Source organism: Callionymus lyra, chromosome 4 (genome assembly GCF_982586985.1).
Source record: "Callionymus lyra chromosome 4, fCalLyr1.hap1.1, whole genome shotgun sequence".
Classification (NCBI taxonomy): Eukaryota; Metazoa; Chordata; class Actinopteri; order Syngnathiformes; family Callionymidae; genus Callionymus; species Callionymus lyra.
This window is the reverse complement of record NC_141821.1, coordinates 11,789,348-12,077,705: the sequence shown is the minus strand read 5'-3', so window position 1 is coordinate 12,077,705 and position 288,358 is coordinate 11,789,348. Positions and strand designations below refer to the sequence as shown.

At 38.5% G+C, this 288,358-nt stretch overlaps 7 protein-coding genes and 7 non-coding genes across 19 annotated transcripts; 7 read left to right on the top strand and 7 right to left on the bottom strand.

The window, feature by feature from the left end:
• Positions 1-42,850: 42,850 nt before the first annotated feature.
• Positions 42,851-78,855, bottom strand: jcada (junctional cadherin 5 associated a). Of its 4 annotated transcripts, none has more exons than XM_087788763.1 (5): positions 78,797-78,855; positions 58,221-58,747; positions 51,189-52,115; positions 46,958-50,697; positions 42,851-45,432 (listed from the first exon to the last, which is right to left on the bottom strand). In XM_087788763.1, the coding sequence occupies exons 2-5, from the start codon at positions 58,595-58,597 to the stop codon at positions 45,398-45,400; spliced, it is 5,079 nt and encodes a 1,692-aa protein (XP_087644889.1). In that variant the 5' UTR covers positions 58,598-58,747; positions 78,797-78,855; the 3' UTR covers positions 42,851-45,397. The 4 variants fall into 4 exon arrangements, with proteins under 4 accessions (XP_087644889.1, XP_087644888.1, XP_087644887.1 ...); XM_087788762.1 differs by lacking the exon at positions 78,797-78,855 and adding an exon at positions 77,123-77,202; XM_087788761.1 differs by lacking the exon at positions 78,797-78,855 and adding an exon at positions 76,846-76,954.
• Positions 78,856-133,333: 54,478 nt separating this feature from the next.
• On the top strand, positions 133,334-133,405 carry trnag-ucc (transfer RNA glycine (anticodon UCC)). The gene has a single exon. It is a non-coding gene; the product is annotated as a tRNA-Gly (tRNA).
• Positions 133,406-135,651: 2,246 nt separating this feature from the next.
• trnag-ucc (transfer RNA glycine (anticodon UCC)) lies at positions 135,652-135,723 on the bottom strand. Its single transcript has one exon. It is a non-coding gene; the product is annotated as a tRNA-Gly (tRNA).
• Positions 135,724-135,971: 248 nt separating this feature from the next.
• trnag-ucc (transfer RNA glycine (anticodon UCC)) lies at positions 135,972-136,043 on the top strand. The gene has a single exon. It is a non-coding gene; the product is annotated as a tRNA-Gly (tRNA).
• Positions 136,044-137,476: 1,433 nt separating this feature from the next.
• On the top strand, positions 137,477-137,548 carry trnag-ucc (transfer RNA glycine (anticodon UCC)). Its single transcript has one exon. It is a non-coding gene; the product is annotated as a tRNA-Gly (tRNA).
• Positions 137,549-140,231: 2,683 nt separating this feature from the next.
• Positions 140,232-140,303, top strand: trnag-ucc (transfer RNA glycine (anticodon UCC)). Its single transcript has one exon. It is a non-coding gene; the product is annotated as a tRNA-Gly (tRNA).
• A 2,678-nt stretch (positions 140,304-142,981) lies between these two features.
• Positions 142,982-143,053, top strand: trnag-ucc (transfer RNA glycine (anticodon UCC)). The gene has a single exon. It is a non-coding gene; the product is annotated as a tRNA-Gly (tRNA).
• Positions 143,054-145,719: 2,666 nt separating this feature from the next.
• On the top strand, positions 145,720-145,791 carry trnag-ucc (transfer RNA glycine (anticodon UCC)). Its single transcript has one exon. It is a non-coding gene; the product is annotated as a tRNA-Gly (tRNA).
• A 2,454-nt stretch (positions 145,792-148,245) lies between these two features.
• Positions 148,246-164,526, bottom strand: mtpap (mitochondrial poly(A) polymerase). 2 transcript variants are annotated; one of them, XM_087788783.1, is made up of 9 exons: positions 164,360-164,526; positions 163,932-164,098; positions 163,138-163,362; positions 162,822-163,055; positions 161,519-161,733; positions 160,155-160,381; positions 158,688-158,780; positions 158,508-158,581; positions 148,246-149,195 (listed from the first exon to the last, which is right to left on the bottom strand). In XM_087788783.1, the coding sequence occupies exons 1-9, from the start codon at positions 164,514-164,516 to the stop codon at positions 148,887-148,889; spliced, it is 1,701 nt and encodes a 566-aa protein (XP_087644909.1). In that variant the 5' UTR covers positions 164,517-164,526; the 3' UTR covers positions 148,246-148,886. The 2 variants fall into 2 exon arrangements, with proteins under 2 accessions (XP_087644909.1, XP_087644910.1); XM_087788784.1 differs by having other exon boundaries at positions 162,831-163,055.
• Positions 164,527-164,800: 274 nt separating this feature from the next.
• map3k8 (mitogen-activated protein kinase kinase kinase 8) lies at positions 164,801-172,994 on the top strand. The gene is made up of 8 exons (XM_087788760.1): positions 164,801-164,909; positions 165,672-165,992; positions 166,639-166,809; positions 168,010-168,271; positions 169,033-169,142; positions 170,991-171,143; positions 172,222-172,462; positions 172,543-172,994. Exons 2-8 carry the CDS (start codon positions 165,693-165,695, stop codon positions 172,665-172,667), a joined length of 1,362 nt encoding a protein of 453 aa, XP_087644886.1. The 5' UTR covers positions 164,801-164,909; positions 165,672-165,692; the 3' UTR covers positions 172,668-172,994.
• Positions 172,995-173,953: 959 nt separating this feature from the next.
• On the bottom strand, positions 173,954-177,556 carry LOC148081752 (uncharacterized). Its single transcript, XM_087788759.1, has 2 exons — positions 177,422-177,556; positions 173,954-175,108 (listed from the first exon to the last, which is right to left on the bottom strand). Exons 1-2 carry the CDS (start codon positions 177,474-177,476, stop codon positions 174,432-174,434), a joined length of 732 nt encoding a protein of 243 aa, XP_087644885.1. The 5' UTR covers positions 177,477-177,556; the 3' UTR covers positions 173,954-174,431.
• Positions 177,557-178,032: 476 nt separating this feature from the next.
• On the bottom strand, positions 178,033-181,289 carry LOC148081751 (uncharacterized). Its single transcript, XM_087788758.1, has 2 exons — positions 180,830-181,289; positions 178,033-179,722 (listed from the first exon to the last, which is right to left on the bottom strand). The coding sequence occupies exons 1-2, from the start codon at positions 181,119-181,121 to the stop codon at positions 178,887-178,889; spliced, it is 1,128 nt and encodes a 375-aa protein (XP_087644884.1). The 5' UTR covers positions 181,122-181,289; the 3' UTR covers positions 178,033-178,886.
• Positions 181,290-182,132: 843 nt separating this feature from the next.
• On the bottom strand, positions 182,133-197,080 carry stk17a (serine/threonine kinase 17a). Its single transcript, XM_087788757.1, has 7 exons — positions 196,767-197,080; positions 190,610-190,822; positions 184,908-185,055; positions 184,616-184,742; positions 184,488-184,536; positions 183,410-183,589; positions 182,133-183,226 (listed from the first exon to the last, which is right to left on the bottom strand). The coding sequence occupies exons 1-7, from the start codon at positions 196,940-196,942 to the stop codon at positions 182,902-182,904; spliced, it is 1,218 nt and encodes a 405-aa protein (XP_087644883.1). The 5' UTR covers positions 196,943-197,080; the 3' UTR covers positions 182,133-182,901.
• A 976-nt stretch (positions 197,081-198,056) lies between these two features.
• On the bottom strand, positions 198,057-238,873 carry LOC148081749 (E3 ubiquitin-protein ligase HECW1-like). 2 transcript variants are annotated; one of them, XM_087788766.1, is made up of 29 exons: positions 238,702-238,873; positions 230,505-230,820; positions 228,298-228,405; positions 226,736-226,830; positions 222,935-223,010; positions 222,612-222,781; positions 219,294-219,436; positions 219,110-219,210; positions 216,550-217,451; positions 214,549-215,116; positions 212,794-212,886; positions 211,716-211,869; positions 210,275-210,378; positions 210,101-210,207; positions 209,779-209,964; positions 209,504-209,638; positions 208,147-208,261; positions 207,971-208,067; positions 207,821-207,904; positions 206,978-207,084; positions 205,596-205,710; positions 205,357-205,470; positions 205,115-205,267; positions 204,946-205,044; positions 203,898-204,027; positions 203,658-203,804; positions 203,465-203,579; positions 202,475-202,673; positions 198,057-202,404 (listed from the first exon to the last, which is right to left on the bottom strand). In XM_087788766.1, exons 1-29 carry the CDS (start codon positions 238,729-238,731, stop codon positions 202,293-202,295), a joined length of 4,875 nt encoding a protein of 1,624 aa, XP_087644892.1. In that variant the 5' UTR covers positions 238,732-238,873; the 3' UTR covers positions 198,057-202,292. The 2 variants fall into 2 exon arrangements, with proteins under 2 accessions (XP_087644892.1, XP_087644893.1); XM_087788767.1 differs by lacking the exon at positions 212,794-212,886.
• Positions 238,874-288,358: the final 49,485 nt, after the last annotated feature.

Genomic DNA, 288,358 nt, shown 5'->3' with positions numbered 1-288,358 from the left:
TCATATAACATTTTATTTGAGGAATGAAATGAAAACTTGTATGACAATAGGAGTGAGTAATTAATAGGAAAGCGGACCTTTGTCTGTTCTCTTTTTGTTCCTAGCTAATGGTAAAGAGGAACCATTTATATATATAAGGCAAGTATTTTCTTCATGATATTATTAAATCTTGGTCACTACTCCTTGCAATACCTTGCCCAACACACTAGATCTAACAAAAAATTAAAAGTCCCTGTTAAGTTTTCTCATCATCAAGATTGTTTTTTTTTGTGCTTTTGATACATACGTTCTATGTAAAAAAAAAAAAGAATAAACAAAAGACCATAAAACGTTTTAAAATGTATTTTCTAAATTAAAAGCTTTTCTAGTCAATGTCTAGAAGGTGTGGCATCATCATCATCATCATCACCTGTGTTTAGCAATGAGTGGGTAAAGTAATAATTTAAACGGTTCGGCCTCACCCACCAGGGAGTGTCGAGGAAACCAGATGATTACAGTGTGAAGCTGAACGGCTGAATAATGTGACGAAACTGCTGAGACACGCGGAGGAAGTTTTTTTTTTATGCTTCCAAACAAAAAAAAAAAATACAACCTCACCCACGTTTCAGCCAAACATCTCATCAGCACACCACACTCTGCTGGCCCGAGCACTGCTGGCATGCCATGAACACCGCTCGTGTCTCTACACCGTTGTGTGCGTCGTGCATCTGTGTTTGTGTGCGTTTGTGAACGTGCTGGCGTGCGTACCAATCAGCCAGGAAAAAACAAAGGATTTTCCCTTGAGGAGGTAAAACAACAGGAGACTTATATTTCTCTCGACCATAGCATACAACGTATTACTTTCACTGGAGTGGAACGTTTCCCGCCGTGAAAAGTCCCATGTCTCAGAACTTGGACGCCGTCTCCACCACACACATCGCAGTGGGGGTTTGAGGCCCTCGCTGTGCTTTTCTTTTCCCCGCTGATATACAGGGCTGATGACTAAACAGCAGTTACAGTATTAACTACCTGTGGCTGCAGTTTCCATTATTTGGACGACATTTATTCCGTGTTAAAGTAACTTTATGGGTTGAGCTTGAAAGCTTGTTAGACAAGGACATGACTTAATCCAAGGGGTTGAAAACAAGGGTCAATTGATCAACATTTTAACAAATTTTTTTATTATGAAAACATCTGAAAGAGCTGAGCAGAGGGGGGATTTGAAGCCTGACTTTTCACAAACATGGCTTGTTTGGAAAAATATTAACAGTCATAATGGTTCCATTTCAGAATTATCTAAAACAAAGTTAACGGCCAAAAAAAAAGCATTTTCTGCCTACTCTAATCAAAATAACTCAAAAGTGAATTCACTCTTTGTGGTGCAGAAAGAGCTGTTCTTGACAGTATGCACTGTGTTTAGCAAGTTCCAGAATGAATGTCAAATTATGAATGAAGAGCAATAATATTGGTAATAAACTGAATGCAAAATAGAGGCTTAGTAGATTTCCCCGCTCTACGGGTGCTTTTTATAGTTTTAACTGTCACAAGGACTCATTTATTCCTCGTGCTATTAGATTGTAGGCAATTTGGTGGCAGGAGTGGAGCGAAAGCATAATGACATTCTATTCTATTTTAATCTTTGTATCCTTTGTGCTATGTTCTTTATCTTTGGACTTAGATTGTGTCATCTTTTTTTTACAGAAACTTTGTTCTTGTTCTTATTTTTATGAACAATCGTCTGTATTGCTGTGTCTAATTGGAAAAATAAGACCTCCTGAGGGATCAAAAAAGTTCTATCTATCCATCTATGGATGCATCTTATCTGTCGGCAGAATATTACAACCTGAAACACAATGGCACTCCCCGCTTCATAACCTTAGCTCTGAACCACAAAATTAAGAATTTTTTTAATTGACAGCGCAACCTACTGAATTGAAAGTTACACAACTGTTTCACAACACCTTATCAACCATTACCACAACATCTTTTAAACGTGGCAGAAATCCACTTTTAGGCTACAGATCGTCCAGGCGTGTTTAGTAATAACCAAAATATACAGTCAAAGTATCTTTAACTGGTTAAAATAGTGAATAAAGTTAAATTAATGCAGATGTCTGTGGTTAAATATGAGAATGATTGATTTACAAAAGTAATTTTGAATTTCTGAAGACTTTTAAAGCCATTATTTACATATAGTTTTTACCTTCAAAAAGAGAAGTTATCTGGAGAAAAACATAGGTTTGTGTTGCAGGGATGCTAAAAGATGTATTGTTTAATCTTGTGACGTGTCCAAGACTTATCCCGACAGGTGGAGTCATGAAGAGACTTTTTTGTTCTGCAATTCTGTTGCTCACTTCCCTTTTCTTTAGGCTGCGGTTAATCCAGATAGTCGGTAACAAACCTCTCCCGGAGAGACGGCACAAAGAGTGAAAAAGTCGTGCGGAACACAAGCGTGCGAGCGCAATTGTTAATAACAGTGAAGCTTCAGTCGGAGCATTAAGCAGCCGCCGCCGCCGCAGCAGCCAGACTGACTGGGGTTGAAGTTTCATTATCAGCTGCTATCAAGTGTCTTCCATTGAGCCTGATGAATCGCAGGATTACACAGGAAACAGAGCATTGTTGTCTAAAGGCGTCAGTGCCTCTGATCCATGTCTCAACTGCAGCCCACCCCTGCTCTCGACAACCCACTCTGGTCATAAAGCCAAGATCCCCCCCCCTCCACCCTTCCTCTTCCTCCTCCTCCTCCTCTCTGCTACTATGCTCAAGCCTCTTCACCTTCTCAGGCACCAGGAGTCTACCTCATGATGTCTTCCCTCTCTGAGAATTATTTCGGATGATCACAGGCGGCAGCGCCGCTCTGGCACACAGCTCTAACCTTTGTGCTCGCGGACAAGCTTAATTAAACCACTAAATCTGACTTTATCCATCACGGTGGCGTCTGACATTTGCTTTGCTGCGCTGGACCCACCAACATAGAGACAGTGCTTGGTGTAGACGACCATGAGGGGTCACGGGTTGATGTCGCAGCTGATGTTATCGAGAAGAAGTGCTTCGGCTGAAGCAGAACACAGGACTTCTTATGTTGATTTTACGCATTTTACCAAGAAATTGTGGGCATTATTTCCACTTGCTGGTTCCAAAACTTATCTAAGCATTTGAATACCAAAGCAAATTTCCTAATTTGTTGTAAAAAGATACTAAAAATGACCTCATCTGGAGTTTAAGCCGTGTCCTGGAAAAAAAGAAACACTGGAGAGAATAGCATTCTAGAGTTATTTAAACTCTCAAAGCTGAAATACTCAAGATTGAAAATATTTGTTTCTGGCTCCCTCCACTGTTAGAACAATGTAACTGCGTTGTCTTGAAATCGGCCCAGCCGCTTAAGTCCAGATGTGCATTTGGTTAATAAATCAAGGGAAGTCTCCAAAAGATAGAAAAGTTGTGCTCGGGTGGGTTGGCCAGGCAAGTGTAGATTTAGAGCACAGTTAAAATAAAGTTCTTCCACACAGTTCTGTAAAAGGTAAACTATCATACAATACACTATACACAAACACTAAATGTTAAATACCAGCGTTTTATTACTTGAGCTTTCAGTTTGTTATTTTTTTCCAGTTTGCTATAAAAATAAGATAATAAGGGTTTTTAACTCTAATTTTTACAATCTTATCTCTGTACAGGAAGTTGTTTTTTCAAGTAAATGACACGTGATATTAGTTTTATTTTTGTTTTTTTTGCAATCCGTGTATGTAGACCCAACATTTTGAACAGTTCTAGAGAAGGGTTAACGTCCCATATTAAAAAAAGTAAAGCCAATTGGTTAAAAGTGCAAGAACCTGCAGTTCATCAAGTGTCCACTATAGAAAAAACCCAAATACATATAAACCCCTCAAGAGAATTACAATTTCACGGCACTAAAAACAGTTTCAAGGCCTGGTTCAGAACACCAGGTTAGGGTTGTCGCTATCCAACTGAAGAAATCCATCTGAGGATCAGTCGATTGTTTTTCCTAAATATTCTACGTGCTCGTCCCCTCTAATGAATAAGCATCTATTGTGCACCACACACAGAGCTGTCTGACAAAAGAGTTACGTGGTGCGTTGATTTGATAAGTGGATAAGCCGAATGATAGGACACCTTTGTGAGGCAGCGCCCAGAGAAATCCCCATCTTCAATTATGAGTGAGGGACTGTGAAGCAAGATGGGAATGTGTTTGTTGCTGGAGTGTTAAATTCGGATAATAACCCTGCCTATTGTCTTGCATTCAATTATGAGAGTCGAGTGTGTGTTCGCCGGCACGGAGGATGAGTGTGGTCCCGCCCGAGGCTTCTCACGGATCTTGATGGCGTGTAATGGACCTGAACTCTGGATGTTCCTGCACTCTGATTACAAAAGACTTTGAGTCACTTGATTGGAATTTTGGTCGGTGACAATTGACCATTCAGTAAACCTCTCCCCAAAAAAAACAACAGTGTGTCCAATATCGCAAATAGTTGTGCAGTCAGAAAATGTCAAAATTATGAAATCGATAAATACTAAACAGCTTCATGTGCATCTATGGATTTCAATTAGCTAATGCCACAATAACGATAATGGTAAATAATGATGTGGTTCTGCTTGTGGTAGATTTTTTTTATTTATTTTAAATTATGCTTGTCACACATGTTTTCAGTTTATTAGTTGATTATTTAGGCATTGTTCATCATTTATTTCATTTGTTGATTATTTATTTTTATTTATCTTATTCAATGAACTTTCAACTGTCTTCTTCATGTTTTGCATAGTGGGTCTGAGAGGACCACAATTTCATCTATGCTGTATATCTTGCATACATGTATATTTGACAATAAATGAACTTGAACTTGATTATTGAATTGTCACAAATGATTCACTCCAGCTACAAATCAGTTAAATTAAACAGTGATAGAAAATGTTTGAATTAGTTTCTTTCCTTTTTTGGTGCATAATACAATTCTATCCAAGGTGCAAAATAAAGTTTCAAAAAGTGAAGTCAATGCAGAAGAAGCTGCAATTCATCAAGTGTCCAGTTGAGGCTGGCCGCCTCAAAGACTTTAAATCACGTTTCCAGCATAAAAAACAAACAAAAAAACAAAGGTTGCCATCAGCTGGCCTTAAAGCAAGTTACTAAATTAAAATCCAAGAAAGGTACTTTGTTGAAGATCAAGTACACTTTTCAAAAGTAATATTTAAAAATACAGCATCACCCTCTTGCCAGGAAAACCTTGAGGTATTCTTCTACCTTTTTCAACTTTAAGAAAACAATCTGAGACACTGCTAGCTAAAGGTAAACCAGGATATGTTACAAATGTATTCATTTCAACCTCTCATTAACAACACATCTTTATCATCACCTTCCTTTATTAAGGTGAACAACATCACTATTAATGTTGCTAGATTGGAGTAAGGTCATTTTGAATTATTTGTATTTCAACCAAACACGTTCTCCTCGGTTTGTGATATAAACTGTTAACGTGTTTTTCTTCCAAAAGAAATAAAACTTTCTAAATCATTTCAGTAGGAAGTAACACAATTTATTCAGAGGTAATTCAGGACCCAACAAACACAAGCAGATCTTTAACCATGATTTAACCTTTTTAAAAGAGCATTCAATTCACTTGTTAACTAAATTTCCATTCCTGCATTTTACTTGTAACAGCCAAACAGTCAGTTGTAGCAGTAAATGTACTAACGCGTCCTAAAGGCCTGAAATCATTATTCGACAACTGCAAACATTAAGGAAGAAATAAATCTACTGCCACTGTTTTTCCACATATACACCCGCGAACGATCATAAATGTCCCAACGCTCCGACTGTATTTTATCTGGAAACAATTTCCAAAGAGAATATTTTCCCACAGTTAAGGCAAGTGGATCATGAAACCAACCAAATACTTTCTGACCATTAGCCTGGTTCTGAACTCCTGAACTGTTACAGTGACAATTTCCAATGTCACTCTGTTGAAGTCGAAAAGTTTTGAGCAACGGGGGCGTCAACGGGTTCATTGGAGACTTTTGACAGTGGCACTGGTTGTGTTTGGTTGTCGATCTATTCCACCACTTTCTATAAGAACTTTGGATTTGAATCCTACATGGACGACCTAAACTGGTACGTGTAGCTAACTCAGCTAAAAGCGAATTGACGATAAAAGTCACATTTCCTGACACTTTTCGTCTTCACTTCATCTCAAGTGTTGGTCAGAGTCGAGGGTAACGATGATTGATGTGTGGCACGGCTTCCCGCTCTGCTTCTGTCAGCTTCCCTGAACTGTGGTACGCATGGCAAACATCATTCGAGGCGACCAAATGACCCCCAAGGTAATAGAGGAAAGTTGTGAACACACAGCTCTGTGGATGCCTCAAAGATTTATTTACTAGGTGAGGAGGAAACGAAGGGAAATCACTGAACCTCCGGCGGCGATGACGGAGGAGACAAGGGAAGGCACCAAGGAGAGATTTATATTCAATCCAAGGCAATAAAAGGCACCGTTGTGTCCATGTGAATCAAATCGTTCCTTATTCTTTTAAGGTTTTTTTTTTTCAACAAATGGGGGAGATAGATTGGGAGTTTGTTTATGTGTGTGGGTGTGAGGTGTGGCCGTGAGGAAGCAGGGGTCTCCTCGAGGTCATTGTCGAACGGAGGCTGTAGCCGAACTTCTGAGTCCAGCGGTGAGTCATCGGCAGCTCACTGGACTCTCTCCTAACAAACCCAACTAGCAAACTCACTGATGAATCACAAATGTCCAGGCACGACTCCAAGCTTTTTCCGGAACACACAAGCAATTTAACACACCACTGAGACACACAGCAGAGAGTTCCTCTGTGGACAGAAATGGGGATTTGTGGGAAGATTGAGGGCCTTGAATGGACTGGAAAGAGGGCCGGATGGACAGGCGGACGGGTAGAAGCCTTCAGAACACAACGCCAGGTTTTATCAATGCACTGACTCTTCTTGGTCCAGTCCACCACGCTCGCCACGGGAATCACAAAGACAGGCCTTGTTATGGTGGAAACACCGGTTTTATATGGATTACTCCTCTATTTTGGTCATTGTTTGTAGCGCGAGGGATTTAGACTGGCAAGCTGTAGGAAAATGTATAGAGTTTGTGTAAACATGAGGGGTTTGTACATTTGGACAGAGGAAGCATTGTAACTCAAGGTCAGCCAGGAAAAGAGCTATGAAACCCACTCATGTAATGAGACATATTAGATTAAAGTCAAATAAAAGAAGAATCTGATGGCCAGTAAGACTTTTAGGGAGTTCAGTCAACTCATTTTCCTTAGTTTACAGCTTTATTTTTTTGACTAAACAAAACTCGGTAACAAATGCTTCATGCCTTACACAGCAAATACAAACTTTGCCATTGTTTTCTTTCAATTTAAAACAGAGATTTTATGTTCCTTACAGCCAGTTCTGGTGCTGTGTAAACGTAACACATCGGTGTTTGTTTTCTGTTTGCACCTGCATCTGTCACGCACACATCCGAGTCAGTATGTGTGACTAAACTCAAAGCCGATTTAAAAATGGTACAGAATGTTACTCAGTGTCTCAACCAGTCTTAAGTACAATAAGAGAGCAACGTTAGGTTGGCGCTCATGAATTGATATCATCAGTGATGTTGTATCCTAGGATCATCGCAGGTTTTGGGTCTTTCAACATCAGATCCCCTCAGCCCAGGCGACCCGACCAGGGGTGATCAATCCTCCACTGACTTGACCATCATGTTCATGGCGAGGGCGAACAGGATGACTGTGATGGTGCAGCAGGTTATAATACCTTTCTCAAGCCGTTGCCAATCTGATGTACCTGATCCAGCGGTGACTCTTGGCCTGAATTTACTGTAGTAATCCAGAATAAGGTCTGAGACTTGACTTTAAAGATGTAAATACATAAAAAGGTTTAGAATTGGATGTTGTCGTATATCAGCAAAGAGCTGTGCTTGCAAATGTACTTTAGCACCTCGTCTTATCACTTGGGTCCTCAACCGACCTTCCATCTTATCTTAACGTCCTAGTATTTATCTTTCTCCTGATGAAACAGTAGCTGCAAGCATGACGTTCGTAAAAAACAGATGCAGATACCAACTCTCTTGTTGTATGAGTTTCTAGTGATCTTCAATTGTTTGTTTAGTAGCATGCTACACTATCAAATTATGTCAGATTACTTCACTTCTGATGCAACCCATGGTGATTGAGAACCCAACATTTGAGCATGCAGTACTGAGAAGTAGTAAGTAAGTAGTAAAGGAAAATAACCATAACATATGGTGTTGTTATTAAGTTACATCAAAGACCAATGTTGACAGATGATCCAAGTGTTTACTTCCTAAAGACGCTGACATAGATGGAAACTAAAGAGAATGAATACAGTAAGACATGGAGGTATTGAAAGGTCACATTGCGACACAGATGGTAAAGGTTAATATGGGGAGGAAGACATAATGAATTGTTTTCCTGAATTAGAGAGAATTTGGTTTAAAACCAAGACTGCAAACGAGGTGTCTGTAATTGTGTTTTTTCCACCACCTTGATGACAGCCAACTTAAGCTCATATGCTAGATATTATCGTCTCCCTTTGGCCTCATAAACACAGCATCCAGTGCGAACGCAAGCCCAGGAATGACAAGACAGGCAATTAACTCATTTCACAAATTGGTGGGAGCCGCTGTGATCTCGCAGCTACTGTGTCCAATTACTCCCGGGTTCTGCTGAGGCCGACAAACACCAACGTAATGGCCTTAAGGTATGCCCTGGCTCTCCATCTTCATTCTCCACACAGAGCAACATGCAGAGGCACGCAGACACACACCACATGCGTCCTCGCCACCACGACCCGGCAGTTTGGCACCAGTGGGCCCGGGGCGGGGGTCGGAGGTAGGGGGGTTTGCGAGGGAGGAAATGATGAGGAGGCAGTTGTAACAAGGAGCCTTCTGACTCACTTTGTCTTTTGATATTAAATCTTTGCTTCATTCTCTGCTTGAAAAAGTCCCAGTGGAATTGAAGCTGCCTTGTCCGCGAGCTGCTTCTTTTAGAGACAGCTCTTAAGTGACGGGGAAGTTTGTGGTGAACACCGGCCATTACCCATTTTAGACCAGTCTCAGAGACGTCAGTATGGCTTGGAAAACGACTTCTAAATGCAGGGAATTATAGGCCTGCGTGTCACTTACTTGACCCGGCCAGAGACTCGTTTCATTGTCTTCGCTTCGCTGGGTAGTTCCAGTGAGTGTGTTTGAGGTTAGGACATTGTATGTGTGTGTTTGTGTGTGTTGCTGGGTGCATTTTGATTCCATGTGTTTACAGGCTGTGGTGGAGCAAGCTTTTACAAATGTGTGCGCGTATATGCATGTGTGAATGTGATTGTGCATTTTTTTCAACTATTAAAATACTTCTGTTTCATGTTTGAGTTTCCATTGCCCGTTTCCCGGTCTCGTAAATAGACTTTACTCACAAAAAGGGCATCGTAAAAGTACATCCTATTTTCCTTCACAAACAACCAAAGAGGAATATTCGCCAAAAACAACAGTATTGGTTTTATTGATTTACATGCATCCGGCAGAAACAGGAACTATGACCGATGTCTGGCTCTAGAATGTGAGTGATAGTGTAACGGACAGAATGTGCCAAAGATCTGGAGCTTTGGCTCTCACTGTCAATTCCAGTCTCTTTATATGTCAGTCAACTTTCTTCTACTCCAGACTTTTAAGCTCAAGGAAAATACACTTGATGAACATTGTGTTTTGCCCTCTTTAAAAACAGAAAGATTCATTAAAATAAAAAGTGTTTTGTCCTCAAATCGTTTGTTTTTTATGCATTACTATGCCACGAGTGTAAACAGCATACAATTTGTTTTTACATTTATAATCCTGCAATCGCATTTATAGTCAACATGCATTTTCTCCCATTTCATAACATTTATTTGCCCATTTGGACGCTCTCCTACTACAGTAGGGTAGTGTATAGGTTTGGACCATTGGGACTTTTGCCTACAATGTTAAAAATTAGCAATATCCTGAGTCAACACTCCAGCACTTGGTTTGTTTTTTGATAAAACGTTTCCCTGGCAACTGGATGTATAGTCGAGGTTACACTTGATCCCAAAGGATCTTAATAAAAGAGCACTTCCCTGATAGGTGCTCCAAAACACAACAACGTTCCTCTGACAAACTTCTAAATAGATACATACATCACATAATTTTTAGACCTAGGACACCAACTACAGGACCTTCCTAAAAAGACGACACTGCTACGGAGCAGTAGTGATTCAACGATGAAGCAGAGAGTGAACCTATATGTAATGAGAGAATTTGATGGTCTTGTCTTGGTCCCTGGTTCTATTCATTTTGCCCGGTCTTGGGCTGTAATAGTCTTGAAGTATAACAGATCATGATCATGTCTCCTAGAATGAAACATGACTTGATTAGCCACTTTACAGCTTACTCTACAGATATCAACTGACAGAATTTTGTCAATATTAACAATATAATGCCAGTCTACTTTTAAAACTTTTCGTTTTTGGTTTTGATCTTGACTCAGTTGATCTTGGTCTCACCCTTGATCTCGTCCTTGTTCCACTTGTTCACTCTCTGGTTATGGTATTCGTGGCTTATAGAAGTAGTAGTAGTAGTAGATCAACTTTGAATTGAAAGAAAGTGTAGTGTATACTGTATATCCGATATTCATGACAACGTTATATAATTAGTAATGAGGTGTTGAAGGTTCACGAAGCAGTGTCATACTTTTAGAGCTCAGTAGGTGGCGCTCTCAGATTAAAAATATTGAGGTTTCATTAGAGCTTTTCAAATATATCAATAATACAAAAGAGAGCGCTGGTTCCTTGAGATTTGGAGAAGAAGGACACATCTCTATGAAGCTCCATCAACCCATCCCTAGTTATAATCCTCATCATCAGTGGTTGTTGAAGTTATTGGTAAACAAGTCTTAAACCCACGTGCCTGCTTATAAAGTAAAGTTTGAATAGAATAACAAAGGTTCACCAGCCGATGCCACTGGAAATACTTGCTAATTACAGGCAGGAAAATTTAAGAGGAAATGTAAAAAAAATGTGTGGATAGAGTTTTATGGGATGTTTTCATTTTGATGAGGCTCATAGGAAGTGAGAGAGCAGTGAAAATGGAACCCTGCTTTACAAGATCCAGTTGTTTATTCAGCAATTTGTGTCTAGTGAGATTGGCCCGGGCAGCCAACTACCGCATTATTATGGGATACATTTTGTGAGGGGATATTCAGAAAGTATATCCAGAAGTCATTACTGGTCATCAGAAGCTCTTATTAAGTTCTGCAGAGCCAGTCCAACAAAAGCAACATTTGCTTTTAGGTCACATGCCGTTTAATCCATAGCACAAAAACATTCAACCAATCATTCTCACATTTCTGCTTTTATGGAGGGAAAACATTCCAGACCATCCATTTCTCCTGTTATCTTCATTCAACATCATTGTTTTACATCACATGGAAGGCAAGGGTAGTACAAAACAACAGTCAATAAAAGTATTTAAGGGGAATCCCCCTGTATCTTTTTATAAAAGTCAGCAGCTGCAACGGAATTGAGCATTCTACTAACACACGTCACCATTTTGTTTTCCTTTAGCTTAAAAGTAACTAAATATAGGATTGTTTGGGTGGTACCAACAATCCGACCTAGCACAGGTTTTTTTTTTGGTTTTTTTACAAAAGTCTCGAAGTTTTATTAGATTTCCTTAATTAAAGGATGGAACCATGAACAATACAATTAATTAATATATAATTTCTACGATTGAACATATTAAACGCACAAAAAATACAGTAGGAATATTGGTCTCCGACTGTACAATCAGTGTTTATTTTTTTCATGCCGCGGAGATGATTAATTGATTCCGGCGAGTGTGTCGTCGGCCTGGCTACGACATCTATCCAAATCAAACCAATGGAAACGGTGACTCAGTCCACTCTGTGCTGACTCGGCGTTAAAGTAAGTGGCCGGGCGCCACAAACAACAAGACGCAGTGGCCTCGTTCATCTCAGACCTCTGAAAGACGTTTATTTAATTTCCCGTCTCACTTTGTCTTCGCCGTCGAAATAAATGTCGGTGTAATGGGCAGAGACTCTGATAGTAGGAGACTCGGGTTCTAAACGCTTTAATGAGACTGCAGAGAAAATGGGGTCGGAGGGTCTGCAGTGTAATTGGAGGGGGAAACAAAACAGTAATATTGAAACGTGTTGAATGTTGACTTTAGGTTTGTTATCGTTGCATGGATGGAGACCACAAGGATGGATGGTCCTCTCTCTCACCGAGTAGATTCATTGTTGTCATTTACACACCGACTGACCTTAAGCTTTACTTTTATCAAAGTCTAAGTTACACATGGTATCAAACATACACAGTTCCAGCATTAAAGCCTTGTCAACAGTCCAAGTCAAGATACTGCAGCAACAGTTTTCAACATATCGACGGCGAGAGACCATGAAAATGTGATCTTGAATCTAATCACCCTCAAGTAGTCTCACCAGAGAAGGCATTTGACATCAATTACATTTTTGGTTAAAACGGTTCGTTTTAAGTCGTCCTTTAGAAACTGCTTCAGTCTTGTGTCATTATTTAATATGTTTGAGCATTTTCAACTCCTACTTTGAGTTGGAGACCAAGCAGGAGTTTAAGGAGGACTTAATATAAACATTAAAAAAAACATTGAATCTTTCAGGGTTTAACAAGCGACCATGGTAGACATGGTGGGCTACGGCACGCCGCTTTAGAAATTAAACATGTTGGTTCCACTTTTGGTGGAAACGAAGCGAGATTAAGAACTCATGAAAACTCAAACTTGTTTGAAGCTCAAGTTGTGTATGTTGGATATGACTGATTTGTAAATGTTGTCAATACTATCTGGAGAAATCATAGAGGTTTGTTTTGAGCACCTTATATTTTCAGGGGTTTGCAATGGTCAATTGGCCATAAATTTATAATATAACAGAGCCGACCTTATTTATCTTTTTACAGTCCAGGTACAACGACAATCAATGAGTGCTTCCATGGTAACTTAACAAACATCACATTCCAACGGAAAATGTCTAATAGATTAGATATGAGAATAATGGACCTTAATATCTGGCTATTTTCTCTATAGATATACTGTAGAAAAACGTAAGAAATCAGAGATTTACCGATACATACTATGACAAAACTGTCTCACAGCACAACAGAACGACTCTTTGTTCTTCTGAAAATTTTCAACATAAGTGCAAAGCTTGAGGTCTACTGGCCACTTTAACTCTCCATATATTCAGTGCTGGCGACCTCACAACACTGTATCACGTTACTCTTCTTGTTATTTTAGACTTTTTTTCAGAACAAAATAGCACACATTTGCAATCCCCCTGTGGCAGTCGTTTAAGGGGGTTTGACTGTTGGATTACAAATGCGGAACAAACTACAGAGTTTCAGTTACGCTATCGTTTCCTTCTTTGGATGCGTTTGAAGAGACCTCAGTGTTTTATGTATATACACAAAAATGAATGAACATGGCCTTAAATGATCTCCATGTGTGACTGATTAACCTTAGTTAGAAGGCTAAAAATGAAAGAGTCATGTGGCAAATGTCCCACAGTTGGTTCCCACCCAGCAACGGGCCTCATGATGGGGGGAAACACCCAGACTGACACCTAACTAGTGTGGTTTGCTGGCAAACAGCGATAACTCAGAATTAGGTATTAGAACTGGGCCATTCCATGAAACCGGTCCGTTGTGGTTTAATTCATGAACATGTATTTAAATTGACCATAACTGTCATGAGTAACATCATGTTTTTGTGCCCGTTATTAGTCATGCGCTTGTAATGGGAGCAGTTTTACTTTGTTTTTGTGAGATGTTGAAGAGGGAAAATTGCATCACTCAAATCCTTGCAAGAGCCTAGGTCTTAAAAAGGTTCAAAATTTGATTAGATTCATTTGGTATTTATGCTAGTGTACTAGATCCATACCAAATTTTTTACTTGGTTTATCACTGCGTTATACTTATTGTATATATTTTTTTGCCAATCTGAAATCTACAATTACAAAATCTTCTGATATAAAGACAGATTACTATTATTATTGTTAAGTAAATTGTTGAATATTTGAAATAAAAGTATAAAATGGGTCTTAAATTGAGCATATAAAGTCTATTCTGTACAACTTAAGAAACATCTCAAGCTTAATTAAAGTATTTTCAAAAGCATATAGAAACAACAAGCCATATCATTTAATATGAACCTCAACTTCATACAGTACATATTTCCTAAAATTTGATTATTAAATGGACATGAGGTCAAATTGAACTGTTGGAAAACCTTGGAAATCTTTGTAGAAAGTTTTGTACATGAATCATTTGGACTTGAAGGAATTTAAGGCTTAAAAATGAGATCTAGTAAAACGAGTTTGCTTTTTTTTAGTCATACTTCTAATAATCTGGCGATACATCCAACAGCTTGATGAATAATGGAAATAATAGCTACAATTTGATTCTTTTCATTTTCTGATTCCTTTAAACAAACAGTCCCCTTGTCCAGCGAGGCCCCCCACTGTGTCCGTGAGTTCATAATGAGTCGAGTCATTGGAGACAAGTCACAATGACTAAAATACCAGCACATGCTTTAATCGCATCAGAATTCATGCAACTTTAACTAATCCTTCCGTGTGTCGAGCTGTGGCAGTGCCGGATATTTTTTTTCTCCTCCTTTCTTCTGCAGTTTATCAGATGTTTCGTGACAAGATTAGAAATACTTTAACTTTATTTTTCTCTTTCTCACAGACATCAAACTGTGGAATCTTGCTGATAACATTTTGGGTGTGATCAACTGAAGACATTCCCAACAGGGTTAATTCAAAGAAAAGATTCAGGGACAGAGGAAGTTGTGGTGGGGGAGGAGTTCACAGAAACTAATGGATAGTCGGCCTTATATAAATGTATGTCACGTCAATGATTGCTGACCTTTCCAGGGTGTCCACCCACCTCCCCATCCCCACTGGTCTCCTTGTGGCTTTTTGCATCAAGTCTAGGTCATTTCAAAAGTTGAGCAATTCATTATGAATGTGTCCATGTCATTCTAATTCAATCCTACCTACACTTTTTAGACATTTCCTTCAAGTACATAGATATCTATCCAATTTATTTGAATCAAAATGTACTTTAATAAAAAAGATGCCCTCTATAAATCATGTTCAAGTTCATGGCTGTCCCACATAATAACAAACAAACCCGGAAATCTTAAATGTTCTGGAAATTACAAATACTTTCTTGTGTAATCACAGAAAGAAGATACTCAAAATCATCTCAACCGAGCGAGTCCCCATCAAGTTTTAGGTATTTGTCCGTTTTGATGGACATGATCTGTAAAGCTTTTGTCTTACCGCTCAATTAATAGACATGGACAATGAAAAGAGGAATAAAAGTTAATGACAATTTTAATGGTAAACCAGCAAGCTTAATATTGTATAGTGTGGATAAAAGAAACCGAGTCGAGACAAAGACACTACAAAGTTAAGAGGTTGTTGAGACAAAGACTTGTTTCATCCAGGGATTGTATTTCTTTTAAATGCATCATAGCCGTTCCTATACTCTTGGACTCATCAAACTAGCCTTTGTTAATGTAATGGAATTAAAAAGTTTACTTTTTGTGATTCTAAATAAAATTAAAGAATCTTTTTTTTTCTCTTTTTAAGTAAATACAAGGCTCATTTGCTTGTTTTTTTATTAATATTATCAATTCCTTGGCGTAGACCGTCCAAGACCAGGAATAAGACACCAGTTTGAGATAGTATCATGGATCTTTTAGCTATGTTCTTTATTTATTTTCTTTTTGGAAAGTACCTTTTTCTTTTTTTTTTACAACCAAGAAGTTAAAATCAATAGATAAAGCAAGGCGAGTACAATTCTGAATAGAGGTACTCTGAGGACAGATCATAAACAGAGCTCATTGTTGTTTTCAAACCATGATTGAGTCTTTAGGTTGTTGTTGTTTGAGACGAAAGAAAGGATGATTGTTAAAATTGTTGGGAAGTGGAAATCTCAGCAGCCCACAAGGCGCTTGATGCAAACTAACAGTGAAATGAACAGTTGAAAGGTCAGCACTTGAGGTATCGTGTGGAAATAGTAACTTAAAATTACCAAAGCCACTGTTCGACTCTACTGCTGTGTTACACACACAAGAGTCCCAGTATTGGTTCTCTTTTACTTTGACTAATGAGAGGGCATTTCTCCTCTTAGAGAATATATGGAGCCTCTGGGAGCATCTTGATCTTGTTAACAGAAACTAGAACTTCAGACATCGTCGGATAGTGATTCAAAAAAAAAAAAGCTGAAAAAAAGTGACAAAATCTCAAAAATGCTCAACATTGATGTCTAGAAATCACAAGCGAGCCTCAGTTGAGTGAAAGAGGAAACTTAAATCTGCATAGTGCAGGGGGGGCTCTGGAGTGAAGGAGTGTGTGTAACTGAAGGTGGTGTTTTAAGGAAATGAGGCCATATTTGATTCTCTTGACTGGCAGTTTAAGGCCCCACTCTTCGGAAAGACCCACAGAAGCCACATCTCTCTTCCTCTCTCCGTTGTTATTTGAGGTTTTTCTTGGCAGCGCTCGGTACAGGATGCAGGCCATTTGCCGCAGGAAAGTATAACCGCATTGTCTGAGCTTGGACGCTGTAATTGCCCCACAACAAACAAAAGTGTAAACTGAGGCTGATTTTAATTTGAGCCCTGGACCTCTGTCTGCTGATTATGTCGGGGGGGCCTGCGGCGCAAATTTCATCAAGCCCCCGGCGCCAGGAGAAGCAATGTGAAGGAACTGCTACGGATTTATATTTGACCACATTTCTTGTGGTGTGTGTGGTCAAGCCGTGGCAGATCAGAAACGTAGGTTTCTCCTTCAGTCCTGTAGCAGTTAATATATATATCTCAAAAACAGCCACAGGCCATTATAAGTGACCTGAAAAGCCTCAGTTCAGCAGCTACACTTCTATACGTTCGCTCAACCAGTAGCTCTCGTCATACTTTTTTTTATGCACACTTGGCATGGATTAGTGTTCCGACACTCCCGCAGTTAACTTTAGTGACTTTGGTTCATTTATAAAAAGGTAATGCATGCTGCTGTTCCAAATGTTCCACGAATAAGTAACGAATAAAAACAGTGGGTGATTTTTTTTTGGTAAAGTTGGAAGAAGAAAAGTTGATGTGAATTAAAGAGGTTCATGGAAATGATGAACGGGTACAAGAGTGATCCAGGTTTAAGCTGGATCAGAACTCAACCCTCAAGATTTGCCATTAACAAACCCAAATTAACTTCTCCAGATGATCTGCAAATCAGACAAAATCGACCATAAGTGAGCAGACTTTAGGTCAGGAACGATGTCCTGTGCGTATCTGAGAAAGCCGGCTCTGGCTGTGGGCTTTGTAAGAAGAATGAGTGAGATGTTGGTCCGTTTGCCTTCTTAAAAGGTCCTGGGATAGATCTATGCTGACTGACACATCTGCTGCCACTTCCTGAGAGTTGCAGAAAGGATGAGAGTTGGTCCAGGAGAGCATCTCTTCAGTGATCAGTGACACTGATGATACCTTCGGGAAAAAGATTTTGTGAGCCCACCCATCTCCTGCAGAAGTCCTCAGACTAGAGTAGTGTCTGTCTGCTTCACGCCAGATATTCCTCTCTGGGTGTTCTGGATCAGCAAGTTCAGGTTCTCCTGACTACCCTTCACTGCTTGACCACAAAGACTGTACATCATCACCCGCTAAGAGCAGCTTTACTTCTTTCTCTCTCCTAAACCATCTGCTGGACCCTTCCCTGACTTTGATCCACTTTAGTGCAGACGTCTCAGACCACATCTTCAGACGTCAGCAGCTTGGAGTCCAGTATTCTGCAGCTCCTTTAGCATCTCTGCTAGCAGTGTGTTCTTCTACAGGGGAGGCTGTGTTGTGAAAGTCCGTCTGAGCCGAGGACCCTTTCATAGGTTCCTCTCATCTTCTCCATCCCAGAAAAGTTAAATTCTGATCCAACAGTAGTCGTGTCCACAGGTAAGACTGACAGGAACCTTCAGTAGCTCCAGACAGTGGCCTCCACACTGACGTACATTTCCCTTCCTTCACTGATAATAAAAGCTTGTAAACCTCTGCCAAGCAGCTCATCATAATCTGATTAAGCTTTTAATTACTCACATTGTTAATTGAAGTCAGCTCAATGGGACAGTAGGTGGCAGTAGTGGTCTGGGACTCTCTTGCACAACCCAGTACAAATCAAGACAGTCAGTCGAGAGAACAGTTTGGTCATTTCCTAGAAAATGTCATTGACATCCATTCTTATGTTTTAGTTGTGAACCTGTTTTGCTCCCGACAGACGCTGCTGAAAACAAGCAAAGTCATTATAAAACTATTGATTACAGGCTTTACCCAAGAACATACCTCACTTTTTACTTCGTCCAGTAAGAATTGAACAAAAATGTAAAATGTTATCTTGAAATATGGAGTCAATTTAACCAAAACAAAAAAAGATTTATTGAAGTTAGCACTTCCATGTGTTAATACGATAACACATTTATATTCAAGAATATTTAATTATCTGTATTAATTGTCCTACATTTTTTACTTGAAATCTGTTTTGCTATTTGACAGTTAAATAAATAATGACAAAATCTTCTTCGTGAAGGAGGAAAGTCAAAAGAAAAACATGAATTGACCTGACATAAGTGGAAGTTACAGCTTACAGATGTGTAATGAATATGAAATGACATAATCCCCAACAGCTAAATAGCAACTTATGTCACTTTTTTACTGAGATGTGTTGGGTTAGTGTCAAAGTTAAGTTTACTCTTAAAATGTTCAACTTCATACTTGTCTCAAAGAATCAAAGCCTGTTTATTTGATTCGTTCTGGATGTTACACACTTGACTGGAGCGGCGGTGTGTGCACTCCTGACCTCTGCAGGACAAGTGCCAGCCAGCGTGGTCTTCCCGCGAAGGGAGGGATCATGTTTGTAGATCACGTCACACAAACTGTCACGTTCGGATGAAGTGCAGAGAGAGAATTTTAAGTGGGGTGACGCGGTGAGTGAGTAAGTGGAGGGAAGAGAAGCTGAAAGTTCACAAAGCTCTCTTCACTCACAAGCTCGTCTGTGTCTCTCCCTTTTCTCCCTTTCTCTCAGGGGGTTATTATTGTTAATCATCTTATTACTGAAGCCCCAGTGAATCCCAGGTTCTGGCCCAGATGAAAGCTGGGCCGCCGAGCTCCGCAGACACCGAACCGTCAACTGATCAAAGCTGATGTTCTCTGATGATCCGACGCCATGTTTCTTTGATACTGTAGCACACAAAGGCGAGCGGCTCTTGGCCGGATGACAAAGTTTGATCACGCTTTACAACTGATATTCTTTCAAAGTCATGCAGCTTGATAATGCGTCTTTGTGTACGTGCTTGTATTGTGGCGCAGTCGTCAGACGCTGCGGTCATGAGAATCAAGGATGCTGATTAAGGCGCTTTGTGGTGGTCGCCATCATGAAATACAACTGGATTTGTATTGTAATATTCAGATTTCAACAAATACAATGTTTTATTTTCCATTATGGCAACACAATAAAATCAGTGGAAGCAACAATAGGTAACATTTTGACAATATCAGTTTTTTTTAACCATATAAACTGTTATAAAAATAAAATAATTTACTTTACTATTGTCAAGACTCATGTAGTTTAACCCTCAAGCTCTTTTTTAATTATGTTCGTCACTGCGTAACATTGTCCTGGTGACTCACATGGTCGGACACATGCCCCCCGAAGCTTTACAACAGCAGGTCAGCGACAGAGTTTTCATATGAAAGACCTTTTGAAGTCACCAGGAAGAGAAAACAAGAAACTGAGCTAACAAGTGTCTTTATCTTTTTTTGTTTAAAAAAAATAATTACTTAAAGTAATGTGGGAATGTTGAATTTGGGGAGCAACAACATTTTTGTTATGACATGGAAAAAAGTTTCAATCTTACCTATTGCCGCTTTAATATTTAATTTTAACATGATAAACATGAACTGTTGAGAAACAAACCGTTGATTTGAGTGGGCGGGGCTTGCTGCTCTTCTGGCAGCAGCGACAGGTCAAAAAGGAATGTGCCTCTTCCATGCAAAGAGAAACTGAAGATAAAGTATCGATCTCACCACGCAAGTATTAATCCTTTAATGATTTCATACCGATACTGATCTATTGGATTAATCAGAACCACCTCTATTCAAAGCACTCCACCATGAAGTCTCCTGAGAAAGGTGTGATTCAGGCAAGAAGTGGATCGATCAAAGTTTTGCAAAATAAAACACTAAAACATGGGCAAGGGAACCAAGTCTTCAGGTGAAACACAAACTCACTAACACTCAAATGAGTGTTAGATGTGTAACAGTGTCCAGGTTAAGAGGTTGACCATGGTACTGGCAAAATGCATTTATTTAATAGTTACAAAAAGTATGTGTTTTGACTGATGCCACAGTACAATAAGCTGGTGTTAAGTAGTCAGTGGCTTTGGGAACCCAAAAAATAGTTCCCTCTATTTGAATCTCAAAGGAAAGAGCTGTACATTTTAGAGTAAACAAAGAAAAACTGCCTTTCACGCTACTTTTTGAGAATGTATAAAATCCTTTAGATTTTTTTATTTGTGCTACTAGTTTGATTTTTGTACAAAAAAACTGCTGTATCAGAAGTTTTTAGCGGGTAAAGTAAATATTCTCCTTAAACTAAATCAGTCACGGACAACATGACGTTTCCGAGCTTTTATTGAGAAGAAATTGTGACGATGAATCGTAGAGTGAACATCCGCCTCTAAAGTTTTGTTTGTAAAATTGTTTGGTGCTGCCAGCATACATCAGCACTGTGAGATAACGAGGAAGCTCAGGTTCCCGGAGCACATACCTCTCTGTCTAGACTCCCGACAAACTTGATATCTGCTCTGACATCGTCGCCCGAGTTGTCCGTTTTCTTTTTTTTCATGTGCAGGCTGTTTAGTAGGAGGCCCACAACACCCCTGAGGTGCAGCAACAGGAGGTGTGAATGAGCCTCTGTTGCGACCCCTTGACCCTTTCCTGTCTCAGGACCTTCAGTCAGTTCTCGGTCAAAGGTCGTTTCTTCCTTGATAAAGTCCCAGTGCGCTGCCAGAGCAGGCAGAGGAGATTAGCTAGCCTTTGATAGATTAGCCTCGAGCAGGAAGCGGTAGAAATGGGCCACAGGTTGATTAACTTGTAATACTGGATCATGTTTTGTATTTGATTCGTTTTTTCCTGGAGGTTTGATTTGTGGGCCTGTTTCAATGACTGCCAATATCCAGCTATTACATAGAATTGAATTAACATGAGTGGTCATCGGCCTTGCCAAAAAAACATCATAGCTGCAGCAGTTAGACGAACGGCATCTGAGCTGTCAAAACGAACTTCGATCTTGTTCACCGTCTGCAGAGCTAATGTATGTAGGAAGTTTCCATCCTCTGCTCCTCTGCAACTGACTTGGAGAAATGTCGTTTATCACTTTAATATGTTGTTTATTTATTAGTGCCACCCTCAGACATGGGACATAAATAGAACATACTTTGTTTACATCGTCGTCTATGTAGAGGATTTATGAAGATAGTCTGCCAAATGAGAGGTAATTAAAGACTGAAGTTGTTTTATATTTTGCTATCAAACTCAGGTCCAGGGTAACAATCCGGTCCACTAAGACATTTTGTGTGACCTGTAAGAGCGTTTAACAACATTTCCAAAAGTTTAATCATCACTAAACTAGAACACACAAAATGTATGTTGACATTATGGCTTTTTTTTTTGCAAGATATGTTTCAAATTTAACACAAATTGACTTCATTAAACAAAGCGTATAAGAATAAATTGAATTAATTTAATGTGATCATGGTGACAAAATGGGTTGTTATTGGTCATTCAACAAACTATTTTTAGTTGGTTGGTAATATGGTTAAAGCTTGGTAATATGGTTAAAGCTTGGAAAACAAACTGAAGAATGCAACTGAACTACTTACCCAGACATTTCTTGGACACTAATATTTTTACAAAGTCATCAGAAATCACCTATTTTGGCAGTGGATTTCTTTATATACATATTTGCAAAGAACCAAACTGTTTCCAGAACCACAATTCTCCTAGATGTTCAAGTATTTCGGACATGGCAACTAATAGTGTATACATTATTGCCAGTGTGGCAAGGAATCCTAGTAATAACCGAAGTCAAGGCATGTATTTACTGCATCATCAGGTGAGGTGGGTTGTACATACTAATGGTATGCATGAGTTGATGAGGCCTCATGTCTTCATTTTGAAAGGACACTAAAGGAAACTCTACATTTGAAAGGATACCAGGTTTCATGTATTTAGTTGACTAGAGCCAAAATGCCTAAACTAGAGTAAATTATCAATTTGCTTATTGCAACTTTAGGTTTTTTGTCAGAAAACTTTAATCACCACAGCTTAATGCATTGATCATTCCTTTTCATTCATGTTCTTTACCGCTTAATGCCTTATTGGAGTTGAAGGAGGGCTGAAGCATATCACAATTTTTATGGGCTAGAAGCGAGGGACACCCTGGACAGGACGCCAGTGTGTCACAGGGCACACATAGACAACCATTCATACAGTAAACCCACGCAACACGAGGACGACATACAAACTTCGTCACAGGTTGGCTCCCTCCCGCCATGGAAGGGAACCGGCAACCTTCTGGGTGGTGAGTTGGTCGCGCAGTGATCGCTTGATTGATGTAATAATGATGTCAAAAACAGTTGAAGAATATGATGCCGTCCTGCTAAAAATACAGCCAACAGGATGAACTCCACCAGTTTGACACGATGACATCATTTCCTTTAGCTTGTTTACTCATTTCCAAAGCACATAGAAGTTCTTCACTGGGAAAAGGTTAATCTTGAAGCCGAGTTATGCATGGAAGTAAAATGAAAAGGGCAATACAACTGACACAGGAAACAAACAATTAACCTCAGCAAACTTCAGAGACATATTTGTGCTTTGGAACTTATGTATTGAACAAAAAACATGTCTTTCATTTATTCTTTTATTGAAGTTTAGATACTCACGATGGACTTTTAAACAATCAAGTGGATGTATTGCCCCCTATGGTGGCAGAGAGAAGTGCTCCTCTATCAGCTAACATGCCTTTTAAGCATCCCCCTCTTTCCTGTCTGGTCTCGCCCCTGCTATTCTCAGCCACCCTTTTAGTGGACACAGATCGGAAGTTTATCTGCGACTCTGTAACTGATTTTAAACCCTCAGCCTCATCAAAGCCCACTTATGTCCTCAGCAGAGGACCCCCAACCTAATGAGTTGACCTCTGTGGCCTTAGGGTGTGAGAGACCCTCTGTCTCCTTCAGCTCCGTCCATGAATCATTTACTGTAACATGTTGTTCTCAGATCCACATGCAGTGGAAATGAATATCGACGTGTTCTTAGTAAATACTTTCCTCATTTAGCACCAGTATGTGTTTGACAGTTGACACTGGGGGGGTCTCCGTCTACTGGAGCTGAAAGGGAAACAAAATGCTGTTTTTTTGATGTGGAAAAGAAAGTTAGCTCTAAACTACAGTTCAATGTTTTCAATTTATTGAGTAATTAAATTAAAAAAAAATGTTTTAAGAAAAGCTTTCCACCATCAATTGGGATTGGCCATCGTCATCAGCATAGCTAGCAGGTTTTTTTTTTTCGTCTTTACCTTTTAATTTACTTGTTGCAAATGCTTCACAAAAATAATATATTTGATAATATATTTGACTTGACTACAAAACCACACTCAGCCACACTCACTGAACCAGACAAAGCCAACAACCCTGTCTTCTCCAACAGACTGGACTAGATTTCATCAAGTACTCAAAGCCCCAGAACATTCGAACATAATTTACAGTATATTTTGTTTACTTACAGTATTTATAGTAAGTAAGTAATTTTTATTTATGTTATGCGCTTTTCCAGACCAGGGTCACAAAGCGCTTAATCAATCAAAACAATACTCAATAAAGTATATACTTTAAAGGGCAAGATAAAACTGATAACACAACAGGAGTTCCAGAAACTCAAGGAAAAGCCTTCAAAGTTAAGCCTAAAAACTGTTTCATTTTTAAGTTTTTGCAGCATATTTACTCTTAATATGGGATGTTCCAATTTGCATTTGAATTACGGTTTATTGAATTAGCACAAACACAAAAAAAATGATTTCATTAGCTAAGAATTATCAAATCACTTAAGGTTGATTATAAAATCAACAACTACAATCCGATACATATATGCGAGAGAAATGGTCTGATCCTTAACGTGTCCAAGACCAAGGAGATGATCGTTGACTTTCGCAGGAGTCCCTCCCATCAGCCGGTCACAGTAAATGGACAGGTCATTGATGTGGTCCAGTCGTACAAGTACCTGGGAGACCACCTGCATCACAGACTGGACTGGTCAGCTCAGGCAAATGCAATGTACAGGAAGGGTCAGAGCAGACGCTTCTTTCTGAGGAAGCTGAGGTTTTTTTGATGCAAGCGGCAAAATGTTGTGTTGGGGTGGCGGCATGACATCGAGAGACAGTAACCGGCTGGACATGCTGATCAGGAAATGTGTGTGTGTGTGATGGGGAAAGTGTGGACTCAGTGTGGGAGCAGAGCTGGAGAAAAGGATGAAGGCTCTTCTGCAAAGCATCCGGACTAGCCCCACTATGGCGCCTCAGAAGAGTAACCGCAGCAACAAGCTCCTCTCCATGCACTGCAGAATGGAACGTTTAAGACATCATTTGTTCCTTTTGTTATTTATGTCTTTTTTAATATTTTTTGTACGCAATTGTATTTACATGCATTTATGGATACGTTATTGCTGATGGACAGAATAATTTCGATAGTATCAATCTAAATCAAGTATCAATCTATATCAAAAATGCATCCAAATGAACTGAACAAACAGGGGAGTGGATTTTAAAATGTTTTTTTGAATAAAGATGGAGGTAAAATCATGAATCCTTTTAATACTGAGATCAATTAAATTGATGCAAAAAAGGGAGAAAATACAGTTCGTGTGTGTTGCCTCCTGATTGTCTCAGCCTTTTTGTTTCTATTCTTTTATCACCATGAGCAGCTGTAGACGTGACACTATCTCACTCTAGAGCACCGTGACGCCTGATCCTCCGGCTCTCAACTCGATGAAGTCACTAGAGGAAACACTTTCCTCACACAGACTATATAGAGTCACAGCTATATTTCCTCTGTTCGCAATCTTGACTGTGATAGTAAAGATTAAAGTGAAATTACAACGTGTGATAATATTCCTTGAAATAACAACCTCTGGATGTCTTCACCCTACATACCGCCTCTGTGCAGACATGTTTATGTGACAGTAGTGGGATTTATGTCCTCCAGAGACGGCGCTGCGATGACAAAATGTCACCAATAGGGGCCCGTGTGAAATGTTCTGGACAATGCCAGGTTGACTCTAATGGAAGCAAAGGAAAATGAGAAAGCTCCAGCAGGGAATAGTGTTCACCAGCAGACTGCATGTGGCAGCGATGAAATGCAAGAGGAGTTGTAGGAAACTCAGGTGCCGAAGTATGTGCAGGCACATTTCACACACTTCACTGAGGAGTTTTTTATGGTTTATGTTGCAAAAGTTGAGGCGCCCCAGCTGCCAAGAGCCCCCCGCTATGGTGACGAGGCCCGGAACATTATCCTCCATTTATAAAGAAAAGAGTAGGCATGTCCAACAAGTCCCACCTGCCGCCCAATTTATCACCGTGCTCGTTGTCAGCTGTGACAACGGACGAAGCGACGACAACTCCAACACACTTTTTTTGTTCTACTTTAACTAAAAGACCACAAAACCACTAACCTTTGACAACTAACTGATTGGATTCTTTTTGTATTTGGCGTTGTTAACAAACAATTGGCGGTGACGAAAATGTACTTTATGTTTATGTTACAAATATATAAAAAAACAAGTTCAACTCGATACAGTCACTTAGGAAAACCTTTGATTCTCAATACAATATTTGAAAAAAAAAAAAAAAAAATGTGTTTAACAGAAAAATTCAAAAATAACCTCTGTTACAATATGTTACGATTTAAAGAACAAAATGGTAAATATATATGATGCAAAAATAAACTGCAACTATACTTCTGAGTTCTTCTGAGCAAAAATAGTTTGGGTGGTATCAATACTTCAGAAAATGAGTATCGTATCCCGACACATTTTAGTACCAATCTTTGTTTTAGTTCTGATACTTTGACAACCCTACATCTGTCGTTAAGCATTATTTTAAAGTCAATTTGGTGGTGCCTCACTGACTTTCTTCCTGGTGTGGTGTGCAAACAAAAAAGACAAATAATGCTTTAAAGAAAATGGATATAATGCAAAAGAAACTAAAATAAAGATTAAAAGCAAATTTATTGCGAAAGTGATAGTAATAGTAATAGTCCAAGTAATTGGAAAATAACCACCGTGGTTAATCAGAGTTCATCTACAGCTTTCTGCACAGTAGGCACAAGGTTGGATCACTGGTAAATTCCCACTAAAGCAGTGTGAGGTGGGCCCATCAACACAACTGATCCTATTCCACTCTGGTTAATTTAACAGAATCCCAAAATGCCTCTCGCACATGTGAAAACACACAGTGTCCCTCCTGCTCACACACATTTTCTCACAGCGCATATTTAGACATGTAATCCTGTGGGAAGCGCACAGTGAATGGCCCGGCTCAAAGACCTCTGGCTGTGTGTACAATAAGGGAGACTTATTGAAACAAGGCTGGCACTGAGAGTCCAGCAGTTGGGGGGAATTATTTGGAGAGCAGCGGGACACCGGCTCAACTTTGATCAGCACTCGTGCTCTTTCCTCCCCTTTCTCATTCTCTCCGTCCATCACTGGCCAATGAACGCTGGCCTCCACCAGGGGTGACCCGAGGTATCGTGGCAACTGGAATAAGCCAAGAATAAGAGATGTGTCCACTTGAGTATGCATCACGTTAAAAATAGGGAAGAACATCTTTATTACACCGAGCCACACCAGGCCCACTATCGGTACACTTGATGCTTACACTTGCAAGGAATATCTAGATCAGACCCTTGCATCAGTAGAGATTTCATTTAAAGTGTTTTGTGCCGTTTGTAATTTCATCAGCACCAAAGCATCCTGTTTGACAAATTGTCAAATTATGTACATTATGCTGGCGTTATATAAACAAAATACGCTTCATACAGATGGAATGATTTGGTTACAAGAAACCACCAAAATGGTTAACTCAAGGATATGTTGAGAGTTTAAAGCGATACTTCAGCTAAAATTCTTATTTCTTCATTTCATTGTAATTTTGTACATTTTATACTTAGCCTTATTTTGACTGAGGGTTGGAATTACTTTCAGAGTTATCTAATAATGCCCCTCTTGTATTAAACCCCCGGAATTGGGAATTCTTCCCCAAAAGTGAAATAAGACTTCTTTTTTTTCCATATATTTTAAAATTGTTTGTAGCGGGAGCTCACAGAGTCTCAGGGTAATACCGGTGTCAGTGTGCATGAAAATATTTACACGGATTGCCTCAGATCTTCCACGAAAAACAAGCTTGAAATAAACTCTTTGAGGGGAACAATTCTCATGTCGAGGCCTAAATATAAGGGGATGTTACAGACAAGCACCATGGAGGTATTTGGATGTCGTTAAATCTTATTTGGACGAGAAAAGTGTCCTCTGGTGAAGACCCACATATGGACATATACGATATTTTGGACTATAACTTCAAAAGGACAGGGATTACCCTTAAAACTTTCCCACTTCTACCCCAGACAATTACATTTGAATCTTGAATCAGCTGATAAAGCGATAAGGATTTTTTTATAGTCACAAAATGGCAACACCCAACAACAACGTCAGCAGTTCCTCTGGTCAAACCTAATTGCCGACTTCAAAATGTAGGAATGGTGAAAGACTTAAGGGCTCAGGTGATTGACACAGGCAGCCGCTATCATTAACCATAATGTTCCTCAGAGAAAGAGTCCCCTCCAGCTTAGCGGTGAAGCTCTTCTTAACCTCTGTGGAAAGAAAAACCCATTGTACAAACTTGACCTTGTGAGTCTTTACCTCTGTAATCACACCCCGTCTTTTGGCTCGGGGGCAAACTTGGGGGTGAGCTTAGCCTGAGTGATACTTATGAGACCGCGGTTAGGAGAGACACTTTACATCTGGGACTTTTCCCACTAAGACAGAGCAAGGAACAGAGGCAGGGGTCAGCGGGTCACAGCAGTCTCCGAGCTCCTAGCCCTGGCACCTAAGATAAAAGTCAGACCAAATAATCCTGTAAAGTGCTCAGACGGGGCAGAAATTCCCCTTAGGGAGGTCGCACACACTTTGTTCCTCTAGCTACACAACAACACTTGAGTTCACATCTATAACGCAAATTAGTTACTTGAGCGCTGGTGTAAGTAAGCATCAGGGTTAGTAGGGGCTGGAAATGGGTTGGTTAGATCCAGAAACTACACTTTTAGTCACTCAAGCAAGATGGCTTACGACTAGTTGACTGATGAGTAACCGGTTCTGGCATGTCGCGTTTCTCTCACCCCTCCATCCAGCCTCCTCCTCTGATGTATCCGAGATCCATAGTAAGATAAACATTCTCAGACCTATAAAAAAGCAACTTAAGAGGATAATGGAGCTAAAAGCCCCAATGAAAAGGAACACCACGCTAATAAACGTCATGTTTTAACGAGAAGAACAAACAAAGAGCCAATGACAAGTCAGCTTTGTTTACTCACTAGTACTTAGAGGATGTGAGGGGAGCTTGGTAGAATACGGACTCTTTCGAAACATCCCATAAAATATCTTGAAAGTTTCAATTAACGGCTGACTATTTTCTTAACTGTTCCCATCCCTGCATTGTTTTGCCAGGAGTGCTGTTCGGACGAGCGCACCCTGTAATTTGGGAGAAGACTTTGTCATGAGTCACGTTGTTAAGTTTGTCCCGTGGTATCTTCTTTATGTGCGAATATTCTCAACACGAATGTCGTTTGAATCAAGTTTTCATTTCTTGATTCACCTCTTTAAGGAGATTTCATTTTGCCTCTGAAGCGTCACCGCTATTCTTAGATGATACTTTAATCCTGGATTCCCAATCCTAAATGTTGCAGTTTGTTTTTTTTAAATAGCTTCCCTAACATGAACAGGGCCTTCTCCTCAATATATCCTGGAGTGGATCAATTCCCACGAAGAGGTACAAGCTTGACATGGCCTTTGACCCTAGCAGCACGTCGATAGCCCAAACAACTCACCTCTGTTCCAGTGGCCCTGGTTTTAATTACAAGCTCAAAAAGTAGTTCAAGTTTGATGTGGATAGGAGGGTTTAGAAGTACAGAAGGAGCGATGAAGAGGGGGGAAGGTTTGAAATGTCGCTGTAGGAACGGAGCGACTATTTGATGTCTGCCAGGCAGACAGGCAGGCTCTGTCACTCCGACTCAGGCCTCCTTTTAGAGGGGCTCAACTTCAAAGAGACACTCATCTCACTTTTGCGGCCATTTGGGCCGAGACCACCGGGAAGGAAACTGAGCGAGGAAAGGGCACAAGATTGGAGACTGTCAGGGTGACACAACTAGACAAGAGATAATCAGGACCAGCCAACAGATGTGTCAGGGAGTCTGCAGGAAGGACCTGTATCAGATTCACGTTGGCAAGTTGATGCATACTTTAGGGGTATTACAGGTAAAAACCAGACACACTTAATTATAGTGACTTTCCATTTTAATTCTCTCCCGTGGAAACCCTTGGCATTCCGGTGTGCCACAACTTCCCTCCACATCCATCTCTAAAGACTGGCTTTGTGTACAGCACTGGAGAGTATTTTCCAAAAGGAAAGAGTAAATGTCAGAAAAACATATCAGTCTAAATGTACATGAGGTGCAGTAGAAGTCATGGCTCAGCATATTTCATTGAAACACATTTTAACAATAATTTCTGTAGTATAAATTCGTTTTTTGTTCGTATTTAGCAAGATATTTGTCTTGAAAAGTTGGCACTTGAATTAGTTTATGTTTTTCTGTAGTTCAAGAGCATGATGGACAGCTATCATATTTGGTACTTACACCAGCATTCTATTAGAATTCTAACATAATACATGTTTAAACCCCTTTGTGGCACATACAGCAGCATTTCCAAATTCAAATACTGTAGCTACAACTGAAAGCGAGGTGGAGTTTATCTCCATATCGAGTTTAAACCCCTTTATTAAAGCAAGTACTACATGTCACCTCTTCAATACATAAATGTATTTGTTGTGTCTGTTTCTAGTTTTATCTTCCTGGTGATGTCAAAAATACTTTATTTTTTATTTATCCAGGTTAGTCTCATCGAGATTAAAATCTCTTTTACAACAGAGACCTGGCCAGGATGGGAACAGAAGCATACACATAAAAACAATTACATTTAATGTTAAGTGCAGTAGTACATAATAAGAAAAAAGAAACAAGATTACTGACTAAAAACGTTCAAAATTCCTGACAACAGCCTTACATTTATTAAAAGTCGCTAGATTCTGAACATTGAGATGCATCTGCAGTTTATTCTATGATGACGGCGCAGAAAACTTAAAAGCCGTTTTTCCCAGCTCTGTACGAGCTAAAGGAAAAGTCATAAGCACCATATCCTTAGACCGAAACGCATTGGAGACACATTTTCGAGACATACACAATATAATAATGATTAATAATGAAAAAAAAAGTGCTGTGAAAGTGGCAATAACCTAATTTCTCGTAGCTCTTGCATCAACATACATCTCGATACTCTTATTTGGTTTAATAGAAATTTTTAAGAGGCGATTGTGGGTTGAACAAAAAAAAATTCTCAGACTTTTTGGTACACATAGGAGAGATATAGGAACATGCTTGACAAAGAATGCCAATCAACAAGGTTTTCAGATGTTTTAAATGAGGACATGAAAGGTGTGACTGGGGAGGTAGATCAAGATAGGTTAAGCTGGAGGAGTCAGACTTGCTCTGTCCAAAACAATTGCATCCAAAATCTCATACAGGAGAAGATAGAATGTCTTCCTTGTCCACATCTTCAATCTCACTACTGTAGATATCCAAGTTCTTCAATCCCTTCTCAAATATACATGTTGATAATACCAGAATAACCAGTGAGGATTATAGATTTCTTAACTGAGGACATTGTGAAATTGGTGGAGAAGGAGTTACTGTTATCTTCTTTTTTTGATGAACAAGTACATTCATATCGTTTGGTTCTTTCATTCAACTAAATTTACTGTACATATTTTGTCTGATGTCTACTAAGAATACTCAAGGCGATAATATCCCATTGAAAGTGCTGTGAGTTTATTTCAAACTACGTTTAGGCCCTGGAGACATGTAGAGTATGGTCAGCATTAGAGAAACCGTCCTTTGAGCACTGAACCAGACACGAACAATCCAAACAACCGCCGATGTCCCCTCTTCCGAGACGGAAACCCGACGCCCTCCACAGGCACAGTAACATCCCTCTTTGACAACAAACTGCCCACACAATGGGCACTTTCTTCAGATGAAAGGCCAGGCAGGCTAGGGTGGCGGGTTGGGGGTGAGAAAAGGACAAGGGGATGACAGTGGTGCTCCCAGTGTGTGTCACTTTTCGGAGTCGGGCAGGAGGGCACCCCTGAGGGACAGAGCAAAGGCCTGTGCATGGAAGACTTTGAATGCAGATTATGTTACACTGTACATGTCTCCCCTGGAGGGAGCAGCTCATTTATTCTGTGGATATTATGAATGTTGGGTTTATTTTCAGGGGTTTAGAAGAACACGGATGTTTTCGCTTCTCGCTCCGCACAGCAAGAGTCCGAGAGGTGAGGTTTTTATTTTGGCCGGAGCAAAGCTTGGGATTAATCACTGTGTAATGTAGAAGTATTTACACTGGCGCAGAAGGGCCTGTAGAATAAAACGCAGTGTAGCAAAACACCGGCGTCCCTTCAAGTAATGACCATAAGTTAAGCCCCGGATAAACTGGTATGTGTACACAGTTCAGGCTTGATGTACACAATCTGGAAATTATAGAAGGGTTAAAAGCTTTTTTTTTTCCACATACGAAAGCAGTCAGAGGTCAGCAATAATAACCCAGAGCAGACTCGAGGCCGATGAGGAAAGGAGATAAAGCCTCACATGGCAAAAGGGAGGCCCGGGCCAGCACAAAACCAACATTATTGGTCTGTTTGCGTCTTTCCCTCTCGCTATGCCAAACAATGATGGTATTCAGCCGCTTTTTTTTTTCAACGCAATATCAGTCCTATATGACCAGGGCAGATGTTGACAGACATTCCATGCAGAAAAGGGCATTTTTTCCACAGGCATCTCATGAAATCAAAAGCACTGGTTTATCAAGAAGATATGGCCACATTCCACAATGTCTCGTGTGTTGTTTTAAAGTACGGCCAGTGAGCCGGGCTGCTCTGCTGTTTAAGTTGCAGAGTGGGAGTATTATCCTTTTAGTGACTTTGCTACTACAAAAAAAAAAAAAGGAAAAAGTCAAACCAATGTATAATCGTTGATGGAAACATTGTGGTTTTTGACAACAACAAAAAGTCCTTACAGTCAGTGGGAAACTTTAAGGCGCATTTGCCTTGTGTGGGAAAGTTCACTTCTCAAAACACTCGCTCTGTTTTCGCTATAATCCTTGACATTTCACCACACTGCCAATTCGTTCTTTTGGATTATAATCCTATTTTCCACCTCAGCGTGACTTCCTCTTAGAACAGAATTATTAATTAAACTGGCCCAGAACCGAAGGAATTAACAAATATCAACTCCGTCCTGCTTGCAAAAGCATTTGGCTGCGGACACCATCATCATCCAAATGAATGACTAGAAGGCCTTTTAGTCAAAATGCAAAAAACTCCAGTATCTTAGTTTGTGTTGTTTTTAATTTTTCGTGTACTGGGTACCATCTTATCCAGTAGTCAACTAAATTAATCTCAATTGGCTTCAACTAAAGGAAGCAAGACAACCTCAACTGCAAAGTCTACGGTCATTTCCTGAATCTCTACAGTACTAGAGTTGAGTTTTAAAGGTTTGCTGATAAATCTAAAGACCGACACTTATCTAGAAAAGCATGGAGACAGTGCATACATCAACCATGGAGCACATTTTATATTCCTTTTCGAAATTAACATTTCAAATTAACAGAACAGCTTCCATGAGTCAAGAAAGTTTCCCAACTAGGAATTGATCTTGCATCAATTGCATGTTAGTAAATCATACATGACCCTTAAACTTCATTTTGGTTCCTCACTTCACTTATGCCCAAGTCTTCTCATATTTGTGTTTGAGTAAATAGCTTTCTTTGTTTGCATGCTGCTCTCCTAAAGTTCAAACCGTGGTGGAGGCAGAAGATGGATGCTTCAATACTAATAACGTTTCAATGATCAACAGAATATGTCAGTTTGGTAAATGTGTCTACATTCCTATTTCCCAAAGAGTGAATGTGTCTACCAAGCTAAAGTTGAGTATAAATTCTTTTGTGTGTGACCCTGACCTTATCCTCGGGGGCCAGCTTCAACTGACACCCATAGAAAGACCTTATTAAAAGGACGGGGAGACTTGAACACAGCACTTTTTGAGAGGAGCCGACTGAAGAATGTGTGAGAAGCTTCGTAGAGCTAAAAGGTGGAAAACAGTTTACTTTGACATTAAAGATGAATGAAACTATGAGAAGTTTAAGTTTGCCTTGGTATATTTAGGTGTAAATTGTATTTCTCCTAAGAAGACAAGACATGTATGTTAATAGCAATAACACACAGCTAACTGATATTTATAGTTCCCCCAACATGAAAATTTCACTCATTTTCTACTCTCTCATGTCGACCGATGGTTAGGATTAAAGATCAGTTAAACCTGATTCCTGCAGTGAAGCTATTAAGACTTCATATTGTAAATAATTTGTGGTTGAAAGGAAGACCGGCAGCTCTTTAATGTCTGCGTTTGTTTAGACTTACATCAACCATATCCCGGGACATCACGGGAAATGAGTGTTCCCAAAATATAACGTCCGACTCAGGGCTGGCCTTCAGGATGTGAGCGAGTCAGTTGACATATTTTAGTGCCTTCCTTTCCTCATTCTCCGTTTCCTCACAGGGGGAAGCTTGACTTGTTCCTGTGTTTCCCCAAGACCCCTGCCTCATGGATCTGTTTGTTGGCTCCTCTGTCTGTCTCCTGTTCCTCTGTGGGACGCAGGAACTGACCTTTATCACAGACCGAACGTATTATGGGAATAGACTGAGGTTGAATACAGCAGGCGGCATGTTCAGCCTTAAGCTAGGAGAGATCAAACGGTGATTCTGTTTCCCAAATTTTCCAAGCGTTTTTTTTTTTTTTTTAATCCTTCTAGACTGATTTTTATCATGACACAACAAAAAGCAGCAGTGTGTCTGCCTGACCTGACCTCCACATCCTGTGGAACTGTCAGGAGTGAATGTTAGTGGGTTGTGTGTGCAGACTTTATTCTCTGGGTCCACTCTTCTGGCCAGGATGTGTTCGACAGGCCTTTTAACTACAAAAACAAACCCCCTGAGATACTCAGAGTTGGTTAACCAATATAATGTGTTGGCCTTTTTCCCTTTTTTAACTCAAGTTTTCCCTTTTTAAGATTCTGCTCAAATTCAAGCTTATTATCCATCGATATATATGCTCTGTGGTTCATTTGATTATGTCCATTTCTCTTGTCAGTCAATAAGCAGAAGACAACAAATGGATTAATAAATGAATTGAATCTATGAATGTTGATGCTTGAAGAACCAGATCATGAAGGGGATTACCCTTTATCAGAATAAGATTTAATATTACAGAAATGACGACACATACAAGATATTACTTTTGGAGAATGCTGGAGAACAGTTAATATTGTAGCTTTTCTGGTTAAATAAATATCGAAACTCGACCATTTTCAAAGTAAAAAGGAAAATGTTTTGGTGCAGTTTGTTATCCAACACCACAAAAAGAAAATTGCTCAATTTTTTGCCATCAGATGCAACTACCATCACATAAAAAAAAATCATCTTTAATTACAGATTAATTACAGGAACAGTTCTGTTAGACCTTAGTAAGGACCAGTGTAAGAACATCAAACTAAAACACAGAAGAAGCCATACAAAAGTTAATTATACAATGTATGTAGGTAATAAAAACAATCGAATGTTCTAAAAATAATAGTTTGAAAATGTCATAACATGGTAAAAGGATTATTTGAATGTGTATGAAGGTAATTGCAATTTTAGATGAAAAAAGGCCAATTGATGAAAATAGTTTTTAAATAAATATGAACTATTCAATGGGTAAAATTGGGTCCAAAAGAAAATAAAGGTTTAGTCCTTAAAGGCAAAACTGAAATAGTAATGTCCCAATTAAAAAGTACTAATACAAATGGAAACAAGAATGAGAAAAACATTTCTAGATCATTTGTATAGTTCATGAGGGCCATGTTGTCCCCATGCTGCCCAGGTCTGCTCCAAACTGTAGTCCTCGATCGACTCACCCAACAATGCCTCTGCTTCATAAAATTGATAGACACTGTCGAGAACTAAACACAATCTCTTTGACTGATGCCATGAAGTGTCCAATAAAAAAGGAAAATATCCTAAAATTAGCAGCATTTAAATGATTGTGGTGGAGCCTGACACAATGAAAGGATGCTGAGCTGTGGTTTGTGTCTAGAAAAAAAAAGAACAAGCAATAAATCCTAAGCTGGGCTGACAGAGACCCCAGTTGTTTCGCATGTGTACCCGGGACAAAAAGCTCTGTGTGTGAATGTATCAAGACCAGTTTGACGCCAAGACAGTGTTCTCCGCCACAGCCTTATGACCTCCCTCATGCTTAAAGAAAAGGCCGAGCACAGCATTGCGGGGAGAGGTCACGACCCCGGACAATAGTTCCAACACTGAATGTGGCACACAGTTAGCCGAGTGTGTGAGAGAGCAAGGGAGGAGAATAACTGTGGTCTGAGTGGACGGCGTGCCAAACCTTACCCGGGGATACCAGGCCGCCAAAGATGCTGATGAGAGAAAAACTACTGTATTCATTTTTTTAAAGTTCAGCGGACGAGAGGTCAGCCAAAGTTCCTTCCACTTATATTCACATGAAAGGCAATACACTTCATCGTTCTCTGTCAAGAACACAGGGATTATGATATCTCAGCTTAGATACCAATTTGACTGAAAGTAGGCTGAATAAACGTCACATTGAAATCCAGCCTGACTCTCTTTTTAACAAACTATACCTTTTTTTTAATCCCTTGTGAACCACTTAAGTATTTGGTCTGCAGTCATGTTAAAAAAATTATTAAACATCAATCAAGTAGTAACCAACAGAAAATAAAACATGGAATTACTAAAAGCACTGTTCTTGATGTATTTATGCAAGAATGGAATCAAGAAACATTAAACATGTCTTGATATCATTAAACTTTTATGAGACATTTTTTCATCATATTTGTTCAAATAAATACACCTCTAGTTTTACCAGACACCAACAAGAAATTGAAGAAAACAAGCTTTTTTATAAGACTGTTTCATAAGAGCTCTTTTAAAAGCTATGAAGGTATGAAATTTCATGAAGCAGCATTCCAGACCTTTTTAAGATCAAAAGTAAAAGACAAAAGGGTAAAGTGGCATCAGAAAGGATCCAACTCCACTTGAAGTACAAAAAAATAAAATCAAATAATGTACGGACAGGGGGTGGGGAGGCTATCCCCGTTTATTTGGCCAAAGGCGGGGGACACCCTGGACAGGACACACAACGGTAAAGAACATTCACACAGACACTCATACCTACAGACAATTTCCCCAAGTTTATGATCAACCTTAGTAGGATTTGGACTGTGGGAGGAAACCGGAGTGCCCGGAGTAAACCCACGCAACACGGAGTGAACCTACAAAGTGTGGGAATACAGTGTGAGAAATATATATACGCATTGGTTATTAAATATGATAGTGTACGAATTTATTTACATTAGATCTTTCAGTGTAAGCTTTATACGGTGGAGAAGACAATTTTCTTCCTTTCAAAGGGCGCCACCCTGTGGCTGCATTTGGCATGAGCAGAGAAACCACATCCAACTGCTGTGTAAATAAAGTGTACTTAATATGAGATATGAAAGTTGTGATCCTCAGAGAGACTTCTCGAGTATTTCCTCCCTCACGGTTGCAGAGAGCTGCTGCAGGTCGTATTAATCTGCTACGGCACGGAGGTGGAAAACTGTCAGTGCTGTTTACACATCTCGGCCTCAGGAATAACATCAATCCCTAAGTAAACCTAATCTGTCGGTGATTGTAAACAGCGTGTCACGGTAATGGCCAGCGAGAACAAATGAGGACCTCATGGAGAGGCCTTGTGTACGAAGACGCTTGGAATGGAAAGGCGAGGAAGGAGCAGGTCGCAGCCTCCCGCTGTTTGGATATGAAAGAAGCGACATGAGGAAGCGTGAGGCCACCCCCGCCTGACACAAGCAGAGGCCTGAAACTGAAGCAGGCCTGACCTGGATCTGCATGCCAGATAAGACAGGCAACAGGAAGCAGACTAACCAGAGCCCCGCACACTCCCTGACGTGACAAGAGCCGCTATTCATTTTTGCAGGAAGGAGGAAAGATAAACAACATCAACAATATCAGATGCAACATAAGAAAGTGGAATGAGGGCGAGTGGGCGAGTGGAATCATCAAGGAAGACTCTTGTTTCCTCGTGTGGAATCGTTCCGGGGTTGAGTCACGAATCACGAACAATATGCTTCTTTAAAAAAAGAAAAGAGAGAGAAAATCCAATTTGCTTATTGGGTTATATTTGTCCAACATCCCAGACATAAGAGGAGAGTACTTTACAATAAGTCAATGAATAACTAAAAATATTTGTTGTTCAACCGAAAGCTTAGTCTGTTCAATCTTATTAGTGTGTATTTGATTCATTAATTAAATAAACGGATGACTTTAAATGAGAAATAATGATGATAATGATGATAAATACATAAATATAACATTGTATCAAAGATAATTTAATGTAACTTTAGTATTACATTTTTTTTTTAGTTTAGCCATGTTGGACTTGCCAGATCTCGAGAAATTGGTAAATAAAAAAAACATTTTAAAAGTACAAAATGCATAATTATCCATCCATCCATATATCTATCTATCTATCCATCTATCCATCCATCCATCCATCTATATATCCATCCATCCATCCATCTATATATCCATCCATCTATATATCCATCCATCCATCCATCCATCCATCCATCCATCCATTTATATATCCATCTATCATCTATATATCATCTATATATCCATCCATATATCCATTTATATATCCATCTATCATCTATATATCATCTATATATCCATCCATATATCCATCCATCTATCCATTTATATATCCATCCATCCATCTATATATCCATCCATCCATCTATATATCCATCCATCCATCCATCTATATATCCATCCATCCATCCATCTATATATCCATCCATCCATCCATCTATCTATATATCCATCCATCCATTTATATATATATCCATCTATCCATCTATATATCCATCTATATATCCATCCATCCATCTATATATCCATCCATCCATCTATGTATCCATCCATCCATCTATATATCCATCCATCCATCTATATATCCATCCATCCATTTATATATATATCCATCTATCCATCTATATATCCATCTATATATCCATCCATATATCCATCCATCTATCCATTTATATATCCATCCATTTATATATCCATCTATCTGTCCATCTATATATCCATCCATATATCCATCTATATATCCATCCATCCATCCATCTATATATCCATCCATCCATCCATGAGCAGATTTATTAACCCAACCATCAAAACGGCCATCTTTATTTTAGTTTTTCTCATATGACCATTGTTGTACCATTAACTCCATCATCTTTATCTTCATGTAATGATGTTTTAAATTATTTTCATATCTCAATACTTTTACATTGTTTCAATGGAATAAATATTTTTATATATCGTGTCACTTGAACATAAAAATATGTATAAGCTGTCAGGCTTTTCTTTACATAGAACGGTGCATCAGTAGTATCGGGTTAGTAAGAAGAGCTGCAACATCACTCAAAAGTCAAAAAAAAAAAATGGTTTGGCCGAAACAAACAATGGCGCTGTAGCCCGAGCCGAGGAGTCGACAGGACAAAAGGAGTGTGTTGGCGCCACGGCAGCCAAAACACTTGTTGTTGTCAGTGCACACATAAATCAGTCTATTGTCTTCGGCGTGACACAGAAGCTGTGGACAAAAGCAGGTAAACAGAGATGTCAGTGCAAGAAGAGTCTGTTGGCTCAGCGCGAGTCGCACCCACGACATTCCCAACCGTCTGTGTGTCTAGTCAGGGGGCAGATGAACGGCCGAGGCACCGTATGTCAGCACAGAGCAAACACTCGGAGCACGGCGACAATAAGCCAGTACATGTGGACGCAAACAACTACTTGTCACTTAAAGGCCAAAACTGCTCTTTTCGTTTGAACCAACTGACCAACAACAAGTCGACTGCATGAGAAAGTGTGGACGGGAAAGTCATGTGCTTTAAACTTCGGATTCTTTTTTTTACATGCATTGATGAAGCTTCATGAGGCATCGTGTTGGTTTTTTTTTAAAGCCCAGTAGGTGGAGCTTTTAGTTAAAGCAATTTTAGGGTGAAATTAGTTTCTCTTATGGCCATAAAATATAAGTGAAATTTCTCACCTGAGCAACACTATTATTATGACTGTCTGAAGTTTTTGAAAACTCCAGACTGTTTTTGTGAAGAGCAAACAAATACTTTTCTTCCTCAAACACATTACACAAGATCAGTCAACACTGTAAGGCTGTATTTGTGTGAAAGCAAATACGTAGACGGTGGGAAAAGGTCTAAATGAAAACAGCATAAATGTGTTTACTAACATGGACAAAACATGTGCAAGTGACACATACAAGCTTTGAGGTCAAACTATTTTCATTCGCTAACAGATTTGAACTCAAGCTAAAACATGTTGACAGTGTCAATAATTGTCTAAAACCTTAAATTAATTTGGCCTTAAATTGCATCCCAGCATTTTCTGGAAGAGTAAAGAATAGAGATCCTCGATACGATACTGCCGCCTTCTGGCCAGAATAAGAACAACAAAAACGAGCCTATTAACACGGTCAACGAGTTAATATCAACTGTCATGACTCACTACAGTATTTTATATATATAATTGTCTAGATTTGTGCAAGACCAATATACAACTAATAAACAATTTATTAAATACAAAGATCTCAATCACATTTATTCTCTTGGTATCTTAAATAAATAATTGTTTTTTTGTTTCTAGGTTACTCATGAAGTATTCACAAGTTTATGTTGTTGTCATGGAAAAACCAAATTCTAAAAGGATTATTTTTTCAATATTTAAATAGATAACACGTGTGTATCTATGCAGACTTACTCGTCTTCTCCAAAATATCCATTTCTTCTCTCATTTCTGTCTGATGAGAACTTCATCCTGCAAAGGCCCCCGGTCTGTCCTGTGGCTTCCTCCCAGTTGACCGTTCCCTGGAAAAACAAAGTAGAAATGCAAATATATAGTGTGTTCCGTTTGTGACTACACCTTTGTGTAGCCTGTCTGCAGTGGTCAACACTTGTTATTTGAAGTTTAACTGAGGAAGTTGGCCACTAATCCAAGGCCGTGTGAGGAATACAAGAGCTCCTGGACATAGTTTCTCAAGACCATCACTAGTGCACACAGTACTTTTCCCAACTTGTGTCATTTACATTTGCGGGCAATGAACCGGTGTCTTGGAAGCAGTATTTATTTACTTATGTATTTACACATTTGGTTTCAGTATGACTTATTTGTTATCACCTCTTTCATTTGCTGGAGGATATTTCGATGTGTTTGCGTCCTGCTGGGAATATTTAATGTTGTATTGGATGGACACCATCTTTAAGATATTTACAACCTTTCAGGGAAGAGAAAGTTTCCGCAAATTTTACTCAGAGTAAGTATTCTAATGTAAAAAAAACACACATTTTCAATGGAAACAAGAGGCCAAATACAGAGAATGCATTTTCAACTCATGTAAACAAGGCATAACTATACAAAACACAAACGCTAATCCATGTTTTTTTTTTAATAAAGGCGGTCAGTTACAAAATATTAACTGTTTACATCAGTTGCGTTCAATTACCTTTTCAAATTTGAAGTGACTTTAAATTCGACGACTCCTCTCAAACTAGTTAATAAGATTTATTTTTTTTGAGAATACCAGTAGCTATTTAGACTTATAATCATTTTTAACTTTGTCTTTCCTGAATGTACCGAACCAACTCAAAGAAAAGACACTCCAGCAACCACAGGTGTGCTTATTAAACGGAAGTGACGTATGGCTTCAGCCTCTAACTATTTTGACGGGAAAAGAAACATTTACAGCAATGTTTCAGGTATATATTTTGAAATTAATCCACGAGTTGAATTTATCTATTTAAACTCGTCATGTGTTTTTCAAACCCAATTTAAGCTGACAATTCAATCCAGTTACGCAGCTATTTTATTTTGAAGTAAAATCTCATACTCAACCAGCAGGTGGCAGTGTTTCACCATTCATTCCCCTGGCTGAACTGCTACACTTCACTCGAAAATAAAAATAGAAACAGCAACACAAAAATAATATATTTATCCGTCATATTTCCCATTAAATTATCTTCAAAAGTAGGGATGAATTCATTACCAGTCTCTGTAGGACTGGACGCCCACATGCTTGTATTTTGAAAGAGTAAGCACTTTGGTTCTCCTGTTCAAGATGCTGATGATTAAAACGGACAGATCATGAGTCAGCATTTTCTCCTCGGTTGACTTTTCGACTCGAGTTTTCTGCAGATTGTATTGAACTGTTTTGAATTAAATGGGCTGCTGAAGGTAAAGACGACTGTAATGTCAGAAAATACATCAGAATCAATACCTTTGAGATTAGTTAGTGGGGGATGATCCAGCCAACTTTAATTTGTATTAATTTATTAATGTTTAATGACTAATCTTACCTGCATCAGGATCCAAACCCTGTGTAGATTATAACGTAAAATATTTTTTGCCTTTTGGCTTAGCTCTCCCCCACTGTGACCGACAGTTACAGTGTTCTCCTGGATGATTATTCTAATTGATTTAATCATATCATTGATGAAGATACTGAGACTTTCACTTCAAATAACTAGAAAGGAATAGATCAGAGAGAAGTTTGGAGGTGCACAGATGGTGTACAAGTGGAGGGAAGAGACGGAAGAAGAAGACAGAAGTAACGAGGAGAAAAAAAGAAGGATGATGAAGATGAGGATCATTACATCACAAGGATGAAATGAAAGACAACTTAAATAGACGTCATGGGAAACACTGGAAGAAGAAGAATGCGTTTTTTTAAAAGGGATGTGTCGCTGAAGCTTCATGAAACACCTTTTTCCAAGTCTAGGTCATACTTTCTGCTCTATAATTTTTGGTTTTAGCGAAATGATTGACAAATAAAAACATCAACTGGGTCACAAAAAAAGACATTAAGCTTTAACAGTAAATTATAATTGACAGCACGTTCAATCGTTCAAGTTGTGATGGGCTGATGAAGCAGTGTGATATTTTTAAAGCTCAGTAGGTGGCGCCCTCAGTTTATGAATTATGTGAGGTTTTAATTAAATATTAAAAACATCAGATTACAGATTTCCATCCAGAGGGCTCTGTCAATACATACTTGATGAAGTCATGAAGTTTCATCAGCCCAAAGCTAAATTTGTGCAATTTCTAATTCTGTCCAAAAATAAAACATACCAAACGGATCCATGCAAATACTTTTATTCAGGAAGAGTCTACAGTCCTGTACAAGAGCACTTGTCTTTATTCATGATCAATCACACCGATTGCATCAATCACAGACAACAGTTCCCTTTTTGACAATGATCTGAAAATATCTTGTTCTGATTTAAATATTTAGCTTACTTTTTCAAAATAAAATATACAATATATGAAACATAACAGTTGTTATAGGATAGACTATATGGTACCAAATGTATATGCAAACACAACTTCTCTCCGTCCATCCCTCTGCATCTCATGCACAAAGAAACAACAAAAGAAAAAAAAAAAAAGAAACATGGCGGGTACAAAAAAGCTGTACATGTATGAAAATAGAAAATATCAAACCAAGATGTGCACCGGTTCGTCTAGGATGTGACACAGGAGGAGAAGTAGAAAAAAAGTACGACAATGTCCTGATACCTGATACACAGAGCTCGGAGGAGACAAACTTCCACACACCCGGATTCTACGACATCTGAACACACACATGGAACAGCAGACATCTGCAGCGCTACAAACAAACCAGAAGTTGCAGTTTTGGTATCAAAACCAGTGGATGTTGGAGTCGAATGCATAGCACAAAGTTCAGTTTGGCATGATTTTTGAAAGTCTAGTATTGCTGCAGTGTAAGTAGGTAAACCAACTCTGTCCTTGAATTATCCCACAAAAGTTCTCTACAGTATCGTTAATAAGCTTGTTTGGCTCAACACGTCATATTATTGCCGGAAGAGAATTGATGCCGAGATGAGATGAGCGTTTGACACACAAAACAGAGGCACACCGTTCATCAGAGCTACATCGTTTTTCTGCAGAGAAACACACTCGGACATGACAAAAAAATAGACTCTATTAATGTCACAAAACATTCTTGGTGAGGACGCGACACAGAGGCTGCATCCACACACCAGGGTTCATTGTGAATCACCCGTTTATGGCCATTTTCTACTAGTTTATCCTTTAAGAACAGAGATTTATTCACTGCTAATCATTTCATTTAGACATGAAAATATATTCCAAGTATTTGTTTGTTTATTACCCCACTTGGTCTCCAAAAATGTTCAAGTCAATTTACCAGAACAACATTTTAAAGGGGTCATGATACGACATAAACATAGTGTTTATTTTAAACTGGCAGGTGAATAGGTTTGTTTTTAGGAATAATCATCACTTAACAGAAGTTTTACTCACAAGCATTAGTCAAATATTGATAACAAGCTTCTCTTCTTCTGTAGTTTTAGAAATTGTGTACAAAAATCTGATCTAAAGTATATATATAAGAAGACACCACCATCTCTATATATACAATATATTTATTGTGTATATATATATATATATATATATATATATATATATATATAATTTATCTGACTTATTGTGTTAGTTCCACTTTTGTAGTGTTTAAAATGAATAATTGTACTTCAATGTATCTTTAATACAGAGAGTCAAAAGCTAAAATACAGACTAAATTGGGGACCAAACAAGATAAACATTACAACACTGGTTGAAGTTGATATCAACCTTTTAAAAGGTTTTGCAACTGTGTTATGAGTCATACTCTTTTTGTTTTACTAGAGGGCCATTTTTGAAAAGACAAACTTGGGTGTTTTTCCTAATGAATCCGCTGAGGTGTGGATGTTTCCCGTGACTTGAAGCAGCGGAGATAAGAGAAGGTGCAAACACAGATGATAGGAATAATCTCTGAGTTAGTGAAAGCATGATCAGGCGCTCTGCTGGTTCACATGAAGACAATAATCTCTCGCTGTGCAAATCAAACAACTGTACCAAATAAAAAGCGCTGCGAAGCAAGACGGTAAAATGAGATTAGCTTGTACGATCCCAAACACCCCACAGAGACGACGATATTGCTGAGTGTAACTATTCAAGGATCACAGTGTTTCTCATTGCAACCCACACTCTCCATTACATTCTACATGACAAAAGTATAAGAATAAAGAGCCGGGGGTAATTAGCTGTAATACACCCAAACACTACGCTTCAAAAAAATCTACTCTCTTCTAAACATTAATAAGAAAATATACATTTCTTTAGCAATAAATGTTTTTATTGATTTATCTTATACTCTAAATAAAATCTAGTGTTTTCTTATTTACATTTGGTTAATACTGATTGTAATGCAATACTGTTGCTTTTTGTTAGATTATTTTCCTGTTACATTTCTTTTTGTTGGAACAACAGAAGTACTTATACATTCATAAGTCAACACTCAGGAAGGAGTGCAGACTTGAGTGATAGGATGTCCACCGAATGAAGAAAAAAAAGGAAGTCTGCTTGCAAGAGCAAATAAACGTTTTAGTCGTGATGTTGGATGGAGTTGAAGGTCCAAACGATGTTACACACTGTGCGTTTATTTGGCTGTAAAAAGCTCCAGCAGCACCAGGACGGGCGGGTTCCAGGATATTAGAGCGGTCACATCCGACTGACTCTGAGGTGAGATGGAACTCTTTGTCACTGGAAAAGCAGTTAACTCGAGAGAGACAGATTTCCAGAGCGGCGAAGATGGAGTCAGAGGTCATACTCTCTCCACTCGACTGGGGTCGTAGGCGTCTGATGAGAAAAGAGATGAGACAACACGATCAAAGGAGAGCTGGAATTGTCCTTGTGTAGAGGGTAACAGTTTGGAGTTATAACAATTTTTGCCTCTTCGATAATTGCTGGAGGACAGCTGTTTACACAAAGGTTGTATCGTCCACAGCAAAACTACAATCTTATGTTTGCTGACCTGTCCATCCTAGCTCAAGATAAGAGCAAATACCATACTGTATGTAGGACTTTAATCTGATGTCTCATGACCATCACAAATAAGTAAACACATCTTTTTCCAATCAATTTTCTCTTTTCAGATCAAATGAAACCATTGTAAACGAAAGTCCTGTATGTGGTGTTATGCTCTCAAACAAACATACAGATATTAGCACGTAATTAAAAGAGCAATCTCGCTGCATAAAGAATAAACGAGATTACAAATAATAAATGATGACGTTATGATATCCTCTTGAAAAGGCCCAGTTAATGAAAAGCTATTTTGTAAATCGATGACATCAAAAATTACCAAGGTTTGGCTAGGCCAGCTCAAGAAAAGGTTCCGAGTTGAGATATCTAGTGGTTCATGAAATGGAAATGGAACTGTGTCGAAATCACCAAATGACGGCATACAATAGTTGCTCTTGCGCCCGTAAGCTCTATTTTCGGGGTCCACTTGTCACAAAAGTGAACTCTATGATGGGCATCATCAGCACGTTGGCTTTGAAAATTTACTATATTATTGTATACAGCTCAAACTAAGTCTCTGCATAAATTAGTACTGTATTTTCCCGCACTATAAGGCACACGTAAAAGCCTTTAATTTCTCAAAAAACGACAGTGCATCTTATTATCCGGAGCGCCTTATATATGAATATTACTTGGTGGGTGACTTATTTACCAACACTTTCATGACTGCGGCGCATTCATGCCGTGGGCGGGATTATGTCATTGTGTCATCACAGGGTGGGATTTACGACGCAAGTCACGTCATGACGGACAGCTATGGAGTAAGATTACTGCCACCGTTTTGAGCGAGTGTGTCTTGGTTGTTGTACACTCAAAATCACTCTGCTGCGCGCTCAACCAGTCATACCCGTGCGTTCAACATGTCATACACGGCGCTCTAGCTGTCATACACGCGCTCAACTTCACTGCTACGCACTCAACATTTGTCTGTGCACAACATCAGTCTCGCGCGCTACTGCTTGAAGCCTTTTAAACATCATTTGAACATTTTAACCATGGGAGAACGCTTAATATAGTTTAACTTTTTTCTGACTGTTTTGTTGACATTCCCTTTAGCAAAGCTTAGTGGATGCATTGCGCAACCCCAGTCAAACGTTTGACTGTATCTTTTATTGTATGCGCCTTATAATCCGGTGCACCCTATTTATGAAAACAGTTCTAAAATAGGACATTAATTGAAGGTGCACTTTATAATCTGGTGCGCCTAATAGTTTGGAAAATACTTTAAGTAAGTAGTTTACTACTTTCATACAAGACACACACCTCATTAATGCAGGAGAACAATGTATGGTATATTTACCTGAGACTGGTGGGATCTCATCATTGTCCATAAGTGTGGTGTCACAGGTCCCACTGCTGAAGTTTAGTGGCAAAGTGATCTCCCTCTTAGGGACACTCCTAGGTTTAGGAAGCAAAGGAGGCTTCTGGAGCTTTGTGCGCCGCTTTGCTTTGGGCATGATCTGTCCTTTAGAATCTTTCGTCACCTCAGATTTTCTGGCTTTGGCTGAATTAGTTTTGACATCATTTCCTCTATTCTTCGAATCTGTTGTGATTTCGATTCCTTCGACGTCTTGTTGATCTAATTTTATTTTCATCGCACGGACCTCGGTCAAGTTTGTTGCCACTTCATTTCCTTTAACCTCTGATGTATCCAGTGTGACATGAGTTTGTTTGACATCTGTTGAAACTGGTGTTGTTTCATTTACTCTTATATCCGGGGAATCTGACTCAGTTTCTCCAATTTTTACTGTCCCTTGTGATTCTTCAGGTTTTCCTTCGGAAAATTCTGGTGTCACCACAGTTCTGACTTCAGGTGAACTGGGTGAGTTTTCTGTTTCTCTCGTCACTGATAATTTAAGATTTAATTTAACCTCTGATAAATCTGAAATCACTTCAGTTCTTTCAATTTTTTCTTCTGCTTTTGACAAATTAAGATTCTCTTCAGTTTCTGAATCTTCCGCATTAAATAAATCCGCACTTAACTCAGCATTTTCACCGCTTGGCTTCTCCCCCAAAGTCACTGGGGGGCCAACATTCAAGATACTTTTTTCACCTGCAGGCTCCTCTCTTTGATCACCTTCTCTACCTACATCTGTCATTACTTCTACTTCCCCTCTCTCCTCCTCCTTGACATCTGTTCTGCTATCAGAGGTTTCATTCTCAAAACTACTTGTGTTTGTCTCCCGAAATACATCCATATCTGCATTCTGCATCTCTATCTTTGCCACTTCTTGAGCGTCAATGATATCGGCCTCTAACTTTGTCTTGCATTCCAAACCATTGAGGCTTAATTGTCTTATTCGAGAAACTGAGTCCAGCTCTTTGAGCCTGGCCATCCTGCCGGGTGTTGAGTTGCCTCGAGACATGGACGAAGACGAGCAAAGTTTATCCTGAAGAGATTCAATTAGTTTGCCATGACCATGGCCTTTCTTTTCTCCACCCAGCATATCCTTTGTTAGCTTATCCTTGGGAACAGTCGGAGCAAGCTTCGTAGGCGAGAAGTCAGACTGGTCTAGTGAAAGGTTTGTCTCGGGATCAATATCTCTTTCTCCATAGCTTATTTTGTTGCTGTGCTTTTTTCTTTCCCCTAAATTGGAATCAACTGCGTGTCCATCAACCTTTACACTCTCTTCAACACCACCTACTTTGCCTTTCTCTTCGACCTGCATACACCGTCCAATGTGCTGTGACTCTTCCTTGCCATCCAACACTTGTTTTTCACCTAAAGCCTCCACTGGAACAGCAATGCCGAGAATTCTGGCCGCTCTCTGCTCAATGGACTCATTCTCTGGGATCCCTTGTGCACTTTTCACCTCATAAAGGTTACTGAGATCTTCCTTGGGTACAGTCCCAGCTTTTTCTTGTATCAGCAAATTCTCCAAATGCTTGTCTGTGATTGTTATATCATTTCTGTAAGTCAGACACTTGGAAATTGCATATCTTTCGTCCCTGTCATCATCAAACACAAAGGAAATCTGCTTTTTTGACCTGGTTACGCTGAGGAAGCTGTCACTCTGGGGTGATCTGATATCATCCCTTCTTTTCAGACAGACTGAATTTAAATCCTTCATGGACTGTGACTTTGTTGTGTGGTCAAACATGTCAATTCTCTCCCTATCCAATACAGCATGAGGTTTTTCATTTAACTTGTGCTCTGAGCTACTGCCATTCACAAAAGTTGCTTCATTTCTTTCTCCATTTTGATAGAGATCAGTATGAATAAGTGGAGATGGGACTGAGAGGGAACGCTGCAAAGGCTCCCCCGGACCACCAGGGGTCTCGGTGTAGACAGTTAGTCCAACGTCTTTCAGTAAGGACTCCTGAGGAACGGGAATATCTTGTCCATACTGGCAATTAATTTCATTTTGATGAGGCACACCGTTCTCTTTCAGATTGGTGCAAATCCCATTCATCGATGTGACAGAAACGGAATCATGTTCATTTGCAGAGGTGAATGACTTTGATCTGACTTTAATTTTGGGTTTTTCTTTGTGGATTTGTGGAAGACTTATGGACTCTCTGCATTGCTCGGGCCCGATACCAAAATTTCCCTTTCTTTTGTTTTTCAACCCATCAAGATCATCTAGTGAACAAACCAGAGTAGGTCTCTTTCTTATCATGTCGTCCATTTCTTTATTGATAGTCTCCAGCTCACCAATAGCGTCACAGGGTCTTCTATTCACTGGCTTTAGGAGAAACTGACCAAAGGATGATTGTTCTGTCGTCTCTTCGGCCGTGGGGCTGCTCTTTTTTGGAGAAGATGGTTTTGGCTCTTCCTTATCATGAGCCTCATATGAGGGCAGCACAGTTTGCGCTGATGGGGACGATGGACTTTCTATTGGGCTGACACTGAGTCGGGAGAAAGCGCTATTGCTTGATGGGTGAAGGTTCTTTTGGCCAGTCATTGGGTAGCCATACAGAGAGCTCTGGTCAGCACCCAATCCACTATCAGTGGTTGTGTCCGAGGAGGACTGAACCAACTCTTGACCCTCTGATGGACTTTGGAGTTCAGGACTTTTGACAGGTGGTGAGCCAGTCTGGGTCTCTTGGTTACGGTAATGGTTTCCAGGCCAGGATCTTGCAATACACAGTTCTTTTTCTTTATTTGCTTGAAGAGCCCATGCATCCAGTATCTCTTTCCGTAGTGGAGCCCTCTTGTAATCCCTCATACAATTTGTGCTGGTGGTGTGCAGGTGAGTATATTGGTGTTTGATTGGCATTTCATTTACTGACTTGCTTCGCACTTTGTGGGTCTCTTTAAGGCCTACTGCAAATGTGTCAGCGGAGGTAAGAGTCAAGCTTGAAGTTGTCTCGTTGTTATTTTGATCAGAGTCTTTGTTAATGTTGGTTGGTGTATGAACAGGGACCGATACGAGACAGAAGATGGTTTCGCTGACTCTACGTTTTCTGTTTCTGTGGATTTCCGCCCCTGTTTCTGGAAGAATGGTCTTTACTTGTGTAATGGTTTCTGCAAAGTGTATAGTGCTCCCTGGACGAGATGCTGTTTTGGGGACGTGGAAAGACGATGAGGGAGATGGTGGATGTCGTTGATTTTTGGAGTATCTATTGTTGCAGTTTTGGTCAGTTGCTGGGAAGTTATCAACAATCTCTTTGTGCAAATTGCTGTGCCACCTGCCGTTGTCATTGTCAAAGAGCCTTGTGGACATCTGGTTGGCGTCGTCGGCCAGTTTGGCAGAAATAAAAGGCCCCATTGGTGGGGGCAAAAAGGCACTGTTTTCAGATGCAGGCTCTGATACGGTCACACTTGGAAGCTCATTGCGGATGTGGCGAATTTTGTCTGCATCTGTCAAGGAATTGTCCCCCAGTGCAGAGGATATGTGTCGAATGCGGGGGTCATCAAACGGGATGTATTGGATCCCCCCACCTGGACGTTCTTGGGCTGTATAAACTGGATAAAGCTGCTTCTGGCCGGACAGTCTTTCTCGCTGGGGGTCATGCCAAGAAACTGCTGGATGTCTAGTGAACCAACGGGATCCATCAGGAGCCACATGTATTTGCTGGTATACGTCCCCTCTGTATCTGAAAACAGAAAAAAAAATGAAACCCTTGATATAGAACAAAATACTTTAAAAACAACATGAGGCTTGAATGACACAGTTCTATATGAAGAAGACCATGTCTGTTGAGCAGTCCAGGAGAAAATGTTTTATCACCGCGACGATATAATTATGTCTGTCTGTTAGTAATTTGGAAACAAGCTAAATGTTATTCAAAGCACTAAATCACTTAAATCTCATTTTCAGAAAACTGAACCATAAACGGATCTTTTCATTTTGGTGCTGTCTTTGTTCCTGATTAACTGTGTGTTTTGGGCCTATTCCAGAATTCCTCGGCCAACTGCTTCCAATTGATCTCACAACTATATAATTATGGAAATCAAAATAATTACGTAACATTGGTCAAAATCTCCAAATCCGGACTGAATGCCTTCTTTCATCCAAAATTGCAAAGATCAATTCAACAAATAAAACTCCTTTAAATATAAAAATATATATTTTTAAATGTCATACCTGTAGTCGACAGCTATTTCACTATAGCCATGACGTCCCCCAACTATAACAGGGACTCTCTTATATGAAGGGGGAGGGATATATCCTGGAGGTCCGGAGTTCTGTGCAAAATAGTCCAGTTGGGTGTCAGCGGTATTTGATGTGGGTATTGGCGTTCTGTCTCTGGCGTGGGACACAACAGAGTCTCTTCCGGACAACATCTCACAACTTCCCCTTATTTGCTGGTGCATCTCATAGGATGGAGGTCGTGGGGGGCGTGTAAAGCGGGGCTTTGGTGTGGTTAAAAATGGATTTGCACTTGCCGGCCTGCCATTCTCCGGCCAGCGGATATGCCTGTAATAGTCTTGAAATGACTGTGGTTGACCATTGTCCCGCCTATATAGTTCCTGCCGAGTCGAGGGGATGTCCACATAATGAAGGCTGTCTGGATGCACCATCCTAGGGAGTGACTGAGATTTAGCCTTTGTTCTAGGATGTACAACAAGGCCGTCCGGAGTTCTGGCATGGAGCCTCTTCTGCTCCTGCGCCCAGCGCTCCCCTTCACCTTGTGACAGTTGTCCAAATGTCACAGTTGGGTGCCAGTCATCATTCCCCAAGCTTTGGCACTTTCTCTCATTTGCCATTCTCCAATGGTGTAGAGCCGCCTCCCTTTCTCTTGACATGGCCTGAGCTTCAGCCTGTGCCTGCACCTGAGCTTGGGCTGCCCAGCGCTGTCGCTCGTGCACCACTCTCTGGCGTTCTTCTGCAGACATCTCTTGGCCTCGCGCTTGTTGAGGCCTTTCTGTTCGGCTGATTCCACCGTGTCCCCCTCCTTTGGACTCTTTCAGGTCAGAATAATCCAATAAAACATGGGAATCCTGGCCTCTTCTTCTCCAGTAAGACATGTCCTTAGGTAGAGTCTGATGACTCTTGGCACCGTCACAAAACCTTAAATGAAAAGAGAAAAGAGTGTCAATCACAAAGAGAACGTCTTGGCTTGTACATCATTTGGTATATTCTTGTTACACATCCAGACCATTCTGGTTTTTCTATAATCTCAGTAGCCCAGCACAAAACCCATTACACGTGAAATAAAACACCTATTCATCACAACAGCGTAGAAAATGCTGCTGAATGTTAAACAGCTTTCCGACTTCTTATTTGAAAAATCAATAAATAATAACAGAACGTGTGGTGCTGTCACTTTGCAAGGCTAATACTCCAAATGCACAATTACAAGGACAGCCATGAGGTGACCTTATAATAAATTGATTTTTAGTTTTTGGAAAGCAGAGGTGATTTATGGGCCACCGCCATCTGGTACATTGTTGTTTTTGATAAAAGGGCAACGAGGATCAGTCAATAATGTGAATAAATGCAATGGTTAGATAAGAAGAGGAAATTACAGGAGTGCACGCTGACTGTCGTTTAGGCCGGCGTTAAGTACAAGATGAGAGCCCTAATGTAGACCTTTGACGGTTATTTCAAACTATAAAACATCTTTTTGTTTTTGATCTGATATTCAACCTCAACGAATAATAACCAATACTATATAACAAAATATGAAATTCATAATCTCAAATACTAATTTCAAGTACATGACAAACAAGGTCACCATTTCACAACATTTTACGGATTATAAATGTCAATAAACTGTGATCCATTGATACACAAGAGCAGGGATTGAATGATGGACGGGAGAAGAGGATTGTTGGTCCTAGGAGGAATAATTCCAGAGTTAGATAAATACTTTTTTTATACATAAAAGTATGACATACGGCCCATGACTTGGATCAATTTTAGCGTTGTTCATGAATATGTTTGTTCTTTACGCATAGTCTTAATTTTATCTACACGTTTTAATTCACATCACTTTAGCTTGGTGTTGTTGGCATACAGGAGAGGGGTGGGAATACAAATGGATATCTTAAGATACATTTAAAAAAGCTTTTCCTTCACACATGATGTTCTATCACTAAACAAGAAATTCCCATTGGGCTTCTTTTGCTCCTCAAAAATGTGTCAAACATTAGAGTGAAGACATTAACACTAAATAAAGAACAATTCATATACGGTTTCTTCTCTGAATCCCTTTACAATCACTGTTTGTAAAATGAAAATATCTGGATAAGAACAGGTTATATTCAAGTCATGAATTATAGAGAAAAGGTCTGCACTACATACTTTTTGTTTGCAGGAGAATGTTTTTTTCTCACTCATCTGATCATTATCGTCGACTTATTTCTTTAATTTGGGTAGGACTCCCATCTTAATAAAACTAATAATAATTCACCCGTAAAAAACATCAGATGAAAGTAAGAAAAACAAAGTCACATTATTCGCAATGTGGGGGAAAAAATGAGGCAGCAACCCACTAGATGGAGACACATGACAATGAGCTGCCTTTGGATTTAGATTTAGCATGTATGTCAAGGGAACACGTTACACAATGAATGTGTCTGCTACAGCATTAGAGAGAAATCACCTCCTGTCCTCGGAGAGCATGTTTGATGGTGGTCCTGATTGACAGTAACAAGGTACACTGCGCTTTCATTCAAGTTTGATTTTGACAATTTGTACAATGACAGCCAAGGAGAAAGCGATATGTGACACTGCTGTCAAGGCCGAAAGCCACTGAGCACGCCAGACATTTTGATCCATGTTCGCAGCCGGCCATTGATATGAAAGGATAACGAGGGCGAAGCAGCCAATCAAACTGAATTTGACGGCATCTCTCCCTGTCCTTAGTTTAATTTGGTTCAAGTGGTAGCGTCTTGTGGGAGAACCAGGATCGGCATGTGTCTTATCTGTTCGAAAAGCTGCCAGGCCAAATGGATTTGGATGAGGAAAAGGGAAAGAAAAGAAGGATGAACAAACAACAGAATAAAAATCTCAGAACATATGTCTTAGTAATTCCCCACGTTCCCTGCAGGATGCTCCGATAGCGCCGTGAATATGTGGATTAGTTCTCGTCGAAAAAAACGACGCTGAGGAAAAAGTGACACGCCGACCGTCTTAATTCAAGGTCATTTGTCTATTTGAGGAGACTCTGTCACTGGCTGCTGGCAAAAAGGGGATTAAGAGAAAAACAGACGGCCGCTCTAATAAAACGTAAGAGCAGATGAGCAGAAAGAAGCTGATCTAATTGTGCTGATATGAAAGCAGCCCTATTGACTTTGGCTTTGTTACATCATGAAAAACCCTCATAACCGCTGCAAATATGCAAACTACACCCGGGAACACAGATCGGCTGCAGTCATATTATATATCAGTGGAATCCTACTTTCCGACCATCTACCCGGGGGTCTCAATTGCATAACTGAAGACGATGCTATATATAGCTTACGCTCCCTATACATATTTAAATGAACCATATAAAACTCTTGTTTTATTGATACCCCATGCATTATATAATAGGATATAAAGCATCTGAAACCGCAGAAAAATGCTATCATGGGGATGTTTGTTGTTGAGAACCGGAAACCCAAGTTTACCAGACCTATGTCGGCAATGCTGCTTGTATCTGTCCTGTATTGAGCATTAACTACCCAGTTCTAATTGAGATATCCACCATTCTGTTTGGATTTTTATGGAATCAAAAAATAATGGTTGACATGTTTCTTGATTCCTTTGAATTACCCATCAGGCATCTGCTTCTTAGTCCATCTGGATCGTCCTCCATAGTCACAGCAATCAGTTGCTTTTCAACAACAATAACAGACAGGTCCAATTTTGGCACTTGATCAGATTTGATCAAGGCCTGCAGCGACTGTCATCAAATGTCGTATTCATCATTGTCAAATAAAATTCAGAAACTTTATCCACTATGTTGTTTTCTAAAGGTCACAGTGATCTGGAGCTTGTTTAAGCTTATTTGGGCGAGAGGGAGTGTATACCCAAGACAAGCTCGAATTCATCTCAAGGCAAATAAACACAATCATACCTTTATGTCACTCAATTCCTCCAATTCTTTTTTTTTAAAGCCATATTAGGTTTTGTTCTGCTCTGAAAATTTCATACATGTATGTATTTACATGTATTTCAGTGAGCTTGCGCCCCCATTTTTACAAATGATTTCCTGCAAATCCTTTAAAAAAAGATGACGCTGATTTGTTTCAGTAGATGGAGACATGTTTTGTTCAGAATGTTCAGAATGTTCAGATCCAAAAAAGTCAAAGCTTACTGCCAAGTCACAGTCACTATATGTACTAAAACCTAATTTTTAATCGGATATTGACAAAAGAAAACAACAAACAGATTTCTGGGGGATCATTTACAATATCTGATTTTTATATATGGGTAGTAGAATGTCCTTTTCAGCAATAAATGCCCTCATTTTTTTGGGAATAAGCCACTAAAACTAGTCAGAATTTTCAACAACAACACATCCCCAAGATCCGTCTCCCTTCAACGTTCCAAAAATCCCATCTGACCTTCACAGGCATCACATCAGCGGTCAGATTCACAAGAAAGAACTGTAGTGATGCTGTAATCCATTTTAATAAGTCATAAGAGCGATATGTACCTTAGTATATTATGATTCCAGTTTCTCACGGACATGGTTTTAAAATTAATTGAGTATTGTAATAAAATAAATGTACTGCAGTGCTCCACCAGGGTTTTATATCATTTTTTTAAAGTCACTAAAATAAGCAGGATGTGGCTCCTTTAAGACTCAATAATAGTAAATCTGAATTACTAGAGTAAGTCAGATTTAGGACTCCCTCCGGTCATAAAATTTAAATTCAGCTACAGCCACAGTAGATGAATTTAAAAACATGATCCTTGTAAAGTGTATAACCTCTGACCAGCCTTATTCTTCTAAAGCTTCGGTGCAGTTTTTCAAAAACAGTTTTGAAAACATCTTTTTGCATTATACATTTATCTCAATACCTTTTTGTTTTAACGACAGCTCCTCAAATCTTCTGTGTTTGTTGTTCCCTGCTTGAAGCGAAGCTACACAACAGGTCCCTTTCTCTGAAGATAAATGGTTGGAAGGTCCATCAGCCACCAGGGAAGTCTTGGCAGTCAACTGAAGGAATTCAGGGATCACAAGGATATCACCTGGTCTCCTTTTTAGAGGTTATTACATTATGTTGGGCAAAGAAGTTGAGCTATTTTAGGACTATAATAAGAGCTATCTGAGGTTCAAGTCAGTGCTTTCGCCAATATGTATAGCCCTGCCGAGTGATGCCGTCACCAGGCTTGCTCAGAGCATTATCCGGTGTATAAAGGAGGCTCATGGCTCAAAATACAATACACAGCAGAGTTACTGATTTCAAACCTGTTTGCTGGCACCTACAGTTCTACACTCAAGACCAGAGTTGCTGTTTCCTCCATCACCTAGCAGTGATGATGTCAGCTGCGGTGACACATACGCCATAGGCACAACAGACTGCTGGGTAGGGGAGCAGAGAGAGTGATTCTGCAATCAAATGCGTGGACGGTTGTTTTGCCTGGTAACTCACATCTTCCATTGAAGTGCTTTGTAACCAATGCACTAGAGGTGTGATAAGAACAGCTTTTTTTACTTTCCTCTAGTTGAATATTAACGTATTTGTTTTAAAAGGAGGAACACTTATACAAAATATTTCTTGTCTAGTCATTATTAAACTATGAATATAACGACAAAGAATCATGATTTATTTCAATAGCCAGCCACCACTCACTATCGAGAAACAAACTTTTGTCAATTTCTCGATTGGATTTCAACTGTGTGTACTTTCAAACAACCTACTGACCAAATTCTCTTCATCAGGGATAAACATCGGAATTGTTTAGAATGTAAAACAGTTAAGTGTTGATCGCATAATGCATGTTTTAACGCGATTCTATGCGATTTGAAGTTGAGCGACGCCAGTGGACAAAAGTGGTAGTGTTTATCCCGATGGGAGACCACATTTACCATGAGCATTCCCTAAACGTCGCAAAAGCTGTCCCGGTTTGTAGCAGCTTTCAGAGCTATAAATTGTAATAATAAACAGGGAGCATTCTTTTGACAGGGAAAACATTGGGTGGTTTAAAGTACATGTCCACAATGTCTCAAATGGAGAGCATCTTGTCTGTTACAGGAGTGGTAAAAATGAATCCATCTGCTGTGAGAAAAATGACACCTGGTCCAAAATAAAAAAGAGAATCTTAATGAGGATTTATGCCTGAGGTTTTTTTTGCAGGCATTAATGTCCTAAAAATAAGAAATAAGAAGGCTTTTTATGCACCTTTCTTTTTACTAAATTAAGCTGATATATGTATTCACAATGGAAAGTGATTAAAACAAACATTGATTACTTGCAATACTCTCAATTGGGAAAGGTATAGGACTTGATAAAGACTTGACAATAGACTTTGACCTACATTCTACAATTGCTTCATATTGAAAAAAAAAAAACGGTTTACATTGTAGTCATTAGCAACACTGTTACCAACCCCTGTTGATGCTGATGTGTAGCTAAAGTATAAATATGTTCTCGCTCTCTCCGGCGTTAGAAAAACGTGTAACTGCGACATCGTACCGTCCCTGTTCTGATGTGCATTTTTGCGAAACAATAAAAACTTTGTTGTTGTATTCTCAGTACTTCATTCAAACACTGAAGGAAAACAGTGTCTCCAACCCACTACTGTAAATTAACATCATCAAAACAGTCCAGTTCTCATTAATAATTAACAAGACACGTGTTTATGGTAGCCTTAACAATGATAAGAAAATAAAAGTATATCCCACGGGAAGACCTTGATAATAACCCCAATGTCCCACTGAGCCGACAAAGACTGGAATCCCCCATGAAGGATGAGAACGAAAGAAAAATAATGGGTGACAAGGGACATGAAAAAGTAACGGAATCATAGGAATGATGTGAATGACTTGAAGGCAGGTGAACTCGATAATCGTCTCGCAAAATGTGATTGTTTAATCATCTTAGTCGGCGTGATCGTGATGCTGAAGGCGTTGTGTTAATGAGAGAAGGAGGACAAAAGGTGAGAAGCATAATAAAGGACACTCTAATGAAACAGTAAGTCAAGCACATTACTAGACCACCGCAGACTACGTCTTACCCGCTGTCTGAGGTCAGGGACTCCCCGAAGGAGTGGGTGTCCAGTTGGTTCCGGCTCCCGGCTTCCTGTCTGGACTGGCTTCTGTCTCGATGCTCCGGGTTGTTATTGTTGGGGCAGCTGTTGCTACCACCGTAAGCTTGAGGCGGTCTACTTCCACCGACGCTCCCGTAGGCCACCCTGGACCCTCTTTCATAGCCGTTCACCGTCCTGGGCCTGTTCTCCGCAATTTCATGGTGCTTGCTGTAGGACGGTGGGGAGGATGGCGGACCCCGGCGGGACGAGGGCGCGGGGGCTGGAGTAGGGGTGGCTGAGGAGGATGATGTATGTTTGGGAAGCTTGTATCCATGAGAGATGAGAAGATCTTCCACGCTGTACATGGTCGCATTTGTTTATGCTGGTGTGTTTGGTCTTTTTTTCCCGCTTTGTTCGTCCGTTTTTTGTTTATTTTTGTAGGTCGCTCGTCGGCTTCTTTGCTTCTTCCCTACATGCAGGTTATCACCGGCACATCTGCAGAGCCACGGCCATCACTGAGGGGAAGAAAAGAAGGGGACGACATGAAGCACCAAGAAAGACACGGAAAAGTAGATGACAGATTAACCTTCCCGTCTGCAGTTTTCTCCCTCGTGTTCATACCAACACGGACAGTTCAGAGACTCGAACAAAAAGAGGGACTTAAATCCTGAGCTGCCACAACAAATCCGAGCACACCCGCCCTCTCCGCTGCCTTCCACTCCTCCGCTCAATCCTTCCCTGTAACAACCACGTTTTATACCCTAACCAAGTCTGTCTGCATTCAAAAGGATGTAAAGGTAAACAAACAGAACCCAACCCCACAATAATATGTTTATCCGTAAAAAAAAGAAGGACCGTATGTTTCAGGAGGCAGCTCGCCACAACACAGACAGCCACTGTTTACAGTCGGCTCCTTGCATTTCCAATGCAGCGGCTGTAACCGGTGCTCATCTTTTACATCACGGAGGAGACGGGGGAATTCTCTCCGGCTCTCACATCCTTTCCTGCTCACTCTCCGTCAACTCTTTTTTTTCTGTCTGTGAAAAGTGCCTCCCAAAAACTTGACTGTTAATCTGGAAGGGAATAATTGATTTCTGAAAATAGAATCAATATCAGCCAAGTCAGGGCGTGTGGGCGACATGATGAGTGGTGTTAATACCTGAGTCATTAAGGATTTTGTTTCCCAGGACCCTTAATAGATGAGGCGTCCTTGAACAGAGTATCGCTCCTAATGAATAACTGGTGCCATTAGAGTACGACTATACTTTGAAAAATCTTTCTTGCTTCCCTTATTATATGTTCAAGAGCAGTGCTGGTGTATAATTCACATGGTAGCTTAAGTGGTCAAATAAAAACAATAATTCATCCATACACTCTATTGTGTATTTTCTTATACCATGACACATAGTATTACTGGAAATATAAATAAAACCTCAAAAGGCAGTGAGTAGCTGGATTGCCAATAGCCATTGAATTGCAAAAACATTGTGAGTGTAAAGAAGAAGAGGAAAACACTACAAATATATTTGATATTACATACTTCTTGCAGTGAAGTAACACAGGATGAGGTATCGCGTAAGTCACAAGAACCCTTTCCAAAACAAACTTTAATGGCCTTCACGTTAAAAGCTTTAGTGTGCTTTGTAGAAATTTAAGAAATATCACGTTTGTTCCTTGAAATACCTTAAATGAAACCCCAGTTCAAGCGCGCAGACCTCTGCCAAGCTGAGCTTTATGGTTTCTCCAGTCACCTCGTAATAAATCCTTCAAAGATTTATTTGATCCCGTGCAACAGAAAACTACCAATATTTTTATCATCTGTTTATTTCCCCCCTTTGATTTCCTGAGAATCTCAATTGAATCTGATCTTCCAAGCTCTTTAGCCAACCGACATCTAAGACGCAGATGAAATGATACAGAAGACCATTAAAAAGCAATGAATTCCAACTGACCAATAATCTAGAACAGACCAATTCCACAATGTAGTACGTATATGAACAAATCCTCTGTCTGTTTAAGAAAAAAAAAAGGTTAATTGTAGCCTTCTGACTATATTGATCAAATCCAAAATTGATCTGTGTATTATTATGTAACTCTCTTGACGTTGGCAGCCTCCTAAACAGGACAGACGCAGCAGCGGCCCTCTTATTCAACGCTCTCCACCGGAACAGACGGCCAACAACCTGACTGACCTTAATAAGAAATGGCGTTCAGGAACCGCCGCGCGAGTCTTGCTGCCGGAATTAGACGGTTGCTCGGCCAGTTTAGGAACCAATCACATTACAGTTTAATGGTGGGGCACACTTACTGAAACAGATGGTTTAAATGGACAAGGCAGAGGGATTTCAGCCACAAAGAGATGAGCATTTGTTTTCAGTATTTGCAATAGTCCCACTTAAATAGAAAAGCCGGCTTCATCATCGACATCTCCCTCTCCACCTTCTACCTGAACATCAGAGGTGATTAACAGGATCCATGAGTGTGAAATACTCCTCTCTTTGTACTTCTAGCTTGCTAATACGATGATCTTTTTTCATTTAAACCCTTAAACCTGTTAGTTTTGGAGGATTGGCTCTTGGTGCTTATCCGGTTAATACTTTGAGTTTTAACTCTTTCATTTGTGTGATGTGTAATCTCCTCAAGGACGAGCAGGGTTTTGTTAGTTGTGTCGTTATTTTCATGCGAGCAAGATCACAAGAGTTGTCAACTTCATCTTCGTGCAAACACCCTGTCTAGCTGACCAGAATGTCACGAACTGTTGTTGAACTTCTCCCGGGCAAAAAGCCAAAGTCGAGGTTTAGTAAATCACACAGTAACTCTGAGATAAATGTCAGGGGAATGGACAACTGTTTGTCACAACAACATGCACACAAGCTAATTTGATAAATGGTCATCAGTCACTCTCAAACTAAATCATAGAAGCACTATTTCTTATTTGTGGCAGTGGAATTACAGACGTTCAACTCTCGTCTTTATGATAGACGTGCATTATTTAATGCTGCATCTAAGATGTAAGCTACAAGGAAGTACCTACGTAAGCATCTTCATCAACAAAGAATCATGCTCTCTCAGGGTTTTCTCAAGGGTCTTAAGAAGGGCATGGATAGGAATGAGCACGGAGGTACTGGTGTTTCCAAGACGCATTCTTAACTGCCTTTTTAGGAGAACCTTTGGATCAGGCCAAAGGAGCTTCAGAAGCATTTGCTTGGGCATTGCCTTCAAAAGACATCTGTAAATCCGTTTCCTTGATATCTGTGAAATGGCACGGGGGTAATTAATATTTATGTTTATTGTAGATAATTTGGTTTAATAGAGTTGTATTGAATTACTCTTTAGCCACCGTGTTTTGTTTGACTGCGTCAGCCAAGCAGAGTTTCAGATGACGGAGGCAGGTCTTTTGCATGTATTGTTATCTAATTGTTGCCAAATGAAACAAGATCGACATGTTGTTTTAGGGACCTATTGATTGAGTTATAGGCAAAAATGAAAGTCAATTTTCTTTCTCAGTTCTCCGTCCAGAAAATACATCCAAATACCTCCATACTGCTTGTCTTAAATGTCCATCATGTATTGAAGCCATTAGGAATTGTTACTAAAACACCCAGCACGACAAAATAACAATTGTCATGGTATTTTTAAAAAAACAACAACACATATTTACACTATACAAGGAGATTTTTGTTTCCCTAACATTTCCCTTTTGATTATATTCTTATTTATCAACTTTCTTTCAGAATTTGCATAATAAGGCCAAGTGTAAGAATAGAAATATCTTCCCCAAACCCTAATGTAGCCAGCCCAAACTCTGACAAGAGTCCGGCCCTACTAGAAGACTTACTTACATGGCTTCAAAGACACGGTTCAGACCACAGGTACAATATACAGTATTTGTACAGTATGTACTGTATATTGAATAAATAATAGGGCTGTTTATTATCAAGAATCTGGATACATAAGTAAAATGTATCACGATACAGGGGCAACAATATGATATATTGCTTGAGTCTTTTTTAAATTAGATAGTGTTGTCGAAACAGTATCTTGGAGAAGATGTTTTTACTAAAGTTATATTTTTTTTAAATCACAATAAACAATCTTACAACAAATGTGGTATCTGGAAAACCCCTTGCATGGCACGATAGCTTACATTTTGTTTTTAGTCAGTTGATATAGTCCGAGTCCACAAATATGATGAAAATCTGTCCAAACATCTTAGGAACTCTCCCAACAAGAAAAAGATTAATGTAGTCCCATTTTAATGGCCCCGTTCATTAATATGATAATTCACCTTAATATTATTGGAGGATTAACCTGTCGTAACTCACCAGCCATATGCTTTCTGATCCCACTAAGCCCCTTAATCTGTGACAGTTTCTCTTAGTGTCATCACTAAATAAGGATTATCTCCATCATCATTTAAAGTGAGGATTTCCTCTTGTATGATGACCTAGGCTGACTACGCCATCAAGCCTCGTTTAAACACTACTAATGCTGTTATGCAATGGAATTTCCCTGTTTTATACAATATAAAACCCTGAATTCAAGACTAGGCATGTGACGAATGTTGGCTTTTACCCAGAAGGAACAGGACAATACTGTGTTTCTCCACAATACCTTCATCTGTGTGGAACATTGGCAACACTGGTGCTGGAATTTGGGAAGAGTGGGAGAGGAAAAGCTGCAGATCTGCTTTGTTTTTAATTACATGACTGACTGGAATGAGAAATAATGATATAGTTTATGGATAACATACGCTGCTGAGAATGCTAAAAATAAACAGAACCACATGAAAGCTGGCATTCCCTCCAGACAACCCTCGCTGCCGCCTCCGCATTTCCTCTCATCAGAACACCAGAGCTTCGACTTCATCCTCCAATTCGCCGTCAAATATCAATTTTGAGGTCAAATGAATGTCTGTCAAGGCTACGACCTGTGCGTGAGATAACATTAATAAGCATTTTAGCCTTGTGTGTAGAGAGGGTGACGGGATATTAGGCTGCAGGGGAGAACCAGTGCCAGCAAGTTGACAGTTTGGTGTCAGCTCTTTATTCATGGGCTGCTAAGATGAGGGCACAACTGGGGATAAACAGGAGCAGAGGGTCAGTGCAGGTGGCCCTGGTAACTGAATAAAGATCTGCTTCGAGTCAGGAGAAACATCCACTTCTTAAGAGAGTGTGAAATGTGAAACGTATGTGGCTAACAAGGCAACACACGTTAAAAAAACATTGTTAAAGTGTTAAGTTCAAAGACAGAGGGCTAAATGTGGCCTGCAAAATAACGTGAATAAAATCTTACTTGATGACCTACTTTCATCATGTTTATTAATAACTTTATGCTGGTAAAGACTCCGATCACTCAAGGTACACGTTTTCAAAATCCACTGCAATAGTAAAGTCCCAGAACAGTTTACATCAGGGGTCCCCAAGTACTAGTTGGGGGACCATTACATTTCCGTTTTAAATGCCAGGCTGAACAAAAAGGGAAAATAAGTGATTCGATTTATGATGATGATTAGTACTCTCTGAAAGGTGTTTTGAAAAAAATGAAAATGAAAAATGGTTTAGCAAATGAGATTTTACTTTGTTCTGGTTTCATGCAGTTAAATGTTTGGTTTTTGCAGGTTGTGCCATTTTATTTTATTTTTTGCCATTTTTTATCTAGTAAACGGTTGAAAATAATGCCATCAATTAACCGGTCCACAGTAGAAAAAAGGTTGGGAAACCCTAACTACATATCACATACTGTCTAAATCCGATCTGTACATGTCACGAATAATCAAATAAAACTTTAGGATACATGAACCGTAAGTGCAGGATTCACAAGATTTCCATCCCAGCAATCAAGCCTAGCTGATCAGCTCTTAATTGTATTTCATTAAGTAATTTGCTTGGAGTTCTACTGATTATACAGAGTGTGCTACTAGATAAGAAAGGTGAAAAAATACATGTCTTGAAAGAAATAAAACTATCTTTTTAAACTTTCCAAAGCAGGGCAAAAGCTTGTTTGATAGACTTTACAGATAAGCTCATGCATTACCTATTAAAATGGTGACTTTTTAAAAGCTTCTACTGTATAATAATATGGATTATGGAAAATTTTAAAGTGTTTTTCTAGCGTTTGTTTATTCTTCGTGACCAAACAGTAATAATTTCAATATATTTTCAATTCAGCCAAAGAAGCTACATGATCATCTGTGTTTATTAGCGGCCGCAAAGCCTTAAAAACCAAAAAACAGACTTCAATGGAATATTAAGATAATAACGAAATTGGGACAACTAAAAGAAAAGTGCATTTTGGAGGTGTTCCAAATTTAATTCTGGAAGTCACTCTTTGTAGTGTGTGTAATTGTGGCGCTTTCTTCCTTCTTTCTACCATGTTCATTTGCTGTGAACTACTGCCAACTGTTTGTCCCATTAAACTCAAATGGTATCATATTTCATAGATTGAAATGTATTAATATTAGCAGAACATCCTGATACAGGAGTAAATAAGAAGCTTTTGTATTTTTGTTGTTGTGACATATTTATATAACCTGGGGCAGCACAACAGAATAAGCTTGTTCATACTAATAAAACATGTAGTTTCATTGGGACAGTCAAGAGTTTTGAATGTTTTATGTAACAATGACAGTACATTTAAAATTACTAGTTATCCCTCTCCCTCTCACTGCCTGAAGTTGCCCTCGGGCAAAGGCAGGAGAGTATCCTTGGAATATCGGGAATGTTAAGTGATGAGTCGGGAAGATGTTACCAGCCTGCTGATTAATGGAAAATATAAAAATAAAAAACTGAATAATAAATGTTCAAATATAGTAGTTTGCTTATTAATGTGCAAAAAGTGTGAATGCAAGATAATTAACAACACGCTTAATACTTGTGATGGTTTAGGTGGGTTTGGTGACTGGGTTGATATGGCATCATCTTTATCATGATAGCTTTGTTATAGATGGTTTTGTAATATTGTGCTGTGATCGAATCAATTTTTACTGAAGGTGCCATCTAACAGCCTTTTCAAACTGTACAGCATCTGCTGCTTCAGGCATCACCTAGCTTAAAATACTATCTTACTACTAGTGATGGATCGGTGGTGCCTCATGATACAGCTGAAAACTTGCAAAATGAATGCCACCTAGTGGCCTTCGAAAATGAAGACGTTGTATCGTGATACCCCATCACTACTTACAACCGGCGACCCTGTCACAGGGATGACACAAGGAAAGTATCTGAAAGTTGTACTTCTATTCAAAGGCACTTGTGAAGACTAAGATATTGTATCCATTTGTAAATCGCAAAGGTTCCGCCATGCACGCTCCTGAAGTCCCAACCATAAAAGCTAATATTCAAAAACATTTAATGAGTATTTAGGTGACACAGCATGATTCACTCTAATGGAGAAATTGAATTAAGGCCGCCACATGATGCCCCCGAAGCAATTAGGAGTTCCCAGTAAGGACGGCCGCACACATCCATCCTGACGTAAGGAGTCGTGATGAGGAGTGGGATGGAATATTTATGAAGTCTCTTGGTTGGGACACATTCAAAAAACTAACTTATGCTGTAGTAAAGAAAAAAACAAAGACGTGTTAAAATAGCCCGACCCTCCTGAAAAATGAAGCAGGAAGAAAAACAAAAAGAGCTTTGGATTGAGCTGCCTTCTGCATAAAGGCACGGCACTGAAAGTAATCTCGCAGCCCAGAGCCCAGAGGATGATGAGCCTGCTTCCTAAAAATATTCCACAAGAGCCTCGCCCTATCTTACAACATTGTTCCCAGTCTCCTCGGATCAATAAGATCTGACCCGAGTGGGTGTGTAGGACGCGAGTCACTTTGTTCTCGTCCACTTGGGTTGTGTACGTGCGGGGGTCTCTCAGGGATGACAGCCCATCAGATTCAGCAAACAGCAGCGGCCCGCAGATTGTTTATCTGCATGACATCAGTGCGTCCACCGAAGGGACAGATTCTTCCTGAGGAAGTGCGTCGCTGTGGGAGCGGAGGGGAACCGGTCGTGTCGCAAGTGTTTCCAATCAGCTTCTCCACAGGCTCCTGTTTGTCCCGGGGAAACATGCCGAAGGTCTGCGTTCATCTGAGGCCACGGCGATCAGATGTCGAAACCGATTCTAGCCAGACCTCTCTCTGTCTGTGCGTGGACGAACTTTGGTGACTTATTTGATGAAGCACTTTTTCTGCTGATGAATAGCCATTTGGAATATTATGTAACTTGTTCTAAATTCACAAATATTTATCACATAAGTAGCAATTCCTTCAAAGAGAGAGTGTCTCTGTGAAACGCTCGATTAAATTTAAATGCAACTAGGTCAGACAAGGATGGCTTGCTTTTTAACAAGTTCAAACCCATCACATTTGAAGACTTTAACTTCACAAAACAGTCTGATTATTCTAAAATTTAATACAAAGCAGTCTTACTCTTTTAATCGGTTTTGCTTCAGTGTGTCCCTATTTTAAAAAATGAAAAAGCAAACTCAATCAGTAAAATGTGGGGGTATATTTAAAGGTTGTTTATCATGTGCAAGTTAGTATATTTACTATTAATTTCAAGTTCAAATCCAATTATAATAGTTTTTTTAATTAAACCCCCCTGATCACCGTTTCTACACACAAATAGATATATCTCCAGTAATTTCTCCATACCCTAACATACTTTGTACTGTCCATTTAAAGTGTTTTATTTCCTGGTCCGAATATCCATCAAAAGAACATTGAAAGCCGTCAATGCTGTAACACAAAGACCCTGTTCATACTAAGCCTATTGTAACCGGTTGAATAGACTAGAGGTGCTTACCTGGTTGAAATAACCCTAGTATAAACACAAATCAACCATTTTTTAAGGGGTGTAACCGGTTGAGCAAAAACCATCTCGGGAGTAGGTTTGGTAAGGGTTTTCTGGGGTTCGCCGCGGCAAAAACCCCGGTGTGAACGCAATGACGCACCGAGGTCAGCCACAGGCTTCAGCGTAGCCGGATATGTCAAGCGTGTATGAACGCAAGAGGTTTTAGCCGTTTCAACCCCTGACAATTATGCAGAGACTTTTCAACCGGTTACGATAGGCTTAGTATGAAAGTGGTTAAAGTTTAGCTATTCTTCACAGAAAGAAAAGTACAAATCCTTATCTGTATCAGCAAGAACAGACAATATATACCAATCATCTGACATCACAGTTGACAACACAACACAGCAGCAGAACGTCCTATACTAGATAACAGCGGGGAGAAAACGTTGTTCTACTACTGCCAACATGATGTCTCCCTTAGCACAAGTTTCAAACTCTCTGGAATCTTTTTTTTTCACTTCAACAGTCGGACGCATTTGCCTGACATATATACAATGCTGTTTGAAATGTTGCTGAGTTTACATCACATGTGTTAAACTCATGCATTGGGTTGGTTGACTCAAAGCAGATGAATATTCATTTTGATATGGTGACCTATTAAATATCAGTGTTTAAATATAAGCTGAGGAAGATAGAGGATCGTTCTCAACCATTTTACAGAGACTTCTAATAAGAATAAAACTGATGTTGACGGAAAGGTATTGCTCTGTGACTGTTTGATAGAAGACGACAATACATTGAGCCTTTATGAATAAAATACAGCAATTAGCCTCATAAGGATCATACAGTTGTGTGATTGAGTTTGAAATCCCTGATGTGTATAACACAGCAATTGTAATGTTTTTTTGCAGACAAGGTCGTAATATAATGTTAAATGGCATTTATGAATAAAAACCACAAGACAACTAAAGGTTTGCTTCAAGAGATCAAAACAACAAAATTCCGCTCCCTGTGATGATTTCATCGAAGCTAAATCTAGTTCCTGAGTAATTTTTACTTTTTGAAGTGGTCAAGTTAAGGGACAACCTCAACCCTTCAATGAAGCTTCAGCTGTTTAATTGACCCACATCTATTTTTGACCCATAAATGAGCTTTTCCACTTGCTTTTTCCACTGAGTCATGGAAAAAATGATCAGACTTCACTCTCAGTTTCTTAGATTTAAAGATATGACATTTAAAAAAAAAACTATTTATCTATCTATCCATCCGTCCATCGAACCATCCATCCATCCATCCGTCCGTCCATCCGTCCGTCCGTCCGTCCATCCATCCATCCATCCATCCATCCGTCCATCCATCCGTCCATCCATCCATCCATCCATCTATCTAACTTGCTATCTATCCATATTTTCTTTTCTTTCTGTTAGTCACATGCCATACACAGGAGTTACTACTGTATTGCCTAAAAATTGTGTTGGGTCTATATTTAATTTTCTCATCGCTGTATGTGGCGTGTCGTGCCCACCTCAGCGCAGCGAAAAACAATGCGGTACCAAGTGGAGTCCCTCCTGGCCAAGTTTGACTAGCTTAAGAAAAGCAATAAAGAAATGGCACTGGGACAGTTACTCAGGGTTTGTTTGTTTTTTTCAAATCAAGGAATACACAAATCTTAAAAGTTGTGATTCCAGTCAAAGTACTTTCATGTATTCCAATTGAGAGCAATCAAGGCAATAAATGAAGTGAGTTTCTCGGAATCCATGACACATTTAATTTCTTTGTCTAATGGTATTATACAATATATACATGTACACAAATCATTGCAGTAATGCCATATATTTGACTTCTCCTCTCACATGGTGAAAAACATGTGCACAAAAACAAGTAGGGTGTGAGCACTCAATCCACCCACTTACATTATTTTGTTGAGCATCTCTCATGGCAACAGTTGTTTTGCTTTTGTGAACAGCGGCTCGTAGACAATAGCATGTGGGCTGTGGAGATATTCCCAATGCATTGTCTTAGTCCAAGTCTTTTTTACAGCCAGTCACTATTGGCAGCAGATTCAAAAGCAGAATGGGCTGGGTGTTTCAGTACTGATGCTTTTATGGCAAAATATACCAAAAATCTGACAGTACAAAACAATCTGTTCTAGTCTGGCTAAACAGAAAAACATGAGGTCTAAATGGAGAAAATAAGTGACGCAGGAATGGATTAAAGCCTTGTGAGTAATTTGGATCGGTCTTCCTTTGGATCTGGGAGAACATGATGAAATTGGAAGGTTTAATGGCGCCAATGAAAGGTGTAATGGTTTTCACGGAACATTTGTAATTTCCTTTTAATATATATTAACAAACTTGAACAGCTGTTGGCTTTTTAAGAGACAAAAAGGATCTAAACGATGTGGAGCTATAAACAGAGACACAAACTTGTTTTTAATTAAAGGCTGACACTAAGGTGTTGTGCTTGATCACTACTGTATTACACTAAACTATGAGCTTCTAATAATGATGGTGCGTCAAGGGAACAAAAGTGAAAATAGAAAAGCACTACTGATGGCTTGTTGAGGCCTCATGGAACAGGTATCATGATACAGTGTCTTCCTTTTGAAAGGCCACTAGAGGGCACTCTCTGCTTCATGATCTTTCGCTCTGATCTACTAATTCATTAAAATCTGGCATCCTTTTTAAACTGAGAATGACTCTAGTGGCCTTTCGAAATAAGGACCCTGTATCATGATACCATATCAACTGTTTCATGAGGCCTCATCAACCCTTCACCAAAAAAAACAATAACATCAATAATGAGCATAAATAGTGTCTTTGATGTCAATCTGATCTCAACCAAACTTGTGTTGATCGCCTCCTGTTAAAGCTGATAGTAAACACATTTAACAATAACATACATTTTTACTGTGCAAGAGCTAAGAAAATCCTTTTAAAATGCCAGTTTAAAGTCTAATTGTCTAAACTAAATGTACAATGGGACAAATATGTCACACATTATTTTTATAATAAAAAATATAAATACCTAATAAACTTATATGAAGTTTTATAGTTTAGGCCTCTGTAGTTTTATACAGAATTGCTTGTTTGTTATGCTGCAGTAATTCCTTTTAGAAATAGTTAATTTATTTGAGAATTATGATGAATTATTATGGAAGGATTTTATGAAGGGAAGATGAAAAGACATTTAAATTGTGTAAGAATAAAGATAAGGTAAATAAGATAATTATGAGATAATGAAAATATTTTCCTATTATGTGCTGAAACAAAATATATATTGACTTGAACATAGATATGAATAGAATGAAAGGAATTTAATAAAATATATACATTTGTAAAGATAAAAATTACGTTACGACATATTTTTGTGAACAAAATACAAATTTGAAATACTGTGCTGTTTACGCTACGTTAAAGAAATTAAAATAAAGTTTACAAAAAAAGACACAACAGAAACAAAGCATCAAATACTATCAAATGTCCCACAGTATACTAGTTTTTGTCTTCACAGTCGCTGGACAGAGATGGTCAAATGTGGCCAAAGGGGCCACTCATAGCGCAATACCGCTTTAAAGGCTCTTATGCTGCTACAGCGGAGCTTTAAACTAATCTTTATAGACAATTGTCCTTTGACAGTGGCTTCTGTCAAGACAGATGGGACATCCTGGGCTGTGTGCAGTCAGGTTATGCTTCAGAAATCAAAATGTATAGCGAGACAAATGAGTCATGAGCCAGTATGAAGCATCTGACTTGACGTCCAACATCATTTGGCTTAAAATGATATGAAGTTAATTATATAAAAGGATTTGTTTTCCATTGTGCAGGAGCCTGAGCTCGCTTCATAATCTTTGACGTCATAAGATTTTTTTTCTCCACTGAACGCAAACCTCACTTACGCGAATCATGCGAGCAGCGGCATATCATAAATGATCAGCGAGTACGAGGGAGGAGAAGAACACAGCGGCAAGGTTATTAGGCATGCTAATCCTTCCATGCATTGTGCTGCTACACAGTAGGCTTCACCTGCGCTCGGCTAACAAACCGTGCTGATTCTTAGCCTGCCAACTTCCATTCATGCTAATTAGTGTCTGTCAAAGTCCTGGACTTGCTGGAGATGACAGTGGCATGGTTTATCAGCCAGATACATGCTGATCAAAGAGTCAGACTTTTTCCCGGAATCGCACGTGGACCATGCCTCGGTATTACAGACTCGATAAACAGATAAGCTGAATGTAAATGTGACGTACCATTACAGCATTTCACAGAGAGCAAAATAAAACATTTGGTTTTGCTATTTAGACCGAGAACCGGATGAGTAACAGGTGGGCTGAGAAGCCCACGGAGTGTAATTAACTTGATAGGAAAAAAGGCTCTGTGGATGGGAAACCAGGCGACCAGGGCTAACCCAAGGGCTCGATGGCACAAGGATTCAAAAAAGCAGACGCCATCTGCCAAACACATGGACATCCATCGAGCAGCACCCAGCCATCACCGACCAATACACACCAAACAGTTTTTTTGCTTTTAACGCTACCGATTCCCGGCCTCTCCCTCAGAGGCACGCCGGCAGACGTCACTGGCGTTCACACATTTCTAGTTGGCTTAATCATGAGAGGCTCCTCCCGCCTGACCGCTTGCGTCACGTCTGCTCTGACATCACACGTGACATCAGGCAAGGACCCCTCCAAAGGGATCCCTGTAGCCAGGCACACTGGAGAATGACTTTCAAAGGCCGTGTCTAGCGCTAGCCAAGGGCTGAGAAAGTCATTTTATTGATGCACTTGGCCTGGAAATAATGCTGAAGACGGAAAGAGAAGGAAAAAGGGGAGAGTCTGTCGATGCTGCTGAATTAGCCCGAGAGGAACAGCGTTATCGGAGCGAAAAAGAAACCGGCCCGGGGTTACCAGACCGCCTGCATCACCAGGAGGACGACCTAAGGTTTCGACCACTCCTCTAAAGGACGTGCTGCCGTGACTCATTTCAAAGACGAGGTGGGGCCCCCCCCCTCGCAAATTCGCTGACCAACCCTTTCCTCCCACTGCTGGAAGGAATTAATGAGCTGCTTCCTTTTTAATACGCTTCCCCCCTTGTCCCACCACACCTCAGCCCCCCCAGCGAGGCCCTGTGTTCGCACAGTCTCTGGGATAACACTCACAATTCTTTGGCTAAAGCGCTGGTCCTAGTACATTTCTTTTTTAACTGGAATAGTTGCTCTGATGTCTCTATACGCTTATTAAACTTTTAATAAACACTGACTCCAAGTCTGGGCAAGAACACACAATTCACTCCAGGGCTATGCCATAATTACTATACAAACAACACAACCAAAAATAAGCAGACCTGGGGCGTTGACTGGGAAGAAAAAAAAAACACAAGTGAGGAATAAACACAAAGAGAAGAGCTTGAACACTAATGAGATACACATTCACAAATACAGCTACAAAAAAATGCTTTTTGTGCACGATTAGCCTCATTTATCAGAACTGCTGCGAAGAGGAAAACTAATCAACAATTTCGGAAACGGCTACATTCATGCAACAACCTTTTCGTTTAAGATCTCATCGTCTTAAGGGCCTGCAAGCTATTTAACATTAGTTTTATGACCCATCCGCAACTTTGTGAGAGCTGCTGACCTTTTTTAATTAAAGAAACGCTGTGGATGCACTGCCGTGTGGACGGAGAGCAGCTCCTGATGATGATTATGTAATCAGCTCCTAATGTATCCGAGTGATAAGCAGCGCAGCAGAAGTTTTCAGTATATACTTTTACGGAGATCATTTCCAAAAGAGGGTGCGATATGAAATCTTGAATCGGTGAGTCACGCTTCTCGGCGCATGTCACAAATATTGACAGCGAAACTCTGACCAGCTTTGTGTGGCTTTAATGGATGACAGAAGGCAAATTACTTTCAGGATGCTTCTGACATTCACTTCAATTAGGAAACAGTTCGTGCCTCTCAGTTTTCAGCCTCCAACGTTGGAGGCGCTCAAGTCAAGTTGGGAGACGACAATCATGTATTTTGATATGAAGTTTCCTACTGGGGTAGCACAGATGTGTGTATGAACTTTAAAAATATATGTTATTTTTGGGAAATGAAAAAGAGAATGATCAAGATAAAAAAAGGTTTGTAATCTTCTGGGTCTAATGTCAGGGGAGAGTCAAAAATTAAGTTTGCAGGAATGTTATTGCAGCTCCTTATCTAACATTAAAATTTGTGGGAAAAAAGACATGAACTGACATTGAATCTTTCAGAGAGGCTATCAGCTTGGTTAGTTTCATCTTATCTTATTTTGTTTTTATTAATTTTCCCTCAATGCATATACAACTGTTCAATCTGGGCATTTATTGCTTTATTCGTTTTACTCTAGATTTTACTACTTTAAGGATTGTTACCAAAGATGTTGTGTGGAAGGAATATAGTCTAGTTATGACCTTGTCCCATTAACTAGTTGTGCGACTGTTTGCCACAAGTGATAGCACCTTCATGTTGACTAAACACGTAAATAATGGAGTATTTCAATGCATAGTTTGGAGGCAACATGACATGTCATGAGGTTTCTTTGAATCTTCCTCTGGTGACAAGTGATGCAGATGGTTAAGCTATCATGGAAGGGCTTGAAAACAATTTGCGATGTCGTACAAAATACACAATCAAACAGCCCCAGAGCAAGACTTGGCGTAGTGATCATAACAGCAATCTTTGAGCCAATCAGTACAAAGATTACTGAACAGCTGCTCACATTGAATTGTTGGGCCTCGGCATGTTGCGTCAAAAAAAAATCCATCTCGACTAACTAGCTGAAGCCTGAACATTAAACAGGTCAGCTAAATGCTACAGGCTCAAGTAATATAGATATATATGTTTGACATATAAGAGAAGCATGAATGCTATTAAACAAGTTATCTAACAGACCAAATAAATCCTCTTTAAGGTACACAATCCATATGATAATCTGTGGGTAAACATGAAAATATGCTGATTCAAGCTCTCTTACTTCCTTCCTCCCTTCAGTTTAAACATTGTTTTTTTGTGAAAAGAGCCAAAACATAATCGTGTTGTTATTGTGAAAAGTGGTGTGTGTCTTCACCAGAGCAATAATGATTGTTTCTGATATTCCCCGCTTACTACAAGCGCATCATCTCAAGTGTTTTTCCAAGTGTGTCTTCATGCGGAACATTTATACAACAATAGTGAGTGAAACATCAAGTGATTTGGTGTGTTTGGAATGTTTTATTCTGGGTGTGTATCGGGGCTCAGACGAGAGTAAACTAGAACACATGGACTTCTTCTAATGTTTCCTGGATTTAAATGTATGCAATAATAATGAATAATTCCGTTTTTTTTGTGTTATTTTTACCTCAATTATAATTGCTTTAGACTTATTTCTTTGTGACCTCTTTCGTGATTTGGCCGTATTGATGTTTACATATGTGAGCTCGAGATAATTTCTTTGCATTAAATAATTGCCAGTAGTTCTGATCTCATGAATATAAATATATGCCTCTGTGTGTATTATTTCCGTTCATTTTAAAAGTGCTCTGCAGCTTGCTCCAGAATAATTATTAAACTGTGAGCATGAGGGAAACAGGATATTAATTCAAAGAAGAAAAGCACTGAAGAGGCACATACAGTAGTACCTCTGTCAAGAAGCTTATTTCAAACAAGTCTTTGAAACAGATCAATACAGTCAAATAAACAACTTAATGATGTAAAGTGTTGCCTCATGGGAAAAGTCACGTTTATGACGTTTTGGCTGAAAACCCTTAGCCGCAGGTCAACAATTCCATACCAGGTCTTAACTAGCCGTGTAAACACTGAACGATTACATCAAATTTTGGCACGACAGGTCTGTGAAAGTTGGTTTACTCTAGTAATGAAGTTATAATTAAAAAAAGTCTGATTTTTTTTAATTGTTTGACGAGAGCTGAGAGCGTGAGCTGCACTAATGAGAAGCCGAACAATTAAATGCCAAAAACCTTCCTGGATACGAACATTACTGAAATCATATCACTTCTAGATCGTTCTGTTTCTATGGGTTTTGGAAAATATAGGTATATGTTTGGATTTTTTTGTTAGTTTTAGTCCGCTCATAGTTGGCCGCAGTTATTATATACTCCTGTCATATGAAAAGTGAAATCCTGCAAGATCATAGGAATGACTGAGGACAAGAGGATAGAAGCCAGGCTTTTAAAGCTGAATTTTGGCCATATTCTCCAAGAGAGTTGAACAATCACACAATGTCACAATAATTCAGTGTCCCCTAGATTCGTGGCAGAAATTATCCAAGTGCATCAAAATATATCTTAGAGGTTCGTATTGTGAGTTAAATAAATCGTATCAAACAGTTTTGTGAGATAAGTGTGTCGCTACAGCCTTATCCGTTTCTTTTCATTTAACCCTTGCGTTATCTCTGGGTCAAGTTGACGGAAGGTACGAAAACATATGCATAAATATTCCTTGAAGCCAGAGGAGGTCGTCCACATTGACCCAGAGACAACACAAGGGATCACAACAATCTCAAACACATTTGTGTTCAGGCCTCCGGGTCACCTTGAACCAAAGATAACATTTCGCTGTCTGTAAACATACTATCCAAACAGCAGGGAAACATAAATTCCATCACTCCTTGGCAGAGGTTTTAAAAAATGGAACTGCCAGAGTTTAAGTCACAACATTATCCTAGAAGTAGAGAGGAGGGGGAAAAAAAACATGCTGTGTGTTAATCCTAATCCTAATGACCATGTATACACATGCGTAATTGCCATATTTGAAATATCCTGTGGATGTATTGACGACATATTTAAGAGTAAATAGTGATACTCCCTGAACCGCTTGTACTTTCAGCTGCTCGTATACCGAAGAAAACAAAACAACACAAGCCTGTGCTCCAGATGTTAAGCTCCACCCCTCAACCTATTGCATGACAATTGCCCTGATAGAGCAGATCACTCAAAAGGAATAAACACGTTACCTCCCTGCCTGTCACAGTCTGGCCTCTAGAGGTCCCTTATTGACAATGAACTGCCAGACCCCTTCTCGTCTGGGAAGTCAGAGGCCAAGGCAAACACTAAAAAACAAATCTCTTGAGTGGGGGAAAAGCAGACCAGGGGAATATATATATAAAAAAAAGGGATCACCAGCAGAACATGTTAAGTTCAAAGAGGTATTTTATCACCTTCATGGTCTGAAGGGTGAGAAGGGAAAAGACAAGAGGTTAAAGTAGCTGCTGTGCAAACATGCTGCAGGTGTGACAGCATTTCAAAGAGGAGCGGGGATGGTCCAGGAGCGCCATTTGGTTCCGGAACACCCCCCCAAAAAATAAAATAAAAATAAAGGGGGGGGGACCACAAGTCGCGTCGTGGTGAGATCCCCCTGACAGACACGTCGATGCTGCCCAGATGTGAGAGTTTGCACATCTGTCTCGACCAAACTACAGGCGCATTGATGGCGTTGAATACAAAAAAAAAACGAGCCAGAAGGTTCTGAAAATAAACAAGTTTACAGTCACAGCTGACTCTTGAGAGGAAACGCATCCGCAGCCGAACGGGAGCCATTGCCCGAGCGAGGCGCTTGGGTCGCGTGCGGGAGTCGAACTCGCAACCCCTTCCCGAACCCGAGCAGCTCCAGGATAAAAAAAAAACAAAACAACGAGACTCCAATAAGAGTTTTTTGGCCTCGTTCTGGACTGGAGGAATTGAAAGCTAACGTTAGCTCCTGCTAGCTCTCTGTTTAACCTTCAGCCTGACAGGAGCGCACGTTCAGCGACACACGAGCGTCAAGTTAAAATAAAAATGATTAAATAAATAAATAAATAAATAAACAACCGTCGTCGCTGGAGTGTCGTGAGCTCCACAAGTGATGTCCTTACATCCAGCGGTGACGGGGGCCGAGCTGCTGCTTCTCTCTCTCGGCTGGTTAAGTTGTTGGATGGGGGGGGAACCCGCGCTCGCGGACTGGAGGAGCATCCGCGACTCCCAGTGTCGGAATGCTCCTCAAACAAGGTCGCACGCAGACGGAACCCCCTCCCCACCTTCCCCTCCCCTCCCTCACTCACAAATAAATAAAGAAAAAGCATCTATAAATAGAAGGAGGGACTCGTACCTGGGAGACGAGTCGGGAGGCGGCGGGTCCAGGCGCTCACCGTCGCTGCTGAGACGGACTGAGGCGAGGAGGGAGCAGCGGCTCCGCTCCACTGAGCTGCGGTGGGCTGGCAGCAGCTGGGGCGCGCACAGCATTGAGGTCACCAACACACCTCTCTCTCGTACCAGAACCTGGCCTCAGACACGCACGCCACACTCCTATGATGGAATTTGTCATGACATGATGGGGGAATCGATTCACGAACGTCGATATTTGACGGCTTGGGAATACATTTTATTATTATTATTTTTTTTACAAAACTCCATGTGGGTGGTCATCCGCCCGCAGCCACCTTTTTTATTTTACTTTTTTTTTCAAAGATGTGTTTGGATTTCAAATTTAAAACTGGATCATATTAACAGTGCTGTAGCTCAGGGGGTCCCCAACCGGTTTTTTTCACCGCAGACCGGATTAATGCCGGCATTATATTCACAGAAAAAGCCTTCAGATAAGTTACTGTAAAAATAAAATGGGATAGTCCACAGAAAAAAGGAACATTTAAGTGTGTTGGACCTCCATTGCATTGTACTCATCAGTATGTGTCTGTTTAAAACTTTCTTTTAATTAACATCTTTAGAAAGACAGACAGACAGACAGACAGACAGATAGATAGATAGATAGATAGATAGATAGATAGATAGATAGATAGATAGATAGATAGACAGATAGATAGATAGATAGATAGATAGATAGATAGATAGATAGATAGATAGATAGATAGATAGATAGATAGATAGATAGATAGATAGATAGATAGATAGATAGATAGATAGATAGATAGATAGATAGATAGATAGATAGATAGATAGATAGATAGATAGATAGATAGATAGATAGATAGATAGATAGATAGATAGATAGATAGATAGATAGATAGATAGATAGATAGATAGATAGATAGATTCGGGAATTTCTTTCGAAATACCAATACAAAGCAACATTAGAAAATGCGTTTAAGCCTGTTTACCATGACTACACCCGCACTCTGCTGTGATTGGTCAAACATCAATGTTTGTCAACTTGCATCATCAATCCTGGAAGTCTCCACCTCCAAGAGACTTATTGTATAAACAAAGCACAACGTGATTACTGCTGGCTGGAGGAGTGAAGCCATTAATACGTCGTATTAACAGACTCTGCTCTTGTAACCTCTCGTTTACTAAGATTTCAGACAGGAACGAACTTTATAAAGTAAACTTCGAAGCACCGTCATGATGAGGGACTAACATTTGAAACATGTGAGTGAGTCAGGAATGATGGGTTTACACATTAGTATTATCATCAATAGAATAGATTGCAACCCAGTTACAAATGCCTGACAAACTACTACTACTGGTCCCAGAACCAGGGGTTTGGGACCAAATGACTATTGCAGACATGTTGGCATCATGTAATGGTAAAAATGCTATAATGGTGTTCAATGTATGTTAACTATGACATTAAAATACTTAAATTAAAACTTTTGATCCGTTTGAATACATTTTAATTGATCATTTTCAAGAGACCAGACAAGCTCTTCCAACCTTGTTGCTAGTGCAAAACTCCGACCACAGAATAAACTATTGTAAATAATAAGAAAATATAAATGCAAAATTTTAGATCAGAACTGTAAGAACTCACAACATAAGTTTCTACCTTTTTCTACCTTTAAGCCACACAGTAGTTGCAACCTTTGTTGTGTTGTAGGAGCGGATTGTACAGGGTTCTTCTTCTTCTTTTGTGAAGGTGGGCAACCAACGCAATATTACCGCCACCTAATGGTATGGAGTTTGGATCTGTATACAATTTTTTACTTCATTTTTACCAATACATTAACAAACATTGGTAAATTATATAAATAACAAACCAATACATAAATTATATTTTTCTAATTCACTAGTGCTTTACCAAATCATGTGTACAAATGTTGCCTTTATATGTTATTGGCTACTTGTGTCTAAAGCCTCCTGAATTGAAGACATTCAAACTTTATTCTGCAACAAAGACAACGTCACCTCATCAGCCCGTGGACAATATTAATGTACATATACAGTATATCATTACATAGATGTAGCTTTCGTCAGTTTATAAATAAACTGTATCTCAGTTATAATGGACACAAGCCATGGCTTGAACGGATTAATAAACATTGTTCCACTCATTTCTTCAAGTGAGTCCCTCCTAAGACCATTTTTACTTCACATATTTTATTTTTGATTTAAATAGATTTTGACAAGTGCCTGAGTCGTGATTGTGGAGGCCCGAAAACCGCATTGGCTGGAGACTAATGTAGCCCATGAGAGAAATAGAAAATGTAAGGGGGTGTCCCAAAATATGCAGCTGACTTATTCCTGTCTTAATGCACGCCCATTTTCCATCCCAGTTGTATCCCGGTTATAGACAAGTGGTTTCTAAAATCGAGACCTCTTTGACAACTGTAAATGGTGTCAGATCCGACCTAGTTGAGATAAGTCCATCACTGTACCAAGAAATGTATAGATTTGGGCGTTAAGAAGCAAAATCTGGTTAGTTAAGATTGTGAATTCCAGTTACAGCACCTAAATCAGAAACATGACTGAATAAATATTCCAATTTTAAAGAATCATTGCAAGCCCCAATGCACAAAAATAAACCAAATATAAAAATGTTGACTTACCACTAATACTTAATTGTGTTTATAAAACAGTTTGTGTATCAACATGGTTGTAAATGCACAAACAGAGAATAGAGACTCTCTAAATTTTGTTACATACATTTTTTTGGGAAAAATTAATAAATACAAGTTTAAGTTTGAGTGAAGAAAACTTGAAACATTGACTTTAGGAATGGAATCATTTTTTACTATTTTAGAAAAAAAAAGAAAAGGTAATGTCGGTTGTAATATTATTATTATTAAAGTAATTATTATTAATTTATTTAATAATAAAAAAATAGACTGTTTTCTTGACTGTATGGTTTTATAGTTTAGATTACTTATTAGTTAAAATGCACAATTAAAAAAAAATAAGACTTGACAACATAAGAACAAACCATCTACTAAAACTGTTCTGTCATTTGACCTTTGCGTTACCCTCAGCTTAAACTAGCATTCAAACACCGGACAATTGATAAAAAATTACTTGAACCTCTTTGAGATGTGAAATCTAAAGTCTGCTGTTTCTGACGCAAGGACAAGATTTAACATCTATGTCTAAAAATACGAAACATCAAATGGGTGGTTGTGCCCTGTAATAACCGCGTACCATCAGCTCGCAGTGTTCAGCAGACTTTGAAGTTCAATGAGAATTCGGAATGACGCATTTTCCACCCCTGCATGCATGACAATAGACGGGGTAATTTCTTACAGCTGGTCTATTTTCTGGTGTTGAATCCACTTTATTTGCATAATGGCATCAGTAGTTAATCAAATATTTTCGCTGTTCTTTTTTTTTGTTATTTTCACTCCCTTGGAAGTTTTGCCAAAACCCACTTACAGTCTACTGGTTCTGAGGCATGAGGTCGTTTCGTAACCCCCACTTTATGAGAAAGAAAGAAAAAACAGATGAACTCAGAACCTCCAAGATATTGACACATATGCTGTAATAACGGGTGTCTCTTGGAAATAAACAGAGCAATGTTTTAATTCGCAGGCTGTCCTGAGTTAAGCACTGCCACTTATTTATCCGCTGGGCTTTTGTCATCCCAGCAGGGAACCCGTTTCGTAGGCTGTTAACCGTTGCTGGAATCCTTGTCAAAACATGAATCACATTTATTTAAGGAAAAAAAAATCTTTGCCAGTGATTTAAAAAAATATATCACATCCATCAAATGTATGTGGGAAAGTCTGCAATTCATTTTTAACATTTGGTTTTTGATTATACACTATTTTAGTGTACAAATATTACTTATATGTGTATTTTACTTTGAGGTCTGTTTAGGTGGTTGAGAAACATTTATTAATATGACATAAAAGGGTATTATCAACAAAATTTGGTCCGATTACAATAAAACAATAAACATCTATTACAATGTTTTTCAACACTAAATTGAAAAGTCTAAGAAAAAGTTATAAGAAAAGTTCAACAACAAACAAACACATAATTATTGAAAATGATTGTCTATATGACTGTTGAGATATTTCAACCTAAAACTGCCTAAGACCTTAAGGGTTTGATCATTGAAGGCTGGATAAACACAGGCAAAGGGCTGTTTGTTGATTCCCCTCCAGGCTGTGCTTTGTTCAGGTCTGAACCAGACGATGGACAAGCTGTGATCGGACATGCAGACTGATTTTAAGGATGGACAGAGATTTTTCATTTGGATAAAAACAACCATCTGATCCTTTATTTCTTGATTACTTTCTATGTCATCTTTGCTGTGACTGAAAATCGATCCATCGATCCATCGATCAATCACCGGAGCAGCAGTCGAAGCAAACAAGGTCTATGAGCAACCGGGTTCTCCTTATGTGTGGAGAAGATTTTCTACTTTGAACCTCTCATGGATGACCAAACCTATAATACCACTTCTTGTCCAGTATATGTTTTATTTCTCTGTCTTCCCACATAAATGAATATATACATTAGATGATAGCATCAAGTAGGGGTGTGATGAAAAATGTAAACACTGATATGTATATATATATCGCTATTTTATTTTTTGTACCTTACTGTATTGATAATCAACAGTATTGTATACAGTTTAAACGTTTATTAATTATTTGTATGGTTTATAAAATAATGAATTCTTATTTACAATTAGTATTAGTTTTTGTTAATTTTTGTGTTAAAAATAACTTTCGAGCTGCTAGGTGGCAGCAGTCATTATGTCCTCTACAGCCAAAAGAACATTTCAATCCCACGAGATCCCGGCGATGACTGAGGATGAGAGGATACAGTCTACTCCAGCAGCTTCTTCTAAAGCTAGTTTTTGGACATATTTCAGTTCCATTTAATTAACTAGAGACAGAGTTGACAAAATGTCACTAAAAATTCAGTGTCCTACAGAATCTTTCCGAAAATTATACAAGTGTATTGAAAATATATTATTTAATCATATTGTTGGCTGATCAAAATGTATCGTGAGCAGAATATATCATATTTAATCGTATTTTGGGCTGATTCAATAACATCAAAACATCATAAGCTGAATATATAGTATCTAAACATCGTGAGCTGAATGTATCGTATTGAATCGTATCGTGAGCTGAATATATCGTATTGAATCGTATAGTGAGCTGAATATATCGTATTGAATCATATCGTGAGCTGAATATATCGTATTGAATCATATCATGAGCTGAATATATCATATTGAATCATATCGTGAGCTGAATATATCGTATTAAATCGTATCGTGAGCTGAATATATCGTATTGAATCATATCGTGAGCTGAATATATCGTATTGAATCGTATCGTGAGCTGAATATATCGTATTGAATCATATCATGAGCTAAATATATCATATTGAATCATATCGTGAGCTGAATATATCGTATTGAATCGTATCATGAGCTGAATATATCATATTGAATCATATCGTGAGCTGAATATATCGTATTGAATCGTATCATGAGCTGAATATATCGTATTGAATCGTATCGTGAGCTGAATATATCGTATTGAATCATATCGTGAGCTGAATATATCATATTGAATCATATCGTGAGCTGAATATATCGTATTGAATCGTACCGTGAGCTCGATTTATTGTATCAAAACATATCGTGAGATGAATATATTGCATAGAATATCTTGAGATGAGTGCATCGCTACAGCCCTAGTATCAAGTATGTTGTGTGCTCCCTTCAATATGTACTGCACTTTAGGAAAGTTGGATATCAGATAAATGTCAGTACGAGGTTCCAAATTCAGGACATAAAAGCAAACAGCAAAAAACACTCAGGAAGGTCCAAAGTAGGACATACAGAAAGTAGCATCGTCAAACTTTCATTTTGACTGTGACTCCCTGGCATCTGCTCGCCATCACTAAAGGTCAGTCCCGCTGCTTCCCCCCGTGCTCGTACCATGCCCGCCGCCTGCAGTGTTCATCATCCTAAAATGTATCCCCGTCTGTTTTCCATTGTGCTGTGCATTATATATGCAGCTCATATGCATCCCATCCCAGCGTACAGATGGTGATGTCACTCTTTCAAGTGTGGTTTGTGGTTCTGAAGCTTGGCAAGAATCAACTCTTGCTGCTGTATTTGCCCGACGCTCCCCTCAGAAATCAGGTCTGATTTTGTAAGTGGGGGAGGTTTTTTTTTCTCTTCAGATGAATCTAGCTCTCAGCGAAAACACCCAGCAACTAGAAGACTCAATCTGAATTCATGAATTTTAAGAGCAGCGTTAAATTTGGATGTAACATCGAATCAGGGAAGCTGAGTCGACTGGTAAATTCTTGCCTGAAGCAAAACTATCAAACTCTTGTACCTAACCAGAGATATTATAGCTTATGATGTTTTGGGGGAAAATCTGATTTATTTTACATGAAAACATATATTCAAACACGTCCATTTAAAAAAAAAAAATGTTTGCAAACTTGTAAAAACAAATCTATAACCTGGTTTTCTGTCTTTAATCTTTACAACGCGCCTCAGATTATTTCCAGACTTGGATAATGTTTTATTAGCATCTCTTTCCAATCCTAGCCACAATTATAAGGCAAAAGACTTTCCCAAGCCAGGGGGTTTCTGCCCTTTGGTATATGTGCCTGGAAAACATGCCACTTTTTCTTATGTCAAAAGGCATTTGACAACTTGTTTTTTAATCTAGCTGGGCATAAACTGCACACACTGAACTATATTAGAAATTATTGGGTGCCAGTGGCAGTTCAAAACAGGGTTAAGGAGGGGTCAGTTACCCTGCAAAATTATATGTTGCCCCCTTGAGCTAACTGAAAAATTTAAATTGATGATTATTGCTGTACTAAATTGAGCACATATTTCAAGCGTAGTACTACATGTTGTAGTATTTACTTGGCCCCATCTTTTCTAGAACCGCCAACCCTAACTGCTAAAATTTAAATATTATATATTTAAAGTAGACATGATTTCACCTCCAAATTTATGGTGGGAAAACAACCAGTTGTAGTTTAATTTGGAAAATGTAAAGATGACTCAGGGAATGCATGACATGGTTGAGTTTGATTTGAAGCGTTTGTTCCACAGGATGTACACACTGTATGTGAAGGGGGAGTAATAAATATAGTCAAATGTGTAATAGAAATGTGAATAGAATGTGCAATAGAAAGCAATACCCTACCTTCCATGCACATAGAAAAAAAAACATTCAGTGCTGTAGTCGACCATATCCACGAAAGACGAGTATTATTTAAGGCAGTTTATCTTATTTAGATTTCTCTCAGACCTCGCCAAAAAGATGTCCCCACAAGCCAGGCAGGAATCCTCAATGCCTTCTACCTCATCAGAGAAGGCCTGCATTTTTCAACAAATGTCATACATTTTTCTCACCTCCTTCAATAAGTGAAGCATACTGTCATTCATTCTGACAGATGATTCTGATTGGATAGGATCAGGGTGTTACCAGTCGGAAACATCTGTCTCTCTTGAGCCACTGTGAGGACTTTATGCATCTGTGTTATGGTCCAAGCTATCTATTTTGGTTTGGTTCTAATATGGCTGGTTACTAAACAGAGCCTGGAGTCTTCCTGAAATCTGACCAAGGTCATCTCTGCAGAGTGGTTAGAGGGGGAGATTTAAATGCCATTGACTTTGGGGTTTGCTTTTTCAAGGTGGCCTTTTCTGAATAATTACACATTATGAAAAACAAAAGGTGTCAACAGTGTTAAAGGCAGATGCTCACGGACGTTGTTTTGAATGACCTCATTTTGCATTTGTTTTGTATTGTTAGTTTTTGTTGGGCTTTAGAGATTTTACTAAATTATCTCCAGTTTTCCAAAGATATTGACTATTTTTGTTGTTGCAGAGTTGCATTGAGGGATGAGCTGAGGGCACAGATGTGGATCTAATGGTTTGAAACTTCTGTTGCCCAAATGAAAAAATTCAATCCATGAAAATAGCTAATTGATGATAAGCAGCTCAAGTTTCTGTCACCAATTATTATCACCATTCCTGTTGACAGAGAATTATGAAATAAATACTTGTTGATATTAACTTAATATTAAGTATCTCTTAATTAATTGTAATTTGATTTTAAAAAAAAGTGAAAGAAGTTTGAGCTGGACATGGAAGAAAAAAATCCCATTAGCTATACCAGTTATATTTCCCCTAGAGCACCAAAACACAGCATGCTTCTATCTAATCAGTGCATATGCTGTATTGTATATCACCTCTGCTGAGCTGGACAGCAGCTTGCTGCGGTAGCTTTAAATAGATCAGCGTGTAATGGGCTTTGGAAGGCTGTAATTGCGGCGATCATAATGTTGCGAGAGAGGCCACCTTTTAACGCTTGGCAAGGGCCACTTTGATTACTATCGGGGGTCTGCGGGTGCCACCTGGCAAACATAATTCAGTGTGTGATCGGACTGATTTACTGCCACCGGTCTTCCCAGAGCTGACACGCTCTTTGGTTTGAGTTGTGCACGAGCAAATCCCTCACCAGAATTTAACCTTTCATCTTCTCCACACAATAAAACTCCACTTGCCGGGAACTTTGAAAACCAGATTCTCAAAGGTTTCATTTGACCTTGCCTTGATCGCTCCCACTCCTCAGAGCAAACAAAGTATTTGCTAAACTGGTTTGAGGGTAACATACGAGCACAGTCTACGATTGTCCATTTCCCATGAGATTATCTTCGGCGAAACCGATAATTAGAATTATTCTGGGAGAGCTGGTCACCAGAACCCCCTGAATCACCCGGAAAGAACCACATTTACTGCAAAACTCACATTGGAACGACACATTTATTGTTTTTACCACTAAAAAGATCATTCACAAAGAGGTTAGTCATCGACATAACACATTTAAACATGGATATGGTTGTTTTTGATATTTCAAGAGCAGATACTTCAAGTTCAATCTGAACCGCCCCAGATTTCATCAAACCTGCTTCATAAAAAGTGAGCTAACACACCGACAGCTGGGCTGTGACAGAGGTAAGCGCTTATCCTAACTCAGGACAGATGTCGAAAGAGCCCGTCTGTATGAGTTCTTAGCCTTCCTGGCGGTATCGCACCACCCAGAGGCATCTGCTTAGGAGATCTGAGAGCACACAAATGTGCGGTTGTGTTGTCGTGGTTATTGTTGTAGAAGAAGAGATCTTTGAGGTGGACTGCACGGAGGCCCCCTCTAAACACACCTAGATCATGTAAAACCCTCTCACCTCTGAACCAGGGTGTGAAACGCTGCTTTAATGTTGATATAGAGATTCACTTTGATCCACCTTGATCCAGATTCTGGGAACAGTTTATACCATGAGAGGGAGCTGCTTTTGGAAACTGAAGCTACCTTATAGAAAATATTATTCCACCAGGGTGGGATGAATAAATCTGCCCACAGCCTGGAGGGTTTAGATTGAGATTTTTTCGCCTTTGTCTTCATCAAGTCAGTAATCGGATGCAGCTTTCTTGTTCAAAAGGAATTTTGTCAGCAAAATTGAAAATCCTGCAGCAACATTTTCAACAGTTACAGAAAAGACACAAAAACAACAAAGGTGTATGATAGAAGACTAGTAGTTCATAGATAACACAAGCTTACATTATTTTATTTTATTTTTTTAACTTCCAAATTGATTGATTAAATTAGGTCGTAGCTCAAAACTTCATTTTCAAAAGTGTTTCTTGAAAGTTTTGAAAGTTTTGATGCAGAGGATTTAACAAAATGTATTTGATTCCTCAAATATATTTGATTTCTCAATGGTGATCTTCACATTTTCTGATCACCTTTACTCAGCAAATGTAAAGGTCACACTTTAAATATTCTTTTAAACCAGTCAATCAAAATTGGTACATTCTTTTTGTGTGGAGTATCAGGTTGATTCAGGTATCCAAGTCTTTAAGTGTGAGTTTGTGCGGTGATGATTGTATCCATATGTCCTGTGACCAGCTGGTCACTCGTTCAGGTTTTTTTTTATTTTATTTATCTGAATTTTATTCTCAAATATGAATCTAATTCCTCACACTTTCCTAATGTGAATGTATATTGGAAAACCGTTGTATTTTCTCAAAAGCAAATGTGTTTGTGGTATCCCTTGTGTTGTAAACAACCTCCCTGGCATCCAGAAATACATGTACAGTGGTGGAGGTCATTGACCTTGACCCAGACACAACACAAGGAATACCACAATTTGTTTTTGGGGCCTTCGGGTCACCTTGACCCAGAGATAACATAAGGGCTAAGATTTACTATTATTACTAGGAACTTTTAGTGCTTGTAACCTTATTTTTGTGTTGGTTGGTACGTTCTTATGTCTCAGGATCTTTTAGAAAATAAACAATTATAAAGGAGTCTTCACTTGTTGTTCAGTTAAGGTTCAACTATACAGAAAAACCTTCCCTAGACTCATCATCATTTTTTCCTAAGCCCAAAACTGGGATGAACTCCTCGGTGATGAATTATAACAGCGCTTAAAAGAAAGAGGAAGAGCCCGCCCACTTTCTCTGTAACACCTTAATAAAAACAATTTGCATTACCAGTGTGAGAGCAGCTCGTAAACTTGGACTAGAGAGGATAATGATCCTACGAGACCCGCCGGGTTTGTCATAAAAAGCAGGTCTGGCATTTAAGACAATCAAAGCATCACCTTTTCCTCAGTCTAGGAAGTCAAAACTGTGATTAAATAAATGACGGTGAAATGTGCTTTATTTTACGATGTTAGCTTATTTATATTCCAAAGGGGGCGAATCTAAAAGGCCCACTTATATTAAATAAGATACAAGACAAATCTATACAATATGAAGAGCTTCTCAGGAAAAACAAACATCCATCCTAAAGTGGGCATTCATTTTATCTGCCCATTGAATTTGACACTTGGCGTTGCAGGATGTGTTTTAAATGAAAGTCTGCCGAGCGCTAAGAAAGCCTGTGAAATCAATACAACCCTTACGGTTAATTGCATGTGTCAATGAATCCTGGATACCCAGACAAGGACAGCATAAGAGGGAGCCTTCAGCTTGAGGACCGCTCCAGTTTCCCTGTGTTGTTGTCTTTCAAAGATTTTATTTAATCTGGTTTAAGCTGCTTGTTTGAAAGTGGCGAAATAATTGGTAGGATGGGGAGCCAATAACACAATGATATAGCCATTCTGTCCTCACACTAATTGGTAAATTAAATTAATCCGCTCATTTTTCTTTTTCCAGCCTAAAATGCAAGGTCATGAAATCCCATTTGGAAAGAAGAGCTTAATTTCTCTCTGTGAACAATATTCTTGAGCGTTTATGGTCTAATTTTACTCATTCAGAAGAGAATGAGAAGGGAATAAGTAAAACTCGGTGCATTTGAAAGTGGATTAATAATGACTGGCTGGTTTTGAGTATTTCTCAAAGCTCTTCAGTTGGCTTAAGCTTTCTGGGTGAAGCGTGAATCAAAATGTATTATGGTAGTGTCTTGTATATGACCGTGAACCAGAGGTCAAGCTGGAAAGAACAAAGCAGGGTCGAGCAAAAAGGTCAAGAACACATCAATCACAGATAAAGTAAAGTCAACGCATCTTCAAAAAGGAAGGATACAGTTCCACCAGGCATCCTGCTAGGATGTGATCTAATAGCCTTCTTTTGGACTGAAGAACAGATTTTGGATAAACATGGTAAAGCTTCTTCACGTCAAAACTGAATAGGACTTTTAATTTACCCAAATATATTTCTAAATATGAGCCCAACATATAAAATAAAACTGAAAATGCATGGTTAATGCGCTGACTTTGTGTGGTCCAGTGATCAGCTACCACTTCACAGCTCACACAAAACAAATACAATCTACATGATGTGACCATCAGACCTAGAATAACATGTTTCTGTAGCATATGCCAAGAAGCGCATGTGTTCAAAGCAACCGATGTGAAGTCAATGTAGAGACGCTATTTAACCTTGCGCTACATCATGTGAGCTGGAGATGTGTCCATAGAGTGTATCAAATATGGAAGAAGTATCTGCGACGTTTTTTTAACAGCAAATTCCAGTTTAGGAGTTCACGAGTTTGGTCAATTGCTAATCCTGCTGACCTGTCAATACATCTAACTGTGCCTCTTACAGGGAAACTGAAATATGTGAACATAAACAAAATGGATCACATACAGTGTTTGCTAATGTTGACGTTCGTGTTTAGGACCCAAGCCACCCAGTGCTTAACCAGGCTGTAACTAAATTAATGAGTTTTTCCAGCGGGCGTGTTCAGCCTGCCTTAAGCAGCTGCGACTTTTGGCACTTTTTCCACATTGGCTTCAATATTTTTTTTAAATAAGTCATTTTGATGCAAAACACACACATTTACATTTTCTAAAAAACCTCAGGAAGTACCTGATGGATCGGAGATGGGGGCATGACTCTAAACTTTTTTTTACTGCATTAGATGAAGATATGATCCACCGCTTTGATTCTCCACTAACTTTAGACCTGCACCCTGCAGATTGACCTACTTCTAATGATGGAAGTAGTGTTGATGCTGTAAGCCAATCCGGTGTGATGAGTCAAAGTAGTAAGGTGTGTGACGTACCTTAGCACTGAAAAGTTGATGCTAGTTTAAGATCTCACTGTAACCAACTAGATGTTAATGTCAACGCTAATGGCTACATTCAAGAAAGTGTGGTAGTGGTGTGAGATTTTAAGTAGTAAATTAAAATTAAAACCATCTCACCTATGGTTAGGGTGGAAGTAAGCTGTATTTTTTAGTGACCAAAAATGGAAAAAAAAACAGCAATGCTAAAAAGTCTACATCTACAGCTCACCAGGGGTCAGCTCAGTTATTTTATCCACATTTACAAAACAGATCACTAAGGATTATTCCATACGGTACATTGTGCAGTTTAAAGGTCACCAAATAAGTTCATGTATCATCAAATCAGACTTGCACCACTGTTATATAACCAGTGCTGTGGAGCGACTTTGTGTATTGTATCATGATTCACCTTGTAAGTCAGAAGTGAGCATCTATGAAACATGCTTATCTAATACTCGGCCTTCTACAATCTGCACAAAAACCGATGCTGCCAGATGACACGAGGGAGCCACAGGCTGAATTGTTTTGTTTCTGCGAGATTCATGCGTCACGGATATCAGTGCTTTCATGCAGATGTCATCACCCATTTGATATGTCCACAGAAGACCTAGTCATGCCAGGGGTGACATGTTGAAAATCCAGACAGCTCATGAGAAAGTCTGCGTGACTGATGGCTGTCATTTTGTGTGCTTTTAGCATCAGCGGCTAGGATCACGGAGTTCCTCTCAATTCATTTGAATCATTTCACCACGCGTGGCTCTCAGATGACAGATCGACTCCGACCATGCGCACTCAGATGGATCACACTTTTAAGGGCGCGGTTGCCAGACTCAGAGGACCACTCAGTGCATCAGTCGGGTTTGTACGCGTTTGTTTTGTCATCCCGGTGTCAGGATCGCTTCTCCCCTCTGAGTTTCACCCAGCTGTTATGAGGAACATACAATTCCAGTCACATACAAACCAACACCACTCTCTCCCTCCTTTTCGCTTGCAACAATATAGTGCGTCTCACATTACTCATGGGAGCTGACTGGAGTGGATAAGCCCAGACAAGACCAGAAAAAGCAGGCAGAGGGAAGTAGGATGGAAGACTGCCAGGAGGGAAAATACAACCTCCAGACAGCCTCATGTTTCCAAACTCCCTAAAAAAGTTTTTACAAGTATGCAATAATGTGTAATTACACCAGAGCTAAACTAATTGCCAGTCGGGCAATTCAGATAGATGATATTGTCCAAGATACAATTCAACCCAGATATTTAAAGATGCATTTCTAGTAACTGATGAGGGAACTTTATCTAGATTGTCAGCAGAATCCATCCTAGAAGTGCTTCTGGGAACTTTTTTTTTTGTTTTAGATTTAATGCCGTAATCAGCACAAACAACTCCTTTATTGTTCGCTTCTTAAATCCCAAAGTCCCTTCGGGAGTAGCTGCTCTTCCACCGGCAAACAATTTCCTAGACGGAGCTGTCTTTCATCTTCAAAACCGGAAAACAACACGATTGTATGCTTTATTATTTACTGCAGAGAAAACGGAGGATTTATGGGTCACTGTTTTGGAACTCAAAACCTACTATGGAGAAGGTTTTTCTGAATTTAAATGAACAGAAATGTACATACAGCTTTTCCATATGGGCCTTATCTTTGGAACAATAGCTGAAGATAATAATAATAATACACTTTTATTATTAAAGTTTATCATTTTATAACTAACAGAGTCAAGTGGACTTGTCCCTCTTCAGTGAAAGGTCCTTCAGCTCCCCTGCGGAATACTGAGGAATACTGAAGCCAAAACACATTACTTGGGTGACTTGGGTCACCTTGTGAGTCTGTCAAACTGAGCCTGAGAAACCTGGGTGTTGTATTTTACAAAGACATATCTCTAGTTCAACACTGCAGAAAACTGACCAGAAACGATTTCCTTCAACTAAGAAAAATCTCGAAACTGTAATCCATGCGTTCGTGTCGTCTCATTTAGGCTATTGTAACTTATTATTTTGGTGTCTAAACAAGAAGGAGCTGTCTCGCCTGCAGTTATTAGAAAACTCTGCAGCGAGAATTCTGACCTGCTCTAATAGAAGAACTCACATTTCTCCGATCCTTAAAACTCCTCACTGGCTGCCAGTTTCTTTCAGGATCAAATAAAATTCTGGTTCTTACTTTCAGATCTATTCATGGTCAGACTCCTCCTTACAGCACTGATCTGATCCAGACTTACACCCCAGCTCTCAAGGGAAAGATTAAGTTTGATTGACAGATTGTTGCAGTCATAAAGACTGTATCGATCACTCATTATAATGAAAGAGGTGATCCAAAAGGTGACATTTTCATTTCAATGTTTGGTACTTTTTTAAGCACTTGGCAACTTCTATGACATTTTCCAGTTTTTCAGCGGACGGAAAATATATTTAAGTAAAAATCTTTCGGCCAAAAACCAAAACTAAAATCAGCCTGATGCCAGAAACAGAGTGGTTTATGGTGGTAATTCTTGGCCCAAGAATAACTCTGTTGGACCCATGTATGTATCATCGGTATATATGTATATATTTATTTGTTCTACTCAAGCGTCAATGTAAAACTTCTGTAGACTGGCTGAGTTGTAGCCTTAAAGAGGTAAATTGTCAAATTGGTGTGACATATTACGTCGACCTGCGATACAAAATGTCACACATGGTTTATTTGTGTGGCAGGGCTGTGTCTACTTCCCACCTTTATATCTAACTGTAAGTGAAGCGATCTGGAATTCCCATCTGGCTTTCTGTTCTGCCTTCATGGTGACTGATAAAAGTCCTGCCCTGGACAGTACGAGGGCTAATTACAACCCAGTTAAACGGCCATTAAAACCCCATTCTACAGTAGGTTGATGGTGGGCACGCTGGTGCTCTGACAGGAGATGAGATAACTCACATCTGGAGACACGCTCGGCTCTAACTGGAATCTCTAAGGCATCGGGAGGACAATCCACTTGTATAACCGCTCTTGGACAACCCTCCCACACTGGAACGTTCCTTGTTGTTGAACAGTCAAACTGACCAAAACCACAGGATTGCACAATGTCTGCGCGAGTCCACTGAAAATAAGCAGAATTCCAAAATAGCTCAAGGTGACGATAACACGTCTGCTGAACTGAAACCTTAAACTGTGATGTTCTTTTTTTACAGCTGCCGCTGGATGCAAAAGTAATGGTATGCTCTCACGTGAGTGTCGAGCCACGCCACACTTTCACGCAACGTCTTGGAAGAGAGCGGGGGCGCAGCACTCAGTGGGGGCCAACAGGCGCGAGAGATGGATGAGTGACAGTGGGGGGGAGATAAACCTCACACACTTCGACAAAACACACACACACACACTGACATCGTTGAGATTCCACTGCAGGTTCCCTCCCTCTCACCACATGCTGCCCATAGATGAGAAACACTTCTCCACCCTGAAGACTCACTTAAAATGTCAACATCAAACTCGTACGCATGTCCTCACTCGACTTTTTCACTCGAGGTTTTCGGGCATGTCACTTTATTATCACAAACTCTTTCTTTTATTCCTTTTTTTTAAGGGCAGTGACTTTGCTGACATTTTAAAAATGTAGCCATGTGACATTTTAAAGTGACCCATCTTTACACTACACACATGGAAATGTACTTTCTGACGTCATTCTTTCTGATTCTCAAGGATTTGTACATTTTTAATAGATTTTCTGATGACCAAACCAACCAAACAACTGAAAAATCAGAAAATAAACACAGTTTTATTTACAAATGAATTTAAGTTTAACAAAGAAGTGTCCAATCACTTGAGTGTCCGTACGATAAGGTAAGCTCACATTGGATAGTGCAATTAATTCAGGCGTGACATTCGGCAAAATAAAGGTTACAATCTGGCGCCTGATGCTGCCAAAAAGGGGGCTTTCATTTTCGCAGCTGCTGAGTTAACGGGGAAGGAGACACAGCTGCCGAGGCACAGCAACAGGCGCCGTGATCCTGAATGTTCTTCAAAACCCAGATGGGATGAATAAGAAATGCCAAAGTAAAACCTTGAGACAAGACAGGGCAATTTCGACAGTATTAAGTTGACTTAAACAGTTCACTGATTACTGAGAGTGTGTAATGGCAAAGAAAAAACAGGGGCAACAATACGAAATATGTTGCCATATTTAGGAGTACACCCTCTGAGTACTTGACTTTGGCGGTGCATGTTTTACAGACTGAACTCTGGACAAAGTCGCAAATGCTTTCAATTGTTTTGAAAATACGCTCAAACATCAGCTTTAAAAGCTGCTGGAGTCGACTGTATCCTCTCGTCCTCAGTCATCGCCGGCCACTCGCGTTATTTTCATTTAGCTGCGGAGGAATTAGTAATCGAAACAGTGCTGTTTATTTTCAATACAGTATCATGGAAAAAGATGACATATCACCATATTGATATATGTATTTTTCTTATTTCATTTTTATGAAAAAAGATGTTGTTGTCATCATTACAATGTACAACACTATTTTTTTTATCAAGCAAGTTTGAATGTTTGAAAACTGATGGTGATTTATTGATATATATATACCAACATTTTTTATATATATGTGTGTGTGTGTGTACATGTACATTTTCTCTTGAGATATATCCTAAAATGTTTTGACCAAAATAATATTCTTGAGTAATAAATAATGAAATATTTCAATTCTTAATCTGGTGGCAGCTCAATGTAGTGTCAGTTTTGCTCACAACATTTGGCCGGCTTCTTGTGACTGCATGTGGGGAGTTCTATTAGCTTATGTAGAAACGTGACACAAATTGATGGAGGACCAGCATACAATAGAAGTAACCGGGAAATAATCCAAAAAATATATACTATAAAACAGTGTGATATAATTCTCTGCAATGATTATTATTTAGACAGCTGGGTCTCAAACTTGTGGTGAGACCCAAAGTGAGATGACGTTCTGAGTTCTATTTTTCTATAAGTGCGGGCCGAGCGAGGGGCTCCATCTTTTTTTACAATGTCGGTTACATAAGGAATAAAGATCTTCACCTCAAATGTTATCATCTATTATAGCTTTGATTGTATAGTAACGATGGAAAAAGACAGCTGAAGATAACCTGTGGTCCAGTCTCAACAAGAATTTACCTCTGGTTGACCCAGTTGAGTATGAGACCCCCTGGTGTAGAAAACTAGCTTCACATAACAAACACTAGTCAAATGCACGATTAACTATGATTACCTAAATATGAAATGGGAATGAAAGTGCTCTCAGTAATTCACATTACTGTATGATTGTTCTGAACAAGATGTTTTGAGATTGAACCTGACTCAGGAAATTAAGTGCTTAGCATTTCATAGGAAAACCAAGTGTTTTTACTTGTGAATTCCTTGAAGGTCCGGCGGAGTTTAGTATAAGTCAGATGTGAGTTAATCAAAACAAAACCACCCTGATTTGTCAGGCTTGATTGAGCATTAAAGCACTTTGGTCTGAGAAAATATAACTATGTGGTCTCTTTTTTTTCTCACGCTCCCATTTGAGTGAAAATAAAAGACTGTTGGTGGAAAAAAAATAAGAAGATTAAAAGTGTTTATGTTTTTTTAGCTTGTTGATCCAGAGAGGAATGTTACCGCCTTTGGAGGTAGAGTTCCTGGCTGGGAATTTATTTGTGAATCTCTTTGTTTCCATTTCATCAGTTTCAGTAAAATATGTGTTTTTAAACACTCTGACACTTAGTCCTACAACCTTTTAATCGATCATTATAAACGTCATAAGTTCATTTGTTATTGCCACGTGAGCATTTCATGTGCAAATGATGTGTATCGTGTGATCCTTTATGAATGTCATGCCAGCATTATATTTCCAAACCCATGACCTTTAAAGTCATTTATACTTCTCTGGAGTATCTCAGGGATGAAGTTATAGGCTCCGTTGGCTGCTCTCAGGGTTCGGGCCTTGCTCATTATTTCTGCATCTGCGCTGCTCTCTCTGAGCAGTGTCATCTGCGCACCATCTATTATTCATGTGTCTGACCGACTACCTCTCTCCTTGGATTCGTGGTGTCAGAAAACGAGTCAAAATATTTCATAAGGATGATTATTTAATATCACATAAATGATTGATCAGTCGCTGGAGTCTTATTTATTAGCATAGCGCTATTGTGATTAAATATATGTTCTAGTTCAGCCCACATATGACACGGGACTAGTTTTTCTCAAACCAACCTTTAACAAGTCGGTGTTCAACTGTTTTAAAAAGACTGCAGGGGTCTGTGCTTCAGGTACTTCTTCCCACTGCCATGTACGATCAACCTTTATGTCCTTGACAAGCCTCAGATTGTGATCGCATTGAAAAATGCATACAGTAGATGCTATTATGCTTTAAAAAATAGATAAGACTAAAAAAAAAAAAGAAACATTTTCCTGCACGACTTCTAAACCTACTGACAGCATCTGATTGCCAGGTTGGAAGCGCCGCTGTCAGTTCCGTCCGCCTCCAATCAACAACTCGTGGACCTCCCGTGAAGGCGGCAGCAGCTTTTTGACACACTTCACCGATCTCCAACTTATTTATTAACATTATCAGCAATCGCTCGCTCAGCGAGTCCATCAAGCCTGAATGGGAGGCAGCAGACAGGGGGTCAAACTCAGTGCACCACCACTGAATCATTCTTCCACGGGCGTTAACCATCAACACCACTGAATACAGATTCGATGAACCTTCAGGTGAACCTCACTTTTAAGACATACGCAGGATAATCCATGCAAAAGTTAATTGGGAGACACCAAAGTTGGGTTTAAAATATGCTTATTCAGCTCGGCGATATAATTCCGGGTGCTCGAGCTAATTCGCCGTGAAATTCAACAAAACCTGTTAAGCCAGAGGTCATTAATTCTGCATATGAATGCAATAATTAGCATCCAGCTCGCTTGCCTTCACATGACTGCTGTTAATCTCAATGGCTCTTACCGGATTAAAGGGGATATAGAGGTTTCACCGCTATTCTGATAAATGCAGCGAGGTGCTCGTTAGTTCGGCGGCGGCGGACGAGGACGGCGAATAATTAGACATTTGTCATGTGTGAGAACAGAGCCGCTGACCTGATCAGTGAACCGCCGCATGCCGGGATATGAAAATGATCATCTCGTTTTTAATTGTTTTCCAAGATAAGGAACATTTAATATGATGATATTATTTTCTAATAAGAACACTGATACAGTCATTATGGTGACCTACATGGTTGTGTTGTGTCACAGTAACACTCACTTTCTACTCACCCTCGAGAGTAAGAGTTGGGATTATTTTAAGAGTAATCCGTTCCTTTTTTGGAGTTTTAGGCAAATATGTATGACCATGCTAATGTAGCAAATGATGCTCAGTTGTCTTTTCGTCTTCCTCCAAAATGACACGCTTAAAAACATCCAAATACCTTCGTGGTGATCGTCAGTAACGTCTCTTTTGTACTAAAGCCTTGACATGAGAATTTGTTGCAGAAAATGTAAATTTGTCTTAAATAAGTCTGTTTTAGCCGACCTTGCTAAACCATCATCCTAAACCTTGCGCACTGACACTTTCAATGTGTTTGAATGAGGAAAGACTTTCAAGCAGCAACTGGGAGAAGAATTCCTTATGTTGAGATTTCAATACAAGATGGTCGTTACAGATGAGCAGCATGTAGGTATTTGTTTGTTTTTAAGTGTGTTTTTTTGTACAAAGGTGAAGACTAAGGCTTTGTAAAACTGATGCTTCACCATCTTAAGCCTTCATACTTGGTTTCAATTTGCATTTGCGTTACATCTAGTTGTTTTTCAGATGGTGAACAACAAGGGATAACAACAGCTCCAGAACTCACATTTCCCCGATCCTTAAAACTCTTCACTGGCTTCCAGTTTCTTTCAGGATCAACTTTAAAATTCTGGTTCTTACTTTCAGATCTATTCATGGTCAGGCTCCTCCTTACATCAGTGATCTGATCCAGCCTTACACCCCAGCTCGGGCTCTGAGGTCTGTGGATCAGAATCTACTGATGGTTCCTCGCACACGGTTTAGGACCAGAGGAGAGAAATCCTTCCAGACTGTTGCTCCTAAGCTTTGGAACGATCTTCCTCTCTCTTTGCACTTGATGGATCTACTGACTCCTTTAAGAAACATCTTAAGACGTTTTTATTTGTTCAGGCTTTTCCTTGATTTTCTGGAACTCCTGTTGTGTTATCAGTTTTATCTTGCCTTTTAAAGTATATACTTTATTGAGTATTGTTTTGATTGTTTAAGCGCTTTGTGACCCTGGTCTGGAAAAGCGCTATACAAATAAAAATTACTTACTTACTTACTTACTGATTGAGAGTTTTAAAAAACAGGGTGCCGGATAGAAACCTTTAGAAACAAAGCTGTCGAGGTGTACCTGCTATAATGAAATTACCTATATCTTTGCAAGGAAATGAACGGTGCCAGCGGCATGTAAGATTTTTCTAGCGTACAGTCATTTTCACCAAAGCCATCATCTTGTTGACAGAACCCTTAGTTCCTGACTTCTCTGGCAACGAGTGAATCTAAGCATGGGTGTGATATTTTGCCAAAGGCGAGAAGCACAAAGTTACCTGCATGATTTGTAAAATAGTACGCATTGAAAGATTTTGCCTACGACACACAGAGATCAACAAACAAGAGTGACCAAGAGAAGAAGCCTTTGCTTTCAATTTGTAACATATACCAACAAAAAGTATCTCACTCCCTCACAAATTACTGAGAGAAACATATATTTCGAGGGAGTATTTGTGGATAAACCATAAACTTGATTTTCTCTCATATAACAGGAAACAAACACAGGAACATTCTCATAAAGACTGACAATAACATTAAATTGCTGAATGCCACGCAAGTTATCAGGCGCGGCAGTAATAACCAGCACAGAGGAAATGTGAACTGGAGACACAGCCATCAATGAAATAGAGAATTGTGGTTTCTTTGTGTCTCCCTCTCCTCAGCCAAACCCAGCAATTACCTAAAATTGTACAAAAGGCATTTATCATCCTGAAAACTTCTGATGGTCTCACCCTGAATCTGCAGTGCGGTTGCCATTTCAGACAAATGTGTCAGATGTTATTTAAATCATTATCAAGACAAATACTCACAAATATGCAGACATTGAGGTCCTCTTGGCTGCCACACAAAAGCTGAAAATAAGTGTTTAAAAAGAAAAACAAACCACAACCTCTACAGGAGGAATCAACCACAAGACTGGTCAATTTTTTTACTGAAAGAAATACTTAATGAGTATTGCAGTTCTAGATGAAGTCATAGTTGAAGAGCGCATTAGCAGCAATGAAGTTCTGGGTTATGCACAGTAGTCCTCAACAGATGAATATTTTTGGATGGAAAGCGACTTATCCTTCAAGAAACTAAAGTGTATCACAACACAATATGTAATTGTTGCTAAACATACAATGTATAAATAACCTACTTACAGACTTCTTGTCATTGAACAATCAAACATAATTATGAGAGAATCTCGGGGGTAGTTCAGTGTGTTTGGGTGGAAGAAAAATGTCCAAACTGAGATACCAGGATACCATGTATGTGTTAAATTATGATATATTTTGTTGTACTACCATTGATGGTAAAGACCAAGACGATGAAGATGTAATGGTAGATGAATCTAAGTAAATAAGAAATTGAATACAAGTGAGTGCTTATATTAGTTGAGCAACCACTGTACATAATTCATTCCTTGCACATTTATTTAGCTGTTTTTTAACTGCCTGATGCAAATATTTTAATAGTAATAGAGTTTTAGACAAACAGACACATATTGATGAGTACAATAGAACTCCAAGATCTATTTAAGACACACTTAAATCAACACATCGGGAACCCGGTTGTCAAAGACCTTTCTTCAACATTTAAAAAATTCAAAACAATCCCATACTTCAGATTAAAAATTTGATAGCGCGCTGTAAACTGAGACGGTGTTTTCCGCCAAGCTGTTGGAGATCAACCAATTCCAACATTTACAATCTGATATCGACCTGTTGAAGATATATTTAGGCCTATCCAGAGAACCCCCAAACATTGCATTCATAAATTGACACTGATTAAATCGCTCGCATACAGCAGTAGCTCCTGAAAAGACACTTGCAATTTGCTAAATGTTGCCATTTTCTGTCATCAAAACAAAATGCTGACAATGTGTGAAGCGTTTGAAGCATAGGTGAAGTATATGAAAGCAAATGAGTCAGACCTTGATGTGAATCATGCCAAAAAGGAACATTACTACAATAATGATTGAGGAGCTCAGGAGACAAATGAGCAGGATGAATAAGAATATAGGCTTGCTTCAGGAAAAGTTGGATGTTCGGGACGAGGAAACAGCTTTTGATTTAGAAGACAGAAGATCAGAAAAAATAGCTGCTCAACTGAAACTAATGACTGCAGAACCAGATGATGAGATAGTTCATCTACAGAAAAGGATTGTGGACATGGATGAAAGAAAATCGACCTACTGAATGATATCAGGTTTGATGACAACCCAGGAAAAGGAATTGAAAAAAAGTATGGCCAGAGTTATCAAGAGAGAATGGATATATTTGAATCCAAAAATGAAAGCAACCGTCTGAGAATTTATCAGATCCCAGAGAAAATGGAAAAAATCCAATCAGAACAATTTTATTGAAAGAAATAATAGAAGAAAACTTGGAAGTTTTTGCAGGGCTGCTGAAACCATATCACCATACAGAAATTGGCAAATTGTCATGAAGTTCAAGGAGGATGGTAAGATGGATGGTAAAAGAAGATTGTCATGTTACTGATCAATAGAACACCGAAATCTTTCTTGTTGAAAGGATATGCCGAATGTGAAGAGACGCCCTTAGTCAAGTCTCCTCCAGGCAAAGGTGGATGAAAATTCCTGTAAAATACTAAAGAACTTGCCAGACAAAGAGATATTCATAGATTAAATATATATAAAGAGGGTCCAGAATCAAAACCAGTTTTAAGGCACCGAAAATCAAAAGTGAACAGACTAACAGAAGCATTTACAAGTGACATTATTACACAGAGCATTTGAAAATCAGAGAAAAATGGGAAATACTTTCTCTGTGACACACAGGGCTTTATATATAAATGTCTGTAAACTGGAGGAATATTTAAAGTTACAGTTAAGCAGTACATGGAACACACCCAAAAAAGAACTGTTCCATCTAAATGGTTACAAACTGGACTACTGGAAGAATAAAAGGATACAGGGTGGTGTAATTAACTGAAAAGGATCTATATTGTAAGCAAACTGACATTTTGACAAGTACTATTGATGACTCAATGGAGTGTGTAAACATCAAAATACAAACAATGATCAACAGTTGTTTAATTAAGTTTACAGGACACCAAGATCAGAAGTTCAAAACATTATCGGACAACATTATCAAGAATACACACCGCTACTAACTACTTTGGTGATTCAAAGATCAGATCAATATTAATCCTTTATGTCCGTCAAAAAGTCCAGATTTGGACTCTTGCAGATGGAAAATGTTTTATTTTCAAAACTTTACGTCCGGGTTTTGATTATTACAATTTAAACAAGTGAATCATTGGGGAGAAGTGGATTCTAGACCGTTTATTTGGAATTCAATGCGGGGAATCCCAGTAATGGAACACAGCATCATGAAGAAAACAGGCTTCCTGCGAAATGTATTAGGAAGAAGTTGTGTGATTATGACATCACCTTGAAATGGTTTTTATATCTCCCCACTTTACCACAAGGAAAAAAAAGAAGTAGGTCAGCTATCATTTGAGACGATAATCATTGGTGTGACGGCACCGCGGCCAGACCATCTGAGAATGTGAATCAAGGAACACCCTGAACATGACAAAACAACATATTTACTCCTTTAAACAATTATGATCCTTCCAAAAATAGCTCTGGAAAGAAGGGAGGGAGCTGGTTTGTGCGTGTTGACGTCATCTTGCAGGACAGATATGGGAATTCTTGGCACATTGTTTTCGATCAGTGGTTTGTATTCACACAACCTGTGATCCGCAGCCAAAAAACCGACCATCCACCCCCTCTTCTTCTGGGTAATCTGCAGTCCAGCTGCAGTTCAGGGCCATGATGTGGACTTGGAGCCAAAACACTGAAGCCAAGGGGAGACGGGATCACGAACAACCTACTATTCTTTAACATTGTTATTTTCTGACTAACTCATTGGCCCTTAATGTAAAACCACACATAGAAAGTCCCCGTACATTTGTTGGCTCGGAGGCTGAGAGTAAGTGCCAGCTTTGCCGCTTGCCTTAGGTGTTCCACAGTTGAAGAGCAGACCTCCATTAGTGAAAAAAAGGCGCTTCCCCTTGTGTTATAGTTTCATTTAAAGTGGCTTCCTTTGCTGTCCAAGTGACTGAACGGAATGCACCGACTATATTGTGCCATAAAATCAGAGGCGGACTGGACCACCAACACGGCGAGGCCTTTTTGTAGGTTTATTTTGTGGTCGGCAACAGCGCCTCCTTACTTGTCCTCGTTAATGGACGTTTACTGGCCTCGCTGGTCCGCAGACATGAGTTACTGTGAAGACAATAAGGCTGAGGCAGTGCTCCATAATGTTAGGCAAATTGTATTTTCTGAGGTTGGAGGAGGGTCCGTGAAAATGTTCTCATTGTGGGAATGATTTGGAAATCTTTATCTATATTTAGGGGTAAAAACCGAAGCAGCTTTTTTTTATTGCTTGTGGCTGTAAGACAGTTTTGTTGCAGCATGACAAAGAAATGTCCTTGGAAAGTTTGTTCCAAGCAAATGTATTACAGTTGTCAGACAACTACAGAGTTCAGAGGAAAAAGATTAACAACTGAAAGATTTGTTGTAGAAGGTTTTACTCAATTTAAGTTAGATAATCTTTTAAAAAAATACTACCGCGAAATTGCCGGGAAGTAATAAAACAAATGAGGTAGTGAATTACAAGGACACAAGGCATAAAATTACCAGAGTTTTTTAGGTTTATTTAAAGGACATAGGGATGGAGAACCTGTTTTCATGGATTGATAAATGGTAGAATCATATTTTGTGTTAAACTTGAACTCATATGACATGAATAAACACATGTGATCACCGATCATTTTTTATTTTGGTGGATCTACTGCCATTCTGAGAGAATGTAGGTCATTCTGTCTCTATATTCAAGCATTGTCAATCGTGTGTGCGTCATCATTTTCACACATACGTGAAGTTTCCTGCTGCCACTAAACCGATATTTCTACACCTACTATAAACACCCTGCAAAACTCCACAGAAGCTAGGTCTCAACTGAATAAAACTTTCTCTGCTTTGGGTTTATATACTTGAAATACAATTTGTGTTAAAGGTCCAAACGAGATTATTTGGAAGGAAGAGTTTTTGGAAAGAAGGAGGAAAAAATGGCTCAAGGGGGAAGTTATTCTTATGTTTTGTTTGTAAGATGTGGTAGGAGACATAATGAGGGCAGCATGTGATGATGAGACAATCATCTTCAACATGTAAACAAGATTCTGAATATTTAATAAGAAACTCATGTAAACACTGCAAACTAAATATTTCTTGTATCTATTTGAAAGAACACTGAGTCAAACTCCCATGTTTTGATTAAAGTTCTTGTGCTGTTTTTTTTAGTTTGTTATGAAATACAACCGTGATAAACGTTATAATTATGTATTATTTATTTTCTGCCACAAGTTTAAATAAACTTTGTGTAAAGATATTTGTGTTAAGGTGTGTATGTCATCAAGAAAAAACTTTCCCTCACAGGGATTTACAAGGTCCTTGCATAATGTTGCAGGTTATCTCACTGGAATTCCTAATGTGAAAACCCATCTTTCCTGACTCACTCACGTGTTTCAAATGTTGAAATCTTCCTCTCCAAGATGCAGTAAGTCCCTCATCATGATGATGCTCCGTTTTCAAGATAATACTTTATAAAGTCCCCCCCTGTCTGAAATCTTGGCGAACGAGAGGTTACGGCGGGTGGAGTCCATTATGATGTAATAATGGCTTGACTCCTTTTCCAGCGGTGATCACACCCCTCTTTGTTTATACAACAAGTCCCTTGGAGGATGAGACTTCTGGGATTAATATGCACAGTGACAAACTTAATCGTTTGACCAATCACTGCAGAGTGGGCGTGGTTGTGTTATATAAGATTTAATTTCCAGAAAAAAACGTTTTAATTGTTTAGGGCTTAGGCACATTTTGTAATATAAATATTTCAATTAAAAAATAGTTTTGTACAAACCGGCGAATACTGACGAGTACAATAGAGGTCACGTGTGCGTGTGCGTGTGCGTGTTGTTCTTCTTGTGCTTGACCTGTTAGTGTGATGGTCAGTCTCACCTACAAGTGGACATTGATTGTTTTGTTGAATAACTTAAAAACTCACAGTACTTTACACGGATCTGATGTTTATTTTCTAATGATCTAGACAAAAGAACGCAGCAACATTCATCCGGATGGAAACCAAAGGTTGCAGCAACACTTGGAACTAGTCTCAAATACAGCAGAATGTAAATGACTAGAACTGCATATGTACAAATCTTTTAAAAACAACACTTTATGAAGACGCTTTTTTTTTTTATAAATATCAATATTTGATATGCAACAACATTGAATTTGAATGTAAAAATATCATGACAATTAAATTAATAAGATAATCATTTATTAATCTGTTATTTTGCATGAGACTATTTTGAACTGATATCTTGGTCAACCATTGAACCGAGCAAGGACCTGACTGCTGCTCTGGACAGCATCTCGGCAAGTTAACAAGCCCAAGAGCACAGCTGGAAACTTGGGCTCTGGAAAGCGACATTCCAGCTGATAACAGTAAAGGAAACTGATAGCAAGTTATTTGAGAGTCAATTCCCACAGTTAACTAGATAATACTGGAGCGACTTGGCTGCAGAAATACTATGTGAAAGTTTACAATTTCAACAATCCTGTAGCCAAAACACGTACACAAATATAAAATAGCCTCAACCCAGGTGCTATCTCAGATGTACAGACCACACTAGGGAGTTTTAAGGAGGGAAATAGCACAAGTTTCTCTCTCAATGTAGAAAAGCACATATAAAATTACTATCCTAAAATGGTTTGCTGAGTAGAAGCTATAACTACGAGGATAATTTAGACGTATGATTGCAGTCTTACTGGTAGTGCTGAAGTATTATTCCAGCTAACAACGTCCCAAATGACTTTTTTAAGTTACACAACCACAAACGGCTGGACCTTGCTTCTCATCAAGGAGGACATCTTTTTTTAATTCAACTGTGGCTTTGAGTTATGAAATGAGGGAGTGTTCTGTCTCACAGGAGGGCAGGAAATTACACTAATAAATTGCTGTGGGACAAACGGATCAGAGCCTAAATGTAGCTGCTAATATGGATGTATTTTTTTTCTTCTTTTTTTTATATCACTGTTATGTCTGTAGAGCAAGCAGGATTCAAAACATCTGTCAAAAGCAGGCCAGCCATCTAAACAGACCTCTGTTGTGTCACTGTGGGGGCTGCACAGGGGTCAAATATGAGAGAGGAAAGGGGTCAGGGGTTATATTCAGGGATCCGAGTGGTCACTTTCGTGGGTCAGTGCCTGGAGGATCTATAAGGGCCGGGGTCATTGTGTGAGTGCTTGAATGTATGTTTTAAAAAAAAAACAAACAAGCAATCACAAGGCAGAATTTGACCTCTTGTGTATCGGTATTGAATTCAAAAGCATGAACGCAAGAAAGCAACATATTGAAGATCCATTTCCAGTTTTCTCTTCTGAATTAGTAACACTTATCTGAGAACCATAAATCTTCTCCTGAGGGAGTTATTTTTTGTCAATATATACTGTATTTCATGTTAACCCTTAGAAAAAGACGTGTCAAGAACCTCACATAAGTCATTGAACCGTACAGTAATGTCTTATACAAAAACAAAATGCTTTGGGATGTTATACCTAAGAGGACATTTATGTTTGTATCATACGGAAAAAGCAAAAGTGTTATCTGTGCTCATTAAAGTTACTTAATGAAATAAACAATCCTAAATTGTCAAAATATTTTAAACAGGGATCTCTAACTTCGTCGTCCATGAACCTTTGCATCCTGTGTGATAATGTTCTTCGGCCCTTTATTTGTTAAGTGTTTTATGAGTGAAGGATGAGCAAGGGGCCTTAATCAAGCAAATGATTTCGAAGAACAAAAACAACGTATAAATTTGACCAAAAAAAAGGCCAAATCCCCCACGAAAAATATATATAAAACATGAAAAGGGTTTGAGAACCCTGATCCAAACAATATATTGTGTTGTGTATTGTCACTGTAAGTATCAACTGCAATATGGACCATTTAATAGAAAATACGTTATGAATATTATTATAATATTTTTCAGCACCAAAAGTGAAGGCTTGTGTCACTCTGCACCTGGAATCTACCAGAAGATTATATGTATGAATCTAAATGTGGAATGACACGGAAACGTATGATTAAGATTCACAGAGAAAGTACGGCATTTTCGCACACACCTACACAGACACACACACACACCCTACTTGACTGTTCTGACTCCTTAGATTGCTCACACATGCTCCCGGCTCCTGGCCGCCCGCCACCCGTCCCTCCTGCTTCAGCATGGATCAGTGGCTCTGGTCTGGTCTGAACCAGCGAAGTTCACACCGGGTTAAATCTGGACTCAACAACTGACACGGCTGAGAACTTCCTCTCAGTGCTGGGTCGCAGGTTTGTCCGCAGGAAGTCAGAGCTTTCTGTCATTTCAAAATGTTCGAATACAAACAGCTTTAAAATTCTTAATTTGTCGACCACAGGCGACACCGTGTGACCTCATCGAGCGAATCAAAGTCGCTGTTCATGGCCGGATTTAAAGCGGCTGAATTGAGGATCAGCTTTTTTTTGTAAAGTTTGAGACCATGGTTCTTAAGAAAAGATCACACAGGCCTTTTATCAACACGCAAAAATCACTCAAAACTGTAAATCAGTTTCAGTACTATGTAGCACTAGATAGTATTTAATGCCATTGCCAATTAAAACGAAGAAAATAAGGTCTTGTATTTTCTTGCCAACCTCCTGTGTAAGACCTGGCCAAATGTTTGCTCTAGGCACAACAATAATTTATACAACAGAGTTGAAGTAGAAATCTTGAAACACAAATCAGGTTGAAACAGATATTTTTCTTTGATACCAGCGGGCTGATTTTTCAGATTTGTAAGGCTAACAGATCCACTGCTGTGCCCGGTGAGCTTCTCATCGTTTCTTTACCGCCAGTCATCCAGGGATTCACAGATAATATTCTGTCTTAAAGTACCTTTTTCTTTTAACTCACATTCTGGAGTTGTCATTCATTCATTTTCATTGTGTTTCTGAGTACATCCACCTTGAAAAAAAGGCTAACTACAAGAACTGTTGCTACCATTTAAAACTCCCCCTCTAACCACTGCTAAAGCACCGTTGGCCAGACTTCAGGAAGGCTAGAGGCTCTGTTGTTTTTGGCCCTTCAAAATAGAACCAATCTGTGATTGCCCCTCATTCTACAAGCCAAAAACATAGCTTTGACTTTCTAACAAATTCAAGATATTCTGATCAAGTCTTTATTGATTGGTTAAAATTCTGATGTTATCTAGTCAAAGTCGTGTGCCAGTAGGCTTCCCTTAGGAAAAGGATTTTATGAAATGTACTCTATCAGATTCGATTTTTCTGGCTTTCTCTGAAGGTATAATGCATTAAAGTGTTCTCCCAGGGCGTTGCGCGAAAAAAAAGCATCACAAAAACTATCATAACAGGGACACAGACTATTAATCTTATCAAACAAGTAAACACTGTTTTGAGTTTATTAGGACAAATTGCATTTTCACACTTGTTCCCTCGGTCGCGGCTCCTCCTCCGGAGACTGTGTTTATAGATAGTGATTGTGAAAATATCACACATGCTTGAGTCAGAGTTCACTGGAAGGACAGAAAGTGCATTTAAACAAACCGACCACAAAACTATTGGCTGATAACGTTCCTTACAGGAAATCATAGAAAAGCTGCCAAGTCATTGCGTTCCCCTGTGTGTCCCTTTGAAATGACGCTTTATCTAGGAGTGAGGAAAAAGATTCCAGGAAAGAAAATAAAGCCATTTCTTCCTTTTCTCTCCCCTCTCTGCAGCACACACCCTTGTTTTCATAAGCAGCCGAAGGCGGAGAGCAGAAGCAGGCCAGACAGAAGGTCTCATGTAACCAAACCTGGTTCAAGTCCTCTCACTTCCTGCCTTATTACAACTCCCTCAAACTTTTCGATGACTTTGTTCAAGAGAGAGAGATGACTGATGCCAGCTGTTTATGCACTTCCAGGATGTTCCCAGTTGGAACATACATCAAGTTAAGAGGTCCTCTTGTCAGAGGATGCAATATATTTTATCAGCGTCCAGTGTCAAGGACTTTATGATCTTTGTAAATTGGAATCGAGAGAGAGTAGGAAAAAAGAAAAAAAAGTGGGGGAAAGCCAACGCACAATCTGGAAACAACACAGATGTTGCTTCTGTTTGACGTACAAGATATAAATGTGTTCATCTTTAATATCGATGATCGACTTGAGCGACAATCACGTTCAGGTCTCCTGTTTCTAATTGGTTCTGAGTTTCCATTTGGAACTGCAAGAAGATTGTGCTCATTAAACATCCTCACCTCCACCAGCAGCGACTTGTCTGGCCTACTTTCCTCAAACCCTAATTCACAAAGCGTGAATTCTCTGGTGCTACGTCAGCATTAATAACTCAATTCCAAATCAATTAAAGCGGGTTGTCTTTCAGAAGCTGTCAGAGAAACAAAAGCGGTTCCTGGAATCAATTTGCACTAAAGATCTTTTCTAAACGTCAACGTGGTTATTATTGAGACGTTTTTTTTTTTCCTCTTTTTTCGAATGCAGCTGAGAATAGGTGGCGAGAACGAGCGCTCCCAGTTTCCGAAATATCAAAGCGCTAGCATAATTACTATTTCAAGTTGAAGGGACCCAACTGTTTCCCCACTCCTCTCCGCAATTTCTCTCGGAAGACTTCAAAGGCCTCCATCACTGTTCTTTTTATAACGCATGTCTTTCTCCGCCAGTTAGACAAAAGGAGCAGAATCCAAATCAAGGGCGCGAGTACAAAAAAACAGGCCAGGCGGTCAAACGCAGAGCCACTGATCCGACATATCTGTCAGATCCGTTGTGCACTCGTTTGGCTGCCGCACTAACAGAATCCCCCAGAGGACGATGGATGAGAGCAATGACAAGTTGTTTTCTGGGATGGGCGAAAAAAAAAGATTGTCTTTTCCAGTTTTATGTAACAGCGGTCATTATTCTGCTGGGGCCGCAAAGCTTATTAAAAGGCATGAGTCAGTTGAGATGCGGCTCATCAGGAGGAGGGTAATAGCTGACTTTTCTGAATGAATGATGAGGAAATGTGAGATAATGAGCAAAGGTCATCTGGGAAGAGGAATCTTTCTAATGCCGACTCTTTTTTTTTTAGTCTCCGAGGGCTGTTTATTCCAACGTTATCTCTTGCAAGACAGAGGCAAGTATTTGTTTTCGTAGACACGACAAATACATCACTTTAAAGAACTAACTTTATACAGTACTCTTTTTTTTCCTTAATTGCTTCTTGGCTCTCCTCGAGAGAGCAAGAGTGGAAAATACCATAGCGGTAAGATAATTTCACTCCTGAGCTCCCTCGCTGCAAACGTATAGCTATGTGTGGAATTTCACAGCAGATCCCTGACCTGTCGACAAATGAGGAGTAGGACAGTCTTCTGTACTTTCGATGAATAGATTTCTGCTTAGGAACCATCAGCGTCTTTGCACTCGACGGCAGGTTTTGGAGCTTCGTCACTTCCAACACACCGCAGCCAAAACCAAGCATCTATTCTGAGTGAAAGTTGATTTCGTTTGAATCATTCCAGACATTTCATGTAATTGCTTGACATTTAAACTGTTGATCGTCAGAAGTTAAGAAGTGCAATTTAAAAAAATAACTTTTAAAGCAACACATGATGGAAAATTCTGACTAAATATTATTAAATATAGTAATTTGATCAGAGCAGAAAGTGCGATTCATATTCATTTGTTTTAGAAAACTAACAGAAGAAGTGTATTGCCAGCGCTGTAAACACAACACAGGATTTTATTTTGGTGGCATTACAGAGGATAGAAACTAAATAATATGAATGAAATAAAAATAGATGAATAAAAAAAATACTATAAATCAAAATGAAATAAGATATTACCATAAAAGAAATATCAACAATAAATAATGAATTGTGAAAAAAATAATAAACTACATACAATTTAATTAAATTATATATAAAAACATGATGTTTTGTACTTAGTAGTGTGAGTTGCACAGCAAAAAAAAGCCTGAACCAAAATGTTAGGTTTAAATGTAAACGTTTATGAGGTAGAATGCATGTGTTTGTAGAAGAATGCTGATCGATTATTGATTTATTATTTGTCCATGTAGATAGAAAATTATACTTGAATCTGTCTTTGTGCTAAATTGTCTTGTTTTATCTTGTTTACTTAAGAAACAAGCTAGAAATTATTGACCTAAAATAAGACTTATAAATGAGTTATACTTTTTTTTGCAGTGAACTGTGCTGGGTTGAATAAACAGACAGAGTTCATAATTCCTAATGAAAGACAGGAGGGAACAGGCTGAGATAGGGCATCTGAAAACTGTTTAATGCTATGTGTAAATGGTGAGTGTCAGCCTTTGGATTTGACAGTTGCTTGCTGCGCATAAGAACCAGATGGTAGCTACAATTGGCCAAAAAATAATTATTTCTGCTGGGTAGCTTGACTCCAGTTTAAAGGAATGTTGCTACGTATTCATTCCAAAGTGTCTATTCCAGGTATCTAGAACAGAGGATGCCTCCTCAACACCTTCATGTTGAGGTGTTGCAAAATGTCCCATTGGAGTAAACTCAGGATATCTCACAGAAGGTTTAGGAATGTATTTTTAAATTCCCTCTAGGAGGTCCAGGGAAAAGGTAACGGTCCGTCCGAATTATCTCGTTCCTCAAGCAAATAAATATTACTACCTAATGCTAGTTAGGTAGTAATATTTATTAGGGTTTTGTTCCGATGAACCGACCCCTGTCATATCCTTACAGTAGTAAGAGTATCCCAGAATGCCTTGCGCATCAACACTGAAATCAATGGCGGCTAAAACCAGGAAAACAAGTATTTTCTATGTTAACAACAACCTACAAATTACAAAACCTTGTGGTTGTCTTAATTGAATGTCATTATATAGATGACATATCTCTTTGTAGCTTCACTTTTTATTTTACGATCTTTAGCCGGGCACGATCCAGTGCTGAGCTTCAACTTTTTTTTTTCTCTTTGGTAAGTTGTTTTATAAAGATGCAGCGGACATGCATTGACATCCATTTTAAATTTAATAACATCACGCAGTAATATGTTGCTGTAACGATAGCTATGACTGTTTTTTCATGTTAGCGTTGGCGATCTTAATGGCCGTGTTATGGGGTGATTTCCGAGGAATAAGTCCGTAGTTGTTTTATTTTTACATGTTATTTGGTTGAATATCTGTTTACAATAAACTTTATTAAATAGTAAACTACAACAAGAAACCTATTAACTGATGGGTTGCCCACAAGAAATCTTCAAAACACCTTAATTTGTGGTTGTGCACTGATCATATTACGTAGATACTGCTGCCCTAGTGAGGAAGTATGTTTTTTTAACTGAACATTTTTACTCAAAAACAAAGCATGACCAAATGTATTTGATTCACTTTCTGCTATAAATGATTTCTTGTTTATTGTACAGCAGTTTATAAAAAAACAAGCAGAAAACCTTTAAATAAGATTCAAGGTAATATTAAAATCACTTAACATTAATATTTGTATTATTTAATGTGTTTTTTCATTCCTTCTACTGCAATATCTTTATTTTTCTTCTTTCATTGACTCCCTATTGGTTTCTTTCTCAACCTCTTTTTTCCTTCTCCTTTCCCTCTTCTCCCGTCTTTTCACCTCTCCTCCTATACTTTTTTCAAGTCTAGACCTCCTCGCAGGGGTCTTACCTTCCCTGCTATTCAAGGACAAGCATATTTTCTTAGCTGTTGTGTAACTACATCCAAATATAGGAGAGCGCTAGAACAAACTTCATACCCTGACTAACATTGAAAATCTACCTGTTTGGTACGAAATATAAATGGACATAATCTAAAATAAGACTCTAAAAATTAAAGGCCTGCCAATTAGAACCAGATTAATTTCCTTCACTTTCATGTCCACCTCACCTTCCTTTTCCTCCACTCTGTCGCAAAGAGTTTGGAATTATAGAAGCCTGACCCAAATGCCTGCTAAATCAAAAGAAAATAAACCTGCACACATTCACATATTGGTGTCTGCGTCATTTAACCTGGGAAATTAAAACCTGCTGTTGGACTGTTGAGGAGAGCTTCTGGCAAGTCGTTTCCCCCACATCTGCTGGCCAAGCATCACTCAGAGGGTGCAACCAACGTCTGTTGGAGGAAAAGCAACCGAAGTGGAAATACGGAGCGTCGTCCTGTCACTGCAAATGGTCAATAAATAGATTAAAAGGGAGGAGAGGGGGGGTTGGTTTCGTCTCCCCCCACTAGAGAACTGATAATTAAATATGATAAGAAAAATAATCCAATTGTGTTTCTGCTCTTGTTTTGCGTCTGATGGTGAGAAAACTTCCAGACAGACGCAGCAGCCTGAGTGTAATCACTTTCCAAGGCCTCGTATCTTCCTTCACATCAACAGAATTCAAACACACTCACAGTCTTGACACAAAAGCTTTGGGGGGCTCTTGAAGAACCACAGTGTCGCTCTTGTTACAGAGCTTTGAGGAGTCTGGATTTCTGTGGAGGCCGGCTTGTCTCCAGGAAAAAAAAGAAAAAAGAAAGAGCATCAGTATCATGCTGGTCTTTGAGATGGCCTCTTCCTCTCTGCTATCGTGTTACTTTAATGATCCCCTTTGGAGGAAAAGTCTGTCTCTCTTGAGCTCCTGGATCTAATTCTATTTGAGTCCTATCTCTGTCCTCCTTCTGTTTACCTCTTCCTCTGTGATCCGCTTCCCTCACGATGGCCTCTAATGCACTCCACCTCGTCTCCGACAATTAGGCAACCTCATCTTTCCGACTTCCAAGTTACAAAGGTCGGCTTTTTTTACGCTCCTCCGGGATAATTGGTCATCAACTGAAAGGGCTACCAGTTACAAATCTATGCAAACTTAAACAATGAAACCGGACCTAAATTATGAAAAGGTTGCCCGACTCCATAATAAGGTCGACCCTGGAGACCTTTCCTAATGTGACCCACTGACTTTGCCGGAGGGGGTCGAGTAGTCCAGGGCTGCAACCCAGATTGATTTACTTCAAAGGATAAAATCATGATGATGTAGTTTATCAATAGTATATCAGGGTTTAGATGTTTTTTTCTTTTAAGAATACAAATTGATAAACAAAAAAAAAACAATTGACAATTAAAGTGATTTTTTTTCCAAATACCATTAAATTCAGCGACTCAAAGTTCTACAAGAAAATATATAATTCGTTCCATTTATAAATTGTAATGAAATATTGATAAAGGCAGCATATCAATACATTTCGGAAGCACATTTAATTTGATGTAACTCTCTGTGGTGGAGAATGGGCTGCTGCAGTGCAATGCACCGTAGGTTCTTGAACACTACTGCCACCTGCTGTCCCATTGCAAGTGGATTAGTGTTAATAATGTTTTGATCAGTAAACAATTATTAATGAATGTGGAACAATGATATTGGATTTAAAAAAAAGTCACTATATGGAAGTGATTGGACAGCTCAGGGGAGGTTCGTTCTTTCTTGAGTGCTTTTCTAGATGTTCTCTTTTGTAGAAAGAGAAGTTGGAGACAACAAATTTAATTTGTTTTCGAACTAACCAGACTAGGGTTGTCAAAAGTATCGAAACTCAAGAAATTATTGATTCAATCTGGATACGATACACATTTTTAAAAACATATAACTTGAGTTAATTTACTTTTTAAACAGGCTTGCTTCCCTAATATTATGATGTGCACAACATAAGACATCAAAATATGGTTTCATGGTTTATTTTTATAATTTTTTCAGACCTAAACCTTGTTTTATGATAAATATTAAATATGTGGTTATGCTCATTGTAACATGTTTTAACAAAGTTTATTTTTGAAATATGGTGTTCTTTGTTGTTAATAAGAATGTATATATTTTTAATTTTGGAGTCTTTGTTTATCCTTTATCCTCCTGAGTATCGGTATTGAGTTAAAAATGTAAGTAAAGTGAAAACCCTTCTACAGACGGGTTGTCTTGTTGTTGATTAGGCGTTGTGAAACAGCAGACAAGGCATCATGATACAGTGTCTTTATTTTAAAAGACCACTAGATGGCACTCCAAGTCTGAAGATGTTGCCAGGTTTCATTGAATTAGTAGATCAGAGTCAAAGAATATAAAGCAGAGATTGCCATCTAGTGACCATTCAAAAAGGAAGACACTGTATCACGATACCTCACAGACTGCTTCATGAGGCCTCAACAACCCATCACTACCATAGTTAGTATCACTACAGGGCGAGCGCTTGACGAGCCCTGACGGCTGCTCCCATACATTCTTTGCTTCAGTAATTGTTTATCGTCTACATGTTTATTTCCGTGTGCACTGAAAGTTAATTTAACGACATCATCAACATCCACGCAACGATTGTTTCAGAGTTTTATCACGTGCACCTTAGGCATTTTTTTCAGCACCCAGAACGGCTGGAATTGCATGTTCATCGCAGCAAACGTACTAACTGGAGCACACATACTATTTTGGACCTTTGAAAGAAGCCGACCGTAGCATGCCGTCCTGACTCCTTCTTTTTTTTATTTAAGCATGAGCAGGTTCACACGATTATGTAGATGAGTATAAATCCAGGATTCAAACGCCGACTACATTGGTAAGCGCTCCAGAAGGGATGACAGAAGATTGACGTGTATATCCGTTGTGTTGTACACCTCGCCTGTTTGTACCTAAACTCACGGGACTACGTGCAATTATTCCATTTCTCTCAAGTCTCCCGAAATCATTGCTTAATAGATCATGAGCACATTCATCACGTACAATTGCCCTTTACGCGTATAATTGAAGTGCAATCAGAGGATTCAAGTATCACTTCTCTGAGGGAAACAGCTGTGGCTGTCACCCTGGAGAAAGACGACATCATAAATGCTGCTGCGTCTCTCTATCCATATCCAACAGCCTGGCTCTTAGCATCCTTTGATATCGGTTTACTCTTTGTTCTGCCGTCGTCGCTGCCCATCCTGTAAAATCAGGGTACATTTCGTTAGACCACCCATGTTTTCCTGTTGTTTTTAAAGCCTGTTAAAACGTTTGTTTGGACAAATATCGTGATGGAATATCCCTTTTTAAGTTGAATTCACAAGCTGATATCTAAACATTTGACTTTTTTTTTTAATGATAACAAGTTCTTACATCAGTAGTGATGACAATAAAGGCTTTCCATGTTTTCTTTTCGGACAGATGATACACACAGGAGTTATTACTTGACAGCATCTGTAAACCAGAAACAATAAAATAATCCTTTGTTTTATTTATAATGTTGATCAATCTCACGATGCTACAAAATGTGCTTTGATCAAATAAGGCGGGTTGAGATTCAACTGAACATTAGTCGACAGCTTTTACAGACAATTTGCTTGATAAATTCAGGACTTGAGGCTCTTTGATAACTGGAACAGTTGATAAGCTCTCTTACTTTTAATTCAATTATTCCACTTGATAATACCCCGAAGGTCAATGAGCGCGTCAATATTAGCGTCAAAAGTTTTGCTGCTGTCTCGATTTTCAGTTCATTGACCTCCATGTGAACATCCAGTGGCGTGTCTTCGGTGTACAGTAGTTACTGACTTTCTATTTGCTGTGAAATTCAGAAGACCATCACTGAAATGCAAATATTTTCTATACGTTTATTGCTAGACATATTTATTAATAGAGTCGTATGGCAGAGTTGACAGCCATGAAGCCAAGTCCTAAAAACGCGGAATGATTCAGCGAGTGATTCATTTCTCAAACGTCTCAAAGCCGCACAGCGTTTTTTCGATCAGCTCCGAGCAGCCGGGCCGCTCCAGCAGAAAAGTTTTTCTGTCAGAAACAATTCTTCCAACACTCACACACTTTTGACAGGGCCTGCTTTTTGTTTGTTTTCGGTGGGAAATCGGCTTGAACTTATCAGCTCATTACCTCCAGATGTGACATCATTAAAAATGCTGACCATGACTGCACAGGGAAAAAAAAAATCCGTTTTGCAATCGATTTGTCGAGAGCTCATTAAAAACGGTATGAAAAATGTATATTTTATAGACTGATCTGGGAAATGTTCCAAGACATGAAGAGCACATGTGTGCATTAGAGCAGTTGTCTATACTCTGTCTGGAGCTGAACGGGAAAGTTTAGTTGTGAATTGATCGAGGCGATTAAATATGTATCAAGCGCTGGGGGAGAGTTAAACTCGAGCCTTTGATTCGATAAATACACATTATTATTATTGTATGTATTTCATTCCACAGTTTAAGCGCAACTTAATCATTTAAAAGAAATTATAAACTGGTGAATTTTGATTTTAAAGGATCCCCGACTGTGTTCTTCTTTCGCAGGTAATAATAATCATTTTATTTATTTAGCACTTTTGAAACCGTAGTTACAAAGTGCTTTACATTAAGGCAAACAACTACAGTTAACAATGACACAATCCATTAAAACAGCACAGTAATAAAACAAGATAAAACAACACAATCTCCCACTGGCCAGGGGTCCACCAAAGGTAAATTGTTGTAGAAACTTTAGATAATGTTTTGTGGATTTTTGTGTGGTTTCACTGTGAATTTCTGTCAGATGTGTTTTAGAAATCTATCTTAACCACTACATGTAGCCAACACTATATAAATGGTTACATTATGGAAGCCAGGGAGGTCGTTCACCTTGAGACAACACAGGGGATACCACAAACACATTTGTATTCAGGCCACCGGGTCACCTTGACCCAGGGATCAACAAGGGTTAACCATCTGATATTGTACAAAGATGTAGTCTGTTGCTTGTACCTTCCAAATAAATACAAATTTAAACGTAGGGCCACTGAAAATAATCTGACAGGCCACTGATTTAGTCATTTTAAAATAAAAATAAATCTGGAGACACCAATATAACTTACAATTTTGTGAAATGTATTCCCACTATGATGACAGGAAGTATTCAGAACTAAGCCAGGCAAAATGTAAATGCTGTGATCACATTAATAGGAATGTAAATGTGTCGCCATTTCCTCCCAAATACAACAATTAAGCCGCTTCATCTGGGTCATTGAGGAAGCAAATTATTCCAGACTGAAGTATCAACATGCACTCACTCAGTGCGAAACCTCTGGAGGGACGACCGAACACAGACAGACACAAACATCGACAGCAAATGGGAAATTCAACCCGAACTGTATCGTCTTTTTTCACATACTTGTGTCAATTATGAGTTGGCCTTAACCCATAAATGAAAATCCCAACATGAAGGCAAAGACTAGAGATATAACTTCCACACTGTAAACAGTATACAAGTTTAAAAAACAACATGGTGACAAAGAATAAACAGAGAACAATTGACTCGTACTGGTGAATTGGTATATGATTTTAAAGTAAGCGAACACCTGAGCAGATATTTGCACTGGCGACTGCAGAATGTCAACGTCCTGCTAATCTTAAGGACCACTTTCCGAATCATCTGTTAGGTCATGCATGCAACCAGGGCCGGGTCGGTTGTGGCCAACGAAAGGAGCAGTATTGCAATAGAACACAAAGGCACTCAGGTTTCCTCCCATAGTCCAAAATATAGGCTAATGATGACTCTTAATTGTCCTTCGGTGATTGAAGGAGTGTTGTTTTCACAAGGTGTAGCAGGGACAGGCTATAATAGGAGAAAAACTGCAACAAAAAATGATCAGAAAATAGCTTTTTCTGCTTAGTGTTTAAAAGTGGAATCACCTCAAGAGTGGAGTCAGGAAATCAAAAACCCGATGATGCCTCCATTGTGTCGCTTGAATATGTTGACTTGTATGATAATCAAACCACAATGGCTGCCGGTGATGTTGCCAAAGTCACAAAACAATGTATCTTAATGTCATGCAAATGAACGTGTTGGCAGGAAGCTGTCAGCAATTACGACCAACAAGTCTCTTCCTATTATTCCAAGTGAGAATAACTCACTCGGAAATTCATCCGCTTCGAATCTTGAACTTTGGCAGTGTTCCAGGCAATCCTTATGATTCCTTCTCTCATTTTAATCTCATATTATACATTGGTTTACAGATGATTAGTTTTGTGACTTCGGATCATACACTATTCTTTATCTTGTTTAGTTTTTAGACGTACAATCGTAGATGATCAACTGCAATCAAACTGTTATCAACTAATCTTATATTTCCAGCTTTTATAAAACAGTTTTTTTTACTGTAATCCAGGATATTACAAATGTAATCATCCAATTTTAATAAGATTAAACGATTTTATACATAATTTATTTATTGTTAAAGTCATTTTATATTCTGTATAGGAATAAGGTACTTGTGCTTTTCTAGATGTTTCTTCAATTTTGTATTAAAAAAAACGGTAATATGAGAAATGTAGTGAAATTAATTGGGGGGACATTATTTTAAAAAAGAGGTCAAATCCGAATTATACGTCATCAAGAGACACATCACAGAATGATGGATAATAAAACCACATCAAAGCCATTGATAATGGAAAAGTATTCTAGAATTACAACAGAAACTGCTAACTCAAATAAAAAAAAAAAAGTCCTGGTCTAAAGTCTGGTCTCAAGTTTTGAATGAACTTTCGAGCCCTAGGCTCAGGTAGTGAACAATTGTCAAAAACTGGGACGGCTTAATGGAGATACGACACTGACCTGGGATAATGTGAAGAAAAATAAGAAGAGCAATGGCCTGTTCACAGATGTGGACCATTGTTACGTTTAGACACAGAGGGTCTACAAACGTAGTGACCGTGACTTGATTTAAAGTGCAGTCAATACGTAACAGAGTACGTTTTGACGATGCAGGATGGGGTTCAGCGTCGCAAACAATCCGTTCAAAAGCCAAGTGTGGCTCGTGCCGTGAGATTGGGTGGTTGCTGGGCGGAGCCGACACGGTGAGTCAAATTAGCCCTGGGCGCAGAGACAGATGGCCGGAGTAAGACAACACAGACATCAATCAGAACGTCTTGGCCAACGGTGACCTTGGCAGGCCGGAGAGAAATCGGTTATCTGCATATTGACATTGTGATTGACGGTAGTTTGAGGCTTCAGCAAGGTGAAATGACGAAGAGATATTAACTTAAAACCAAATCGAAATGTTTCTCATTCATTCGATACGACTGACGGAGACACAGTGATACTCAAGTGCTGAAGGTTGACATGTAAAAATCACATTTGCGGCTCTAAATTGTTTTGATATTCACCGACGAGGACCTTTAAGGTCGCTTGTTTCTTTGATGTGACAGCGCCACTTCAGATCAGATCTATTGAAGCATCACCGCCGGAATGAGCTGTTGTTTTTGTGACAGTATACCGTCTTTCACTCAGTCAAATGATTTATATGTGATCAATCAGAGGAATATGATTCACAATAACAACAATGATGGTTTTGAAACTCGAAAAATAGGTTTTGATTGACAGCTAGTATCTTTAAAAATATTTATCACCGCCATATAATCTAAACCAGATCGAGTCAATCAAGAGGTTATTTTCACGCTCAGTCACACCACATAGAAGCTATTACATTTGCAATGAGCCCGAAATTAAAGCAAGGCCAACAAATCTGTATATGTATTTCATTATGTCGAACTGTCTCTACAATAATTACCATATTAATGTCTACTGACTCCTTCAAGAAACATCTTAAGACTTTATTCGTGCAGGCTTTTCCCCGATTTTCTGGGACACCTGTGTTTTTCTTGGTGTCATCTTGTGAGTATTTTTTATTTATTGATAAACTGCTTGTGACCCTGGTCTAGAAAAGCGCTATGTAAATATAAATTACTTATTTACTTACATCTTCTTCTGGTTCCTTGGCTCAATTCCAGTAATAGTGTATAGTAGTGCTATACCGAGTAAAAGTGACATGGCAAGGGAATTCTGTAATTCTTTCTTGGTACTATTGGGGCTTTCACCTTACTATGCACTGAGATCTGGGGAAAAAAACCTGTTTGCTCAAAAAACATAAAATTAACAGACTCTGGTCCAGATCTTTGGTTGTGGACTGAAGCGAAGTAGGGGTTCACTGTTATGCCCAAGTTATTTAAGTCAAAACATGAATCAACATTACCCGTAACACAAGGTGCCAGAATCCTAGACGTCAAGGGCTGAACAAAATGTAAATTTAAAAAAGCTATTTGTAAAAGTTTTTTTTTTTTTTCTTTTTGGCGCCTCAGTATATCGTAATTGTCTCTGTCTTTGTCTTAATCTGTCCATCATACACCAAGCAAATCCCATTATGTTTAGCGTTATTGGAAGTCTCTGTATAATTGTTGTCATTACTAAACTAGGTCCCTGTCAGGGATTTTCTCCCGGACAATCGGAATGAAAACATGAGACGCAAGAATAACAACAAAGTCAGAAACTTTTCAGTACCAGCAAGGAGTGAAGTTTTTTACGGCTTGTCCCAAACCACTAGTGTATCTTGCTCCTTGCTGGCTTTTTATTCCATAGCTCACATGATTACAAACGTATGACACAAACAGTTTGTTCCTTTTGAAGAACCGGTCTTCTGTATGAGTCAGCGAATGCAGCTATAACAGCTTGCACGGGAGATAACCTTTTTGTGAGCTACAGTAGTCATGATTATATGTTTATTGTGATAAGACTATAATAGCAACATCAATTCTTTAACAGTTCCTTAGCTTATATTTAACACTGTCATCTTTATAGGTCAGGATATCAACATAAACTCTACTTTCATTCTATGCAGGGTCCCATTAAATGAGTCTGCAGGCTGGATTTGCAATCATGTAACCAGTGTTACTCCAGAATCTTTATGGATTGGATTCGTCAATTCGGTATCAGTGAGAACATCGACTCACAGACTAGACACTGTAGGTTTTTTTCAGCTGTATTCTCAAACTGTCGGTAAAGAATGATTTTCCTCTTTGTCTATTACAAACAACAAGAATTGTGCCTCTGGTTGTGTGGGATGGATACGGGGAATTGGAAGGTGTGGGATGAACAAGGTGCAACATCTGGTATTAAATAGTGAAAATAGAAAATAAAGTATCCGCTTGAGTCCTGCTGCAGAAAAACCAGGCAGGGACATCAAGGCGCTCCCACTTTCTTTGGAAAACACTGGTGATATGATGAAAAATGTGCGTGACTCACTTGTAGCTTGTACATGTTTCTTGTGTTGCTGTGATTTCATTTAACCAGATTTTTCTCTGCAAATCTGACTCCGAGAGGGTTCTTATCATCGGTAAGCAGAAGCATGTACAGTCACTTACTCTTTCCCAGAGAGGGGTTTATTACATGCAATCAAATGAAGCTAAAGCTCTTAAATATACATCTAAGACGTGCAGGTCGATCAGTCTGGTCACCCAGTCCATAAGCCAATTGGCGACCAAGTGTTCCGTGTCAGTAGGCCACAACACATGCTTTCTAATGAGCGGTACCACTCTGATCTAGAGGGTCTCACTACATTCCACCGCTTCTAATAAGGCCTCGTCTAGCACCGTGAGCCGATAGCAGCTTCATTAACCACACTATGAACCTGCACAGGAAGTCGATAGGGGGTTTTATTAGCGTTTTAGTACGCACGAAAAAACCAGAGTCTTGTTAATTGGAGGCAACAACGAAAGTAGGAGATGAAAAGAGAAGGAAGAGGAAAAAAGGAAGAGGTAATATGTCCTTTTTCTCCCTTTCTGCCTGATCGAGTGCAAATCAAAAGGTAAAGAGGAAAGCAGAGATGAATAGAAATGTGACACAAAAATAGAATTTTACTCCTGAGGAGGAGCCCATGTTTGTTCCCTTTTACTCATTCCAGCAAAGCTAACCTCAATCCTGATGTGCCCACGGCGAGCATCGGGAGCCGCTCACGAGGCGGAGCTGCAATGTTGACATATCAGGAGGGCTCCGGCAGGATATTTTCTACATGTTTTGGGATGAATCCAGGTTTAACTTGGATAAATCTGACCTGGATTCTCGTCAGTCACGTGAAAACCGTCTTCTGATCTCCGCTGCACGAATAGAATAAAAGAGCTTCACGATGACAACATGCGCTCGTGCAAAGTGACTTTCCTCGCTGTTTTATTCCTTCCTTTTGTGGTGTGACACAGTGTGGGTGTGTGACGGAACGTTTGGTCTCCTCGACCGGACCAGAGACACAATGCTGGTCTATGTGTGGTGGGCAGCAGAGACACAAATATGAAACACAGGACCATCTCTGTGTGTACGCCCTCGCATCCATTATGTTCGGAACCCAACCCACCAATGTCAATGTCTTTTCCTGAAGCCGCTAAACCTTAAGGGAAAATCTTGAAGCATAGAATACTTATGGAAGAAAAGGAGAAATCTAAGAAGGAATTATTAACATGTGGAGTAGTTTGAGTCAGAAGCAACCGTTTTGGTTTTTGGAGTTGGAAAAAGGATCAGAGAGTCCCCTGGTTTTATTTCCATGACAGGTAGATTAAAGAATATTTGAGGGGTTTTAGATAGTAAAGACTATGCTGGAGTCGACAGGAAGCACCGACACACACAGAGACAATAACATTTTTTGATAGTTATCCATTATTCATATTACTGTTTCACTTCAGCTTAGAAAGCTCCACCTACTTCTGTCCTCTTCATTTGCGCCGACAAAAGACAAGTTTTTCTATCTTGGTTCGGGGGAAAGTAGACGGTACAGGAAAGTAGATTGACGTGAGCGCTGGGGAACAAGACCAATCGCAGACGTACTTCTTGACAGTAAAGTAGTTGCCTGACAAGCACGGGCAGGACTGATGGCTCGGCCTTGCGCTGAAGGACCTTCGATTATTGGTGCACCTGAAGCGGGCCGACCAATGGGCTGTGGAGGCATTTTCAGGGTTGTCGGCTGCATTCTTCCCACCCTCGCAACCGCTCTTAGGCGGCGTGGCCATATTTAATTTCATCTCTGATTTACAACACCCACAGTGTTATGGAGAAGGCTATTTTTATTTATTTATTCTGAGAGGTTCAATGAGATAAATGAAATGGATATGAAAGATTTCTATACATTTCTTTTTATTCCTTAAAAAATATCTTGAGTTACAATGATCTTTTTAGAGAAAATTATGCCACAGTACAAATGTATTTCTGTTCTATATCTCCAATTTCTTTCCAAAAATTAGAGGTTTAATAAAAGTTTAACGAAGAAAAGCCGATAGGAAAAGAAACACTATTCTAGTGCAGGGCTCAATGTCTCTATTAAGTCAAACATTTATGTAAAGTCGGAAAAAAAAGGTTTGATACTTTCTTTATGCTTATATATTTAATTGGTTCTTTTACTGGCATTTCTACATTTTTATCTTAAACACAGTTATTTGTGTTGTTATATAAAGCCTCAAACCGTGCACTACATCTATACAAGGGCATATTATATCACCAACCTTCCTGTCAGTTTTTCTTAACGTCAGTTCTTCAAGTTTCGGCTCTCGTGCCCCGAACCACAATCTCGCCGGACACTATTCAAATGAGTCAACGACGCACTCTTTAGGTGAGCCCGGGTTCTCTACCTCCGACGTGTCTCACAGGTCCAGCTCCTGGCTACAGCTGGAAGCCGAGTCTGAGAGGGGCACTGGCAGCAGCACAAAGCTTCTTTTGAGTCTGTCTCACTTCATTTCCGCAGCACTTCTCTACAGCACAGATCTCCAAGCTGTACTTACTGGAATACAGTGGGGAGGCCGTTAAAAAAAAAAACCCTGCAGTATTTCAGGAATTCACCACCTACAAGTGACATCTGAGATTAATTGTGCATGAAGGAGTTGCGGGCGTGGAAGGGGGCAAGGGAACCGAAGGAAAACAATCATGAACTGAATGAAAACAACCCTTTCTATTTCCAAATGGCTTTGATTGGGAAAAATAATAGAAAATGGGGAGTCCCTAGTTTCTGATTATAAGAAAGAACCCACAAAATTGTATGTTTATCATTTCCTGGAATTGAAAGCCATTATGTCTGCATGGAAAGATGCCAAGCTGCGAAGTAAGTCAGGGTTGGAAAGCCATTAGGTTACCCACTGCAGCATATGCTAATGTGGAAGTTTGGTGCACCAAAACACATCATCATTTGTTTGATGCTAAATTGGTAAAAATATCAAGCCACTGGCTGAAATTTTTATTAACAAACATCTTCTAGACTCTAATGGCAAATACTTCTTTAATTACATTTTTATGAGTCATCTTCTTCTTCTAATTTGTTTAATTATGAAACTCCTGTGTTTGCCTCCCTCACCATCTTTAATCAAATTTACAAATTGTTTTTTTTTATTATTATGATGGATGTAGTTTTGACAGACATTAAGGAATTTCTGGGAAAATATTGTTTTAAAAAATAAAAATCCTTAAAGATTATTTTACTGTGTGAACAGGTTTAACACTTAACAAACTGCAGTGATGACTTAAATATAAGCTCCAACGTTTAGGAGCAACAGTCTGGAAGGATTTCTCTCCTCTGATCCGGAAGCATGTTCAGGGACCATCAGTAGATTCTGATTCACAGACCTCAGAGCCCGAGCTGGGGTGTAAGGCTGGATCAGATCAGTGATGTAAGGAGGAGCCTGACCATGAATAGCTCTGAAAGTAAGAATTCTATAATTGATCATGAAAGAAAATGGCAGCCAGTGAAGAGTTTTAAGGATCGGGGAAATGTGAGTTCTTCTACTAGAGCAGGTCAGAAAACGAAAATAAACTATAACAAAAGTCCAAACGAGAAAACACAAAAGGATTGATTATAAGCTCCAGATCGTGTTGTGACACCATTTTTCCTAATTTAGAGATTTATTGTTTGAAGGAAAGATTTGGAAAGTGTTTTGCAGTGTTGTACTAGACACATGTCTGTCAAATACAACACCCAGGTTTCTCAGGCTCAGTTTGACAGACTGGACTCAACACATATGTGATAATTGTGTCATTCAGCTGCGGATTACATTTCTGGAGTTATGAAAACAGTCATCTTCCAAGGCATCCATTAGTGAAAGAGGAGAAGTTGAGAATCTCTACAACTCCAGGTTTCTGGGTCGCCGCTTATCTCATCTGAAACTTCCATCTCTAAAGTTTTTGGAAAAAACAGGACCCAGAAGTGTCTTTCCTCCTGAGGACTCTTAAATGCCTCGGTAGATTTTGGCACGCTACTTCAACACCTGGATGACATTGACTTCTTCTGGCATCCTTAAGGACCCCTCACACCCCGCTCAAGGTCGTCCCATTGGGCATTCCGCGAAGCATGACAGCAAGAACAAAGCCATGGAAATCTGGATCTCACCTTTGATTTACATTCATCATCCACAGGTCTCAATCCCATGTTAGCTGTCATAAAACTTATAATGAACAGCTCAAGATAATTTACCAACATCTGGCATATCATTTGAAAAGAGCTTCACGTTTCCATTCTAGGAAATAGGTTTGCTGTGCTTTAATATACAGAACCAGAGAGTGATGAAAAAAAATACATTGCAATTGACAGTATTATATTATATAAGTAATTGGAACAGTATGTTCCAAATTGTATTTTTACTTTTTTTTTTTTTAAATCATGTTTGGCCTGGAAAGGAATTCTTGGAAATTCCAACCATCGCTGGTGAAGCTTCATGAAGCAGTGACCACATTCTCAAAGCTCACCACTATAATCTTTGAAACCACATCTCTTTTTCAAACTTAGAGCGCCACCTACTGAGCTCTGAAAATGAGACTGACACTACCTGAAAAATCTGTGAATGGGTGATGCACTAATGAAGCATCATGAAGCAGTGACCTCATTTTCAGAGCCCGCCTGATGGAACAAGAATCTTTGGGCATCAACATTTGATTAAAATGAGAGCGCCACCTACTGAGCTCTTTAAGTGAAGACACTGCTTTATTAGCCCAGCAAGAAACTATATGAAATGATTATTGTTACAATGAAAAAATGAATTGGTATGTTCTTATTTCCCATGATGCATGCAGCAGTAATGAAACACTGGTAATGGATTTTAAGCACAACTTAAGAATTGTGTGTGTATTAAACTTGATCTGTTGGACCAATACTGTACTTTTTGTCTCGTTTGACAAGCAGATTGTGTGTGACTGAACAATAAATAACATTCTACTGTTATATGGACTAAACTGATCCCATTCTACAATAAAAAAAAGACCTTTACTGCGATAGCACTAGAAGTATATTCAGCCTGTTGCAGACTCAACAGCAGCTTTCACAGAAAGAACAAAGTGCCTTTTTCCGGTGCAGTCACTGCACCTTGAACTCTCGGGAGGATGTGTGTCAGAGGGCTGGCACCTTAGCAGTCTTTTCATATTATTCAATAAAGGCACCCAGGAGAGATGAGCTGGGTGTGTTTCCATGGAAACCATCCTCTGCCCCGATCTCAGCCGTGTGGTGCATCCATGTGACAGTTTATTTTTCATCACAGTGTGCAGCCACTGTACACACGTGCCAGATCTGACCATCTCTGCAGCGTGGCCAGTTGGAAACACGTTTCAACTACTTAGTCTCTTGATGATATGTGGATTTGTCAGTCGGTGGTTCACGCCAGACCTCGGTTAAAAAAAATGCCCCTGGCTAATTCGCAGACGAAACCTCGCCAGGGATACATCTGCAACCTAGTTTATTCATAGCAATACATTTTCTATTCGTCTCACCACTTTCTATTATACAACGGCGACGTCGAACCTGAACTGGAAGGCGACAACGTCATCAGGAAAGTCGCTTTAGAGATTGCTCTCATGGTTGGCGGGACAATTGGTGGAACTTCAAGGGGAAGTGCTTCTAGAGATAAGCTTGTGGAGTTAAGTGGAAAAAGAAAACTTGATAACATAACTTCCAAAAGTACTATACCAGAGGATAGGGAGTAAACATGAAACGAAATCAGACACTCCCCATTTTTACAAAAAATGTTGTTACTAGAATACATAACAAGAAAGGCCAACATTTAAAATACAGCCCAGAATGTTTTTTGGAAGAGTCTATAAATGGCATTATTTTGAAGGAAAGGCTATATCAGTCGTGTCAAACTCATGCATATGGGCAACATTTTAACTCAGTCCAAGTTGCAAGCTAAAGTAAAATAACAAAATGAATAACTAAAAATTAATCCACAAATATTTTAGAAAATGTTGCTCACGAGAGGGCAGACTTTTGTGAAGCGATGTAATGCAATGCAAGTCTTCCTTATGATCAAATAAATAACTCAACTAAAGCATCTTTTTACCTTTTGGTAGTTCCGATATTAAGTGACGTATTGCTAGAAAACAACCTGCCAAAAAGGTAAAACTATAATTATTAATTTAATCTTAAATCAAGGCAGCCCTTGATTTGGACCAACATTATAAAACACTAGTGTCATCTCACCTTAAACCTGAAAGTCTAGGAAATTAAATGTCCGCTCACATGCCATAGTATCAATAATTCAGCATGTGATACTGAGGTGTTGATGTTCAGGAGCTGCTCAAATCTGCACCAATATCAGAGAGAAGCTCGAGCAGCAGTCAGACAACGTTCTGGTGACCTCTGCTGTCAGCCACTTCCACGTATGTTGAACAGATCATCCATTTGTTTCTATTTAAACGCCACTTATTATCGGCGGCTACACACTTCTTTCCTTTCTGTTTTTCCTACTTTCTCCACCTTGCCATGTTTCCACGTATCTCGTGCTTGTGTGTGTGTGTGTGTGTGTGAGTGTATGTGTATGTGTGTATTTCAAACCCCGCGGGCACCTTTTCACATTCTTTCAAGCTCCGAAGACGCATTAGGAGCCAAGAAAAAGGCAGAAACATAAACTCTGGCCTTCGCCTTGCGATATCTCTGGACTTCCTGAGAGAGAGCCAATCCATCTTGGACTTTACCCCAGTTTTCTTAATAACTCAGAGCCCGCGGTGCCCCAAGAGCAAACGTCTCCAAAGAAGGTCACGACTGGGCCATGTAGCCAGACCTTTGAGCGGAAGGACTGCTCTCACTCATCAACAATTGGTGGGAGAAGTCATTGAATATTTTTCATAACCTTCATTTAATACAGACTGGAATGGGATTTTATTCACGGTGTCGGGGTTAACTTTGGACTGTCCGTCATGAAGCTTTTAAGAGTCCAGTAAAGATTAGGTTGTCCCTCATGAAGCGCGCTTGAAGATCCAACACAGTGTCTTTGAGTGAAGCAAGAAACATTTAGAATTCAAGCCCCTTTCGTCAGATTCTCCCCGGGAGCCACACCTACTGAGCTGCTCAAAATCAATTCACCATAGTTTTTTTTCAAGGTGTGAAAGAAGGAAACTAGTCGATTTTTTAAAGTGTGATTTCTCATTTTATGACGTTAGAAAATATCCCCATGCACTAGATTTTGACGCATTTAAAGTCTGACGTCAAATAATAATACAGCCAAGATAATAATAACAATAAATATCTGCATCAATGCTAATTCAAATGGAAGAAAAATAAAACAGTAGGTCAGTAATTTTCTCTGTGTATTTTGTAACAATTTAGTAGTGTCAAAATCATAGTGTTCTTTAGAAAGTGTATACTTTAAACAACAGGGCATAAGGGAAGACAAAACAGGTCCAAGTGAATCCCGATTGAAAAAACTTCTTAACGAGCACAAACCTTGAGCAGAACCAGACTCAGTGTGAGCGGCCTACCGCTGTGACCGACTCTGAGGGAGAGACGGGGAGCAGGAGAGAAAAGGAAGGGGGGAGGAGAGACGGGACAAAAGAAGATGTAACAAATGTCTGAGAGACTGGTGTCAGGCCACAGGTCAGCGGTGAAACCAATCTAGTGATTGAAAGAATTGAAAGAGCAGGGAAGGAGACACAGGGCCGTATAAATGGCAGGTGAGGTTGAAAGACAATCAATCATTTCATTGGGTAGAAATAATCACATGGTGTTTGTCCTGTACGATAAGTTTCAGAGGTGACTTAAAACTATTTTGTAAGACTATTCAACGTATCAGTCACAATGAGGATTTGAAAACAGAGAAGTAAATGTTTCCGAATTTTTTGTTTTTTGTTTTTTTAAATGTGCTGTGTAGCAGATCAAAGAGGATTCTGCAGCCCACGTTCACAAGTGGATCTGAAAGCATCCTTCAACAAGCCAGCGCGCAACACATTTGTCAAAGTGCATCCATGTTTAAAGCGGCAACACTTCACGGTGCGGCCGTGCCGTGATTGTTGCAGTGCAGTCATTAGTGCTGCCGAGTTCAAATGTGCCACCTGGGTCCTTTTTTTTTCTTTATGCTCTCATGTGTTTATTTATTTTTCTCCAATCACACATTCAGGTGAATTGTCCGGCTGAGTAGGTGTGAGCTATTTTCAGCCTCGTGGGTCATGTGAATGGTGGCCTGGCCAATAACCCACCCACACTTGTTCAACTGGATTTGTGAAACAATAAGTTCTTGTGAGGGAATAATGCCTGTGACTGAACCCATTGTGTCTTTACATTTGATAATCTTGAACTTCTAAAAAAGCGCAGAACTGGGGGCCACACTTGGCTCTTTGCTTGGATATTTACGGTTTTCTTGAGGGCCCGATGTTGTGTTGATTGTTCAAGAATGGTAACACAACCAAATTGTTTAATGTTTTTTCTTTTGACTAATATGACATTATAAGAAGAACATTATGAGGTCGTAATGTTATTTGCTCTTGTAACCTCTCGTTCGCTGAGATTTCAGAGGGGGAATAACATCGTCATGATAAGAGGCTTACTCAGGAAAGTTCGGTTTTGATGAGTTGCCTTTTAAATTAAACTCTTATTTATTAAATGTCAGAAAACAAGGTTCTATAAGTATTTCTTTATGACTGTATCTTCTTAAAATCACACATTCAACTAGTTTTTTTTCTTTCAATGTATTTTTCGCTACTACTTCTATTAAAAAATGCAACTTTAGATTTCCTTACATCTTTAGTTTATATTAAGTCAATCAGTGTGAACATTGTGTCATTACCTTTTCCGCTTATGTCCACGTATTCATGTAAGTAATATTGTAAGTAATATTGAAGACAATTAACCTCCAGCTCATCTTTGTATTGGTACTTTAGATATTCCTACCTTTTTACCATAGTTTATATATTTGTGTTTCAAATTTAATACATTATTTAGCAAATAATATTGCCCCAAAAAATTGTACTTTAACAATACAAAAATAATTAAACCAGTCAAAGTAGAGTAGATGTTAAATACTTTGACAGTAGCTACTTACGTTCTTACATCAATAGCTATGACTTTGAACTTGTTATTGAATATACTTTATTTATTTCTTCAATTTGTTACTTTTGTCAATTTAAAGGTTCTGTTTTTCCATCAAAAAATCATAGCAGGGGAAATAAATGAATTACAGAAACAATCGTTATCTGTAATAATTATTGTATCTTTGGTTTTTGTTACTGGTTTTTAAGACATGAATTCATGAATAGGATCAGTTTAAAAAAATCATGCAGGCACCAATTCAGCTTTAGCCATTTGGCTCTAGAATGAAGATGAATTGGTGTTTGTGCGCGTGACACACAGCACTCTAATATATTTGCCCGGCTGACAGTCGACACTAAACAGTGACAGTTTCGAACCTCAACAACACACTTCACCAGCGAGAGACGTCCTGCACGTGATTTGATGGAAGCTGCTGCATATTTCACAATAATTCAGTTTGGACATCTGAGCAACGATTGTATCAGTAATTCATTTATTTCCTCTGCAATGATTGTTTGGTGGAAAAAAACTAACCTTTTGATTGATAAAAGGTGACAAATTGAAGACATAAATAAAGAATATTTAATAACAAGTTCAAAGTCATCGCTATTGATGTAAGAACGTAAGTAGCTACTGTCAAGAAGATGATGGTTAACAGGATCTAGTGTGATTTTAATTCAAATCAAATCAGTATGTGTCTGTTAGTACAAAACTATCTTTTCATTGAAATATATACATTAGAGCCTCACCCACTGAAACCAATTCTGGGTTTAATGACGAGGAGTGACAAACTTGACCAATTACTCTGCTGTAATTGGTCAAGTTTGTCACTGCGCAGCATCGAACCCAGAAGTCTCCACCTCCAAGGGACTTGTTGTATAAAAAAGCCGGGCATGATTACATCTGGCCGGAGGTAGAGTGAAGAACATTATAATGTCATAATGGGCTTCGCTCTCGTAACCTCTTGTTCGCCAAGATTTCAGAGAGAACTTTTAGAAAAATTATTATTTTTCAAACATCGTCATGATGAGGAATTAGTGCATCTTAGAGAGGAAGACTTCAGTCAGTCAGGAAAGTTGGGTTTTGACATTAGTTGCATTTTATATTAAACTCTTATTTATGAACTTTAAGAAAACAAAATGCTATAAGTATTTCTTCACGATTGTATCTCCTTTAAATCACACACACATCAGCAGATGATAAAACATAAAGGTCTAAAATTAGGTAATTGGTGGAAGGGGAAAGATACTCAGCCCTTAAAGGCCCTTTGTGTTGTTTTTAAATAGTGTTTCTGGCTCCCCCTAGTGTCGTAATAGTGCATGTGCACAGTCATGAATTCTTCAATTACAGAGTGTAAATGTGTTTACAGGTCAAGAGAAAAGCTCTTGTTGCTCCACATCCTGGTTTATCTTCCATGGTGATTTCAAAAGGTCTCTCAGTACTTTATATGATAACGCTGTCTCAGACCGTCAAGGCAAAACCCTCTGCTTTATAATTATAATGATATATTTGATCCAGTAAGCCAATTAAACCTGACATTTGATTTTCAAACTGAGTTCCATCTAGTAGCCTTTCAAAATAATGACACTGTATAGTGACACCTCAGTTTCCTGAGGCCTCACTAACCCATCACTAATGAGAGCATAATTTTAGAACCAACTTTCTATATAAATGTCATCTTAAGGTAATTTTGCAATTCTATAGGGTCACATTCCTAGTATCCTGATGTGTATTGTGAGGTACTTTCCAATAATCACCTCCTAGTTTCAAATATGGCCACCACCCTTTACCCGACCCAGGTTTTGACAAAAACTTGTTGATTGAATTGATTCAAAAAGCTTGTTTTATATATAATAATAATAATAACACATCTTCTTAAAATGTATCCGGTAAACTTGTTTTGACCCACCTCAAACTGAAAAACCTATTAGTTTAACAAGTCAATCTTTATAATGTTAATATAGTGCAAAATAGATTTTTGGTAGTGATTGATGCAGAAGCAGGAGAAGAAAAACAGGAAGTCGAACCGTGATGGATGTTTCATCTCGACGAACTGCGAGTCCCTTCCACATAATTCTGGAGAGATGAATTCTAAAACACCTCCGCGATAATCTCCGCCCGCGAATCAGGAGATCCATATTTCAGATTACTCACACTTTCCAATGAACTACACAACGGCTCGCCGTGTCATATCGGGAAATTCCCCAGAGGTGCTATAACCAGGGCGTTTCATCACCGCTCTGTTGCTCCACCAGAGCAGATCCATCAGACAGAAACGCACTCACGGAAATAAACAAACCTCAAAGAACACTGGCACGCCGGGAGGAGGGGCCCGAGATGATGAGATAGCCAGGGAGATTGAATTAAAAGGGGAGATGGGAGTGTGGGGTGTGTTGGGGGGGGGCAGTCAAGTTCAAAGTCGAGCAGGGGTGAGGCCGGAGGGGGGGAGGATTCTTCACACACAGGATTCCTCCCTTCAGTGGCGTGACACCGTGGCGAAGCACTTACCGATGGTGGGAGGATGTTAAAAGTCCATTCTCTAACCTCCCTGACCTCCCACGACAACAAGCAGAAAAACAGCTGTGGGCTGTGCACTCCCCGAACACACTCTCACGACCAGCTCCAAACCCAACAGGTGTGCTATTATTACCTGCTGCCTCCAGTCCTCCATCTTTTTAACAGCCGCCTCCACTTTTGTTTTGTCCCACGGAGCCCCGCAAGTCATCGGCACAGGTTCTTGTTGCCCAGCTGTTTCCAATGCACTGTTATGTGTCTCTGGAGCATTTTATTCTTTAGACTTAGAGGCCCATTAACTCAATGTAAAATCATTATTACCAAAAGAAAACAGTAATAATAACCAGCTTTATTCGTTTTTAATGGGTCAGCAAGGACCAAGGGAAGGTGAGGCTTCATGAAGCACCGCCAGAGCCCACGAGATGAGACTCAGGGGTCTACAGTTTTTTGACTATTTTAATTTTTTTTAAAATAAGGGGGGCAAAATTCTACGATATTTCAAAGATGAAAGTTTCTTACAGATTAATCTGATACATACATTAAAAAATAAACTTTCATCTCGTTTGAACTCAACATCACACACCAGGACAAAATATTTGTTATCCAGATGTTTCCATGGATGATTTCATCAAGCGATGGTGGTATAGTGGTGAGCATAGCTGCCTTCCAAGCAGTTGACCCGGGTTCGATTCCCGGCCATCGCAGACCAATTCTTTTATATTTCACTTTTAGTTACAGAACTGAATGACAGAGATTTTGCTTTTATATATATATATATATATATATATATAGCAATGTTGTTTCCTTATTTTCTGATTTCTTATCGTGTTTTGAGTTTGTATTGCATTCATTTAATGGTATTTTAATATTTGCAAAAACAGATCACCTGACTACTTCTCTTCTCATTATTCTTGCTTGACTTTTATCCATCAACCCTTAATATCAACATGACTCGATCATTAAATATATATTATAGTTATGTTTTTAATGCCAGTGTTCAAGTTTGATTCATCAATATTCAACATCTTTTTTTCAGTTTTTTCTTCTGGGTTGTGCAAGTAGTTTATGGTAAAGATTAAACAAAAAAAACAAAACATATCTTTGTCCTACAAAAACTGAACGTGGATCTCTATGGTTCGTGTAGCTTTTGGTCAATGGATTTTTAATTTAAGAGCAGATGTTAAAAAAGGGGGCCCCCTACTGAAAGAACAAGGGCACTGTTTAATGAAGTTTATCACAATTACTTAAAGGGCACCTTATGTGAAAGACTTATTCACATGTTGTAAATGTTGAAGTTGTCCTCTTCAAAATGCAGTAGATCGTTCATCATGACGTTGCTCCGTTTTGAAGTTATTACTTAATAAAGTTCTACGGTTTAAATTATACATTCTGACGTCACTCTGGTGAAAAGTCCTCCCCTAGAAGCACTAAATCGTTTAAGAACCTACATGTAAATTGCGAAACAAAATAAATATTTATGTAAACATGGTGAGAGTTACTTCTGCCCTTAGGTGTTTTTGTAATGTGTACATTAAGTAGCAAACTTTATTTTAATTATTAGTTTTTAATGTATAATCGCCGACACCTGCTGGCAGCACGTTTTGCAAGTTTGGAAAAAGAAATAAAGAAAAATATGAGTATCGAAATATATGCACGAGATATTTACGCCATTATCAGCACCGTGTCATCCTTCTACTGCTGCTGAAAATGCACCTGTAAGTATATGAATATATATATGCATAAATATATGACATAACTTCCGTTTAAAACGTCATTAAGATGGAGCCGTTTAGGGTGGTTAGTGTCCATCGAACCATACTCAGTTTTTGGGCGTGTTAGTACGCCAATTTAGTGTGCATGGCGCACTAAATTTCGCATACTAAAGAATTGAGACGCACTAACGCACTCAAAATACTAACTTTGAGTATGCTAGTATGCGATTTGAGACACAGCATATGTGTCTCAGCTGAAACGGAGCATTTTAAGTGGGCGGGGATTAAGCATATTTTCTAATGTAAATATCTTTATTAAATGAGAGTTTTGTGCAAAAAGAAACATACTGATGAGTATAATAGAGGTCCTAGAACAATTCAAGAGACACTTAAAGCAGCACATTAAGATATCCAGCAGGGGGCAATTGTGTTTTACTTTGACGTAACAGTGGGTCATATTTTTGTATGACCATTTGGCGAGATGTTTTTATGGTTCAGTAGGTGGCGCCCTCTGCATAAAAATGATGCATGGTTATTATTAAAATATCTAGTGGCTACTGGAAAATTAGGACACTGCTTCATGAAGCTTCAGCAACCCACCAATACAATATTGTCCAAAAGATAGGAACAGATACTTCTGTACTTTACGTTATGCATAAAAAAAAAATAAAAAAAATGCAAATGCATTAAGAAAGTATAAGGCAGAGAGTGCCATCTAGTGGCCTTTTAAAATGAAGACACTGTATCATGATCAGCCGTTTCATGAGGCCTCATCGACCCATCATGTACAGTATTAATAATGCAAACAGATTTTACAGTCATGTGCCACGATTAGACATTTTAATTTATACAATTTATCACTTCATGTCAATGATTTATAATCTTCCTTTACATTTGAAAGGAACTTAAGAAATTAAAATGCGCTTATCTTAAGTAGAATTTCATCAAAGTAACCGTGCTTTAGTTGAAGAGTTTTACCACCTCTTTCAACTAGTCGTTTTTTGCTCAATTTTCCAAAAAAAATGTCTTTAATGCCTCGTGGACAGGATCTCTGTATATTTGCAACCATGAATAATGAAGATGAGAACTGGCTCCTGCTGCCCGCCTTCCATCTTGGACTTTCTTAATACGTATAGAAGTTAACTCTTAAATCATGTGTTTAACTTGTCACTTTGTGAGTAAAAGCAATATTTTTTATTAGTATATAATATGAACTGGTAAAAAAAGGATTCACAGATTGCGATGGCCGGGAATCGAACCCGGGTCAACTGCTTGGAAGGCAGCTATGCTCACCACTATACCACCATCGCGTGCTGCAGCTGCAGAGTCAGCAGGAAGAAAAATTTAGAGACAGAACCAGATGTAGACGTGTCAGCTGATGACGTCAGACAGCGATGGAGTCAAACTCAAAATTCTACGATATTTCAAAGATGAAAGTTTCTTACAGATTAATCTGATACATACATTAAAAAAAACACTTTTATCTCGTTTGAACTCAACGTTAAACACCAGGACAAACTCATTTTTATCCAGATGTGTCCATGGATGATTTCAGCAAGCGATGGTGGTATAGTGGTGAGCATAGCTGCCTTCCAAGCAGTTGACCCGGGTTCGATTCCCGGCCATCGCAGACCAGATCTTTTACATTTAACTTTTAGTTAGTTCTAAGACAGAGATTTGCTTTTTTTTTATTATAATAATATATATATATATATATATATAGCAATGTTGTTTCCTTATTTTCTGATTTCTTATCGTGTTTTGAGTTTGTATTGCATTAATTTAATGGTATTTTAATATTTGCAAAAACAGATCACCTGACTACTTCTCTTCTCATTATTCTTGCTCGACTTTTAATCCATCAACCCTTAATACCAACATGACTTGATCATTAAATATATATTATAATTATTTTTTTTAATACCAGTGTTCAAGTTTTATTCATCAATATTCAACATCTTTTTTTTCTGTTTTTTTCTTCTGGGTTGTGCAAGTAGTTTATGGTAAAGATTAAAAAAAAAAAAAAAACATATATTTGTCCTACAAAAACTGACCTGAACGTGGATCTCTATGGTTCGTGTAGATTTTGGTCAATGGATTTTTAATTTAAGAGCAGATGTTAAAAAAGGAAAAACGACTGGTTATTCAATTTTCATTAACAAAAAAACACAAGGCGTTTGTTTACTCTTCGAATCCAAAGTAAATAATCACAATAGAAAATACGGTGGATTTTTAATTTGTAAAATGAACGATAAAATGTAAATGACTAAAGCACTAAAACAGAAAAACTGCCCCTTTTTCTACAGGATATCTGGATTTTCAAAACAAGAGAGCACCAGAGAGTCATGCGCGCTAAACGAGTCCACATTTCACCGCATCGCCACATATTTTCTTACTCCAAATCTTATCTCCAAAAATTGCATTGGCGCAAAGGTTCCAAAGTCATTCTCTCTCCCGTTAACTGCACAAATCCTGACCTGTACTGGCTCAATTGGGAGTCTCTTATTTTGAAGATCCTAACATCCTGTTCAGGGTAATACAAAAAAACCAACCCGTTTTTCTATTTCATTGCGTCGGTACATTTTTGTTGTTGTTGTTTATCTTACACATTTAATATCGATATTTATTCTGATTATCCGTTTTGGATTCAAATAAAAAAAAAAAAGGTTTATCCTTCATTGTTTTTAAAATGAAAATAAACAACGACTATTTTTTCGTTTTTTTTAAACATCGACTATCCAATGCCCAAAAGTTACACAGACCCTCAATGTTAGTTATAGAAGTTTAAATAGTTTTAGGAAAATTGCAACGACCGGGAGTCGAACCTGTTGGAACTGCTCGGGACGCGGTGACGTCACTATCTTACTGTTAAAAGCTGCATTAAAGTTTTTCTTTTTTCCAGAAACATCTAAAATTCAGTTAAGTTTTTCTCCATTTTTCTTGGTTTAGGATTCGCTACTTAAAAAAAAATGAACATTTTACGCTGGATTCCATCACTGCCTGACACGTGTGCAACATCTGCCTGTTTTCCCCAAATTTCTCTCTACTGACTCATGGATTCATGCGATGGTGGTATAGTGGTGAGCATAGCTGCCTTCCAAGCAGTTGACCCGGGTTCGATTCCCGGCCATCGCAAATGACATTTCTTTTTTACCAATACTGATGTGTATTTAAAATGCTTTTGCTTATTATCTACTTATGAAAATATCACATTCTAACCAAAAAAAAAAAATTGCTTTTACTTACAAAGTGACAAGTTATTTAACATCTGATCATGATTTAAGCCTGAACTTCTATACGTATTAAGAAAGTTCAAGATGGTTAAAATGTACAAATCAAAATCTCGAAAAATGTAAATGTTTAACCGTGGCACATGACTGTATAATGTATATATACATGATGGGTTGATGAGGCCTCATGAAACGGCTGATCATGATACAGTGTCTTCATATTGAAAGTCCATTAGATGGCGCTCTCTGCTTTATACTTTCTTAATGCATTTGCAGTTTTTTTTTCGCAAACACGGTACAATTTTACCAAATATTCATACAGTTTACCTTACAGGTGAACAGGACTGCACCAGTTATGCTGCACTGTTGCAATAAAGATAGTTTAAAATGTTATTTTTTTTAATTAAATACTGATGATAGTATCACATGTAAAACAAAAATATTGCTCTTACTTAAAAAAAATGAAAAATTAAACACATGATTTAAGCCTGAAATTCTATATGCATTAAGAAGGTTTTATTTTCGAGTGACGCATAAAAAACGAGCAGCTCTCTCCTTCATTTTACCTTTTATTTAAGCAAAAACTGTTACTGTAAGATGTAACTTTGCTGATATAAGAACAACATTAGTTCTTCAAGGTCATCAGAACTCTGGCTCCTCCCACACCTGTCTCACCTGTCTCACTCTTAAAGGAACAGTAACAACGCAAAACAATGAGCGTTATAGTATTTTACCTCAGTTTTGAAATTTATGCAGACCTAAAAGAAAAACAAAGATCTGGTAAACTATCATTTCTTTCAGCCTACATATTATATTTTTCAGTAAATCAGTTACAAACGTGTACATTATTAGAAACTAGGTATGATATCAAATCATTTCGTTTTTAATTTCAATTTATATTGTATTCTGCATTGTTGAAATTACGGTGATAATAATGATGATTATGATTTATACAAATGTATATATAAATGACCCTTCAGAGTCACACAGTGCTTTACATAAGAAAGGGAAAACCAACCATGACTCAAACAACTGCAGTAAATATACAAAACATTGTTATGATCATCAATGGTTAAAGTGATAGTTCATCCAATATTAAAATGTCACTTATGTTCCACTCACCCTCATGTTGACTAAGGGTTGGGATTATTTTCAGAGTAATTTGTTCTTTTTTAGAGTTATAGACAAAAATGTTTATTTATTTTAATAATAGCGACTGGAGCTCAGTATTTTTCGTCCTTATCTTCGTCCCAAAAGACACTTAAAAACGTCCAAATGCTTCCAAACTGCTCGTCTGTTACATCCCTCTTGTATTGAAGCCTCGACATGAGAGACGCATCATGAAGGCCTGGTATCATCCACTCAAAACAAGCCTAAAATATACTTATTTTTCTGATCGATTCTTCTCATGTCGAGGCTTTCATTCAAGAGGGACGTTAGAGACGAGCACCAAAGAGGTGTTTGGATGAAGTGTCTTTTTGGACAAAGATGAAGGCAACTGAGCTACATTCGCTACATTAAAATGAACAAACATTTTCGTCGATATCCCTAAAAAAGAACAATTACTCTTAAAAATAATCCAAACCCTTAGTCGACATGAGAGTAGAAAATTTTAGTTTGATCTTTGAGTGAACGATCACTAACGTTTTTATTTATAGTTTATTTATATACAGCACAAAGGCAAAGGCAAGGCACGGAAAAAAGTGAACATTATGGAATTATATTTATTTTTTAAGGTCAAAAGTGTTTTGCGGCTCCCATGGCTTACTTTCATGTAGGAAATTAAAGTCCCTTTAAAATGTAAAGGCAGATTATTGAATATTTACATGGAGAGAAAGTTGCTCTTTTGTGTAGGAGGTATAAATCAAAATCTATAAAAAGTTAAATGTTTAACCGTGGCACAGGATGGTAAAATGTCTTTGTTTATTATGTTTTTTGCACTTTATATTTATATAAAACATTCTTAAATCTTTAAATTTAATTGAATCATTTCTCTAGGTACATTAAAAACTCTGGGAGCCTCACACAGGGATTCTGGATTTTTTCCTCATCATTCTCATGATGTAAAAAGGTGAGGTTCATACATCTTCCATTTTTTACTGATTGTTTGTCGATCGCGTCTTACCTAGTGCAGATTCAGTCCTCCTGGGCCTGGCGCGGGTCTAAAGATTCTGGGTCTTTGGTCATGTCCACAGTGGAGTTTGCAGAGTGACTGTTTAAAAGGTTGTGGACAGGTGTCTGTCATATTGATAAACCAGGTCAAACAGGTGCTGCTCATCCAGGTAACTAGTGCAGGACAAATCCTGACCTGTACTGTCTCAATTGGGAGTCTCTTATTCTGAAGATCCTAACATCCTGTTCAGGGTAATACAAAAAACGACCCTTTTTTCTGTTTTAAGTGCGTCGGTAAATTTTTGTTGTTGCTGTTTATCTTACAAATTTAATATCGGTATTTGTTCTGATTATCCGTTTTGGATTCAAATAATAATAAAAAATGAACATGTTACGCTGGATTCCATCACTGCCTGACACATGTGCAACATCTGCCTGTTTTCAAGATTATTCTCTCTGCTGATTCAGTTTATCAAGCGATGGTGGTATAGTGGTGAGCATAGCTGCCTTCCAAGCAGTTGACCCGGGTTCGATTCCTGGCCATCGCAAATGACATTTCTTTTTTACCAATACTGATGTGTATTTAAAATGCTTTTGCTTATTATCTACTTATGAAAATATCACATTCTAACCAAAAAAATATTGCTTTTACTTACAAAGTGACAAGTTATTTAACATGTGATCATGATTTGAGCCTGAATACGTATTAAGAAAGTTCAAGATGGTTAAAATGTATAAATCAAAATCTTGAAAAATGTAAATGTTTAACCGTGGCACATGACTGTATAATGTATATATACATGATGGGTTGATGAGGCCTCATGAAACGGCTGATCATGATACAGTGTCTTCATATTGAAAGGCCATTAGATGGCGCTCTCTGCTTTATACTTTCTTAATGCATTTGCAGTTTTTTTTCCGCAAACACGGTACAATTTTACCAAATATTCATGCAGTTTACCTTACAGGTGAGCAGGACTGCACCAGTTATGCTGCACTGTTGCAATAAAGATAGTTTAAAATGTTTTTTTTTAAAATTAAATACTGATGATAGTATCACATGTAAAACAAAAATATTGCTCTTACTTAAAAAAATGACAAATTAAACACATGATTTAAGCCTGAAATTCTATATGTATTAAGAAGGTTTTATTTTCGAGTGACGCATAAAAAACGAGCAGCTCTCTCCTTCATTTTACCTTTTATTTAAGCAAAAACTGTTACTGTAAGATGTAACTTTGCTGATATAAGAACAACATTAGTTCTTCAAGGTCATCAGAACTCTGGCTCCTCCCACACCTGTCTCACCTGTCTCACTCTTAAAGGAACAGTAACAATGCAAAACAATGAGCGTTATAGTATTTTACCTCAGTTTTGAAATGAATGCAGACCTAAAAGAAAAACAAAGATCTGGTAAACTATCATTTCTTTCAGCCTACATATTATATTTTTCAGTAAATCAGTTACAAACGTGTACATTATTAGAAACTAGGTATGATATCAAATCATTTTGTTTTTAATTCCAATTTATATTGTATTCTGCATTGTTGAAATTACGGTGATAATAATGATGATTATGATTTATACAAATGTATATATAAATGACCCTTCAGAGTCACACAGTGCTTTACATAAGAAAGGGAAAACCAACCATGACTCAAACAACTGCAGTAAATATACAAAACATTGTTATGATCATCAATGGTTAAAGTGATAGTTCATCCAATATTAAAATGTCACTTATAATCCACTCACCCTCATGTTGACTAAGGGTTGGGATTGTTTTCAGAGTAATTTGTTCTTTTTTAGAGTTATAGACAAAAATGTTTGTTTATTTTAATAATAGCGACTGGAGCTCAGTATTTTTCGTCCTTATCTTCGTCCCAAAAGACACTTAAAAACGTCCAAATGCTTCCAAACTGCTCGTCTGTTACATCCCTCTTGTATTGAAGCCTTGACATGAGAGACGCATCATGACGGCCTGGTATCATCCACTCAAAACAAGCCTAAAATATACTTATTTTTCTGATCGATTCTTCTCATGTCGAGGCTTTCATTCAAGAGGGACGTTAGGGACGAGCACCAAAGAGGTGTTTGGATGAAGTGTCTTTTTGGACAAAGATGAAGACGAAGACAACTGAGCTACATTCGCTACATTAAAATGAACAAATATTTTCGTTGATAACCCTAAAAAAGAACAATTACTCTTAAAAATAATCCCAACCCTTAGTCGACATGAGAGTAGTACATTTTAGTTCGATCTTTGAGTGAACGATCACTAACGTTTTTATCTATAGTTTATTTATATATAGCACAAAGGCAAAGGCAAGGCACGGAGAAAGTGAACATTATGGAATGATTTTTATTTTTTAAGGTCAAAAGTGTTTTGCGGCTCCCATGGTTTACTTTCATGTAGGAAATTAAAGTCCCTTTAAAATGTAAAGGCAGATTATTGAATATTTACATGGAGAGAAAGTTGCTCTTTTGTGTAGGAGGTATAAATCAAAATCTATAAAAAGTTAAATGTTTAACCGTGGCACAGGATGGTAAAATGTCTTTGTTTATTATGTTTTTTGCACTTTATATTTATATAAAACATTCTTAAATCTTTAAATTTAATTGAATCATTTCTCTAGGTACATTAAAAACTTTGGGAGCCACACACAGGGATTTTGGATTTTTTCCTCATCATTCTCATGATGTAAAAAGGTGAGGTTCATACATCTTCCATTTTTTACTGATTCTTTGTCGATCGCGTCTTACCTAGTGCAGATTCAGTCCTCCTGGGCCTGGCGCGGGTCTAAAGATTCTGGGTCTTTGGTCATGTCCACAGTGGAGTTTGCAGAGTGACTGTTTAAAAGGTTGTGGACAGGTGTCTGTCATATTGATAAACCAGGTCAAACAGGTGCTGCTCATCCAGGTAACTAGTGCAGGACAAATCCTGACCTGTACTGTCTCAATTGGGAGTCTCTTATTCTGAAGATCCTAACATCCTGTTCAGGGTAATACAAAAAACGACCCTTTTTTCTGTTTTAAGTGCGTCGGTAAATTTTTGTTGTTGCTGTTTATCTTACAAATTTAATATCGGTATTTGTTCTGATTATCCGTTTTGGATTCAAATAATAATAAAAAATGAACATGTTACGCTGGATTCCATCACTGCCTGACACATGTGCAACATCTGCCTGTTTTCACGATTATTCTCTCTGCTGATTCAGTTTATCAAGCGATGGTGGTATAGTGGTGAGCATAGCTGCCTTCCAAGCAGTTGACCCGGGTTCGATTCCCGGCCATCGCAAATGACACTTCTTTTTTACCAATACTGATGTGTATTTAAAATGCTTTTGCTTATTATCTACTTATGAAAGTATCACATTCTAACCCAAAAAAAATATTGCTTTTACTTACAAAGTGACAAGTTATTTAACATGTGATCATGATTTGAGCCTGAACTTCTATACGTATTAAGAAAGTTCAAGATGGTTAAAATGTATAAATCAAAATCTCGAAAAATGTAAATGTTTAACCGTGGCACATGACTGTATAATGTATATATACATGATGGGTTGATGAGGCCTCATGAAACGGCTGATCATGATACAGTGTCTTTATATTGAAAGGCCATTAGATGGCGCTCTCAGCTTTATACTTTCTTAATGCATTTGCAGTTTTTTTTCGCAAACACGGTACAATTTTACCAAATATTCATATAGTTTACCTTACAGGTGAGCAGGACTGCACCAGTTATGCTGCACTGTTGCGCATAAAGATAGTTTAAAAGGTTTTTTTTTTTTAATTAAATACTGATGATAGTATCACATGTAAAACAAAAATATTGCTCTTACTTAAAAAAATGACAAATTAAACACATGATTTAAGCCTGAAATTCTATATGCATTAATGTTTTATTTTCCAGTGACGCATAAAAAACGAGCAGCTCTCTCCTTCATTTTACCTTTTATTTAAGCAAAAACTGTTACTGTAAGATGTAACTTTGCTGATATAAGAACAACATTAGTTCTTCAAGGTCATCAGAACTCTGGCTCCTCCCACACCTGTCTCACCTGTCTCACTCTTAAAGGAACAGTAACAACGCAAAACAATGAGCGTTATAGTATTTTACCTCAGTTTTGAAATTAATGCAGACCTAAAAGAAAAACAAAGATCTGGTAAACTATCATTTCTTTCAGCCTACATATTATATTTTTCAGTAAATCAGTTACAAACTAGGTATGATATCAAATCATTTCGTTTTTAATTTCAATTTATATTGTATTCTGCATTGTTGAAATTACGGTGATAATAATGATGATTATGATTTATACAAATGTATATATAAATGACCCTTCAGAGTCACACAGTGCTTTACATAAGAAAGGGAAAACCAACCATGACTCAAAAAACTGCACTAAATATACAAAACATTGTTATGATCATCAATGGTTAAAGTGATGGTTCATCCAATATTAAAATGTCACTTATAATCCACTCACCCTCATGTTGACTAAGGATTGGGATTATTTTCAGAGTAATCGGTTACTTTTTTAGAGTTATAGACAAAAATGTTTGTTTATTTTAATAATAGCGTCAGGAGCTCAGTATTTTTCATCCTTATCTTCGTCCCAAAAGACACTTAAAAACGTCCAAATGCTTCCAAACTGCTCGTCTGTTACATCCCTCTTGTATTGAAGCCTCGACATGAGAGATGCATCATGACGGCCTGGTATCATCCACTCAAAACAAGCCTAAAATATACTTTTTTTCTGATCGATTCTTCTCATGTCGAGGCTTTCATTCAAGAGGGATGTTAGGGACGAGCACCAAAGAGGTGTTTGGATGAAGTGTCTTTTTGGACGAAGATGAAGACGAAGACAACTGAGCTACATTCGCTACATTAAAATGAACAAATATTTTCGTTGATAACCCTAAAAAAGAACAATTACTCTTAAAAATAATCCCAACCCTTAGTCGACATGAGAGTAGAACATTTTAGTTTGATCTTTGAGTGAACGATCACCAATGTTTTTATCTATAGTTTATTTATATACAGCACAAAGGCAAAGGCAAGGCACGGAGAAAGTGAACATTATGGAATTATATTTATTTTTTAAGGTCAAAAGTGTTTTGCGGCTCCCATGGTTTACTTTCATGTAGGAAATTAAAGTACCTTTAAAATGTAAAGGCAGATTATTGAATATTTACATGGAGAGAAAGTTGCTCTTTTGTGTAGGAGGTATAAATCAAAATCTATAAAAAGTTAAATGTTTAACCGTGGCACAGGATGGTAAAATGTCTTTGTTTATTATGTTTTTTGCACTTTATATTTATATAAAACATTCTTAAATCTTTACATTTAATTGAATCATTTCTCTAGGTACATTAAAAACTCTGGGAGCCTCACACAGGGATTCTGGATTTTTTCCTCATCATTCTCATGATGTAAAAAGGTGAGGTTCATACATCTTCCATTTTTTACTGATTCTTTGTCGATCGCGTCTTACCTAGTGCAGATTCAGTCCTCCTGGGCCTGGCGCGGGTCTAAAGATTCTGGGTATTTGGTCATGTCCACAGTGGAGTTTGCAGAGTGACTGTTTAAAAGGTTGTGGACAGGTGTCTGTCATATTGATAAACCAGGTCAAACAGGTGCTGCTCATCCAGGTAACTAGTGCAGGACAAATCCTGACCTGTACTGTCTCAATTGGGAGTCTCTTATTCTGAAGATCCTAACATCCTGTTCAGGGTAATACAAAAAACAACCCTTTTTTCTGTTTTAAGTGCGTCGGTAAATTTTTGTTGTTGCTGTTTATCTTACAAATTTAATATCGGTATTTGTTCTGATTATCCGTTTTGGATTCAAATAATAATAAAAAATGAACATGTTACGCTGGATTCCATCACTGCCTGACACATGTGCAACATCTGCCTGTTTTCACGATTATTCTCTCTGCTGATTCAGTTTATCAAGCGATGGTGGTATAGTGGTGAGCATAGCTGCCTTCCAAGCAGTTGACCCGGGTTCGATTCCCGGCCATCGCAAATGACATTTCTTTTTTACCAATACTGATGTGTATTTAAAATGCTTTTGCTTATTATCTACTTATGAAAGTATCACATTCAAACCAAAAAAAAATATTGCTTTTACTTACAAAGTGACAAGTTATTTAACATGTGATCATGATTTGAGCCTGAACTTCTATACGTATTAAGAAAGTTCAAGATGGTTAAAATGTATAAATCAAAATCTCGAAAAATGTAAATGTTTAACCGTGGCACATGACTGTATAATGTATATATACATGATGGGTTGATGAGGCCTCATGAAACGGCTGATCATGATACAGTGTCTTCATATTGAAAGGCCATTAGATGGCGCTCTCTGCTTTATACTTTCTTAATGCATTTGCAGTTTTTTTTTTCGCAAACACGGTACAATTTTACCAAATATTCATATAGTTTACCTTACAGGTGAGCAGGACTGCACTAGTTATGCTGCACTGTTGCAATAAAGATAGTTTAAAATGTTTGTTTTTTTTAAATTAAATACTGATGATAGTATCACATGTAAAACAAAAATATTGCTCTTACTTAAAAAAATGACAAATTAAACACATGATTTAAGCCTGAAATTCTATATGTATTAAGAAGGTTTTATTTTCGAGTGACGCATAAAAAAGAGCAGCTCTCTCCTTCATTTTACCTTTTATTTAAGCAAAAACTGTTACTGTAAGATGTAACTTTGCTGATATAAGAAAATTAGTTCTTCAAGGTCATCAGAACTCTGGCTCCTCCCACACCTGTCTCACCTGTCTCACTCTTAAAGGAACAGTAACAACGCAAAACAATGAGCGTTATAGTATTTTACCTCAGTTTTGAAATTAATGCAGACCTAAAAGAAAAAGAAAGATCTGGTAAACTATCATTTCTTTCAGCCTACATATTATATTTTTCAGTAAATCAGTTACAAACGTGTACATTATTAGAAACTAGGTATGATATCAAATCATTTCGTTTTTAATTTCAATTTATATTGTATTCTGCATTGTTGAAATTACGGTGATAATAATGATGATTATGATTTATACAAATGTATATATAAATGACCCTTCAGAGTCACACAGTGCTTTACATAAGAAAGGGAAAACCAACCATGACTCAAACAACTGCAGTAAATATACAAAACATTGTTATGATCATCAATGGTTAAAGTGATAGTTCATCCAATATTAAAATGTCACTTATGTTCCACTCACCCTCATGTTGACTAAGGGTTGGGATTATTTTCAGAGTAATCTGTTCTTTTTTAGAGTTATAGACAAAAATGTTTGTTTATTTTAATAATAGCGACTGGAGCTCAGTATTTTTCGTCCTTATCTTCGTCCAAAAATACACTTAAAAACGTCCAAATGCTTCCAAACTGCTCGTCTGTTTTTTCTGATCGATTCTTCTCATGTCGAGGCTTTCATTCAAGAGGGACGTTACATACGAGAACCAAAGAGGTGTTTGGATGAAGTGTCTTTTTGGACAAAGATGAAGGCAACTGAGCTACATTCGCTACATTAAAATGAACCAACATTTTCGTCGAAAACCCTAAAAAAGAACAATTACTCTAAAATAATTCCAACCCTAAGTCAACATGAGAGTAGAAAATGAGTTTAGTTTGATCTTTGAGTGAACGATCACTAACTAAGGTTTTTATTTATAGTTTATTTATATACAGCACAAAGGCAAAGGCAAGGCACGGAAAAAGTGAACATTATGGAATAATATTTATTTTTTAAGGTCAAAAGTGTTTTGCGGCTCCCATGGTTTACTTTCATGTAGGAAATTAAAGTACCTTTAAAATGTAAAGGGAGATTATTGAATATTTACATGGAGAGAAAGTTAAAAAAAAAAGTTGCTCTTTTGTGAAGGTATAAATCAAAATCTATAAAAAGTTAATGGTTTAACCGTGGCACAGGATGGTAAAATGTCTTTATGTTTTTGCACTTTATATTTATATAAAACGTTGTTAAATCTTTAAATTTTACCGAATCATTTGTCTAGGTACATTAAAAATAACTTCAATTTCCAGTTTGGCCCCGGGCTCTCTGGGAGCCTCACACAGGGATTCTGGAATCTTTGCTCATCATTCTAATGATGTAAAAGGGTGAGGTTCATACGTGTTCCATTTTCTACTGATTGCTTGTCGATCCGTCTTACCTAGTGCAGATTCAGTCCTCCGGGGCCTGGCACGGGTCTAAAGATTTCGGAGTTTGGAGAGTGACTGTTTAAAAGGTTGTGGACAGGTGTCTGTCATATTGATAAAACAGGGTCAAACAGGTGCTGCTCATCCAGGTAACTAGTGCAGGACCTAAGAGCTTCTTAAAGAATAACTGACTGGTCGGTGCGAACGGGAAATCCTACTTGTTCATAGGCGACCAAATACTCAAATTACAGAGAAATTCACCAATGAATTCATTACAACAACAAAAAAAAAATCCTGCAACGTGATATCCTGGATTCCAGGCCTCTCATCTTTATTAAGTGGGAGAACTTTTGCACAATTGGACGACGACTATAAACCTTTTTACCGCACTGTAAAGGCTGGTGGTTATTTACCACCTTTATCCCGTGGCGCTAACAAATGATGCTAGCATAGTGGATTTATGGTCATTCATAGAGAGCACATCGACAGAGACCAAGAGAGTAGTCTGGAAGGGAGGTGTGGGGGGGGGGGGTCTCAAGAAGAGAAGCAAACGATGAGACCCGACATGATGGAAAGACGGGGAGAAAACCAGAGACACAATGAAGGATCGACATTTTCATTCAAAATAATAATTTTGAATAAACCTTCCTTTTTCCTTATTTCAAACCACTTTCTTTAGCAAAGTTGTTTTTTTAATCCTGAAAAAAATGATCAAAAACCACAGCAAACATTTATCACGTGTCCAACAGTTGAATGATCTACGATGATGACTGCGTCTAAATATGTTAAATCGCGTGTAAAAAAAAAGAAAGATTCTTTCACTTTATACATAATTTGTCATTTGCACCAGCCACAAAATTACCTCCAAGTCTCACTGGCGGCACCTACTGTCCATGATTGGAACAGCACTGAATTTGTGCTCCATGATGCAAACCATCCGAGCACCTCAAGCGTCCTTCACCACTTCTTCCTTCTTTTTAAGCCCCTTTAACAAGTTCCCCAGGTTGACCCTGTTCACTGACCACACCTTCTTTTGGGTCTTCTGGATGTATGAGGGCCAGAGGATGGACCCCAGACCGGTGTGAGTGCCGGTCAAGGAAGTAGGATTCTGCTGAAGAACGCGCGAGGCTTCCTGACACGAAGCCACAAACTGGTTCAGATTTTTGGAGTTGACGTTCCTGCTGACGTTCATAGAGGCTTCGAACGGGTTCTGGATGTGGAGCGGATTCACGTCGGGTTTGTTCTGCTCTTTGCCCTGCAGGAGAGAGGAGGGAGGAGGGAGTCAGTTCAAAAACAGGTTCACGTAGGGGACCAGCTCCTGCAAGTGTTCCCTCTGTCCTGTTGGTCATGCTGCTCTATGCCGCGATCTTTAACACCGGCTAAACCAGCGGGGAAGACATAGACTCAGGTTTATCTCTTTATTGATGAGCCCGTCTCACCGACAGGACTTGACATTTTCAAATGTAAAGACCGTCTGGAAGCAAAGAATCTTTGTTGAGCACTGATGTGTCGATAACATGGCTTGTAGCATTTCTCTATGCAAACCCAATAAAAAGGACCCGCACTTTCATAAAATAATTCATCACCAAAACGAATGTGTGCAGAAAGTATTGCCTTTTCTTTTTCCTGCGATGGCCCCCCCCCCCCCCCCGAGACCCATTTAGGATCTCACCTGCATCTTGCCCCAAGTAGCTGGGACAGACAGGCACCAGACACCATGTGACCCTGATAAGCTGTAGAAAATTAAGGAATGAAAAATATATAAACAATAACTTTCTAATGACGTTTGGCTACGTCTTGCATTAAGAAGAAAAAATGAGTCTGATGACTTTTAAAACTATTATCACAAGTTCACGGAGAGGGCGAGTCAAAGACTGAAGTGTGTTTGGGGAATTTTTCTTGTTTTTTTTCCCCTTAGGTTAATAAGCAGTGCAAATGATTGAATTAAAATATGCCAAAACAAGAATTTTCCATACGATAAATGTCACTGATCACAGGAGGACATAAAAAAAATTTGCCAAATGTCTAAAGCCCCAGTGATGAGTTCACTGAGAGGGGATGAGTGGAAGAGCGAGTGTTGGGGGGGATTTCTAATAAGCATTAGAAAAATTATTAAATTAAACCAAAAAAGTAGAAACACATTTTCCAATGAGGATTGATATGGTCTTGCTAAATGAAGAGAGACAAGGGTTGGGAAACCTATAATTAGCAAGTTAAAAAGAACAACATTTTTAAGTCTTTATCACTTTATCAAAAGCATCAATAAGGTATACATAAGCTAAAGACTAAATATTAAAAGTTCAGGAATAAAGGTTTGTTACCGTAAATACATAAAATGCTTTAAACAACTTTATTTTCTTATTTTTTGATAAAACATCCACTAAAGGCACATTTTTCAACAATGCTAGAGCTAAAAACCCCAAATAAATCCGACCACACACATCAAGTATTGTAGATGAACAAGCGATGCACAATAAAACCAATAACTAGATGTTTTATTAGGTGTAAAAATGCTCAAAATGATTGTGTTTTTCCCACACCGGGATGGAGTCTTTCAACCAAGTCCTGGGCCTAACGTCAGGAAACATGAATCATCGCAACATGCTGAGCGAGTCTTCCGCCCCATCATGCACCTGAACCTGGTTGATTTTCAGTGGCAGCCAGTACCATGACAAGAACAAAACCAACGTCAGTGGGAACCAGACGAGTTCGAAGAAACGTGTCTCCGTCACATGGACAGAAGGTGGAGGGGGGCTCCGGATGGGAACGCGAAAAGCCATCTGTCAGACATGAAGTGAGGCGAAGAATTGTGGCGCTCTAAAGTTGATTTACGCTCGCCTCTGCTCCACTGGACTGGCTGTGGACCCGGGTCACGGTCGTCTACCTGCGGGTCCTCCTCTGCTGTGTCAGATTTGATATTGGGCTCATATATTAAACCGCGGGGTCTCTCTTTTACCACCGCCATCAATTCATTAAAGTCCCGGCGCTACCCGAACCCCGGCATCTCCTATAATATGCAACCGGCGCTGAAGCTTGTGAGGAGAAGAAACTGGTTATCAGGAGGATATTAGTCAACGTTATTAATGATCGGCCCCCGAGAGAAAATTGCTCCTGACGCTCATTTTTCAGATAAGGTATCATCCGGGGACACACTCCTGAAAAACTTCTGCATACATCACAGCGTGGTAATGATTAAAACTTACAAACAGGCAGCACGATGAGTACGATATGCTTTTGTTTACTTGTTGCTCGACGAAGCTACTAATTAGGATCTCAGCCCCCGGGGCCCCCTGGTGGTCACCATCAATCACGCATGACGACGACAGCTGTCATCGGCGTGTGAGTGGGGGGGGCGCTCTTTATTAGAAGCACATTTCTCGGCGGGAGACGAACTGTGGGAACAGAAGGAGCTGAAATGGCTCAACGCGAGAACATCTTCTCTTTGTAGTGTCAGGAGATCAAATGTTGTTTTTTCTTAACGTGTAGACTGTCAAATATCTGACACGAAATTGACTCGGCATTAGATATGCCTGTTTGGTTGATAGATAACATGACGAAGTGCCCCCATCTTGGAAATACATGGGAGAATACATACAAGTACTTGGATATAAATTAAAAAAAAGAAGACGAGTCTAGTTTGTTTGGAATGTATTTTGTTCTTATATATTCAATTATTCACACAAGTTAAAAAAGCCAGTATGGACTCGTCTGGAAAGTTTGATGCCAACTTTCTCCTCAAAATTCCTCTTGACATTTGTTTTAAACCTGCCTTTGGTAATATTAAAGCACTACTACGTAACATTTTGATATTATATTGACATCTTCTGTAATGATTGGTTTCATTAAAGAAAAAAAAAAGTAATTATTCTAGCAATAGTGCCGTGTACAAGAAGGGCCGAAGTCGCCTCCACCTCCTGGGGAGACTGAGGTCCTTCGGAGTGTGCAGACCACTTTTAAGGACCTTTTATGACTCTGTGGTAGCCTCTGCTATCCACTACGCTGTGGTCTGCTGGGGAGCAGGCAGCACGGACCGGGACAGGAAGAGACTGAACAGGCTGGTCACGAGGGCCGGCTCTGTCCTGGGCCGCTCGCTGGACTCGGTGGAGGAGGTGGGAGAGAGGAGGACACTCTCCAGACTCTCCTCCATCAGGGACAACGCTCTTCACCCACTGCACCTGACCGTGGAGGAGCTGGCCAGCTCCTTCAGTGGCAGGCTCAGGCCCCCCAGTGTAGGACGGAGCGTTATAGAAGGTCCTTCATCCCAACTGGTGTCAGGATATTTAACTCTCTACTTTAAATATCCTGATGCTAATCCGTAGCGTGTTTTTCTTCTTGTGTGCTTTTTATTTTATTTTTTTTCCGTCTTTTATTTCTATTTTATTTTATTTTTATTCTATTTTATTTTGTTAATAGTGTCAATTTCTAATTTTGTAAATAATTTGTATATATAAGATCGTTTTTATTTTATTTTGTATTATCTCTTGTACTATTTCTTTCTCCTTGCACTTTATTTTCTTCCAACTGCGCTGTTGTGAAAGTGTGTTTCCCCTCTGGGGATGAATAAAGCCTTTCTATTCTATTCTATTCTATTCTCTTCACTTGGAAACATTTTCCAAGTGACATGCCGGGCCACCATGTGACCACCAAACTGCTTAAAGGAATGAGACGGTGGTTGCGTTCATTTAAATTATTAGTAAGGTGTCGGGATTGGGGTTTTCTTTATGGGAAAATTCATTTTGTAAACAATGCAGATTGTCGTGAAAACTGAAGCGTCTCCAGAACTGCCGACACAATCTAAACCCTTTTCAATGTCACTGTTACAACAGTTGCTGGAGCCTGAGACAAACAATGTTCCACAGAGCTGCTTCAACATCAAGCCTATTCAGATAAAGATGGCTTTTTGTCCACAGAAAAACAGCAACTCTTTATTGGTTGCTGTTCGAGAAGTCGTTTTGCAGTGTATTCATCCGTCAAGTTTCATGTCAACGAAGGTTATGAGTCGAATTATTTGGGTAACGGGGGGGAACGATCACATAAAATTAAAAGAAAGACATTTTCCTAAGGACAAGGTCATCGCTTCAGTGGCATCTAGAATGTGATTGTCAATTTGAATGGTGATGGAATTTTAGTCTATTTTGTTAAACATTTTTGGTCCCAGAACTACACACACCTGTAAATTCAGAAGCTGGTCCATCAATTTTTCTATTCGCATCTAAAACTATTAAAAAAAGAGGTTTCTTGTTTTTGTCACACCTTTAAACCTCAAATGAACCAAAATGGAAGCTTATAAACCCCCAGACTTTGACTGCTGAAACACAGTTTTAAAATAGTTATTTTTAATAAGTTATTTAAAGAAACACTTTTGCTTTCGAATTGATCATTTAAACAGGGATGTGAGTTGAGTGCCAGTCGTGAAAAATGAAACTCTACTATCAAGACAAACGTAAAAATGGAAAAAAAAACAACCCAAAAAACTAAAATACTACTAAAGGAGTAGTGCAGATTTTTTTGCAGATCAATAGAAAATATTTAGTCAATTAAAGTCTTGGTAACACTGATGCATGTTGCAAGCCATGGATGAGAGTCGAGGTAAATATGTAGTTTAAAAAAAAAGGGAATTTTGTCTCCTTTCTAAAAACTCCATCCTCTCGAGTCCCTCCTTCAGTCGTCTGCACACAATCTCAAGAACATATTTCATTTGCAGGCCTTTGTACACCGTTCTTATCTAAACCTTGAATTAATCGTATCTATTCCATCTCTGAATGACCTAATCCACCCGCTGGGATCAATAAAGCATTCAGATTGTGATTATCGTATCGTGCTTTTGATCAAGTCTAAACAGCAGTCGGGGGCTTGATTGCGTCACCCCCCCCCCCCACCCCACCACACACCCCATCATCCTCCAGGACAGATTTAGTCCTTTGAAGACTTAATGCTGAGAATTAGTGTGTTGATTTTTTACATTTCATGATCGGGAGGTGAACGTCTGAGGGTTCTGGAGGCAGAGACTCGCAGCCAATCACACGCTGTGCAGCGATTTCTCTCCCGAAACCGACGCCACCGCGAGAGATATTAAGGTTAATAATGTAGGTTCTGTCTGGAAGACTCGTGTCCCTCGAGGACAGAGTGTGCTGGCGTCGCTCTCAAAGTCATTTATAAAGCAAATATTCCTCACTTGAAGGCACTGCGAGGGTTTTGCTGAGCTAGTGTTTAAAGAAACACTGAATCCAATATCGATAGTCTGAGCCTTACATAAGCCTTATGGACACGACTAGTTAGTGAGATGTGTCACTCGTCTCTCCACGGTCTCGAGGATTGTTGTCTGCAGGCCGGGATGATCTCACTAGATTCTCCTTCCTCCGGTTCAGTGGTATTTTCGGCTTGTGTGACTCAGCAGCCAGAGGACGAACACCAGGAGCGGGAAATCTTTCAAAATCAATTTGAAATATCATGTCTTTTCACAAATGTCCAGCTCGGTGATGATTAAACGTGCGTTTCCGCACATCCCGAATCTAGTTGTGTAACCCCCTCAACTATGGTTACATAACGCCAGAGGACCCCGACACACGTCGGTGCTTCTGGAGAAATCACCGACATGCAGGTTCACTCAAGCGTCGGTGCCGCACTGGATGCACACATTAAGAAAGCTGCGTACTAAAAAGATATAAATCTAGGATTCATTCCCATAGCTATGCTGCTTTCACAGCCACCTCTAGGTGGCAGCATAGAACTCAGTAGCTCCTACCAGTGTCTGTATTTAAAGATGAACAACTATCTCTTTCATTGGCACCTTCTACGTAGTGATGAGGCTTCATGAAATATCGTGATACAGTGTCTTCATTTTGAAAGACCACTAGATGTCAATTTCCATTAGAAAAATCATGCCAGGTTTAATAGAACCAGTGGATTAGAGTCAAAGATTATAAAGCAAAGAGTGCCATCTAGTGGCCTTTCAAAATTAAGACACTGTATCATGTTTTATCTTGATCTTTAAAATATATACTTTATTGAATATTGTTTTGATTGTTTAAGCGCTTTGTGACCCTCGACTGGAAAAGCGCTATACAAATAAAAATTACTTACTTACTATCATGATACCTCATCATGTGTTTCACATGCCACACGAGACACCTCATGTGGTCAGTGTTAAACAATAAAAACTGATAATTTAGAAATGTTTTCTGCCAGAATTTTATCCAGCTGTTTTTTTACATTAGTAATTATTAGTTCAAGTTTTAATATAACTTGCCAAAGTCCTTCTTTTTCTTTTTTTAAGATTCTTTTTTGGAAGTTCCAATTTTGAAATAAAGAGCGTTTGTATCATATATAAACGCTTTGTTCCTTAGTTTTATGATATATATTTAAAAAGACCAAATTTAATAAAATTTCAACTTCAAATTATTTTTCTGATAGTGACATCTCATCACATCGAACTTGCTTTTCTTTTTCCCTTTCTTGAAACTCCCCGACAGGTCCTGGTATAGGATTTTAAAGTACCCTGACTTGTAAGAGGCGCTTTACAAATAATGACTTACTTAAATAAACATCCACAAATAGAGCCACAATTGAAAGGAATCTGAAAGAGAAGTCCAGTCTGTTGGATTATAAACGGCTGTAATCAATCTTATAATGTCAGCATTTTCCTAACCTAGCAGAGACTCCAGCTCCTTGCATTTGCCATTCTCACTGCCGAGAACACTTGGGTATTGATTTTATTTTCATTAGAATATCGATCGGGCTAAAAAAGCGAGGCTCAGCGGCAGGCAACAGTCTAACTGCTGCATCTACATATCAGGGAACGACAGGCTCACTAATCACACCGGCGGCGGCTCATTCACGAAAATGCAGAGGAAAGTTAAGTGCACTTGACTTCTCACTACAGGGTTTCGAATTCCACCGCGGCATCCACCGTCCTCCACGCTTGCCCTGAAAGAATGTAATCGTGTTTACGACAACAACTTGCCGTGACCGCCCTTGGCTTTTAATTTGTTAATAAATACCGGTAGCGTAATTGTTTCGTCGAATGAACGTAATAAAATCGTCCTCGGTTGACTGTTTTTTAACATTTTCAACTTTTCTATATCCAACTGTAAAAGGTAAACAACATGGGCGCAGCCGTTTCGGAAGCTCGTGTCAACGGTAAACGGACGACGGAAACAGCCGAGCAGTTCCGAGTGATAAACTCGTTACATCAGCGTCTCGAAGTAGGTAAAGGTGTCCGGTGAATTCTGGTCAGGCAGCAGAACTTTAATAATGCCAAGTAAGGAAAGGGTGAAAAAAAGTTTAAAAAAATGACAGGCTGTTGGGAAAAAATTTAGCAAAATACACCACTTTTTTAGGTAGGTTTGCTTAAATGCATTGCTCAAAGTATTTAGTGGTTTGTTTGCCCTCGAAATTCGCCAAATCCTGAAATCTCATTACTTATTTTACTTTAACATATAATCCTGTCATTTATTATCATGCTCTTGTAATTCACATGACTTAAACAAGTATGCCAGGAGCTTATTAATTCAAGTTCATGAATATTTGTTATAATACATATTTGTTATAAATGAATAATTACTAGCAGTAGAAGCACAAGATGTTAATGCAAGGCTGATATGCTAGAATGACATTATGTCAAAGTGCATCATTTTAAATCAACATTTACTTTGGTGCCCTAAAATGTTTGCTCTTCTTTCAAGGCAACACTTGCCTGGACCTTAAAAAGTTTATATTCGGAGCCTGTCACAATATTGCATCAAAGATCTTCATTCACACATGTTTTCCCCTGAACAGGGAGCTGTGGTGAAAAAAAATGAAATTGAATGCCAAATAAAACAAACAAAATCCAACATTTAGTGCCATCTGGTATGACATTCAAACAATGAAAGATCAATTACTAATGATCTGTAATGAATTTATCAACTGTTTTAGTTGCAGAGAAAAAATAAATAAATCAACCTCAGTTTAATTAATTTAAAAGTATTATTGTGAGGCTAACACAGATCTAGTCATACACACCCCAGCAACTCAAGCATAAGCAAGCAAGTTAGAAATTTAAAATTAGATTATTGTAAGTAAGTAAGTAATATTTATTTATATAGCGCTTTTCCAGACCAGGGTCACAAAGCGCTTAAACAAACAAAACAATACTCAAAAAAGTATATACACTTTAAAGATCAAGACAATACTGAGAACAACACAGGAGTTCCAGAAAATCAAGGAAAAGCCTGAACAAATAGAAACGTCTTAAGATGTTTCTTAAAGAAGTCAGTAGATCCATCAAGCACAAAGAGAGAGGAAGATCGTTCCAAAGCTTAGGAGCAACAGCCTGAAAAGATTTCTCTCCTCTGGTCCTGAACCGTGTGAGAGGAACCATAAGTAGATTCTGATCCACAGACCTCAGAGCCCGAGCTGGGGTGTAAGGCTGGATCAGATCACTGATGTAAGGAGGAGCCTGACAATGAATAGATCTGAAAGTAAGAACCAGAATTTTAAAGTTGATCCTGAAAGAAACTGGAAGCCAGTGAAGAGTATTAAGGATCGGAGAAATGTGAGTTCTTCTACTATATATTTGTGAGTTATATTGTGATTAAAATATAATAATTTTTACTGTTATAATTATAATAACACATTTTATTTATAAGGCGCCTTTCAAGTGACACAAGGACAACATACAAACATGATGAAGCGACAGTGAAATAGACAACAGTAAAACAGAAGTTTTAAAAATAAGAAAGAAAGGAAAGTTAAAAGGTTTCTTAAAAGGGACAAAAACAAGAGTGTTACGGTGAAAAAACCTGAAGTTCATTAATCACTAATTATTGCATTATTTGACACCTCCTCATTGTAACATAAGTACTTATACAGAGCTCCACTAGATGCTTATTACGTTCAGAAAATGTATTTTCTTCTGTTTAATATCATATCTGTTCTGGAATATCAGACAGTTATAGAAGCCATGTGTAGGTCTTCCATGACGTAAAGCAAAAATCCTTGAAGATTTATGGATCCAGATGGTAATCAAGCAACATAACCAAATGTAATCATCTGTTCCTCGTGCCATTATCTAAAAAAAGGACTGTGATGAGCAACAGATTAATCATATACGTGTCACCCGATTAAATGTCTCATTGTTGAATTTAAATGCCGCCGACCTCACTTTATTATCAGTGTTCCTCCTTTAATCTCGCAGATTATTTCACCGTACCTGGAGGCACAGTTCAATTCTCAGTTATTAATCCCTCGGATTAGAGCCCGCAATGGATCTCCTCAAAACTGCAACAGATAATAATATAAAGAAGAATAGAAAAGCGATATAATGACGCATCCCTCTGCCAAAATGACTTTATAAAATATAATGAAAACAATAAAACATGTTTTGTGATTTAAAAAAAAAAGTTTTGTCTTTCAACAAACAGCCTCATGATAGGGAAGTTGTCGTCCATTAATGATAGTGATTTATTACACTAATGGTCTTCACATGAGAAACCCTCAAATTAATAATTATAGTTTGTTCTATTGATCCTTTCACAAGTGACACCATTTTTGTAATCTCTTCAGTGAAAAGATGAAGCGTACGTACCGTCCTGATGTTTATGGACATCTTGTCGAACGGGAACGTGGCATAGAAGTCAAAGAACTCGCACAGCAGACTCCCTAAGAGAGCAAGAAAAAGGGCAGGTAAGCATTCAGGGCCACTAACGGGATCATCAATACTTTTGAGTTACAGCCCTGCAGGCTGAGTCGGCGCTCTCGTGCTCACCGAGCGTTTCCGTGTTGCTCTGGAGCCGAATCCTGCTGATGTCGCCGACGAGCGAGCAGTCATTCTCCCCGATCACACACTTGTCCGCGGGACCTTGTAGGGGCGAGAGCCGGGACACAAGGTAAATGGATGCCTTAACATGGCACCCAGGGTCATAAACAAGACACAAACTGATGATGACACACACACACACAGAGGAAGAGGGATGTGTATATGGTGCTGGGCGGAGATCCTACTGCTTTGTTCGTCCTCCGAGCGTGGATTTGTCTCTTCTTGCAAGCCATGTGTTCACAGTTCAAATGTGTGCGTGCAAGCACGTCTCTGATTCATATCTATTGTAATGCGCTAGCACTTGCCTGCCCCCCCCGTGTGTGTACATGTGTTGGCCTGCGTCTGCATGTTTAAGTGTGTGTGTGCCCGCTGGCTTGCAGCGGTGTCCTGAGGAGGCAAGGTCAACGACCTTCCCAGAGTGATGGGCCTTTTATAGTCCTGTAAGCACTCTCTGTCATGGAGGCACCACTAAACTAGCTGGTGAGATACGTGTGCGTGTGTGTGTGTGTGTGTCTGAGTCTGCATGAGTGTATGATTGCTCTCGGAGGGCAATTATGAGGCGACCAAGGTGAAGCGTGTCGCTGAATGCAGCAGTGTGCCAACATTAATGATGTCAGAGAGGTGACACGAGACACTTCATACAAACATTGTCCAGTTCATTGACACTGTAAGAGATTATCAAACTGCTGGTTCTCAGGAACACTCGTCAAGTTCATGATCTACTTCATAAAAAAAAGGAGCAAAAGACGATGAGGGGCCGGTTCCGATCAAAGTAGAAAAAGTTCTTTAAAGTTCAAAATATGAATAAAAGTTTTATAAATTCCGGACGACAGTTCTTTGTCACCGGCTCGAAGTGAAGTTACAGAGATGCTGACCATTTTCTTAAATAATAACTAGCTTACATATGCCCGGGTTACTTACTTATTACGTATGTTAATATAGAGCAGTGTATATTATAAGCAATATATAACCAGTATATAACACTTAATTAAAACATCACAACTTACAATTCAAATACAATTATGCAAGTGAGATATTTTGGTTAATTGTAAGAATTATTGTTCATTATATAAACTATTTTCATCAAATGTGTATTTGCATATTTCCATATAACCTTTTCTCCTTGGTGTTTGACAGACTGTAACCAAATATTATGAAGCCCATTGAAAGTAGCAGAAACTTAACTGAGTGAAACTTGTCAATGCAGATACAAAACGCCCTTTTCTTGGGCGCCTTACAGGGAAGTGTTTCACTGAAACCATTTCTCTCATAGCACTTCTGGTTTCTCGTCTTATGTAAAGCCACGCTTCCCTAATGACTGACAAGACACGTTTTTAAGAACTCGTTTTGATTAAACCATTCATCTTAATCGTCGTGTGTTCATGAGCACAGTTTCTCTGTAAATTCTATTTGTACCTGCAAGTTCTTGTAGATGGTCCACGGTGGGGATTATGGGAGGGTTGCTCTTCTGCAGGAAGAACAGCACCATGATCGTGAGGGAGAAGTTGGTGATCCAGGCGCCAGAGACTTTGCTGGTGATGCCGTTAACACTGGCCCAGTAACGAACCACGCAAACGAGGGGCTTCACACGAGGGTCAAGTGTGCTATAGATATAAAACATCTCTGTGCTTTTTATGCCAATGCTGTAGAGAAGAAAAAAAACTCACAATTACATTGTGATCTAATTTATCCTTTACATTCAAAAAAAAAAGAAAAGAGGTGAAACATTTTAAATAAAGCCGATATTCTTATGATGGCTGCAGCAGATAAAACAATTATTTTAGACACGAGAAATTCATCAATGGTGTAATTCTGACACCTTGTGGCCCTATTGAAACATGCAGTTATTAGGGGTTCGTTTTTTGTTCAATAAAATATCTTTGATAAGCCCATGTATTCACATTGAACATCCTTGGAATACATTTTATATAGGCTTTAATGAAGACATCAAATACAGTATATTGAAGTGACATTTCTAAAGATCACTTATTCCGATGGGAGGAAGTAATAAAACCTAAACGGATAATTTAGTGTAAATAGCAGTTAAGGGTCGTAAAATTGATACAATTTATTTTTTTTACTTTGCATCTTGACTTCTCTATAAATGATAATAATAAATGTACATTTTTAATGAAAATTTCGATTTGTTAATTAAACCTTCATTAACATATCAAGTTTTTCCATACGTGATCATCTTTTATTTATTTTATATTTTTCATATTTACATTTATTCATCTACATGAGATTTAAAGACATTGACAGTCAAAGATAAATGAATGTGACATTACCGAAAACTTCCTACAGATGGCACTAATGAGCAAATTAAGTAGTATCTTTGCCTTTAAACAGCCAGTAGAAAGAGGAAGTTTTTACCCAAGCATGAACTCAAACTTCTTGGATTGTATTGAATTCAGTTGTTGACTTCAAAATACACATCATTCTTTCTATTTAACTAATTTTTAAGACATAACATCCGTCTCTATAGCTTATGCGGGTCAATCCGACTTGCTCCGCGTGATGGCTAGAAGGTGGTAAGTAGAACCACGGTAACAATTGTAACTTCGGGTTTAGTTTGGGGCTTTTGAAACGACAGCGTAGCGGAGACCGTATAAGGAAGTAAACCTCAAGATGATTCCGTGATGATGCCTCACAGAAACTTTGACATTTTATGGCATGACCTCTCTGCTACATGAAACTGACCAACTGTGTGACTCTCTAGTTATGAAACACCAGTCATTTTGTGATAAAAACATCAGCGACGGACTCGCACGAACACGCACCTGTTACTGGCTGTGAGATCACAGAGCAAACCAGATGGCTCGTGGACAAACCGCACCAAAGGGACTCTGGCTCGAAGGATTTTCTGCATCCTTCCATATCCGGGCCCATACATGTCCAGGAAAGTGGCAATGGTGGTGAGTGCCATGATGTTGTCTCCATGCTCAGAGGAGGCCGACTTCGTCACATGATGCAGGGATAGACCTGATCGGTGCGGCTGAAAAAGACAATACATTCAGTTATAAAAGTATAAGATCAATCATGATTTTGATAGATATCGCACATGCAACATATCTCCTTTAAGGTTTAACCCATTTAGAACTAAAACAGTATACTTTCAACCACGGCTGAGCCGTACTTTTCAAATGTTGCACATGGGATTCTAATTACAAAATCCTAAACAATCAATTAAAAAAAAAAAGGTTTCTGAAGCAGAAGACGATAGCTGCTACGCATCGTTCATGGCATGTAAGCTATAAAAACAAGGCAAGATTGAAGCTCAGCCAGTGCCTATCAAGTTAGAAAGTGGTTGATGGGCATTTTGTTTTACACTTTTGGTGGGTTTCAGTCAAAACCAAGCACAAAAGAAAGATTTATTTTAGTGTAGGACCCTTGATACAGGGGAATATTGTAATTATTATTGTTCTTGACCTAGAGTACTTGATTCAGGATGTAAAGGCTGCATGACTCTTGACAAAGTCAAAGCAGTTTCTTTCGTTTTGGAACCAATACATGGCTTTTAAAGCTGCTGGAGTCAAATGTATCCTCTCATCCTCAGTCATTACCAAAATTTTGCAGGATTTTCTTGTTCCTTTAGCTGACGTCTGTAAGTATTTTAATGTTAAAATAAAAAATAAAATATATATATATATGATTTAATAACATAAAATATATACACATTGTTAAATATGATACAGTATGGTTTGAAACGAAATTTTGATATTCAATTGTATCAATGTTTTTTCTTACACCTCTTAAATAAGGTCCTACTACAGCATCTCAAAGCTGGATATTGTTTTTCTAAATAACAAGTTTGCTAAATAGCTTAAATTTTAACTTTAAATTGTCTCTTAATTCTGTCAGTTCTTAACACACTCCGTTTAGAAATACTATTACATAAAAATATGAATATACAGTAAAAAAAAAAAACAAAAAAAAAAACAATAATGTTGAATATCTACCAGATATTGAAAATAAGTAAGATAAGTGGTAAAAAATAATCCAAAAATACAATATTTTAACAATTCTACACTAACAGGTAAATCCAAACAAGCCATAATCACAAGGGTTCCCACTTTCACTCACCTTCATTACCTTCTTTTGAACTTTATTGGCACCTCCACCACAGTCCAAAAACATATCCAGGTCACAGTCAGGCTTCCCGAAACCATTTACAGAAGAACCGAACGGCCTAACAGTGCATTTCGGAAACAGAGCAGCAGCAAAGTCCTGTAGCAGAGAACACACGAGGAAGCGCAGTCGAGTGTCTTCTTCGGTGAGCTGCTGCCCCTGAGTTAGTAAAAGCATCTGTTTGTCCATCTGAAAGAGAGGACGCGGACAAGGCTTGTGTTAAAAGACAGATTTAAATTTCATATTTACAACAAAAGTTGCGTTAACTCACACTTGTTTCCTTCGACAGTTGATCCTTGAGGTCGTTCTTGACACCGGTTTTCGGTTGGGCACGATTGATCGGTGTCGGAATGGAATCGAACACAAGGTTCTTTAAGAAGAGCATTCTGGACCTGGAGGTCAGCAAGCATCTTTGACTGACATCCGTTACGTGGATACTTTCCAGTAGAGAGGAGACACCGTTTCCGCTTGCATATTCTACAACGACAAACGCGTCCTACCCGGAGAGAAAAAGTTAATACCATATTCATTGACAATGGGATTGGAAAATGTAATGGTTAAATTATACATTTCAATTTCATTTTTTAAAATGAAATGTTGTTCTTTAAGAATTCCATATATTTTTGTGGGTTAATTGAATTCAGTAATTTCTGCATTGAAAAGTTGACCATGTTTTTATTCAAACAAACCTGTTGTTTTTTGTTGTTGTTTTTTATTCTACAAAGGGGATAATCTAATTATAATTATTGAAAAATGATATAGTGCCATCTTAATCGGTTGAAAGTTCAATCAAGTAGCTTGGTAATCATTTGTAGTGATGGGCTGATGAAGCTTCATGAAGCAGTGTCATGTTGTTCAGGTCCGTAGGTGGCGCCATCAGTTTAAAAATGTTTCATAAGTTGTTTCAAACAAAAAGGAAAATAGAGCAGAGACCGCCATCTAGTGGACTCTGAAACCAATGACACTGCTTCATGAAGCTTCATCGGACCATCTCTACTCATTTGGTATCGTCTGGTTGGCCGATCTGTGACGTACTTCCACACACACTTGCAAAAACACACTTACAGAGTTACTGGATTTGAAGAAGTTGTTGATAGGTCCATATTGTTCTAGGTATGATTTTATTGTTTGCGTGGAGACTCCGGGTGGACAGCTGATGAGGACAGATCTCTTCGCCTGTTCTTGTCTCTCTGCTTGGAGGCTGTTAAACGACTTGTGATCCTTCCTGGGAGCTGCAGAACAAATGCATTCCACCATATTATAAAACAGATTGAATTAATAAACATTGAATAAAACAACGTCATATAAACAGAAGAAACCATTATCCACATGTGACATATTTTTATTAACACAAAGAGAAGGACGAATAATAAAAAAATGTTTAAGACTTTGTTGCTGTTAAAAAAACAACAAAAAACATCTCCAATCAGAAGTTAAATAAAGTTTCTTATGTTGACGTTAGCTGAAGTGTTAGCCTCGATTTATTTACCGACCTTGGACCCTTTCATTTCTATTCAACGCAGGGATTTTCGCAGCCGCGGACCTCGTGGCATGACATCTGTGAATAACCGAGTCCAACTTTCGAAGGCACGAAACGAGGCTGATCTTGACGGGCATATGAAGACCACACGCTAACACGGAGGACGCCATTGCTCGCGGCGGTCTGCGCAGGCGCGCCGGCGTCCCTACGGCTACCTAGAGGAGTCACCCTGAGTAACGCGAACACAGTCAGATTCAATATATCTAAATAAACAAATACTTGCACATTTAACACGGGAAATTTGAATATCACAAGTGTTTCTTGAGTACAAAAGCGAAGGTTGGGTAGAAAAACACCAAACGATTCAACAGAATTTCATTCTATGAGATTTGGAAAGAGAAAACGAAACTCAAAAAAGGAGAAGCTGCAGTTTTTATTCCACGCGACATCTCAGCCGCGACTCAACTTCCCCTCCTGCCGCTGCTATTTCCTCCAACCCTTGAGCAAGCTTTTCAGTGCAGCCTTGGACGCCACGATGAAGGGAGCACAACATTTCTAACGCGGTTAGTATTACTCTCACCAGTTATTTCCTTTTTAATACTGTTTTTCTTTTTTTTTGGTGTACATTCTGTTGTCTTTGCTTTGAATCTATATCTTTTAAATAAGGGAAATGATTTGTTTAGCTCTTGTCATATAGATTTTGAAAAACCTTGTTGACAGCTTTAAACGTCATATTTATATATATAAAACACAAATATGAGGCGGATTAAATACAAATAAACATGCAACAGGTATATGCGTCGTATTAATTTAGTTTTAATGCACTATTCCTGGTTTTAAATGCCTGTTTTATATTGTGAAAATGTCATTCATGCAAGAACACATTAAGTGCATCAAAACAAGTCTCAACCAAAGTATATATTTACTTTTTCACATGCTTTACTTTACATTTTATAGGCTTTTCCTTGATTTTCTGGAACTCCTGTTGTGTTATCAGTTTTATCTTGTTTTTTAAAGTATATACTTTATTGAATATTGTTTTGATTGTTTAAGCGCTTTGTGACCCTGGTCTGGAAAAGCGCTATACAAATAAAAATTACTTGTGTAACATGATGTTTTTTGTTTATTTTGCTTTGAGGGCTTCACCTTCTGGGAAGGCTTGATTTTTTTTTTGTCCTGGGGCTTCCCGGCTTTATTGTGAAACTCCCTTCCGTCTCTGCTTCTAAGTCCCTCCCAGTGTGAGTCAGGCTGAGGCCAGGCTCACTGACTCCTCACACACTCACTCTCTCAACCATCAACTCTTAACCGGATGTTTTCACCTCCAGCCATCAAGACCAACTAGAAAGATGGAGTACAAGTACGACGACGGGATCGAGCTGCTGCTGGCTCACATGAATATAGAGGACATCATCAACGTGGCCGAGTCTTTCTATCGGCTGGAGGAGGGGGTACCCCGAGAGGTCATGGATGAGAACCAGGAGGCTGGAGTGGAATCAAACCTACAGAATGACCAACACATGGGCGGGGATGGGAGCGTTCGTTACGGGACGGTGTCTGACCTCCTGGCGTTTGTCAACACCATCTCTGACATGCAGGTCAAAGACCACCAGAGCTTGAGTGAAGAGATGGGAGTGTTGCTGAATAAGGTGAGATTGTAATTGTGATAATGGGAAGATAAAGGCCACAAATTTGATATATAATTCTGCCAAAAAATAGTTTTTGAACAAGAGCGCAAGTGCATTAAAAATACATTCAGGAAAAAAGACACAACATGAACAAAAATAGTGGTTTGGGTAAAAAACATCAAAATATGATTTAAAAATTAATAAAAATGTCTTATTGATAATGTAAAAATAGCATTAGAATGAGATTAATATCCACTATGGGGGGGGGGGGGGATTCATGACTGTCAAAGTGCTTTGTGACCCTGTGACAAAGAAAGGTGCTATATAAATAGACATTATTATTATTATTATTATTATTATTATAAATGTATACTTGTGCGTGTGTGTGTATATTTATATATAGTATTTACTTATTATTAGGTACATAAATAGACCTTTTAATTCATGAAAGGGCTAATAAAAAAGAAAAGAAAAGCACCCCTTGAAATTATATTAATAATGTATTAAAAAAAAATGTATAAAGTTAAATTAAATATAATTATTAAATACTAATTGTAAAATGGTAACGTTTCATTCAAATGTAACATTCTTAGGCAAAAAAAAAAGTTTTATTTAGTTTTTATGGAAAAAAAATCTAAAATACTCTTTTTTTTTTTTTTACTTGCAGAAGGACATGGCGGTGAAAAAGGGCCGCTACAAGATCGATCTGGACGTGTTCCTGTTTCCATGGAAACTGACCTACAAGAATCCTAACTGTGGCCTCGTGCCCAAAGGCTCGTTCGGGAAAGTTCACCTGGCCCAGGACAGCGTCACCAGGAAGAGAATGGCTTGCAAAATGGTGAGTGCTGCCGCGTCGCCGCCGGTCAATCATTCACAGAGAATGCATGACTTAAAAAGAGGAACAATTTGAGCCCCCAGTGTGTGCGTGGAGCCAAAGAGGCGGAGAGGAAGCAATGTTTCTTGTTTTTTTTAACCCAAGGGTGGAAAATGGTGACACAGGCTGAAGTTTCCACTCTGTCTTGTGACTTCTGTCGACATTGCAGGCATTTTTTTAAAACAAAGGTGAATGATTCCTAGAAACCTGTTTGGGAACTGACGTAGGAGAGTCTTTCCGAGTGAGACAGTTTATCACCTTAATCAGATTTAGAACTTTTGTCTCTCAAGATGGTAATCTGCTGATTTTTACTGTAACATGAAAAACATGGAACTACTTTCATTAAACTTAAAATAGGAGGCGAATACTTTGAATACTCTGAAAGAGTTGTTTACTTAACGTGACTTAAGTACTCAATATAGATAGATGTAAGTAAATAACTTTAATTCAACCCTTGTCTCAGGGTCAAGGTGACCAAAAGGCCCGAAAACAAATGTGTTTATGGTATCCCTTGTGTTGCCTCCAGGGTCAAGGTGAATGACCTCTACCACTCCATATGTATTTCTTGAAGCCAGGGAGGTTGTTCACTTTGACCTAGAGACAACACAAGGGATACCACAAACACATTTGTTTCCTGGTCAACTTGACCCTCAGATGCAACAAGGGTTCAAAATAGTTTAATATGTAAAATCTGTGCAATGTAAAAAAAATATATTTTTGTAAAAATGGGAAAAAAATGTTTTACCAAAAAATACAAAAACAAACCAAATCAAAAATATTACATTTGTTTACTGATATTTAGTTTAGCTTTTGTATTGATCAATCAGAGAAGGAAGGAAAAAATGAAAAAACAAATGATATGCATCTGAAGAAGAAAACATTTTCTGCTTATATTGTTATTTTTTTTAAGTAATTCAACTGTTGCAGTGCAATATGGGACTACCTATGTTAACGCAGCAATACATGCATTTAAAATAAAAAGTTGTGTCTCCCCTCAGTATGTACCAGCAATTGCTGCCTCCTGTGTTGCTGTTGCCACTAACTCATACACCGCTTCCTGTTTTCTACCAAACGAGCTATAGATGTTCTAATACTTCAAATGAAAACACCGTCTCTGAGACGCTGCTGAAAAGAGTTCTTTAAAGGCTAATTTGATCCTTCCAGATTCCTCTGGAGCACTTTAAAGCGGCAGACGTGGAGTTCCAAGCTCGCTTCCGGCACGAGAACATCGCCGAGCTCTACGGCGCCATGCTCTGGAACCAGAACATCCACCTGTTCATGGAGGCCGGCGAGAGCGGCTCGGTTCTGGAGAAGCTGGACAGCTGCGGACCCATGAGGGAGTTCGAGGTCATTTGGGTGACGAAGCAGATCCTGCGGGCGCTGTCGTACCTTCACGCCAACCGCGTCATCCACCACGACATCAAACGTAAGCTTTCTTCTGAACTTCTGTGACGGTTGTGGAAGTGGTTTTTTTTTAAAAAGTGAAGCGGTTTTGCCATCCGGCAACCACGACAGGATGATTCGCTTTCTGGAAATACTTCTATGTTTCACCCCAATTGTAATACTTTCATTTCTCAACACCTGGAGCCGAAACCGGATCTTTAAGTCCAAACTTAGGCAAAAGTGCAGGCCGGGGGCCCTTTGACTGTATTTATGTGGCTTCACTTCTCCTCCAGCCAGCTGTAATCCTGTTCGCTTTTTTATACAACAAGTCACTTGGAGGTGGAGACTTCTGGGATTAATGACACGCGATGACAGACTAGAGGTTAAACCAGCAATGTGTGGGGTTTTCGTCGTCAAGACTTTCTTTTGGATTGTCGGCCCTTCACAACATTCCCCGGTATACATTGAGGCCCCCTGAGAATTTAAATTTCCCACCTGTAGGTGGAGCTGTGCTGAGGTCTACTGCTGCCTTGGATGAAAGCATTCCCTACCGAACACTCGGTCAATGTCTGGAAATTCCCTTTCATTCCTCCTGCACTTACACGTGAAGCTTAAAATGAAGGGTCTGTAGACGGAGGCGACTTGTAGACACGGTCAGTCGGGCTGTTAGTCACCTCTTCCTGTTCCAAACTGAGTAATTACAGATCTGTGAAGGGAGCTTTAAGCACAAAGGATGAGCTTTTTCTTGCCTTCAAATGATCCGTTGAGGGACTAATTCTGGCCTTCACGTTATTTCCTTCGCAGCCAGCAACATCGTGTTGATGTCGGACAAGGCGGTCCTGGTGGACTTTGGTCTGACCGTGCAGATGACTGAGGCCGCCGCGTACATTCCAAGAGACCTGAGAGGAACGGAGGTAGGAGTTCCACGTTATTTTGAACACATTTGTTAAACAGACGTGGGAGGTGGTTCTCTCCTAGATAGTGATCTAAAGTTTAAAAGGTTGCGTTGTCTCCTATGATGATGACGACTTACTTTTGGATGAAGTCACAAAAGTCAGCTTCAAAGAGGAGAGGAACTCCCTACTAAAGTTGATGACTAATATAAAGTCTTTTACCATGTTTGAACTGCATGTGTCATTGTAGATAAAACTGATGTTTGGCTTACGGTGAGATAACTACATGGGAAAGCAGTCTGCGTCATCCTGTTTACTCTTTGATTAATAATACACTAGAAGAGGAGTACACTCGTGTTTTCTTATGATTGTCCTGCCAATAAAAATTGGACCGAATCTTGAATTGGGAGTTTAAAAAATCTCCAGCCATTCAGGGCAAAAAAAGATGTATTAAAATAGATTAAAAAAAAAAAAAAAAAAGAAAATCCTGCAGAAGTACTAAATATAAACATATGTTTTAAGTTTCACTTGCTAATTATGAATTGATTTTTAAATAATTTATTCACTTTTTATTGCCTAATCTGAGGCGTGTGACATGTAACGTTTTGACATTATTATTTTTATTTAATATGATTTTGGTTTTCAATATCTTCTGATTTACAGCAGTGGGTTCAGGTCAGTTTATTTTAGAAGCACGATGTCAGAGAGTGTTTTCATATGAAGTACTGATAGCCTTCTTGACGTTTCCAGGAAGATAAAAGCTGAAGAAAAGAAACAGAGAATTGACAACATTGCAGTTACACTGTCCTGACACTGGGGGGAGCTTCCAGATTCAATCTGTTTAAACCTACCCTTTTCTTCTTTAATCCCTTATGAATCAATTGAAAGATAAATCTGTTCACAAATAATTAGTTTCATCCCATATTCCAGACAAATTCGTAAAAAAAAAAATCTCCAAACGTGTAAATATAGCTTTGACCAAGAATGAGGCTCTAAAAATATGTATTCAAAATCAAGATCCATATTTTTGGAGAAACTCTAGCCTTCTTTACTGTTTAATCAAACGTGTAAAACAGCTGTAAAATTATTATTTTTATGTAAAATAATGTATATTCACGCTGAAAAGACAGTTTAATAATGTGTTGAATTAAACCAGGATTGATTTGATGCTATTTATGACGTCAAAAAGTGTCTTGGTCTCATGTTGGAATAATCCATTCTTACTTTCAAGTCAACAAATCTTCCTTAAGTTTCACTTTCCTCCTAACAATGTCTTGTTTTGACACTGACCCACTGTCATGATGTGAGGAAAGTCCCAAGACACAATGTATGAAGCTGCCTGGAATTTCCAGCTGAGATGAGAAAAACAAGTGTTTGCTTAAGGTCACTGACTGACTGACTGACTGACCTTTGGCAGCAGATCCTTGTGTGTTTCTCATGAGAGAACAACATTTCATGAGTCATCGCAAAATTGCACCTCAGTTGTCGGCGCAATTGGCGAAAAACAAACTTCAAAATACTCTTTAATAACTAATCTAAGCCTGTTGCTCTGACAAACGTTTCTTACAACAAACACAACCTTTGAACTAAGTTACAAAAAAAGTTGACTTTTGGCCTTCACTTCAGCTTCAGTTTCACCCCCTCGTCATCGATGTTCCCTATTTTACATCATGTTACGATTACCTTACAAAATAATGGCAGAAGAATGAGCCCCTATAGTGACGCTGAAAAACAACCTTCTGTCGAGGCTTGTTCTCACTGAAGGCTGTGGTCTAAAAAAAAAGTATTTAGCTTCTTTTCCTGTTCGACATCAAAAGAGGAAGTGGCTCCTTCTATATCTGTTGACGGCTATTTCTCTGAATATTGCAGATGTACATGAGCCCAGAGCTGGTTCTGTGTCGTGGACACGACACCAAGACGGACATCTACAGTCTGGGCACCACCATCATTCACATGCAGACCGGCAGCCCCCCCTGGGTGCAGAGATACCCCCGCACGGCCTACCCGTCCTACCTCTACATCGTAAGCATGTTTGAACGCCTCGGCACACCTGCAAGCATCTGTGGTTATTTAATGATAACCTATGGTTTTTCCACTGTATCTGCACATGACTCTAGTTATCCTCATACCAGCATAATAATGCTATGTACCACATGCAACCTTTTCTAGTATTAGAATAATATTTAGAGGATAAAATTAGGTTTTATGAGTCCTTCGTTGACGGCTTTGTGCTGTGACAGAATGTGACACAATATTTATAATTGATTTAATGTGGGTATATGCATTATTTTGGATCAAATCTATTTCCAGATTACGTATTTAAATATGGCAAATTAAAGTGAAGAGGGTCACATGAGGGTCACGGCTACTTTGTGACCTTTGTTACATTTATTTTTTACTGTTAACTGACAAAATGCTATAGTATATACTTTTTACTTGGCACATAAGTGGTAGTTACGTCGACTTATAGTTTCTTTCTCGGTATATATTTATATCGGTGTCACAAATTTGAGTCACAAGTTGGTCAAAATGTTCCAAAATGCACCTGGTTAAACGACAAAGGTTCGTAGAGCTGCTGCAACAGCAACAAGTCCTCAGTTTGAACTCCTTCCTGTGGTACGTATATACGGAACTGATTATCATCAGTGATGTGTTTCCGTCTCGGCTACTCCATGACGTTGGCTTGCAGCGCGTCTTTATTTCAGGACGGCTGCGACCCATGTCCTCTCGGAAACCACAATTCCAAACACGCTACTACGGTTCGCCCCCGTCGTGCTCCACCACAAGACCGCAGCGCTGCTCGCAAACAGAACAAATGGGTCACAACTGCACGTTGAGTACAACTCGAACAAACGTGACGGTCGACAGTCGAAGAGAGGAAATCCATCAATGGGCTGAAGGATAAAGGTCTTCTAATCTGAGCCTGAACCAACCAAAACAAAAACTGTGATAGTTTATTAGTGTCCAGCTATCCTATACTTTAGTCTGGTTCATTAAATTAGATTTAATTTAGATTATTTTTCGTCACCTCCGTTTTATGGCGATAACATTTTGTGACCTTGACAAATTGTGGACTGACCTCTGTGGCTTCTTCTTACAGATTCATAAGAAAGCACCCCCCCTTGAGGACATAGCGGAGGACTGCAGCCCGGCCATGCTCGAGTTCCTGAAGCGAGCGTTGGAGAGGAACCCCGCGAAGAGAAGCTCCGCCACCCAGCTTCTGAGGGACGACGCCATGCACCCCGCCAAGGAGGACCAGCCTCGCTGCTGGAGCCTGGACTCTGCACTGGAGGAAGTGAACCAGGTGATGCTACGCCAGCAGAGCCAGGACGCCACTCAAGGTAAAGACGGAACTATCACGATTATCTTCCCGTCTAGTTTTAATGTTTAATCATCTCATTTTTTTTTTTTTCCCATTTAGAATCAACACTTTGCTCTGAAGGATCTGGACCCATGTGGAGGCAAAGTTCCCTGTACCTTGACTTGGGAGGTCTCTCTTCTCGTTCCAACACTGTGACGGGACCACCAACCTCCGAGTACAGCTAGATCAACGACCGCCCCCCCACCCCCGCCCCGAAACTCTGTGATGGGAGACGGAAGAAGCGTCACTGCAGGACAGTAGACGAGATATGAAAAAAAGAGGACATATTGTTGTACTTTTTTCGCTTTTTTGTATTCTAAATCTATATTTAGAGACATTTTTTGACCGTAAGCTATTTTGCAGAGGTGTTTGCCGAAGAAACACGACTTAACGATGTAGTTCTTTAGGGACTGTCTTTTGTTGATTCCTGTGGAATGTCACTGTTAGCGATCTGATGTACATCCTGAGAGATGAACCCAGTCTGCCTTTTACTATTAAAGTCTGATGTTTAAGACCGGTTACAGAGATTTATTTTTATTTTTTTCTAAATACATTTGTACAAGTTTGACACTGCCTATGCCACCCCTTTTTTTTGTGATACAACATTTCACTCATTTCAGTGTCGACTCCTTTAAGCAAAAAAAGAGAAGCGTATTAAAAAAAAAAAATCTCCTGCTTCACATCAAAAGTTCACTAATTTTAGTGATATAAGTAGTTTTTATCTCTGAAACCTCTGCATTGTTTGTCCATTTCATGAGCTCTCTTATATACACATTTATCAAAGAGTATTTGTAAAATAAATAAATAAAATAAACAGTTGATTTAAGATTTGTTTTAAACTTTAAAGCTATATTATTTTTCGCAGTTAAAATATGTTACATATAAAATGATGACACACATCACCTGCTCAACGAAAAAGTGGTCGAAATACTAACGAAACAAAAACAATAAGAACACATGCCTCAAAGGATGATCACATGATAGGAATATCTTGAAAAACGCCAAAATTACATATTTATTTACTCACCAGAGGATTTCCGCACCATCGATTCTTCCGTTCATCTCGCGTGGGTTCGACGCGAGACTTAACGTTTGCCTCTCTGCCTCCATCTAGTGAAGAAACCAGAGAGCTGCATTTATACTTCTTTCATTCCATAAACACTATATTAAAAAAAATTGGAGCATTTTTAGCTGTTGTACAACATTTTTTGGCCAATAAAGGTTCATCTCACAACATTGATCATTTAGTTAATGTCATAAAGGGTCCAATAAAAATGAATCTAAACAAACTTGTACGTTTTTGGGGGAATATATCCGACTTATTTTGGTTTGGCTTGAACAGGAGGTGGTACTGAAATGTGTGAAACCAGTTTCATCCTTCCCCTTAATTTAAATGAACACTGGTTGAAAAGCTTGGTTAAAGAAACAAGATACTGTTCTGTGGACAAAGGATGAAAACAAACAAAGCATGTTTAATGTGCAAAAACACAGATGTTTATTTACAATTGGAAAGTACAGTTGCCATATCGGAACATCAACCCAGGCTCCTCAAATTTTTTAAATTCCAGACGCTTAAGTTTGACAATTCAAAATTGACAATCGCGACATTGCACCGAGTCCCCAGAGTCCGTTCCTTCGTCGAAGCTCGACATCCGCTCCGCCCTGTGAATGGACGAAGCCCCTCCCAACCCCCTTAAAAATGCTCAAAAAGGCTTATTAAACACCAATGATTCTGTTAGTAAGTGACTCAAAAATGAAACCGTCCAAAGCAGTTAAGAGCTGAACAGTTTCAGTGATTCCGGTTAAATAAGATAAATAAGAAAATTAGGACAAGTGAGTTTTTTTTTTTTTATAACATATAGTTACACATCCATTGTTTTCTCAGCACCACGATTAAAAGACACATTGCAGTTGTTGTCGTTTTTTTTTTTTGGCAGTTATTTTTACAGTTAGAGGTTTTCCCTCCCGGGACACTTGTGTCTCTGCAGCTGAGACCTCCAAGTGAACCGTTGGCCGCAGTGGCTGCAGCCGACCGGTTTCTCCCCGGTGTGTATCCGCATGTGCTCCACCATGGTGTGGCGCTGCGTGAAACCCTTCCCGCAGATGGAGCATCCGTACGGCTTCTGTCCGGTGTGCGACGCCATGTGCGACTTCATGTGCTCCCGCCGCGAGAAGGTTTTGTCGCAGTAGGCGCAGGTGTACGGTTTGGTCCCGCTGTGAGTGATCATGTGTCTCCTCATGGCTCGGTATTCCGTGAAGGTCTTGCTGCAAACGTTGCAGGTGTGCGGCTTGTCGCCCACGTGGGTTTTTTTGTGCCAATTCAGACTGGAGACGGAGGAGTACGTTTTCCCGCACTCCATGCAGGGGTAGGACTTCTTACCCCCCGGGGCGGTCTGAGGCTCCGTGAGGCTGTCCCAGTCGTCGCTGTTATCCGTGTCCACGTCGGAGTCCGACATGGTGTAGGCGTACGACAGCTCTCCCACCTGACTGTTCCACAGCTCCTCCTGGCTCTCCGGGACTTGGGAAGACTCTGGCTCTTCCTGGTCGAGACCGCTGCTCCAGTCCTGCTGCTCCTCCTCCTCGTCCTCCTCTCCGACGATCACCTGTCGGACATCTTCCGGTAAAACTGCAACAGGAGGAAGGAAACGGACTTAGATTAGTCCCATGACTGATTGAGCACAAGCAGCGTTTTCACTCGTTTGTTATTCCATTTTTGTCAATGAGTCTCTCGCCCCTGTTAGCGTTCCAAGCCTTGACTCGTTCTCCGTGTCCTCCAGGACTTCATGGCCAATAAAGTCTGCTCCAAAAACAACTTTCTACCTCTTAAAAAGTGTTGCACAACTTGTCTTTCTCCTCTTGCTGACTTTCAATCTATGGGGCACTGATCACCTTCATAATAACGATAAAAAAAAAGTTTTTTTAAACCAGGAGTTCCCTCTTCTGATCGGATTAAACTATTGAATAGAATGTATTGTCTTTCAAATATTTACCAAAACTTGAACATAAAAAAATAGGAATGAAGTCGACTCAAAATATTAGCAATTTATGAATAAATATAGAAGGTTTTTACTGTTCATATTCCAATTACATTGAATTGTATATATTTTTTATATTGCACATCATCTCTGTACGTTCAGTTCATTCTTTTACATTCAGTTAATAACATTTCTAGTGATGTGTTGATGAGGCCTCATGATGCAGCACCAGTTGTTGGAGCCGAATCCTGATTCAGTGTCATCGTTTTAAGAGGCCACTAGATGGCACTCTCAGTTTAAAGATGATGCAAGCTTCCAATGAGTTTCTACCTCAGTGTGAAATATTATAATGCAGAGTGCCATCTTGTTTTGATAATCACTTTTTAAGCCCACATCATGAGTCATTTTAATCGTCTTTAAAGATAAAACTAGTCATTTGAAAAGAATATAAAATATTCTAAATAAATATACAGAAGGAGTGTCCAATATATCGCAATTTTCTATTAAATCGTTTTCCATACTGTATCGAATTATTTATTTTTGGCTTTACATTTTTTAAATAATATTTATTTTTTATCACAGTTCTTTAATGGTACACATTACAATTAACTTTGTATAATATAACTGCCATTTTTTTCACATTGTTCTTGCAAATAAACTGCCGTTAGAAGTCAGCAGCCATTATGTCCTCCACAGCTGAAGGCACAATGAATTCAAATGTTGGGACATGTTTTGGTTTCAAAACAAATAAAAGCAGTTACGACTTCTTCGAGAGTCATGTGGTCCGTGAATTCTGCAACATCAGAGTCAAGTACTCGACAATACTACATATAACCATTGTTACTACAGTATTGCAATATGAGATATACATCAATATATCATATTGTTGCCCCTGTATCATGATACGTATCGTATTGATGATAAGACATTAAACAACCACAAACGCCATTAAATAATCTCAACTTTTATTTACATTTCAACAGAAATATCTATACCCTTTGCAAACGGTTGCAGTTCTATACTATTCCAAACTGTCCGGGCTACTTGTAAGAATCCCACTTACTCTGATTTATAACGGCTCTTTGAATAAACTCAACAGGTGTAACCAACCGAAAGACAAATGAGGTCCTTTGGCTGCACTGAGTGGCTACTTACAAGTCAGGGTAGAGCAATAAGGTTGTTTCTAAATGTTTATAAAAGGGTAACTAATGTGAAAAACCCAACTTTCCTCACTCACTCACACATTTCAAAAGTTGAAATCTTGATCTATGATCATCATCATGACCATGTTTTGAACTTTATAAAGTCCTCCCCCCTGTCGGAAATCTCAGCGAACGAGAGGTTGCGAGAGTCAACTAAGGTGTTCCTTTTAATTATTGATAGTTCTATGAAGAACTTTGAACATAAAAGTTTGTTAAAAAACATCCCCAGAATTTATTCCCCCCTCAATAATGTCTTTATTTTTACATGGTCTTATCTTCTGTCAAGAAAGTATTGTTAAAATGAACCAGGGCTATGAATAATATAGCGTTAGGTTAATTTATGTATCATTAAATATACGCTATATATTTTTCTTTTAGCTCACGCAACCCTATTTTCACTTTTTCTTTTTTGTAGTTTGTTATTATAAAAATAATCTATCTTGACATCTATTCTAACGTTTACAATAAAGACAGATGACGAGCAGTCAAAGTTAAGATACGACACTAGATGTCGTGGACACTGTGCAGAATTATCAAGAGACAACACCCCGTCTGGCATCACTTCACCGTGACATAGATCCAAACAAACGCTGTTAAGAAAAAAAAAAAAAAAAATCGACAAGCCTTTCAGTAGAAACACTCTTGTGTTCGTCATGGATTCCACTGAAACCGTGCGTGAAGCAGAGCTAGCTTCTGACAGGGTTTGCTAACGTTAGCCGCTCGCGAACACGTCTGCAGGGGAAAAGACAGAAACGTACCAACCTTCAGTCTGCAGCTTCGACTCGGTATTTGACACTATGTACATATACTGTGCCATGTTTGTCCTGTTAAGGAGGAAAAATAAGAGTTTTTTTTCTGTGCTTTTTTGTTGCACTCGGCGTTGGCTTGTGTGTTTCGGTTCAGGATGTAAATATACCGTTACATCCGGAAGAAAACTTCAAAATAAGACATAAAGGAATGCTGCAAAAACTATTACAATTGTACAATGATATTAAACTTGATGGCTATTTAGTTGGAATAAATGTCCAATTAAAGTAAATCCTTGAAAAACTAAAGGGTAGACGAGCAGACACCAGAGCCCATTAAAAAAGAAACAAGTGGTTTTGTAAGTAAGTAATTTGTATTTATAGAGAGCTTTTCCAGACCAGGGTCACAAAGGGCTTAAACAATCAAAACAATACTCAATAAAATATATACTTAAACAGGTCAAGATAACACCGAGAATAACACAGGAGTTCCAGAAAATCAAGGAAAAGCCTGCACAAATAAAAATGTCTTAAGATGTTTGTAACTTAAAGATGGTATACTCACAAACGTAGCCGGTTAGTAAATACCACTCCAGTAGGTTGGCTGTTACGCATGTCATGATTTTCTGCTGAAAGGATTGGAGCTTGAGTAAGAATAATGTCTCTGTTTTGGGATCAACATCCACTTAATGCAAAGAGGGGAAAAGTACAATAAAAGCTGGAACTCTGATTACATCATCTCGTTCGCAACTCTGCTTGAAAAACAACATAATGCAAATACTTTGTAGGACATTTATCCAGAAAGAATGGTTCAGTTATCGCTTTTATTTTGTAAAAAACAAACAAAAAAAAAACGATATATATAAAACATCTCAGAAAATGTCATCCATTCATGAAAAACCAAAACACGAGTTAAAATGCTTACATAAATCCTCCCAAACACAAAACACTAAAGGTTCACAAAGCTTTATTTTCAGAGCTCAACGCCAAATTTTATAGAGCCGAGTCCCATCCAGTGCACACTGCTTCATCACCCCATCACTAGCTTATGTTTAAATCATATTCCAGCACTTCATTTAAAGAATAGCAGCTTAAAGACATGGAAAAGTTTTTTTTTTTTTTTAAATACGCTACAATTAGCTGAGGCAACCAGCTCAGTTGACACATAATGAAGTAAAAAATAAAGCATCAGCTTGTGATGATATTGTCGCGACTCATACGGAACACATGAACATGCATTTCTTCACTTTGGAAAATTGAAGTCCTGTACACAGTGTTGTGTATTATGTAGATTGTGTTACCTTGACACAACCGGTGCGACAGCGCACACACACAAACACCAATAGCAAAAACGGAGTTGAGAGAAAGTAGAAACTCTGTCCAATGTTTTAAGTCCATGGTTAGGTGCAGATTACTGTACTTTCTTTGTGAGCTCTACTTGAACTTTTACTTTTTTTTGTCTACTTTGGAGTAGACATCTCTCATTGCATCCCTGGTATCTCACTTATGATCGAGTCTTCTCCCGACGCGAACGTCACACAATGGTGTTTCTTCAACTGCGATTTCCACGCAAACCTTTTGAGACAGACGGTACAGGCGAAAGGCTTCTCCCCGGTGTGAGTCCTCATGTGTAACCCCAGCGAGTAGCTGCGACTGAAGGTCATTGGACAGAGTGTGCAGGAGAACGGTTTATATCCCGTGTGGACACGAAAGTGAGCCACCAGATCAGAGCGCTGCCTGGATCTGTGCCCACAGATTGAGCAGCTAAATGGTTTCTCTCCAGAGTGAATGCGGATATGATAGCGGTAGGTGGACCTGCAGCGGAAGCTCTTGCCACAGAGACGACACATAAAAGGCATTTTCATGGCCAAGCTTGGATTGTCTCCCTTGTGTTTTTTGCCGTGATCGGGTTCAGAAGAGTTCGGGGCTCTGATGGTAGGCTGCGGACAGGGAAAGGTATTAGGATGCAGGAGATTTGCGAGTTCTGATCCTCCATAGTCGTCGCCTTGCTCAACTTTCACCATCCGTACGTCGAGTGTTGAGCTGCTTGGTAGACGTGGTAATTCTCCGTCCGCCCAATTCTCACTTTGAGGAAGCCGAGAGGATGGAGGTTCTTCATCGCCTTCGCCACAATGTGATTTAGCTTTCAATGCATTAAATAAAAGACTGCCGTATGTGCTCTCTTGCTCTTGAAATCCTCTCTCCTGCCTGATCGAAAATTCCTCAGGTTCTTTCTTAATGATGGATGGATCAGGAATTTCTTGGACTGAGATCAACCTCTGCTGCTTTGCCGAGTCTTTACCTTTAACTTGACAATCTGCAGACACACAAGAGCAAAATGATAAGAAAACTGAAAACTTCTTGTTAGATCCATGATGTTATAATTTCAAAAATAGGAGTTAAAGCATGAATGAAAACTGAATATACTGTACTGCTGCTCGACACATTGAACAAGATCACACCCTTTTAAGCACACTGCAGTGAAGCGAGCCGCCATCCAGTGGTACCAGAAAATAATTCTCATTTGGGAAGGCATTACAGGAAAACCTCGAGACAAAGGATGTACTACTCTAAATTAGTTTTCATCTATAAATGTATGATAAAGTCATTTGTTTTGACGCAACACTCCAGTGCATACTCACAATGAAAAGAATCAGAAAAGCGGAAAACACACTCGTTCTGGCGCTTTTTTATTTCCTCATTTATTCTCTTCGTTCCCTAAAATGATTAACGTTCAGATATTTTCATATCTCTATTATATTAATCATTATGAGTAAGACTGAATCTATAAGTGAGCAAAGTTGCATTTCAGGCTTTTCCTTGAATTTCTCGAACCCCTGTGTTGTTCTCAGTATTATCTTGATCTTTAAAGTATGTACTTTTTTGAGTATTGTTTTGATTGTTTAAGCGCTTTGTGACCCTGGTTACTTTTACTGTGGAAATGTTCATTTATCTTTCGAAGTACAGTGTATTGATGTCACTCTCAATAAAACACAATATATGTGCATTTAAAATAAATAATTAAATAGTTGACAAAAATATTACCTAATTTGTTCAGCAGGTCTCGAACTACAAGTGGGGAATATTTCATTTATTTTATTGCCCAGTAGGTTGTGTTACTATGTTATAATTAATATCGCACAATATATTTTAATTTAATATTGAAAAAACCTTGAGTTAACTAAAATCTGATTGGATTTAATTACAACTATAAGTATTGACGTCACTCTTAACAAAAAACAGCATATTTTCAAGCATGCAAAAGAAATGACTTGTTTACATGTATTAAACCATATTTCAGCAAAGATGCAGATGTTAGATAAACTTTAATAAGATGTAGAATCGTCCCCATATTTTCTACGTCTGGTGATGCTTTAAATTATTTAAAATAATCCTGGACAGGTATAACAAACTGATGACAAACCTGTTCTGCGTAGATAGACTCGGGGATTGAGAATCGTGTCCAGCAGGTGTCGCTGTCGCTCGTTCTCGTCTTTGGAGCGACGAAGTTCTTCCGCGAACTCGCCAATGGTTCTTTCAAACAGATCGAAGACATCACGCACAGCATCGTCCAGTCTTTGCTTCACTTCGTCCCTTAATGTTTGAACTTTACACATGGTTGCACAGGTGGTCACGTGAGGCTTCACATTAGCCGCTAGGCTAATCCGAGCTAATCGTTTGCGGTCTCTCGGATCAAGTACAGCGTCGCTGCTCATTTACTTCCTAAAAAAAACCGTGTTTCCTTCTCAAGCGACATGGACAAGGCATACTTTAAAATGTATTTTCTTTAAAAAATATATATATATCGCAGAGATAAGTTTATAAATATAAACGTCAGCTTTACGGTTCTCCTGCATATGTTGAGCGCAACGACTCATTCTTCCTCCCTGTGTTTTGCATTATATTGATCTGGCGCTAGTGTGTATTACCGCCACCTACCGGGCGGAGGGAAAAGCTCAACTATAGGTGTTTCTTTCCTTTCAATGTTTTTTATTTTTTTTACGTTTGTTATTAAAAATGAATAAATAAATAAAACCACAGAAGACAAAATAAAACAATAGAATTACAAACCCACACCCCCTGCCATCAATCTATTTATCTTACTTTTTATAGTGAAGAGTATAACAGAAGCAGATTTCAGGTCTGGTTAAGGTAATATGGATGAAAAATAGATAATAAGAAGAGAACATGACTTTGACTTTTATTAATAACCTTCTCACTAATCAATAACTGTTGTTGGTTGGTCAAAAAAAATCTGTTGCTCCTAAATACATTTAAAGTATATACTTTATTGAATATTGTTTTAATTGTTAAAGCGCTTTGTGACCCTGGTCTGGAAAAGCGCTATACAAATAAAAATTACTTACTTACTTACTAAGCTTTGGAATGATCTTCCTCTCTCTTTGCGCTTGATGGATCTACTGACTCCTTCAAGAAACATCTTTCTAGACTTTCTTATTCGTGCAGGCTTTTCCCTGACTTTCCGGGACACCTGTGTTTGTCTCAGTGTATTTTTTGAGTATCTTTTTTTATTGTTGAAGTGCTTTGTGACCCTGGTCTAGAAAAGCGCTCTATAAATATAAATGACTTACTTGCATCACTTCTGTCAGTTCTGAGTTGAAGCTCTGACATTCAAACATCTAAAAGTTTCAAACAAAAATTTTGAAAAAAAATATATGTTTGACCTTTTAGCAGTGTTAAGAGATCTAAATAACAAAATTCCGACAGCATGTTTGAAACGTTTATTTCAACATCCATGTACAAATGAAACACCACTGTTTACACCACATGGACATCTACAAATAAAAAATGAGATCATTTTTAAATATGCTGCTATGGTAGCTTATAGAAGAAGAAGTGAATGCTGGAAAGTCCCGTCGTCATACACAAGGGCCTCTGAGCGCTGGTGCGTTCGTACATTTAGTGCATTTGAATGTGTGGTATGATGATAAAGGTGGCAGAAGAGCAGGCAGGCATGGCGACTGAACGGAAAGACGATTTTAAATGACATTTGTGTAAGCAAAAAAAAAGGAAGAGCATTTATTTTAATCAAATCTAAAGCTTTTTTTTTACTGTCTGTGTGGCTTAAGGATTCCCTTTACCTTTGAAACACAGACAGCAGGAACCTGGAAAATAAACTTCTGAGTTAGAAGAGTGTTTCAGTGGCTGTCAACATTCACTGGTCCGTAGTGAAGTCATCAGAGGTCAATATGTTTCCCCGTTTTACTGTTAGAAAATTCTGGAAGAAACTGATCATGTGTTGTTAGTCATTTTCTGCCCACTTTACTTCTCTGGATTGCACAAAACTTTAATTATTTCTCGTCTTGACGGATGATCCAATCGTTTTTTTTGCTGTTGTGGCTCCTTTTTTTGAAACTAAAAGACAAGTATAACAATAAAAAGTTCAAGGTCCAGTCTTTGTTGTTGCATCATATACATAGATTAAGAGTTATACAGGGGGTTGTGTGTAACCATGCCAGTGCTGCTCATTGGGTGTCAGTAGATAAACTCCCCCGGAAGCTTCTGCAGGGCACTGAACGGCTCCTCGAACTTGAATCTTTTGGAAATGGCCTTCTGCTCCGCCCCCTCTTTCTCGGCGCTGACCACGGAGGTTTGCCTGCAGTGGCCCAGCGTGTAGGCGGCCACGACAATCAGGTCCTCGGTCACTGGTTTTTCCTCTTCACTGGAGCTCACGGTGCTGAGCGTGCTCTCCGGGGTGCTGGCGATGCTGTCGCAGGGACTGGAGGGCTCTGGAGGGAGAACGTCTTCTGTTGTCTGGAGCCACGGGTGCTGGAGGCACTGCATAGCTGTGGCCCGCAACCTGAAAACATTCACAAAAATGAACATTAATATATAAATATCACATGTAAAATAGTTGAAATACAATTTATACTATGTAATTCCATCATTCCATTAAACACTTTAAGCAATTTGTCATGTTATTTTGGTCCTGAACTTATATATTTAGTGATCAATAGCAGGCTGGAGGGATGGAGGGACTGACTGTGGCTGCTTGTGGATCAGACTCTGGATGAAGGAGATGGCGGCCGGCTCGCATGGCTGCAGCTCCTCCTCGCTGTAGCTGATGTTGAGCTGAGAAATGTTGAGGAAGGTCTCCTGCTTATCTTTGCCCAGGAAGGGAGAGACTCCTGTCAGCATCACGTAGGTCAAGACCCCGATGCTCCTGAACAAAACAATGAATGAATAAATCAATAGAAATTCCAGCGAGGCCATAAAACTATCATCATCGAGTAATTGCAAATATTTAAAAAGCAAACTCATGTTCTTATTAACCACTAAGCTGACCTTACTAACCACTAGATGGCGCCCATAGTTTACCTTTTTAAGATCGCAATTTTATCATTTACTCTGGGTCTTTATTTGATTTAAAAAAACATATGCAACAAGTGCTTTATCCTCTTTTCCATGATAAGTGACATTTGCAATATCTTGCAGTTTTTAAACATCACAGTGAATTAATGACTTTATAATTTAATGCAATATCACCAGTACTATAATATTTTTTGCTCCACCCAACAGTGCGGTGTCATGGAACCTACGTTCTAAGTAAGTAAGTTGGTCATTTTTATTTGTAAGGCGCTTTTCGTTCTGCTTCCCCCTAAAAAAAAGGGGAGGCTCTTAGAGTTCAGAAGGTGTCACTCTCTTAAACAACATTTTTATGTATATTTATTGAATAGTTTGTTAGTAGAAATTGATGAATTATTAAGTGCCATCGGAAAATATGATACTGCTTTATGAAGCTTCATCAGCAAACCTATTGTCACAGTTCTGTAGTGAAGAGCATTGTTCACATTATTATACCGTGCAATAAATGACTATTGAAAATTAAAGCAATCCTTAAATATAAATAAAATATGTCAAAATGTTCTGCTTTAATAAATAGAGAAAAATGTAACTGTGAATTGTAAAATTCATACAATTTTATTATATTAACCCAAAAAATATATATACATATTTACAAGAACGATAATGTCTGGTGACGCTTTAATATTCTTTTTTATTTCCTGCCATTTGGAAGGACAACATGGAGCTGGTGTGGTGGGACTGACTGCTTGTCTTACCACATATCTGTGGCAGTGCTGATAGGCTCGTAATCCAGGATCTCTGGAGCTGAAACACAAAACACAGCCAAGCTTCAAAAGAGAATTCATAGATAAACTGCTAAGCAGCTTTTCGGAGGAGGACTCACCGACATACTCGGGAGTACCCATGATTTCTCTGAGCTCCTGGTGACCGCTGACGGCCCTGGACAAACCAAAGTCCACAATCTTGATGTTGCCCAGAGGTGAGCAGCTGGTCAGCAGAATATTTTGTGGCTAAAAGGCAAAACATTTAGTCAATTATTTGTTAAGAAAAAAAACCTATACATGACACTTTATCCATTTTTGCAAACCATACTTGCAGGGAAAAGTTGAACTAATAGTAGATTAAGATTTATGTGATGACATCAAACAATGGAGGACGTTCCAATGTTATTTCACCTTCAGGTCGAGGTGCACGATGTCCATCTGGTGGAGGAAGGAGACTCCTTCCAAGATCTGCCTCATGAGCCGCTTCACGTCCTGTTCCGTGAAAGCCTCGTCGTCCTCCTCGGACACACACTGGTTAAAGATCTCGCCGCCGGCAGCACTGAAAAAAGTTCAATCATCATTTAAAAAGAGTTTTATTAAATATATTAAATAAAACATGGAGTCTTTTATACTCTGACGGGAGCTTCCAGTCTGACCATAACAGACCTGTGTGAATGTAGAGTATTTAAGAAGTTCTCTGAGAGCAGGACAGAGCATTTATTCAGCTCTTTTCTAAAGTAAAATAGCTAAACAAGTTAATAATAATATGCAGTAGCTGTAACAAGTAGAGCTTTGAAAAAAAAAAGGTCATAGAAGCGTCACGTTTCCTGTTGCAGGCAGTTCTGGAGTTCATCAATAGATTTCCAGAGGGGTTCAGTGAAACGGTCTCTGGCTGGAGACTCTTCATTTCCTGGGCATTAGATGAAGTGATAATTGAAATAAAAACTAGATGGGGAAGGCATCGAAAAAGACAAGGCGTCCCCTCAGGGTGCTGCTGAATTGGGCTTTTATCTTGGACAGGAAGGAGGAGGAGGTAGAGGTGGGCGACTGTAGTGTGTTTTGGCTTTTTCAGGGTGAGAGGAAAATATTTCCTGCATCATAGGAAACACTTGTTGAACTTCAAAAACAAGCCAGGAACTCATACAAATTCCAGCAGCTAAAAAAAGAAACAAAGGTCATGAACTTATTGAACACTTTCAATACCAGCACACGTGGAGTGATTTTATTAATGAAATCAGTGTCAACGCAGGGCTTTTATCTTTTTTTCAGAATACAATTACATGGACTGGACTCAACCATAGACTTTTGATCTTATAAGCCTGTTTTAAACCACACACCGATGTCGTGATTATGTGGAAAGTGCAAAGAAAATATATAATTATAAAACAAAATCAGGATGCGCCATATATAGTGAGTGTTTTACCCATTATTAGTGATGGATCAATGATACCTCATGAAACAAAAAGATAAAAACACATTCAAGGCGGCGTTTTTTGTCCATAAGCCACAAAGAAAGGAAATCTAACTCGTGTCATTTCTGTAGCATTGATTATTTCTGTGTGGAAGGTGTTTTAGTATTTATTTATGTGGGAAAAAAATGATTTAGGAAGAAGTTAAACACACATCAGGTCCGTAAACTAGTGATAATATGTAGTAATGGGTTGATGAGGTATTATGATACAGTGTCTTTATTTGAAAAGGCCACTAGATGGCACTATCTACTTTATAATCTTCCGCTTTGATCCACTAATTCAATGAAACCTGTCATCATTGTCAAACTAAGAGTACCATATATACTTTTCATAAATCAGTTTTTTCCTCACCAAAAAACACTTTCCAGACAGAAAAAAGATTTAGATTTCCTTCCTTCGTTGCTAATGGACAAGGAACACCACCTTAAACTTTTTCTTTCAGCATCTCCATTAACCCATAGTACACATGAAGATGGATCATGGTTTGATACATATCACGATACAGGGGCAACAATATGATATACTGCTATACTATAAATATAAATGACTTACTTACTTACTTACTTATACTGTAGGAACAGCAATATATTTGTAGTATTGCTTGAGTACTTTAATGTACTACCTGTGTAACTCTTGATGAAGTCACATTGACTTTCATTTGTTTTTTTTAACCCAAATACGTCTAAACATCAGTTTAAAAGTTGCTAGATTCCACTGTATCCACTTGTCCTCGCAGGAATCTGTTTCATAGATCCTCACGCTATGGAGGACGTAATGACTGCTGTCCAAAGTTAAGTTGCGACACAAAACAGGATCAAACAAACTTCTATTCCTAACTGCAGAGCAGAATTAGCTTTATATAGGGAGTGGACGTCACCAGAAGTGCATTATAAAAGGTATAAGAGTTGCACGAAGTACACGTCCATCATAGGGAAGATGTGTGTGACGGAGTGAGGAACCCAGAGGTCATGTGAATGGCTCACGGCACCCCTTCGACGTATTCATGCGCACGCACTCGCGGCTTTCTAAAAACACACGATTCAACCACGGACAAGATGCTCTCCAGGAATTCAAATCAAAACAAAAGCGCAATGTTTGTCCAGCCGTTGGAAGACTATGACATCAGCGGCAATTACATCCAGTGCGGCATTAACCTTCTACCGGGGGCCCCTCGCTGAGAATAAATAACCAGGGGGGCCCACCTTTTTAGCATGACCGTGGCTGGACACAGAAGCTTCGATTCACGGAGGAACTCGTGAGGAACTACGCACTCTCTTAACTGTACAACGTGTTGTCATGATGACCGTGAGGTTAAATGCAGGTCCTTGTGATCTTATCAACTGTCTTTGAAACTGTTAAAAATATACAAAACAATAGATAAACATATCTATGAAAATATGATAAAGATAGTCTTTGTAGCTCCTATTAAATGATAGAAGCTTAAACATGTTAGTGTTTGATTAACCTCATTGAAGTTGAAGTTGATTGGACTTCATTGACACGGCTCTGGCGTGCGAATCAGAGATTCTAGGGTTGATGGTTTGATCGTCTTCGGGCTCGCTGCCACGCTTCGCTTCCTCACGTGGTCGTTCACAGCTCAACTGTGCTGATGGAGCTGGAGCGCTGCCAGCCGAGGCGACATGAATCCTCCCTCCTCTATTTTTATTCCTGTCACATCGACCCGCGTGTCCCGTTCATCATCATTTAGTTGGTTTTTTTTCATCCTCCGTGAAATACCTCGCCTTGTTTCTCCGCCCCCCATCTTTTCTCTCCCCGTCTTTCCAGCATGAATGGTTTTCTATGTCAAGTTTGACCCTCATTTATGGAATTGTCTCCCCTCTACCCCCCCCCCCACCCTCCTTCCTTCAAAACTCCTTCATCACCATTTGCTCTACTGCCCGAAATATCTGTCAGCTGTCCAACAAATAAAAGGAAGCTGGGGGGAAAATAAATGGACTGAAGTATGTTGTCACAAAGAATAGAAGCATTCTGCTCTACTTCCCTCCAATATGGAAGAAAAAAAGGCCGGAGGGGAGAAAAATGAAAGAACGGGGGGGATGGGATTGTTGCGTCTCTGGTCCGAACACATCTGACACGAGTGCTGGTGATCACATGTGGATTGTTTTTATCACACACTCATGACTGATCATGGACCTGTGTAGGATACACTTTTTTTTAAATCAAGTTTTTCACAAGTATTCTTACAAGGCACATCAAATTTCTAGTGCAAAAGGTTTTAATATTTGACTAAAATATTAAAATCCACATTTTCTTAATAATTATATATATAATAATTATAATAAATGACAATATTACATAAACAAAGATAGTAAAGCATGTTCAGTTTGAGAAAAAAAAAAGAAAACATTTGAGAAAATTTGAGCGTTTATTTGACATTTTTCCGCTCATTTCTGAACTTGAATTCAGATTCTGGCTCATTTTGTGTCAATTTTAATTTCATTTGCAATCAATGAACTAAAGTTAAACTCTGGAAATCCCCCGTCTTTAAATATCCCCAGTTACTCGATTGAACTCTTGTCCACGTGCGTATGGGAATGTAATTGATTGGACAGCATCATCATCATCATCTTCATCATCTAGGACAGCATTTAATTCTGGGATGATCCTCTGATTGAACAATGGCTGGGACTGGGATTACCGTCCGAGGCAGGGGAGCGTTTATAAGATCGGCCTCACAAAAAAACAGATTGTCTCGTGTGGCACGTGTCTTTTGGTGGTTTCTGATCCTCTTTGAAATCTACAATCTTTGTAGAAGATGTAGAAGAAACCCCCCAAAAAGTATTTTGTTGGATCATTTTTAAACATCTCAACCTCTACCTATCTGCTCACTTTTGACAGATTTAATAAAATATATCTTGTGTCCACCACTGCCCTTTTAAAAAGTGAATACAAAGTTGATCATTTACTGCTATGCTCTTGTCCAGGAAGCATATTCCTATTGGATGCGTGTTGCCTCTACAGTCGGAGATCCAGGCCAAATCCAATACGGCACGTGTTTGGGGGACCACAGACGAGAAGAGGAAAAAAAAAAAAAACCCGATAGAAATAAAGTGTGACACACAATCGCACTCACACATACCATGGGAACGAGGTCAAGCACGGCTCAGGCCTGACCAGTGAGATGAGCTCATCGACAACTGGTGCGGTGGCCACACTAGTCAACAAGACACTAGCACGTGAGTGTGTGTGTGTGTGTGTTGAAAACCACATTCTGGGTCACGCAGAGATATGCCCCAGTTGGTCATTATATGGTGGACGGATGGATCCAACACACTGTGAAACACTGTCAATTTGCCCTAAGGGTCCATCAACTCACAGTCGGGATGCCAAGGACACAGGAAATGAAATATCTAGTGTGCAAAGAGTGTGTGTTAGTGCCACCGGTTGAAGGGAGGCCAGACACATTGTTGGAATAACTGGAGATTACTGGAGCATTAAGGTTTAGACTAAACTTTTGCAGGATTAAAATGTCGGTACTTTATTTCCTGTTGCTCTTGCTTTTCCTTTTATGTTCTTAAATGTCTTACTTAGTGATGCCCGAGTACAGTATTTAACTTATAATTAATTTTATGACTTATCTGCATGTAAACTGCACAAAACGTATGAATTTACAACCCTTTTTGAGTAATTATTGTTTTGAGTCCATTTATGTGTGTATAAGAAATAAGATCAACATGTTCCATATGAATGGAAAACTCTTATTTGAGGGAAATTGCACAAAACTATAAATACAATCGAGACTGAAAAGTGAACTTTAATAGTAAATGTGTTATGTACTCACCAAGTTTTTACAACTTCAATGTTAATTATTTATTTTTGCTTTAACTATTTAAACAGTTATGGGTTTAAAACTAACTGACGCAATGATGTAAGTGTTAATAAAAAACTTATCTCTGACCTGATTTCGGGCGAGTTTCCTTTAAATTATTGTATACAACACAAAGAAAATCATAAGGTGCTCTGCTTTGAACATTGATAGATATTTGCTCGATTCACTGTAACTTGAGCTGTAAATAAGGATGGATAGACATTACTTTAACAATCCCGTGGGAAAGTTCCCTTGGGAAATTAGGGTTCCAGTACTCAGAAAATTAATCTGTAAATCATAGCAAAGCTTTTCTACTTAAACTCATTTTTAAATTCATTTTCATAGAAACATACAGATATTTATTTCAGAAATGTTAACACTGCCAACATATAAGTCCATTTATGTCCACCTTTACTCCTTAAATACTAGTAAGAAAAAGAAAAACGTTAAAATCTTACATAAACCTATATTAAAAAACAAAACAAAAGAAATAATGTTATTGTCCCTGTTGTCAAGGCTGTTGTGGTTGTACTTTAAGTGCTGTCTAAGAAAGATAAAATAATGAAATTGTATTTTCTGTGTAAGTTAAATACACTTTTTTATGCGTTGTAGTCTGGGCTTGGTACTCTTTAGATAGTGGAGAGTAGTGTAGTAAAGTAGTAATAACATAATCATCATTTTTGAAGAAGGACATTGACGGAAACATACCAGGAATCAAAGGAAATATGATAACAACCCAAAAAAAAGTGTCTTGGACTTATTTAACTATTGAATTAACAAAAACAAGAAAGCATATACGATCAGATACTTACAACTCTAGGACAAGAACCATCTCGGACGTCATCTCGTAGACCTGGTGAAGATTGACCACACGCTGACATGACGTGGCCAGTTCCAGCACGGCGATCTCGTGGATGATCTCCATACGAGCGTCCTGGCCTTTTCGCCGCTTCCTCATGAACTTTGCAGCGTATTCTTTACCAGTGCATTTTTCCACACATTTCCTGACCACAGCAAACTTCCCCCTGGAATTTTTTGGAAAAAAACAGAGATGGATGAGTTTGACTTACTTTAGATTCTAAATTGAACTTTATTTTAAGCCAAACACTAAAACTGTAAACACCAAGAATACATGAAAAAAAGCCATTTAACTGAGAGAGAAATGTTAAGAATAGAATAGAATAGAAAACTTTTATTCATCCCCAGAGGGGAAACACTTTTACAACAGCAGCAGCAGGACAATGAAAATAAAGTGCATGGAAAAAAAAGAAATAGTAAAAGAGATAATAAAATAAAATAAAAATAAAAACGATCTTAAAAATATACAAATTATTTACAGTATTAGAAAATTAGCACTATTAACAGGATAAAATAAAATAAAATAAAATAAAATAAAATAAAATAAAATAAAAATAAAAATAAAATAAAATAAAATAAAATAAAATAAAATAAAATAAAATAAAATAAAATAAAATAAAATAAAATAAAATAAAATAAAATAAAATAAAAACACACGAGAAGAAAAACACACTACGGATTAGCATCAGGATATTTAAAGTAAAGAGTTAAATATCCTGACACCAGTTGGGATGAAGGACCTTCTATAACGCTCCGTCCTACACTGGGGATGTTGGTATGTTGTGTACCATTAAGTCTCGTTTAGACTACTGTAACAGTTTATCGTGTCTAAATAAGAAGGAGCTGTCTCGCCTGCAGTTAACACAAAACACTGCAGCGAGAATTCTGACCGGCTCTAGTAGGAGGACTCACATTTCCCCGATCCTTTAAACTCTGCATTGGATCCATTTTGAAATTCTGTTTTCTTCTTCCAGAGCTATTCATGGTCAGAGTGTTTTTGCTGTGTTTGTCACTGTGATGGTCACTTGGTCTGTTGAAGCATGTATTTTAACTGTGTATTGTTTTGCTGTTTAAGCGCTTTGCGACCCTGATCTGCAAAAAGCGCTTTACAAATATAACTTACAAACCTTGTCTCATATTAAACATTGGATTAGTACAGGTTATTAAAGGTCACCTTTTTTATTATTTTTATTAGCAGAGGCAGGTTGAGGTCATTTCTACCTTCATAAATAAAAATAAAAAAACACAATTATTATCATTGATTATGTTGCATGATTATGCATGTGTGTGTTTTCGCAGGTCACAAATGCTACCATTCTGAGTGGGATAATTGCTGTATCCGAAATTACACATAGTGTTTTTCAGCTTAAGATATATAAACGTTATGATCATAAATTTGTTTTAGCACCGGTGGGTTTCAGTGGGGACGGCACTATATGCTGTTTGGACTGGAGCCGTTCTTTAGAAAGCAGCGTGGGCCACAGCAGCCTTTTCTAAAGCTCCGTCAGCACATTTCTAAAGCCAGCCACCACATGAACACACTATCCCTTCAAAAGAGATAGCTTTTCGGGTTCACGTGTGTGTGTGTGTGTGTTCAGCACAGGACAGTGTATAAAAAGCAATAACGGCTGTATCTTGTGTATGACGGCTATCATTTCTTACTGGACTACAAGACAAGAAGTTCTCCCAAAAAACCTGGATATTTTTATCCACAGTTCCCTTTTTGTACATAATAATAACAGAAGATGAAAAAGAAAAACTGTTAAAAACAGATTTAATTAACTCGATTTTAAAAAGAAGATCTACAGAATAACAAGTGTTAGTTTATCCAACAAACTTTCAGTTAATTTCTCTTTATAAATTAATTTAACATGAAAGGAATCTGGAACATTTATTGTACTATAATGATAACAAATCGAAATATATAGTTGATTAAATGATTCAGATGACAACACAGATAACAAAAGAAAAGAAGCCTATGGGACACAGCATGGGATTCAATCACTTAAGAGCTTGGCACTGTCCCCTCAGAGCTAATAAGTGAGTGGCGATTTTTGTCGCTAATTCCAAATGAGAATAAGAGCTTCGAGGTCTTAACCATATGGAATTCGGAACAAGTGCCTCATCATAGTAGCAGCAGCCAAAGGAGCTTGGCTGCGAGCCATCTGGGACTCCCACCGCAGAGAAGGTATTACCTTAAACTGCCCTATCCCTGGCTTGTCTCTGTTGCCAGCTGGCGGGTGTCAAGCTGTTAAAGCACGGGACTGACTGGCAAGCCTCTTGCTTGGCTCGTTGGTCAAGAAGACGGGCTGAGAAATGACTACATCTCTATAGCGGTAAAAAAAAAAAGAATAAAAATGACCCCTTGCCCAAGTTCAATGGTCTATTGGTGCTAGAGAAAAGATGGAAACCATTTTCAGCCTTTACTATTCCACTTCACATAAACCATGAACATATTGGTATTTAGATAAAGGTCGGTATAATGGTGGAACACAGCCAACACGAGAGGGTCTAACTTAACCCTCGCGTTGTCTCTGGGTCAGGCTGAGCCGGTGACCTGAAAACAAATGTGTTTGTGGTATCCCTTGCGTTCAGGTCAACTTGATCCGGGGACAGCACAAGGGTTAAAGATAGGTCAGGGAGGGGGTCTCAAACAGCATCAATCCAAGGGCCAAATTAAAAAAAGAAAAGTGGGCTGAACAGTGTATCCAAGTGCAAATGGAACATTATCCACCCTTTGTTTTTTACTTAATGGAATCACAGGTCACATTAACTTTGTTGTCTAGTTGAATGTAAACTAAATAGGTGTTAAAGCTCTTGTGGACCACTACACTGACTTGGGGTGTCAATTTGACACATGTTGGATGATTGGACGGTCTTGCCATTGGGTCTCCTTGTACAAAACAAAGCTGCTGGACGACCAATACGCATGTCGGTTGAAGAAACTGACAAAGTCTTCATAAAATTTTGTTAATGTGTATTTTTAAATGTTGTATAGTAAAAACAGATATTTGAAATACGGAATAAACCTGATTTGGAGAAAGAAGTGATAGATACTAGGAACGCACAAGAGGATGTCACTGTATGTAGATATTGATAAATACCTGTTCATTCATACAATATATGTTATATTCTTTGACCTTTGTTCTTCCAAAATTAGGTTCATCTTGGGAATACTGTATATACAAAACGAATAAATGGTCAAGACAGTGACTGAAGTGCCCATTGCCATCTTTATGATGATTATAATGATTTGGTTCTTTGTTTACCTACTTTTTTTTTAGAATTTGAATCATCTCAATAAGATGTGATTAGACCTGACGTTTTTGAAAGTTACTCACAGAGGAAACAGTGTGAAAATAGGACTAAAGATGCCACTTGACTTTCTTGATTGCAATACTCTACTTATTTATGCAAGTCATTTTTCTATAAAGGTGTTTAAATCCACACGTCTTTCCATCGTGACTGATTATCAGTCTATTCAGTCCATTCAGTGCAAGTCATGTGAGTAATGAATGAACTTACTTACAAATTTGATGAAGGTAGATCATCTGGACTCCTACAAAGTAGCTGGTGAACCGAAAAAGTGTGGGCACCCCTGCTGTAAGTCCATATAGGTTGGCTTTCCAGTCTTTATTTGGTGCAGTTACTATTAGTCATTATTTCTTGAACTGAACGACCATGTTAAAGGGGAGTTTTCGGAAAGTTTTCGGAATACATGACCCACAAAAATCCCCTCACAGAAAAGAATTTGAAGGCTTCCAAATTAAAAAAATCTTCTTCCTTCTTTACGCTGACCCACTTCTGTTATGAATCTTGTTTGAGTCCCTTTAGACAAATATCTCTTATCAAGTATCTCAAGAGGTTCAGCTACTGATTGCTCAACAGAAACCACATCTTTCATGAGGACCGCGGCGCTCAAGTCTTAACCGTATTAATTACAAGTGGATTGTTTCGGCACAAACCGGTGGCCGAGTGTATCGGAGCCGCGCGGCAGATTATTGTAGCCTTTTTGATGTTGTTCTGGGAGCTAATCTCAGTCACAATGTCAGGTCATACGACACAAAAAGCCACGCACACATGCAGGATTTGTTTTTTGTGCCTCGGACTCACAAACACTGCTCCACAACGGGAGGTTGTCGGCTTGTAAAAAAAGCTTTGATGCAGTTATAAGTCAAGGACAGAGAGTCGATTCACGGAAACAGTTTCACTTTTGTGGAAGATATGACACGGTCCATCTATTCACGGAACAAATGGAAGCACATGATTTTCATATTTTCATTTTTGAAGGAGAGATTCAACATATCATCCAACTTTCTGAGAGCAATTGTGTTTATCTTTCATAACAGAGTGATTTAGTAATTTGGGTCAGAGAATTAAAACAATATTTGATTAAAATTTGACCGAGCAATCATGAACTATATATAGCACTGAATACATTGACGTGTATAGAGAGATGGATTTGAAACATGTCTCATTCCTGCTCAGAAATGTCTATTTAAGAATCCTGAGTTGGTTGACCTTGTTCTCTTCTATTAATTGTCACTGTCCTCTGTTCTCATGGACGTACTGCAATATCAGGGTCATGACGTGTGTTTACCTTCATGCTCTTTTAGAGAAAGCTCCGATGTTCATCTCATATAATGGTCGATGACGATTAATGACACAAAAGTTCATATTTCTTTTAGGGACATTCCTAAAATGTTTAAACCCTGTATTATCTCAGGGTCAAGGTGACCCAGTGGACTGAAAACAAATGCACTGTGGTATCCCTTGTGTGGTCTCTGGGCCTGACCTCAAAGACATTTTTTTTTAATCAAGCGCTCGGGTCACCTTGACCCTGAGATAGCACTAGGGTTAAAAGGTTGAACCATGTCCAATATTAATGGATTTTAAGGTAAGGTAAGGTAAGGTAGAACTTTATTGATCCCTCAGGAGGTCTCTTTCGGGAAATTGTCTTTTTTCCAATAGCCAAAGCAAATACAGCAATTTTTCATAAAAAATAAATCAAAATAAAATAATAACAAGAACAAAGAGAAATAAAGAGAAAGAACAAGATGATACAATCTAAGTCTAGAGATAAAGATAAAGAACATAGATCAAAGAAAAATAAAAAGACAAAGGATACAAAGAGAACAGCACTTTTTTTTTTTTTGGAACAGCACTTCTGTTGTGTTCACACCATCAATGTTTACGGTGCAACTTAAAGTGATAATACACCCAAAACTCAAACTTCCCTTATTTTCTATTCACCCCCATGTCGGCCAAAGGGTTGGGATTATTGTCAAAGTTATCAGTTTGTTTTAAGAGTTACAGACAAAACGGTACATCCATTTTAATAAGCGAATGTTTAATTCAATGAAGCAATTGACGCTCAGGGGTTTTCCTCCAAAGAGACGCTTAAAATATCCAAATATCTCCTATCGTGGTGCTCGTCTGTAACGTCCATCTTGTATATAAGCCTCGACAAGAAGAATTTTTTCCGTAAAAAAAACTATTATTATTGTAGAGGCTTCAATACAAGATGGAAGTTACAGAAGAGCACCACAGGTATTTTTAAATGTTTTAAAGTGTCTTTTTGGACGAAGATGAAGAGGAAGACAGCTCAGTTCCAGTCGCTACATTAAAATGAACAAACATTTACGGCTATAACTACAAGGAAAACGATTACTATGTGAAATAATCCCAACGTAGTCGACATGAGGTTGAGTAAAGTAAATGAGTAAAGTTTGAATTTTGGGTGAATTATCACTTTAAGAAAGTTGTATTTTGAGTTGTACTTTAAGTTAATAATCTGATATTAAACTGTCAGAAACATTTTCTATATATTTTTGATCTCATCTTTAGGGCCACACTTAAGTTAATACATTGCTAGACAGAGTTCACTTGTTTCCCAAACCATCATGATGAAAACCAATGCTGTAAATGAAGTACTATTTTTTTTATTATTATAGTAAATGTGGTGAGAGATTCTTAAAAAAAAACCCAGTCAGTTGAAATGTTAAAGAACACTTAACTTACTTTTGAGATCTTACACTTTTAGGATCAACTTGAGAGGTTTAACGACAGTTATTTGAAACTTTAAAAACGGCACCAACTGTCGGATCCTACCTGCCCAGCTCCTTCCCGGGGTGGATGGTGTAGTGTTCACTGAAAGGTTCGGTTTTGATGGTGGTTCTGATGTCGCTCAACAAGCCCCCGCTGGTCCTGCGGCTCTTCTCCGGCGCCTCCGCCGGGACGAGGCGCTGCTGCAGGCGGCCCCCGGTGACCGGACACTCGGGGATCATGTCGAAAGGCTTCGTCCGCAGGATTGAGACTCGATCAAGCAAAAAAAGAAAAAGGTTTTGGGCTGAAGGTTCTACGAGCGCGTCAGAGGTGTCGACATGGAGGCACGAGAGTCACAGCTGAGAGAACCTTGTGTGTCAGCGATGTAAGCTTTCCAGCGTTACCATGGCAGCGGGGCGTGATTGACGGCGCCGACGGCCAATGAAATCATCCAATCTCCAAATGATATTCCAAATGTAAAGACATCAAAGATAAGAGGGAAGGATGGTGCAACATCAAACAAAGAAAGAAGGAAGAGCATAGTAGTTGAACAAAAAAAATATCCAAGATTATAAATAAATCAATATCCGTCATCATCGATCATAACTGGACGGTAAACTGGTCCTGAAGATCTCTGGACAAACTAGTGTCCATCATGGATGATGACATCATCCTCTGAACACTGTTATCAGTGAGCAGAGAAGCAGATGGAGTGCACGAATGCTTCTTCCCATGATGCAACACCTTACCTTAGAAGTGAAGTGAAAGGATGATGTTATTCTATGTTAATCTTTGTATCCTTTTCTTTGTGTTATTTTTCTTTGATCTATGTTCTTTTTATTTGGATTTTGTCAACCCTTGAACTTTTTTTTTATTGCGCTTTGTTCTTGTTTTTATGAATCTATCGTCTGCTGTGTAAACTGGAAACCCAATTTCTATCTTGGAAACCCCAAGATAGATGGATGGACTGACTTAAATAATCCATCTGGAGATCTCCATCCATCCATCCCTCCATCTATTCCTCCATCCATCATCCACCCCTCCCTCCCTCCCTCCCTCCCTCCATCCATCCCTCCCTCCCTCCCTCCCTCCATCTATTTCTCCATCCATCCATCCATCATCCACCCCTCCCTCCATCCATCCATCCATCCCTCCCTCCCTCCATCCATCCATCCCTCCATCCATTTATCCCTCCATCCATCCCTCCGTCCCTCCCTCCCTCCATCCATCCCTCCCTCCATCCATCCATTTATCCATCCATCCATCCATCCATCCATCCATCCATCCATCCATCAAATCACATTTAACATGTTTGCTAATCCGTGTTGTTTAATCACTGCAGGACAGCAACATTAGAAAGTGATCATTTTATTGAGATTCAACAGTGTTTTAGGTACGTTGGAGCAACTGCACGGCCTGAGAACATTATAATAATTTAACACACACAACAATAAAAAAAACAAAACAAAAAAAACATGCTTCCGTGTCTCTCCTAAACCACCTGAAAACATTCTCTTCATTTCACCGTCTTATTCCGAAAATAGACATATATATCACCACTGCAAATACCAACAACACCATCTTTACTTTCTCTACAAATTCAATGACTTTTCTTTGACTTCCCAAAGGCAATTTTTAAATATATTTATAATATAATACATTTATTTAAACCAGAAAACTGTGTATTGTGCCATGACAAAAACATGGATGGTTGGCTGTCTTCATGCACCACGTGGTTATAAAATGTCCATAGATTTAAACGATATTGTTTGGATTTCTTGTTACACACTCACTGAGCGACCATCAAGCAAAGTATGTATATTATAAAATGCATAAATATCAAAAAGTGAAGGCAAAATATGACTCCTTTCATAGCATCAAACAAAGATTCCCGTAGTGCAATAACGTATAAATAACAATATAAAATGTTTTTTCTTTTTTTCGATGGGGCACAAATTCAACACTTTACAGATCATAATAAAAGTTTGCCTATTGGATACACCACACATTTGTATTCGGTCATGTTCAGAAATATGATAGAAAGTTTGTCCAGAAACAAAAAAAAATGTCTTTCAGGGAAAGAATGGCAACAGATATTTCCCGGTGGTGGAAAATGTATCATGAGTTTAAATATACAGATGTTGTTATTGCAACCGTGCTTCAGTCATTCTAACCTGAAAAAAAAGGAGGTATTTGTGACATTGACGTCATGATCACCGACGCAAAACCTCACTGAGTATGTTGAGACTGTGACATTTATAAATAACCAAAGTGTTGCAACTCAGTAGTGGATCAATATTTGATCCAAATAAACGGTCATCCTTCTGCCTGAGTTGACCGATGCTTCACGGTTGAGATCGAAATCTTGAATTTTAATTTCATTGTTTCCTTAATAACAATAAAAAATCACAACATCATCTGCAAAATGCAGTGATTACCTATTGTTTTAGAACTTTTTAAGGGAATATTACGTGATCAGAAGCATTTTAAAATAGATTTAAAAGGCCACAACTCAGGCAGAATTCCTTTTGATTAAATTTGATGTTCCTTTTCAGACCATTAATGGATCTATCAGAAAACATACTGCGAGACAAAAGTCACATTCTTTGACAGACCATGACGAGAAAATAACAGAAGTAAAAAAAAAACCCAGACACTGATTGTCTTCAAAATCATTTAGCCTCGTGATTTCCATCTCAAACAACGAAAAAACGTGAGAGATATGTGATATATTTGGCTTAAGTTTCCGAAGAAGGAGGATGTTGAGACGTTTTCGAACAAGCTCTTTTTTTAAAGACTCGATACAATCCTAACTTAAACACCAGATACCTGCTCGGGATGCTTCAAGTTGCTCGACAGACTGACGGGAACATGCGCAGAAAAAGAACCAAGGCAGGTGTAACAACGATACCACGACACCACAGGCCACGGACAGTATGAGGCATTGAGTAACTGAGGCACGGTTTCATTCCCACTGAAGAGACGGCGAAGGGAGATGTTGCGAGTCCATGATGGTTTTAAAAAAGCACAAATGGACGGCCCGGCTCTTGAACGATTGCATATATTACACGGATTCGTCCAAAGCGACCCCAAGAATTGTTCTGCAATGACCTTTCTTTTTTTTTTTTTTTTTACTTCCTGGAGATCTACATGCTGCTTTGTCGAGGCCATCCTCGGGAGACACAGTAAAGGTTTGGTGGGCGGAGAACCTGCTCCATGCAAAAACCAACATCGACAGCTGAAATTCATTTTTTTCTCTAGAACGATCAGTGGAAGACTTGAACGTGAGCACATGCCACTCACATCCAGACCATAATTGACAGAGTCCAATGAAACAGTTTCCATGTCAGGTATTCCCAGAGCCCTTGAGTGGAGTTCATGGCTACGTTGTAAAATGTCATGGAGTAGCGAGTTCGGAGGAGCTGCTGTTAACAGAGAGCAATCCAGTCCAGCTGCTTCTCAACATCTCGTTTTAAGTACTGCATCACTGGTTATACCTTATAGATATTGATGTTGTTTATGAATTAAAAAGACAAGATGCATTATTAAGAACCTCAAGGTACCTCTTGCCTCTCGTTGAAAACTCTTCTCTCATAGTTCAGTGGTCATTATATAGACTTAGAGGTGAAAAGGCTCGACCATTAATACACTGATTCATACATTTAGAACATCATGACGTTAACACATTATTTTTTCATGTATCTAGAAAATAAAAAATCAGCTACTTTGGCTGCCTCTGGATTACAAGGTGTTCCATACTTGAATAGAAATGGATTTCCTTAGGCGTTCTGGATCTGATTCCAACCAAGGTCTGTTGATTTTCCCCAAGGTAACCGTGAGAAGGATTTTGACGTATATATAAAAGATCAAATGTGAGCTCTTTCATCTGGTTAAAAATTAAATAAATGAGCTACATTGTGTCTTTATATTGTAGAACTGACGATCGGATGAAGCTTCATGAAGCCATTTTCTAGCACAGTAGGTGGCGCTCTCAGTTTAAAAACAATGCACAGGATTTATAGTGCAGAGACTGCCATCTAGTGGGCTCTGAAAATAATGACACTGCTTCTTGAAGCGTCATCAACACATCGCCAGTGCGTCAGAGAATAGTTGGTTAAATTTACCACCAAAAGTTATTGGATTATTTTTCCTTAATAATCGGAAAAGATAATAATAATTCATGGTTTTCTCGTCTTTTTCCTTTCATAGCTTTGCTGGTTTTGAATATTCTAGAATGGAAAATGGTTCGTAAAGTCCGGACGTATTTGGTCTAGAAACTCATCAGAAACAGAGCAAAGAGTGAAATCTTAAAGAAAGTCTTTTTGTCTTACTTTAAGTAAGTCTAAAAATGGTTCTTGTTCCAAGATATTAAGACAAAAATGGCGCCCGATTTGTTTTCAAAGTTTCTAAAATAAAATAATAATAAAATAATAATGTCTATATGCAATAATCTAAAACAAATATGTATCACCCCATTAAATGTTTTTAATCTTTTGCAATTTTATAGTAATTTATGTCTTTAAATATCATGAAATAACACATGTGTTGGACTTCTCAGGTAAATCTGTCTTATATTTTACTTTAGAAATAGTCTTTAATACTTACTCAGAATTCAGCTTTTCTAGTGCGTCTTGCATTTGTTACTGTTTTGAGACACAAGTCTGTTAATTAAAATAATAGGATGTTTTCCTAAAAATGTCTGTAATCCCTCTTGATTGTTCTTTGGCATTCATCTGCATCAATACAGTCTAATCGATATTTAGAAATCATTTCACAGCAATAAACCACCTGAGAATGAGATATTCACACATTTAAAAGACCGAGTTCTGTACAGGAATAATTCAGAACATCATATTCTACATAGTTAAGCTTTTATCTGTTTAGTAGATGTGTTGCCTCACGATTAAAGAGCAACGAAGTGAAGTCTGAAGGCTACATTAATATACTTTTGATATTCTTGACTGTGGCTTGTCTTAGTAATCCATCATGATGCCGATACAGGAATGTTAATAATAATATGCATAGAACATCATGACATTGGTTTGAAATGTTAATCCCTCTTGCTATTCCATTATTTTAAACTGACTTCGCCCCGGAAGCGTCAAAGCTGACGAAGATTGTTAACCAGTGAATTCTTGTAATTAATTGTTCTGACCCACAAGTGCTACAACAACGGGTATATTTTAAATAGACTTGTTGTTCCTCTTTGTTGGTTGGATGACCCACATTTAGTCATTGATGTTTTTTGGTAACCTATTTAAAAGTTACATGGCTACATTTCCTTATTTCGTTTTTACTATATTAAACCTCCATCCTCTAAAGTGGTTAAACTGTTTCACCATTTCCTTTCCCCTTGAAGATCCTGCTCTCATGTCGACCACCAATTTTCTTCGCCTGTTTTCAGACGATCACTGGTCCGTAAAAACACAAACTAGCATCGAAAACCCTTTTTCTTGTTTGACCGTCATCAGCCCCTTAAAAGTGAGCCACTACTCGGTTGTAGTATCGGCGGGGACGAATCAATCCATGACAAATAATGTCATTGCTGGACCTTCTCCCGCTCTCTGTGGTGCAGCTGTTGAACATGACCTCTTACTCCAGGCCAAAGGTGCTGGTCTCCTCCACAGCAGTCAGGAGTTTGTCGTACAGCATTGTGTATGACGGGTAGGGAGGCAAATCCAGACGATTGAAACACGTGTGAGCCCTGACAGATTAAAGAAAAAAAAAGAGTCAAACAAATCCTATAATAAAACTATGTTTTCAAGTTCTCTCACCTGGGCAGTGACGTCACTTTCCCCCATTTCTCGATGCAGAAACGCCGGAGTCCGTTGGACCCGCGAAGAGCGGCGAAACCCTCGTAGGGCACGCTGGACGTCCCGGTGACAAACTGCAGCAGTCGAAGACGTTGTTCGTTGTTGAACCGCTCGACCGCGTTCCAGAACCAGCGCATGACGATGTGACCGTCGTGGTAACCTGAGCGAGAGCAGAGAGGAGTCGAGCTGACATATCTGGAGAAAACTCACTGTATCGGAGAATTGTCTACTTGGCACGCCATTTGTTTTGTGTTGCAATTGAACTTTGTTCGCTGAATTTCAGCAGTCATTAGATCCTTTGCTGCTAAAGGGACGATGAAATCCCGCAAGATCTTGGGGACGACTGAGGACGAGAGGATACAGTCGACACCAGCAGCTTTTAAAGTAAGTAAGTAATATTTATTTATATAGCGCTTTTCCAGACCAGGGTCACAAAGCGCTTAAACAAACAAAGCAATACTCAAAAAAGTATATACACTTAAAGAACAAGATAATACTGAGAACAACACAGGAGTTCCAGAAAATCAAGGAAAAGCCTGAACAAATAGAAACGTCTTAAGATGTTTCTTAAAGCTGATGTTTGGACATATTTTGGTTTGAAAACAAAGGCTTACAGCTTCCTCAAGAGTCACGTGGTCTGTAAATTCTGAAACACCAGAGTGAAGTACTCGGACAATACTACAAATATATCCTTGTTCCTACAGTATCACAATATATCTTAATATATCTTAATCAGAATCAGAAATCCTTTATTTGTCCCACGAGGGGAAATTCGGTTTAAACAACAGCAAGAGCAATATACCACAAATAAAACACCCAGAAATAAAATAATAAAATGCAAAAATAGAAATAGAATAGAATATAATATATCGTACATTGCCCCTGTATCGTGATACGTATCGTACGTAACGATTCTTGCAGATACACAGCCCTAATGGTGAACATACTCACCTCCTCTGTACTCAGTGTTAGTCCTCCAGTCATTCAGGTCAATCTCTACCGTGCCTGCAATGACCAGCTCCAGTTCTCGGGCGTCAAACACGGACACCAGCCGTGAGTCCACGACCTGGAATGAATAAAAAAACAAAAAAACAACAAAGATCAGTGAATGGACGATCGATGTGTATGATAATAGAATGCTGACCTCGTAGAAGCCTCTGACGAGCGCCTCCGTCTGCTGCACCACTCCTCGCTCCACCCTCCACTTGGCCATTCGCTCGATGTAATCCTTCTTGTTCTTCTCAGTTACTTGCAGGTTGGATCCGCCGGACTTCAGCTCCCGTTCTGTTACCTGAAAAACAGAAGTCAGGAATTAAAAACAACAATTGTGATGGCAATGTGTGTATAATGCAGGGGGGGGGGGGAGTGGGAGGTGTTCTCCAACCTGGCCAAAGACCTCCTCATTGACAGTAAACGTGAGGTCCAGGATGTCGGTGATGTCATTGTCTTTCATCCACTGCAGGGATTGATGAAACTCTTCATCAAGATACTCCAGATCAGAGAGGTCAGTGGGCCTGTAGAAGACACATCATCATGAAGCCAAAAGGAATTAAATGTTACCTAAATAATGCTAATAAGTTATTTATGGACTTAATTTGTATGAAATAAAATACAATAAACAACCAACTTATCAGTAAAATCAAATTGACGAATCTGCTAAAATTATTTTTGGATTTTTAATTTAAGTTTTTTGGACATTTATTAATAATTTATTTTATCTTTTTTATCTCTATTTACCTCGGAATATTCATAAAACGTTACTGACGACACAAGAAACAGATTTTAAAATGCTGGTGGGGACGTGGATTACTGTCTGGATTCATAAATTAGTCGAAAATTAGTAGAAAAGGCAACTCTGAAAATTGTTTTTATTATTTTTTAGCTCGTAATGAGTTAATAAATCTGCATGAGTGAAAATTAAAGATAATAAAGATGCAGCCAAAACAATATTTAATTCAAATCTTACTGTTTATGTCTCTACTACTATCATGAGATATTTTGCCTGGAATTTAAAAAAAGTGTATATAGGATTTTGAGTTTTCACAGTGAGGAAGTGTATTTCTCTGCAGTGTGATGTGCAAGTGATTTACAAAAAGCTTGTGATATATAATGTCCAAGTGAGCTAATAACAATATTAAAAATCCTACAAAAGTAATGAAGTATATTGATAAAAATAAGCCAAAAAAAAATAGGTGGAAAATAAAATCTAAATGTGTTGTTTTTTTTAGTTTAAAAATTGATAGTATTTAATTCAATAAATCAGGACGGAGGGAGTATTGGGTAGTTTAATATGACTTATAAGAACTTTAAGTCAGACACAATAAACTAGTAAAACGCTGCCCCCTCGTGGACGGAGAAGCTAATGTCACTGCATTTAAGAAATATATTGTAAAAGATTATCAGGTGAGTGTAAAAAAAACGTGTTAACATACAGTCGCAGCAGAGCCTTGTAGAACGGTCGGGTGAAGAATGCATCGAGGAGGTACTGATGAATCAGAGCCAGTCCTAGAATCCTGCCACTGAACCTGAACCTGAAAAAACATTTTTATTATTTAACATTAGTCTTCATCTGTAACCCTGGACCCATCGCTACACACTCACCATTCCAGATGATTCTCCACGAAGGCGGACATGGGGCTGATTTGGACGGTGTAGGTATCGTTGGCGGAGTACTCAAAGAGGCCGTAGTACGGGTTAAACAGTTCCTGAGACAGGAGGAAGAAGAACTCTCTGGAGGGACCGCTGTAGTCTAACCTGGAAGACCGCAGAAAAAATGTTATTGTACAAAAACAAAAAATCAAGAATGCTCTTTACATAGTGTACAACTTCAGAGCATGCCTCACCCTTCCTCTCCCAGAAAGGTGACGTAGAGTTTGTTCCGCTGCAACTCCTTGCGGGAATAGGCCATGACCTGGTTGAAGGTGCCTTCAAGCAGATGTTCCCTCCGTACCAGCAACCTGCAAGAGGAACCACGAACACGAGGACATCATTAAGATGATGCTACAAGCTAGTTTAACACATCATGCTGCAGTGTCTGACCAACAGAAGTACAAATCAATGACTGGTCTGCGGTCGGTCTTACTTGATCTTGCCGGGTCCCTGGCCATAACCCTTTGCTTCTAACTTCCTGTAGAAGTTTCTGAGTTTGGCCTCGAAGTCCCTGCGATACGGGGCGGGCGCTCTGGCTCTCTGAAGGCCTGAGAGACACACAGATCATCAACATACTGAGATTTACATGCATTTGTTAGAATAGGATGTGTGTATAGTAAGTATTATGATAAAGTATATAGTAAAGATATTCATAAATTAGGTGACCGTTTATGACTTTGAAATCCAGGCTGAGTTTATCAAGAATTTTTTTGGATGTAAAACTGTTAAACTGAACTATTAAACAATTAAAATTTCACTCCGGGCTGTTTTCATTATTCATTTTTTTCTGCCAATTTACAAGAACAATAATCAGATATTTTAAGCTGCTGTGGGCTTCTTAACCCTTGGGTTATCTCTGGGTCAAGGTGACCCGAGGGCCCGGAAACAAATGTGTTTGTGGAATCCCTTGTGTTGTCTCTGGGTCAAGGTGAACCACCTCCACTACTGCATATGTATTTATGGTAGACAGGGAGTCGATCAACTTGACCCAGCGCCGTAATTGAGAATTTCTTTTGCTTTATTAGATTAGATTAGATTTTCCTTTATTAGTCCCACAAAGGAAATCTTGAGTTTACAGCAGCATCAAGTAAAAAAAAAAAAAGAGAACAAAACAAAAGTTGAATATAATCTATAATTTGGAGATAGAATCTCGCTTAAAACACTACTAAACTAGCATCCTATCTAAAATAAAATTCCTACTAAGCTCACTTTCTTAATTAATAAACCCAACTCTCGCTCGATCTCACACCCTCTCAGTGAACACATTAATAAAGCTGCGTGTACTTAATAAAATTGGTATCAATACGCTTTACACGAAAACATGTTTTTTTCACTTACAAACTCAATCATTAAGGAAATAAAATAAAACAAATATAGTCCAGGTTCAACAGGGTCTACATTTATAACCTAATACGACAGGATGGAGCTCCACCAGAACAAATCCGAACAGACGGAATAGAATAGATGGAGCTGAATTGTTGGCCAGAAATCCTGCTGTGACCCATTTTCCACTAACGATGGAAGCTTTGATCGATACCGATCATCATCACATGATCGTCTGTGACCTGCTGAAGGTGGACGTGTTTCATTGCAGACTCTAAATTAGCACAGCAGGTGCAGTCAAACACAGCGATTGAACGGATGACACGTTGGCAATGACCTGGAATAATCGAATTGTCTTTTTTTTTCTTTTTTTTTCAACGTTGTTATTATCAATAACTGCGGCTTTTATTCATTCGTTCTCTCGGGAATAATTCCCCAAATGAAGTGAGTCAAGGATAAAATAATGATAATTCAAACTGACAGTTGACCTACCGGGTGAGTTCTGCGGCGACGAGGCCGGGGAGCAGCGAGGTGAGAAGCTGAAGCCGAGGTGGATGGGGTGAGGCGGAATATAAGACATGATTTCCTCTTCGAATAAACTGAAGGACCGAAAAACGATTTATTCAAAGTTAATACACAGTACTAGTGTTTTTATTGAACAAATAATCATCTTAATAAAACATTTAGCAGCAGTGATTTTTAAATAAAACTTGAATTAATGTTTTGTCGACCAGAAAGAATCTGGAGGGAAAAGTAATTCCCGAGCATCACGATTGGTAGAAAACTCTGAAAGTCCTACACGTTGTGTATTCTACTTCGATATATACTATGTCTAATTTATATATTTTTTATGATTTTTTATATATAATTTTATGAACGTAGAACTATTTTTCTAGTGTAAACGTTTGCTATCAACAATAGCTCCGATTTTTATTTCCTATTTTTATTTAACCAGTGTTGGGTTAATGAGACCTCATGAAGCAGCTGATGAGGTTTCATGATACAGTGACTTAATTCAGAAGGACCACCAGATGTCACTCTCTGCTTTATAATCTTTATGTCTGATCTACTAATTCAATGAAACATGTCATCATTTAAAACCAAGAGTGCCATCTAGTGGTCTTTCAGACACTGTATCATGATACCTCATCAGCTGCCTCATGAGGCCTCATCAACCTATCACTCATTTTTAGCCCATAAAGGTCCCAAAGGAACAAACTTTGCTCATATATTGTTCCTTTCGTCTCGATGCAGATCATGATAAAGATCTCAGGTGATGATAGGAGCGACGGGTGAGTCCAGAGATGTGGCACGAGGAGCGTGACCATGACTTACCTTAACAAAATGACCAGGTCGGCGTCGCACGACAGCTTCTCCACGCCCTGCGTTCCCTCCGTCCTGATGTAGTGGATTTTCTCCCTGAGATTCCAGACGCAACATAATCACACGACTTCTCATCTCACTCCTTTAGAATTAGTTTCAAACCTGAGCGCGTGGTTCCTACTCAGGCTGGGCTGTTTCTCCTGGAGCATGTCGAAGATGTTGGGCTGTCGAAGGAATGCCACTATTTTCTCATTGTAAGCTGTGAGGGGGGGGGGGGGGAAATAAAAAACGTGTTCTTATTCGTATTCATCTCGCAGTGTTGTGGTGAGAATCCTTACTTGGTGCCGACATCGGCTGTACGTCTCCCTGGTGCTGACTTCGAATTGAAGCCACCAGGCTGTTCCCAGGTCTGGCCATCAGAGAGGCACCACGAGTCCTGGACACGTCCGAGGCCTGGATACAGCATCACATCATCATTACTGGATGTTGCTCACATGACAAGATCAAGGTTAAGGGGCATTTTTTTGTTCTTATTTTGTAATTCCTTAGTATGAAACACATTCATTAAACTTGTTTTCTAAATACCAAGGCCAAGCAGATTTCTCTCCATGACCCTCCATGGACTCTGCTGATCTGCTCTATACTCTCCTCTTTTCTCTCACTGTACAACCCCCACCCCTATTGAGTCTGGTTCTGCTCAAGCTTTCTGCTTTCTAAAAGGAAGTTTTTCCTCGCCACTGCCACGCTGTGATTCACTCATTGTTGATTCGCAAGGATCTGTTTTTTTTCCTCCACTATAGTCTTACTTAAACTGTCAAGTGTCTTGAGATAACTTTGTCATACTTAAATTAAAATTTAATTTAATTGTTTATCATTCTCCATTATTAATATGAGGGCAAATCTTAAATGAAGTCATTTTTGTTGTGTTTTGTTGACTTTATTATCATCTAAAAGTGATGTTGGGTTTTTGCACCATGAGTTAAAATGACTGCAAACAAGCTGATTTTCCGACATATTTTATGATGTAATGCAAATAACCATCCTGCCTCCTGAAAGTGTTTCAGTCCCCTGATCAAACTTCACTTATAGGAAATTAACCAAAGTTACATGTTTAAGTACCTTATATATTATCCATTAAATATAAACAAGAAAAATAAAAATATTCTCCATAGAAATGCCCTTTTGCCAACTCTTTAAATAGAAAAATGTTTTTGTCTGAACAGTTCTTAACTTGAACCTTTTGCTGCAACAACATAATTATGTATGAATTTAATTTCATGGTAAATTGTCATAAGTCTAAAAACACAATTAAAACAATATTTTGTTTTCGATAAACTAACCCAATTTCTGTAATATGTAAGTGCTTCAATTGTTTCTGGGAATATTGATTGATCATGCATGTGTAAAATGATATGTAATCCATCAAACAACAAACCAATCAACAACCTAACAACTTACTTTCGAACCAACCAACAAACCAACTAACCAACCACCCAGCCATCCAACCAATGAACGAACACAAAAATGACACAAAAAACGAAATGAGGCGACAAAAATCTGTGTTGCTTTTTGGTCTAGTTAGTACAGTTTATGTTAGAAACTGGTGCAATTCTGGAACCAAGTCCAGGAACTGATCCCCACTGACAGCTGAAGTAATGAGACAACAGTAAAGCCACAAGAGTATAACTCATGTACCTCTCCAGCACTGTAGCTGCGCAGTCTTTGAAGGTGTTGCCTGTGAGCGAGGTGACCTGGCAGACGGCCATTTTGAAGCGGAATTCGAGGATCTATAAAGGTCGTCGCCCGACTGTTGTGGTCCACAAAGAAAGACTGACAAACAAAAAATAACAGAAAATATGGACGGCTCTCATCAAAACGGTTTCCATTATATTTTAGTTGAGTTGTACAAACATCCCTGCAGTGAGGTTCAGTCAAACAATCACAGATTTACTCATCAACAAGACGTCTACCTTGCCCTGCAGGTCGGTCTTGAGCTCCCACCCTCTCGGCAGCTCCAGCTGTGTGTCAGCGAATTTGTTGAGGAAGACCACCAGGTCTCTGTTGTGTTGATAGCGCTCGAAGTTCTTTGCGTCTCGGCGCACCTTCAGGATCATGTGTTTCACGCAGCTGCTGCTGGTGAACATCCGGTAAGCCGACTGGAAGAAGAATACATTCATTTTTGAACCCAATAAAATAACTCTCTGAGAGAATCTGTTACCGTGCTTTGACCCGGTTAGCCAGGGTTATGCTCACAGTAAGACATAATCAAACACTGATTCATTTCAGACTCACGTAGTTATTGTGCAACAAGGTGAAGAATTCAGGGTGAGTGATGAACTTGACGGCGGGCGACTGCAGGAGGTGGCTGATCTTTTGATGATTAACCGGAGAGGCCGGTCCTAGAATGAAACACGTTGCATTTATAAGTGTAAAGAAAACAACCTGAAGAAGAAGTAAAGAAAGTACCTGGAGGCGGAGAATCACATTCGTTCTCTGTGCTGCTACTTCGCTCCAATCTCTGACTGCCTCCCTCCTCCTCTGTGGCCATGGTTCTCTGTATACTCTGGTACCTGATTAAATATTAGAATTATAGTTCAAAGGTGGGGATTTCTGTAGTGATGTCTTTATGAAGCTTCACATAGCAGGGTCCGTCATTCATTCCAGAGCACAGTAGAAGAAACTCTCCGCTCTAAAAGCTGCATGTTAATGATGGAACCTTCAAAATAAATGTTTCATCCAGATGGAACTGCAGAACGCCACCAATATTTAATAGTAAGTAAGAAAGTTATTTCTAGAGCGCCTTTCTAGACCAGGGTCACAAAGTGCTTTAACAATCACAAACAATACACAGTTGGAATATATACTTAAAAGATCAATACATAAGACAAACACAGGAGTAACAGATAATCAGGGGGAAAGCTCAAATAAAAATGTCTTGAGATGTTTCTTGAAGGAGTCAGTAGATCATCAAACACAGAGGGAGAGGAAGATCGTTCCATAGCTTAAGAGCAACAGCCTGTTCATTGTTTCAGTATTAATATTTGTAGATCAGTTAATTGAAACATGTGGGCGTTGACTGTATTTCTGTGGCCCTCTTGAGGTCGAACATCATGCAGAAAATACCAATTTGATTTTGCATGTATTTCTATTATTTATTAAAAGTGTCCAAATACGACATTAGGGGTGTTGTCCTCTACTTGTCATTTTTACAGAATTATTTATTCAAGATTGAAGTGAAAATAAAAAAACAAATTGGTGCTTTTCTGCTGGTGATGTCATATTTAATTAGGAAAAGTTATTTTAAAAAAAATCGTATCATGTTAAGCTTGATCGTATTAATTCATTGTATATGTTTCGCTCCTTTACGTTTTTTTGGTGACCCCTCACAACAGCCATTGCATAAAAAATGTGGCACAAAGCAATTCCTCAGTACTATCCCCGAGTTTTTATCACCAAGTTTCAAAGTTTTTTCATAACCAAGTTAAAATACAAAATAATTACCAACAGCATTGTTAAACAAATGAAATAACAATTAAATATTTGTTTTATTAATTATTAAATAGTTGATCTAAAAATTAAGCTTCTTCAAAGACAACAATATGTTGTGTAATAGCATGAAGTGTATCACCACCACTTAACGGCAGATGGCAGTGTTTCTCCACTCATGTGAATTTCTATCTAATTTCTTCATTGCAGAAAAAAGAGACTATTACTCAATTTGTCATCTTGTGTTCCGGGCTAGGATTGTACGAGGGCAGGACTCACCAGTGACCTAACATAGCTCCTCAGGCTTCTGGATAATGTAACTGAATATGGATTTTTTACTAAATCACAAACTAACATCCAGTTTTAACTTCAACATTAGTAACATGAGATGGGTCATAGTGCTGCAGGTTCTCATTCTCACCGTCTGTTGAGCTGCTCCATCTGCTGGGTGGATCCTGAGCGAGGGATTCCATGGTTGCATTTGCTGCTGTGAGTCGGCCTCTGCCAGGTGGTGGTCCGGTTGATGTGGTCCACGTAAAAAACCCTGCCGTGACTGTCGACACGAGCTTCCCAGTCTATAAAAGCAAATACATTTTTTAAATGTATAAAGAGGTTTTTTTTCTTTTCTTTATTGTGTGCTCTAGACAGCGTACTAGAGCTGAATATAGTAAGTTTAAAATAAATAATAAATCATGAATCCTCACTTTAAATCTTTGTAAAATTATACAAAGATTTCTTAGATATATGATTTTTTTTTTGTCACTTGTGAACGTATGTGAATAAAAAAAATGTTTAAACTTGTGAAAGTCCAACAGTTCAGTTTTGAAGATTTGTTCAGGAGCAGGGCTTAGAATATCACTTCAGTGGAAGGAGATTACTTTTGATTCGCAGGTAATTTAATGACATAAATAAAATCCTTGAATATCTGTTAAGTTGCCCTTCACAGGGTTTCATGAAACAGCTTATAAGGTTTTGTGATACAGTGTCCTCACTAGATGGCACTCTTTGCTCTATAATCTTTGCCTCGACACTATCTCATTGAAACCTGAGAGCGCCACCAAGTGAGCTTTGAAAATTCCGACACTGTGTCATGAAACCTCACTGACACATCATTTACTTACTTACTTACTACAACACGGCATTTGTCCATTTTAGTTACCTGAACAACATATAAGGTTGGACTGATGACAGAGGATGGAGAGCTTGCATGAGGTAATGATGGGTTTATGAAGCTTCGTGAAGCTTCATGAAGCAGGGTCCTCATTTCAGAAGCCCAGTAGATGACACTCTGCTCTATATATTACGTTAAACTGATTTTCTAATGAAACTTAATTATTTTTAAACTCGGGCACTAACTCTTGATCTCTAAAAAAACAGGACAATGCTTCATGAAGCTTCATCATCCCTTCAATTGACTATGAAGGACACGATGAAACATGAGGAAATGTCAAACCAAGTAGTCGCCATGCCACTCCATAGTAAGATTGGCTGCTTCTTACTTGGAGGTAAGACTTGGTCAGTGGCAGCAGGGAAATGGTTAAGGTCAAGGCTTGGTAGAAGGACTGGAGGATGACCGGCGGGAGGTGAGAGGCCTATAGGGGGAACAACAGAAAGACAGTGTGGGAGAAACGAACACAAGGGAACAATTATATTAAGGGCTGGAAGATTTGGAACGGGAAATGGGGTTTTGTGAAAGAAAAAAACTACCCTAACAGTTAAACGCACACATTTATTACAGTGTGTTAGCCAAACACTGCCGCGTTGGAATGTGTGAAGATGAATGTCATAAAACCAAACTAATGTAATTTTCTGGGTGAGTTCATTAAATCAGACATGTAAATCACATTAATATTCTCATTTAAATGCTAATTCTGTGCATAATGGGGAGCGCCTCATAAACCACATTTGCACCTCATTGTGTTTGTGTGTGAAACGATTTCATAACTGATTATAACGTAATCATTTAAAAAGATCTGAATAAAATCATTTCATTGTCTATCAATCAGTCGCAAAGTTTGTTCTTTCCTCCTCAAAAAGGTCAAAATCTCAGCCTCACTTTTATTGTACGAAAAAAGAAAAATTGGGGGATTGATTTCCTGTTGACTGTAAAGCCATTCTTGGAACAGCATCTGCCTGACATCGGACAATCGATTCTATCTGGAGCAACACAAAATTGGGAGTGATCACCATGAGTCAGTGAAAGGAAAACAAGGTAGCAAAACAGTTATCTTTTAAAATAAAGGCATCGCTGAAAATCCGCCAAAAAAGTCCAATAGTACCTGGTGATTTAGTCACATCAAAAATGAACAGGTTTTATGAGTTAAGTAGTGATGGGTTGATGAGGCCTCGTGATGCAGCATCAGTTTTTGGAGCTGAATCATGATTCAATGTCATCATTTTGAAGTTTTCAAATGATCCCAGGTTTTATTAAGTTTTGTAGATCAGAGCCAAATATTATAATGCAGAGAGTGCCATCTAGTGGTCTTTTAAAATGATGACACCGAATCACGATTTAGTTCCACCATGAGGCCTCATGAACCCATTACTAAGTATTTTAAAGAAGCAAATCTGTTTTTTCAAATACCGTGAACTACATTTGTACATAAAAATTACAAGTTATTAGATAAGATTAGATTAGCTAGACATGGTTTCTTTTATTAACATCAATCATACCTTTGCTGGAGCTAAAGTCTAAAGTAGCAGTAAGTGCCAACAAAGTTTTCTATGATTAAATCATTGTTTTACGAAGATATTTGGAGTCTGTTAAGCTCAGCCTTACCACATAACATTTTGTCTTTTATTTTTATACTTCATTAAATTAAATTGTGTTATAACAAAAGTCTAATCCTTAGATGATGTTGTCTTTTATAGAGCGGCAAAAAATGACACGATGAAAGTGTAATTATATTGATAGAGTTTATACCTGCAGTAGTAAACCTTTCATCTTTAACTCAAATACATATTCATCAAAAGAACCTGATGGATCATATACCCAAAAGGTATATTCATCACAAGCAAATCCTTTCATTTCATTTGGGAATTATTCTCTGTATGTTAGGTTGTTATTTGTCATTTTCAAGCAATATACCATCCATTCTTGGATGGCCTCTTTGTGTTTGAGCAGACATATATCAATTTAGATAAATAAAGACTTATTTTATTTAATAGTTTTTTACTTTGTCAACTAGAAAGCTTTTTGTATTCATAGATGTTACTCATGTTCTACAGACAAAAATGGACATATGAACTCTCACCTATGTTGTCTCCAGAGCTGGTTCCAGCTGCTTCGGGCTCCTCTGGCTCTCCTCTCCTGACCTCCTTCCACCTCCCTGCTCTCCTCTCTCCTGCCCCGCCAGCCTCCTGGCCCTGGCTGGCATCTGGAACAGTCTCAAATGCACTCTCCTCATCCTCCTCCTCATCCTGCGAGGAGAACACGGTGCTGCCAGACAGCCGGTTGCTGTCCACCGAGGAAAGTCTCGTGTGGCTGCAGACACGACCTCGACCCTCGTACCCTGAGTTGCTGTAGCAAGACGTGCTGTAGCAGGAGGTGCTGTAGCAGGAGGTGCTGTAGCAGGAGGTGTCGCACAACTCGCACTCGGGTTCTCCCGTCGGTCTGTGGACACCTCCTCCGTTTCGTCTTCCGACTGCGTTGCTATAATCTCCTTCCTCGCTCTCGATGCAGGAGAGGGAAGTCTTCCTGATAACAGCAGGTCCCCCCAATCCTCCACTTCCTTCCAGGAGCTGGTTCAGTTCTGAGAGGCGTTCAATGGAGAGACTTCGTGGAAGTGAGCGACAGCAACAAGGACCTGGACACTCTGGAACCTGCAGGTCACAACAAAGATATTGAGTTTAACACAAAAAAGGCTTGTTTGAAAAAAAAAAGGTTTCCAGATGAGGAGGAAAAACTATAAACTACTATATCTCATTGCAGATAAATATATTTCAAGAAATCTACCGGAAAAAGCCCAAAGCATACAGTGCACGATTGAGTTCCCTAGTGATGGGTTGATAAAGCTTCATGAAACAGCTGACAAGGTATCATGATACATGTCTTTATTTTAAAAGCCACTAGATGGCAGTCTCTTCTTTATAATATTTGGCTTCAACTCATTCATCATTTCCAAACCTAGAGTGACATCTAGTGGCCTTTCAGAAGCCTTTCAAAAGACTTTCAGAAGACTTTAAGAAGACACTGTATAATGATCAGGATGACACTGTATCAGCTGTTTCATGAGGCCTCATCCACCAATAACTAGTGTTCTGTAACTTTATCAGGATGAGTTAGTTTAATAAATACAATTAATAAATGAACTTTCACATAGTGAAAAAGTGTTTTTTTTAATGTTAATGCCGAGTGTTTTGAAATCAAGGTCATTCTACTATTCTAGATTCGAGCTGCTCTCGTGGCTATAACATTAAACAGTTTAATTCCCAAGCTTTTGTCATTATTCAACACAATTCTTGAATCAAGGAAGTCATTTAATGATTTAACTACTGTGAAATGAGCCCCCAGGCAGATGTATGTGCTGTCATAGTGCTTTTCTTGAATGAGTTATGTTAAGCGCCTTATCATGAATACATGTCAACTGATACAAATTTAAAACTTTTGTACTATGTAGGTCAAAATGTTTAAATAAATTATGGAGGTGATGATGCTGACCCAGAATTAAGATGCCTTCCTTAATAATTTGTACTTTGGTGTAAATGGCACTTTTTATTTTTATTTACACTTTAATTTTAAGTCTTATTTATACTTTTATTGAACTGTCTTCTATTCTTTCCTTTTGTCGCCTGCTGTGCAGCAATTTTAATTCTAATTTCCCAAGGAAATTTCCAAAGGGATTAATAAAATACTAGTTATATCACAAATATAGGTCAAACTTAACAGAGACAATGCATGGTTTGGACAGGTGAATATAAGTGTTTTAAAACGCACTTATCACCCAAGGATAGGCAACTGCAGGTTGGATTTGTGGGAAATAGTTTTGGGGGCAAAAAAACACCCCATTTGACCTAATAAGTACTATAAAATACTGTGACCCTATTTCCAACAGAATGCCAACAATAACTCTGAGGAACAAAAAGACATAAACCTGATACTGAAGATATAATTTTACCATTAACATATGCTGAGATGCTAAAATTAGCCTCAAGTACTTCAATGGGAACCCGTTTAGTAGTATTTATAATAGTATTTTCGTGCCTTGAGATTCTCACGTCCATGTTTGATCGTCATAAATAATAACATGTCCTACCTGAGTTGGAGAACGGGTTGTATCTTCCTCGTCCTCCTCCTCGGGCCCCAGTTCTTTGGAGTTCTTAACAGTCGGAGAAATGGAGGAGTGGTCTAAAGAACTGCTGGTGTTTTCTCCACCCTCCTCATCCTCTTGGCTGGGGGGTCTCTGTTGTGCGGACGGAAGACTGTGGAGCAGATGGTGAATGCGAATATAATGCGATCGCGGAGTCTCCGGCTCGCCGCAAGCCGACGCGATCACCGTCTCCAGCTCCGACACCGGCAGCGAGCAAGGCCGGTTTTTACGCCGCGAAGAGCCTTGGGATTTGTAATGTGTGAAGAGGGATTGACAGGCACACGGGGAGCTGCTTGATTCGCCTTCTGAAGATTCTTTTGGCGTTTCCTCTGTGATTTGGATTGTGGGATCCTGGTCCTGGGACTCTCCTTCTGTTGTGGGAGCTTCAGTGTTGCTACTCTCTGCTACATGTGTGCTGCTCTCAGGCTCAGGTTGTGCTTCCTGTCCACTCTCTTCTATCGTCTCAGTTTGAGGTTGACTCTGCTCAGGTTCTACTTCCTCCTCCTCCTCCTCCTCCTCGTTCCTCCCTCGCTCATCAACATTCCCGCCCTGCTGTTCAGGCTCCACGTCCGCCTGTGGATCAGCGGGATCCTCCATCACGGTGTTCTCCTCCTCCTCCTGCTCCAGGGCAGGTGTTTCCTCTATTCCAGGGGGTTGGAGGTCCTCAGGTGTGGAAGCTAATGGGGTTGAACAGTCGGGGTCAGGAGGTGAGTCCAGAGGGAGGTCTGGCATTTCTGGTCCGACGCTGAGAGTGTCATCCTCCGGTGGGCGAGCAGCTGGGTCGTCATCTGTCGCGTTTATTTCAGCAGGGGCCGCTTGTTCGATGACCAGGGAGATCTCTTCATCATCTGTGGGAGGATTACATGAAGTGTTAGGTGACAGCTGGACGGTCCGGCTCCTGGCAAGAAAGCACTTGATCAAGAAGATCATGTTCTTGAGTGGTCATCGAATCACTAGAAATATAGGAAATAAGACTTTTTCTATTTTATTATTAAAATATTTGTGTTGTAGTAAAAGACCAACTTATTGTGCGTTTATGTCTATGCATGTAAATACTAGTGACAGGTTAATGTGGCCTCATGAAACAGCTTTTGAGGTATCATGATACAGTGTCTTTATATCGAAAAGCCACTAGATGGCATCTTTGCATTCAAATATTTGACTCTGATCTACTAATCCAAAGAAACCTTGCATCAATTTCGAATAAGAGAGTGCCATCTAGTGGCCTTTTCTTTTAAAATGAAGATGCTGTATCATGATACCTCAAAAGTTGTTTCATGATGCCTCATCAATCCATAACTAATTCTAACTCATCATTTCTAACATGATTATCGTTGTCAATATTAGACAATATTTTTGCAGCTCAGTGTTTTTAAAAGCTCTAAAACAATTGACCTATGTTCCATATATTACCATATACCATTAACCATATATTATTTGACTCCTTTTTGGCCAATATACTGTATTACATTTTTAGCATTCGAGTTGTCATAAATAGCAATGAGCTCAATGAGACAGAAGGAAGCCGTAGTGTCTACAGAGAGCAAACCTTCAAATGATTTATGAATGGTAATTAAAGGGCAACTAATATGAAAACCCAACTCTCCTGACTTATTCACATGTTGTAAATCTTAAGTCATTCATTATGACGTTGCTCCTTTAGCGAAGATAATACGTTAAAAATGAGTTTTCGCATTTTTAAGAGGAAACATCTTTCCAAAAAATGAGCTTGCCCATTAAATTGAAATTGGATGGTAACATAGTAAAGGCTTTGTCTTGAGGTCACAAGATGTGAGAAGTTAGCCTGAATTAAACTTACATGATGCACATATAATATACATTTCTAAAGATATATACTAGTGATGGGTTTATACTGTATGTCTCTCATCTACTAATCTACTAATCCTGGTCTGGAAAAGCACTATACAAATAAAAATTACTTACTTACTTACTTAATTTATTGAAACCTGGTATCCATCCATCCAACCATTTTTTTTTTATTATTCCAAGGGCTACTTTTCTATGTTCTTTCAGATGCTATAAATTAAATGTTGAACAAACACATTGTTATTTTGAATTAAAAATTGTAACTCTTGACAATATTTTTGCAGCCCAGTGCCCTTGAGAGTTCTAAAGCGGATCTTGTTAGGTGCTAATTATTCAGCTTTAGTTTACATCAACTGACACATATTTAACTCAATGAATACTTTAACAAATGTAGCTACTTTTAATTCCTGTTAACTTGATAATTGTATTAGCGATCGTCCTATAAGGCTTATAAAGCAGTGTGACAGGTTTCACCCTTTGTTTAATTTTGTATAATTGTTTAAAAGTTTATAGTCATCTAGTGATCTCTGAAAATAAGAACACTGCTTCATCAGCCCTTCACTCATTCTGGTAGAGAGTTATACATTCAGGAAAAGCAATAGATATCTGCAACTGCTGTGTAAAGTAACAGCATTTTTAGCTCCAAATTGGATCATTAGGTTTAATAATGTTTGTGTACCTGGGTGAATAGACGAGGTGATCTCAAAGCGGAACTGTAGCTGACCGCACACATGATCGGTTGGTAGTCTGCGACCCAGCGTGTAACTCACAACCCGATCTCTGCATGAAGAAAAATAGATGACGTGAGTGAACAATAGTAAAAGGACAAAGAATTTAGGGAAAAAAAAAATGTTGCAATTTACCCGATGGCATGTTTCTCCAGCAGCCTCTGCACGGGAACAGACAGCCTTCCTAAGAAGCGTTTGATGATGGGACGACTTTTGGCGAATTTATCTTTCACCTCGATCTCCAGCACGTCAGTTGGTAGAGACACAAAGTTGAATCGCTTCAGGGGAGGAAGAATAAACGAGCGGAGTCAGGATGAAATCTTGGTTCTCCAGCAACAGTTCATTAAAGGGACTTTTTGAAATCGCTCTTGATGATCTCTTTAGAAGTTCTCAAAGTTCTGGGGATTTTGCTGGCGAATCATTAAATCTGTGAGACATTTTGTAAATCAGATTATTGTAAGTAGAGCTTTATTTCTGTTCTGAATTATTCACAAAAAAAGTTAGCATTCAGTTAGCAGTATGAACACACTAAAACACTAACACAAAACTACTTCTTCCCTTAATTCATTCGATATTAAACATACAAGCTAAAGCACATATTATGACGGTTAGAGCTGTGAAGGCAAGGAAAAAAAATGACACTGAGTTATTATGCAGTTCGTAAAAATAACTGTGCCAATCTTCCAATAGGGCAGGGGTGTCAAACTTGATCTTGCAACTGTGCAAAAATTGAGTTGCGAGTGGACTGAAAAAAAAAGGTTAGAGGCTAATTTAGCCTTGAAACAACACAGAGCGTGTACAGTGAAATGTTTAAACGATATCAACATGCATTTTATTTTCATGAAAGTAAATAAATTGGTGGTGTAAGCCCTTGAGGGGCCACACCATATCTTGGTGGGCCAGATTCTATCCCTGGCCCCTGACCATGTGTATTAGGGTAACCATCTACAAGGGCCTAATATATAATGCCTTATGAATACATTACTTACAAAAATGGAAGCATTTCAACATTATCAGTTCATATGCGGATGTCAAGAGGACCACAAAACTATAGAACACTTGACGATGTTTGACTTAACAATAGTTATATCCATCCAGCTATCTATGTTTAACTGATGGAATTAAGGACCAAACGCAGAAGAATTAATAATATAAACGTTTACATTGTCACTTCAGAACCTCATGGCTTCACCTTGAGTACAACTGCTCAAGTAGAGCTCATGAAAGTTCATGAGAGCTAGTCTTCGCTGCACATAGAAGATGAGAAAATGTGATGAAGTGAAACGCGGTAACTTTAAAACATGCTTTAGCATAAAACAAAAATGACACTCCCTCGCCGAAAATGTGACGAGAGGAAGACGCAGCACGACTGAGCCGGATGATAAAGCCAGTGGATGAAAAGGAGACTGAGTGAATAATTTACAAGATGAAGCAGGGGGGAGGCAGACAGGAGTGTGCGGGAGCGTCGCAACTCAATAATCCAGCCAGGATGTGCTTGGGAGGAGAAGGGGAGAGCAGCAGAAGTGATCATCAATAGAAATAGCAGGGGAAAGGAGCAGCAGGCGAGGAGGAGGCGGGAAACGTGAGGAGAGACGGGTCTGCAGCCATTACAATGATAGAATACCTCACATTTATCATCTTCTCTGGCTATGATGTAATGTGGTTAGCCGCTGTTTACTTGTCTTCTGTGAAGACCTTGTGGTGTACAAATGTTTGAGAGAATGTTGTAGAGTAACGGAAATTGTTTTTAGTTTGCAAATGAATAAATAACTTAAACTATGTTTTCTTTCCTGAGAACCTTCTTGATGCACACAGAGTCACATCAGGCTTAAATCAGAAAGTGATTTATGTTATTTGTCTATCAAGATAATTTAGTAATCCTTCTTTTAGTGATAAGGTATCATGATATAGTGTCTATATTTTAAAAGGCCACTAGATGTCGCTCTACGATTTAAAATGATGCCAGGTTTCAATGAAATAGTAGATCAGTACATATGATTATAAAGCAGAGAGTGCCATCTAGTGGTCAAAATAAAGACACTGTGTCATGACACTTCATTAGCTGTTTCATGAGGCCTCAACAACCCATCACTACTGTAGGATTGCAAATTTATATTACAGTATGCATTTCAAATAAAGTTTTGTAAAATTGGAAGACCAAGAACGGTTAGGAATTAAAATGCATGGATTTTAAGAAATGTTTTCATAAATCATGCTCGATTATATCTGTAAAATGATCCAAAACTAGATTACTGTGATGTTCAACACCACTCAGTGTAGAAAGTGTTCGGAGGAGCTCTCTCCGAGCTGAGTGGCTGCAACTAAAAGCAAAGTTATAATCAATCATGTGCATAGTTTCCTCTGGGGAAAGACTGAATATGTTCCGAAGCTAAACTCGATTTTAACACACACACTGTTACTTCAACGACAAGACAGAACAACGGTTCCCTGCTTGTTTTTTAAATATTAAAGTCATGTTCTGTTCGAGATGAATTAAACCTTTAAAACTTATTTTAATTTCTATACATCAGGTTTAATTCAAAGTTTATCTGCGGCATAAAGTGTGATATAAGGCATAAAGTAAATAAAGCGAGAACTAGTTATGCTTGTATTAAATAGTAAGACAAAATCATCTTCATATAAAAAGCTAAAATGTGGATTTGAAAGATTCTACTTTCTGTGTGGGGTTCCAATAGTTTTCCAATGCTTTTGTGGGGTGGACCACTGGTACTCCGATTTCCTCCCACCATTCAACATAAAAAGATTGTCAGTGTTTTTTTGTTTTTTTTTACTAGGCTGGCGATAGTAAGTAGGTAAGTAATTAGTATTTATAGAGCACTTTTCAAGAATAGGGTCACAAAGTGCTTAAATGCTTAAACAATCTAAAAATACCCTATAAAATAAATACTTAAAAGGTCAGGACAACACAGAGAAAAACACAAGAGTCTCAGGAAATCAAGGAAAAGCCTGCACGAATAAAAGTTTGATAGATCGATGAGGCGTCATGAAACGGCTGATGAAGTATCATGATACAGTGTCTTCATTTTATAAGGCCAATAGATGGCACGGTATGTTTTGAAAATAAAGTCATGTTTTATTAAATTAATAGACCAAAGCTAGAGCTTATAAAGCAGAGGTTGCCATCTACTGTCAATTCAAAATGAAGAAATTATATCGTGACACCAGATCAGCTTTTTCATTAGGCTGTGACCTTTACCCTTGTGGCCCTGATGACAACTTTTGTGATAAAAAAACCCTAAAAAATTGACACCTTATCCTAAGGATAAAAGTATCAAGTTTCTGCTCAGGGAAGTGAGATGTTTCACACACATAACCATTCAAGGGTTGATCCTAAAGCAAAGTCTCAAATGATCCTGCGGTGTTCCGGCTCCCGACCACAGGCTAAATATAACACAGATCTGTGTGTGTGCTCGTGTGTCTGTGTGCAATTACCTCCGTGCTCCACTGAGGGTTGACGGTGTTGCAGGCCACTCTGGAGCGTTTCTCCTGACCGTGATGCGGCAGCGAGGGGAAGATGCTGTGTTTACCCGGCTGGATCGAAAGCTTCAGGTACGGATCCGGGTTGAAGAACATTCCCTTCTTCAAGCTAACTGCCTGGATGTCTGTAGGGGGTGGCGTGAGAGAAAACGGGTTCTTAAAATTGTGTTGCAATCACATTTCTCATTTACCATCATTTACCATCATTTTATAACTTATATCTTCCTTTGTTTTAAGAAAAATCCTCATTTTGTCAGATTTCTTCAAATGAGCTTTACCTGAAAGAGAGAAGTTGATGAGTCTTCTGTTGCCCAGTCCATTGTTGACCTCTGGACTAATGACCGGCTTCAACACCTAAAGGAAGAAAGAATAAAATGTCAAAGAAATTGGAGAAAAAACTCACTATTTATTCACTATCCAATCACTGGCAGATTAAACTTTAATAATCCCTGTTGAAAATGTAGGTTTAGGCAGTGTAGAAGTGCAACCATTTCAAAATAACAAGTGGCTACTGTAGTAGAAGCCTTTGTAAAAGTCCAGACGAGCATTTTTAATAAGGATAAAAGTGAACAAAAAGATGGAAGATGGAAGTTATGCCTAAATTGAATCACACTTCTCTTCTTGTTTCCACAGCAGTTCCCTGTAAATCTACTCGTGCTGACAGTGCTGGCGGATCAATACAGCCTCTACATTATTCTGACATGGACGATGGAGCCAGGAAGAGGAGGAGAAGGAAACAGGAGGATGGGACGGAGAACAAACTCAGAGTTAATGCTGATATTCTATCGAGGCTTCCTTTTTTCCGAGGTTTGACTTATTTAAAATGGCATGAATATATATTAAAGTCACTGCATTTTAAATGTATAAGTGACCTGTCCAACCCCCTGCAGGACCGTCTGACGACACTGAACCTTTATTATTATTTTATTTATGAACATTATTGTAATTTATATTATGTATATGCAAATTTAACCTTTTTATGAATTTGCTGCTGTGATAACTCAAATGTCCCCAGTTTTGGGAGAGAAAATAGAACATGATTTTTAAACAGTCACATTCAGTAGCTTATTCATATTTAATGTTCAATTTAATTTTATGAATAATTGTGTTTAGTTGTTTGTTGAAGGATCGTTAACCAAAAGCTGATTCAAAACCTACAGACTCTGGAGCTACAGTCATCATTGTCAACATCGAAATTAAACAAGAGATTAACCAAAACTCCTGCCGTAACAATTAGAATGTGAATAAACATGTTCCAATTAATAAAAAAAAAAAACAGACTCAAAACCATCTCAACATCTATTGATCGACAATCTAAACACAAATTATTTCCGTGTCACATTGAGAAGAGGATGTGATCCATTGAATCCATAAATATATCAGATTACAATGAGTTTTTTTCTAAAGCTATAAATACATGTAACTAAGTACGGTTGAAAGGGTTTCCACTGACTTCCTAAAGTTGGATCATCAGAAATAAATCTTCTTATTAGATTCTCATAACTGATTTTTACTTTTAGAAAATGCATTAACGCTGTAATTTTAAACATACACATTAGTCTAAAATGTTGGATTATAAGAAAAGCAGAGACAGACTAAAGTAATAACATAAAACTGTAATTTAAAAAGAGTTTTTTTCATCTTTAACAGTTCCCAAAAAATTTTTTCAGCTCAAATAAACGTGTTCAGTGAATGTGAAATGTGCTGAATAAGCAAAAACTGGAGTGGAGTGTAAAACAAAACACAGGGATAAAGAAAGGGACAGATGTTGGGACAAATTAATTCTAATAGGATGCTAATCTGGCTGCAGGCTGAGAGGAATGTGACAGCATGAAGCTGATTCTAATCGCTCACACACACACGCAGTTATTCGCAGCACACTCGCAGGCAAAAACAACATAAATCAAACACGCAATCTGTAAACATCAGCCAAGTACTCCAGGAAATAAGAGAAGTTGAGTTTTGAGCGACATCTGAGCAGTCAGGGGTAAACAGAGGTTTCATTACCCAGGCTATCCAGCTGAGCCTTGTCCTCTTCACTCCTGTCCTCTCAGAATGACTGGGAGACAACCAACGCAACTGCAGACACATGCCGTCCATCACACACCGTCTGCCCGACCTGACCCGTGACACGTCCAATAAAAGAGAAAAATCTGCTTCCCATCCTCCTCGGCTGCTCGGCAGCCTTGATCGTGACAGTACCCCTCACCTCTAAATCCATGAATGGAGTCTCCTTCGCTGTCTTTCCTCCCTCCCTCCCTGCTCTCAACAGCAAGTAGGTATTTTTATTCCTCTGTCCTCAACAAGAAGTAACATATCAAGTTCTCACCCATCAGCATTTCCATAGTGGCGGCACAGCAGAATGGGAAGGCAAACACTGAAATCCTGTCTGCATTGTACACACTTTAACAAACATTGTTAAAATGCAGGTGAATTGTTATAAATGTTTCAATCGTATTCAATTGTTTGTAATAATGAATAAAATGCTGACTTTTTCTGGTTCAAAGCCGCACCCTCTCAGGCTTCAGTGGTCCTAAATCTATGCACGTGCACAGTGTTGTTCTGTATAATATCAATATATAGTATTCTGGAGAAATTCCAAGTATATTGACAAAATATCTCGGTGTTTAAACCCTCAAAAGAGGAAGCAACAAAGAGGAGGGCCATGTCAAGGACCTCGGAGAGATTCAATCTCCAGAACAAACAGCTGGTTATGAATCTTTAATTGGATAAGGTAAGGATATGAACATCAGACGATACTTAAATGACACTTATGATGCAGGAAACGTGTTGAGAATCCCTCTTGCATTTTAAAACCAGCCCTGCTGTTGACGTACATGGTAGTAGAATCTCCGCATCAAAGTTCATTAAAACCTTCTCTGTTGGTAGTTTAAGTTAAGCTATTATACATCAACTAGTTGACTGTTATTTTAGTAAAGATGTTTATTTGTGTCTGTTTATGGATGACAGCTGTAAACTATGATAAGATTGAATTTCATATTTAAAGCGTTTTCATATGATAAGTTCCTTGGATGTGTAAATCAAAACAGATACTTATTATTTGAATAATTAAATGATCATTTTTCACAGAAAATGTCACACATTTGTTACCAGCTTATATTAATATAAGTCCTCTCTAAATTTATTGTATCAATGGAGTATGAAAATAGTTAGAGCCAATTGCAATTGCACCAAAATTGGACATCATTAAACTTCACTATGTTGGGTGCTTCGTATTCCATAACAATAATTTTCGACGATTTAAAAAAATGGTTTTGAAGACTTTTAGTCCGACATTTCTGTTTCTGTAAGCCAGATATTCGTCATGATTCTCTCCTACATAGGGTTCATTTCAGTTCAGCGGCAAATCTCTTCAATCACTATCAACTTCTGTCTCCTCATCCTCAGCTCATATGAAGAGAAGAATCACTCGCTTATTTCACTCAAGCCAATGAGAAGGGACTGGAAACTTCCTCGTCGACGTCATGCAAAACCACGTTCATTTTACTGTCAGTACAAAGGAGTCGGCTAAAAAAAAAAACATCTTTAAAAATCCACCAACATGTATCACTTTAGATTTTCCCCCATTCATACTCCATTGGTTTTCAACTGTGTGCCACGTACTGAGCTGTGCAAATGTGGACAGGGCTTTATGAAGCTTCATAAACCAATCACTAGATGAGATTGACTTTTCAATGCTGCCTCACTTTATTTCTTTTGGATAACACTCACGAGCTACAGAGTCTGCAAATGGATGAATTGCATTTAGCAAATTAGCTGCAGGACCATCAGTGTAAAACAAGTTTAGCATTGTAAAGCTGCCAGTCGCTTCTTCCCACCTCACGGATAAGACCTTGCTCAAAGGTTAAACCTACCCCCTGGTGCTGTTTGTCACACACAGAGCAGTCATTAATTCCTGCTGAGACAAGGACACACCTCGCCAACTGCCCCCGAAACGGAGTTTGCTCCAGCAGGGCAAGTCATGAACAAAATGTCGTCTTTAGACAAACATCTTAAATGACTATCAGTGAATGACTGCTGGTCTTGAAAGTACGAATATGTTTGACAGTGATACTCACAGGGGCGGCGCTTCTTTTGATGGTCACACTTGGTGTTGTGGCTCTGAGTGCACCTGTTACACCGTGGTAGTACCTGAAGCAGACCTGGGTCTCAGCTGTGGAATATTAAAAAAAGAAATTAGTACTAATGGCCTTCATTGGCTAGTCAAATATTAAGATATTGTTTCTTAGTAAATACATTGCATGTGTCACAACTAGTGCAGATACTGACCTAAAACCAACAGAGAACAAAAACAATATTTTTGAGGTGATTTAAATCTATGTTTTATTTATAATTCAAATTGTTCACGCATATTATTACCTCATCCTTAAGCTCGGTTACACCTAACCACCGGGCACAGACCCTGTACCTCAGGCAAATGATGTAAGAAGATATTGATACACTTAAATATCATGATCCTATTTTTCACAATACTGTCTAAATATTCAACAGATGTATAGTTATTTTATGGTTCATATTTCAATAAAGTGGGTATATAATAAAACATTTAAAGTTTTAAATTTACTATTAGCATGGAAATATATCAATGTTTTTTTTCTTTCATTTTTGTGTTGCAATTAACCCTTTGCTAGATGGCAGCAGCCATCACGTCCTCCACAGCTAAAGGAACATTAAATTCCTGCGAGATACTGGTCAAGATACTTGGTCAAGAGTCACGCAATCTTTAAACTCTGCATCAGAGTCAAGTACTCGGACAATAGTACAAATATATACTTGTTCCTACTGTAATGCAATATGTTCTATTGTTACCCCTGTATCGTAATATGTATAGTATGGCCAGATTATTGCCAATACACATACCATATTTCATACCTTAGTTGTTTGGGGTATACTGTCATTCTTTCCGCTAAATGAGCACTGAAAAGATCCTGTTAAGACTGAGGACGAGAGGATACAGTTGACTCCAGCAGCTCTTAAAGCTGTTTTTTGGAGATATTTTGGTCTCAAAACAAATTAATAAAAGGTACAACTTCATCAAGTCTTTGTTCTATAGTATCACAATCTATTGTAACGTTGCCTATGTAAGTAAGTAAGTAATGAGTTTTTAGAGAGCGCTTTTCTAGACCAGGGTCACAAAGCGCTTAAACAATCAAAAAATACCCAATAAAATAAATACTTAAAATGTCAGGACAACACAGAGTCAAACACAAGAGTCTCAGAAAATCAAGGAGAAGCCTGCACGAATAAAAATGTCTTGAGTCTTGCCAGACTCGTGCCAATACAAAGCCATATAAGTTACTGTCTGAAAGATATTTTATCTTGAAAAAGTAGCATTAGCATGTGACTCTTCAGGGGAAGGGGGTTTGTTTTGGTAAAGTTTTCTGTAATTTAGAAATAATTAGTCAAACACAATATCTATACTGTATATGGGACAATCTTGTTGAAGAAGAAACTACCCATCCTGCTGACTCAGCGTTATCATGAGATATAATTTTCTTCACTTTAATTATAATTTTGCTGTTTTTTATCTGAAGGTCAGTCTGTGAAATAATGTCTACATTAATCCTGTCCATGGTGCAAAAAAAAAGCTTGAGGTCCCTTGCTTTAGCTGAACACTTACATTCATTGAAATGGGAACTGCAATCAACTTTCCAAACAATCTGTCCTTTGTGGGAGCCACTGATGCCTCGGTTCTTGTAGTCCAGGAAGTTTTCCGATAGAGGCTCGTCTGGGAAAAGAAAAAAAACAAGATTACTGCCTCCAATAGTTGCTGTATCCCGTTACAAACGTAGCAGCATCATCGGTTTAATGTTTTTCCATAAGAGTAAAAGTCTACTCAACCTCTTCTCTTTGCAACTTATTTTCTCTTCATAAACAAATGCAGCAGGTGCAGAATACACTCTGACAATATTGATGAATGATGTTTAATCTACAATCTCTGATGGATTTTCTCCGCGACCCAACTCAGGTATTCAGAATTAGAAACCTGTTTTGGGACCCAATTAAGCACTCAACAGTGATTATATTGTAGTAACACAATATTTGTGTTTGCAAACATAATAGAAAGCTAATTTACTGGTGTCCCAAACCAGATGGGCTCAATGAGGAGAGCTGCTGCTGCTTCAAGAGAGAACATTGTACACAACACCAGGTGGGGCACAGAAGAATGGAGCAGAATTCAAATCGGGTTTTAAGAAGCTTCCTTGTCAGTTCAGGAGGCGAAAGATGTCAACCAAAGTCACTCTCTGAATACAGTGGCCTTGTCTACATTACATTTCATATTTCAAAATGTGTTAAAATGTTTAAAAAAAACATATATTAAATATTAATATGGATTCAACATTTTTACCAAAAAACTAACTAAGTAATCTTGTCCCTAAAGTTCCAAATAGTAATATAATAATCCACTGTAGAATGACTAAGGACAAGAGGATACAGTCGATCCAGCAGCTCCTTAAGCTTATTATTATTATTATTTTTTAATATTTTGGTTTCAAAACAAATGAATAATAACTCACAACTTTGTTCGAGTCTTTGTTCTATAGTATCACAATCTATTGTAACGTTGCCTATGTAAGTAAGATAGTAATGAGTATTTATAGAGCCCTTTTCTAGACCAGGGTCACAAAGCGCTTAAACAATAAAAAAAAATCCCAATAAAATACATACTTAAGGATTCAACATTTTTACCAAAAAACGAACTAAGTAATCTTGTCCCTAAAGTTCCAAATAGTAATATAATAATCCACTGTAGAATTTGAATTACACTACATTTTTTTTCTTTTAAAAAGATATAATTATAAGATTATGTTATTGATACTATAGTTTACCCCCAGTTTTACATACCAACGTGCAACTTTCTCTGCATTTTACAAAGACACTTTCGCTTTGAAATCAAAGGAAGCACAAACCAAGGTCTACAGCCAGTGAGTTTCATTTCATTTAAACTATATGGTAAGTAGATCTAGTCTCGTAAAATTCCTTTTAACACCCCAAAATATAGTTGTAGTAATTTAGATGGAGAGCATTTTCTTTATACTTGCTAGTCAAGTTATTCTGAGAACCTTGCGTCCATTACCAGAGATGTAATCCACTACCCCAAAAATGCCCTAATAAAAAGGGTATTTTGATAAACACCCGGTCAGAGTTTTAGCATAAGTCATAAAAAGATTGATGACTCTGGAGCATCAGTCTGGCAAGAAGAGAGGAACACAAATTAAGATGATAAAAGGCAGCTCACAACCGAAGTGACGCACACATCAATTCAATCGATGACCGTGATCTAGTGGAACATTTTAGGGTTCTGATCTTATAAATGATGGACAGATGCTGTCTCTGATGGTCGTTTCATTTATCTGAGACAGAGCTCCAAGTGATCTTAATCCACTAGTTGTGTTAGTGATTCAAAAACTCTCCAAGTCGCCTTTGATTAATTTTTTTAAGATTTTAAAAGCTGCTCCATTCACTCTAGTTTTTTTCATAAGCAGAACTATTTTTTATAACGCAAAGTTAATCAAATTAACATATTTTAACATATCAAGTTTCTATTTTTAATCATGTTAAAAACATGAGTTTATGCAAATGTGTGACACTAGTGTGACCCTAACCCTGACTCTTCATCAGTTCTCTTAATCAGTTCAATTGGATTAACTTTAAAAAGGTAATGAACATGTTCCAAATATGTAAATCCTAAACAGTTTATGTTTTTTATCATCTCTTAAATATGTAAAATCTTGCATGCAAGTTATTTCTGTAATCATAACAAATAAGAAAGAGAAAATGGTGCAAAAACTGCAAATGTTTCTATTCTTTCATTTCTGTTCTCACCAACTTGATACATTCCAATCCAGTCTCCAGCGTCCACTTCCTCCTTGATGTCCCATGTGATGAGCAGGTCTTCAGACTGGCCGATGGTGTAGTGAGAGGCGCTGATGGTGAGGGTGGAGCGGGTGTCTGAAGAGACCAGATCCGTGTCGCTGGTCGACCGGGTCAGACCCAGCATGAAGGCCTCCTGGTTCAGCCCATTCACAGCGTAGGTTTCCGGGCCACAGCTGTGACGGTCTTTGGAGCGCTGGCGATTCTGGCCAGTGCGGGTCGGCGAAGCCATGGCTGCCAGCCCCAGCAGCCGATTTTGGTACAGATTCTGAAAACAAATGAGGAATTAGCAAGTTCTGGAACTAAGGGTAGAGCAGATCTCAGTTGATACATTTGTTACATAAGTTACATATGGTTAAATAATTAATGTATTAAATCTGATCCAAACTTAGGTGTCAAACTAAAGGTTGAAGGTGCAAAATCCAGCAAGATAACCACATTTTCTGTCTTTAAAAGATGTAGCTACACAAAGTTGGCCAAAATGTATAATTTTCAAGTGCTCCAAAAACCCCTTTTTACATGTTGATTGATGCATTTAAAAGGATATTTTAGGAAGTATGTGTAAGCAGTTGAATTTTGGAAAATAAATTAATGTTTCGTGTTATGTGTTGGCATCATTGTTAAATGAGTAGAATGTATGTATTGAAACACAATACTGTGTGATATGGACGCAGTACCTGTAACGTAACCTTTATGTTACTGAACTATGTTTTTTAATCGAATCTATGGCCATGGCCATCTTCAGCCTTTAGGTCAAATACATGCATAACCCTGTTAAAGGTCAAGGTGACAAGCTGGTTCTTTAAAAGGCTTGGATCTTAAACACTGATTTTATTAAACTTCATTTTATTTTCTCTGTTTATCTGTTGTCCGGAATTCTCATAAAAGAGAATTAGTTATCGACCTGGACATGATACGCAGGCGCACCTGGGCACCCTCAGTCTTGACCTTTTTTTTAAACATTAATGCATTTGTGTGCAGGATCTGACTGGCAACTTCAGGAAGGAAATGATCTAGATTCGGCAACACACCCTAATAAAAGATGCGGTTTTCCAGCTTCCTCTGAAGACATCTCTACACTGTATGTCCTCCAGTGAAACACTGCTTCTCCTTTTAGCATCTCTCATGTGGAAAACCTTAAATAATTCAGATGAATCTTCCCAATTGCAACCGAGAGAGATTTAAAAATCGCATTTCAACATTCCGCACTGGGATTCCGAATCTGAGCTGCACTCGAATGTACTAATCGATTAGGAGCCATTTCTAATGTATTTCTTTAAATCAACTACAATTGGGATTATCTTATCAACAACCATTATGATCATCTACAGTCTGTCTGGGTTATCCCAGTTCCACTGTGTCAGAGTAAGCTGTGCAGTCCATTACAAGTATGTAAAATGCATGAGGAAGAAGGAAAAACACTCGTTAAAAACAATGTTGAGAGTGAGTAACATCTCCTGACACTGATGTATATGAAAATGTTCTGAAAGCAACCAAAGAATTAGTATTTTATTTTGCCTTTTCAGTCCAGGAACTTCCAGGGCAGCAAGCTAGAGACAGTAAGCATCTTGTATAATCTACACAATGACTCTGTTTCGGTAGAACACAACATCTTGACCTATTTATTTCGAATCTCCATCTACATGGAGTCTCAAATACTCTCCTCTCGAACTTGCAAACTGCGAAAACAATTACATTTATTGTTGCCACCCCCATTTTGTCACAGTATTACAGTCACAGAGCTGCCGCCTCAAGTGTGTTCACTCCTGGGAAGCGAAAATGTTTTACACAGTGAAGGAGGCCAAGCACCTCGGGGTTCTCCTTTTCAAATGAAAAAACAATGGGGTGTGAAATTGCTGCGAGAAAAAAGGAGCAATAGGAGCAGCAGTGAGCTCTGTTTAACGTGCTATCGTGGCTCACCAAGGTAATGCTTTCTATTCACTGGTCATTTTCAGCTGTATGGTAACAAAACAAGGGTCAGGAGGATACAAGAGAGCCTGCCCTCTTTCTATAACAACAAGAGTAGTTCAATATCCCTGATGATTTTATTTGTTCAACCTTGTCAGGGCAGGGTTAGGGCCTGGTGTACTAAAAATTGATCTGTACTTGCTGGGGGAAAAAAAGCCAAGCTTGTATAAGGTTTAGCTTTTGAGTCGTGATTCTTGCAGGAAAAAAAACCCTTAAAATCTCACTGCCATGAAAAAATATATTTTAAGATCTGCTTTGTTATTACCAAATGGTATATACTATTAAAGGGTTTTCAAATCAAATCGTGACGTTTGACCAAATGAGCTGTGTCCAATTTACAAGCACCATGAGTTGACTGGTGCTGCATCATCTCCGCTACTGTCACGCTGTGACCTCAAAAATGAGAACGCTCCAGTTAGAAAGAAGCTCCGGGGCTCAAGTCAACCGGCCGTAATGGATCGGCTTAAGTGTCTAGTACTGGTAATCAAGAATTGTCATCTATATGTAAAATGATGCTTGCAGGAAAAAAAATGTTGTTGTAAAAGTACAATTTTTTTTCAGAATATACCGAGGAATATCCTTTAATTTACTCAAATATCAACAGTGCGCTTGTAATCCAATGTGCCTTATGTATGTTAAAGTACCTGTTCATTTATAAAATATGGCATATTGTCTATAAGTATACATGTAATTGGCTATCTTGCAAATCATCTGTAGTTTTCCTCATTTAACATTTTCAGGTTGATTTATTTCTTTGTTTTGTCAACTAGTATCTAACTTTCTGAGTCTGAAATAGTTATGCTAAATTGTAATTGTATCCTTAACCTGAGCCTTTTAAACTCTTAATTCTTCTAACATTTATTGTTTTTCTCTGTGTCTGAAAAACTGTTTCTTAATTATACATTCCAAATCTCATAACTGCGTGGGGGTTCAGGGCAAAGATTGTATTTTAACGACTCAACATGGTGTGTTGTTTTTTATCTTTTGCTTCCTCCCTATGCCAAAGACACGACCTGCAATGATTAATATTACTTATAAATGTATTCATTCATTCACGGTTGAATGGCCAGTAACTAAAAATCATAGTACATGCATGCTAGCTTTAAAATAAAATAATAAAATAATGTCTAAATCTACCAGGAATATCATCATCTTCCCTCCTGACAAGATCCTACCTCTCTCTGTTCAGATAGAACAGATATTATGGGTCATAAAATACCAGGATACTGGCGACGGCAACAATGAGTTTATTATCTATTATAGATATTACCTAGCCCTGGCTACAGTCTCCTCTTCTCTCTTAATGTCTGTCCACTATTATGGATAATTGATCCTAAATGCCAAACCATACACAACTATACTAAACTGGTTAATAGGTCACAAAGCAACGATTGTACGAGTGGGTTTTGTAAGTCAGAAAAGACTTAACATGACACACAAGTGATAGAAATGTACGTTTAAAACTTTTTTCCAATATATTTTCAATGAAAAGACTACAAACATATTGCACACACTGAGGGTAGCGTTGGACATGGAAAAGGCTTTGGTACACATGAGGGTGAGGGGACACTGACCTTGATACTACAGAGCTGCATCAGCATAATGATCAGTCAACCCAAAGCAGACCAACACCTGAGGGAATGTGGAGGAAAGGGGAAGGTCTGATTACAACGCAGTCAAAGCAGCAGGGAACACCCAAATAACATTCGCTTTTCATACTTTTCCATCTTTGACGGATAAAAGTATGAATTTCGGCAGAGGGGGAATGAACTAGACAACAGGATGAAAAAACATTCACATGAGTAGATGGTCACATTATAGTATACACTGCTTTGGAAAATAAAATAAGGACTTTTAATCATTTATGGGAAGAAGGGAAACTCTGTTGGTCCAGAATAACATACAGATGGGTCTCTACTGTCAATTGTTTCCCACCCACTGACCCACCTGCTGTATCATGTCTGATAGGGTCAGTGGAGCAGCCCCCTTTGACCATCCTTCTGTTGGCTGCTGGATGAGAGTGCATGCCTTTGTACCTGCTGACTGTGCACAAGCTGTGCTGTCCGTTGGCGAACAGCATGAGCCGTCAAAACCCCCTAATAGTTCCATTTATTGTGAAACCTGTTCCTATTTTGTGTCCAACTTATATTGTTGTCTCTTTGAAATATGCTCAATAATATCAAATTAGACCGTCCAATGTAATCCACTAACCGAAAAAATTAGTGTTGATGACACAAGGAATAAAATGTGTGACAACTGGGGTGCCTTGAAAATTCCTTTTGCTCTTTCGAGGTCGTATACAAATCACAAAAATAAGACCAGAATTTTAGAAAATCTAAATGTATATTCACAGTTTTCCATGTAATTTAAGTATATATAACTGTGCTTCAGAAAGGATTCGGATAGACATGTAAGCTCTTTGTTCTTCTTTCTCACATGTACAAGTTAAATATGTGCTTTTAAACTAATCTTGTGTCCATTTCCTAACCCGTCAATCATTAACTCAAGTCAATACAGAACGAGTATTGATTTATATCATATTCACTAGTGGCACATCTCAACATTTCCGCATCTCTGCAAAAAAATCTGTAAAAGATAGGATGAGCGTTGATGTCCTCACAGCTGGAATAAAACAACATAACATGTGTACTGTGTACTATAAGGCAAACAATGTACAACCTGGAGATGAAGTTATGGGTTAACACATTTTTTTTTGTTAAAGTCTTCCCACTGTGGTTCTAGAAAAGTCTTGGTCTTGATTTAGAATGTCTTGGTCTACGTCTTAGTCTTACCCTCGTAATCCTTCAATGTTTTCCACTCCAAGTCATTATATATATATATATATATATATATAAATACTGGTTTATTGTCACCATTGTTTGAATTATGGTGACACATTTCTCATGACATCGTTGTCTTAAACCTCTATAGAGATCTATTATTACAGAAATATTATGGATACAGTTTTTCTGGAGCAAAGTGAGTCAAATGTATTCACATAACAACTTAAAGAATTATGGAAAAACATGTGCATTTAAACGTTTTGATTAAGGGACAAATTAGCCTAAACCGGATATATTTCACTGTCCTGAGCTTGGATCTTTTTTTATGTCTTCGTAGCAACAGAGAAATGAGTCAGTGTCTCTTGTTAAAGACTCAGGGAATAGCAAGAGAACAAATACTCCGTGTGACACACATTTGCACGCCCGGCGCAGATGCATACATTGAAAGAGCAAACTTGCCGCTTCAGTCACGTTCAAGTCCCCACAGTCTTCATTAGTCATGTAGTAGCACATTAGTACAGTGTCACAGATAACCGCTCAAACACATGCAGCCGCTCTCTGGGGAGACACCCCCAGTTGGGCTTCCTACTTCAGAAACTCTGGTCCTGAAACTCACGTAATTATCCAGTTAATTGCATTTGAGATGACATGATTATTCATTCGGAGCACATGCCGAGAAGGAAGTGTAAAGGAGACTGGGAAACGCTTCTTGTTCATTTGAAGAGATGCAATTATGGAGATCAGCTCACTTTTGTTCGCATGACTTTCACTTTCCGTTTTGACTTGTACTTCATGACACTAATTGTCTGTGAGTTCATCGGGGTGACCTCCTTACCTAAGCTGAAGTGATGGGATAACAGATTCCCACTTCAGCTCATCCCTCTATTGCAAGTTTCACACACTTGAAGCTCAAACCCAAAAGTAACTTTAGACTTATATCAACCTGGAAGCTTATATCATGCCTGATGTTCGCACAAGTGAATTCAGCCCTAAAAGCTCTTTGGCCTGCTTTGCCAAACATCAGTGCACATGCACCCTTGCTTAAATGTTGTTAACCAACTCCTTATACCTTTCATGGAGGACCGAAAAGATATTTTTAGATTTCAATTTAAAGGTGGCTTCTCCTTCAGAGAGTGATTCTCCTAATGATATTATGACTACTGACCACTGCAGACACAGAACACCCAGAGACATTAAAGTAGCAAAATTTTAAACATTTCTGTAACAATTAAGTATTGTTTATAAAAAACATGTGTACTCTAGATTTTCTAAAATGACAGTTCAGTCACACTCATTTATAACGGGAACTAAAACATCCCAGAATAGAATTGCCTCTGCCAAGGAGTTAATGAAATTGCCAGCGTTTATCCATCTGTCTATTAAAAAAATGAATCAAAACTGAATGAATGCATTTTCAGAAGAAAAAAAATGTTTAGCCTAATAAATAAAGGATTACATGTTAGTAGTATTCTTGCTTAACGTCTGGATCCACCAATACTTTTAAGGATTCATCACTCTGTGTTGAAGAGAATGGCAGTTCAACTCCGGATTTAGATCACACTTATTGTACATGTTGTGCTATCAAGTTTGGGATTGCTACTTCCCTTAATTCCCATTGCTTGAAAATGTATAACAAATGCTAAAAGATGGTATCAAATAAAGACTTTAGACATTGTAGGGAAATTGAATTCAAAATAATAACAATATGAATGAGTTGCTTTGTGGAGATGATTTTTAAAAGTCATTGAATCATACATTTAATTTGAGTATTGGAGTTAAAGATCTTGCTGAAAAAACGTCTAATTTTGAGAACTACCCAAGGAACCTCACTAAGAACCCCAAACGTTTGGTTGCAATCGTCTTTTGTTTAGCGTCTACTGAAATAAGGTCACTTTTTTTTTATAATATACTTAAACCTGGAAGGATCTTGTAGATAAGTTCATAGACAAATTGTGTTTTTTAGGTGGTTAAGGATCCAAATCTTGTTACACCTGTATGTAAGCAAAACAGCCAAAAGCCGAACAAAACAATTCAAACACTAGAACCCCGTAACGGTCTACATGTTAATGGTATTACTCCATTAACTGGGGCAGTGGTGCACCCAAAGGCATGGGCTATAAATCAAAATTAAATGACATTAGGGGCATGTAAGGGAGTTGCCGATTGATGGCAACATCAGGAATATCATATTAACAAGTCAATGTGTAACAAGATTTGTAATGACTTGCCGCCAAACTAGACTGAAAACGCAGCAACCAAACATATGCAAAGTGAATTGTTTTTTATACCTTACAATTTTGTCCTTTATGTTCCTTATCTATTCATTTGAGATACACATGCCCCTTTTGACCCTGCGGATGAAAATGGATTACATGTAAAGGTTAGTAAAAGACTTAACCCATTAACCAGTTGGCCATCACCAGACGACTGTCCTAGTTTCGCTGCCGGGCCCCCAGGGAAAATTAGCTCTCGACCCCTGCCGTCAATTGTATACAAGAATGGCACCGTGAAAGGAAAGGTGAGAAACATTTTACGAGAGCTGGACGGGATGAGTTAGAAACTGATCCATTCAGCTTCATTTAGAGTTGAATTAATGTACTATTTTAGATCGCAGATGTTTGGTTGAATGCATCTATTGATCATAATATTATGTTATTAATCAATGAATCAAGTAGATTTGAAAACATCATTTGAGAGAAACAAGTCTATACATTTGCTTATTAGGTAGCTCGTAAACAATGAAAGTTGTTGTTGTGTTGTGATATACATGTGATTGAAGAACATCAACATTTAACAAGTGTGACACTTCATTTCACAGACATGGCCTCTGTCATCCAATGAGAAGGAAGCACAATATCAATACCAGCTAGCTTAGTTATTGGTTGGAGGGGAAAACAAAAGAAGAATTACCATGGTTATTTAAGAGGATTTGGAGGATGGGGGATCCCCACAATAAGGGGTAGGGGGGCGGGGGGGGGGGGGGGGGGGGCGGGGGCGCTCCCCTGAACAACAGTCATTATACCTGAGAGCGTCTGCACCAAACTCCATCATACAATACAACGTTTTTAAAAATGGCTCTATTTCTGACCTAAAACGTTATATAAAAGACACACATACCAGTTCGTGTCACGTCGTTATATCATTCGGGGAGGACAGCTGGTGTATTGGCGTCAGATTTAGAGTAAACAGGCGGATAAACACAGCAGAAGAGACACATTGACTCGTTGCCTTCTGTCATCGCATATTAAACAATCTTTGTTTAAACCCTAATATGATGTTGTTATCGTCAGGAATGTTCATTTAAAAAGGCTCGGTTCTCCCCCTTTTGACACATGTCTTGTTAGCTCGCTGGGCCGCTGTTGATGTACCGTTACACAGCAACAATGGAGGAGACCTACCTGAGATAATATGACCTGTCGGTGGATCATTCTTCGTCTGTAAGCTCAGCTACTCGATGGCGCTAACGTTTGTTACTTCACAACGAGCTCCATTTCGACGATAAAGCCGGGAGAAACACAAATAAACAACGATGGTGGACAGTGTCACATCCTTTCCTCCTTCCCTCGACCAGCATCAAGACGACACAATGCAGCATGTGTTTCCGGTAAAATGGAATTACAACGATTCCAAAACTCGATCTATGTGAGTGCCAAATACGTATTCGTCAATTTATCTTAACACATTACACTTAATTAAGTGCATAATCTATTACAATAACATAAAAAAACATTTCCACCTTTGCATAATGCATGAATTATTTTAATTTGAAAGTCAACTTCCGTTTTTGGTGAGTGGACCAATTTCACTTGACGCATTTGGGTACCACAAGCAAACAGCCAATCAGAAGAAGACTAGCGCCGTGATGCTGACATCACTCTCTCCTCTGGCATCGCTTCCTGTCTTTCAAGCGACATTTTAAATGTCATTCATAGTACTTCCAGGAGAACATGGTTTGAAATAAAGTGCTAATTGTCATGGCTAACATGTCGTTTTAATTATATTCAATAACATTTTCTGTGCCTTTTTTATTTCGACATTTAAAACAGCGTGACCAGTGCTTAGTCTTTGTATATATGCAGCAAACACCTATAACATTTTCTATTTTGGTATCTTAAATAAAAATATACATTATATCATATACAAAATAAACTATTGTAAATCATCATTTTAGTGAGTCCTTAGTAATAAGACTAAGAAATAAATACAATTCAATATAACTCATTACTAATACGGTGATTATTAAGGTTCAATCACTGTCCGGTTTCCTTATTTGAACTCTGGTGGCATCTGCTGGAGAGGATCTGTATTGCATTAAAAAAAAACTTACTGCAAAGTGCAGCCCAGAACAGCTCCTAGGAACTTTTCAACAACACGTTTGTCCTGACACGGTTCAGACATTACTCGAGTCACTGGATTCACTTTTTCCAAGGACTGTGTTTATATTCCATCGGTGTTATTGTGTAGGAGGAAGACTCGGGGGAGAGAAATAGCTTCCATGAATGTAAATGTTCCATCTTCCCGGTCGGCTGCACTTTATAGTCCCAAGATATCTTCCTGTCATTCCGCCCTCTCGCATGATCTTCGATTCCCTTTCATTTCTCTTACTTCCACTCAATCACTGTCTTCCTTCATCCTTCTCGCCTCCATGTTACCAGCACCACCTTCTCCGGCTTCCACTTACTTTCTCAACCCTTCTGTCAGCTGCTCTCCATTAGCGCTGATGCATTGAGGCACAAAGAGCAGCTCCCTATTCATCTCACTGTCAAATAATCACTTTTGAGACGACCGGGTAACACCTTACCCTGAGTTATCATATGATACATCAACATTAGAAATACAAATCCTAAACAAATAAACATTGTTGGGATTTTGTTAAATGAAGAAAATGGTCCAGAAACAACCACATTAAATGTTTTCTGTTTGAGTGGTTACTTTGTGAGGTGGGACGTTATCTGATGCGCCTGCATTTATCTTCTTTTCTGCTTCATTAAATGTTCCTTCAATTGCGTCCCATGGAAATGATGAGGTTTAATAGATGCACATGGCCAGTAATGAACTAATGATGGATTGGAATGATCCCATATTCTGACAGATGTGAAAAAATGACTGTAAAACATTCTGCTGTGTAGAGTCACCTAGTCAGTGTAGTTTTTCCAAAGTGTAATTAAAGACAATTATAATCTTTAGTGGAACGTGTTGCCCCTGGAACCAGACCATGAGGCATTTTTTTCACTGGGCCACAGAAAAAGAAAAAAAAGATTTATATAATAGCTCTTCTATTGATTATAACTGAAATGTGTTTTGTTATAAAAAAGTTTTTTTAGCCTGTGGCTTTTGACACGTGAAGACACTCGTTTCAGTAAAGTTAACTTAAAAAAATAAACCCATAAACTAGTAAAACAAATTGCAGCACAAACTTTATGTAAAGGTTTGTCGGTAAATATATTGGCACATTAAACTGATGCAAAAAATGTTTGGGACCCTGTGATGTATGTGATACAATATGATCCTGTTATCCAAGTGCTGTTACATTTGTGTACCATACAACATTAAAAGCAATGTTTAATGTTTATTTTACGTGTAAAAAGAAACAAAATAGTTAGTGGAAGACTCACTGAATAGAAAGAGGACTCAGGAGGACAGCTTGTATTCCAGTAGGTCGATAATGTCTGGAGAACATTACCCCAGAAGGAATACAATCATTGAAATCCTTATATAATCGCTGCCAAAGTGTTTTTCTGTTCTGACCTTGTGCGACACAATGCTGTTCGAGTAAACAATATGATGGAGTTGCAGATAATATTCTCTGTAGTTTAGACATATACTTATATTTGAGAGAATAATGAGAACATAAACGGTCTGTGGTGTCAAACTAAATAAAGATTAAAAACTTGAAACAGGAAGACGAATATGCGTTTCTGGTATTGACGAATTGCAGAAGCTCTGTGAAAGAGTGCCCTTGGGTAGTTAGGTAGGGGTGGGTAGGTAGGCAGGCAGACAGGCAGTTAGGTCGGTATATAGACAGACGGACAGACAAAAGAGGTGGGTAGGTAGGTAGGTAGGTAGGTAGGTAGGTAGGTAGGTAGACAGAAGGACAAAGGAGGGAGGTAGGTAGGTAGGTAGGTAGGTAGTTAGTTGGGTAGGTAGGTAGGTAGACGGAAGGACAAAGGAGGGAGGTAGGTAGGCAGGCAGGCAGGTAGGTAGACAGAAGGACAAAGGAGGGAGATAGGTAGATCGGTAGGTAGGTAGTTAGTTGGGTAGGTAGGTAGGTAGACGGAAGGACAAAGGAGGGAGGTGGGTAGGCAGGCAGGCAGGCAGGCAGGCAGGCAGGCAGGTAGGTAGGTAGGTAGGTAGGTAGGTAGGTAGGTAGGTAGGTAGTTAGTTGGGTAGGTAGGTAGGTAGACGGAAGGACAAAGGAGGGAGGTAGGTAGGCAGGCAGGTAGGTAGGTAGGCAGGTAGGTAGGTAGGTAGGTAGGTAGGTAGGTAGGTAGGTAGGTAGGTAGGTAGGTAGGTAGGTAGGTAGGTAGGTAGGTAGGTAGGTAGGTAGGTAGGTAGGCAGGTAGGTATTTGGACAGACGGAAGGACAGAGGAGGGAGGGAGGTAGGTAGTTAGGTAGTTAGGTAGTTAGGTAGTTAGGTAGGTAGGTAGGTAGGTAGACAGAAGGACAAATGAGGGAGGTAGTTAGGTAGTTAGGTAGGTAGGTAGGTAGGTAGGTAGGTAGGTAGGTAGGTAGGTAGGTAGGTAGGTAGACGGAAGGACAAAGGAGGGAGGTAGGTAGGCAGGCAGGCAGGCAGGCAGGCAGGCAGGTAGGTAGGTAGGTAGGTAGGTAGACAGAAGGACAAAGGAGGTAGGTAGGTAGGTAGGTAGGTAGGTAGGTAGGTAGGTAGGTAGGTAGGTAGGTAGGTAGGTAGGTAGGTAGGTAGGTAGGTAGTTAGGTAGGTAGGTAGGTAGACGGAAGGACAAAGGAGGGAGGTAGGTAGGTAGGCAGGCAGGCAGGCAGGCAGGCAGGTAGGTAGGTAGGTAGGTAGGTAGGCAGGTAGGTATATGGACAGACGGAAGGACAGAGGAGGAAGGGAGGGAGGTAGTTAGGTAGGTAGGTAGGTAGGTAGGTAGGTAGGTAGGTAGGTAGGTAGGCAGGCAGGCAGGCAGGCAGGCAGGCAGGCAGGCAGGCAGGCAGGCAGGCAGGCAGGCAGGTAGGTAGGTAGACGGAAGGACAGAGGAGGGAGGTAGGTAGGTAGGTAGGTAGGTAGGTAGGTAGGTAGGTAGGTAGGTAGGTAGGTAGGTAGGTAGGTAGGTAGGTAGGTAGGTAGGTAGGTAGGTAGGTAGGTAGGTAGGTAGGTAGATAGGTAGGTAGGTAGGTAGGTAGGTAGGTAGGTAGAACAGACAGACAGACGAACAGCGAGACAGACAGACAGAAAGTAGGTGCTGCCTTAATATAGTGAAGCATACATGGTAGTCTAGTATTCATATTTATATAGTCCACAGATACTGTTTATATGCACTTGGATCTTGACATATTTATCAGTTAATCTACCTCGTACATGTTGATAAACCTCGGTCTATTTTAAAGTCAATTATTCTTCAGCAGACATAAGCCTCACCATCATCATGTGGATGGTTTACAATAGATCGTGCCTTGATTTATTCATTTCACCTTCCTTTATCAGTTATGGACATGTTGCGAGCTCACGTCATGGCTCATGGGGGGACATTTTATATTAATCAATATAAGTATTAAAATAATAAACATTAAGTATTTGCTTTACCCTTGGACCACATCAGCTCTGCAATGAATCATAAATATTAAAATATTGTTCTATGATTTTAAAGTTGCGTTTACAGAGAAAATATTGTATTATCAGAATGAAATACATTTCAAAGCAACACTTTTAGTTTTATGTTAATTGGCTGACATGACGATTTTATCTGTCCATGATGTTTGAGATTGATTGTGTGTTCTCACCAAACTTGCACCTGTTTTGTGTCGAGAAACAAAACAACCATCTGCTGAAAAATCCAGAAACTTTTTTTTGTTTTCATTTTTAAGCTGCCGTTTGTGGGTCCATCTGATCCTTCAGAGCAGTTATCAGCACTGTGACCTTCATTCCATTTAATTTGGCAATCTCGGTGCCAAAATTCTGGTTTTGCAACATTTTCTTCTTGTAACGCACCTTTGTCTTGTCTTCTATGGACTGAACTTAAAAAAAGATTTTTTCAATTCAAATAGTACCCTTTTTAATGTTTAATTCAAACATCAAGGCTGTTTTAGTATATTTGCTATTCATCATAGAGGATAATTAAAAAATATTCCGACTTCATGTTGGTCTTTCGGTGACCTCTTGAGCCAAGGACACTTGAGGGATTCAATACAAACAGGAGAAAAATCTCTTCCATTTTAATAGTTTCAATCGCTCGACAAGGTGGTCTCAGAACATACTTTTAAATCACGAGGAGAAAAGCATGAAGCATAGTTTCATAATCACAAACTCTGTGAGATATATGGCAAATAGGAACAAGTCTGTTGGGTTATTTTAATCATCAGAATAGAAATAAAAACATACCTACTGGTTCCAAGTGAAAAAATATTGGTTCCTAATTAGTCTCCTGAGAAAGACCCCACTTTGAAGAGTTTCTAAATGAAGCGGAGGAGTAACTTTCTGAGGGAAACATCTGCAAAGAAAAAGATTTTAAGTCAAATAATGCAAGCAGGATTGCAAGTTAGTGAACCTTTTAACACAAGGAATTTGTTCTCTATATGATGGTGGTCCGATACCTTTTATACATTTATGGTCTTCACGTACGTTTTTTGTCACTTTTAGTTCTGAAGAGCGTTACCAAATATAAGCTCCTCAAACGCTTCACTACCATTTATTATTGATGGTCTATTGAAGCTTCATGCAGCAGTGTCATTATTCTCAGAGCCCACTAGATGGTGGTCTCGGCACTATTTTTTTTACTTTGTTCTGAACAACCTCACATCATTTTCAAACTAATGGCGCCACCTACTGACCTCTAAACAACATGACACTGCTTCATGAAGCTTCATCGGCCATTTTATCCTTTGTTTCACAAATTTTGTGTTGGTACCAAAAGAAGAAGATGGATTGTAGGTTTTCTCAAGAGAGATTGACGACCTCCTGAGAAGTTATTTAATAAACAAAACAAAGAAACTTGTCGTCGAGCCGTTGCTCAAGTTTAGTTGAGGTGGAATCTTTTCAGGATTTATCTTTGACTCTTGTTCCCTGTGAATCTGATAGGTACTGTGACAGAACATGGAAGCCAGACCTGCAGATAGGATGGGGTGTGTAGTCTAGCTTGTGTGGTCTGATGCAACAAATGATCCAGTTCATATTTCCACAATAGCTAGTGATGGTAAAAAGGCCATAAACCATCCCTCTACAAACATTACTTACTTACTTACTCTGTAAGAGCCGTCGTACAATATTAAGTTTTAATGTAGCATTATGGAGACGGTCTGCGGAGAGAAGCTGTTTGGGAGTCTATTGGTTTTGGCTCGCAGCAGGCAACTATTTTATTTTGTGTGCTGTGATTATGTCTGACAAAGGACCAAAACAGCTGCATGTGCATAAATATTAACCTCAGAGCTGCTTTCTTTTCTGCCTTCCTCTTCCACAAGTAAACAGGATCATGTATTCAGGTGGCGATGGGGGGTCTCGGGCTATGATCTGTATTATGGCTCACTTTGGAGGCTTATGAGCCCATTGTTGGCACTTGAGGTTGTAGACAGTAATCAGTATGGACTCCCCGACTGTTGTGCCGCCGTGCCGGCCTATAAACAAAGAAGTGCATCGCAGTTCGTGCAGCAAGAGTATAAATCTCTTAAACAATGTCCTTCCAGATCCAATTTTACAGTGTAACCTTAAGCATTGTACCCCACATATGTGGCTTAAGAATTTAATTCTATGTTATACATTTTGGTGAGGGGCCAGATTTAAAGTACGGTTATTTATTTACTCATTGAGGAAAAAAAGGGGGGAAGATGGCACCTTAGTTAAGATCAAACAGATCAGGCAGTGACATCTAGTGGGCTAAAATGAGGGCGCTGTTTTATGAGGCTTCACCGGCCTATCACTTCTATTTTTAGTAATTGGTTTTAATGGTTTTATTCAAGTAAATAACAGATAACTGTTACCCATGGTTGTAATTATGAGGCTTTGTGCTGTCACACTTGTTACAAAAGTTACAATTTTATTTCCACTTTTACAGGAAAATTGAATTTGCTGTGGTGGGGACAAAGCTGAAGATCAAGCTCCCTTTCTTCTTCACTTCTACTGTGTGAGCTTTCTACTGCCACCTGGTGGCTCATTTAGCTTGTACCAGCCAACGTTGAAATCTGTTTTTTGAGCAAAAATATTGGTTAACATGAAAATCTGACCATGGATTTTAACAAGAGGCTTAGTGCGATATAGACTTTATAGAATATATGATGATCTGTGACGTTACTTGTCTGTTACTTTATCACAATTTTTGAAGCGGAAATGTGGTTGCGGCCATCTTGGAAATTAAGGCGCCCAGATAATTATTATTATCATGCAAATTCAGAAAAAAACGGATTAATAGGGATATGATCAAAAGGTTAGAGTTATTGTAACAATAGTGAAAATATTGTTTAAGAATCAAGCTGTTTTATTAATCAGCCTGTTACTATTTGTTTTAGGAGTTTTTTTTGTTGGCTGGGTGGCTCTCTAACCAGCCTCTAACGGACACTTGCTGAACTGCAGCTTTTCACACTTCACCTTTGAAAACTTGATGTCCCTTGGTCTGCACTCACTAAGTACTTTTCCAAAATTATGGCATTCCCTTTCTTGTAGTTCTTTTTTAAAATGCTTGCTAATGTGTTCAGCTTATGCAATGGTGCTATGTTTTCAAGTTAGTGTTTTATGGAACATCAAAAGAAGGTGTTTATTAGAAATATATATAAACGTATTTACAAAAGGTTGCTTGCTGAGATATGCTGCAAAAAAGTGGCATCAAACTATAATAATTCATGTATTATATAATGGGCTGAAAACTGGCCTCACTCGTGTGCAAAGAACATTTTTTACACAGACATTTTCAAGGTTGCATCAAATGTCATACCGCATCACAACACTAGAGGACAATGTGGTCATTTTCCACAGCTGATGACTGTGCACTTTCCCTCCCTGCGTTTGAATCAGAGAAAAATCTGTAACGTCATGTGGTCCCATCTATCTCCCAGGTCCTGCCAGGGCACAGACTCCTATTTACATAGCGAAAGTGTTTGTATTCGAGGCTGCCTGGTCTGTTGGTTTGACCTGTGTAGCCTTTAAGAGCAGCTGAACATTTGTAGACATCACATCCCTTTCTTTCATCACATCACTATTTATCTTGTTCGCTCAACTCCCGACTCAGCCGAGAAGATATGGTTAAACAGAACATTTTTTTTTTCATGGTGGCAAAGAAATAGGTTTTATATTAAACAGAGGGATATTTGTTTCCGTGCCTCGACTCCAACAAGAGCTTCCATATATATCTATATCTATATCTATATCTATATCTATATCTATATCTATATCTATATCTATATCTATATCTATATCCATATCTCTCTATATATATATATATATATATATATGTATATATATATATATACATATATATATTTTAAGCAATGTGGCTTAGGAATTTTGTTCTATATTATACATTTTGATGATGGGCCACAATATTAATTTAATAGTTTAAGATTTAAAGTACAGTTATTTATTTTACTCATTATATTTCTGCAATTATATATATATATAATAATTGCAGTTACTTTAAGCATTAAATTGAACCTGAAATTCTGGTTTTATGAAAAAGGCTTGATGAAGCTAAAAGTTATTTTCGGTCATGGAAATGAACAGTGTCAGAAGTAATGAGAGAAAAGTTTGAATTTGGAAGGTTCTTTAGTTTTGCTAAATGTCTTACAAACAAATCCCTGTGGCACATTCAGACAAACAAAAACCTGACTCATGAGTTGATGAAATACTTGGATGTCTGCAGTGAGTTCTGTCAGGCTCACAAGCTGCTGGAACGGTTCCCTCACAACTCACATTTCCGCCTGCACAAGCGTGAGGCACATGAAGGCCCTTCATGTACATTTTTGTTCAGTTCATCAGTTTTTTAAAGATTATCTTGCTCTTATTGACTCCCAATTTTCTAGTTTCATTATAATGTAGTAATGCATCACCATGCGGGTTATAAATTGTTCATGAAACTTCATTCTATGAACATCAGTTTTGCTTAAAATTGAGCCTTCCGCTTTCCATGGTAACCCCTCCACAGCTGCTTTTATTATTAATGTATGTAATTAAATTTAAATCAGTGTTGTTTAATACAAAATTACACTCTAACTTACATTTCCCTAGATATTAAATCATTCTTTATCAAAATTATATTAGAATTTGTATTGGATCTATGTCTTAAATTCTTCACATCTGGCATTATAATGACTATTTCATAGTTCATAGAAGATTTACCTTAAATCTTAAAATATATATTTAAAAAAAAGGATTATATGCCGGTACTTAAACTTAAAACATGATTTTATAATGATATTTATATGTTACCTAATGTATTATAATTGTTCACTTTACTCTCTATTATTAATTGTTTTTTTTATAATATATATATTTTGGTTTTAACATTATTGAGATGGAATGCAACCCGTGAGCCTTTTTTCTCTGGCACATCTGTCATTTTGATGAGTCCCAGTAATATCTAAAGTAGTTCATGGTGAGTGATCTTAAAGTACCAATATGGTTGAAACCAAAACACACTCCAGGTTTATCAAATGATGTTTAAAGGAAGTCAAGTGGCAATGCATTAGTAAGAGAAAAGAGAGCATACGTTTTTGAATCCTCTTCATTTCACCAACTGTCTCAGTGACACAGCTGTTGTGTTTGTTTTCATATTTATAACAGTGTGTTGTGACGGCATCTGCTGTTTTGGTTGACTTTCATCTCGGTTCATCTGGCTCTTGTGTCCGGTGTGTGAAGTGAAATCAAGAACCTCATGCAGGCTCTCAACGACGACAAGAGCTACACATCTGGCGTAATCGCGTTCAGAAATCAACTTATTTCAACTTGTGTGGTCGTGAATGTGAATCTGATTGAAGGAAAACAAGTCAACAAATGTTAAAGAAAGTTACAGCTCAATACTTGATCAATGCCAAGGCAATGCTGGCTCATAATGTTTTCCCATCAAAGTAAAAGTCAGCCTCATGGACCACAGTGGTTAGACTTAGACAAAGACATCCTTTATTGTCATTCAAGTATTCACAGGGTGTATGCAGAACCACATTTCTTGGCATATGGCTCAGACAAGGTTGTAAAGTGTAGAGATATTAAAAGTAAATGTGCATAAGTGCATATATACATATGTACTACTAATAAATAAAGTTACCAAGAAGCAGTATAAAAAGAACATTGTGACAAACAGCTGTTTAAAATGATCAGATTAGTGTTTTGGAGGAGAGATGGTCTCCTCCAAAACACTAATTTAGTCACTCCTAATAAAAACCCTTTTAACTCAGACTTTTCTCATTCCGAGTGTGACGTTGTGTCAGAGCTGCTGTTTCTTAAGCAAATATGGTTAGTCTCTCTACTGTCCTTTCCATTTTTCCTTTCACCTTCCACCCTGCCTTCACTCTCTTCTTTAATGTTGTATTCCACGTTAAAAAGTGTTTCATTTAAGTTTCACTCACTCAAACAGTGCAATGGAAAAAAATATATATTCACATACCTGTTCAAACTAAACACAAAAAGTTACATTTTTCAAACCTTTGTTACGAGGTATTTCAGTCTTTTTGGATCTAATCAAAGATTTGAGGCTCACCATTGTTGACGATTACAAAAAAAACCCAAAAGCAGTCGAGATAATAATAACCAAAAAGGACAACAAATACACCAGAATGGGTGTGTGTCCGACATGAAAAAGTGTGTTGCTGACTGGATGGATTACGCATTGATCTTTCGAGAGGTGGAATATGATGAGCACCAGCTCATTGAGACTGTCAATTTGTCAAAGAACATGAGCATCAATGTGGCAGAAATCGTAACATGGTGGTTGCTGACTGGACGGATTGCATGAGGATCTTTTGACACGCTGAAAACGATATTATATGTTTGTTTTTGTGGTTTCACTTCTGTTTTGTGATTATTATTTTTTTCTATATATACTGTTGTCTGGCCTTTGGGGACGTCATAGGGCCCTTGAATGCATGAATGTATTATGTCAACATTTTTTAAGTATTGCTTTGACTTTTTGATTAAATACCCCTACTGGCGTTGATATCATGCCAACTATTTATTTTAAAATAGTGAAAATGGTCACAATGGGGGCCACAGCATTCAACCACTCAGGACCAGAGGAGAGAAATCTTTTCAGGCTGTTGCTCCTAAGCTTTGGAACAATCTTCCTCTCTCTTTGCGCTTGATGGAGTCTACTGACTCCTTTAAGAAACATCTTAAGACGTTTCTATTTGTTCAGCCTTTTCCTTGAATTTCTCGAACTCCTGTGTTGTTCTCAGTATTATCTTGATCTTTAAAGTATGTACTTTTTTTGAGTATTGTTTTGATTTTTTAAGCGCTTTGTGACCCTGGTCTCGAAAAACGCTATATAAATAAATATTACTTACTTACTCTGCCCCCTAACCTTGTAACACTTTACCCATTCACCTGCGACAGTTGGACTCTTTTGGACATTTTCAAATCACTACTTAAATCACACCTCTTCAAACTGGTTTATTCTTTGTAATAATTTATGTGTATTTTACTGTATATTTACTGTGTATTTTCAATGTTTTATAGTGCTGCTTTTATTCTCTGTAAGGCATCCTTGGGTGTCTTGAAAGGTACCATCAAATTAAATGAATTATTGTTATTATTATTATTATTATTATTTTAAACACCTTTTTGAGTATTTAAGTTAATATTCAATGCTTCAATTTTAGCTTACTTGTTTCCAAAAACTCCATTTGTCTCTCCCTTGGCTCTACCAAAAAGTTTACTTAGGAAAGTCTTCAGATTCCAGTGGCTTCTGTTTGCTGATTCAGATGCTTATTGAGAGAATCACCAAGTTTACTCTTCAGTGTTTCAAACGAATATCCTGAAAATGTCAAACATAGATTTGGAAGTATTTCTACACCAACGCCGCGCTGTCACTTTATATTTCAACAAAACCAAAACACCTTGACACAGCAGCTCTCTAGGAAGAAGGCGGGGTAGTTAGTCATCTGCACCTAAATGCTACGAGACAGAGTGAGGAAGAAGTGCTGACAGAAGAAGTTGGGCAAAATCTTGCCTCACGACTGTGAACAAGTAAACAACCCTTTAATTCCTTCATACTTCTGCTGGAGAAGAAGATACACCTTTGACTTTTTAGAGTAAGAGAGTTTTGAAATAAATTATCAAGATAGAAGTTTGATTTTAGTGATTTCATTCCTGATCAGCGGTTAAAACATGAGCCATCATCCTAGTTTCATCATTCTTCTGCTTCTCTGCCATCACGTGTTGCAAAAGCATGTCATCATCCTCCACCTAAAGCGTCTTGATAATGTTCCATACCACATCCAGGACCCTCATTGACTTCCTGATCTGAGGATCGATAGGTTCGCTATGGGCTTTTAAAGTGAATATCAAACCACCATTAGCTTATATGGGCGGTGGTGGTGTCGAGTATCAAGTGGGATTGTCCTTCACCTGAAGGTTTGGGGGCCTATCTTTCAAATTAAAATGGCATTTAAAGACTTCTGTGGATCGATTGACTTGCCTGAATAACACGTCTTCTCGTGATTGGGAAATTTCCAAGAACGGGATAACCCAGTTATCATGGGGAGCCGACCGTGACAGGTTTTGTGGGGCACTTTAGGAACGTGGCTCCGCACAAATGGTAGGACATATTTCATTTGTGATGTGCTCCTTCTTTCCCAATCAAAACCTGAACTTCTTCAACTCTTTTTACTCTTCTTTGATAAACACCACACATCTTTAAAGGAATATTAATGTGAATACACTATTCTCCTGACTTATATGTTTTAAATGTTGAAAGTAAATCTATCATCATGATGATGTTTTTAATTTACTACTCTATTTGGTTCTCCAGTCTAAAATCTCAGCAAAAGAGAGGTTACGTGAGTGGCTTCTATTATAAAATATTCACTTCATATTCTTCTCCTCCAGCCAGCTATAATCACATCCCGCTTTGGTTATACAACGAGTGCCTTGGAGGTGTAGACTTCCAGGATTAATGACACGCAATGACAAACCTTGATGATTGGCCGACCACAGCAGAGTGGGTGTGGTTATGGTGAAATGTGTTTAGTATCCAGAAAAAGTAGGCGGGGCTTAAACACATTTTCTAATGTAAATATTTCTATGAAAAGAGAGACACATACTGATGATGGTCCAAGATCAATTTAAGACACACTAATCTACACATTAGTTGCCCCTTTAAGTTTTCCCTTAAAATAAAAGCACCTGCAATTTTGTAGTTTCTGATCTGCTGTACTTTATTCTGAAAGACAAGGCTGTCATTTCCAGCTGGACTTCAACGCCTTCAACTTCCTTACAGCCCTAGAAGGAATTTTCTTAAAAGTTTTATCGATGCCTATACTTTCCTTTGACATTTCAGAGGAATTGTTGCTAACATCCACACCAGACATAGCCCTGACCCTCCACTGCACTTTTGGAATCACATCTACATTTGTCAGGTTGCTGTAGGCTAATATCACACATGAATACTGAACTGCACTGCAGACACCTATTCAGAACCCCTTGACATTATCCCCCACCAGACTGCTCAGAGAGATAATAAGGGCTGAACACTCGAATGTGCTCAGCATTTTTAATGGCTCACGTTCCTTGATGTGGAGAGCAGAGAGTTTTGAATATTCCTCAACAGTAGGTGCAAAAATCCACAGACATAACACGTAATAAAGGTTTCAAAACATATTACCATGACGAATACTACAGTATTTTGATTAACTAGAAGTTTAATGAAATACTTTTGGGAGTTTATAAAGTTGGGAGAACATATTTACAGAAGAAAGTGAGTTGTTGAGTAAAAATAAAAACAAACCAAAAAATATATTTTAGTAAAAGTTTTCTGACTGCGTGAAATACTATGAATAATAATAATAATGACTATCGTTTTGACATGTCTTCATCATATTGGGTGATAAAAACCATAAAATAAATTAATGAATTAATTACATTCAGACACATTTACTTGTTGGAAATGAAGGTATTGCTTTTTATAGATCAAAACTAATATAAATTATTTTTGGAACACCACAGCAAAAACATATTAAAACAAGTATTTTAAGAGCTCAGAAGGTGGAGCACTCCACCCTTTTAAAATGGCTCAAAACAAAGTATTATAGGGCAGAAAGTGAAAACCCAACTTTCCTGACTTATTCACATGTGTAAATGTGGAAGCCGTGCTCTTCAAAATGCAGTAGGTCATTCATCATGACGTTGCTCCGTTTTAAAGTTATTACTTAATAAAGTTCTCACCCGTCTGAAATCTTTCCAAACGAGATTATGGTTTAAATTATACATTCTGATGTCACTCTGGTGAAAAGTCCTCCCCTAGAAGCCCTAAATCAGTTAAGTACCTACATGTTAATCGTGAAACAAAATAAATATTAATGTAAACATGGTGAGAGTTACTTCTGCCTTTAGGTGTTTTTGTAACGTGTACATTAAGCATCAAACCTTATTTGTATTATTCGTTTTTAATGTACAAAATGGGAGTTTCAGGGGTGAGTTTGAAATTTACGTGAGGTCTTGAATGCAACTTGTGTTTTTGTGACCAATCAGAGCAGAGTGGGCGTGGTTTCTTGGTCGAGATTTCTTCTCATCCAAAACAGCGCATTTTAAGTGTAATGTAAATATCTTTATTAAATGAGAGTTTTGTGCAAAAAGAAACATACTGATGTGTTAATAGAGGTCCTAGAACAATTTAAGAGACACTTAAATCAGCACATTAGGTGCCCTTTAAGAAAACTAAAGGAAAAACCCGACAACTTGTATCTGTCGGAACACTCCTCATATTCATTTCAAAAGCTTAGCTTGAAAATAAAAATTGATCTGACAGTAGATCTTTTCTCAGATCCACGTTATCCTGATCTAATGGGGCCCGGGAATCTGTCAATACAAACCCCCTGCTGCTGCAGCCTCAGCATATTTAAAAAAAAAAAAATATTCTAAACTCTTCCCCTCATCATGAAATCTATAGGAAAAGTTTCTCACAACATGAAATCCACTCTCCTACAGATGAGACGGATTCATTGTCATTCACCTCAGGAGTCCCACAACAGCTTCAGCGCGGCCAGACACGTCTCGTCACTTCACTCATCTCTGCATGCGGCTCCTTAAACCCACTGAAGAAGAAATCCTCGCCCGACACGTTCATCATGACAGCGTGAAATCTTGTCTCAGTATTAATTACCGAAACAGGGCAGCACCATTTCCGACATTTTCGGTCACAACTGTGGCCGTCATTATTCGTTATGTTACATTATTTACCATAAACTCACTCTCTAGTTAAATTGAATGCATTTAGTAAAGATCACTTGGAAAATGTTAATCGTTTCATCTATTGAAGAAATTACATGAAGTCAGATCAATCTGTGATGCTATTGATTTTTTAGCCCTTTAAATTGAGCTGCCCATGACCGTAAGCCTTTGAAGATGTTTCCTTACTATTTGAAAGAGTTAAAAGATCATCTGGCAGCGAGGAATCAGTGCATTGTACTCTTATAAACGCCATAACGGAAGCGTTGTGCAGTAGGAAGCACAAACCATGATATAGCCACAGCACACGGGTCAACAGTTCCACTCGGCGCAATCTCTCCTGATCGATCGGTGTTATTTGAAAAAGTCTTCTGTTCACTGGAAACTGAGAGCTTTCTTTTATGTGCATGAATACTGACGATATTATCTGATGAACGTTTTAACCTGTGGTGATGATTTTATTCAGAGTGGTGTTGCAGCTGATCGTCTTTGAGTCGGATCAGAGGAAATAGCTTGAGTCTCTCACTAAAATCCATGTTGCGGCTTCAAGCGAAAGAGAGCGACCCACGATGCTCAGACATACCAGACAAGATACAAAAATAAATACATACATACAGTAACCTCAGTTTTGCTTGTTCCTTTGTTTTAGAGTTCTGGCCACAGTAAAGAGTTGAACAATACCCTTGAGTTTTATTATATAAACTTTTATTACAGAGTTGAAAAACAACCAGTGTTGGGACCAAAACATTCAATGACACAAATATATTGGATAATTATGCCGCCATATAATATAAAACCCTGGCGATGTGTATGTAATTGTTGTATATGTTTTCAAAAAAAACATTAAAACAAATTGTAGTGATTAATTGATAAGGGCCTCATGAAACAGCTGATCTTGAATCATGATACAGTGACTTTGTTTTGAAAAAAGCAACTAGATGGCACTCTCAGTTTGAAAATGACGCAACGCGATAAGATGGCAGAAAATGGCCAAAATTTAGATATTGTATAACAATGTGGTTTGAACACCAGATGTTAGAGTCAGATGTTTGTTCAGTTTATTATATTAATTATCTGGTGTCTGCTGTTGCTCATGGGTTTTAATGTATTATTTTGTTGTCAAAAAAAGATTTTTTTTTTGGATTAGCTAAATTATATTTTGAGGCACTGATCATCTGGTTGATGTATTTTGATTACATTGGGGATCGACCAGGTTTTATTAATGGCCATGTTTGTATTTGGTTAGTTTTTGATTCCAGTTTTGAAAAACAGTGCAACTACAGTGTTTCGTTCAGTCTTTCACATTTTACTGCATCTATATTCTTTTTTTTTATACCTTATATTATCATAGGGTCAAGGTGACATAACACAAGTGTTAAAAAACAGGATAAAGTCACATTTTACTGCATCTATATTGTTTTTTTTTTATACCTTATGTTATCATAGGGTCATGGTGACATAACACAAGGGTTAAAAAACAGGATAAAGTCACATTTTACTGCATCTATATTGTTTTTTTTTATACCTTATTTTATCATAGGGTCAAGGTGACATAACACAAGGGTTAAAAAACAGGATAAAGTTATTTTCTCCTGGTATCTTACTAGTAAGTTAAAAAAAAAATCTCTCTGTACTTTGCATTGTTATAATAATACATGAAAAGTTACACTGCATGAGTCTTGATTGATTAGAATTAAATCAATCATTACAGAAAATGTTATGTTATTGTTATGAAGAAGGGGGAACAATGTATCCGTAATTAGTGTAAATGTGTTTACAGCATTGTTTGCATTGACTTTTAGAAGCCTCATTTGTTTTTTCTTCGGTATTTGTAGAAACTAGGTTGTGACATATTTGTATCAAATATATATATATATATACATTTCCCTATTTGTTTCCTTGAGAAAAACACAACATTAATAAACATGAGCAAAGGGTTACGTGATCAGCTCAAATAATCACATAAATATTCATAGATATTTATCTGGTCAGTGGGAGTACGTGCAGGGAAGTGTTAAACAGCAGACCTTTGATTTAGTACAAATAACATTTGTATGTTTTCATTTGATGTATACTGAACAAATCAGAGAAAATTGGCAAATGTGTTTTTATCATTTCTTTGTTTTACTTTTAGTCCCCTTTATAAGTAGCAGCATATATTCATACAAGATTATTCCTGATTTAATTTCACAATGCTAATCTGTCTTTTTATCAACCATGGCACTGAAAGCGCACGTTAAAATGGGACAAAACCAAATGGAAAAGAACCAACATATTTGTCATTTTTTTTCCTGCCAGTCTGCACATTCACAGGTTTCGTAAGCTGCTATCTGTGCGCCACAGTCTGGAGCAGACTTTGAGTTTTCTGGCCTAACTTTGAGCAGCGTTAGCATCCTGACACCCCGCAGGTGTCCCCTGAGCTACCAGTTCTTGCTCGATTTGAAGAAGAAAAAAAAAGGCAGCATTACAAATCCCCAAAATTGTCTGAGCGCCTCTCACCTAAATTGGAACAATTCAACAACATTGTGCCTCATTTCCCCAGGAACAACCCTTCACATAGTCTGTCACAGTCTCACATCACGATCCCCCCCGAAATCGGTGTTAAATAGTGGAGCCCTTTTTTCTCTGACAGGAAAATGACTTCAGAAGATTATTGTCTTACATTGCTGATGCCGAGTATTTCTGCACACTGAGCGCAGCTTTGCACAACAGGATTAGTGGCAGCTCCAGGTCTGGAAACTCTATTATTTTACTGTCTGGCTCCAGTCAGCTCTCCAAGATTTGTGAATCTCTGCAGCAACACTCACAACTTTCCCCATTTCAAGTTTGAAACAGAATTAAAAAAAACAAAAACAACCAGTGTTAACTTAATGGATCGTAATCTTGCCAAAGAAAAAGTCCTTCCCTGATAATGGAAAACCTTAAAAAAAAGAAGAAAAAATGATCAGGAATTAAATATATATATTGTTTTTTGCGAAGAATCTTCTCAGATATTTTTTGGTTCAAGTGAACAGAAAAGGCACCATCAATCTCAAACAAGTGATCCATAATTAAAGGGCAGTGTCGGCAAGTCTGGGCAGTGTTCATGGCTCTGACAAGAAAAAGGGAATCTCGGCCTGTCGTCTGAGAGGAGAGTGAGTCAAAGGGGACGTGTGCAGGGTGAGGGGGGTCAGCTGAGATCCTAGCATGAAGTCTTAATCCCACGGCAACATACAGGTCATTTAAGGGAAGAGAGCAGCCGGCCAGCATCCCTGCTGCATCCCTAATTCACTGAAGTCTAGTACACTAGTGTTGTTTTTGGCATCTTGCTTTAATTAGGTTTAATTGTGTTTTGTTTCAGTCACATTCGTACCGTTTAGTCTAATCCAGTGTAAATATTTTAGTCTTGTATTAGTGAGAAATTATTATTGTCATTACTTTTTTTTACTGCATGGATGACGCCTGGGCAATTTTCTTGTTTGCTTGTGTCTACAATGGTCACTGAGAACAGTAAAATATGTATTATCTATTATCTATTATCTATTATTCTATACTCTATTTTACATTTATAATTACGCAATGGAACCAATTTAAACATATATCTATATTACATTAATAGGTAAAAACAACCCTGTAAACTGACATTTGTACACGTAAATAAGTAAACACACTGAAACAAGCCGTATTTTACCATATACCGTTATTTTGTATTCTTCACCGCCCATGGCGGAAGTGAAAAAAATAGTTTTTTCTGGTAATGTGGTCAAGGGAGGTGTATTTAAATGTCAGGAGACACAATGGAGCATCTCATAGTGAATTATACAATAGAGGTGTGAAAGTCTCCAACATCAGTGTATCTGAGTTCATTTGTAACACCAACCTAGTCATGTTTGAGACATTCATACATTTATATCCAGCGATTTGATGCGTCTGACATGAAAGCTCTTCAATTTAATGTGGGAGATTATAGTTAAGTTTATTAATAAGATATTAAAATTAACTTTAAAATGGTGAACTTGGCCAGATCATCCTCAAAACTATCTTCAAATCTGAATCAATAAGTGAACTGAATCATAAAACTTATGAACCAGCAGTCCTGGATTGTCCGCCTCCTGCTGTACCTATGTTTTCCATTCACTCTAAACAAATGCTGTTAAACCAGCTCGAAAGCTTTTGACGGGCTGACGCATCCGTAGACCTTCTCTCCTTTCGGCACATGCTGTCTTGGTCCATTCCATTAAAGACTACAGCTGAGGAGTAATGGTGCTTGACCAGTGCTCAGTCAAGGCTTAAACTGACAATATAAAGTTGCTCAAGGACTGCAGAAGATAGGTGGTACATCATTATATACTTAAAATTAGATTAAGAGCAGATGTCATAGAGCTAAACACTTTAAAATGCCATGGGGAGAAGGAATACAGAGAAACGATAGGATGGGAGGAAGAGAAGGTTGGAAGAATGAATGGAGCATGCACTGTGAAATTGTTGTGACAAAAATAAAAATGAAAGAAAATTCAACAGTTTGTTGCTGTCTTTAATGTGTATTTATTAAATGTTGTGTTGCGATTATACAGGTATAATACTGTAGTAAATGGTAAGTCAATTATTTTCCTGGACTGTAGTGGTCATGTGACTAGACAAGTCACTTTGGGTGACGTAGAATTGCAAGAAATGAACGGCACTCTTTTTATATAGTTCACTATTAGATTTAGTTTTGTGAAATTCAAGAGCTTTTTAACTAATTCCAATGAATGACTGAATCGTTGAGAAGTCAACTAGTTCATATGTGTTTTTTCGTATTCGTAGACCGTGAGCCTTATCATATGAGGTGGTCCAGAAGTGTGGGTTGTAAACCCTCAGGACACATTCATCTGTCCCCAGGTAATGGAGTTAAACCCGTGTCTGCATTGGTTCATAGCCAGGGTTGGAGGTTAAGCTGAGCATGAGGAGGCTCAACTGTACTTTTTGGATTGATTTGAAGTGTTGGAAGGTGGAATATTCCTGTGGTGGGGAAGTTTTCTCGCTGTCTTGTTCACTATCAAGAAGAGGACGGAACACAAGAGAGTATAAACTGTGCAGGTGAATAGAAAGCCGAGATGAAAGGCAGCACTCAATGTATAGATCGATTAATAATCATGCGATGTAGGCAGTGATTGAAACATGGAGAGTACAAGTGGCCAAAAACACAAGCTTCCTCCACAGGGGATGGGCTCCACCGTGGGATTGGGTGGATAGCTTGATCATCCAGTCAAAGCTCAGCATGAAATCGCTACTTCTCAACATCAAGAGAAGCCGATCCAGGTGGGTTGGGCGACGATTCAAGATGCCTCCTGGATGATTTTCATATGTTGCACTTGTCCTGGGAATACCTCGGTAATCTCCATCAAGAGCTGGAAGAGTTTTTTTTTTTTTTTTCGTGGGGAAGAGAGAAAACATCTTGGCCTTTTTCGCGTCTACGGTTGCCCCCACGAGACCCTGAGTAAGCAGATGAAATTGGGTGGGCGGGAAATCAAACATATCATTAGAGCTGAAAAGAAAAAAAGAGAAAAGAAGCATTCAAGTGCTGAAATGGTAGATACATTTAGATGACGTCGGAAAAGTGGAAAATCGTGGCAGTTGATGATTCATCTCGTTGAGTATGGATGTAAGAGATCAGTATATCTTTTTTATAAATTGGCTTTATTCCACCATTAACTGATAAATAAGGAAATTATGATTTAAAATATCAGTCAAAGCAACAAGTACAATTGCATTATCACACAATTATAGCATCTGCTGACATTTCTTTTAGCTTCATCTCTCTAGAGAGAATCTTTCTATATTTACACAAGGATGTGTATCAGCACATTTGGAACGTTCTCCATGTGCAGCAGTGGCAGTAGCTGACAGATGTGTTTGTATCTGTTGCTGCAATGCAGAGCAGAGAAGAGGCTGGGAGGCTGTACTGTACATACACACAGACTAACAGGGTAATGAGTCGCAGCTGTCGTGTCAGGCTGCAGGTCACAGGAGCTGATGAATAATAAGGAGCAGATGTGCAGAGCATGCAGGGACACCTGGTGAACAGGTACACTTGCCATTCACGTCATTTGGCCCAGATCATAATTACAAGCAGCAGATTTAAAAAATGAAAAGTGGAATCCGGTTTAGACGAATTGACCCTTGGCACGTAATTGATGTAATCATTAGCAGTTTTTTTTTTGTGCTGTCGTGGACAATTCCGAACAATTAACATGGAGGGTCGAGCTCGGTGTCACCCGAGCGAAAGAGTTTTGAAAAATCAGGAGCTGAGCTTGTGTCTGAAAATAACTCCCATGTATTGATCCTGAAGAATACAGGTCTGGATCTGTTCGTTCATGATGAGGTTATTTTAGAGAAAACTAAACCGTTGTTCCAAAAAACATTTGAAATGACACAGGAACTTGGTTGATCATCTCCACTGCATTGTGGGAGAAAAAATGAAAAAACAATAAAGATATATTAAAATAGAGTTTGTGTTAAATTAATTTAAAGGTTTATATTTTATTCATCATCAATGAAACCTGTAAAGAGTCACAGGCTTATGTTACTTCAGAGAAAACGCATTAATTTTCTGCCACTTAATCTCTTGTGGGGTTGCGGGGGGGCTGAGGCCTATCCCAGAGTCTTCAGGCGAGAGGCAGGGGACACCCTGGACAGGACGCCAGTCTGTCGCAGGTCACACAAAGTTATACAACCACACACACACACACACTCATGCTCATATCTATGGGAAATTTCTCCCAGTTCCCAATCAACCCCAGTATGTTTTTGGATTGTGGGAGGAAACCGGAGTTTCCCACACAACACGGGGAGAATACCGGGAAGTGAACCAGCAACCTTATTGCTGTGAGGAAGTTCAATTTGTACCAGGATCAGTGGGGATGTTTCTATGCTTTAAGCACCCAAGGACAACTGTTATAAGGTTGTTTTGCAAGATGAGCTTGGCCTTGATAACTGACAAAGAGATGACTTTTCCAACAAGAAGGGAAAAGAATGAGTGAACTCTAAGGTTGCTTGAATTTCTCCACACAAACTCTTTCTGTTCTCGTCAGATCTGTATTTAAAAGTTTGTTGCAGCCGCAATGTTTTCTTCTTTTCAAAGCGTTATATAATAAACAAGTTTGATCTATTTGGATCTCATTTAACATTTATTAATGGTAAATCAATGCAAACACATTGTGACCTCTTGCCATGTTTAAAATGTCAGCTTTAATCTGTCATCTCTTACCAGCTGACCTTTGGTTCTGCCCCGATTCCCTGCAGAGCACATCATCCATCTGCCTGCACCTTCCTCCACTCATGAACGTCACATCATATATCTCCGTCAAAAACAGGTTGCATCTCGACGTGTCCTTATACATACATCACGAGAAGCCTCCACCAATGTGGCGGTTAGCTTCAGAAACTTACGTTTTTTTTACAACTTTTTTTTAACGTACGGTTGATTGTTTACTCTCAACCTGCCCAACAAATATATTGATTATATTATATTGAAAATTATATTTTCATCAAGCTCTTATCCTTATGAAGGTGGTTTTCTGCCACTTTTACTGTGTTTTTTGACTGTTCATATCAGGTCTGGGATTGGAAAAGGAACAAAGCAAAAAAATGTGTGACAGGGAGGTGTGATATAACTTCACAAATTTTATTTTTGTTTTATTATAATCACATTTGTTCAAAAAGAAAAAGTAAGTGTATATCAGTTGTTTGAGTGGATCTATGGAATGGGTGAAGGGTTGAGGTAAAGCACTAATATAAATCAATATAAAATAAAAATACAGTAGTATTGTAGAGTTATATGGTTATTAGACAGTTGGTTATTATATTTTATATTATTGTATAACTGATTAAGCAAGAAATATTACTAATTATTAATAATATCCCCCCTTTGGATATTGGTGATACAGTTGTATAAATATCAATAAGTAAGAAAGTGGGTAGGGTCCTATAAGTTTAACACCTTAACTACTCCTTTTTGTAAATTGCTTCATTGTTTTCTTGTTTTTTTTTGGTTTAAATATACTGTATATTTTATGTTCAATGTCGCCAGGATCATACTAATGGTTCTCAATGTTTAAGTAAGTGATTGAACTCAAACTCCAAGCGGTACATATTGTGAGGACATGGTTGGACAAAGTTTTGATGATTTTTGTGTGGTTTCACTTTCCATTTCTATCATTTTAGTATAATTTTGTTTTAGAAATCTGTTCCAGTTTAACTACATAACCAAACCTATATATATATATATATATATATATAATATTGATATTTATTTCTTTACAGGCTGTACAAAGATGGAGTCTCTAGCTTGGCCCACTCCTATAAGCACTTGGTTTTTGGGCTGTGACTTTTGGTGCGACTGAAGTCTTCAATCAGAGTCCGTTACGACATGATAATGGTCTTTACTCCTCCTCCAGCAAAGTGTAATCACTCCCCACTTTTTTTATACAACGTATCCCTTGGATATGGAGGATACTTCCAGGATTGATGACCCACAGTGACAAACCTTGATGCTTGGCCAATCACAGCAGAGTGGGTGTGGTTGGGGTTAAAAAATATTTAAAAAACGTTTTCAGTGGGCGGGGCTTCAGCACAAACAGACACATATTTATGAGTACAATATAGTCCAAGATCAATTTAAGAGACACTTAAATCCAAACTTGTCATTCAAAAGTCATGTATAACACAGCGTAGGCTTGTAAAACTTCTGTTCTCCGTCTACATGAATGTAACACAATTCTCCAAGCTAAGTATTTGGATGAATAATCAGCTCTGTGTGCCTCACATAATTGCTGCCCTTCACACCTCGCCAAACATCTGAGTGAGACTAATACTTGAAGAATTTCAATCCACGACGGTCCGACTCCTTCAACATCTTAAATGAGGCCTAAGCATGAACACAAGCAGAAACACTTTTGCTCAACAGCGACCACATTATCATTATATTACCCCTCGTTAAATATATATATTTATGTATCTTTTAATTACCTTCATCTCTTCAAACCACGACAAGATAACGAGAGAAAAATTCTTGCAGAGACAGGAGGTCGACGGCTGATCAAGAAGCTGTGGATTTCTCAGCGTGCACACATTCCCACTAAGCAGTGTTTATTTTTCCACAGCTGATAACACAGGGATTGTCTACCAGGCACGCAGACAAATACACTTACACAAGCATACAGCTCTTGAGAGCCGTGAGCAGCAGCAAGTGATGTAGCATAATATTTGGATAAGGGCCATATTTTTGAATACAATATTTTTGTTGATACCGACCGAGGTCCTACTTGGGCAATTTGTCGGAATATCCAGGCAGATGTTTTGATGCTATTATCATATTTTGACATGTACTTTCTTTGATTTCCATCTTATGCTCTGTGTTTGGATAAATAAACAAGCTTGGTCCAAGTTTATTCCCTACGATACCAGACTAAAAAAATAATAAACCAAATTGACAATGTTCTTGTTTTGATGATGGCACCTTTTAGTTGAACCTTAAATCTGAAGTAAATATAATAGGAAATGAAACTGGAAGAGGCGGCACGGAGACAAAATAAGCTTTTGGTCTTATTTCTCTGCAACAAAAAATGAATGTCAAGTTTGTGTTTTTGGTTATTTTTGCTAGTTTAGTGTTTTCATAAGGTAACATGGAAGTTTTTGGCAATAGACACAGGAAAAAAAAAGATATATATATATATATATATGGAAATACTTAACCAATCATATTGAAAGTCAGCTGGGGAAAGGCAATAATTATCCAACCTAACTTATTAATGGTGTACACAAAACTGCAACCTCCCATGATGCATTCCTGCACCATTGATTTTCTTCACTGCGATCGGAAAAACAAATGAAAACATGATTTTGAACTGGATTAATTGAATCACACACTGTTGTAAATGAATGCCGATGAGCTCCTGTCTAAATGTTTACATTGTACATATGGGTTTATTGACACTAATAATTGATTTAAATAAACATTCATTGGCTTGTTTGAAACATCTTAAGATAAAGTTGAACATGAGTAAAACTGCAGATCAGAAACTTGATTATGATGAGGATGGTCTGATCGTCTCTGTGCTTCATTAAAATACATTAATATAATTTTATTTTCGATCACGTGATCACATGGGGAACATGGCTTCTCTCGCGCTGCAGCTTCATTTGAAATAACTGACGTGATGTTTTTTCCCCAAGAACGTCTGTGACACTTCTAGACTACACTTGAAGAGATCAACGTGAAGACGCAAATCATTTTGTTCGTTGTATTATACAAACATATCTTAGTCCTTACATACCTGTGTTTGATCAATATTGTAGTGACCAATCAGCTTTCGTTATTGGGCAGGGATGCATAATGGGAGATCGCAGTTCTGTGTGCACCATTAATAAATTAGATTGGATGATTATAGCCTCCCCTAAAAGATTTGTTGACAAGTTCAAGTTGTTGCTAGTGACATATAAAGCTAATTGTTTATCACAAGCATTTCGGGTTTGCCTAGAGTCGGTGACTGCTCGCGGCCCGGTACCGAATGAGCCATGGACCGGTACCGGAAAGGGTTTGGGGACCCCTGCATTAACTCATTCAGGTGTCGTGAGGATCTGGGCTAAGTGTCTATAAGTCACCAGGCGTGTGGGAAAGGCATGTTTTTGGTACCTAGGTAAGGGGGTCATATGGTTGAAATGGATAAGATGACACACCTCTTTGGTAAATAGGAGGTGTAATCTGATTTTTTTATAAATAAAATTGAAATTATCTGTAGAAATCCAAGTTCATATAACATCAGGTTGATAAAAGGATACTGCCCCGATTCCTCTAGCTTGTAAAGACATGAAACACAAGTACACGAAGGAGGTGATGCTGTCGACAGCTGCTTTGATCTCACAAAGAGAATCAGAGGAAAGGTAAGACCTTAAAAGCCATCCAACCCAGGAAAAGGGTTCTGCTCCCGATGACTCGCCAGCAACCCTGTCGCCAGTGGTCTATTTCATCCCTCCATCTGCAGCTCTCCGCACTCCTCCTCTCCCTCTGTGCTCTCGGTGTAAAGCTTTGATATTGATTCAGCTTGCTAACTGCTCTCCCAGTGAGCCCTGTTAAGACGCTCCCCCTCTGAAACTCTCATAACTTTTTCTCACTGACATTTGCTTTTGAGACAAAGGGAAATCAGAAAGCATTCGCTGTAATTCGGGAATGTATGAATATAAAACACGTCGCGACGACGCCGGTGCTGAGATTTACCACAGCATGGAAGCCAGAGGCCCGGCTGTTGGCTCCGATAGCAACACAATGCCTCGTTAACCAATCTCTATTAAGCATCCCACTTTTATGAACCACGGGGTCAGAGATGAGACAGCTAACAATGACAGACTATTTGGCGTAAGTGCTTTCCAATCAATTCTACAGATGCGCTCACCAATTATCCGGCTTTTTTTTTTTTTTTTTTTTTTTTTAAATGGCATCCCACAGTTTCTGCAACACTTTAATTTACATCCTCCAGAAGCAGGGACTACACAGCGTTTTACAATGAGTTCCCGATTGCGGCTTAACAATTTGCGTTTTACAACGTTCTTGTTAAAGTAATTGAAAAGGTGTAACGGCACTGAGAGTGTCGGCGATTGCTGAGATACTTGTTTATAAATCCTCCACTGTAAACGTCATATTAAATCTTTTACTGGGTGTTGAATTTGTGGTGTGATAAAGGTTTATCAAGCTTATCGGAAGGAAATGAACAGTGCTCATTTGCATTTAGGGGAAGGACTATTTTTAGTTTTTGAACAATTTTAAGTATTATCTTTACCAATCCAAGTCATTAAAGCCATTAAATCAGATGAATAAAAATATACAATATAATCTAACTGGTTCAGAGCAAAAACACATTTTATTAACACAGTAACATTAAAGAGTTATTTGCGGGTTTGTTTTTTATTAAATATTCCTGTCTATGCAAGCTGTTACCATATCTGGCAACACAAGTAAGTAAGTAAGTAAGTAAGTAATATTTATTTATATAGCGCTTTTCGAGACCAGGGTCACAAAGCGCTTAAACAATCAAAACAATACTCCAAAAAAGTACACACTTTAAAGATCAAGATAATACTGCGAACAACACAGGAGTTCGAGAAATTCAAGGAAAAGCCTGAACAAATAGAAACATCTTAAGATGTTTCTTAAAGGAGTCAGTAGACTCCATCAAGCGCAAAGAGAGAGGAAGATCGTTCCAAAGCTTAGGAGCAACAGCCTGAAAAGATTTCTCTCCTCTGGTCCTGAGCCGTGTGCGAGGAACCATCAATAGATTCTGATCCACAGACCTCAGAGCCCGAGCTGGGGTTTAAGGCTGGATCAGATCAGTGATGTAAGGAGGAGCCTGACCATGAATAGCTCTGAAAGTAAGAACCAGAATTTTAAAGTTGATCCTGAAAGAAACTGGAAGCCAGTGAAGAGTTTTAAGGATCGGAGAGATGTGAGTTCTTCTACTTGAGCGGGTCAGAATTCTCGCTGCAGAGTTCTGAATCAACTGCAGACGAGACAGCTCCTTCTTGTTAAGACATGAAAACAAACTGTTACAATAGTCCAGACGAGAAGAAACAAACGCATGGATTACAAGATCATGTTACGACAACATTTTCCTAAGTTTAGAGATTTTTCTCAGTTGAAGGAAACAGTTTCTGGTCAGTTTTCTGCAGTGTAGTACTAGAAACATGTCTTTATCAAATACAACACCCAGGTTTCTCAGGCTCAGTTTGATAGACTGACCTAAGTCACCCAAGTACTGACTCAACCCTGGAATCTTATCATCAGGAGCAATCACCAGTGTTTCAGTTTTGTCCACATTTAGCTGTAAAGTGTTTTCACTCAGCCATTGTTTGATTTCTAGCAAACAATTGACTAAGCTGTTCAGCCTTTGGGGCTCAGTTGGATCAAAAGATCCCATACAAGTGAATGGCAAACACTTCAAAATGTAAAAATCTAGATGACAATACGTAGTAGTGATGGATTGATGAGGCTTCATTAAACAGCTGATGAGGTGTCATGAGACAGTGTCTTCATTTTGAAAGTCCGAAGATGATACCAGGTTTCAATGAATAAATAGATCAAAGCCACTCTGTACTGTCACTACAGAAATCTAAGGTCACTTGTAACTTAGCCTATTTCTAACCACTCCTGAGAAAGCTGTGTCAAAGTGTTGTCACTCAATAAAGTTTTGTGACTGTGGGAGGAAAAAAAAAACAAGGATTTGAAGGTAAATCTAATTGAACAGAGAAAAGCTTCACTGACAGACATATCTCCGTCCCCAGAGAGTTCAGTGTAGACCAGGACAATCCTCGAAAATCATTCAGGGGGAAGACTTTTCAAGGTTACAGTAGAATACAAAACCCCTTCTCTTCACCTGTGAGAAAAAAGATCAACTAGCCACTCAGCATCAACAACTGCTCGATACATCTGTCAATAGAAATAATTAAAAACTCAGTGATCCGGTGGCTGTTATATGACCTGAAAAAAGAAAAATCAAATACTTGCCTCATGAATCACAACCGTTAATCACTTATGGATACATGTCCATCCTTGACACCTTCTAATCAATGCACATTTATTGATTAGCCTTTCATTTAAAAGGATGTAATTATCTGATGAAACAAGGATTGATGATGATGATCATCAGCAAATATTCACATCTGATGTAGTTTCTGTGACCTTGTGCTGGGAACAAATAGTCTGCATTCATTGGTCAAGTATGAACATACATCACGTTCATTCAAAGATACTCTCCAGAAATTCTTAAAATGTGTATTTGTTACATGCCTTCATTTACAAGTACAGTATTTTCAAGTACAGTAAGTAATTATTATTTGTAAAGTGCCTTTTTTAAACCAGGGTCACAAAGTGCCTAAACAATCAAAACGATACACAGTAAAAATACATACTTTACAAAAGGCCAAGACACATAAGAAAAACACCCAAGAAAGTTAAGAAAAGCACAATTAAGATGTTTCTTGAAGGAGTCAGTAGACTCTATCAAACACAGAGGGAGAGGAAGATCGTTCCAAAGCTTAGGAGCAACATTCTGGAAGGATTTCTCTCCGCTGGTCTGAAAGCGTGTTCAGGAACCATCAGTAGATTCTGATCCACAGGAGTCTGACCATGAATAGCTCTAAAATTAAGAACCAGAATTTTAAAATTGATCCTGAAAGAAACTGGCAGCCAATGTAGAGTTTTAAGGACCGGGAAAATGTGAGTTCTTCTACTAGAGCGGGTCAGAATTCTCGCTGCAGAGTTTTGTATTAACTGTATGCGAGACAGCACCTTCTTGTTTAGACACGGAAATAAACTGTGACAATAGTCTAAACGAGAAGACACAAGCGGCGGGATTATAAGCTCCTACTCGACTTTCCCTACAAACTGATGATGAAAGAAAGGAATTTGATGGGATTGTAAAGGAGACAGTACATATAAATTTGGTTCGTCCAGCGATTAAGACGACTGAAATATTTTTGCCCCTTGTATAAGTAAGTTTGACATCCATGTCAACAATTCTATTATGAAGCTGAGCCATTGAGAATGTCTTTCCAGATCACAGAGGAATAAATCTAATTCATGAGACCAGGCTGCCATTTCTGTGGGTTCCAGCTGTAATGGTGATCACTAACAAGACCCCCATCTGACAAATTTTAATGCTGTGCGTTTTCATACCTTTTTACTGGGGCCTGTGTGACTCCTCTCAGATACAGTCAATTATCTGTTGGACACGACCACATGTACCAGCCTTTTGCTCACTGCAGCTTATATCATCCTGTTAAGCCAAGGGCCAGATGTATTTATTTTTGTTGTACTAGTACTAATGTATGTTTGCAGCTATATTTAAAGCTATTAAATTATATACTTGGCATAGCAAATTCAATACATGGTACAGATGTTTTATAGATGTAGATTTATTAATTTATATATATCTATATAAAAGCTGTTTTAATTAAATAAAAGACAACAATCAATTTATCATAAAGGTTGCGTATATATATATATATATATATATATATATATAAAAAAGCTATTAAATTATATACTTGGCATAGCAAATTCAATACATGGTACGGATGTTTTATAGATTTAGATTTATTAATTTATATATATCTATATAAAAGCTGTTTTAATTAAATAAAAGACAACAATCAATTTATCATAAAGGTTGTGTATATATATATATATATATATATATATATATATATATATATATTTATATAAAGTATGTATTATGATTGAAGTCCCTCTTAATAAAGAAACTAATTCTCTATAATGGTTATATGGAATATTTACTCAGTTACATATAAAACTTATTCCATGGAAGGGTTGTTTCATTATGAATTTCTCTGCTAAAGCATAATGAGATCAGTCGCTATGATGAATACATTATTTAAAGAGCAAGAGCCAGGGTCTTGTTCGTCGTGAGAAAACCTTTCCCTGACATAATAAGGCTGGTCTTGGAAATTATTGAACCCATAAGAAACATCTTAAACATTCTACAGTTTAATTAAATATTCTACCATTATGAGATTTCTATGGCCTGAAGTCATATTGATAGGAGAGGTAGACTACATGATCAATCAAAAGATTCCATATTAATATGTTATCTCTTAATAATATATTATTGTAGGTCTATTAAGAAGTGATTGAAAGGAAACAAACAAAAAAAAAAAAGCTTTTCTCTGTCAGAGTTTTTGCTTTTACTCTAAGTAGTGAGCAGCTTTCAACCGAGTGAATGACAGAACAGTCTATTCTTGCTACTCACAGGACAATGTAAAGTAGGACACAGCTCGGCGCCCCTGGTGACTCCACAGCAATCGTCCTGGGATTTGTGATGTGTGCCAGTACAGATTTTGGAATCTCTATAAAAATATGTAGCAGAAAAGAAAAAGTCAGAAGGTCCAGTCAGAATGTCGAAAATAAACAGTGGGAAGTCCATACTTGGATAATCTTGTTGAGGTACTGTTTGAAAAAAAACCCAGCAGGAGACACATCCGAACAATCTGGCTGTTTGGGGAATTGAGCCGGCCTAATTGGGTCGAAGGAAGTAGAGTGTGACACATTCTGCAAAAACACACTTTGCAATGTTAGGCTTCTTTTTGCCATTATGAATGTATGCTGTGTGTATTCACAGAAACTCTATGTTATTCTCTAAATAACAGAAAGATTCTGACACCAGAACCTTTGATACATCATCTATTAACAGGGCTTCGAGATGATGAATGAAGCTTGAACTCTTGGAGCACTTGCTGTCCTCTATCATCCAGCCTCCAAGAAACCATTTATTTTTCTTCTATTTGACGTGCCATGCTGCACAGACATACACCTCAAAACAGCTTCTAAAATGGCATGGCACATCCACATTTGTTCAAGTGAAACCCCAAAATGCCGGCTGACCAAACCGTCTTGTTTTCATATCAAAATATCAGCTTGAATGTGGAGGGGACACTTACAGCCCAAAGTCTGACAGCTGGAGTCAAATACAACCCAAGAAGAATATGAATGTGAGGAAGAGGATTTGCTGGATAAGCAGAAGTTCCTCAGGTGCTTGTAAGATGGGAGTTAGTTGGAGGGAGTATCAGGGTCAGTGTCAGCTGCTAAAGTGACAAAGAAAAGATAAAAAAAAGACTATTGAGAAACACAGATAACTCAAGACAAGGATTAGCAAGGGACGGAAAGTGTAAGGAATAGCAAAAGATAGACAGATGAAGCAAGGACAAAACACCTATTAACACACGGTATAATCGAACAAACATGTGTCTAAATATTTGCTGACTGCATCATTGTTTATAGATGAATTTCCTTTCAGAAGTTGTTCATAAGAAAACCACTCTATGTCTTCAAGTTCTATTGTTCTGACACTAAATAAGACAAACAATAGATCAATAATTTGATACAAGAAGTACGTTTAACACAAAAATGTCAGCTAACTAACGTGTCTCTTAAATGGATGTTGGACCTCTATTGTCCTCATCAGTATGTGTCTGTTTGTATAAAACTATCTTTTCATTATAATATTTATTTGATATTAATTATCAGAATTATTAGAAAATGTGCTCAAGCCACAACTACTGATAACAGATGAGAACATTACATTTTACATGTACAACATAACCAGACTCACCCTGCTGTGACTGGTCAAGCATTGATGGAAGTCACTGAGCGTTATCAATCACATAAGTCTCCAACTCCAAAGGACTTGTTGTATTAACAAAGAGGGGCCTGATTACAGCTGGCGGGAGGAGGAATGAAGCCTTTATTACATCATTGAACAGACGGGGTAGAAGTTTGTAAGGTGATACCTTCAGAACGTCATCATGATGAGGAACTTACTGCATCCTTGTGACTCTGCACTGGTGTGGTACTGCTAAACTTCCTGACCCTCACAGATAGTTCTGTGAATCTGGCAGTTGTGCCCAAGATTTATTGAATTATTCAAAGATTTTGAGTTTTTCTCTGGTGTAGGCTGGAACAATGCCTGCAGTCGTAAAATTGCATATAGAAACACACATTAACCTCGCAACCTTTACATTTTCGTTCTGTTTTGTCTCAAGATCTCTCAAAAAGCCTTTTTTTTATCTTAATCTAAACATGAGGAACAAAAAGAGAAATCACAGTCAATTTATAAAGTCAAAAGGAACGTGAAAGAAAAGTTTATTGCTGAAGAAACATCAGAAATTCTTCTGCTGCCTGTCTTTCAACATTTAAAGGTTTTTTGACTGAAAATCCCAAATGAAAATAAAAGGGTGATATACAAAAACCCCAGGAAATGAGGGAAATGTGTCTGAAAGATCCTCAATCACGTTCAGCTGGATGTGAGCGGCGTGATTGAGCAGGATGTGTGTGCAGGTGTATGTTCTCTATCTCAATCCATTTGCCAGCAAAAGACTGCAGCATCGGCTGGCATTGGAAGCAATTCAGCTCCTGATTGGAACACATGCTGCTGAAGACAAAAAAAGTAATGTTGCTCATTTGGGGGCTCATGATTTCCGCTTCAGTACTGACTGAACACCTGGCTCCGAATGACTTCATTCACTGGCGCACCCATCTAGCATTGCAGCTGGCAGACTTAAATATATATTAGGAAAAAGAAACCTAGATATGGAAAACCAAATCTCCGTTCCACCAACATGAGTCTCTGAATGTCACCTTAAATCTAAGCTTTACTTACTAGCAAGACATAACCTTTCAAGAAATTCACCATAACGCTGCTATATCTATACAAATACATCTCTAACTATATAAAACTGTGACATTGAATTTCCAAAAACAGGGTTACTACTTGATTATATTATTGTATGAAGACACAAAGAGTGGTTTAATATTCTTCTCCATGACCGTATACAGACTATTTTTTTTTAATATTATATATGATTTACAAGTCACTTAGATCCCTTAAATGCCACAAATGTCTTTCAGATCCATTCTAATATTTTTATATTTTTTAACTATTTCAGATTTATCTTTTCGATTAAAAAGTTACCAAACCTTTGAGTCACTCACACCCTAACTTTTTGAATAGAATGAAACTACTACTTGTCTGAACGACCAAACTTCAACCACAAAAAAACCCAAACAACAACAACAACAAAAAGTTAATTTGAACCGGAATCCTTGCCCCTCGAAAAAATGTTAATTCACAAAAACATCAATATTGTACTACATACTCATGCTACTTACTACGAAATATTGTCACACAACCTTCAGCTCTGAAAGTAGTTGAGTTGAGTTGGCTGAATGTTTTGTTTACAGAGCAATTGCTTTTATGCATCTTTCTTTTTCTAAAGCGTTATTTCACCGCACACAAGCTGGTGTACTACTTTATTTTCAATGAATTCCCATGAATGTGGTCTTTTCTGTTGTTGCTCATCACTTTTTTTTAAAGATGTCATTGTCTGTGAACAAGAACTTTAATAGAGACAAGGAGAAACAAGAGATCTTATTAAGTACATACAGGTTATAAGGTGCATTATATTAGGAGAATATGACCGTTGACCTTGTAAAGACTAAATATACAGCAAAGCACAATATGTATTTTCTTTACCGCCTTCCCCGCATGTTGGTTTGTTTTCTTGTTATATTTCAGCTCAACACAATAGCAAACTGCAATTCCTTTAATAGCTTCTTGTTGTTTGCCATCATTATATAGTGATTGTTAATTCTATGTAGCACATCGACTGTTGCTTTGGTAACAATCGCACGAATACATTGTGTATGAATAGAGAAAAATATGCATTGAAACTGTTGTGGGAACCTGGTGGGAGCAACAAAAAAACACCATTATATTTGCAATCCGTAACCAACATCACGTTCAGGCTCATTCAACATCGGGGAGATCTCCAGCTGACAGTCTTTGTTTCCTACATGTTCATGCTTTCATGATTTGGGAATATGTGAACATGGGTCCGTTTGTCAACAAATAACAGTCAGACTGTCAGATATTGAAATGAAAATCATTCTAATGTTGGAAATGTTACCTCAAGAGGATCGTGTTTACCCTCCACACGCTCTCCCTTTCACCCTCCGAACTCTCTGAGCAGTCAAGGCACGTCTCCTGGTTTTATGACGCTCTCTGCATCAGCCCGGTCTCTTCATTAAATAGCATTATTCATAGCAATGTTCTTTCATCTGTGTTGTCAATCAATACTTTCAAACTCGAGAGAGTGAAAAAAAACACGCATTTGTCTGGTCTTTCACAGAGCGCTGTCAGCTCACGCTGCACAACAACCAATTAAATTCCTGCCAAAAACCTTAGATATAAAGCAACTCGGACAATGTTCAACTGTCTTTCACATTTGTGCATTTCAACCTTGGCCCCCCCGTCCGGCCTACCGTCCGCCATCTCGCTCCTGTTGCCAAGGCGCCGACCGAACGATGACGCAGCCATGAGCCATGTGTTTTGAGTTGCTCTAGGGCTTGGGGATTAGAGTGAATAGGTGTGAAAGTGGAGCTGGTTAGCGGTTCAACATCTGTTGGCTTGGTTTGGGAACACACGGCGAACATTTCATACATGGGAGTTAGACGAGGGGGAATGTCTGCAGTGGCGATTCGTTGTAAAAAACCTTCAGTCACATTCAAACACATGTTTTTGTGGGATATAGAGACCAGGGGTGTAACCTGTGAGACAAGAGTAAAAACAACCTGTCAACCATATTGTTCATCTTTTTAATGTCAATAGACATGGACATTTAATTATTTTGGAGCCCCTAAGGGACAAGGGGAAACAAATGACTGAGGAAAAAAATACTAAGTTGTCTTTTTTTTTTGTCCATGTCCCTTTAGGAACTCTGTAAATTATAAAGCACTTGCGATATCACATATTTATTGATGCACCCACCTTTGTCTACTACATACAGAAACTGACGTTGTTTGATGATTCCTGGGAGGGAAAAAAAAGTCTAGACTGTAACCTTTGAACGAATTGTAAGAAGAAAATACTGTGAAATCCTGATGAGAAAAAGTCACTTGGTATTTGTAATGTGTCTTTTGTTCCTTGTTTGAGAATGACGTCGTTAAATGTCAATGGCACGAGTGTGGAAATTATAAATCTGGCCGTGAACAGCAGGATCAATAAGCCAATGATGGAGAGTGGGGCTTTAGAACACAACGATTCTGATGAAAAATTAGACGCTGGATCTTCAGGAAAAAACAAAATCAGAGACAAGCGCTGTCTGCTGACTAACCAACCTGTAATATTCTCATCGATAAACTTCTTGATTCAAAATAATAAAAGGTGTTTGTATTTTCCCCAAAACTACTTACATTGTTACATTGCATTCTTAAGACAAAATGACACTTCAAAAACAAGTACACAATTAATGAAAACAGTAAAATAACTGAAAACCCAAACGCAAAAGTCTGATGAGTAACAGAAAATGTATCGGAAGATTTTGAAGATTGGAAAATTGCTTCATCAATGCATTGAGACAGACAGTCAAAAAGATAAAGATGGTCATTTCAAGTAACTTTTTAGACTTTTTTTTTTTTAACCATTTTTTGGCACATTTTATTTCAATGTTCCATTCGTCCGTTGACTTGACAGGCCCACACCATAGTTACTCTAGTTAGTTAGTTAGTTACTCTATAAAGTGGCTCCTATGGAAAATCATTTACCCAGCCTTGGTTCAAACCATGACGTAATTTGCAGTGTAACAGAGTTTAATGTGTGACCATTACTGACATTTGTATGAAATGCTGTAAACACCTATTCTGGGGTCTGAGTGGCATTTAGATACAAATGTCAACCAAACTATGTGATTTAAAAGCTCGACAAAGAAAGAAAGCATTTCAGAACTTTTTTGGCAAACAGATGAAATATCAAAAAATGTCAAAGAAAATCAAAGGCGGGCGGAAACGTTCGTGTGCCGCCTCTCACCCCGGGCAGCAGGTGAAGAAATGTCTGACACAATCTCCTGTTGTGCTCTCGGCGTGAACAACTTCCGGCTCTACGCTCCCGCTGACACTATTGACACTCTACAGGGGAATGATGATTCAAATTTGCCCTCAAACAATACAAAAATGAAATTCAGGAGGGATTTTCTTCACATAAAATGAAAAAAAAAAAAAAAATTTTAATGCTGTTCTGCAGAAAATGTGTCTTTTCTGCATGGGTGACATTCTCTGGAGCATGAGCATAATGCAATGGACTGAATGCACATTGGGTGTGGATGGGGCAGGAATTATCCCCAAAGGAGTCGTAGTAGAAGGGATTTGCTGCCCAAGAATAAATGCACCACCCGAAATATGGTCCTGTGTGTGGTGGCAATGGTCACCGCTCAGCTCTGCCAACAGTCTCATCCGCAGAGGCTGCTGTTCAGGCTGCCAGCTGGCCATGAGAGGGAAAACCAATGAGTGTGCCATCCGTTTAACTCTCACTTAGGAACACACATAGTTCCCGGACAGCAGTGGGCTCTACGATTTTAGTCCCGAGTGGGCCGTGCTGCTTTAGACAAAATATTTATCAATAATGGGGATAATGAGGTCAGTTTGTCTATGCCAGTTAAAAAAGACTCATATTTGAACACGGGCATAGCATGTTAGAATTAAAAATGTAGCTTTTAAGCATCATTATAGAACAAAACTAGAACAGTTCCTCCTGTCAAAGTGATTTGATGTGAAATCACTTAAGTTACAGAATAATGGTTAAAATGTACAAACACTATCTCCATCGCAGGTATGTAGAACAGGACAGGACACAATGTTGGCCAATCACAGATAAATACCTCAATTTTCCCTTTGCTTTCTCACGTCATAATTGAGTTGATTATTAGAATAATAACCAATAACCATAACAACATCCGCTGTCCAGTGTTTATCACCAACAAGCAGCCAACATATTAAATAAACAAAGCCTTTCTGAGTCAGCTGTAGATAATAATAAGATTAAATAGGCATAACATTCCCAAGGTTATTGTAAACATCACTTTCTTTATTGTTTTTGCAGCAACAGATGACGGATCACTGAGTCACTTCCTGATCATTTAACATACAATTTGACATTTAACATCTGTTTTTTATTCAAAAATATTTTTCTTTTTTTCTTTAGTCTTTAACTTAAAAGTGGTTTTAATAGATTCTCAATTGAATGTGATTTCTTAATTTAACTATTTTTCACTATAAAGCAATCCATTACAGTTTTGAATATGAGCCCTATTATTTCCCTGTGTAGACTTTCTGATCGTTTTTTTTTCAACCCAGTAAATTCAAATATCTGCCAGATGTACAATACAGCAACTCAGAGCTGCCAGTGTGAGGGAATATTTATTTCTTCCATCAGAATGAAATAAAAGCCTTCACAGGATTGATACATTAATTTTTATTACCAATTTCCAGATTAATGCTATCAACCTTCTTCAGCAATTTGACATGAATATGCCCACAAAATCTCTTAAAATGTATATACCTAACGTTACTTTACTTTATGATACTTTATTGTGAGTAAACTGGATGATACTATCAAGCACATTATTAGCCCAATACTTATATACAGTGTTTGGCTTAGAACATTGATTTTGAAATACATTTGTAGGAATTTAAATAATTACAAAGGTTATTACTAGTATAATAGTTGTTTTATTTAGCTGGAGAGTTAAAGACTCTGATTCAAAGATTTGAATATTTCCATAACAAAAGGGCAAAACAATACTCTCACTACTACCAAACTACTAAGTTGGATAACTTTATCATTCTTAAACAAGTTTCCAAACAGGGTTTCTCTCTTTAATAGGCTTAACATTTCTGAGGTGGAGGCTAAACTTGTGATAGCAAGAGAAAATGTTATGTCAGTATTTTGTTAGTCTTTTTGTAACAAACAACCTTGTCTAAATGTAACCGTTAACTAAATATGGCGTAGAAAGTGCTTGTCAAGATGAAAAAAAAAACACAACACCACAGTCTGAAATCACACTTAATACAATCAGACATACAACTTTTGGGTATGTGGAACATAAAGGCTGCTGGGGGATTCCCTTTGGTGTAAATGTTTTCTATAAACTGTCATTTTCATCTGTGAAATAAACCCTTTGGACACACTGGAAGCTTCAATAAAAACAAAGTTGTGGTTTCCTGCAAATCTTTCTCTCAATGTAGACAAAGGACAAGGAACATTTTGAGCCTTCTTCCTCATTCCACAGTGAAACAAATAAGCATTTGAGGTGGAAACAATACATAAACACAATTTAACGATAAACAAGCCCGATCATTGTTTGGGAAATTAGGTAATTGATAAGGATTCCAAGTGCCAGGATCGTGCCGGGAGCTCCTCTGGGGTAAGAAATAACGCTTCTAATATACGGGGGGGTTTGCAGAATTGAACTCTCTGCCTATAAATTGCAAGTCAAATTCCCCACCATCAGAGCTTAGTGACCTCTATAGTAGAGTTCCATCCCTCTAGGAAGGTTTAAACTCTATTAATCGTGACATTGGATTAAAGGCTGCCACTGCAGCACCGAAAGCATTTAGAGTTTAGTCTTGGCCATGAAAATAACATCCCTGCAGGTAGTTGAACTTTACCGTCAGAATCAATAGTTCTCATTTCATTTAAGTTACTCTCTATATTACCCCGTGTCTGTCTGCGGAGTTCTGAAAAAAGTTACAGAAGCCGAGCCGGTGCTGGATGATGTACGATGTTACGAGACAGGTCGACACAGTGATATTTACCTGCGCTCTTTTCCCTTTTAATGATCTCATTGTATAAACCCTTTCATCACCATAGTACTGTAATATATGGTATTATAAATGGTATGATTACAACTCTTCCTCTTCCTACGCAGGTTCTCTCATTATTCTTTAAGACGGCTGCGAAGCTTTGCTATACAAGGAAATGTAAATCTGAAGTAACTGTTTTATTTCGGTGTCCTCTGCGGTTGTTCATCTATCCGATAGCAAAAAAAACATTACTAATAAACAATATTTATTTATTTGTTTATACCTACAAATAGATATCATTTCACAATTGCTTTTTATTTTGATTTTATTAAGTGCATCATTTTATATATATATATATAAATATATATATATTTATATAGTTTACTTGGTTATGGCCTGTCTGGTAACGTCGTAAATATAGAACTCCTAATTTAGAGATTAATTAAAATGAATTGTGAACTATTGATTCTGATGGTAAAGTTGAACCGAAGCCAACACGATGTTTGTTTTGACCCATTTCATTGACCACTGGATATGTATTAATGTAAATGGGAACTTGTTAATGAATGTGCCTGAATAGATTATCATTTAAATGTTTTTATTGATTGAATTTTCATCATTAGTAAGGGTTGGATGCCGTGGACGAGCAGTTAGGACAATTTTATTTTTGGGAGATGCTAGTAATGACAAACTACCCGAGGTATCAAGAATATTCTCGGTGTACCCTTGCTCTCATGTTTTCCTCCTTAGTGGTCTCTTAATGCATCATCCAGATTTTAATGAATGCAAAACTTTCACAATAATTTGTCAACTGGTGTGTGAAAATAATTTAGATGATGTCAGCACAAAGCCTTTCCATAACTTTAAATGCGGTTATGTCTATGTATTTCAAATAGAAACATGTATGTTCTATTGATATAACAACCTGATCCACCAGTTAGTGTGGATGTTTCGTTTGTCTTCTTCTCATCATTTCTCTTTGAGGGCTGGCACTATCCACTGTTTTCTATGAAGGTTTGCGGATTGAGGATCCACAACTTTTTAAAAGGAGTAACATCTGAGGAAACATTTAACTGGCGCAGCAGAAGACCTTTTGTAAGTCTCAGCCTTATGTTTTCACAAAAGCAAGATCTTGTCAGACACTTTAACTAGATGGTTTTCTTTCAAGATTCGACCTCGAAAGAACAATAGCGATGAGAAAGAGAGCAGCGGTGGGGGGTACGGCATGGTAGGCAGGAGTCGGAAGTTTTCTTCAGGTTATATTTGGGGCGTCTGTGACAGCCGAATTCCCTTTGGTCCCGATTCTTCTAGGCATCATGTATCAGTCTCGGCTGCCAGTGTTGTGACGGCAGAGGCAGCCGATGAAGAGTACAACCTCTGACAGCCTCCGCATGAGACGCACCGCCTCCAAAACTGTGGTTCATGAAAGAAAAACCTTCCAGCACGCTGACATCAATTCTGGTAATCAATATTTCAGTCCACCAACAAACACGGCCAGGTAGCACATCTGTTCAAACATATTCTCACAATCGATCTTTCAGCTGAAGTTTAAAGTCATCATTTTGATGATAAAACAGTATCATTTTTTTCAGGTATTTCCTTTTTGGGGGTGGATTGTCATCAGAAAATAAATCAATAGGCAATGTACACGATGTCTCTGGAGTAACACCCTCACCAACAAATTATCAATTCATACACGGCAGCAGAAGGAGCACTTTCAACCTGTCAACACCGACCGATAATAGTGTTGCATGTTCTTGAATAATGTACTCGCAGGAACGTATACCCTGTAAATCTCTTTTACAAGCAGCACAGCCTATGCATACACGCAGTCTAGGACGCAAGAATAGTGCCTCTTTTCACCTTTGTGCATTTCCTAGTATCAAATTCCATTTATGCTGCAGCAGCACCTCAATGTAACGGTGAATCACCGCAGATAAACCCTGACCAGTTGAAGCACTTTCACTATAAGTGAATATCATACATAATGAATATGCAATCTGCCTGGGAGCTGTGTTGTTGTTTGCCCTGGAAAACAAGCTCTCACCGAAACAAGCACAGCTGATGTGCTCAGCTCTTTGTGAATGTTCAAGGTGGAGCCATTGTTCCATGTACTTGGGTGGGAAATGAAAGGTTATTTTGTGTTTGACACCTACTTAAAGGTACATTTTTAATCAACAAGATTATTTTCAAAAAGTGTATGATTCATTTAAACACACACAAAATCCTCTCAATGACCAAAGAACAGATAGATAGATAGATGGATTAACAAGTGAGTTTATATTGATTGAGGTTTGTGTATACATGGATTGGTGTTTTTTGTTTGAATTGCTGGGGTCCCTGGTCTGTAGTAATCGACTGAGAAGCTTTGTGAAGGAGTGTTCTAATTTAAAAGCAGGTGCTGCCCTCAGTTTAAAGATTATGCGAAGTTTAATTTACCAGCACTCACACCGAAAGTATATATGGGACCTGCGCTGCATTACTTTTGCTGCCTATAAAGGTTTGCAAATCCATCGGATGTGCACCACTAAAATCGTCCATATGACCTCACTGTGCCGAGGTGGATAAGAAAGATCAGGTAAGAAATAAGTGATAAAAGTAAAGTGTGCTCAGTGAATTTACTAAATTTTACAATGATCAAGATAAAGAAGAATGAATGATGCCACACTTAGAGCAGAAGAAACTAAGTCTGTGATGTCCAAGGGAGCGGGACGAACAGAAGGGGTCCTAATACAGAGCCCTGGGGCACTCCCCTGTTAAAAATGTCAAGGTATACAAAAAAAAAATTGTCTGACCTGAAAACTTCAGGACTACTCCGGAGCAGAGAAATACCTGCCAAGAGAAAGAGAAAGCAACAGAGCGTAAATGTCACTTCACAAATACACGAGGTGAATCGCATGCAATTTTATTTTGGTTAAACACACATGTAAGTCAATCTATGATGCATCATATGGACATGAAATGAAAGCAAAATTAATAAAATAAATAAAACATGACACATTTTAATTAACAGGGACCTATCAATAACAGTCAGAAGAGTAAGCCTAATGGATCTGTGGTTGGCGGTAGTATCCAGGAACTTGCCTCCACAAGACACACACTGAAAAAAGAGAAGAAAATCATGATAATCCATCAAAAATGCTCATAACTTATGAAAAAAAGATAATGGATGAACTTGACTGTGCGAAGTGTGAAGAATTAAGAGAAAACAAATATTTTCCAATATAATCACAGATTTTGTGGACATAAGATTTATAAAAGACACCAAAATATGGTTTATTATAATATTTATAGATTAACATGCCAACCCTTTTTTTTTTAATACTTGATAATAGCATGTTATGTAAAAACCTCCACATTATTATGTTAATATAAAACCATTTGTTCTGACACATATTCAGCAAAGCTTTTTTTTCTTGGCAGGTGTCATGTCCATTACCTCCATGCTCAGACTACACCCATCTCATTTCTACTGTTAATCCATCTCACCGCGAGCTCCATTTTCTGACGGCCGGCTGCATTTATCCTTGTTCCACCTGGTTGACTCATCCGCTGAACTGCCAGGAGAACTTGTTGAGTTATGCAAATGGAGGCTGAACAGAAAAGCTTTTTGAGAGCTTTCTAAAACAACCGGAGAACCTGCTGTGAGCGGAAGCTGCTCTTGAAATCCTTCTCAGTGGAGAAAAGCAGCAGGATGTTCACAGACGAACTGTTTGTAATGAAAGGGATCAAATTGGCGTCTACAAAGGTTCTATTTTTAGCTTCAGCTTCACAAGTGACGGACTTCCTTTTGTTGTTACAGAAAAGAACGACATTGATTTAAATGGACTTTCACCATTGTATTGCAAAACTCCAGATAGACTGGGACAATTCTTAATTATATTAAAGAATTTAAACAAATGGTTTTAATTGCTTTAATTACACTGTTTTAACTAGTTAACGAAGAGCAAAGGACTCATTAGCAAGTGTTCCCAAACACTGGGCAAGAGTCTGTGGTGTAATGAAAAAAAACAAAACAACATTGATCTAATCATTTTGTATTCATTATTACTGACTGTTTTTCCCATCTTGGGAAAGAAGATCTTCACCAAAGTCACGTTGTCTTGTTTGGGTCAAGTTTACAACAAATATGTAAAATACAAACCTATTTTTGAGCCATCTTGTTGCAGAAAAACCAGCCCAGGGCTCCTGCTGAAGCTATTGTTTTTTTTTTTGTTTTTTTTTCCCAGTTTTAAATGAGGGCTGTTCCTGAGTTGAATGTTTTCATTCAATCTTTTATGATGGAAACCAAGGTTTATAAACCATTTGTCCAAGGGTGGTGCCTCATGAAACAGCCGTCGGAGTATCATGATGCAGTCTCTTCATCTTTAAAGGTTAATATATGGTACTCTCAGTTTGAAATTATGCCTTCTCAACCCATCACCAATAAGGCTTAGCAAGAAATTGGCTATGGACTTCTCCCAGGTGAGATCCTCTACTTCACAGGTGTCAAACTGGTCCAGAAAAGGGCTGAGACGGTGCAGGTTTTGGATCCAACCAGTCGAGCACATATAGTTGACCCCCTAGACATATATACAGAGACGCTGCATCGACTGCTGCCGCCCACTAGAGCAGTGTGTATACAGGGCGGACATATTGGTACAGTGCCAGTTGCTCATACAGTGCATTGCGTCTATAGAGGAATGATGTGTTTACACTATCACTAATCGCACATTTGTCAAGCTATTTTCACTGGGTTTTTTTGCTAGATAGACAGACATAAATAAAAGGAAAATAAACCAGAAAAAGTTCAGGTCTTTATTGCTTGAACTTCTATTGTATTTGAGTATATACCTCTTATTACAGAAGTTCTTATTTGTCAACAACTTTGTGGTGGCTTGTTTTTCAGAACATTAATTTCAAGCGGCAGCTTCTATGGCCAGGGACTATCCAAGGTCTAGCCATAGTTGCAAAATTATGAGAAGGAATATTTATTATTATTATTATGATTATTTTTATCCAAGCAGGCTGCATCATAGCTACATGTACGACGATTTGAACGGGCCAAACCGTTTGAAAATCGGTCCAGAATTCAGCGAATAATTGTATTTTCTCTAGCTCAGCCTGGGAAGAAGAATAGAAGAAGTCTGGCAGTCTGGCTGCTGCCCTGGTACTGATAGCAATGAAAACACCTTAATGATACTATAGTTTTTCTTGTTGAACACATTTTGTCTGACAAGCTACAAACAGTAATAGTAGTACATGGATTGAAAAAAAAAACAGTTATAAAAAAAAAACCAACTTTGACGAACAGCAACGATCAGGGCTTTGTAGCTTTCACTGTCTATGTTTCCCTACAGCTGATAAATGGACATTTGAGGGTTTCACGGTAGAAAAATGCAGCTGCGAAAGAAAAATGGAATATTTATAGAGGATGAAAAAAAAAAGATGAAACATCTGAGTATTATAGTTGTATAAAACATTCAGAAAAACAACAACAAAAGCAGTATGGACATAAACAAACTTGCATGAGACGACACTTGCTCTGGAAGATCAAAGTTCAGAATGTTTAGGGTCATTTCTTGAATGTGGAAAAGAGGCTTTTTGACGCTGTAGCACTTGCTGGTGATTAAAATAAGGTCATATCACACACTGGCCTCCTTTTTTAGATCTGTTTTAATGAAAGACCTATGTATTTATACATAGCAAACATGCACATCCTCGTTGAAAAATAGCCCAATTTATTTCCTTGTCGTTTGAAAATCTACAAAAAAACACGCCTTCTCTCTAGCATAAAGGTTTTCAAATCCCTATCAGAAGATGTCTTCCCGGATCTGTTTGTATGGTCCCTCTCAGCATTCTGACAAACACAGACAACGCCGGTGACAAACAGTCCCGCAGGGTACAGAGCTCATGTTCTCCCACTAGTTAAACACTTGAAACATCTCAGATCTTTTTTGATGCTTGCTTTTCCCCCTCACCTGACCTCCGTCATGTTGACATGAAAGCTGCTCCTATTTCCTCGTCTATCTAGATTCTCCCCAGAGGAGCACTGGTCGAACATATCATGTCAACCGGGAGAGAGACTAAAGTCCTGGTGACCGGCGACAAAAGATTTCTTCAAAGAGGAAGCTGAAATGAATCTCTACAATTATTTCACTTTGAAAGCGTTTTTTTCCTTTTCAGCTGCCAGTGTGTCGGTCAACCATTATTGAACGAGGTCAAAATGTCTCGTACTCATTGGACAGTCTTTCACAAAAAAGGTGACGATGGCAGCAGGGTAATACTTAAAGGTTTAAACACATCAAATGTAGGAAGGTATTATCGTCACATTCCGAATCAAAATCTCTTTAAACGCTGCATAAAGCTGTTGGATCTATTGATCCTTCTATTATCTACCATGTCACACCCTGGACAGGACGCCAGTCTGTCGGGGGGCAGGCATACAACCATTAACAAACACACTCATATCTATGGGTATTATTTTATCTCCCTAACTTTCCCTTTATATCCTCCATAGATATAAGTGCTAATTTGTTCAAATTCTTTTAGCGTTCTGGGGATCATTAACTCAAATGACAAAGATGAAATGCAAACACACCAATCAGAAATTGTTGAATTTTGCACTCAAGATAATGAAGATCTTTTAAATGCATTGTTTTAAAATCTTCAAAAACCTTTTCTTTTTCAAATATATTTCTTGCATTAAAAAACATTAAAATAGTTATTTATACTGTTTATTAAATTCATCTTGGTCCTCTATCATGTTCATCAGTATGTGTCTATTTGCACAAAAATATAAAAGTATCCACCTCCAAAGGACTTGTTGTATAAATGAAGTGGGGCCTGACTACAGCTGGCTGTCATAACCTCTCGTTCGCCGAGATTTCAGATGGGGGGAAACTTTATAAAGTAATAAATCCAAAGCATCTTGGAGAGGAAGACTGAAAAATGTGAGTAACCCAGGAGAGTTGGGTTTTCACATAAGTTGCCCTTCACCGGTAAGAAACAGACAAACAAGTCAAGCTTGAGCCACAAGAGCAGACAAAAGTACCCAAGAGGGATACAGGCAGAAGAGTCAAGGTAATTCCAAAAAGCTTGAATACCAGAAGTTTAGAAGAGACTGGCATGAAATCCAGATCCTGTAAGCTCGACAGCTTTCCAGGAAAATCTGATTTGCCATCATAGATTTAGCTCAGGGAAGAGAGTGACGAATCAGGGGTAAAAAATAAAAACAAAAGAAAAGGCAACATAAATGCTGTCAGAAAGATAACAAAACCTTCTCAGCATGTACTGGGTCAACATAAAAGCACCTCGAGCAACATTCAGATCTGCATCATTGTAACACTTTCTGAAGCAGCTTCAATGACAAAGACATCCAAACTTGTCTAACTTTTGAAATAACAGGTGTTTTTTACACACCCATTAAACTTGAAAAGGAATTTTGGATGGAATTTCAAATGACGCTGATGCGAACAGAGAAGCTAAAAATGTAAATTGCATGCTGGTTATTTGGCGCCGAGTCAAGGGTGACTCAAGGGCACAAGAGATACAGAGCATGCATTCAAATGGACTGAAAAGCCATTACTAGGGGAACAGAAGTAGAAAGTATACTTCGGTTTGAATTCAATGATCCAACAGAGAATCTTAAAACTCCACCGTATGTTGGAAAACATCTGAAGGCAGCAATCATTGTATAACATTTAACAACAATACACTTACTTAAAACTAGAAATACCAGGAGTGTATGAAAGAAAAGCCACTTAACAGCATGGGTGGCCACTCGTAGGTAAAATCGAATTATTATTTTCTCTTTTTTTTCGTCGTAATAACTAAAGCTCATAATAACAAAAACTTTACAGTCAATAATTGACTATAAAGCAAATATTTTCTTATCCATTGTACCTCACACACAAACATACAATTTAATTAGTTGTTCTATGATGTCTAACAGGTGATCATTTTTGAACATTTCAATAAAATGGAAAAGAGAATGAAGCCTGCATTATTTTAAAAGCTCTAAATCACATCTCAAACACAGGCCAGTGGGCCACATCTGGCCGATGTTTTGTTTTTTTAGCGCAAGTTTAATTCGACCCGGATATTCATTTTGTCCTTGAGCTTTAAGTCTTCTTTGATAATATAATCCAACACAAAGTGCAGATAGTAATAAAATGAAAGAAACCAAAAAACTATTTAATTTAACTTTTTTTCCTCAAACAAAAAAAAATTGTCAATATTCTATCTAGTCTTATTTTGAATTCACGTAAATTGTGTTCTTTGTTTTCCTGTCCTCCTTAACCAATATCAAATTGAAATGTTATAAAGATTCCCTGCGGATATATTCTGCGGACAATTCCCAGAATTCTCTTCCAGTTAATAAGTAACCTCAATCTGCAAGTGCCATCAAGTACCTTCTGTTGACATGACTGACATGGTTTTATTGAGGAGGTCACAGATCATTTTACTACATTGTAATGCAACTTTTTTCAATAAAACGTGTCCTGTGATTGCCCGAGTTATTTTTTTAGGTAATACCTCTTCTCTTAATAATCATGACTATGATTTAATCGAGTGGGATTAAAGATCTTGCACTTTTACTCTGTATAAATATCGGCAAATTGTGAAATAAAATTGCTCCCCTTTCAACTTCCTTTTTTCAAATTAAGAGAACATATGGTCTTCAAGGCATTTGAGTAACATTGTTGTTCATGCAGACTAAAGTGTTGTCTACTCATCGTTGGTATTTTAACCGACTCAATAAGACCATCTTTCATGCTCAGAGCTCCACCCGTAGAAGATCGACTCTTCTTGGTTTCAAACTCACATGCTAACACAGCTCCGTGCCCTCTAGTCTGTCTTGGTCTCAACGTCACGACAGCGCGTCGACTCCAACGCACTCTTCAGCAAACATTCCAGGAACGAGTGGGTTTCGTTTTACGATCGCAACTCCGCAAAGTTTACTTTTGGGTTTTTATTAATTATAACGCTTTCATCTGCATTGCAAATGTCGGTTGGGGTGAGGGTTGCTTCACTCGTGATGAAACTCATCTGTGCGCACATGTAGACAACACAAGACTGAGGGGAAGAGTGGGCTGGTTATGCGCCACATTGCTGGCAGGCAAAGGCTGCATTATGGTAATGTGGCAAACCGGAGGAAAAGAGAGAGGCAGGGAGCAGCAGTGTGAGGAGGAGAAGGGCACCGTGGTGTGAAAGTAAGGGAGAGAAGTCACAGCCAACACATGTGGGGGCAAATGTGTTTTCATCTCCTGCATTTCAATGTCCCCATTTTTTTCATTCCCACACAGCATTTAAACCGAAGCCAGATCCCCATCCATTTACGAAGCCTGTAAATCCTTCCTATAGTGGATGCAAACAACAGAAGGACAATTTTTTTTTATAATTTAACATTTAAATATATCAATGGGGGCAATAGAGGAAGAAAGCTACATTCAGGTTTAAAAAAAATGAAGAGAAACAGTGACCCATAAATAGTTGATAAACAATATATATTTTTGTTATTCAGCTCTATTTTGATCTCATTATCTATAATAACACAATTATGATAATGGTGTGCCATTTTCTAGGCTGGTCTTTTCAAAGCAGGGAGAAAGGGCCAAGGGGAACCCAGGTGAGAGGCAATGTTAGGTAAAATTCACTTGCTATGTGAACCAGTTCAAAGTTCAGTTTCCCAATTAGTTTAGTTCAGAGTTCATCATTTAAAAGGTCACCGCTCCAAGAATGATATATTTCATGTTTCTTTTTTACTATATATTGTCAAAGCAGCATTGATGCGTTCGCGATCTTGAGGTCAATTCAAACTTAATTCAATTTTATTTGAAGTGTCTTATCATAACAAAGTTATCCTGAGACACTTTAAAGTGAAGTGCAGATTTTCTTTTTTAAAAGTCGGGGGGCAAGTTTGCAAATAAGTTTTTTTCCATCCTTGTCCACCCTGTCATAAAACCTGTTTGAATGATTGTAGGAGGATTTCTTGATACTTTGTCTGCTTCATGCTGCTCTACCATGCGGATCTTTGTTTTGATGACTGCCCTTCAATGAACTTGTTCAGTCACAACACTGGAGAGAGGAATACTGGTGGCACAGTACGACTAAAAAGAAACGTTTTGCTCAATCAACCTATGTGATAAGATACAAGGGATTTTCTGAGATTATAGTATTTGTAAACAAAATATCAATATCATACCACCAGTAATGATCTGATATTAATGCAATCCATTTTTGTTCTAATGAAGATTCATGAAGCGACGTCCCAATTATCAAAGCCCGGTAGGTGGCGCCCTTTGTCTAAAATTGTTGTTGATAGCGGTTCAAAGCAAACGCTCAGTAGCCACTGATCTTTTACGGAGGGGGTAA

What these genes read in the sequence shown, in the direction of transcription:
- jcada (XM_087788763.1), bottom strand. Translation starts at nt 58,597, where the DNA reads ATGTACAGCGTGGAAGATCTTCTCATCTCTCATGGATACAAGCTTCCC. An exon ending in TCCCTGACCTCAGACAGCGG is followed by an intron (nt 52,116 to 58,220) that starts GTAAGACGTAGT and finishes TTTTCATTTAAG; the next exon opens with GTTTTGTGACGGTGCCAAGA. An exon ending in GAAATAGCTGTCGACTACAG is followed by an intron (nt 50,698 to 51,188) that starts GTATGACATTTA and finishes TTCTGTTTTCAG; the next exon opens with ATACAGAGGGGACGTATACC.
- mtpap (XM_087788783.1), bottom strand. Translation starts at nt 164,516, where the DNA reads ATGGCGTCCTCCGTGTTAGCGTGTGGTCTTCATATGCCCGTCAAGATC. An exon ending in TAGAAATGAAAGGGTCCAAG is followed by an intron (nt 164,099 to 164,359) that starts GTCGGTAAATAA and finishes TTTGTTCTGCAG; the next exon opens with CTCCCAGGAAGGATCACAAG. An exon ending in CCATCTACAAGAACTTGCAG is followed by an intron (nt 158,781 to 160,154) that starts GTACAAATAGAA and finishes CGCCCCTACAAG; the next exon opens with GTCCCGCGGACAAGTGTGTG.
- map3k8 (XM_087788760.1), top strand. Translation starts at nt 165,693, where the DNA reads ATGGAGTACAAGTACGACGACGGGATCGAGCTGCTGCTGGCTCACATG. An exon ending in CATCCACCACGACATCAAAC is followed by an intron (nt 168,272 to 169,032) that starts GTAAGCTTTCTT and finishes TTTCCTTCGCAG; the next exon opens with CCAGCAACATCGTGTTGATG. An exon ending in GAGCCAGGACGCCACTCAAG is followed by an intron (nt 172,463 to 172,542) that starts GTAAAGACGGAA and finishes TTTCCCATTTAG; the next exon opens with AATCAACACTTTGCTCTGAA.
- LOC148081752 (XM_087788759.1), bottom strand. Translation starts at nt 177,476, where the DNA reads ATGGCACAGTATATGTACATAGTGTCAAATACCGAGTCGAAGCTGCAG. An exon ending in GTCGAAGCTGCAGACTGAAG is followed by an intron (nt 175,109 to 177,421) that starts GTTGGTACGTTT and finishes CTCCTGTTGCAG; the next exon opens with TTTTACCGGAAGATGTCCGA.
- LOC148081751 (XM_087788758.1), bottom strand. Translation starts at nt 181,121, where the DNA reads ATGAGCAGCGACGCTGTACTTGATCCGAGAGACCGCAAACGATTAGCT. An exon ending in AGTCTATCTACGCAGAACAG is followed by an intron (nt 179,723 to 180,829) that starts GTTTGTCATCAG and finishes GTGTGTCTGCAG; the next exon opens with ATTGTCAAGTTAAAGGTAAA.
- stk17a (XM_087788757.1), bottom strand. Translation starts at nt 196,942, where the DNA reads ATGATCCCCGAGTGTCCGGTCACCGGGGGCCGCCTGCAGCAGCGCCTC. An exon ending in ATGGTTCTTGTCCTAGAGTT is followed by an intron (nt 185,056 to 190,609) that starts GTAAGTATCTGA and finishes AACTTTTTTCAG; the next exon opens with TGCTGCCGGCGGCGAGATCT. An exon ending in GGGTACTCCCGAGTATGTCG is followed by an intron (nt 184,537 to 184,615) that starts GTGAGTCCTCCT and finishes TTTGTGTTTCAG; the next exon opens with CTCCAGAGATCCTGGATTAC.
- LOC148081749 (XM_087788766.1), bottom strand. Translation starts at nt 238,731, where the DNA reads ATGATCCACCGACAGGTCATATTATCTCAG. An exon ending in CAGCTCTGGAGACAACATAG is followed by an intron (nt 212,887 to 214,548) that starts GTGAGAGTTCAT and finishes TTCCCCCTATAG; the next exon opens with GCCTCTCACCTCCCGCCGGT. An exon ending in GCAGCTACAGTGCTGGAGAG is followed by an intron (nt 208,262 to 209,503) that starts GTACATGAGTTA and finishes TGCTGTATCCAG; the next exon opens with GCCTCGGACGTGTCCAGGAC.